General features: G+C 35.4%; 10 protein-coding genes and 1 pseudogene across 10 annotated transcripts in view; 7 read left to right on the top strand and 4 right to left on the bottom strand.

Moving 5' to 3' along the window:
* The first annotated feature begins 11,810 nt into the window (after positions 1–11,810).
* On the top strand, positions 11,811–83,218 carry LOC132563939 (la-related protein 4-like). Its single transcript, XM_060228699.1, has 18 exons — positions 11,811–11,945; positions 27,361–27,411; positions 42,039–42,134; positions 53,904–54,027; positions 56,701–56,853; positions 57,386–57,476; positions 60,787–60,923; positions 61,138–61,250; positions 61,920–62,084; positions 62,953–63,219; positions 64,151–64,234; positions 68,319–68,410; positions 68,815–69,171; positions 70,691–70,748; positions 70,986–71,093; positions 71,720–72,102; positions 73,358–73,448; positions 74,683–83,218. Exons 1-18 carry the CDS (start codon positions 11,811–11,813, stop codon positions 75,070–75,072), a joined length of 2,895 nt encoding a protein of 964 aa, XP_060084682.1. The 3' UTR covers positions 75,073–83,218.
* A 2,771-nt stretch (positions 83,219–85,989) lies between these two features.
* Positions 85,990–91,081, bottom strand: LOC132563682 (eukaryotic translation initiation factor eIF1-like). Its single transcript, XM_060228433.1, has 4 exons — positions 90,929–91,081; positions 88,574–88,743; positions 86,740–86,871; positions 85,990–86,597 (listed from the first exon to the last, which is right to left on the bottom strand). The coding sequence occupies exons 1-4, from the start codon at positions 90,960–90,962 to the stop codon at positions 86,583–86,585; spliced, it is 351 nt and encodes a 116-aa protein (XP_060084416.1). The 5' UTR covers positions 90,963–91,081; the 3' UTR covers positions 85,990–86,582.
* A 16,026-nt stretch (positions 91,082–107,107) lies between these two features.
* LOC132563934 (protein piccolo-like) lies at positions 107,108–123,873 on the top strand. Its single transcript, XM_060228692.1, is given in 7 exon segments — positions 107,108–107,136; positions 114,125–114,258; positions 115,656–120,505; positions 120,578–123,152; positions 123,155–123,195; positions 123,314–123,793; positions 123,862–123,873. Coding segments are annotated over 7 exon segments (8,121 nt in total).
* LOC132563676 (histone-lysine N-methyltransferase SETD2-like) lies at positions 123,831–147,213 on the top strand. The gene is made up of 22 exons (XM_060228420.1): positions 123,831–126,438; positions 126,918–127,046; positions 127,721–127,772; positions 128,320–128,396; positions 130,115–130,316; positions 131,207–131,304; positions 131,759–131,909; positions 132,088–132,216; positions 132,770–132,880; positions 133,337–134,158; positions 134,968–135,034; positions 135,266–135,334; positions 135,614–135,704; positions 136,475–136,830; positions 137,185–137,354; positions 138,283–138,489; positions 139,012–139,032; positions 141,120–141,313; positions 141,688–141,772; positions 143,100–143,192; positions 143,728–143,829; positions 144,788–147,213. Exons 1-22 carry the CDS (start codon positions 123,926–123,928, stop codon positions 144,944–144,946), a joined length of 5,898 nt encoding a protein of 1,965 aa, XP_060084403.1. The 5' UTR covers positions 123,831–123,925; the 3' UTR covers positions 144,947–147,213.
* Positions 147,214–152,021: 4,808 nt separating this feature from the next.
* LOC132563921 (uncharacterized) lies at positions 152,022–155,377 on the top strand (annotated as a pseudogene).
* A 2,058-nt stretch (positions 155,378–157,435) lies between these two features.
* Positions 157,436–163,874, top strand: LOC132563756 (uncharacterized; the record flags this gene model as incomplete). The annotated part of the gene is made up of 5 exons (XM_060228508.1): positions 157,436–157,650; positions 158,713–159,208; positions 159,699–159,860; positions 160,597–160,812; positions 163,191–163,874. Coding segments are annotated over exons 1-5 (1,773 nt in total), but the record flags the coding sequence as incomplete, so codon positions are not given.
* A 5,011-nt stretch (positions 163,875–168,885) lies between these two features.
* On the bottom strand, positions 168,886–198,093 carry LOC132563910 (uncharacterized). Its single transcript, XM_060228672.1, has 28 exons — positions 198,033–198,093; positions 194,181–194,364; positions 189,534–189,637; positions 188,249–188,374; positions 187,644–187,823; positions 186,977–187,089; positions 186,609–186,726; positions 186,143–186,151; positions 185,053–185,163; positions 181,593–181,709; positions 180,631–180,744; positions 180,411–180,527; positions 180,031–180,144; positions 179,751–179,867; positions 178,853–178,966; positions 178,256–178,372; positions 176,773–176,889; positions 176,476–176,589; positions 175,972–176,088; positions 174,924–175,104; positions 174,458–174,561; positions 173,325–173,456; positions 172,646–172,822; positions 171,730–171,842; positions 171,075–171,192; positions 170,860–170,868; positions 169,343–169,543; positions 168,886–169,208 (listed from the first exon to the last, which is right to left on the bottom strand). Exons 1-28 carry the CDS (start codon positions 198,091–198,093, stop codon positions 168,886–168,888), a joined length of 3,522 nt encoding a protein of 1,173 aa, XP_060084655.1.
* A 6,295-nt stretch (positions 198,094–204,388) lies between these two features.
* Positions 204,389–237,562, bottom strand: LOC132563614 (ubiquitin-conjugating enzyme E2 E1-like). Its single transcript, XM_060228357.1, has 5 exons — positions 237,467–237,562; positions 236,847–237,072; positions 236,419–236,469; positions 210,112–210,244; positions 204,389–208,464 (listed from the first exon to the last, which is right to left on the bottom strand). Exons 2-5 carry the CDS (start codon positions 237,065–237,067, stop codon positions 208,213–208,215), a joined length of 657 nt encoding a protein of 218 aa, XP_060084340.1. The 5' UTR covers positions 237,068–237,072; positions 237,467–237,562; the 3' UTR covers positions 204,389–208,212.
* Positions 237,563–262,348: 24,786 nt separating this feature from the next.
* On the bottom strand, positions 262,349–271,650 carry LOC132563899 (uncharacterized). Its single transcript, XM_060228663.1, has 9 exons — positions 271,388–271,650; positions 270,408–270,544; positions 269,891–270,015; positions 265,979–266,098; positions 265,561–265,648; positions 265,167–265,319; positions 263,767–263,904; positions 263,096–263,232; positions 262,349–262,807 (listed from the first exon to the last, which is right to left on the bottom strand). Exons 1-9 carry the CDS (start codon positions 271,648–271,650, stop codon positions 262,349–262,351), a joined length of 1,620 nt encoding a protein of 539 aa, XP_060084646.1.
* A 3,970-nt stretch (positions 271,651–275,620) lies between these two features.
* Positions 275,621–277,261, top strand: LOC132563893 (medium-chain acyl-CoA ligase ACSF2, mitochondrial-like). Its single transcript, XM_060228656.1, has one exon. The coding sequence runs from the start codon at positions 275,621–275,623 to the stop codon at positions 277,259–277,261; it is 1,641 nt and encodes a 546-aa protein (XP_060084639.1).
* A 6,101-nt stretch (positions 277,262–283,362) lies between these two features.
* LOC132563883 (short-chain collagen C4-like) overlaps positions 283,363–288,358 on the top strand; it is a 5,102-nt gene continuing 106 nt past the window's right edge. The window contains 5 exon segments of the mRNA XM_060228647.1: positions 283,363–283,410; positions 284,215–284,272; positions 286,275–286,295; positions 287,256–287,321; positions 288,029–288,358. The exon segment at positions 288,029–288,358 is cut by the window's right edge and continues 48 nt beyond it. Of these exon segments, the coding sequence (XP_060084630.1) occupies positions 283,363–283,410; positions 284,215–284,272; positions 286,275–286,295; positions 287,256–287,321; positions 288,029–288,358 (523 nt within the window).

Raw genomic sequence — 288,358 nt, 5'->3', positions numbered from 1 at the left:
TCACGTCCCGCTGAAAGCGATCCGAGACCGTCTCTCATATTATCATACTGTTTAGTAGTTCGTCACTCACATAAGGGAATGTTGAATACTTTGTTATTTGTTAAACAGGTTTTACGCCCACTATTTCGGACTTTCAGGGAAGAATGAAATGATTTATTTGCATTTTCGGTGTATATAGGAGCGCCCTCTGTGTACGTGTGTGAGAGGTCGGGATGGTGTGAAGAGGTACTTCTTGTGTAGGGACCTTTTAAGGGACCTTTGTATACGTGTGTATCGACCGACTGTGTGTGCCCTAGGGAGTCTTGTGTAAACCAGATGTAGGTTGTGGAGGAGTTCGGACAAATAGGTGACCTATATTATATATCTATGTACGCACATGATGTTGCTGTTAGATTATCATTTGTCTATTTACACAATGACTCGTCGTGTCCCGATATCTTGATTAACTTAGACAGAGTGATCTGATGGTTAACCTGATATAAATAAGTACAGTGACTAGATGTTTGTTCGTTTAGTGATGGCGAAAGGCGTGAACGATACGGAAACATGAACGACCAATTACCGCGATTTCGTGATCACAAAATTCACCCATATTTCACGAAATTCTCTCAGAACTGACACGATAACACTTGCCTATTTGACAGATAACTCGTGGATTTGCTGTGATAAAAAAACGGTCATCGTTACAATAGGTGATTGAGTCCTATTTAACTGCACCCAACAGTCAAACTCAGATTGCAAAACTTTGCTGAGTTGTTATCTCCCCTTTTAATACGACAAATATTCTATGAATACAAAAAGTATCCACGTTAATTTCATAAATTGTTGTCTGTTAAAATTCTAACACGCGCTGTTCGTACTGAGTATAAAACGTGCTTTTTATGAAAAGTTTTTAAGCTTAGCTTCAAAAGCACCGTAAACGATATGAAGTGAAAGTTAGGGCCGAAGAGTTTTAACACTACATGTGGTTAGATTCTGGAAGTTCCGGTTGTTCTGAACACCAGTCAAGGTTTACAGCCTGGTAGTTCTGAATACCACCCAAGGTTTACAGCCTGGTAGTTCTGAACACCACAGAAGGCTTACAGCCTGGTAGTTCTGAACACCACAGAAGCTTTACAGCCTGGTAATTCTTAACACCATTCAAAGTTTACAGTCTGGTAGTTCTGAATACCACAGAAGCTTTACAGTCTGGTTGTTCTGAAAACCACCCAAGGTTTACAGCCTGGTAGATCTGAAAACCACCCAAGGTTTACAGCCTGGTAGTTCTGAACACCACTTAAGGTTTACAGCCTGGTAGTTCTGAACAACACAGAAGCTTTGCAGCGTTGTTGTTCTGAACACCAGTCAAGGTTTACAGCCTGGTAGTTCTGAAAACCACCCAAGGTTTACAGCCTGGTAGTTCTGAACACCACCCAAGGTTTACAGCCTGGTAATTCTGAACACCACCCAATGTTCACAGCCTGTTAGATCTGAACACCACTTAAGGTTTGAAGTCTGGTAGTTCTAAACACCACTCAAGGTTTACAGCCTGGTAGTTCTGAACACCACAGAAGCTTTACAGCCTGGTAATTCTTAATACCATTCAAAGTTCACAGCCTGGTAGATCTGAACACCACCCAATGTTCACAGCCTGGTAGATCTGAACACCACTCAAGGTTTGAAGTCTGGTAGTTCTGAAAACCACTCAAGGTTTACTGTCTGGTAGTTCTGAACACCATTTAAGGTTTGCAGCCTAGTAGTTCTGAACACCACAGAAGCTTTACAGTCTGATAGTCATGAACACCACAGAAGCTTTACAGTTGACTGACACCACTCAATGTTTACAGCCTGGTAGTTCTGAACACCACTCAATGTTTACAGCCTGGTAGTTCTGAAAACCACTCAATGTTTACAGCCTGGTAGATCTGAAAACCACCCAAGGTTTACAGCCTGGTAGTTCTGAACACCACTTAAGGTTTACAGCCTGGTAGTTCTGAACAACACAGAAGCTTTGCAGCGTTGTTGTTCTGAACACCAGTCAAGGTTTACAGCCTGGTAGTTCTGAAAACCACCCAAGGTTTACAGCCTGGTAGTTCTGAACACCACCCAAGGTTTACAGCCTGGTAATTCTGAACACCACCCAATGTTCACAGCCTGGTAGATCTGAACACCACTCAAGGTTTGAAGTCTGGTAGTTCTAAACACCACTCAAGGTTTACTGTCTGGTAGTTCTGAACACCATTTAAGGTTTGCAGCCTAGTAGTTCTGAACACCACAGAAGCTTTACAGTCTGATAGTCATGAACACCACAGAAGCTTTACAGTCTGATAGTTCTGAACACCACTCAATGTTTACAGCCTGGTAGTTCTGAACACCACTCAATGTTTACAGCCTGGTAGTTCTGAAAACCACTCAATGTTTACAGCCTGGTAGTTCTGAACACCACTCAATGTTTACAGCCTGGTAATTCTGAACACCACCCAAGGTTTACGGCCCTGTAGTTTTGAACACCATATAAGCTTTACAGCCTGGTAGTTCTGAGCACCATTTAAGGTTTACAGCCTGGTAGTTTTGAACACCATATAAGCTTTACAGCCTGGTAGTTCTGAGCACCATTTAAGGTTTACAGCCTGGTAGTTCTAAATACCATATAAGCTTTACAGCCTGGTAGTTCTGAGCACCATTCAAGGTTTACAGCCTGGTAGTTCTGAACACCACAGAAGGCCAACACACAACGCGTAGTCCTTAGTTTCATAATTAATATTCTGTATTCAGAATAATGATATCGGTTCTGATGGGATCAGATCCGTTTCTAGTAACCATACCGGACAAGTATGATCCCACCCGATCAAAGACTGAAACCAAGAATACCCTTTTTGGCCACAGGTGTCCGATATACTAATCGCTAATATGAGAACTATTTGGCTGAAGGGACATTAAAATTGTGTAATAATGATGCGCTGTATTGATTCGTGCAATATATTGTTTGCTGTATGACAAATTACTGGGAAGGTTTTTTTCAGCGCTGAAAGTCATAGCAACGAGAAGTCTCGAAGGACTGCATCGAGGCAATCTCACACGCAATGACCAATCTATATACAGATATTGTCGACTGACTAATGTATGTCATCCTACAGACTATAAGCTGATCGATTGCCGGTTACGAGGAGACAAATTGAGTTGTAGTATCAAGCTGTTATAAAAAATCATTTGTAAAAGTGGTCAGGCGACCGGTATTCTCACGTTTTTATGGCACCATATACGTGCCAATGAATTTCTCGGAATATGTCGTCAGGGTTTAGATGGGCAATTTATATACTTTTTGTTGTTATGCTTGTGCGAAGGGCTTAATGGGACAAACTTATACCATGTGTAGAGCTCGTGTAATTTACATCTCCATGAAGGTCATAGGTCAATGGCGTCCGCGTGTGACCCTAACCGCCAAAACTTAACATGCTGTGTGACATTAACACCTACACAGGGGCATGGTATTTCAGAATAGTATTATGTTCCAACCTTTCCTATTGAATATAGGTTAATCGTTACTGGTGTTTGAGATAGAAACATCTTAGTATTCTCAATACACGTTAAAAATGCAATGGACAATATACAATATTGATGACTTCTGAAAAGTTGGGCACATACTTTTATTAACCTACAAAAGCTATTAACCGAGACGATGGGAAAAGAAACACTGAAACGCTCCTTAGAGTGAATATTTGAGAATCATGATGAAATGAATCATAATGAAATATATCATTTTCCGGAAACATGTGGTACTCCGCACTGTCAATTAAAAAATTATCTAGATCCTGTTTTTAATCCGAACGATATTATAATAGATTTAACTGTAAGCAAAATATACTGTTCGCTAGTTAGGCACTGCTTAAAGGATCGTCCATTTTAGGTCTTATTGTGGTTACTTCTAAAATGTTAACAATACTCTCGTTTAGAGCCGATCCACTTCACGAGTTTGAGAGATATACTAAATTTGGAAGTTTTAACGACCATATATATGGGTTAACTGATACTTTTCAGACTGTGTCTATGGTAACAGGTCAGGTGATATTGTGTATTCTGAACGTAAACCTGTTCTATACTTGTCAGTGTCTACATAACTCACTGATATACAATGGAGTTAGTATTGTGAGTAGGAAGTAAAGCCATTCATAGCCACACCACACCGTGTTCACCAGGTAACTTAACATCTATGTCAGCTTTGTGAGAAAATACAAATAAATTTCATACTATCTTAAAAAAAAACACACACACACAACTGTTAAAGGATTTGAGTATGTTGCCTTTGACACCAAGGTTGCTACTGAAATAGCAACATATCTGAATAATGTATTTTTTAAATTTTAAACAAAATAATTGGAAAATGACTAATCGCATAGCAAACTTCCGATTTCCCTGTATGTGGTTGAGGTGTGACTGTGAGATGGCGGGACCAATTATAGTTCTAAATATTATAGGCGTTACCATAGTGATATTTCGTCGTAAATATTAATAGTGTATCGTTCTGCTATTGAAATATCATCGCGCAATTTATCTAATAAAACATTACGAAGTATTTATGGAAGAGTAATTTGTTTGAAAATCTCAAATAACAAATAACGTCAATTATTATAACTGCCCCGACATTGTCAGAGATAAAACAAAAAATATCGCAGTCTGTAATTAAATTACAAGAATTATCTTTTTTGTGTTATTGATACACACCACACAAAAACGAAATGTACTCTTGGCTTAAACTGTTTCGCTGTATTAATTACATTTAGAGAATCGCTATTTTGTGTTCCCTGACTCAATACAATATATGTTAACAAAATATCAGTGAACATGATGAATTCTCACATGAAACAAATTTATAAGACATGAAATTTAAAAAAGGGACAATTCTGTAAATAAGGAGTTTCAGCCCTGCATTTCATAAAATCCGCGTCGTCTAATTATGACTAATGTATATAGCAAATATTCGTTTTCCTAGATTAAATGAAAGCAAAACTATGCTCTGGACTCAAAACTTTTAACAAAGGGTGATAACTCTGTAATTTAGTGGTACTCTGTACATCGTCCTAGTATGACCATGTATGTACCAAATTCCATTATTCTTGCTATACTGTTGGCAAAGTTATGTTCCGGACACAAAAGGGCGGATGGAAAGAAAGATGGACGGACAAAGCAGCAAGTTTAAACTCCCCTGAAAATTTTCGGGGAGCAAAAAAAAGTTTAAGTTAACACATAAACAGTATAGTGCTACGATACTAAAACATCCATGGCTTAAAACACAGTTTCCAGAAGCACAACTAGTTAGAAATGTGTGATGCTGTAATGACTATGTGGGCACCTCTATGTACTACTAACATCAACTGGTGCTGATGTTGATATTTCAATATGTCTTGGCATTCCATCTGATCAGGATGAAATCACACTCTATATTCTCTTAATAGCATGAAGAGAGGGTCTCACAGCCGGGTTATGAACATGTTATACAGAGAGCCATTAGTCTTGCTATTAATTAAGCTACTTTAGTTTTCCCGGGACCTCTTTTGTAAATGCTTTCTTGTTAAGATTGAATTACATCAACCTTTCTTTGTAACTAATGTTGTCTACGTTGTTCCAGTAAAGAAAAACAATGTTAGATAAGAAATATCATAGGAGACAGATATATCTCTCTCTTTCGTGTGTTACTCTTGATCGAAAGACATATGTAATAAATGCGATCACAGCTGACACCCTTGTCCTAGTAGGAAGATTTTGATCTTTCTTCCAAGCAATTGCGAAGAGTTTCCTTGAAGCGATAAAGCGGGGTGGATATGATGCACAGCGTCACATTTGCTGGAATAATTAAAACAATGATAAACTTAATGAGCTCTATTGTTGGTGAATTACCTTTAGGCTAATGATGTAAACCCTGTACTGTATTACTCAACGTTCGGTTTGTATCCTTAGAGCTGTGCTCTCTTCTCCAGCATACAGCTAACAGGAAGCTTCCTCTTCCTGTCAGTTACATCAAATGTCTCCTTTTTGTCACCAATTAAAAGCCAGCAGTCGACAGCATGCTTATGTTTTTTTTAAACTTACAGATTTTTTTTCTGTTTCAAGCCTTGAGTAAAAACCGCGGAAATTTTAACCATCGTAACAAAAAATTACACTCTACACCGGAGGTTCGTAGAGGACTTTGAATTTGACGACTTTTAATCATAGCACAAACGTGAAATATTTCATTCGAGACATTAATTTCCCACTGACAAATTCTTGCCTGTTTCAGCGATTCCGAGTTTAGGTACTTTATGTATGAATAATGTCCCTATGTGTAAGGGTTGGGTGCATGTTTGAATAAGCCTTATGATAGTCCGTAAGGAAGTGAATCCGGGCTTCATAGTGCTACCATGATGAAGGTATCCAGATATCGTCCGCTGACGTCATTACAGAGAAATCCCGTTAAGTAAATAAATAAATAAAGGCAGCCAACAGGATAACCCACCAAATACATTGCATCGTAGACAAAAGGTGCCATTAGATCCTGATTTGACTTGAAACTTAAGATATTTGTATTGCCACGCCTCCTTAATGTAATGCATTATTCGGATGTATTTACAATTTTTTAAAATACAATTGTATTTGAACGTTTAAAATATTTCGTTTTAAATAATGTATAAAATTCAGTGATACCAAGAAAAACAGAGAGATCAAAGTCATGTATATGATTGCATAATCTATACTGCAAATGGCACTCACTTTGTAAGCATAGCCTAATTCAGTCGACTATGGTGTGTCTCGACCACGGAACGTAACCCAAAGCCTTTCTGGAAACGCCCAACGCCCAACTAACGAACAAAAGTGAGACAGTGTCAAGTGAGACATTAGGAAAAAGAAAGATCTGTTTACAATAGAGAAAAGATAAAGATCCGAAATTTAGTCGCCCTCTTACTGAATGGGACAGCGGATGCACTACTGACGCCCTGCCTGCAGGGGCATCTCTGAAAATTTAAACCCGTTCCCCTTGATTGACATGTAAAAATACATAAAAAGATCATTTGCCTGGGAGAACACACTTGTGTATACAAGTATACATAGATATTTTGTAAGGTCTGTGAAGTAGGTAACACTTAGCTATTCCTGCGAAGATGTCAAAGGATGAACTTCAAGCTCACACCACTTCTTACATAAATTAAATATATTAGAATATAAATGTTGCAATATCATTTACTTCAGTAATGAAGCATTTTGAACTTTTGGTGTGACTTAGTGGTACAGCATGGAAGTTAATGAATAGAAGATTTGCCGGAGTCAGTCTACAATAGCTTCTGATTTTAGCGTCTTAATTTATCCATGGTTAAGAAATATGGAGAAAAATGCTTAAAGTGTACAACTGATTGCAATAACGATGTTATGTCTATCAATTATTTAACAAATTTTTATGGAATATCTAATTTCAAACTCCGTCTAAACGATACAATAAGAAATTCTCTATTGGACTTATATAAGACTTCTGTTCTCTGTAATTTTGAGTTGCTTGTTGTCCAGTAAACTAAGTCTTCCAAACTGTTCTCTTAACTTGTGTGTGTTTTCTGGTCACGGCCATTTTGTAACAAAAACACCCATCAACGTCCATCAAATCGAGGTCACTTGTCAAATTAGCATGAACAAATACATGAATTGTCATAATTTATTAAATGTGAAAATATTTATAACGTATCATTAACGTGGTCTTAAAGGCTCAATATGACTCGTGTGCTTAACATTTAACGGTATTTTGATATAAAGCGAGCGTTGTTCACAGACAAGTTGTTTTGTATGCACGGAGGCCACTAATTTGTTAAAACGCATTACGATCCCGTCTGTTTGAGAGCACCTTGCAACATTTATGAGATCTAGACTGGCCGTTAGCCTCATCAGGGGACACAATGTCATTGTTATATTAACAGAAGTCAGTATCCGTCGGATGTTGTTCCGGTAGCCTTGAAAATAAATAGCACGTAAGATAATAATGACGTTAGTTTATTCCGGAGCTTGATGAAATCAGCAAGAATTATTTTAATACCGGAAGTAATTTGACGCTCCCTAACACCAAACAAGTCAATAATGATGTGTTTGTTCTCGTTTTGTCGAACACACATTTAATAATCAAAGGCATGTCAAGTGCTTTAATGTCGCCTGTAATTGTTCCAGCCTCTTCATACATGCACTTTGACTCGTTAAATTCAAACTGTTGACTCCAGGAGGACGCTCTGTCTGGTCATCGTCGAGCAATCTTCTCTAGTTCCATAATAAATTTCAAAATCAATTCTTAAAAAAAACCTCATAGTTTACTAATATTTGCCAAAATGTGTAACGGCGTCGAATACAGGTCCTCGGATATCTTTAACAAACGCTTTGTCTGGTTTCCAGCGATAACGGCCGAGTCTTGCTCACAAAGTATGTGGTTTCGTTCTCCTCTGTTTGATAAACTGTTATATGCCCGTGAAAAATTCACCTTGTGAGATTCTAACACCGACCGATTACCTCTGTCAGCTATAAATATTTAGCTATACATAAATCTGTATATGTTAATGAGCCACTGATTTGACACGAGCCGCCCCAAGGCTGCGGCTCCTCAGTTTTGTTTACACTGTTCTACTTTTTCTGGAAATGCTGGTCCATGCTTGAGGAAATGTATATAAACACATGTGCTATTGTACAACGGACGAAAGGGTTTCCATAGATACGCACATTCCCTAAGTGCAACAGAGACATTACTACTGTGTATACAAGCTAGTCACTTTCCAGCCTCAGCAATATACGTACGCACTGCTCCAGAACAACATGGCATAATTATCAATTTAAAAATCTCCAGTAGTATCAAAGCGTTTGATGATAAACTAGAAGAAATTGTAGGCAAATCTGAAAAAATTGCACGGACACGTTAGAGTTGTTTCCCTTGTTACTGGACAGAATTCTGATGAGTTGTTTCCCTTGTACCACCACAGAATGTTTAGTGTGAGCTCTGCATTCTTAAACACACATTTCAATCACAGGAAAATTAAACAAAATAAAATAGATAAATTTAAAAAATAAAAAAAAAAAAAAAACAAAAAAACAGTAAACAAGAGATTCCAGAGCAACTTGGCGCTCACTATTGTTTGATATTTCCCTCTTTTGTTTTCTTTCTTCTGTTATTACGTTTAATAAGAAATAGATAAAGATTATCTTTAATTATCAAATCTAAGATTATGTTTCCTTGTCAGCTCCAAAATCAAACGTGAACAACTAGGGACCATAGGCATATAAAATTTGTGAAAGAACCAACCAGTATTTTTCACGATATATCAAAATCCAAGATGGCCACCTGTCAGCCATTTGTTTTTTTGACCAGTAGCTCAATCAGAAAAGACACAACAATGGACAAAGGCAAACCTAAACATGAAATTAGAGAAAGATCTATTACGTACTTCACAAAAAGCATTGATAACAAACTTTAATTGTCAATATCCCAGCTTACTGCGTGTCAGTATTTTCTTTTCTTCGGGTTATTCCCAAAATCAAAAGGACACAAGTAGGGACTAAGTGGAATTTAGATACGAAATTTCAGGAAGATCCCTATTGATTAAGAAACAAATTCTACAAAATATAATTGAAATTTTGTTTTCTGATTGAAATCAAAAGGGCACAAAAACGGAGCTATAGAAACCTACATATGAAATTTGAGAAAGGTTCACTCTACACACCTAGAGAAATAGAAATAACGAACCATTGTCAAAATCCAGAATGGCTACTTGCCAGCCATTTTGTTTTTTTTCTAGTCAGTTTTAAATTCAAAAGGACACAACGAAGGAAACCAGAATATCAAATCTGAGAAAGATCCATCAAATACTTGTGTCTCTAGAATATTCAATGAATGTAAAAGTCCGTCTTATACTCTTATTACCTCTTAGTGACCCCTGAGTTTCACATCAAAGGGGGATAAACTAGCAGACAAAGACAAGGAGTACGAATCGTGACTGATGTCCCTACAGTCCTGAGGACTGTACGAATCGTGACTGATGTCCCTACAGCCACGAGGAGTAAGAATTGTTACCGACCGTCCCCCATTCTCTCCCCAAACAGCCCTTTGGAGTGAAAATGACACCAAATTCGAGAGAATAGATAACTTATGTGTATATGTTTCATCAGTGGACATTTAAATTTCTAAAACCTTAAAGGATTAAAAACAATACCAAACTATTAGCCTGAGTATCATATGACCCCAACATCAGAAACAGACTCGTAAGTTTTGGTTACGTCAAAACGTCAGTTTTTCATTAAAAAAATACTTTTCCGTGTCTCGCTCGGCATCATATATTGTAAATCAAAACGTCTAACATCTGGTGTTGGGGCTTGGTGAAACCCGGGTAAATCCTCAATTCGAAACCATGTCTATATATATTTTATCGAACCCAAACCAGAAGAGGCCCATTGCGATGCAGCCCTTTATATGAAATAGTAATAAAACAGTTTTCAGAGCGGTTAGTGTTATACATATGGGGATTACCAGTTCCTTTCACAGACACTAACACGAGGAGAAATTTACCTGATAAAATTGACCAAACAAGGCTAGGTTTGTGTAGCTATATATGAAACACATTGCTGCACTATGCTAAGTTTATCTTAAAGTGTTTGTACGAATGCCTGTTTATCCGACATCTGAGATGGAGGAAAACAATTCTATCGTTTCTCTGCCGTTTAAACCTTAAAGTCGGTAGTGACTGATTAACACCACTGGTTGGGTGCTTGTACAATGATAAGTCGATATTCTCACCGTTTTCACGATTTGAAATGGAATGTTTTATTTTCTGACCTAAAAATAAAACCATGGATATAAAACAGACGAATTTTTAAATATTTTTGTCCAAATAAGGAACATGTTGTTTTTCTTCTGTTTGATAAAATTTACTCAATAAAGCTGACTCCTAGTAGTGGGTGTACCCTAGGGAGTGATCGATATGAGGATCGGTCGCGGATACGAAGGACATACACACATATATATATATGTATTATGAGGTCTGTATATTGTGTATGGCGTTCTGAAATATACTTTTGTAAGTATTTGTTATTTATGTAAAGGAATAATATCTAAATACTTAATTATTGAAATGAAAAATTGATTTTTAAATGATAAAAATTATTATATAGAAAGAATATCACTGTTGTAGGTTTCTTTCTCCCCGAATTTATAATAATATCTAGAATTTCATCCTTTCTTTACAATATATCAATTATTTGTTTACATGTGTTGGCTTTGATGTCGGTATAATAGATGCTCTTTAGTTTCTTGCTTTATTCGTTTTCAAACATGTAAAAAGATTTTGTTTTATTTTTCACAACTCACTGTTTTTTAATGTTTATACCCACATTTCAGACATATCAGCCGGAATATTGATATAGCTTAGTGGTAAAGCGTCTCAATTGCCTCACCCCCGGGATGCCAATCTCAAGTGGTGCCCTGGGGTGGCCTCGGAGTTATTGGTCTCCGCCCCCACGAATAAAAACCTCCAGAAAGAAGGTGTACCCCCATGCCATTGACTGGGCGAGGCAAAGGGCAGATGAGCTGAAACAGAGAAGACAAGACCGAGCTCGTAGGAGGGATAAGGTATGGAAGGCCTAGACAAGGCCGAACTCGCAGGAGGGATCAGGTATGGAAGGCCTAGACAAGGCCGAGCTCGTAGGAGGGATAAGGTATGGAAGGCCTAGACAAGGCCGAGCTCGTAGGAAGGATAAGGTGTGGAAGGCCTGGACAAGGCCGAGCTCGTTGCAGGGATAAGGTATGAAAGGCCTGGACAAGGCCGAGCTCGTAGGAGGGATAAGGTATGGAAGGCCTAGACAAGGCCGAGCTCGTAGGAAGGATAAGGTATGGAAGGCCTGGACAAGGCCGAGCTCGAGCTCGTAGGAAGGATAAGGAAGGCCCTCCCCCGAGTCAAGGCCGAGCTCGTAGGAAGGATAAGGTATGGAAGGCCTACACAAGGCCCCTCCCCGTAGAAATAAGTCCCTAGTTATGGAAGGCCTGGACAAGGCCGAGCTCGTAGGACGGATAAGTTATGGAAGGCCTAGACAAGGCCGAGCCCGTAGTAAGGATAAGTTATGGAAAGACCCGGAAGTAAAATTCCTCCCCTAGAAACATTGTCACATGTCCCTAGTTATACTACACAAGCCCCTCCCCCTAGAAACATTGTCACATGTCCCTAGTTATACTACACATGCCCCTCTCTCCTAGAAACATTGTCACATGTCCCTAGTTATACTACACAAGCCCCCTCCCCTAGAAACATTGTCACATGTCCCTAGTTATACTACACACGCCCCCTCCCCTAGAAACATTGTCACATGTCCCTAGTTATACTACACAAGCCCCTCTCTCCTAGAAACATTGTCACTTGTCCCTAGTTATACTACACAAGCCCCTCCCCCAGAAACATTGTCACATGTCCCTAGTTATACTACACAATCCCCCTCCCCTAGAAACATTGTCACATGTCCCTAGTTATACTACACAATCCCCCTCCCCCAGAAACATTGTCACATGTCCCTAGTTATACTACACAAGCCCCTCCCAGAAACATTGTCACTTGTCCCTAGTTATACTACACAATCCCCCTCCCCCTAGAAACATTGTCACACGTCCCTAGTTATACTACACAATCCCCCTCCCCTAGAAACATTGTCACATGTCCCTAGTTATACTACACAATCCCCCTCCCCCTAGAAACATTGTCACATGTCCCTAGTTATACTACACAAGCCCTTCTTCCCTAGAAACATTGTCACATGTCCCTAGTTATACTACACAATCCCCCTCCCCCTAGAAACATTGTCACATGTCCCTAGTTATACTACACAAGCCCCTCTCTCCTAGAAACATTGTCACATGTCCCTAGTTATACTACACAAGCCCCTCTCTCCTAGAAACATTGTCACATGTCCCTAGTTATACTACACAAGCCCCTCTCCCCTAGAAACATTGTCACATGTCCCTAGTTATACTACACACGCCCCCTCCCCTAGAAACATTGTCACATGTCCCTAGTTATACTACACAAGCCCCTCTCTCCCCATTGTCACATGAAACATTGTCACATGTCCCTAGTTATACTACACAATCCCCCTCCCCTAGAAACATTGTCACATGTCCCTAGTTATACTACACAAGCCCCTCCCCTAGAAACATTGTCACATGTCCCTAGTTATACTACACAATCCCCCTCCCCTAGAAACATTGTCACATGTCCCTAGTTATACTACACAAGCCCTTCTTCCCTAGAAACATTGTCACATGTCCCTAGTTATACTACACAATCCCCCTCCCCCTTGTCACATGTCCCTAGAACACATTGTCACATGTCCCTAGTTATACTACACACGCCCCTCCCCTAGAAACATTGTCACATGTCCCTAGTTATACTACACAATCCCCCTCCCCCTAGAAACATTGTCACATGTCCCTAGTTATACTACACAACCCTCCTCCCCTAGAAACATTGTCACTTGTCCCTAGTTATACTACACAACCCTCCTCCCCTAGAAACATTGTCACATGTCCCTAGTTATACTACACAAGCCCCTCTCTCCTAGAAACATTGTCACATGTCCCTAGTTATACTACACAAGCCCCTCTCTCCTAGAAACATTGTCACATGTCCCTAGTTATACTACACAAGCCCTTCTTCCCTAGAAACATTGTCACATGTCCCTAGTTATACTACACAATCCCCCTCCCCCTAGAAACATTGTCACATGTCCCTAGTTATACTACACAAGCCCCTCCCCTAGAAACATTGTCACATGTCCCTAGTTATACTACACATGCCCCCTCCCCTAGAAACATTGTCACATGTCCCTAGTTATACTACACAATCCCCCTCCCCCTAGAAACATTGTCACATGTCCCTAGTTATACTACACACGCCCCTCTTCCCTAGAAACATTGTCACTTGTCCCTAGTTATACTACACAAGCCCCCTCCCCTAGAAACATTGTCACATGTCCCTAGTTATACTACACAACCCCCCTCCCCTAGAAACATTGTCACATGTCCCTAGTTATACTACACAATCCCTTCTTCCCTAGAAACATTGTCACATGTCCCTAGTTATACTACACAATCCCCCTCCCCCTAGAAACATTGTCACATGTCCCTAGTTATACTACACACAACCCACCTCCCCTAGAAACATTGTCACATGTCCCTAGTTATACTACACAATCCCCCTCCCCTAGAAACATTGTCACATGTCCCTAGTTATACTACACAAGCCCTTCTTCCCTAGAAACATTGTCACATGTCCCTAGTTATACTACACACGCCCCCTCCCCCTAGAAACATTGTCACATGTCCCTAGTTATACTACACAAGCCCCTCTCTCCTAGAAACATTGTCACATGTCCCTAGTTATACTACACAAGCCCCCTCCCCCTAGAAACATTGTCACATGTCCCTAGTAGAAACATTGTCACATGTCCCTAGTTATACTACACAACACCCCCTCCCCCTAGAAACATTGTCACATGTCCCTAGTTATACTACACAACATGTCCCTAGTTATACTCCCCCCTAGAAACATTGTCACATGTCACTAGTTATACTACACAACCCTCCCCTAGAAACATTGTCACATGTCCCTAGTTATACTACACACGCCCCCTCCCCTAGAAACATTGTCACATGTCCCTAGTTATACTACACACGCCCCCTCCCCTAGAAACATTGTCACATGTCCCTAGTTATACTACACAAGCCCCTCCCCCTAGAAACATTGTCACATGTCCCTAGTTATACTACACAAGCCCCCTCCCCCTAGAAACATTGTCACTTGTCCCTAGTTATACTACACACGCCCCCTCCCCTAGAAACATTGTCACATGTCCCTAGTTATACTACACAAGCCCCCCTAGAAACATTGTCACATGTCCCTAGTTATACTACACAATCCCCCTCCCCCTAGAAACATTGTCACATGTCCCTAGTTATACTACACAATCCCCCTCCCCTAGAAACATTGTCACATGACCCTAGTTATACTACACAAGCCCCCTCCCCTAGAAACATTGTCACATGTCCCCTCTCCCCCTAGAAACATTGTCACATGTCATTATACTACACAAGCCCCTCCCCTAGAAACATTGTCACATGTCCCTAGTTATACTACACAAGCCCCTCTCACCTAGAAACATTGTCACATGTCCCTAGTTATACTACACAAGCCCCCTCCCCTAGAAACATTGTCACATGTCCCTAGTTATACTACACAAGCCCCCTCCCCTAGAAACATTGTCACATGTCCCTAGTTATACTACACAAGCCCCTCTCCCCCTAGAAATATTGTCACTTGTCCCTAGTTATACTACACAAGCCCCTCTCTCCTAGAAACATTGTCACATGTCCCTAGTTATACTACACAAGCCCCCTCCCCTAGAAACATTGTCACATGTCACTAGTTATACTACACAATGCCCCTCCCCCAGAAACATTGTCACATGTCCCTAGTTATACTACACAAGCCCCTCTCTCCTAGAAACATTGTCACATGTCCCTAGTTATACTACACATGCCCCTCTCTCCTAGAAACATTGTCACATGTCCCTAGTTATACTACACATGCCCCTCTCTCCTAGAAACATTGTCACATGTCCCTAGTTATACTACACACATTGTCACATGTCCCTCCCTACAAACATTGTCACATGTCCCTATATTTTCACTTATACTACACAATAATATTGCCCCTAAACAAACATTGTCATATATCCCTAGTATATATCAGATACACAATCCCCCTCCCCTTGAAAATAATTTTGTCACATGTCCCTAGAAACATTGTCACATTCCCTAGTTATACACACAACCCCCTGTTTGTCACATGTCCCTAGTTATACTACACAATCCCCCTCCCCCTAGAAACATTGTAAAATGTCCCTAGTTATACTACACACGCCCCTCACATGTCCCTCAGAAACATTGTCACATGTCCCTAGTTATACTACACAATCCCCCTCCCACTTGAAGAATACATTGTCACATGTCCCTAGTTTTGTCGCTTAACAAACTTTACACGTTGAAGAATATTTTGCTTGAGTCTATAACAAACTGTACACGTTGAAGAATATTTTGCTTGTGTATGTAACAAACTTTACACGCAGAAGAATATTGAGCTTGTGTCTATAACAAACTTTACACGTAGAAGAATATTTTTGCTTGTGTATATAACAAACTTTACACGTTGAAGAATATTTTTACTTGTGTATGTAACAAACTTTACACGCAGAAGAATATTGAGCTTGTGTCTATAACAAACTTTACACGTAGAAGAATATTTTGCTTGTGTATATAACAAACTTTACACGCAGAAGAATATTGAGCTTGTGTCTATAACAAACTTTACACGTTGAAGGATATTTTTGCTTGTGTCTATAACAAACTGTACACGTTGAAGGTGTATATTTTTGCTTGTGTGCTATAACAAACTTTACACGTTGAAGAATATTTTTGCTTGTGTATATAACAAACTTTACACGTTGAAGAATACTATAACAAACTGTACACGTTGAAGAATATTTTGCTTGTGTCTATAACAAACTTTACACGTTGAAGAATATTTTGCTTGTGTCTATAACAAACTTTACACGTTGAAGAATATTTTGCTTGTGTCTATAACAAACTTTACACGTTGAAGAATATTTTGCTTGTGTCTATAACAAACTTTACACGTTGAAGAATATTTTGCTTGTGTATATAACAAACTTTACACGTTGAAGAATATTTTGCTTGTGTATATAACAAACTTTACACGTTGAAGAATATTTTGCTTGTGTCTATAACAAACTGTACACGCAGAAGAATATTTAGCTTGTGTATATAACAAACTTAAGAATATATTTTGCTTGTGTCTATAACAAACTGTACACGTTGAAGAATATTTTGCTTGTGTCTATAACAAACTGTACACGTTGAAGAATATTTTGCTTGTGTCTATAACAAACTGTACACGTTGAAGAATATTTTGCTTGTGTATGTAACAAACTTTACACGTTGAAGAATATTTTGCTTGTGTCTATAACAAACTGTACACGTTGAAGAATATTTTGCTTGTGTCTATAACAAACTTTACACGTTGAAGAATATTTTGCTTGTGTCTATAACAAACTGTACACGTTGAAGAATATTTTGCTTGTGTCTATAACAAACTGTACACGTTGAAGAATATTTTGCTTGTGTATGTAACAAACTTTACACGTTGAAGAATATTTTGCTTGTGTCTATAACAAACTGTACACGTTGAAGAATATTTTGCTTGTGTATGTAACAAACTTTACACGTTGAAGAATATTTTGCTTGTGTCTATAACAAACTGTACACGTTGAAGAATATTTTGCTTGTGTCTATAACAAACTTTACACGTTGAAGAATATTTTGCTTGTGTCTATAACAAACTTTACACGTTGAAGAATATTTTGCTTGTGTATTTAACAAACTTTACACGTTGAAGAATATTTTGCTTGTGTCTATAACAAACTGTACACGTTGAAGAATATTTTGCTTGTGTCTATAACAAACTGTACACGTTGAAGAATATTTTGCTTGTGTCTATAACAAACTGTACACGTTGAAGAATATTTTGCTTGTGTCTATAACAAACTGTACACGTTGAAGAATATTTTGCTTGTGTCTATAACAAACTGTACACGTTGAAGAATATTTTGCTTGTGTCTATAACAAACTGTACACGTTGAAGAATATTTTGCTTGTGTCTATAACAAACTGTACACGTTGAAGAATATTTTGCTTGTGTATGTAACAAACTTTACACGTTGAAGAATATTTTGCTTGAGTCTATAACAAACTTTACACGTTGAAGAATATTTTGCTTGTGTCTATAACAAACTGTACACGTTGAAGAATATTTTTGCTTGTGTATGTAACAAACTTTACACGTTGATATTTTGCTTGTGTCTATAACAAACTTTACACGTTGAAGAATATTTTGCTTGTGTCTATAACAAACTTTACACGTTGAAGAATATTTTGCTTGTGTCTATAACAAACTGTACACGTTGAAGAATATTTTGCTTGTGTCTATAACAAACTTTACACGTTGAAGGATATTTTTGCTTGTGTCTATAACAAACTGTACACGCAGAAGAATATTTAGCTTGTGTATATAACAAACTGTACACGTTGAGGAATAATTTTGCTTGTGTATGTAACAAACTTTACACGTTGAAGAATATTTTGCTTGTGTCTATAACAAACTTTACACGTTGAAGAATATTTTGCTATAACAAACTTTACACGTTGAAGAATATTTTGCTTGTGTCTATAACAAACTTTACACTTAGAAGAATATTTTGCTTGTGTCTATAACAAACTTTACACGTTGAAGAATATTTTGCTTGTGTATATAACAAACTGTACACGTTGAAGAATATTGAGCTTGTGTATATAACAAACTTTACACGTTGAAGAATATTTTTGCTTGTGTATGTAACAAACTTTACACGTTGAAGAATATTTTGCTTGTGTCTATAACAAACTTTACACGTTGAAGAATATTTTGCTTGTGTCTATAACAAACTTTACACGTAAAAGAATATTTTGCTTGTGTCTATAACAAACTTTACACGTTGAAGAATATTTTGCTTGTGTCTATAACAAACTGTACACGTTGAGGAATAATTTTGCTTGTGTATGTAACAAACTTTACACGTTGAAGAATATTTTGCTTGTGTCTATAACAAACTTTACACGTTGAAGAATATTTTGCTTGTGTCTATAACAAACTTTACACGTTGAAGAATATTTTGCTTGTGTCTATAACAAACTGTACACGTTGAAGAATATTTTGCTTGTGTATGTAACAAACTTTACACGTTGAAGAATATTTTGCTTGAGTCTATAACAAACTTTACACGTTAAAGAATATTTTGCTTGTGTATGTAACAAACTTTACACGTTGAAGAATATTTTGCTTGTGTCTATAACAAACTGTACACGTTGAAGAATATTTTGCTTGTGTCTATAACAAACTGTACACGTTGAAGAATATTTAGCTTGTGTATATAACAAACTGTACACGTTGAAGAATATTTTTGCTTGTGTATATAACAAACTTTACACGTTGAAGAATATTTTGCTTGTGTCTATAACAAACTGTACACGTTGAAGAATATTTTGCTTGTGTCTATAACAAACTTTACACGTTGAAGAATATTTTGCTTGTGTCTATAACAAACTTTACAGACAGGACACACTTTGCTGAGCCATGATATAAATCGTTATAAATAGATATATTGATACAATAAGTATCCGCTGTATCCCTGCAAGAGATTCTCGTGATATGTTCAACACAAAAGACATATGTATATGTATGTATATACATGTATAGTATGTAATGTAAGCGCCACCGAGGGATTGATGACTTCCCGTCCTCCCTTCTCGTCTTTCTACAAGTTCCTTGGAGACAGCAGATAAAATTTCTCCTTGTTTCACTAAATCATCACGTTTCTTTCTTTTATTTTCCATTTCCTTCTGAGCACATTTGTATACAACTCTTTTGATATATCATGTTATATATTAGCATATCATGGCTCGGTAAATAAATTATATGTATATATTGTATATGTAAATGAGTAGCAGATGTTTCGATTCATTCGTCCACTTGGGCGACGTCAATATTTCGGTGTTGTATGTTTCAATCGAATATAGGAATAAACTTCTTTAAGAAATCTATCTTTTCGTTTTTACTATTTGATACAGCTGATAATGTTTACACCTACATACATGTACGTTGAAATGTATTAATTAAAATTTAAACTAAACACATATCATACCTTATGTCTGGAATTGTCACAATATATTTATTTCTATTGGGGGAAATAGATGTAATTTATCGGTGACAAGTACCCGAAAACTACCAGCCATACAAGCCTGAACTGATTTGCAATGATACATCTTCAGCGATCAGCGATTTATACCGATGATAATAATAGGCAGTTATGTGTTTACCTATTTTCGTTTCTTATTTCCATAAAAAATGGCCGTGATGATAACTTCATTTCCTCACTTTAAAAAGTTCAAGGTAAACTTTTTGAAAAAATCTCTCTAAAGATTTATATAGCTATGCCCCCCACCACACACACACACACACACACTCACACACACACACACCCTCCCCCGGCCTTCCGACTAAGACGAAGGGAGATAACTTTTACGTGACAGATAAAAACAAAGTCATTCAGTAGGTAAAACAGCAAAATGTTTGTAAATGCTGTTCTGCTAAAAATCAACTAAAACTCAAATAAGTTACAGTTCTGATTTATAATGTGTACGTATATCTCACACGATTTAACATTCCCGCTCTCTTTCCTAGTTTACAAACCAGTACACTGGGTACACGTGTAAATATTTATATTGTTCTGTGAAAGTTTTCGTAAGAATCGCTCTTTTAAATTCTTATGTCCAGAGACCAGTCTGGAATATTGTATAAAGTGGATTTCTTCGGTATGTTAAAGATGATAAAATACAAATGTATTAATAAAATATTATTTGAAGAAAATCTATGCCAGCAACAATTATCATAATTTGTAAATCGAAACTCGGTCCTTTTGTAATTAAAAAAAAAAACCCACAAGCCATCAATATACCGTTTACAAATTGATTTATGATGTGCTGATGATGAATAGTAAAAATGAAAATCACTCTAATACAAGTTTTGACAAATGAAACTCTGCATTGTAGCACAAACCTGGACAAAATATATATCGATCTTCTTCTCATTACATAAAACTTTTTGATTCCGCATTCTCTCTGCTATTATTCTTTCTTCGTATTATAAATCGAATTTCAATTGTAATAACGTCGACCATAACTTTGTCACAAATAGTTTTATTGATGTCACGACTTTATATATAAAGATACTAAGTGTTGGTAGAAATTCTTGAGCAATTCGTCCGAGAATGATTCACTGTGGAGCGATTACGATAAGATGAAATAGTGTTATTTTTAATGTGAATTCTAAAATAATTAATAACGCATCTTTTTACTGGATAATTTTTATGATCTAACCCTAGATATACTCATGAAATCTGACACTAGCCCAAATATGGCGGCCATCTTTCACGTAGAGACAGATGACTGACACAAATGCTTAAATATATCCCAAAAATATGAAGTGGAGAGTACGACGAGGGTAGTCTTTGTTACATGTCTATTCGCTTAAGTAGGTGATCTCTTAGTCAATCCAGGGATCAACTTCAGTGAACTCTACTTGTCTCCATGGTTTCACACGTGGTCCTACCTGTCTCCATGCTTTCACACGTGATTTTTTCCCGTCTTCACATATATAAACCATGAGGCTCACGTTTACAAACAAACTATACGTAGTTAACTGCTGGATACATCAAACTGATTGGTTTACAATCCGGAGTGGAGGGTCTTGACAATTACAATTTTGTTAAGATTCAAAATTATGGTCTAAGGGAAGTAACTCTGTCATCCTTGATTCTCGTTGATCGTCTATCTGAGTTTTTCCATTATGGCAACTGTCCATTAACATAGAGGGTAAAATCGATAACATATGTTTCATATTTAAAGTTATTCACTATGAAAAGACGTGTCCACAATATAGAGGTATCCATTGTCAGAGATGTCGACTAAGGAGATATGTCAGTATTTTAATACTGTGCAATTTGTCTCCGGTCTCAGTCAATCAGCTTAACTCGTATGTTTGATTGCTTTAATCACCTCACCCTCATCATGCTTAAGAAGAAAATCTAACCAGTACATCTATGTCATAATATGGCCATATCGACAGCATATTGTGATCAGCCAAAGAGACCTAGACCCTCGGGTTACAATATCTTATTATTAAAGTCCTTTCCATCGTGATGTCAGGAGGAGGATAGATGAGGGTTATGATGCTAACATAGATATTGACATCTACAGGGATTAAAATAAATCTGTTTTAATTTTCATTCTGTTATACATAAGAGTAAATGAAGGAGTCACATAATAATGTTTTATAGTTGCCCTTGACGACAAAACACTACACATATTAATTACTGAAATTATCCAAAATCCCGAGAACTATGGATTCCTTTTAATGAGATAAGACGATATTGTAAACGATAAGTTTTATTTATTCACATTTGAAATATTGATACTTCTTTAAATAAATAAAAGTCACCGCTTTACTTTAGTGTCCTATGAAAAGACTGGATGTCGACACTTGGTATTGAAATCTTTTGTATTATCAAACTTTGTCACACAATTTATCAGTTATCAGGTGTTGTCTTTCTTTGTGAAAAACAGCACGCAACAATACTTAGATCCTACATTAAAATTATGATCATGATACTTCTGGTATCTGTGTGTAACATCATTGCGTTATGTTCATTTCTCGCGAGCGTTTATTTATTGATTGATTGATTGATTGATTGATTGATTTATTTATTTATTTATTTATTTATTTATTTTTTATTTATTTATTTATTTATGAGAATAAATGCTCTACTTATCGCAGGGACGTAGATATTTCCGCATTATTCATCCATTATAATTGGAATATGATTTATTTGCAAATTACAAAAAAAAAAAATAAACACTCATTATAAAGTTGTTATCGCCTTCCTATACACTTACCGGAAACATGAGGAGATTACTGATGACGTCAGATTGAAGAATTGTTATCGATTTAGTCAGGAGACAAAGATCTTACATATTTCATATCAATTTTATAATATAGATTCTAATACTATCACACCATGAAGATGTGACTATGCATCTTTGTATGTAACGATCATAACCTAATATGTATTGACATTATACGCTTCAATTCACAAGTATTACATGTATTTTTAACGTTATATGTAAATGTTTAGATTTAATCAGGTAAGTTGTTTTGTGATAAAAATCGAACTCTGTTAGTTTTATCGCCTCGTTAACAGCCAGGGTAATTTGAGGTGGGATCTGACAGCTGTTGGCTACCTCATTGAACAACATACGGGAGGCCTGCGGCATGCCATCCTGAGCAGTCAAGGTAAGGTGACTTACTCAAGCACAGAATCACGTCAGCACGGGCTGTTCCGTGTCTCAGCTTCCTTAAAAAGCCAAACCACCATGATAGGGAGTGTTAAACCACACGCCTCGTATCTCCACCTTTTCCAAAGTCGATCTCGTCGTGTATATATACTAGATAACAAAGATTATAAACGAATTAATAGGTACCATAAAAGTTTTCTTGTTTTCAAAAGATCAAGAAATTATACGTTTTAAGTCTCCTCATGAATTTCTGAAATACACAAATAGTTCATGTTCTCACTAGATACTTTTGTATATCTAAGTCCTTGACAAAGCAACATTTGGTTTATTTAGATACATACACGAAGTCATATAATTTATAAACGTAACCTTTGTTGGAAGGACAATGATTTTGCATAGAAGCTTATATAACTAATTTCTATTGTTTTAACGTGTGATTGATTAAGTAAATAATGCACGATATGATTTTTATAAATGTGAAACCGATTTTATTACATTTTATTATTATAACACATTATAGTGTTGGAAGTTATTCAGCAGATTGCTCCCGTGTCAGCACGTGAAATCATACAAAGTACGAAAGATCTACAAGTTATTTTTTTCGACATATGGCATATATTTCACTTAAAATAGATAAAATACTTCATATAAATTGAAAGTGTATGACATATTTCTCAGTTTACTTATGTCACTTAGTGAAGAGATTGGACAGTTAGTTACTAGTGAATGTAAGGTAACAGGTAACAGGTGCTCTATCAAATCGTGACGGAATCTCATAGCTCCGTTACCTGGCCCTAAAATTGTCGTGTCTCTACCGATAGGACCTGTATGTGTATAAGATGTACGTGTGTACACTATCGCAAGTGTGTAAAGAAAGTGTGCAGAATGTACCACGTGTTTATCACACATGTTTAAACTACGATAATCTATGTGGACACGTGTGAACAATATATACATATAAAGAACACGAGGTTGTTACACAGATTAGCCCATGTTCATGTGTACATTAAAACACGTGTATACACTGGGGTCTGGTTTATTTCTTGTTGGTCTTCAGTAACTAAAGAATGTCCATATGCTTGTAAAAATATTATCTCAATACTTATTCCGTCAACCTGTCTTTGTTTTGGCAACTATTAAATCCTTTGTTGCTTTGTTTGGACCGAAATTCTTTAATAAATGATTTGTCCACTATGTCAGTTTAGCCCTGTGTGGGTACGTAACTTCATGTAGTATACTATATCGTACAATGTATATCATATACAGCTGTGTACGTACCGTCCGTGTCTGAATTACTGTTAGATTAACTGTCAATATATCATCGGTCACGCCTCAATGAACAGTCTGATCGCTTCCATTTGGCTCGGCAGACTGGATTATTCAGTCCGTCGCAGGTCTTACGTGGAGTCATTGGAAACTTATCACATTGGTTATGTGAACTGATATTGTATAAAAGAACAAATCCATAATTAGCTCTAAAAATGACTGATAAATATCAAACATTATACATTGTACGTAAAGCCATGTTAAATATAAAATAAATAAATAAATAAATAAATAAATAAATAAATAAATAAATACCCCCTCCCCCACCTAAAAAACAAACAAACGAAATAAAAAAAAAGTGAAAGGGACAACTGCATTAAATTGTAGCCTGAACCAGTCACAGAAATCCCCCTTTGAACAAATTAAGGTAACTTGTCACCCTCCACTAATACTTCTAATAAGGTTTTAATCATTTATCGTGGAAATGAAACACATATTATGATCATTATACCTTAATTATCTAACTGTGAGACCCTTTGGCCATAAAAGTAACAATTTTGGTAACCTGCCATCCATGAAAAGTAAATCTCCGATAACGACTTTCCCTGTACATATATAGAGATACATTAAATTTACAAGCTTCATTTCACCAACGATTTAAAGTTATGTTCGTTATTTTATTAATTTCTATTATGTCGTGTGTTTTTTATCACAGGAGACTGAGATGTGGCAGTGTGCATTTGATCACGAGAGACTGAGATGTGGCAGCGTGCATTTGACCACGAGAGACTGAGATGTGGCAGTGTGTATTTGATCACGAGAGACTGAGATGTGGCAGTGTGCATTTGATCACGAGAGACTGAGATGTGGCAGTGTGTATTTGATCACGAGAGACTGAGATGTGGCAATGTGTATTTGATCACGAGAGACTGAGATGTGGCAGTGTGTATTTGATTACTAGAGACTGAGATGTGGTAGTGTGCATTTGATCACGAGAGACTGAGATGTGGCAGTGCGTATTTGATCACAGGAGACTGAGATGTGGCAGTGTGCATTTGATCACGAGAGACTGAGATGTGGCAGTGTGTATTTGATCACGAGAGACTGAGATGTGGCAATGTGCATTTGATCACGAGAGACTGAAATGTGGCAGTGTGCATTTGATCACGAGAGACTGAGATGTGGCAATGTGCATTTGATCACGAGAGACTGAAATGTGGCAGTGTGCATTTGATCACGAGAGACTGAGATGTGGCAGTGTGCATTTGATCACGAGAGACTGAGATGTGGCAGTGTGCATTTGATCACGAGAGACTGAGATGTGGCAGTGTGCATTTGATCACGAGAGACTGAGATGTGGCAGTGTGCATTTGATCACTAGAGACTGAGATGTGGCAGTGTGCATTTGATCACGAGAGACTGAGATGTGGCAGTGTGTATTTGATCACGAGAGACTGAGATGTGGCAGTGTGTTTTGTTCACGGGGACTGAGATGTGGCAGTGTGTTTTGTTCACGGGGACTGAGATGTGGCGGTAGGTGCTTGATAAAGGCATAATGAGATATAGCCGTGTATATTTGATCACGCGTTAATGAAAAATGGTGGTGTGTTTTTGATGACAGGGGTCCGAGATGTTGTTTTAGGTATTTGATCTCAGGGGACTGACATGTGGCGGTAGGTATTTGATAAATGGATGTAGTGTTGTGTATTTGGTCACGGTAGACAGAAATTTGTGGTTAATAACGAAGTATATATTAAGATTTGACAATGCTTTTACATTTTCAAAGTGTAATTAAAGTTTTTAGACAAAAATGTACAATTTTTGTTTTATATCCAAATGTCGAAGCTGCCAGTGTGTAAATTACGCGTTCCGCGCTAGAAATTGTCTCTTAGAATCCTGAATTTTGTTCATTTATAACATTTTAAATGTGTTTCAGTACTTTTATAACAGATTTTACTAATTAGAAAATTGTATCTTTGGTTCAGCTTGCTTATATTAGCGAGAGTTTCCAATGGATTGTTACGAACCAGCCTACGAAGAACAACGCATAGCAAATGGCAAATACCATTCTTCACAAAACCCTCGTTTCAAGGCATTTTGTCCGTTCACTCTTTTAAACTAAGAATGAAATTTATCAAGCTACCGAATAACTAAGACGAGTAAACAATATGCATCCATGAAATATCTATTACAATACAGAGAAGTTAAAAGCGTTGGAAATGATTTCACCAAAAAATTGCAAGCATACCAGCAACAAGAACGATAACTGTACTTGACTTCACACTGAACCTCGTGTGTACTGAGACAAGTTGCCATAAAAGGAAGTCAGTTTTATTATTCGCATTACGCGAAACTTAAAGCATACAATAAGTATATGTCATAAGAGTTTGGGACGGCAGATTTTCAAGTAATTTAACCGTCTCAAATAGCAACATTAGGGGACAGTCTGTCCGCGATCTCGATGTCAAATAACTTTCTTATGCTTAGGTAGCAGGGGGCACCTTTACCGTAATTAATCCTTATGGAATGAAATTTCGTTGAAAAATAAGACGGATAGCCCATCATTTTATTACTTGCTTTTCTTTTGATAACACGTTACGGTGAAATACTTGAATATTGGTCCATAATCTTAACAATAATTTACAGTGAATCGCACAGGAAGCCATATGTTTTGCAAAATATTTTCCCTAAGGAACCTCAACCGCAGTGCGTCACAATGGCCCGCCTCTCTCCCGCCAAATAGCATACGAACAGTTATATTACGCTTATAATTCGGCCAAAGCTCCAAAAATGCATTGATTTCATCGTTATATATTATTATGTCATTGTTACGGCTCATCTATACCAATAAATATCTTCATAATTAAATATTTGTTTATTTTGTTCGTGCCCTGCATGTTTTCTACATCGCGGTTGCCATGTTGGATATGAGCGGCCCATGTGACTAGTGAGGAGATAGGCCAACCTGCTTGATAGCATTGAACTGCATTTTCGTCTCCTTAGGCAGCGTTTTCTTGTAAATTTTCGTCAACGTTCAACTGATACAGTTGTAAAGAAAGGCTTAAAAACGGCTTTTTTCAAGGATTTTGTCACGTAGTCAGTCTACAGCCAGAAAAGTAAGTGAAAATGTGGTTTGTGTATTCGATTCTGATCATGGCACGAGTTAGACGCCATATTCTGCAGTGTAATGTAGTGGCAGCGTCACGTGTAATTCTTCGTTCTCGACACATTTCTGTATTTTGAGCTATAATATACAAATGACAATATCTAGAAATAAACACACTGTAGATATAATGTTCTGAATTAGGTTGTTATAGTGGTCTTTAGGTAAAATCCTGTCTGTCGGACGCGTTGTGACCCGCCTTGATCAAAGTGCTCAAAACCCTCGTGTTCATTTGAAACAAATTGATCAAGGGCCTTGGTGACAGACCCGGGAAGGTGTCCATTCACCAAGACATCACTCCTAAACTTATCTATTCCGGTCCAAAGATAATTTCTATAGAATAAGTCATATGCAAATGATTTATCACGAAACATAAGCTAGCATGCTTTCCTCGTGGAAAGCGGAAATTCGTATGTCCGTCAGCCATTTCAAGATGGCGGCGTCCATGGTATTTCCTAAATTCAGAAGATTTTGAGGATTTGTAGCCTTAAAAGCCGTCAAAATGGTTCTGATGCAGGTAAATCCTGAGATTATTTAAGAGCGGGCGTCTTCCGTTGTATGTTTGCATAAATATTGTAATGTGCGTGAGCTGCACTTCGACAATATGTTAATATATAGAATGATGCACTCTGCCCATATATTCTGACCTTGTCCTTGACTGTTTTATACAGTTGATATCTCATGAGGGTGTAGTTATTGCTCAATAGTCCTCCAGCCCCACAAAAATATTGATAATCATCACATTGTTTAGTTCTATCTATCCAAATATGTTGTTGTTGGTTAATATGTGCTAATTAATTCAGTGTGATGCAAGTTTTAGTTCCAGTTAATGTCTTGAGAACTAAATTTAGAAGTGAACTCATAATGCAAGCTAAATTATTATTGAAAGACTATGATGAATGATAACTGGATTTTTTAAAACTTTTTTATACCATTTTTCAGCTCATTGTATAAACCGTGATCCCTTTTTCAGAATGCAAATATATGTTGTGTAATGACTAATTCCAAAATTTGTCCTGGTTGTCAAAAAAGAGTTTAACACATCATCTCACTAAAATATCACACAATATTATATGAAATATAATATTTGTTTTTATAAGTACCCCCCTTCCAAATGATACCCCCTCCCACTATATTTATTCTAATGAATGCCCCTACCTTATTTTAAGTTTTTCGTTGTACAACTTGCCATGCCATGTTTCCTGTTCATACATGTGCAGTTGAATTCCAAAATATACAAACTTGTAATATCATTGTAAAAATCTTCAAGGCAATCACAAAATGATCACCATTTCTATTTACAAAGGTGTTAATGTGGGCTCAAAAGCTAGACTTGTACAAAAAAATTAAGCTCTTTGTCTTTGAAGGATTATAATTCCAGGAGGTGATTATTAGAATCAATACAGTTTGTCCTGACTGCGATCTCTTGATTCACTGTTGATGACAGTATAAATAATGGAACTCATTAATCTCTTGATACTCCCTTTAATGATCTGAATTTGTTTATTGATTTGAATTTTGTAGTTGTAGCTGTAATAATTGATGGATGATGTTGATTCAGGTCAATTGACTATGCAGTGCTTTTTTAACAACTGTAAATCAACTGCTTCTTCAGATAAAAAATGATGCTATTTTCCTAAAATAAAGTAAAAATTCAGAACATTTTCTCACATATGTGTTGTCCTAAACACTTGGCACTGGTTTAAAAGCATCAAGGATTAGTTTTATCAGTTTGGGATATAGCGTCTTTGGTTTTTTTTACTTGTTTCTGGAGTCCATTTTATGACAGTGGATAGACTTTTATCAATGAATCAGAATATACGTTTGTGAGTACATCACCAAGTGACTGAAATTTAATCAAATGTCAATACAAAGTCAGGCCAAGCTACTCTTTTATCAATTATCTAATCCTTTGATAACTGGTGTGTAATACATGTATATCCTTGATAGCCAGTCCATTCAGAGTCAATGCTGATATTTATAGCATTGATACTGGTAAACAGTACACTGATTACATGCTGAGGATTTTTAAAATTATGGTCTCTATTTTTTCAAGCTCTTGAAAAATGAAATTCATTATAGAGTACTTCTGTGGAAACAGTTTTCATGCAGACATTTAGACACATGGTTCCATCTTTTATTGAAAGGAAATCTTTCCAAATGATATTTGATGAAAGAAAAGGTTTTGAAATTATTTGTTTCCTTTTTACTGTAAGCTTTAGGTCAAATTTTCTCTATACTGTATAGGGGACAGTTAACTGAAACTTAACAAAGTCAGCTGTTTGTTCATTACATCTAGGCCAACATCTGACACAGTCGGGTGACATGTCATTCTTGTATACCGAGATTTATTACACTTCTTAAAATGTCAATAATGCTTAAGACCTCCATACTTACCTTTTGAAGCTGACAGGAGCCTTATAGTTCAACAATTAACACTTTTATATTTTTATTTATTTCTAAATTGATTAATAATTTCTAGAATGCCATGTTGGGTTTTGTCACACAAATTTTGCTCCTTTCATTTTGGAATGATATAATATTGTTGGGATAAAGACTGTACAGATCTCTGCTATATACTGATAAAAGAAATGTTTTTGTAATATAAATTGCAAGTTGTCAGGAAAATGCTTAAAATGCTGTGATAATGTTTATCATCTTTTTCAAATGAAGGATTTTTAAAAATATTTCATAAAACACAAGGGCAAATCAGTTCTCATCAGTTGATATCTCTCCTGTGTTTGTATAGTTTACTGCCTTTTGACAACCTGGGTTATTTGAGGAGGGGTCGGTCTCCATTTTGTAGTTAGTGGGCAGTGGTGACTACTGAACAACCTGAGAGGCATGTCACATGTCATCAAGAACACACATCTTAGACAGCAGAGATTGGGTATCTCAGCTTCCTGAGAAACAACCCATTACAGGTTGGGAGTGCTGAATCACATGCCTTGGATCTCCACCTAAGGTTGCATAGTCCAATTAATTAATACTGTTTTGTACAAGATAGTGCAAAATGATATCATACATTGTAATCTTGATCAAGGTTTTTCCATGGCTCCTTTTTACTACCTTGTTATCAGGAAATAGGGGGGGGGGGAATAAAAAATTGAACAGATTACAGAATTTGAAATACAGAGTCAAATTTCTATAAATGTGAGCAGAATCTTAAAATTAACCATATACTTAAAAATCCCGTTTGATCGAGGGGTTGAACTTTATCTCATACATTTTATCTTCTATCTAGCAATTAAACCTAGTTTGTTTTGTTGAAGAGCGAGAACATTATCCTGTGCACCAACAGCATTGCCAATAAATTACCAAGAGTTGCTGACCATTGTATGACCGAGCACACCTTCTAGTATTGATTTTAGTGATGTCTGTAATAAGCATGTGCTAGTAGTCATTCATAAACCTATGACAGAATATTAGTCATTCAGATTGATCTGCCCAGAGATCTATAGAGCTGTATTCTGTTGGAGGATTTAAACTAACTCAGACTTGTATCCATATGGTCTAGTTCTTTAATTAGACATTCAGGACTTTCAATAATGAATAATGTTAGACATGCACCAAATTCTGTTTAATTCGAATATAACACAAGATTAAAAAGTTAAGGTCTAGGAATCAAGTTTATATTTGGATTTTGTCCATATAAAGCACCGATGCCAGTCTGAGTTCAAACTGTCTATCCAGGATGACTTCTGGACAGGAATAAATATTTGATGAGACAATTTTGATCAAGGTCAGTGGAGTGTGTGGGCACAAAGGTAACCAGAAAATAAAGAATTTTGTTTTCACACTTTAACATTAAGGGAAGATTTAGGTCCAACCTGAAAACCATACATAGAATGGAGCACATTTTAACACTATGTCAGTTGGATTGGGACAATTAGTCTAAAAGAATTTCTCAATAGAAATGCCATGTTTAGGTCACAACCAAGTAAGTTTACATAATGAAAATGGGAAACCGAAAGTAGGCATTACTGAATGTTTTGGTTGTGGTGTGTATTTATGTGCAGGTATCTAATAAAAGCTATTTCATCAGGTAATTATCAGACACAATATTATAGGTAAATAAGAAGTTGATTTGTTAAATGATAGACAAAGGAAACAGAAAATTCTGTTAATTCAAACATTTTAGGAACCTCAGCCATCGGCATGATTTTTAGAACACCTGATCAAAAGGACCAGTGATCTTATGCCATACCATGATCTATATACTTCATAACCTCTTCTTTGAAATCCTAATTTTGCAGTAATTCCTGGATTCTGTCCCAATGACCATTTAAACTGTTTTTTAAATTATTGTTCTGATATTTATTGTCTTCCTTCATTTCTTAGAAGACCTACAGGCACAGATCATTTTTTAAATGGATCAGGTGGGTTTTGGAATAATTTTAGTCTCCAAAGGAAAGGTAGAAATCTGAAAGAGGAGGATTTAGAAATTAAATGGTAGTATGATACCATATTGCATTGACAATAAGAACATGTCTGGTAATAAGCCCACCCACATCATTGTTCAACTTTTGCTTTACCCTGTTAAGCCCACCTCCTGATTTGAGCCAGAATTTGTATGTTGATACTTTGGACTTATATCATTTAAAATCATTATAATAGTTAAAATCATGGTGGTTTGTGTTAATGGGTAGTTAGGAAACAAAATGGTCTCTGCAGTCCTTTGGCATGAAAAATTACCCTTATTGCTTTCATTACATCTGAGGGGCCTCCTGTATGTTGTTCGATGAGGTAGCCACTAGTTACTGCAAGTAGACCGTGCCCCCCACAAAGTTCCCAGGCTGTCCATGGGGCAATAAGCCCAATAAACAAATAGGATAAATACAAATATTTAGATATAGAGACTCGTGTGATGTATCTGTGTACTTATGAGTAGAGGGATAGAATTTCTATATTGGTTTACATGTAGGTAACCAGGAAATTGGTGTGCTATATATTTTATGTTACAAGCATAAGGAAGTAAATGGCATATAGTACGTGAGAAACTGAGTGTGAGAAACTGTGGTGTAAAAGGTAACATGGCTGTATAATACAGTGATAGAAAGGTAACATGGCTGTATAATACTGTGATGGTAATTTGGCTGTATAATACTGTGATGTGATGGTAACTTGGCTGTATAATACTGTGATGTGATGGTAACTTGGCTGTATAATACTGTGATGTGATGGTAACTTGGCTGTATAATACTGTGATGTGATTGTAACTTGGCTGTGTAATACTGTGATGTGATGGTAACTTGGCTGTATAATACTGTGATGTGATGGTAACTTGGCTGTGTAATACTGTGATGTGATGGTAACTTGGCTGTATAATACTGTGATGTGATGGTAACTTGGCTGTGTAATACTGTGATGTGATGGTAACTTGGCTGTATAATACTGTGATGTGATGGTAACTTGGCTGTATAATACTGTGATGTGATGGTAACTTGGCTGTATAATACTGTGATGGGAAGGTAATGTGGCTGTATAATACTGTGATGTGATGGTAACTTGGCTGTATAATACTGTGATGTGATGGTAATTTGGCTGTATAATACTGTGATGTGATGGTAACTTGGCTGTATAATACTGTGATGTGATGGTAACTTGGCTGTGTAATACTGTGATGTGATGGTAACTTGGCTGTATAATACTGTGATGTGATGGTAACTTGGCTGGCTGTGTATAATACTGTGATGTGATGGTAACTTGGCTGTATAATACTGTGATGTGATGGTAACTTGGCTGTGTAATACTGTGATGTGATGGTAACTTGGCTGTAAATGTACTGTGATGTGAATACTGTGATGTGATGGTAACTTGGCTGTATAAGTAAATACTGTGATGTGATGGTAACTTGGCTGTATGTAATACTGTGATGTGATGGTAACTTGGCTGTTTAATACTGTGATGTGATGGTAACTTGGCTGTATAAGGCTGTGATAATACTGTGATGTGATGGTAACTTGGCTGTATAATAATACTGTGATGTGATGGTAACTTGGCTCTATAATACTGTGATGGGATGGTAACTTGGCTGTATAATACTGTGATGTGATGGTAACTTGGCTGTATAAGTGTAACTATGTGATGGTAACTGTGTATAAGTGATGTGATGTGATGGTAACTTGGCTGTATAAGTGTAATACTGTGATGTGATGGTAACTTGGCTGTATAATACTGTGATGTGATGGCAACTTGGCTGTATAATACTGTGATGTGATGGTTGGCTGTAACTGTGATGTGATGGTAACTTGGCTGTATAATGTGATGGTAACTGGTATAATACTGTATAAGTATAATACTGTGATGTGATGGTAACTTGGCTGTATAATACTGTGATGTGATGGCAACTTGGCTGTATAATACTGTGATGTGATGGCAACTTGGCTGTATAATACTGTGATGTGATGGTAACTTGGCTGTATAAGTGTAATACTGTGATGTGATGGTAACTTGGCTGTATAATACTGTGATGTGATGGTAACTTGGCTGTATAAGTATAATACTGTGATGTGATGGTAACTTGGCTGTATAAGTATAATACTGTGATGTGATGGTAACTTGGCTGTATAAGTGTAATACTGTGATGTGATGGTAACTTGGCTGTGTATAATACTGTGATGTGATGGTAACTTGGCTGTATAAGTATAATACTGTGATGTGATGGTAACTTGGCTGTATAAGTGTAATACTGTGATGTGATGGTAACTTGGCTGTATAATACTGTGATGTGATGTGATGGTAACTTGGCTGTATAATACTGTGATGTGATGGTAACTTGGCTGTATAAGTGTAATACTGTGATGTGATGGTAACTTGGCTGTATAATACTGTGATGTGATGGTAACTTGGCTGTATAATACTGTGATGTGATGGTAACTTGGCTGTATAAGTATAATACTGTGATGTGATGGTAACTTGGCTGTGTAATACTGTGATGTGATGGTAACTTGGCTGTATAAGTATAATACTGTGATGTGATGGTAACTTGGCTGTATAATACTGTGATGTGATGGTAACTTGGCTGTATAAGTGTAATACTGTGATGTGATGGTAACTTGGCTGTATAATACTGTGATGTGATGGTAACTTGGCTGTATAATACTGTGATGTGATGGTAACTTGGCTGTATAAGTGTAATACTGTGATGTGATTGTAACTTGGCTGTATAATACTGTGATGTGATGGTAACTTGGCTGTATAAGTGTAATACTGTGATGTGATGGTAACTTGGCTGTATAATACTGTGATGTGATTGTAACTTGGCTGTGTAATACTGTGATGTGATGGTAACTTGGCTGTATAAGTGTAATACTGTGATGTGATGGTAACTTGGCTGTATAATACTGTGATGTGATGGTAACTTGGCTGTATAATACTGTGATGTGATGGTAACTTGGCTGTATAATACTGTGATGTGATGGTAACTTGGCTGTATAATACTGTGATGTGATGGTAACTTGGCTGTATAATACTGTGATGTGATGGTAACTTGGCTGTATAATACTGTGATGTGATGGTAACTTGGCTGTATAATACTGTGATGTAATGGTAACTTGGCTGTATAAGTGTAATACTGTGATGTGATGGTAACTTGGCTGTATAATACTGTGATGTAATGGTAACTTGGCTGTATAAGTGTAATACTGTGATGTGATGGTAACTTGGCTGTGTAATACTGTGATGTGATGGTAACTTGGCTGTATAATACTGTGATGTGATGGTAACTTGGCTGTATAATACTGTGATGTGATGGTAACTTGGCTGTATAATTGTAATACTGTGATGGGAAGGTAATGTGGCTGTATAAGTGTAACACTTTAATGGGAAAGTAACATAGTTTGTGTGCTGTAGTCACACAAGACAATGTACACATACTTCATTTGTATAACGCAGCTGTTTATATAATTTCTGATGATAAACAGTTACTGTTGACCTAACCCTTCATGTGAGAAAAATCCCAGGGCTTCTCCTGGTTATTTAGACTTTCATTCTGTTGACATGATCAAGACCCCTCTCAACTATCTTTACCTCTCGAGATTTGGTATAACCCAATTTGTTGATTTTTGATAATGAATTCTTTGAATTGTGCATTGGCCTTCTGATAATTGTTGTAATTCTTCAGTGCAACTATGCAGTGTAAATGTGACTGCCATCTGGAAACCCTGGTCCCTTTAGGGACCTTGACCTCTCTACTGATGACACACCTAATGACACCTGCAAACCCTGGCCCTTTTAGGGACCTTGACCTCTCTACTGATGACACACCTAATGACATTGATAACCCTGGCTCCTCTAGGGACCTTGACCTCTCTACTGGTGACACATCTAATGACATCTGGTAACCCGGCCTGTCATCTTGTTCTTTGTGTCAGGGGATCGCTCACTATCAAAATATAGAACTTTTATGTGACTTCAGATGATGATAGCAGGGATATGGTTTGGTGTCTACCTTTGTGTGACTATAATTAACATGTTTTCCAGGAAGATGAGATAGACACTCAAATGTTTTATAACGAAGTAGAAGTGTTCCTGTAAGTTTGATTGGTTAGATGAAGTTTTACATTTTGTAAAAAAGTGGTGAAGGAAAAGAAGTTTGTGAGAGAATGTGGGATGATTTGATTGGTTGTAATGGATGTACTGGTCTACAGATGATTGTATATAGCTAGCCATGTGTAGTAGTATAGTATGACACCACAAGACATTCCACAGGGGGCACAGGAGGCCACACCATCAGTGGGTCAGGATCTACCTGTGGACAGCAGGGCTTATCTTAACATTACATGCTCTGGTTGTCTGCACTCTCGGTGTGTATACACACATGTACCAGTTCCATCTGTCTTAACACACGTGGCACGTGGTGCAACAAACACATACTCTCTGATTTATCTATGTTTTAGAATATGGGGGTATTTTCCAGCAAAAATGTAGAGGAAAAAAACATTATAGAACATTCTCATTATATAGCGTGTTAAATTTCCAAATATTAGTGGGACAGTTTAGAAAAGTATTTGTAATTTATTCTGGGACTTGAAGGTAATCACTTAGCTCACCTGAGCTTGTTTATAGTTCTAAAAAGTTACTTGTCCAGTTCCTTTACAGCCTAAAAATGCTGTTTTCTAGTAGAATGTGAGTTATTAGAACAAAATAAAGGGAAAACCAGACATCTTTGGATCATAATGTTGTGTGAAACTTTAGAGGGGGAAAATACTGTGATTTTGAATCCATCACAGGGCTTTCAATCTGCCAGATTTGGGGCCGATATTCGGCCCCATTCCCAATGCAAAATAGTATCTTTTTCCCAATTTAGACCCCCAAGTTCTCCCAATTCTAAGGAAAACACCATTATTTTTCCCAATTCTAAGGGCCCCGGGCCCCAGTCCCAAAATGGGGTGTGAGAGCCCTGCATCATGCTTCTCCATTGCTTAGTGTAGGCGAGATATTTATGTTTATATGTAGTATGAAAAGAGTTGAATAGGGTCATAGCGATCTGTATTACTTTTAACATCAGTGTTTTAGCACTTTACTCCAATGTTGCTCATTGAGACCTCACATCACATAAACCCACTTGTATTCATATTCTTAATAAAAATGCATCCCTATGTAAAATTATGATTGTCGAAGTGCATCAAAATTCTTACTTTCTACTGAAATCAGTTTACAGGGACCTTAATGATATGGTTGAAATGTATGGTGTATGATTGTACATTTCCTACATTGTTGTCTCCAACATGTGTTTCTTTCGGAATGTTTATTTACCTTTCTGAGTTCCCCTCATGTCCCTCTTGTTTATTGCCTCCTGAGTGAACAACAATAGGCTGGTGCTAAAAATATCTGTGCCAGAGGCAGAGATTTATAAATAGATGTGAACAGTAAAATGTGGAGTTGCATCAGCATATAGCTGACCTGTACACACACAGGTAGAGTGCTGTATTACACATGTGTACCTGTATTACACATGTGTAACTGCATCTTACTCCTAGCACTAAGATCACTTACGATCTGTTCACCTGCACTGTCGGTTATGTTGCATTATTGATGTGTGCTTAAATAGATGTAGCATTTTTCCGTTGTCCTTATGTTTCCTAATAAGTGGCACATTTTAATTGTCAGTAAATTTATATTCCTTAATGATGGGGAATTCAAATCACCCTCACATTAATGCTATTTCTTATTTCTTAAGAAGTAGATGAATTGTTCTCAAATTTCAAATAGGGTCCCCATAATCCCTTGTTGTCCTTTTGACTCTAAAACAAAATGGTTTACAGGTAGCCATCTTAGATTTTGTCAATGACAGTTTGTTATCACTATTTCTTAAATTATTGGATTAACTTTCTCAAATTTTTTGGGAAGGCTTCCCTAAATCCCAATCAGCCATCTTGGAATTGACAGTTAAAGATTGTTATTGTTATTTCTAAGAAGAGTTTTCAAATTTGGGCCGGCTTACAATGAGGCAATGGCTATAAAAGCTGGATAAAAACAGTAGTTACCTATTTATTTGTTATTGAAACATTTGAAGTCTACATAAGCCAAGAGCTGCATAGCAGCCTGGGTTTACTCCGAAACTTACTAGGCTAAAGCAAAATAGATTATCTGTATACTAGTTAAAGGTATAGATATGTAGGTTACCTGTATAACAGGTAGTGGTATAGTTATGTAGGTTACCTGTATAGTGGTATAGATATGTAGGTTACCTGTATAACAGGTAGTGGTATAGATAGGTAGGTTACCTGTATAACAGGTAGTGGTATAGATAGGTAGGTTACCTGTATAACAGGTAGTGGTATAGATAGGTAGGTTACCTGTATAACAGGTAGTGGTATAGATAGGTAGGTTACCTGTATAACAGGTAGTGGTATAGATAGGTAGGTTACCTGTATAACAGGTAGTGGTATAGATAGGTAGGTTACCTGTATAACAGGTAGTGGTATAGATAGGTAGGTTACCTGTATAACAGGTAGTGGTATAGATATGTAGGTTACCTGTATAAGAGGTAGTGGTATAGATATGTAGGTTACCTGTATAAGAGGTAGTGGTATAGATATGTAGGTTACCTGTATAAGAGGTAGTGGTATAGATAGGTAGGTTACCTGTATAACAGGTAGTGGTATAGATAGGTAGGTTACCTGTATAACAGGTAGTGGTATAGATAGGTAGGTTACCTGTATAACAGGTAGTGGTATAGATAGGTAGGTTACCTGTATAACAGGTAGTGGTATAGATAGGTAGGTTACCTGTATAACAGGTAGTGGTATAGATAGGTAGGTTACCTGTATAACAGGTAGTGGTATAGATAGGTAGGTTACCTGTATAACAGGTAGTGGTATAGATATGTAGGTTACCTGTATAACAGGTAGTGGTATAGATAGGTAGGTTACCTGTATAACAGGTAGTGGTATAGATATGTAGGTTACCTGTATAACAGGTAGTAGTTTAGATGTTTAGGTTACCTGTAGAATACTGTACCTAATATAATTCAGCATATTCAGCTTGTTAGCCATGATTGATCAGCTCACCAGAAATGAAGTAAACACTCCTTTAAGTTATCCGTTAAGCTAAATTTACCAGGATATAACTATGTAATTAGCCTAGAGCACTTTGTAATGTGTTCCTTCTAGGAAGATCTACAAGTAAGTGGTAGATGTTAGTATGTATTCTATCTCACCTGAAATGAAACCTGATTGGGGCTGAATGTCTTGCTTTATAGACAAATTATAGTTGTCTTGTGTAAAACAGAACCATTGAATACAAAGCACATGTGAACAAAACATGTGGCAGTTTTAATTTAGATGTACGTGTCCTTACCTGACTATGATAAAACTGGGATGTCACTTTTATCAGTTTTAGACAATTACAGTAAAAATATGCTTATAAACAACCATGTGGTAGCTCTATCTAGATTAATGCTCTTTACTCTAAGTAGCAACCAGGATATCATGAAACATAAAAGTTAAAAGCACACTGTAGTCCCCCACCAGGAAGTGGATGGGAGCTTTGCATTGTATATTCATTCTTCCTTCCTTTTGCTCTTATGTATAGGTCCTATTTTCTACACAAGTCACAACTTAACACACTACTTATCATGGGAACTTCATACTTGGGATTATGGTTCACCTATATTTTGACCTTTGACATATGACTTTACTATCAGTTTTAGACATCAGTACAACAAAAGTAAGTTTGTAAAGGACCATGTGGTAGTTCAGGCAACCTGCCTACCTTGCAATGATAATACTTGTATGATCTTTTAAAATAATTGGTGTCAGCAATTTTTTTTTACAATTGATTTTTGTTCAGGATAATCTCTTTCATTTGGAAGAAAAAGGATGAAAAGATTTTAAAATTAAAAAAAAAAAGAAAGATTCTTAGAAATAAAAGGTAAAGCTATGACCTATTGCCAACCCTTAATGAAGCGATGGTTTATATCCTTGTTCTGATGGTATAATACCTGTGTCATTTATCATTCTGCTGTGATTCAAGCATGACAGTAAACCAGCAACAACTTTACACTGTTTACTTCTTCATTTTCTATTTCTTGTACCAGAGAAAAAACGATGGATTTGGTGTTTGATTTGTAAGGAGTTACCTCCCATTACATGTCAGTCGGTTGTTTTGAAGGTCCATGTAATACATGCATGAGGCAAGTGAGGCATTCATTAGTATTGATTTTCACAAGGCAACAAAGCTGGTTAACCCATTCATCTGTATTGGACTGATCCTGATTGTGGATCAGAGTGGATCCATATGTCCTCCAAGGGTTAAAGGCTCCTCAATAACATTACTGTGAGTGGTTTGTGATGATCTATGGGATTAAAGCAGCCAGGAGTACTGACCACACACTACAGAGGTCAAGTTAGGACCAGGGATTGAATTTACTGTTGACGTAATAATAACCTTTATGTACAATGTTATTGATGAATCAATGATTTGTCAGTACTCTGTCTGGGACGCTTAGATTTAATTGTAAGAAATAGCAAGACATTCATTTCTCCGATAACATTTTATAAATCACAAATCTTAAGGGTCAGAAAACATGGGGAACAGACATGTCCCTTCAGACTTTGCTCAACACTCATGGAAATCCAAAGATCTACTAAATTCCCAGTATAGGTTGTGAAGACAAATTTAAATGGATATTAAATAATTATTTTGTCCTATCTTGCAGTCAAAAACAGACTGCTTCCTGAAGCCTAAAATTTTTAATTTTCCCTAAAGGAGGAAAATATATAATTTTTCCAATGTTTAAGAAAATCATATTTCCCCAATTTACAAAGGCATAGACCAAGGTTAGATGATAACCTCAAAAGATACAGCTGTACGTTGAATGATGATAATATTTATTGTACAGCAATGACGAAACTACCTTGCAGCTACTATAAACATTATTGTTGACCTCGAGTACAGGAGAGTTCTTGCTTTGGGAGGAACTGTAGGTTTCCACGTAGTTAGACAGGTGACACCCATACCTTTCTCACATATGCTTGTGTTCAAACCAATATGGGAAATGTGAATGTGTTACAGCTGCTTCCTCCAAGCACCAAGTAACCAGTTAAAAATTGTATACTACTGCATAATCAGAAAATTCTGTGGAGTTCTATTTTGAGGATTTTGGTGGGTACATGTGTAATTCAATAAATCAGATTATAAAGAACATATCATATTTAACAATAACGTTATGTCTGGTAATAAGCCCACTCATCTCGATCACCATTCAGTAGAATCGGTAATACAAAAAATTCTATTTCATTGCACTAGTGTATAATAGTCTTATACTCACTGACTAAATGACCTGAGCTGGAGGTGCTTAATGACGGGATGATAATCAGATATAATCAATTATCTAATTGTTTTAACCTCATCTGATGCAATATCATTTGTAGTTTTTCATAATTTGCCATCGGTACCTTAGTATTTTCTTGTGTTTTAGTAAAATCAAAATTCATATTATTCATGATAAATATACTAATTGCCAATATTCATTCTTTTTTAAATTCTAGAATTGAGGCATTTTAGGTTAGTTTTAAAAAAGAAAATGTTAATGCCACAGAAATTGAATTCACTTTCTTTGAATATATTGAACATAGTCGATTATTCAATTGATTAACTAAATTGAAAAACCTATCCATTTTTTAACTGCTAATAAATTATAGATTTTAAGTGATTCCATCACTGATATGGTGGATATTTTAAGAAGTACACAACTTTTAAATGAAGGAAGCAGAAAAGTAGAGGTGGAGGATGGTGTTATTATAATTGCATTAACTCGGGTATCTACTGGAATGTTCCATGTGTCTTCATGTTTTCAACAGGATTCAATTACGTTGATCACATGAACTAAATCAAAAGATCTTTCAATCGGCAATAATCTTGAAGAATTTCAAGTTTGTTATATATAGTTCATCTGCTAGGATTCAGGAGGAACATGGTATGTACAGGGCCCTTTCAATACTAAATAAAAAAAAGGTGAAAGAGGAGTAACTTCATGGTACCATGAGGACAGATTGCGTCATTGCTCATAATTGTTTTTGTTTAGAATTTATTTTCTATTGTATTTTGAAAATGTTTGTCTCTGTTTAACAGGTGGAGCTGACGGCAAATTTAGAAGAAAACTCGGCTGCCCTCATGACGTCCGACCGGGGTACCAGTGGGGGCGCTGAGTTGACGTTGACAACACCGGTATGTAATTTTGTGATTCGTATTATTATCCATCGATAAATTTTCCACTGTCAACAAAAATAATTCACTCGTATATTCAGTAATAGTCTGGTAGATGTATAGTCAGCTATACAGAGAAGTCTGTACAGTTCAATTTCATCATTGATCATTAAGTTGATGGATCACTCTCAGGTAAAACTGAAAGGTGTCCCTAAATAAATGAAGTCTATATATGTTGTGTTATATTGATATCACTTTTATACCTGTCAAGGATCTAATGATAACCAGTTTGATGGTCACTCCAAAACTAGTCATAACGTATGTACAATATTTTGTGAAGAAATTCCTATTAAAATAACAAAATAAATAAAAGAAGAAAAAAAAAATAACATTCTGTTTTCAGTCTGATAACTTTTATACATTTGCAATGTAACAGTCACAATTTCAGCCTATTGTTACAGCCTTTGTTATCCTTTAATTCTAATTTTATATTAAAAGAGATGGTAAATGAAATAACATAATGTAGTTCATGCATTCAAGTACTTTTGCATACTAGTACAAAGTAGTGTAGTTTGAGTTCAGAGAAATAAATAGATTTAATTATGGCTTTTTAAAACTGTTCTTAACTAAGCATGTACAGAGCTTTCCCAAAAATGTTATTTAGTTCAAACCCATTAACTAATACATGTAGAAAATGATAGGTTTGGTTTACATTCAATATATGAAGTATCATAATAGTTTGATCAAATAAAGACCAAAATGAAAAAAACCAAATGAGAAATTAAAAACAATAATTTGTAATTGAAAACAGCTTAATGAAATTATATTCAATATTACAAATTGAGATGTTTATGCCATTTAAAAGTTGTTTTTTCAAGAAACTTCATCTAATTAATTAATTAAAAAAGGAGTCTTTTATTTTTGTCGAATTTCTCATTCATTTCTTATGAAATTATGTTTTCCTATTTATTGGTTTATTGGTATTAAGACATATTTTAATTTTTTTTTCATTCTTAATGACGTATGCTAAAATCCTGATTTTTCCTTCCACTTTCCGGCTTTCGTATTACTTAACCAAGATGGTGGTCAGATCAAGCTGACAGCTGTGATATTAAATAAATGAATGACAGCTATAACCAGTGTTTTTGAAGTAATGGACTCTGTCAATAGTGATTGACTAATTAGTAATAGACTGTTGGCTACCCACATGTCCTAAGGGGTGAGGCCGATTACATGTGATTCACCCCTCTTTTGTGTTCAGTTTCGGACAGCTTGCCATGATCCTTATTGGCAATACCAGTCACTGAAACTGTAAATTTTTGGTGTATTATAAGAATTTTTCACTTTCTCAGATGTAAACTAAAGATGAAGTGAAAAAACTGGTCCACTTGGGGCATTGTCTTTCTAGAGGTTGATTTTTTTCAAAATTATAAATTTTCCTGTTTGACCGCACAAATTGGGTGACTTAACAGGTATGCTAACAAATGAAGTTATTCAACTTTAACTGTTTTTGACCTGAATTTTGTCTTTCAAGGCCATAAAGGATAATTATTAATCAGTTGACTCCGATGGTTGTATTTTTCAATGTCATTAATACTACTGAAATGATGATAGATCAGGGTGAACCATGTCAGCTAAGTGAAAATTCCAATCATTTATGTCTAGTCTGGTTAATCCAGATGAAACTCATATTGCATTTTACCTGAAATGATGATATTGTTCAATGATAAAAATGATCACCTGGATTTGATGACTAGTTCTTCCAGCAGCTATGGTTTATATCAATATTGCTTTCCATGTGGATTTATATTGTCTCGCCTGTAAAACAATGATAATGAATGTTTAAACATGACCGGTAATCCAGCTGATCTGGTCTGAATATATATCATAGAATAATTGATGAATATTTAAGTTATGTGATGCAGTTTCACAAATATTAGAATTCTAGTAATGTTGAAATAGTTGAATTGGTAAATATGTTTGTGGTTTTTACAATTGGTTTGACTTTTTGGCAGGATTTGATGTTGGATAGTGATGTTTCTTTTTGTTGATTAAAAAAAGGAAAAATATTTAAAAGAACTTGGGGGGGGGGGGGAGGTGCAATGTCAAGTCTTTTATTTGAAAAGGATGAAAAAAAATAAACAAAACCTGTAGATGATCTCTAGGGGCAATGTCAATGAGATTACAAGACTAGAAGAGTATTATTGAATAATGAAATGAGATACAGTAATCAGGCCTGTAAATGGTTTTCCAGCAATTAGTTGTAGTTGTCTCTTGGATTTGTTTGCTCTGCGATATAAAAAAGGGATGTGGAGTGTTATAATTGTAATCATGCCCTCACACAGTCAACATTAGCAGCACCTCCTGAACACTGTTCTGTTTGTTTTATTCTTTTGCTCAATACTTTCACCATCATAATGGCTCACTCTGCATTATAGATGGCGCTGTGTACAAGTACCTGCTCTGAATATTTTTCAATAAGCAGTGAATACAGTTTCTCATTTTCTGTTGTCAGATGAATTTTCACTTTTAACTTTGTCTTCTGTTAGGGAGAAATTTATTAAGTAAATTAGTCTCATTGTATTGTGTAATATTTTTCTCACCTGATCATATACCTTGTAAAAGTCAAAAGATTTTAATTTGAAACATTTTAATAAATCAGTTGTTTATAGTATTGAATTTGAAAGCATTACCATAAATACATGATCAGAAATTTGGATCACATGAATTTTGATACATCAGAAGATTTGACATTAGATTATTGTATTTTTTTCGTAACCATGGAGATAGCTAAAAAAAACTTCTCAGGTTTCAAATCATTCACATTTGTTTTTCTAAAACACCAATTAAAAGTCAAATGCCAATAAGATTTGTGGTTAATTCTTCCCAATCATAACACTAAATAAGCATAATTTGTGAGCAAAATAAAATGGCTTTCAGAAACAAACTATCAGGGTGTAATATTGTCTTCCTGGGTTACAATCAATATAAGATCTCACCACTTACTTGCTGTAAGTAGTGCATTCATGCTGGTTCTGTCACGATTCTGTCTTGTCATTTTCATGCTTGTAGAAGATTGTCATATTCTTTAATTGGTTACCCCCATAACAAAGTTGAGTGAGCTGGGGTGTAAAGTAACTGGTATCAGGTGTGTTTTCTATGTGTAGATCAAAGTTTGTATCAAGTAGAGTGAGCTGGGGTGTAAAGTAACTGGTATCAGGTGTGTTTTCTATGTGTAGATCAAAGTTTGTATCAAGTAGAGTGAGCTGGGGTGTAAAGTAACTGGTATCAGGTGTGTTTTCTATGTGTAGATCAAAGTTTGTATCAAGTAGAGTGAGCTCGGATGTAAAGTAAACTGGTATCAGGTGTTTTTTTGTGTAGATCAAAGTTTGTATCGAGTTGAGTGAGCTGAGGTGTAAAGTATACTGGTATCAGGTGTGCTTTCTTTGTGTAGATCAAAGTTTGTATCGAGTTGAGTGAGCTGAGGTGTAAAGTATACTGGTATCAGGTGTGCTTTCTTTGTGTAGATCAAAGTTTGTATCGAGTTGAGTGAGCTGAGGTGTAAAGTATACTGGTATCAGGTGTGCTTTCTTTGTGTAGATCAAAGTTTGTATCGAGTAGAGTGAGCTGGGGTGTAAAGTATACTGGTATCAGGTGTGCTGTTTGTAAGTTAATTCGGCAATAGCTAAAATCGACCAATCAAAAATATCCCTTTAAGATAAAATTGCTCTGTTCTAATTTGATGCCAATAACAATGACAATTGATTTGAATGAAGTACTACACAAAGTCTGTTTTCCAAGATTTTTGTTTACTGGATACTTGACATGTGGTTTGGAGTTTGTATAGGTGTATATGACACCAAAAAATGTCACCTGAAAATGAATTCAATACATGCCAACGGCATTTTCACTTGATACCGGCCGTTATTGACCTGGATATCAGGCGACGGACAAAACTACACCAGGGTATTCACAGGTCTTGTTTCACATGCACAGAGAGTGAAAGGTGTGTAAATTGAGTCTTTTGTGTTTTAAGTCATGTTTGCAGGTAATTAATTTGTGATCATTTTAGTACCATAGATGTAAAAAAAAAAAATTTGAACAATGGTGACATTTCTGAGGGCGATGAATTTCTCTGGTATTTGGTCACCTTTACTTGTTATACACCGTACAAGCCTTCAAACCCCAGAAGGATATTTACAGGGCCCTGTGGTTAAATGTAGCACCACACATGTAAATGGACACCTAGAACTGGTATATACAGAGTGCTGACAAGACAAATTCACAAAGAAGACATAAAAATGGTTATAAAATTCTTCATGGTAGAATATTTTCGTAGTGTTAAACATCGTTTGTCTGGTGATTATGGTTGTCATGGTAATATTGTTCGATAGATTCACCATAAATAATTTGTATGGTACCTGTCATAAGCTTGTGCCTCGTAATAAGCCCACTAGTATCTTTAGCTGTTCAGCAGAATTACAATACATGCTATCTCATCCAATAATAAGCATACACCCTGAAGTAACATGTGCCTGCCCAACAGTTTGTCACATGATAATTATATTGTTCCTGAAAGACAAAAGCTTGCTCAGTGGTAAATGACCTTCAGGTCATCACCAGTCAAGGTCATGGATCATATTTAGAATATGAATGTAGATGGAGACAGAGATGTCTCCATGCTTGTATTTGATTGAAAGCAAACATGTTTAGATAAAGTTTCATTGAATGCCATCATTTAATGCCATATTATCTCTTCTGTAGAGCCACAGCACGGAAACTCTGTGATTTACTTCATAATAACTAATATTAAGATGAAAACAATAGATTTGTTTACCAGCTGTTATAAAACAACAAAGCTCCAGTTTTCTGAGTACTGGAGGATATGATTTAGGAAATGACAGCCACAGTGTTTACCATTATTCTATAGTATCAGTCTAGTGTTAATGGTAGAGAAAATTATGGTATCATTTCTACAAGATATTTAACTAAAACTGGTGACAATAGAGTAAGATTATTGACAGACTCGCTATCACTTCACTACTGTTGCTGAGAGTGAGATAATTACTCTGCCCAGCAGCCACTTTGTGTGTTGTGGTGTGTCGTTGTATATGTCACAGACTGACGGAGAAACCCGGCATACGTACGGATGTGACACTGTGTGCTGTGATAGAGAAAACTGCATTATGTCGGGCCCGTATAGAGCTAGGTTTGCTAGCTGGCTGCACTGGCTGCCATCACAGAGCTAACGTGGTACACTCTGATATTATACCATATGGTAACTATTGTCATTCCATATTGGACACCTGGTAACCTGTAAAGGTTAACACTTTCAGGAAAGAGGGGACTGCAGTGGTCAGCTGTCTCTCTAGATGGCAGTCAGTAAGAAATAGTGTGGACACTCCAAAAGGTAGATCAATCTGCCATGTGTTTATGTTGTCACCACGTTGGACAAACAGATGATGCTTTGAGTAACGGTGGATAAATACAATAATCTTGCCATTTAGTTTTTACGGGAACATTGTGTCGACTATTGTGAAACTTGATTGGTTTTTGCCTTGCCCATATGTCGCTGTCCAGGATCGGTCACTCTGGTATGCGTGTGGAATAAGCTCTGGAGTAGGTGTCGAGGTCCGCCCACAATGTCTCCGACTGACTAGGTCACTGGAGGTTCCAGCATATGGTGGTCAAATCTACTGGACATGTAACGGTCATACTTATCTACCTGAAGAGAAACCGATCCTGAGAAGTTTCATTGATATAGTGAAGATCTGTTTACTGCTTGTGGTGTTATTTCTTGGTAAAATCTGTGCTATTTTTGACCTTCTGTATCTAGAAAATTTCCAGGTAAAGTATTGCTTGTGTTCTTCTTAATTAAATATTGCTGAGGTAATGATGCGAGGAAGATAGTGTCTTACGTAACACTGATGCTGTGTAACCAGCGGGATGACTGTATATCTAATGAAGTGACCGCTTGACCAGTTTGACCAGATTGGTCAGGTCTACAAGTATTTGTATGATTTAATTGATGTTGGTCAGTTTGACATAGGTCACACTGAAAGCTTTTCTGTTATAGAGAGTAAAATATGTTAAAGGCAGGTGTTTATATCTACTGGAGGTCCACTGTACACTCTCGGACAAATACACCTGGCCAATAGTCCATACCTGTGTTACCTGGATTTCTTACATTTGTACATGGATTCCAGTGTTAAATGAGGAATTTTCAGTGATGTGAAGTGTTTTGAATAAGATTTTAACTTTTTTATGAGAGAGAAATTTCTGTGAAGTTAGTTAAGACAGAGAAACTGTTTTGCGTTGAAGTTGCCAAGTTTAGAAATTCTATTGATGTGTCTAGATCTTGAAACAGACACTTAATATGAAACAGCTGTCGTTATGTCATACACCTAAGAACAACTGAATAAAGAAAACATCAGCATCCAACATTTCCATTAGCTGGATGAATAAATATACATATACCTTTATACATTCGGATAAACAAGTGTATTCTGTAGATACATCTTGGCAAATGAGGATACCTGCTTATTTTACACCTGGACAAACAAAGATACCTGTATTGTTACTTCTACCTGGACTAACGAGGATACCTGTCACACACATTGTGTATAGGCCTAGTTGGTAATGGGAGAGTAAGGCACTAAACCCATGTTACCAGGAGATGTGTATTACTATTCAACTCGGTCTCTTGTGGTGTGTTTCAAACAGAACCGTGACAAAGCTTCGTCCGAGTCTGCTACTTCACAGGTAAATCATTCTCGGAGAATAAAAATGATATTTATTCATATATATTTCTGAGTTTTATTGCAGTTACATTGGAAGAAATTAATCTTGGTATTGAATTTGAACAATTTAACTAGCTCACTTTTATTGACATATACCGACTGCCCCCTCCCCAAATTCCCTCCCTCAATTGCCATCAGCAATATGGCATAGTTTTGTTGTATTTAATTTTATAAGAAAAAGTTTCCAAAAACTTAAAAGTAATTCCCATCTATTGGATGTAATTCAAAGTTTCATCTTTTGCTTAAGCTGGCGAATTTAAAAAGCAGTGCATAAAATCAGGAGATGCCGGCTTGGTCTTCGGTTACTGTACATAGTCATACATATTACTGTCTGTACATTTCAGACATGATATGGCGCAAAGTGTGTAAGGAGAAAATGGCCTTGATCTTTAAATATTTAACATGATTGTAATCTTGAGAACTAAATTGACTCTTGGCCAGTGGGTGGCTGACATTGAATACATGAAGAAATTAAATGATTTTATGATTAATAGTAATCTGAAAGCACTAGTTTGAAAATAACGATATAAGATGTTTGAGAGATTTCATACTCCCAGCCTCTATCTGGTTCTATAGTGGGTCAGTTACTGACTGTGTAACTTATAATGGGAGGGGACAAATGTTGTATCATGACTATAATGCATTATGGTGGAGGACAAACACAATGACTAGACAGTGTGTTGTGGTAGGGGACATGTATCATGACTAGACATTGTGTTGTGGTAGGGGACATGTATCATGACTAGACAGAGTGTTGTGGTAGGGGACATGTATCATGGCTAGACAGTGTGTTGTGGTAGGGGACATGTATCATGACTAGACAATGTGTTGTGGTAAGGGACATGTATCATGACTAGACAGAGTGTTGTGGTAAGGGACGTGTATCATGACTAGACAGAGTGTTGTGGTAAGGGACATGTATCATGACTAGACAGAGTGTTGTGGTAAGGGACATGTATCATGACTAGACAGAGTGTTGTGGTAAGGGACATGTATCATGACTAGACAGAGTGTTGTGGTAAGGGACATGTATCATGACTAGACAGAGTGTTGTGGTAAGGGACATGTATCATGACTAGACAGTGTGTTGTGGTAAGGGACATGTATCATGACTAGACAGAGTGTTGTGGTAAGGGACATGTATCATGACTAGACAGTGTGTTGTGGTAAGGGACATGTATCATGACTAGACAGTGTGTTGTGGTAAGGGACATGTATCATGACTAGACAGTGTGTTGTGGTAAGGGACATGTATCATGACTAGACAGTGTTGTGGTAAGGGACATGTATCATGACTAGACAGAGTGTTGTGGTAAGGGACATGTATCATGACTAGACAGAGTGTTGTGGTAAGGGACATGTATCATGACTAGACAGAGTGTTGTGGTAAGGGACATGTATCATGACTAGACAGAGTGTTGTGGTAAGGGACATGTATCATGACTAGACAGTGTTGTGGTAAGGGACATGTATCATGACTAGACAGAGTGTTGTGGTAAGGGACATGTATCATGACTAGACAGAGTGTTGTGGTAAGGGACATGTATCATGACTAGACAGAGTGTTGTGGTAAGGGACATATATTATGAAAAAAATGGCCAAATGTTATTTGTAAATATTCCATGAAAAAAGTATCCAATCAATGTTTCAAAGAGAAATAGTAAAATTCACTTTGTGGTTTTTCCTGATCAATTGATATGTAAATTTGACCTTATTGATTTGACAGCAGAAATACCACTGTGAAAAAAGATGTCCTGCAAGCTATCTATTTGGATAGTGTATTGCCATTTGATACAGAAAAGTTAATTTCATCTGTTGACGCACGAAGCCATATAATTTGTCATTAATGGCGGCCAATGAGGAAATTAAACAAACCTGGTACTAATAAGGGGAGTATAGAGTGAGAGTTAATAACCATAATTGTCTTGGTATACAAAATTTCTGACAGGTTTTTATTCCATCAATATGTTATACTTGAAATCTGAGATGCATTTTAGTCTTGTTTCAAACCTGAGGGAGTATTTGGTTATTTACTCTCTGGGAAATTGTTTTATTTTTTGTGAATATTTCATAATGATATATCTTGTAAAATGAGATTTGTGAAGTGATAACAGTGTTGAGTAACAGACTTGTTGCTGTGCTGTTGGAGGTTAGCATCTGATGTTTATAGCATGATTGATTCAATATAGAATGTTATTTATCCTCTCGAGAGTATTTTTAGGTCATCTGACCTGAAGGGTTAAAATGACATATTGCTATCGTGCATTGTCCACTGTCACCATGCAGCGTGCATTAACTGTCTCTTGTTACAAACCTATTCCTCTTTCATACCTTGGTGGATTTCAACCTAATTTGGTCTGATGCATCATTGGGTGAGAGTATTCATATTTTGATTCGACCACTAGGGGTCAAGGGACAGGGCCCCAAAGGGGAGATGCTGAAATTAGCTTTAAAACCCTACTTCTACTTTTCTGCCTTGGTGGATTTCAACAAGTTCATCAGTTAGGATAGGCAATTATTTCTTAAATTCTGAAATTTTATTTAACCCCAAGGGATTTAGGGGCAGGGCCCTGAAAAGGGAAATTAGACAATATTTTGCTTCAAAGTGCTACTCTTTCTTAATGCTTAAATGGATTCAACCAAATTTGGTCTAGAATATCATTGAGAGTGGAGAAACATTTCTTATATTCAGAAATTTGATTTTGATGCCTAGGGACTTTGGGGTGGGTCCCTAATGGGAAAGTTAATCAATGATTTTGTATCAACACGCTACTCTTCCTTAATGCTTGAATGAATTTAAACCAAATGAAGTCTGAAATATCATTGGAATTCATTAGATTTGTCAGATCACATCTGCAAATTCTGTGGTTTGTTCATCTATTCGTCGATTGTCAAATGACCATTAAGGGTCATGTCTCTCTTGTCCTTAGGTAATCTGGTGTCCTCTCACACCTTTTGGGCATGTAAGCCAACAACAATGATTGATGTAACTTGAAATTATTTGTTTGTCAATCATTGTAGAATAAGTATTGATATACCTCTACACTGTGAATTTTGTCTATAGAGACACTCAGTGGAGCAGAGAAAAGTGGGCTTTATAGAAAGGTGACCTTTAAGACAAGTTTTACTGTATATAATATTTATAAAATCTCTTAACAAGACATGTTTACACTTCTGAAAAGATTTAAGATAAATTGGTTATATGAGATAGAAAAGTATCCAGAACTGACAATGTATTGAAGTTATACTTAATACATGCTTCAATAAATGCAGTCAAACCTGTCTTGTATTGGTTCTGAATGTCATGCAATTGATAGCCGCTAAATAAAGACTTAAATGTAAAACAATTTTCAGTAATTGAACCTCTGTATAAAGAGCACCTATTTAAAAAAAAACTATTTTTGATTCCCTATATGGCTCGTTATCAAACGGCTCTTTAAAAAGCCTATTTTGTGTTCACTTAAGCGGCCAATATAGACAGGTTGTCTAGTGCAAAAATTACAATGAAGGTAGGATTTGTAACAAAATCACTTTCAAGTCCAGATGTCATTACTAGTCTGAGGTAACTGATTTACAGAGGGAAGGAAAGGATGATGATAAGCTTTTCTTATTTGGATGTATTTTGATACAGAACTTGCTTACATTGCTGATCAACAATCAATGGCCAGCAGCTCCAGTTATAGATATCATTAGGAAGGTAGAGCCTGCTGGCAGTGAAGACATTTGGGAGATGGCTAAGAAACATAGAGGATGTGGGGGCGTGGATCTGGTTAAACACGGACTCCTGTCTATCTATCCATCGGCCTCGAGTTCTATTTCTACACACAGCTTATTGATTATTACGGAATGATTGGATACATATTCTCTATTATTAGCCCACTCTGATCATTTACACGCGCTAACAAATTAACTAGACCACAGACCAACACTTCCTGTCCTGTGATGTGTAGGTCTTTGCGGCAGTTATTTTAGATTTAAAACACGACTCAATTACAAGATTTTCCATTGAATAGCGACATAATGCTGTTGAGAGCAGGCTTCTCCATTGATGAAACATTTACGTAACCCAATCAATAGAAGAAGCTGTTGGTCTGGTGTTAACGGAATGATTCCATTGACAAAAAATTTGAGCGAGAGAAACATAGATTTCAAATAACTAGATTCAAGATTTTCATATCTTGCATTGTTCAGTTAACTACTTGTGCACACAGTGAAATACAGCATAATGATTTTTCTAAGGAAAAAATAAAATCCATGCTATTTGCATAAAAATATAATTGAAACCAATTTGAATTCACAGAAGAAGCTGCGTAACTGTTACAAACTTCGTTTAAAAGTATAAAGACAGTTATCCCTGCCGCACCTTCATATAACAGATTCACGTTCTTTAAAGGCCACTTGCCAGTTTATTTCCTAGGACAGATTCTTGTCTATAAAGGTCATCTGTCTATAACATATTCCTGTCTATAAAGGTCATCTGCCTATAACAGATTCCTGTCTATAAAGGTCATCTGCCTATAACACATTCCTGTCTATAAAGGTCATCTGTCTATAACATATTCCTGTATATAACACATTCCTGTCTATAAAGGTCATCTGCCTATAACAGATTCCTGTCTATAAAGGTCATCTGCCTAAAACACATTCCTGTCTATAAAGGTTGCCTGTCTATAACAGGCTCTATAATGCAATTCTTATGTGATTGTCACCTGTCTATGAAGGTCATGGTCCCGAATACTCCTAGTACTTCAGCCTCTGTATAGAGGCCACCTGCCTACTGAGGCTACTTTTCTCTCTTCTGTGGCCTTCGTAGACAGTTTTGACTGCACTTTGAGTAAGTATATAGGATCCTCTGTAGAAAATGGGGAGGTTTCTTCCTAATCTGTGCCTACATTGACTTAGTCGTAATGTTAGAACAGTCCCAACATTATCTGTTTGTTTCCATATATCTGATTGTAATGATTTTTATCAAATTTGTCCTTTCTTTTAGGTCACACCAAAGACAGCTGCTGGTCTAAATCCAAATGCTACAGTCTTCTCACTCAGCAGTAAAACCAGCACATCCAACCCTTTGCCGGACGCATCAGCTTGGGATGGAATCAATGCAAATGATGGTGGGTACAAGAGGAGAGCTGATCATTTATCTCTCGTACAGATTTTAGGAATTATTAATTGCTAATGCTGGCACATAGAACTGTGATTTTATCCACATGTCCTGTCAATATAACTCACAACATGTTGCTTATCTCATTTGTCCAGCATCATGTGTTGTGTGTGGTAAACTTTTAATATTTTCACTCTTCTGGAAAACTCTTTAATTTATTTCAATGAAATTTTACGAAAAACTTTCCATGGCTTTAAAGGTGCACCAAAATTGTAAATTGTATGGTCCCTAACCCCCAGAGACCTGAGGGTCCTGGCCAAAAAGGGTCAAATTGATTAAAATTTCACAGATATTTTACTGTTCTTGGATGGAAGATTTTATATAGGAAAATTCAAATCTTGAGTGTAATTTCATTTAATTCAAACTTGGTAAAAAGCCTTAGCATGGGACAACAGTTAATGTATACACAACTTACATTTGCATTATGTGTACAATATAATTAAGGTTATAATACTTTTTTAACAAAATCATTTCTATGATATGATACAAGAAGCATTGTGATACAGGTGACGGTTAAGGCCCTTGGGGCCTCTTGTTTGGGTACTAATAGATGAAAGATGCATTTTTTTTTTTCTATATCACAACTGAATAAATAATATCTAAAAAGATTTTCAAAATAGTGTTAAAAGAATTTTATATCTTGACAGTGATTTTATTCACCAATCGCAGTTATTGTGTCCTGCCTTACATCAAGTTCAGAATCTGAGTCCATGTTACATTCCAGATATATTTAGAAAAAAAAAGATTTGATACACCTGTCATACACCAGAAAATCTTAGTGTTAAAAGTAATGTCCTGCTAAGTTGCTCTACATTGAGTATTGTCTCTGCATACTTCATCATCAAAGTAGTAAATCTATTGCAGTATGGAAAGACGTAATAAAGAAACTAAATTGTGTCCTGCAGATCCAATAAACAATTATTGATATATGCCACATGCTTCTTATCCACCATTAAATATAAACTTTATTTGTTTTACAACAATTGCGAAACAAGTTATGTCAACTTGTACTAATCACTCTTGTTGGCCCGGATGTAAGCGCATGAGTGGTCTTTTTGTGGGAGGAAACCGGAGTACCCGGGGAAAACCCACCTGGTCGGGCAGGTGACCCCTTACCTTTTCACGTCCGTTCCGGGAATCGAACGCCGGTCGGCTAGGTGAAAGGCGAGTGCGTTAACACTGAGCCACCCACCATACGTTAAGTGTAAAAAGGTCTTTATTATATATTTTGGGTTTCATGTATTCTATGAGGCTAAGAATCAAACATAGGTTATATCTGAGAACAATTCATTAGGAAGTAACAATGGATAATAAAATGCATCAAACAATATTGATGGTCGATCTTCAACTATTATTTTGCGGCAAAGTATATCAAATATTCATTGATATTGTAATATTGGATTTGTTCCCGATAAATAATGTCATTTCATACAACATATTTAATGGTTGGCTTACATATTACTCCATTGTCCTGGATGTAATATTGGACTTGCATCACTGCCACTCCAGTGTATAGGTAATCTTCTGCATTGGTGTAGTGCAGATGCATATTATACAACCAGAAACCAATCTATGATTCGCACCTCTAACAGAATGTTGTAAAACCAGTCTCGTAATAAGAGATAAATTGCTATAGTTTCAGTGTCAGGGACATAACATTATGACACAATTAATACAAATACTAAATGATTAAATTTCTTTAAAACATGTTCAGAGGTTTTACACTGCATTTGCTATTATCAGGACACCAACCACTTCTGTGAGGATATAAACAACCACAAGGCGGAAATGATACACAAATGAACGTCATTCTAAGAATATCTTTGGACGTAATACTTATTACGCAAAATGTTACGTCAAGGTGCTAATGTTTTCAAAATGTTGCAAATGTAAATTAATGTACATTTCTGAAAAGTAAAAACATTTTATCGATCTTTAGAACCTTAATCTATGCCTGTTGTCTCATAACATTGATCAAAACAGATATTTCAACATTTATTTTTGCTAGTGAAAATACGTCACCTTGACAATGGATATCAAAACATGGTGTGGTGTCCATACCAAATGAGACTTAAAATAGAAACTGCGATCAAATATTTCATAATATTACAAGATGTTTGTGGTAGTTATATCCTTGTTTGAGGAACTTTCATCTGATATATTTGAAGTTTAATTCAGCAAGCAAGATTTGGAAATATGTTCAAAAGGAGCATACGTTACAAATTTTTTATGACGCCAAAATAATTGCTGATAAACGGACTTCATTTAATGCAGTCAAAATTTAGCGCATTATCACTTTTTAGCAAATTAGCAAAATCATGAATTTGCACATTGAGAATAATTGCCTTGCTAACAACATACAGAAACTGTGGATAGTGTAATCATATTCAAAAGTAGTAAACAAGTGTTATACTTTCAGCAGTTAAAGCACTAGAAATATAATCCAGCAGTAAAATACCAATAATAGTAGATCATTGCCAACAAACAGCAAATTTATTTGTTTTATTTACGCAATTATTAGAAATAAATGAGAAAGACATTAATTGTCTGAAGTAACATTTATTGTATCCCCTTTCATAAAAATGGCACCAGTAATAATTAAATGTGTGAAATGTTTTTACAGAGTACCAGCATGCCAATGGTGACTTAGGAAAAGGAGAGCTGGGAGGGGCTGATACTCCAGCAGAGTCCCCCCTCTCCAGTGAGGTCTCCTCCGGTTACATTGACAACCAGGTTCCCATCGTCACAGCTTTCTCTACAGAGAACAGCATCACTGGTAAGTGGAGTACCTTGTCCGTAGGGTAAAGGTGAATTCTTGTGAAGGGAATTGTAACAGGTCACATATCAATACTCTTTCAGTAACATAGAAACATTGAAACCAGACAATTTTTGTGAAACAGATAGGATATTCCATCAATATCGTGTTATATGTGGGTAGTTTTGCATTCAAGCATCAGTACTCTCAGACGAAGCAGAAATATTTCAACTTAAAATGTGCATAGATTTTGCAAATAGTCTTAAGTCATTCCTCGCAGAACGTATAGTGGGACATAATGGTAAATTTTATCTTTGATTTTTTGTTTACTTTGAATAGATTATCTTGTTTCTTGATGAACAATTTTCTTGTCAGTTATAGGGATATTACCAAAGTCATGTGCTTAGCAAGACAATTGTAAACTCAATTCTTTAAAAGCGTTCAATTTTTCAAAATAGAAGAAAGGTGTAACAAAGACTCTCCATTCTTAAAATTCTGTTTTGAACGTAGAATGTATATCTCATCAGTTAATAATTGATTTGCTATGTTATAGATGTGGAAGACAACATTGCCAATGCTAGCAATGTGACAGAGGACCAGCTGCGACAGATGCTGAAAGAACAGCTAGAGAACTGTTTCTCTAGGTAAGTCATTCACCACTTGGCAGAAATTTCTGTTGCTCCAAGGGAGCTTATTATAAACAAGTCTGTCACTGACAGGGAGACTACCATAAACAGGTCTGTTACTTTCAGGGTGACTACCATAAACAGGTCTGTCACTGACAGGGAGACTACCATAAACAGGTCTGTCACTGTCAGGAAGACTACCATAAACAGGTCTGTTACTTTCAGGGTGACTACCATAAACAGGTCTGTCACTGACAGGGAGACTACCATAAACAGGTCTGTCACTGTCAGGAAGACTACCATAAACAGGTCTGTTACTTTCAGGGTGACTACCATAAACAGGTCTGTCACTGACAGGGTGACTACCATAAACAGGTCTGTCACTGACAGGAAGACTACCATAAACAGGTCTGTCACTGACAGGGAGACTACCATAAACAGGTCTGTCACTGTCAGGAAGACTACCATAAACAAGTCTGTCACTGTCAGTAAGACTACCATCAACAGGTCTGTCACTGTCAGTGAGACTACCATAAACAGGCCTGTCGCTGTCAGTGAGACTACCATAAACAGGTCTGTCACTGTCAGGAAGACTACCATAAACAGGTCTGTTACTTTCAGGGTGACTACCATAAACAGGTCTGTCACTGACAGGGAGACTACCATAAACAGGTCTGTTACTTTCAGGGTGACTACCATAAACAGGTCTGTCACTGACAGGGAGACTACCATAAACAGGTCTGTCACTGTCAGGAAGACTACCATAAACAAGTCTGTCACTGTCAGTAAGACTACCATCAACAGGTCTGTTACTGTCAGTGAGACTCATAAACAGGGAGACTACCATAAACAGGTCTGTCACTGTCAGGAAGACTACCATAAACAAGTCTGTCACTGTCAGTAAGACTGCCATAAACAAGTCTGTCACTGTCAGTAAGACTACCATCAACAGGTCTGTCACTGTCAGTGAGACTACCATAAACAGGCCTGTCGCTGTCAGTGAGACTACCATAAACAGGTCTGTCACTGTCAAGAAGACTACCATAAACTGGTCTGACACTTTCAGGGAGACTACCATAAACAGGTCTGTCACTGTGAGTGAGACTACCATAAACAGGTCTGTCACTGTCAGTGAGACTACCATAAACAGTTCTGTCACTGTCAGTGAGACTACCATAAACAGGTCTGTCACTGTCAGTGAGACTACCATAAACAGGTCTGTCACTGTCAGTGAGACTACTATAAACAGTTCTGTCACTGTCAGTGAGACTACCATAAACAGGTCTGTCACTGTCAGGAAGACTACCATAAACAGGTCTGTCACTGTCAGTAAGACTACCATAAACAGGTCTGTCACTGTCAGTGAGACTACCATAAACAGGCCTGTCGCTGTCAGTGAGACTACCATAAACAGGTCTGTCACTGTCAGGAAGACTACCATAAACAGGTCTGTCACTTTCAGGGAGACTACCATAAACAGGTCTGTCACTGTCAGTAAGACTACCATAAACAGGTCTGTCACTGTCAGTGAGACTACCATAGACAGTTCTGTCACTGTCAGTGAGACTACCATTAACAGGTCTGTCACTGTCAGACTACCATAAACAGGTCTGTTACTGTCGGGGAGAATACCATAGACAGGTCTGTCACTGTCAGGGAGACTACCATAAACAGGTCTGTCACTGTCAGGGAGACTACCATAAACAGGTCTGTCACTGTCAGTGAGACTCACTGTCAGGGAGAATACCATAGACAGGTCTGTCGCTGTCGGGGAGAATACCATAAGCAGGTCTGTCACTGTCAGACTACCATAAACAGGTCTGTCACTGTCGGTGAGACTACCATAAACAGGTCTGTCACTGTCAGTGAGACTACCATAAACAGGTCTGTCACTGTCAGTGAGACTACCATAAACAGGCCTGTCGCTGTCAGTGAGACTACCATAAACAGGTCTGTCACTGTCAGACTACCAAAGACAGGTCTGTCACTGTCGGGGAGAATACCATAAACAGGTCTGTCACTGTCAGTTACACTACCATAAACAGGTCTGTCACTGTCAGTGAGACTACCATAAACAGGCCTGCCACTGTCAGTGAGACTACCATAAACAGGTCTGTCACTGTCAGGAAGACTACCATAAACTGGCACTTTCAGCTACCATAAACAGGTCTGTCACTGTCAGTGAGACTACCATAAACAGGTCTGTCACTGTCAGTGAGACTACCATAAACAGTTCTGTCACTGTCAGTGAGACTACCATAAACAGGTCTGTCACTGTCAGTGAGACTACCATAAACAGGTCTGTCACTGTCAGTGAGACTACCATAAACAGTTCTGTCACTGTCAGTGAGACTATCATTAACAGGTCTGTCACTGTCAGACTACCATAAACAGGTTTGTCACTGTCGGGGAGAATACCATAGACAGGTCTGTCGCTGTCAGACTACCATAAACAGGTCTGTCACTGTCAGGGAGACTACCATAAACAGGTCTGTCACTGTCAGTGAGACTCGCTGTCGGGGAGAATACCATAGACGGGTCTGTCGCTGTCAGGGAGAATACCATAAGCAGGTCTGTCACTGTCAGACTACCATAAACAGGTCTGTCACTGTCAGGGAGACTACCATAAACAGGTCTGTCACTGTCAGTGAGACTCGCTGTCGGGGAGAATACCATAGACAGGTCTGTCGCTGTCGGGGAGAATACCATAAGCAGGTCTGTCACTGTCAGACTACCATAAACAGGTCTGTCACTGTCAGTGAGACTACCATAAACAGGCCTGTCGCTGTCAGTTAGACTACCATAAACAGTTCTGTCACTGTCAATGAGACTACCATAAACAGGTCTGTCACTGTCAGACTACCATAAACAGGTCTGTCACTGTCGGGGAGAATACCATAGACAGGTCTGTCACTGTCGGGGAGAATACAATAAACAGTTCTGTCACTGTCAGGGAGACTACCATAAACAGGTCTGTCACTGTCAGTGAGACTGTCACTGTCGGGGAGAATACCATAAACAGGTCTGTAACTGTCACACTACCATAAACAGGTCTGTCACTGTCGGGGAGAATACCATAAACAGGTCTGTCACTGTCAGTTAGACTACCATAAACAGGTTTGTCACTGTCATGGGAGACTACCATAAACCAGTCTGTCACTAATAACAATTACATGCAATTAACTGTTGTAAGTGCTTTGTTGCAATTTCAACTGACTTCCATCATTAATTACCCTCCTAAACATGTTATTTGTCTTTGTTGGTTGTTTTGACCTGTAGGCAGAATTACATTTTGTCCAAATACTAAACTGACTGTTTCTTTCAACAGAGAAAGTCTGGCTAGTGACCGTTACCTTCAGTCTCAGATGGACGCTGACCAGTATGTTCCCATAGCAACTGTTGCCAACCTCCAGCAAATTCAGCAGCTCACAAATGACCTTGATCTTATTACAGAATTACTAAAAGGTGAGTATCAAATTAAAGCAGAAGTTGAGGGAATAAGAGAGGCTAAAAATAGAATGGAAATCCCATTGTGTTGATGAATGAATTCATGAGAGAGAATATTAAAGTTAAAAAGGATTAAAAATTCCAATTTTGTGTAATTTATGTGATATCTTGATATAAGTGGTAATTTTTAACTACTTAATAAGCAGTAATATATTTCTGTGTTATCTTACAGAGCTACCAAATGTTCAAGTACTTGAGGTAGATGGAAAGTGTGAAAAGGTTCGTCCGAACCATAATCGCTGTATAGTGATACTCCGTGAGATTCCTGAGTCTACACCTTTAGAGGTAATACAGAGCTCAGCATGTCAAACCTTTAGTGTGTAGGGGAACAAAGATCAGCACTGTACTGCTGAAAGACAGTTAAAAGGAAATGTTTAAATTACAGTATATTCTTTTTGGGGAGATATGTAAAGGATTAATTTTTGTTATAGTTATGAATTGAATGTTTTTGTCTCGGAGATACTTTTACAAATGAGTACTGGGTACTAAAAACCATCTTTAGTTCACTTGGGATTTACTTTCAAAGTCGAAGTGAAATCGCCAATGACCAGATAGAGGAAGGGGATATTCATTAATTGCTGACAATTTTAGTTAAACTCGAAACTCTTTGACCAATGTGCAAAACACATTAATTTTCCGTAAATGTCTTTCTATCTAAGTGTATTGGGAGACACACTTGGGCCTGTTTTGACACCCCTCACATAAAGTTTTGTGTTGACAATGTGTTGAACCAAGCTGCATTAATTCTGGTTTACTTTCGTCAAATTGTAACAGATTTTTCTCTTTCTTTTCCAATTAGTCCATATTTGATGAAAAGGGAAAAAAAATGTTGATAGGTATTTATTCAGAATTTTGGACTGTCACAGGTGGTGAAAACTTTGTTCAACAGGGAAAACTGTCTGGGAAAAATATTGGTAGGATAAATTGTCTCAAACATATTTGAATATTGTACAGGATGTGAAAAACTTGTTCAACGGGGAGAATTGTCCAAGGTTTGTGAGCTGTGAGTTTGCAGCCAATGATAGCTGGTATGTGACGTTTGACTCCGATGCAAGTGCCCAGCAGGCGTACCAGTACCTACGAGAGGAACAGTGCACCTTCCTCAATAAACCTATACTGGTAAGGTGTACATTCCTGACTAGGACTTCAGAATTGCCCAGAATTTATTGATCATCCTAGGATGTTTCTTGATCAAAGTTTAGGTCTATTACTGATGGTCATTGTCTACATCAAAAGTAGCTACATGTACTTTGATAAGAAATTGTATTTTAGGAATGTGTAGTCAAGGGAAGATAATAGTTTAAGTGATTAACACGACCAATGTGCTCTACAAGAAGATTCATTTTTATGCCTACAAAAGAGGAATTATTTAAGTGAAAATTCAGCCAGCCCCTGAAAAAGCAGGATAGCCTTCATTAAGTACAAAAGTGATGGGTTTTTTTTTTAAGTTAAAAAAAAATCCTTGGAAAAGTATTGGAAGATATTTACTTCAGAGATCTCTATAAAGAGTATTTTTTTTACCGAAGCTGTTTTTGTAGATGTCTATAAAGAGTATTTTTTTTACCGAAGCTGTTTTTGTAGATGTCTATAAAGAGTTTTTTTTTACCGAAGCTGTTTTTGTAGATGTCTATAAAGAGTATTTTTTTTACCAAAGCTGTTTTTGTAGATGTCTATAAAGAGTATTTTTTTACCGAAGCTGTTTTTGTAGATGTCTATAAAGAGTTTTTTTTTACCGAAGCTGTTTTTGTAGATGTCTATAAAGAGTATTTTTTTTACCAAAGCTGTTTTTACTCGAAGCATTATTTCCTTTGCTGCAAAAGTTATGTCTTTCTAATATTTAGTGGCTACCATTATATTTTGTTAAGTTTTGTTGATATTTTCACATCAGTATTAACAGTGATAATTATTCTTTCTTTATGACTTTGTTTCCTAAAATTTCTCTATTCTTGACCGTTAAATTGACCGTGTGATGCGATTGTTATTTCAGGCCAGAATCAAAGCTAAGCCACTGATACGGATGACGTATCCACGTAATGGATACAGACCCCAGTATCACCAGCAACAGCAGGCCGTACAACAACAACAGCAACAACAGCAGCAACAAACAGGGGTAGTGACCTCCCCTCCGGCTGTTCCTGTCTCACAGGCAGATCAGGCTGCTCAGCAACAGTCACAACAACAAACACAACAACAGACCCAGTACCAGGTGCAGCAACAGGTGTCCATAATGACACCATACATCAATGGTCAGCAAGTACGTACAGTTGATATTGACAGCCAAAATCTGGTTGTTTCCTTAGCTAATAATTGTAATTTCCTGAGTGAAGAAATGTCAAAAATATTTTCACATTTTTTCACAAAAATTAGAGTTTATCCATTTATGTAGTCGCATAGTGCTCTAATAATGAGGCAGAAATATTAAGTTAAAGTGTTTTGTTGTTGTAATTGATCACTGAAAGTTTTCTAAATGTAAAAATCGCATAGTGCTCTAATAATGAGGCAGAAATATTAAGTTAAAGTGTTTTGTTGTTGTAATTGATCACTGAAAGTTTTCTAAATGTAAAAATCATATAAATATCAGTCTTACTGAAGTGAAAGTATGAAGTGAGATATCTTTATTTATTGAAGACAGACCTCTCTAATCATAAAGATATCACTTTTATTGCAGTGAAGGAATGAAGTGAGATTTTATTTTCTTTTACAAAATGCATAAGCATCCATTTTCATGTTAAATTGTGGCTAACTCTGATTTGTGGATAATACATAGCCAAGTTTGAAAATGAGTTCAGTTAGCTTTGTTGTTGTATATTGTCTATTAGTAAAACTGATCAGTATAGAATGATAAAAATCCAAAGAGAGAGCCAACGCCGGTGGTTTAGGGTTCAGTGATGTTCAGTCATCCACCACTAGGATACCCCAGGGTATTCAGGGGGTTCCACTCGGGGTAATAATAAGTCTAGGAAGTGGTTGGACACAGCAAATTGGAGATAGTAGATTCCATTGAAGCCTTCACAGGTGAACCCTGAGTCAATGGTAAATAAACCTCAAACCTACCATCCCCGACTTGTGTCCCACCACTTCCTAGATTTGATAAAGAATGATGATAAAAACTTTCAGAGCAGCTTTGTTTGGACTGATTATTAAAATTAATCCACATTAATAATAAAAGCTTGATTGTTTTTCAGACTCTTCCATTTTTCCCCAACGCTGCCCTGCTGCCATCATGGCATACAAATGTAACTAGTCCGACTCTACTGGATCCCAGTATGGTAATTACGCCTCCCTCCTCTTCCTCCTCCTCCACCCCAATAGACTTCATGCGACTGATGCAAGCCAAAGCTGTGAAGAGTCCTACTTGGAAACATAGAGATGAAAGGGTTATTGTTACTCCAAAACCACATTGATTTAATCATGGCTGCAGTAGTTGCATATGTTCACTGATGTTACTGTGAATTGAGAATATTACAAATATTTTAATTCCTCTCAAGACGGTCCCCCACCCCTCCATCCCCTCAATCTTTCAATAGTTACTTTGGGAGATAGATTCAGGCCCACTTCACTTAGTTTTATCATTTTGGTTGAAAGATATCAATCACTATGTTTACTGTAAAACATTGTTTGTGACTTGTTATTTTCGCATTTCTATTCCCCTAGACTATTTCACAGTGATATCTTTATGTGAATGGTAGTTTTTTATATTTTGTGAAATAACATGTCCACAATGATTAAATTTCCACTATTCTGATACCCATTCAAATTGCTGGTGAATATTCCTTGATCAGCAGTAGATAGAGGAATCACAATTAGTGTACTAATTCTTGAAAAGGACTTGAAAAAAGCTAGTTTCTGGTTATAGTTTCATCACTTGAAAAATTTAGTAAAAGTTACAAAAATTCCATGGATGACAAAATGTAGATAAATTCCAGTAAAGACAGAAGATTTTGGTATCATAATTTCTGTGAAAACCTATTTGCTGGGATATGTCTCAATTCATAGTACATCTTGTTTGACTTTTACACCATGCTCTTGATAACGATGTCCTGATGTGAATTAAGGCACCTTTGTTTCTACTACTAATGCTGTTTGGAGTTAATAATATCCAGTTTTAAGTGTGTAAAAATGATTTAACAAAAGTTGAGAGGGGCATAAAGTGGCTAATATAAAGCAAACAAAACGCATTGCAGATTTTAGGAAAATATAGCAAATTCAGGAATCCATTTGATAAATTTTAAAATGGGTACCAGCTATTTACATGTTATAATGATGCAGCAAAATTTTTGTTATTTAACTATTTTTAAGAAATTAAATGTAAAATATTTCCAAATTTGCTATATATTATTGGGACATGTTACTTTTATCAGAATGTATGATTATTTTCCCCTTTCATCCCTGTATTATTATATATATATATTCCCATGAAAGGGGTGAAAGGGACATAACTCATGATTTCTGGGTTTTGTTTCATATTTTGAACTGACTGTAGGAACAGGCTCACGTAGTTACCTTGACTGAGATGGGGCAGGTTTTGATGAAAGAGGTTTGTCATTTTAAACTTGAGGTTGAGATTTTGGCTGTACCATTGTATTATTATATATAGTAAATTGAACAGGAGGGCGGGATGCATAGGTGTAACATAGGCTGTCTTTCCTTTCAACCAGGCTGATGAAGCTTTTAATAGGCTATGTTTAACCAAATATCAACTGAAGGTTTTGTTTACAAATCTGGAAGCATTCGTTAAATATTTTATAATGATATATTCAACTACATTTAACACTTTTCAAAATTTCCCAATTGAAAACATTAATATTATTTGTTTAGAAATTGCTTCACTTAATACTGGGGGGTTTATGTATCATTTATTTATGATGTATACTGGTTGCTACTTAAAAAATACAGCGACATGGATAATCTGGTTAAGTATGTGTGTTCTTTGTCCAAAATAAATCTATTTTAAAATCATTGATAATTTTTATCAAACAAAATGTGATGTTTATATAATGCCAAAGATATTTGCTTTCATTATCAGTTTTAAAGAAAGACAAATTTTAAAAAAAGGCAAATTTTAAAAAAGTTCAGTTTATGTGAAGACTTAACTGGTTGAAATGAAAAGAAATCTTGTAGTGTTGTAGATGTGTTTTGTATCATATTCTGTTGTTAAAAAAAAACATGCAGATAAATGTGTCTTGTATGTACCATAAAGTTTCTCTAAAATTTTAGCATTTTATACATAGGTATAGGTCATTTATACATGTAACCCTGTCTAATCATGTTTCATACAATCGTGTCCATGTTGATTCAGTGGTGTTCATGTACATACTGTTGTGTTCATGTACATGCTGTTGTGTTCATGTTGATTCAGTTATGTTCATGTACCTACACTTGTGTCCATGTACATTCAGTTATGTTCATGTACCTACACTTGTGTCCATGTACATACTGTTGTGTTCATGTACATACTGTTGTGTTCATGTACCTACACTTGTGTCCATGTACATACTGTTGTGTTCATGTACATACTGTTGTGTTCATGTACATACTGTTGTGTTCATGTACATACTGTTGTGTTCATGTTCATGTACATACTGTTGTGTTCATGTACATACAGTTGTGTTCATGTACCTACACTTGTGTCCATGTACATACAGTTGTGTTCATGTACCTACACTTGTGTTCATGTCAATTTAGTTGTGTTCATGTACCTACACTTGTGTCCATGTCAATTTAGTTGTGTTCATGTACCTACACTTGTGTTCATGTCAATTTAGTTGTGTTCATGTACCAACACTTGTGTTCATGTTGATTCAGTTGTTCATGTTCATAGACTTGTGTTCATGTCAATTTAGTTGTGTTCATGTATATACCATAACCTTACATTTGTGTGTCATTGAAAGTTTTATGTCAGTCATACAGTTGAATTTTCTTCATAAAATGATGTACATACTTTATGGGTTGGTTAGCGGTAGTCAGTGAACAGGTAGTGTAGGTTATTTGTGTAAGATATAATAAATGTCCATGCGGTAGGACATCAAGGATACTTTCTTCCTAGAGCTCCTAGATCGTGTGTTCTGTATTGTGATATTGTGTGCATAGGCAAATATTGCAGCCTTATTACAAAACCTTGCACATGATGTCCCTGTATCACTGTTGTCTTCCCTGTACTTGTTGTCCACTTTTCTTTAAAGATCCCACCTTCACCATTATTTCCTGCCCATTCCCTTTAACCGCAACTGTGCACTGTTAAATATTGTTGAAGGCATAACTTATCAAATTTATTTTTTTAAAAAGAACTTTCACGAATCACTGAGGGTGTATTTTATGATATTTACAGATCTGGCATCAGAATCACTAAGGGCATATTTTAGGATATTTACAGGTCTGGCATCAGAATAACTGAGGGCATATTTTAGGATATTTACAGGTCTGGCATCGGAATCATTGAGGGCATATTTTAGGATATTTACTGGTCTGGCATCAGAATAACTGAGGGCATATTTTAGGATATTTACAGGTCTGGCATCAGAATAATTGAGGACAAATTTTTGGATATTTACTCATCTTTCAGAAGAAATGCAAAGGATGAAATTGATGCATTTTGGGATATTTAAAGATCACTGGGGATGAATTTTAAGAATATTTATGAATTTTTATAGAGAATGCTCAGGATGAATGTGAATTTAAATTAAAGATAATGTAAAGTATGATGAGGATGCCCTTTATATAGAGATAAGTCTTGGACAGGTGGTGAAAGATTTGGATGAAATAGGTTCTGTACTCTCATTTTGACAATTGTGTGTTAAGGTCCTGAACGACATTAATTTTAGACATGTATATTCCTTATAATTTTGACTTTCACTGATGCAGGGAAAACATTACAAATTGCCATGGATTCTGATGATTTCTGGTATAACCATAATTTATTTAATAAGTGGAATTTTCTGAAGTCAGTTATTTTAAATTGTAGATTTTCTGAGGTAAAATATTTCTGAAGTAGTATTTACTTCAGTCATTAATTTTGAACAGTGAAATTTTCTGTGGTAAAGTATTTTAAAAGGATTTTCTGAAGTCTTTTATTTCAATCAGTGGAATTTTCTGAAGTGTTGATAAGTGGGACACACAAATGAATAGTTGAAAAGACTACAGATAACGTTGATCCAATTGATTTGAAAAGATCATTTGTAATTGATATAAGTATTGTATTTGCAGGAAGGGACTAGTTTAAGCTTGAATGGTCTACTAGAATCATAACACTGAGAAAGTTTTTCTGCTTTTCTTTTTGTTTCCCTCACACTAACAGCAATACTGACACACCAGGACTAATATTTTATGTTACTAATGGTTCTTATCCTGTTGTAGGTGTTGGCTATCAATGGATACCAGGCCACAAGTGTAGCTAAGCTGAACTCAGGGCCGTCACGACACCAGTACAACAATGTCAACAGAAACAGGTAATATAATGTCTCATTTCAGATAATAACCTAAAAAGTCGACTCATGGTAAATGGTTATTTGAAAAAATATAAGAAGAGCTTACTTCGGGGTGCTGACTTTTGAGCAATTTTTGATGTTATCATTGCTATTATTAAAATGTGTCATGGATGTTTTATGTAATTTGCATAATACAAAATGTTCTCAGTGTGGGAATGGTAAGGAAATCAATGTCAGTACTTTTTAGTTGAAACAGGATTCAGAGACTAGTGGAAACCAAAGAATAATTGAGAAGTTTCAAATATAAACAAGCAAAATTGTCTTGTCATTTTTACCCTCCTACCCAAATCATTTTTACTGAGATGTCAAAATGGAAACAGATGATCAAAAAATTAATTCCTGTTAATTCTTGTATCTTTTTACAGTAGAAACCAGCGACCTGTTCGTCTTAACCAAGAGCACCGTATGCATTCAGATAACCGTCCGAATCAGGACCGCCAACAGGGACCTTCAGGAGGATCAATGGATCGCCGTGGTGACAACACAGGAGGCGGGAGTGGTGGTGGTGGTAGTCACCGCACAAGTCCCCGCAATTCTGACAATTCACAGATATCGGGGCATCATTCCCCATTTCAACGTGAAGGGCGTAGGGGAGATAACTCTAATATGAACCACTCTCATATGGTGCATTCAACAGTTCAGCAACAAACACAACAACCTGTTACGGACAATAATTCCAATATCACAGTCAATAGTAGACAATCGGATAATTTATCACAACGGTAAGAATTAACCTTACTTCTGAGACTGGAATCATTAACCAACTGAATAATGTGATCTATTTCTTCATTCTTGCTATCTTGATGTTGATTTTTTCACATTTTAGATTTTAATTGATTTTACAAAAACTTGTTGGGCTTGATGATAACTGGTACGGAGGCCTGCCTCTTGTGTATTTAATGGTCAGGAAATAAGTTTTCATGCGATACCTGTTAATGTTTTGTTATATGCCAGATTAGAGGATCCAATGTGTATAATTCAACACTTCCAATTTGTCCTTTACATAATTGCTCTGAATGGCATGCGACAGGCCTCCTGTATGTTGTTCAGTGAGACAGCTACCAACTATTTCAAGAAGACCTCACCTCAAACTGACCCTGGCTGTTCATGGTCCAATAAGCTCAGTAAACAAGCACATACAGTCCTGGTTTACTGTCACGGTTATTCAAAGCTTTTGGAGTTGGGAGTTTTGTCTAACTTTATCTCAAATGAAGGTTGAAGTGTGTGGTTCCTCACTCCCTTTTGTTTATTCAAGGGTTTGTCTAATCAATTTTGCCTTGGGAAATTGGTAGCATTCTCTAAGTGTTATGTTTTCCCCTCTGAATAGATGTAAATTGTAATGAAAACTTGGGGAAATTTCCCCAAAATAGGAAAGGGGTGAGGATGGTTGGGGGGGGGGGGGATAAGCAAATTTTCTTAACATATTTTCAAATCATGCCATCATGAAAAAGAAATCTCAATCTCACCTCAGCATTATTGTCATATTTTATTTCATTTAATCTTCATGTATGTCATATACTTTTATGCTATTTTGTTTTCAATCTGACCAATAGGACTCTTCAATTTCTCTTTCTCATAGTAGGCCAAAATTTGCCCCCTTTTCAACATTGTGTAGTATTCCCAAATTTTAGGGTCTATGTCAGTTAGATAGCCAACAAATGCTGCAAGGATACCACACCTTAAAATGACCTGGCTATTGGTAGGGTGATGAAACCAGCAAATAAACAGAATATTGATTGGTTTAGCCAGCAAATAAACAGAATACTGATTGGTTTAGCCAGCAAATAAACAGAATATTGACTGCTTTATTCTGAGATTGTAGTTTGAAGAGAAGTTGGACAATTTCTACTGTCCTCAAGGGGGTTGATAAAGTGACTGCCTTTCCATCACAGCCAAATACAACCATTGTGAAGTAGACAAGTGGTATTGAATCTACCACGAGAGGAACTAATAGATTGTGTGGATAAAGTGAACACTAGCATAAGCCAGAGGGACACAAAGTCTTTCTCCTGATTCAAGCGATTTGAACTTTACAAGACAATATTTTATAGGATTTTTTGGTTTAAATGAAGGATTGGAAAGCAAATGCTGGATACTTACATTATTTTGTCTTCCTGATATAGATGATAACATTTGATGGGCGTATTATCAAGTCATGGGGTGAAAGCTATCACACAGTGCACACTATAATGTTAAGGCAGCAACACCTGGAAATGGATCTAATCTGTTTGTATTTTATAGGATGACCCGGAGCTATAGAAGTCGCAGGCGAAGAGATGACGATGGTGCTAGAAGTATGGTAAGTCTACACAAATATTACTGAAGATTAGCTCATTGAGTTTAGGGGTAACATGATATTGGCTGTTGTGAAAGGTTATTTTATGTTTGAATGTGATCAAGAAATATCACTCTTTGGGGAAAGTTGGTACCTGAGCTAAGTGTAATCAGAATTAAAAATTTAATCAATCGATTCTAAATTATTGAACAATTTGGACATGATAAGATTACAGATGGTATTAAATTATTGTCATTTCAGCGACCTGGTTCTTCCCAGGCCATCACCAAAGATAATAAGTTACCTAGTGAACTGCAGTTTGACTTAGAAATCAACTCGTTCCCACCTTTACCAGGACCGGGAGCTTCGGTGAGTTATCGCCTTTGTTATCTGACAATATTGTGAATTGATTGAGAGCAATTGATTCTGACCATGAATAATTAGCACTTAGTCCTTTCATCAGACACTCAAATGCAGTTTTAATGATTTATACCAATATAGATTTTGCATATATAAAGTATTTTTCAACATTATTGATTATGTACATGTAAATTGTATTGTAAATAATATTAAACTGATGATATCTTTGTTTAAACCAATGAGTCAATAGACTCCAGGTTCATAAAGAACTTTAACCTATTTATCACACTACACTTTCTTATGGAGGTCTGTAATGCTACCTGCACAAGTCATTACAGTGTATTTATAGATATTGTATTACCTCATTGATGTTTCTGAATGTTTTCCAATCAATTAGAGCCATCTCTATTTAGTTGTTTCTTGTTGAAATGTTCCATTGTAACTTAATATCTAATCAACACTTATCAGGGGATAGGTTTGTTTATATTAAACATTCTTATCAAATTAACTTTTAGATTGACTAACTTCTTACAAACCTTTAAAAATTTTCATGTTGACATTAAATCTTAAGTGTAATAAACATGTGTGTATAACTTAAAAGTGATAAAATGAAATGTACTGAATTCACTCCTCAGAATTCTTCTGCTGCTGGTGATGTCTTTGAGAGCAAATTGTCCGATGTTGTCAAGGGAACGGCTAAGCCCCAGGTGCGGGAGTCAAAGGCGTCCCCACCCCCTGTACCTCCCCCTCCACCTCCCCCATCAGCCTCCATATCGTCTCCGCCGGTGGCGACGGTGACACCACAGATACCAGTAGCTGTGACAGCGACGACATCAGTGCCTGCCACCACCCGACCCTCAAGTCCGCCAAAGTCCCGGGAGTCTACCACAACGACAACGGTGACGACAAATGGCTCCAGCGGAAACGCATCAACAGTGCCATCTAGTGGTAATGCCAGCTGTACAGCTGTGGCTACCCCAGTGACGCGAGTGCCATCACCACCAGTAATACCACAAAAGTAGGTGGTCATTCTTCGTGGGTCACACATCGTTGATGAAAAGTGCAGGTTTCTGAGTTGATGTTTGCATAGGAAATTTCTATAATGCTACTAAATACAGCTTACACACATAAATTGTATATATATATAAACTTTATTTCACAACAATTGCGAAAACAAGTTTGTGAGAGGTTTTATTGTGGGTAGAAACCATAGTACCTTGGGAAAACCCACGTGGTCGGGCAGGTGACCCCTTAACTTTTTACGTCCTTTTCGGGAATTATATATACACTGCCAGACAAAGGTATTATGTCACTAACACAGTTGTATGTACACAAATTATAGTGGACCTTTGATAATCCAGACCCCTTCGTTTTCAGCAAAATTGTCTGGATTACTTTCTAGTTTTCTGGACTGCCAAGTTTAGTTAACCAGCCAATTTAACCATAGTTAGCTCCCTTGATTATATGACTATAAAGTCAGTATGATGTTGGGTTTAGAATTTCTATATAGTATTTACTGTTAATACAAGTTTATATAAACTCAATGTTTCATTGAATGTCTGCTCAGTATTGACTGCGATAATAACCTATGATTTCTGAATAATATTGTGGCAGGATCTATAATTTTAATATTTGTATTGAATTGTCTCAGTATTGTATTAGTCTTATTTATTAGTTTCGTTTATACTGTATGCGTCTAAGTGTTTAGTCTAGTTTTCGTCTGCTTATATCGTATCGTTTGGTCATTGGTCTTTTTCCATGCTTAAGTCAGGTCTTGTGTCTTATTTTATTGGCTCTTGTCCATTGCTTTTTGTTTGCAGGTCTGTCAAGACAGTGAGGTGACCAGAGAAATTTTAAAGTCGTGCGAGTGAATATCTGCAAACCTCATGTATAACTACCCGCTCACCTGTACGATGCCGGTCATATTTACAAGACAAGATTTCCCCTATAACTCTGTGCCATACACAGAGTTAATCTCTTGTCGCCTGCAATAAAAAACCAGGTTAATGGTAGGACGATGTTGTCAAAGGTGTTGTTGTGGTGTTTTGCATAATGACCCTGTTACAATATATTGTGTTATTTAAGTCCCTTGATGAGTAAGACAATTTGTTGTCATTTGGAACTATTGTATACCTTATCAGAAGATTTCTGATTTTTTTCTTTTTTTTTTGTATTTTTAAAAGAAATAATGAAAAAATGTTTAATTTTTCATGAAAATATCTTAATTTCCATGCTCAAGCAGGTTTGACTATAATTAACATTGCTGTTTGCAGGTCTGTCAAGACAGTGAGCATGCCAGAGAGTCAGCCAAAATCTGCAGAAAGCCATGTGTCTCAGCGAACAGTAAGCAGTGCTCCCAAGACTGTACGTAGTCCAAAACATCTTCAGTATATACTGGTCTAGGTTTTCAAAATTGTCCAAAATATCCCTAGTATATAGGACGATGTTGTCAAACTTGTCTGGCTACAGTGATGACCTGGTCAAATATATTGTGTTATCTCGATACTGAGGAGGTCTGGTCTAAAATATCTGTATTCAGAGCTATGTAGTCCAACATATTTTGATACGGAGGTAATTGTCTGTATAGAGGGCTACATTGTCTATATTAGTAACATAGTATTATAGCATTCCATTGCAATATCTCATTCTTTGTAATGATCAGTAACAATGGAGTCAACTCCACTAACTGTAGTGCTGTATTTTCGGGATTTTAAGTCAGAACTTTTTTTTGGTTGTTGGTCAGATGTGTGGCTTAAATATCGGAACAACTAATATGTGTATATATACATTTTAAAAAATCATATCGAGAATGAAAAAAAAAATTGGTGTATTTTTGCATCATACACTGTGTAAACATGAATTTAAATTACTCTGAGAAATGTTTTGATCAAAGGAAGGAATATTTGCCCTGGGATTTATAGGTCATCGGGTGATAAGTCAATTGCTAGAACGGCCGCCATTATTTATTTATGATTTGAAAGACTTTGATGAAACTTTGAGAAAGAAATATTTAACAGTACAGACAATGACAGATTGTGTAGTAAAACCACAAACTCGGATAAGTCTGTTGTAGAACTACTGTAACGTCATGCCCTTCTGTGTGTAGACAATATTTGATATTTTATTATTTTATATGACCAGAATAATGAAGAAAAAAAATCAATAAAAAATTAATAATTGTGCATGATACATTTGTAAACTTTATTAAATATCTCATTGATAGTCCTGATAAATTCTCTTTTATATCAACAAACTAAGATCAACAAAGTGATTACCAGTCAAAAGAATAGGGTGTGGCTTACATACAGTCAAAGAATAGGGTGTGGCTTACATACAGTCAAAGAATAGGGTGTGGCTTACATACAGTCAAAGAATAGGGTGTGGCTTACATACAGTCAAAGAATAGGGTGTGGCTTACATACTGGTGCATCTATTAGGTGTATCAAATAAAAAAAAAAAAGACTGTCTCTGCAACCTGTATACCAGTGCAACTTATAAACTGGAAAATATGGTAGATGTATTTTCTAGGAACTTCACTTCTGACAGGTATCAGTTTTAATACAAAAGTATCCATTATATTTTTTTTCCGTCTTTGCAGCAGGAAAAGCCAGTTCCAGTTCAGCAACAGGCCCAAGTCAAACTTACATATGCTCAAATGTTGGCGAAAGGCCGAGAAGCAGAAGCTGCTGCCGCTGCTGCTGCAGCTGCAGCTGCCGAGGGCAACAGTAAACAAAGGAGCAGTGATGAGTCAGGAGAAGAGGATTCTAAGTCCGCTACTAGTGTACGTGCCAGTCAAACATTAAAAGAGCAATCTCAGACAATTAAAACGACTACTGCCAATTCTAGACCCCCGGTCAAAGATCAGGGGCGCAGAGACTTTGAACCTAAAGACCAGAGATATGGAGGTGGCCGCCGTGCTAAAGAGAATAGAGAACGTAGGGACAGGAGACGGAGTGAACGAGATGGATCCCGGTCATCAACAAAATAAACAATGTCCCAGAATGCTTCAGGATGATACATCAGCAATACAATATGGACTTGGACAAATTGTTGGAAAAGTTCAAATGATGTATGTTGGAATATTGGCTTGTATGTATAGGACTCTATATCCCTTGCACAAGCTAAGGTGAATTTTTACATCATGGTTATTGGCTGTATGTGGAGGACTTTGTGTCTTTGAGGCATATTTGTTCAACATTGAAAGTTGAATTGTTGACTGAAATTTCTGTTATTGAGAATAACACAACAGGTTGACAATTTAAAATTTCAAAGTGTTGAAGTATGAAGATATGCAAATATAGCAGTTAATGGCAGTACCACAATATTGCTGGTTTTATGGAAAGATACAAGACTTGATACAGAAATTCTATTCAGTAGAAACGTTCTTTACAATGATATGTGCAAGTCAAATTTTGAAAGAAACACAGCCAATTAGAATTGTGATATAGGATGTTACAGATTGCTTGCAGTACTGATGGCACCAGCTCTCTTCTTCCACCTACAGAACATTGAGGAAGCAGGGATCACTAGATATACTTGTCAGAATGATGAGATGTCTCAAGAGTTTGCCTATCTACATTGTTTGTGTAGTTTCCGAAACACACATCCTGCTGTTTGGTCACACTTTATGGTGGGAATGAATGTAGGACACGGTTCAGATGTTTCCATGTATAAGCATTTTGTTATAGAGTTTGTAGTTTGCTCTAATGTGCAATTGGTAGCCAGATAAATGTGTTGATTGGTTGAAAATAGTATTGAAAACATAATTTTTGGGAGATATTACATATTGTTAGAGGTTTGCCCCTGTAACTTAGTTGGACGCTGTTGATCTCTGTGGCGTACACATTTGTTGATTATGGCAAAGATGTTTCTAGTAATGGCTGCCATCAAGTGGCAGGCTTTGATAGTTTATCAGCGATATTAACCAGCACTGTATTGGTGCATGTCAGTCACTTCACTGTTTTTCTACCTCTGTATCTCCCTATTCTGTTCTTTCTATCCATTATCACTGCTGAGCTGCACTTGTGGGACAGTTTGACTAGTTAACACAGAAATACAGTTTGAGCTTGTCAAATTTTTAAAATGTTTTATTTGAATTGTTGATTTCACTATACTGGTTTGGTTTTGATTAAGAATCACCACTTTCAGCCTGTATTTCTGGCCACCTGGTTCAAGAGTGGCTGTGTCTTTAAGACTAATTGAACAGGTTTTGTTGAAACTCTTTGTGATGTGCAAATTTGTCAAAAGCTTAAATGTGGGATTTTCTATTGTAAAATTTCCTGAACATTATACCTCCTCAACATCGCAAGGCTACATAATGTGTGACAGCCCTGTAACAGCTATATAACGATGTATACACAGAGAAACTCTCTAGTTCTAACAATATCAGCCACTGTATCAACTTGTACTTATTTTGAAGTTAATAATGTATTCTTTGTCATTCAATGTCTGGAGATATAGGCTTTTTCATTATACACACGTCGTTCTATATCAAATGTTTAACACGAGTTCGTATCCAATCGTAATTCTTCTTGATTATCTCAAAACAGACCAGATGACGTCATTTTATCTTCTGACCTGCTTTGGGTATTTCCTTTGAGAAGATACATAAGGTGTCCAAGATCTGTAACATTGGCCCAAATAGTTGTCATCAACCACGACAGGTGTGTTACTAGGTGCTGATATTGCAAGAACAAGACTGCTTTTATCTTGAATTGGTGCCTGCCTGCATTTAATTCATTTAGTTAATTATATTTCCTAACCCTTGTTGTGGGTAAACTGTACAGAGCTATGTGGAGGCGAAAACCTCTTTAAACACATATGATAATCAAGTGTCTGTACATATATAGGACGAGTAGAAAATCTAATCAGTATTCAACACTATTTAACTTAGTGCATCCATTTTTAAAAATGTTACTTGTTTTTTTTATGTCTGTTTTGTTATTGGAAGTTGGAATTAAACCAGAAGTGTTATTTTTAGGGGACAGACTTCTGACAGGAAATTGGGGTCTACTTATTTATGAAAGACTCGTAATATACAGGTATAAAATCTAGATTTCTCCTCTCAGGATGTAAGGCTGCATTAAACAACTTTTTCTAGTTATTTTTCATTTTAATGACAATCTTGAAGCTCAAAAATCATTAATTTTTTATTTTGAGTTGATAGACTAACACATTCTTGTTTCCTGTTGCCTAGATGATGTAACCATAAAAAATCAAACTGGAAGTATGTCCATCGAGACACATAGTCAAAAATCAGTTACTCTTTAGAGCAAGGAATCAGATTTTTTTCTCTCTCTGGTAATGACATACTAGGAAGAATATGGGCATTTCAAAAATAGAGATACTTTTAATACAAGTGAACCTTGAGACAAATCTGCTTTTGAGATAAGCATCAGGCAGTGCTATTAAGGATTTCTGTAAACAGCTTCCTCAAGCATAAGAATAAACAACCAGTGATATTAGCACCATACTATGTGACATTTTATAAACATAATTTGATTATAAAGTTAAGATATCAAAATAGTGTATCAACATTTGTTTTAATCCCTTTTGTGGAGTGATAACTAATAATTTGATTGTAGAATGCTGTAATATGAAAGATATGTATTACACAGAATAGGTTTTATATTTTTAATTTGGATTAAACCATTTAAATAATGCCATAACCAATGAAATGTGTTTTTGTGAAGATAATATTTAAGACACCGTTATTGTGTACAGCAGGTTACTTTCCCCCCCACCCCCTCCCCCTTTACCCCCATTTTTCCATATTTGGCAACCAGACAATTGAATTTTCTGATACTATTGGAGTTGTGAAATAACCATTGAGTAGGTAGTGTGTAAGTAAATTTGTTTACTATGATATATATATATGTTTTGCTGCTATGAGTCTGACCTAGTATATGATCCTATATTGTGCTACAGGAATGAAGTATGTATGTATGCTTGTTGCTTTCAGATGTGCTTTTCAAGAGTGGTGAAAGAATTTTTTGCATTTGGAGAAGATATGTAGGTGTTGATGAAATATATGAAGGATGCGAGTCTGAATTCTGACTTATTTTAAATGAGTTATAGAGAAGTTTAAGGTCTACATGTGGTCATGTACATGTTACATTAGGTCAAATCTTCTAGCATACTTTTGAAGTTGTTACAATTATAAAACAAGAAAATGTTTATACATCAACAAGAGATGTGTAGAAAGGTTGAGAATTTACTCCTATAAATAGATTAAGCCATTGAAGTCCGTCTCCACCCCTAAAATAGACAGACAAAACACACCTGTATTGTCATAGGATTTGTAGAGGTAAAATCATTACTCTCTAAAATAAAAAGAATCCAGAGTATGGATAGAGAACATGTAATTGTCTCCAGAAATAGAGTAAAGTTGATACACTCAAAAGTTTAATGGAGAGAGCAATGTATAAAGGGAGATAATTCATGTCAGATTGATATTTCAAGCCAAGGTATTGACATTGTTGTAGATACGGCCAATTTCAAAAGCAGTGGTGCCACTTGCGTTGAAATTGAGAATATTATTCCTAGCTATCTTTGGTCAAAGTGTCGGAGATCTATGTTGCAGTGTTTGTACATGTTGTTTATCTTGATCCTCTTTACAGCTCATAACAGGTTCAGCTTAATGCTTGTATGGTATGGTGATCCCAGTTAACATTGTTGAATGTAGTTTTTTTTTTTTTTTTTTACTTTTTAATACTATATGATAAATTGTGAATTATTATAAATCATTATTATACTTATGATTGTTTTGGTTCATTACTTAGAAAAGTCATTTTGTTTTAGGTTTGGGCTTTTTTAGTGTTTGAATGATTGTATATGTGTGATATATATATTTATATATATTAGGAATGTAACTGTTGAACTTGCAATGCCCTCAAGTTACTGTCACTCAATGACGGGCTAGGTATTGACAAGGATCAACTGCTGCAGTGAATAAGGACCTTTTGCTGGTGTCCTTTCAATACTGCAAGTTTCAATAGAATCTTCGCGGGATTCTTTAAATGTTTTTGCCAAATATTTTGGCTTTTTAAACAAGAGTTTCAACAGTATAATATAAATACATGGGTTAGTTTTCTCTGAACAGTCTCAATCATGATCGCTGTGGATATTTAGAAGAATCGGGTAAAATCAATTTGAAATTGGTTATAAATTAGTCAGGAATTATGTCTTACCTCAGATTCAAGTCCATCATCTGGTAGAGAAGAATAAGTAAGAGAGAAAAAAAGAAATTATGCTGAAACATCACTTCAGTTTTAAAAGTACCTCTGTAAATGAGAAGAAAACTGTATATTGGACTCCATTTTATAAAGTCTGTAACTTCGTATTTGCTAAAGTTTCTCAGATTTTTAGTCACTTAAATTGGATCTGTCGAATCAGAAAATATACGTAGAAAATGATTATTAAAGTGCTTACAAAATTTCTCTTTTGAGTTTTGGTCAGATAAGTGGAGCCTCAGGCCTGTCTAATTGGGTGTCAGCGACTTGAGGGACGGATCAGAATACAGTCCAAGTGTATGTGAAGAAATAGAGAATTATTATGAACTTCATCTTACTAAATGTGGACTAATATCCAGCCAAATCTTGTTTTCAACATTCACATAATAAATCCCTTTTAAGACAATTTTAAAAAAAGATTGTATTTTTGTGAATGTGAAATATAAAAATGTGTTCATTAAAGAAACATGTCACTATATTCTGTCAACATTTATTCTTAAAATGATATTGTTTTGCATCTTAATTTATTGCTCAGAAGAATATAGTGCTATGCTGTTTGAGAGGAGAATGAAATATCTGAATAATAAGAAGAAATTGGTATAATTCCTTGACTTTAATAGCCACTGACATGTCTGCTTTTGTTATTAACAGATTTTCTTCTTCAATGCATCCAATCATCCGCTAACTATATGGATCATATGAGCTTGATTTCTAATAACTTTGTAACCCAATTTTGTGTGTGGATGAATATGAATGTGGAATTGAAGTTTGCTCGTAAAAGAAATTATGACACCTGATTATTAGAACGGATGATGTAAGATTCAATTTTTTAAACAATTTTACCAGTCGCAGTTACTTGTATATGAATATGTACAAGCAATTGCTGATTGTTAAATTGTCCAAAATTTAACTAAATATGTGCTAAGATTAAACTGCTAATTCACTTTCAGATTATTTGTAGGAAATAAAAATCTATGTAAAAATCATCCACAAATATTACCAGGTATTAGCCCCATCGTAATGTTATAAGTCGGAGCATTAGGATCTTTTCAGACATTTAAAAGTCAACCAAAATTTCACAGGAATGTATGTATTGAAGTGAGACTTTTCACATTGTAGTATACATGTTGTGTGTTATAATTGTTGAGTGTGATTCGTACATGTAAAATTTGGATATGTGAAAATCAGCTGTCTCCGGGAGATCAATGAGGATTTTTTTTCTTTTGTCTATTTAATAAATAGCCTACTTGTATATAGATAAGTCAATGAGATGTGTAAAATAAGGAATTGTATCAGATATTTTTGTGAATCACTTAGCTGGGTATAGAAAACTATCTTGTGGTAATGTTATTGAGCTGCAATTTTCATTAATGTCCTTGGTTTGTAAATAATTTTTCCTTTCTTGTTGATATAGTTTGTTAAAATAAGGATATTGTCATGGCGATGATAACATTGTTTTCCCTGGGTGATTCCTTAGCAACATTCTCATGGTCGCTGCCATTTTCTCTTTTTTTAAAAAACAGTCTTTTGTTTTGAAAATTTAGCATTTTTAGCACCAATACTTTCATTCGAAAGATTACACACAGTTCATAGATGATGCTATTTTGGTAAAAAGAAAAAAGAAAGGCTTACAACTGATAGAAAATCAATCTTGCATATAATATACATTCATTTCAAGTTCTGAATGTAAAATTCAAAAATTAAATTTTGTTAAATAATGAAGCTGCTTCAGTGATTTTTTATCAACAATCATATGTCAGTGTTAAATTGAAAATTTGGAATTCCAATGATCTGTTAGATAAAAATAAAATTTTCTGTTTGTTTCAATATTTGTAAATTGAGCAATCTGTATATTTCAAACTTTAATACATTAAGTTATAGTATTAGCCCTAACTACACTTTGCTTCACCACTGTTCTTTGAAGTATTTTCCAGGGTATAGGTGCTTGCTCTGTATGGTAAAAGTGATCAGTTCATTCATAATAAGGCTGTCTGGAATGATGGAAGTGTTATTTTGTTGTTTTGCAAAAAAATGATCAGCATTTGTCATACTTCACTCCTTCATCACAGTAATAAGTAGGGATGCACCTATTATGTAAAGCTTGATGATATTTAGAAACAACTTGAGCTATATATATGCAGTATTTTCAAACGGCTGAAATCAGTTCAGCGCCATGGGGAAGACGGCCCCTATGATTAGCCTAGTCAGTAGCATTTATAGGATGGTGTTGTTTTAAAAGGAACACCCAAACAAATACTACAAAATTGTGTCGGTAAAATCTATCTCTTATGTATTGTAAGTTCTGGTCTTCTTTCCATGACGAGGATAAAGGATGACAACATCTTCCTTTTCATGTGATAGACATTGAATCCCTGCTACTATGAAGTATGCATAATTTTAGGAACTATACAATTATGGTGTTCAAATCTATCAAAAATTACCAGTTTTATTCAATAAATTTATAAATAAATTATGTTCAGAAAATTATTTTATGTATGTGATCATTTAAAACAGTATTCAATTTGATGGTAGTAGGATTTTTTTTTTAAATTTTACATGCAAAAGCAAAACAATTTGTTGGATGTCTGTGCTGATCCTGGTACCAAAATAAAAAATAATGAGTTACTGGTTAATATTTAGAAATGTAATTGTAGATTTTTGTAGAGGCTGTTTTCATTCTCCATATAGATTTGGAGAATTCATCTGTTTGTGTTATACGACTGTGAATTGAAGGCAGAAATATCCCTGATTCATTATAATGAATGTATGTGTGGTTTGTAAGATTATTTATTTGTTAAATCATTAAAATTCTGTGATTGGTTGGCCCATTTTAAACCTCAATGCCTTTGATATGATGAAGATGATTTTCTGCATCATTTACTGAAATATTGGTTTTCAGTTGTTCAACTAATGAAAAGTTTTGTGAAAAAAGGTTCAAAATTTGGAGATAAACATTATCTGTAGTGAGGTGCACAAGTTTGGTTTGCTTATCCAAGCAGTCACGCCTCACATTCTGTAGTTTGCTGTATAATTCATAATGTGCTTCCATTTTTTTTCTTTTCTTTTAAGTTTCACTGTAAACCATTTTCAAGTAAGGTAATGTTCAGAATAAAAATCGTTGATAAGTTGAATAAGAAAGGGGAATATCCCAGTGATTACAAAATTTGATTAAAATGATTGTTTATAAACCATATGCCCATAATTATAGTTTGAGTACATGAGAGTGTACTTGTCACATTTCATCGGGATGGGTTTTTGTCATTCAAGATCTGTAGTTTTGTCCTGCCCAATCGTCTCTTGATAAGTTTGTCACATGACTAGATACATATTTCAGGAAATGTCCCAGCTATCATTTCTTAACAGTGACCTTTTCGTCCAGGTAGTACAGGTATAAAAACAAATTAACCCTATAAATGTTCTTTTTTGTATGTTATTCTTTTTGAGCAAAAGGTTTTAGTATACTTACATGTAAATATATGAATAACTTCAAAGGAAAAATTCTTAAAATGCCTCTCCATTTTTATCCTTATGATTTCTATGAAATAATAGATATTCTTGGAAGTGTTTGAATGTATGAATATAATTCATTGTTAAACAGTTTTTTTTCTGGTATGTGAAATTGTTCTCTCAGTGTTTACTCCCCTCTTTGTCTGTTTTGAATTTTTATGTCGGATACAGCTCAGAATATATGTACATGTATATATTATACATTAAATAATTTTGACATTGGACAAAACCATGCCTGTATAATCATGATAGCCCCGGCTTTTGAGATGATTCAGGGTAAAACTGCATGTCTTCGTTCATGTATTTTTTTATTGGGCATACATGTGATTTGATTAAATTATTGACAATTTTTCGGGGGTTAAAAACAAGGACATCCAATAAAGAACATCCTCATCAGATTTTGTTGGAAGTTTTTTGTTCTACACTTTGACTTATAAACAGCCAAGGCCATTGAAGGTAGTCTACTTGTAGTCCCTGGTGACAAAGTCACAAACTGCCAATGTCATACAAAGCAGTCTACTTCTAGTCTCTGGTGACAAAGTCACTAACAGCCAAGGTCATACAAAGCAGTCTACTTGTAGTCCCTGGTGACAAAGTCACAAACAGCCAAGGTCATACAAAGCAGTCTACTTGTAATCTCTGGTGACAAAGCCACAAACAGCCAAGGTCATACAAAGCAGTCTACTTGTAGTCCCTGGTGACAAAGTCACAAACAGCCAAGGTCATACAAGGCAATCTACTTGTAGTCCCTGGTGACAAAGTCACAAACAGCCAAGGTCATACAAAGCAGTCTACTTGTAGTCCCTGGTGACAAAGTCACGAACAGTCAAGATCATTCAAGGCAGTCTACTTGTAGTTGCTGTTTACGAACTCTCTGAACAACATGCGGGATGGAAATCACAAGCCATCTATTCCAATTGGATAAAGTGTCTTACCCTAGGACAAAACATTGACAGCAGAGACTGGTCTGTTTTTCATCTTCCCGAGAAAGCAGAACAGCTATGGGTAGGTGTATCACCTCACACCATGGAACTTTACATGGGACAATGTAGGTCCATACTATACTAAGCTATAGTCTCCCCTTTGTTAAACAGCATCAAGTGACTTGTCTATGTTGTCTTATTGGAAGAGTGGATTTGAAATGCAATTGAATAAACTGTTTGAAGTGGTAGACTTGCACAACCGAGAAGACACCCATGCAAAAACTTCGCACTCATCATCGTTGAATTCATAACTCAGGCTTGTTGTATTTACAGGTAATGAAACCTTTGGTAGTACAGGATAGAGAAACCCACATGAAATTTCAATCAAAGCAGACTACTTGTACTACTTTCATAAAAATCCATCTGATTCAGCCAGAGAAATGACTTCAATGTTTGAATCTTGCACCAAAATTCCAGAAGACCACCCAATCAGGATTTCTCATTTTAGCTCATCACCATCTATGTCTGTTGTCCAACCATAAACATTTCATGTTATTGCGATTTCTCGAGAATTACTGAATGGCTTGTGCCCTTTTAATGGGGGACTAATTGGACAAAAAAATAGATGGCAGACAGCCATCTTAGATTTTGACAATAAATCTGTAATTGCTTTTTCCTGTGAAATCCTGCCTTAATCTTTCTCAGGTTTTAAATATAGGTTTCCTCTAGTCCCTAGATATGCCCTTTTATTTTGGGACTGATAAGAAAAACAGACTGATAGGCAGTCATTATGGAGTTTGACAGTGAAAGTTTCGTTTTTGCCAGTTCTTGAAGTACAGGATGGATCTTTCTGAAATCTCATGTATATTCTCGATTGAAATTGAGACCGATTAGAAAAACAAAATGGCTGATGGCCGCCATCTTGGATGTTGACAAAGAAAGCTTATTATCACTATCTTGTGAGAAGTGCTAGATAGATCTTTCTCAAACCTAAGAAATGAGAGATCAACTGGTTTTTTTTTTTTTTTTTGAGAAATAGAGATCAAAACCAAAGATGGCAATGTATCAGTCATTTTTTTATTACTGCTCAATCTTTTAATGGTAACAGCATTCTGGACGAAATTGGCCACACAGATCTTGAGATGTTGTGTAGAAACCAATTCTCTATCATACAGAGACCTAGATCTCTAGACCAGTAATCTCACACAAGTACTTTCTTTATCTTTAGGAAGCAATGGATTTAGCCTTAGAGGAATAGGCAATGTAAATTTCTATTCATAGTAACAGTGAACATGACGTCTGAAGATGAAAAGCAGTCTGAAGCCAGCAGTTTCAACAAGAAAACATTGAACAAGTTACGCTATAATTCAACAAATTCTAAAGAAATTGTGCAGAAACCAAATTCCACTAAGTTTAATAATACTGGTTTAAATACATGCCAAGTTATTCTCCAAACGCAAAATTAATTTTTACATGTGACACTCGTGCGGTAATCGAGGGGTTGAAGCCCTTGATTTTAGTATGATAAAGCTAAAGCTTTATTTCTTTTACAACAATTCCGTAGCAAGTTTTTCCAACTTATATTAATCAGTCTTGTTGGCTCGGATGGAAGCGTGCGAGGGGTCTTACTGTGGGAGGAAACCCACATGGTCGGGCAGGTGACCCCATCCTTTTCACATCTATTCTGGGAATTGAACCCTAGATGGCTAGGTGAAAGGCGAGTGCATTACCACTGCACCACCTGACCACCTAATTGACTTTGGTACACTGTACATTGCTTTAGTATGACTTATGGGTACCAGTTTCATGATCCTTGCTTAACTGTGGGCCAAGTTATGGTTCTGACACAAAAGGATGTCTGGAAAATAAAGCAGTGACTATATATACTCCCCTGAAAATTATCGGGGAGCATAAAAACAACAGCAATGAAAAAATATTGTCTGAAACTGTCAAAAAAGAACTAGAGAAAATGTAAGGAATCAATAGTTGGCTTGGGAACAAGGGATATTACATTATGTCATTCTTGTCTCAGGATTAGTATGTATACCCATCATAGGTTCAGAGGATAACGGTAATTGCTGACTAATTTGGTCTTAATCTATTTATTAGTAAAGTTTTCTCAGAGCAGCAATAGTTCCCTAGGTTTTTTGGAAAAAAAGATGATGAGTTAAGAACAAAGTATGTCAATGCAGAAGCGCTACAACCTTTCTGATAGGTGGGCAAAACCAGAAAGCAAACGCTGAATTTATTACAAAAGCTTTCTTTATTTTATGACAAAATGATAATATTAATCAATGCATAATTATGTACAAAATATCTCTGGACTCCTATCACTACAGGTACACTGTGTCATCTTAATTTCAGAAATTCCAATACAACTCATCTCAGATACGAAATCTAAGACGAACTAATGATGCCAAAATGTCAATGTTTTGCTTTAAATAATATTTTTGATGAAAAAAATCTATCAATTTTACCAAATGTAATTTATCAAACACAGTAATTAAATTAATTGTTCACATCTTTTGGCAATTCAGGAATGATTGCGAAATTCCAAGTTTGCCTCAAGAACACTAAATATTTTACACTGTTCTCAATATCTATATTATTCATGCTAGTTTCTCACTCTTGTCCTTTACACTTAAATTATCCACTCTTGTTTCACATCTTAAGGCTCATTTTCCATTGTCCATTTGTTCCTTTTTACTTCACAATCGAATTGACACGTGTAGACTATGAAAGGGAGACAACTGATTGACTTGTGGAGTACCTCTCAGTGTTAATAATGATGACTCAACCAATGAAGATGACTCGGCATCTATGTCCATTATTACATCTTAGAAACCGTGAACCTGAAAACAGAAGAAATGATTCGCGATTATTAATAGAAAACAACTAGAAAAAAAAAAAAATTACAAAAAGCTGTATACTAAGATTAGAACCTATGGAAAAATTAGGAGAAATGTTAAAATACCAGTCACAAAGCAGACTGACCTTAAGCTGATGTTCCTTTGCTAAGCCAATCTTTCTGAGAAAATCTCTAATGTTGTTTCTTTGGTCACCTTGCACTTGTATGACCTCTCCGTACTCAGGATGTTCAACTACTGTCCCATTACAGGCAAACTCCTACAACATAAAGAGTTATACATTTTGTTATTTGTTACAATTTAAAATATGCCATTATGGCTGGTCTGAACAATTGAAGACCTTGTTTATGAACACAAACATACAACTGTAGTCTAATTGATTGAATCTCATCATCTGGCATGTATTTATCATAGCTCTCTGAAAAGGGGTCCACAGTTTACATTTTTCATCCTGGATATTTTTTTTAAAATCAGTTTTACTTTATTTTGATTCTGTTCAGACACATTTGTGAAATTTACATTTCAAAGCTTTGGTATAAATGAACTAAAAAATTTAGGCTGGTTACATTAATGGGTATTTATATCTCTACCAATAAAAATGGGTTGAAGAGGAAAGGATTAATTTTCAAATCTAAGGGGTATTATTCAAATGACAGTGGAAAGCTGTAGAATTACAAAAAAAATAAAAACAACAGGAAATAATTGTCTACAGGACAAGGAAAATTCTCAAAAATTATTACCCAGTAGTATATCTTAACATATTGCAATGTAATGCCATGCTATATTTAGGGCCAATGATTTTCCGTTTCAAATTTGCACCAATTGCGTTACAGATTTTCATGAATTCCATTTTTTACCAGTTTCATGAGATCAAACACAAAAACATAGCAGATAGTCATCAAAAACTTTAATGACTGGATAATTGAAATTTTCCTGACTGAAACAATTGAACTCATGAACTATCTGGGAATATGATATCTCAGTTCGACTAGTTTTCTGACTAGAATACGCAAAATATATTGCAGCAGTAGTATTAAAACAAATATGGACTGAGATCATTAATTCACTAGTGGCAGACTGGCAGTCTGCAGATAATCAAGACATGTAAGTCAAAATGTAAGCAATTTCAAATGACAATGTTTCCTCAAATCTTGGTACAAAGTAGTACCATAACAGAACAAAATCAACACCATGTTTTTCAGCAGTTACTACTAGCTAGGTAGTATTTCTTTACCAGGAAAGGTTTTATTTTGTCAACTTTGTCAACGGGAATATCAGCCAGAGTACACATTTTCAAGAAATCTAAAACAATTTCATCCCTAGATTCTTCAGATTTGACGACAGATGTGACAGGGGTTAAAGTTTTGTTTGACTAGAGATAGCCAACTGTTTTCCTCTCTGCATGTCTCTTGGATTTTATATGATTCTTGACCGTGTCAGCTCAGGTAAAATCAATGCTGTGCTGGCAAAATTTGCACAATAAAACGTCTCTGTCTTCATAGAGGTCGCCTGGGAACTGTGATGCCCTAGATTTCGCATTGACTTTCTTAATATGATCAAGCCTACGTTTTTCCACACCTGAAAAGCTCAGCGTATCGCCACCATCAGCTATGATGTGTACATGCACTAACCATATGACTTTGGTTACCAACATGAACCGGTGCGGGATGTTGTAAATGTTTCTGAAGCACGGTTCAAGCTGTTCAAACAATCTACTTGTTTATGCCATAAATTAATGAAAATGAGCACAGGAATTGGGTTTAGAATGAAAAGCATACATAATTTCAGTCAAATTCAATACAAATATATGGGATTTTTTCTGACTTAGATTCTTGTTTTACAAAAACCAAAATTCCATTTCAGAATGCTGATTCCACCATTCCGCGATCGCGGAAAATCACTGGCCCTACATATTGTTATACAAATGTAATTTTTAACATTTTAAAATCTGAACACTTTACCTTTTTACATGCCTTTACAATTTTCTTCAGGTCGAAGGTGGGACTAATCCCCTGTACTGTGGTCAGGGTTTTTCTACCATTTCTCTGCTGGATTCGGATGTGAATCAAACTCTCTGATGCTCCAGATGCCCCCTCATTTTCATCTCCAATTAAAAAGGGGTCTCCTGGAGCTGCAAAATGATCAGAATACATTATTTATGTAGACTAGTCATATTCTGGACCTGAAATATTATCTGAATGCATATTTATGTTTGAAGTTGTAACCTGGAACAGAAATATTAAGAAAAAGAAAGACTGATATTCATATACATGATGATAACTTTACAAACTTCCTCTAAGCTTGGGATATTCACAGTTTTAAGATAACATACTGTGAAAAGTCTCTCTGAACTAACACACAAAGATGACTTACAACTTTGTTTACATATGCTTGTCATGATCAAGTGAGTCTATTTAAGACTTTCTTTGTAGTCTATTTTGTATTGTTTGTAGAATGCTTGGAACTGTATTGATTTCTTTAAATTAGAACAGAAGAAATAAAACATTAGTATAGTATGTATAGTGATAATGAGCTGTAAGCTATTGTTCTCCTTTAAATAGATGTTCGCCACCAATTGAATATTCGTGAAATGGAGGTGTATACAGTATTTCATAATTTACAGTGATTTTTTTCATTTATTTTCTTGTAAAAACATCTCTACAGGTAATTCTAAATTGGGCTCTTGACAAAATTCATCACTTAAGAACTTTGTACAACTATATATATGTACTGGTGCTTCATTTTGTTCTCTGTTTAATTCTCTGTTACCATGGAAAAAATCATTAGAAATGCAAAATTTACTGTGTGCAAGATTTATAGGACTACACAGTGACAACTATCAAATTGGGGTTTGGCTGATTATCAGTTTTTAATACAATGATTGATTACTTTCTGCCTTGTAGAAGATTATTGATCATGCCTGGTCTGAACAGTCAAAGACTTTGTTTATGAACACTTGAATATACAACTGTAGTCTAATTGATTGAATCTAATCATCTGGCATGTATTGATCATAACTGTCTGAAATGGGTACCACAGTTCACATTATTCAGCTTGGCTATTTTTTTTAATCAGTTTTACTTTTATTTTGATTCTGTTCAGAAACATTTGTGAAATTCATATTTCAAAGCTTTGGCACAAATGAACTAAAAAGGATTCAATATAGTTTTCTCTATCAAATAGGGTTTGGCTGATTATCAGTCTTTAAAACAATGTTTGATTACTTTCTGCCTTGCTGGAGACTATTGATTATGAAAACCAATTACAAGGTAAGCATGTACTCATCATTAATTTGAAGATTTGGATGATATATATATATACAGCAAACAAAATTACATTGGAAAGATGGAAACGAAACTGATCATCTACGTCGAGGAAAGCATTAGTACATGTATGTAACATGGGTCATTATTAATGTTAATGCCTCTGCTAGGATTCAAATCCGAGACCTCCGGTCTACTAGTCCAACACTCAAGCAATCAAACTATAAAAAGAAGTTCTGTCTCTGCAAGCTGTATATTGTGGCTTGTATTTTCCAGGGTTACATACACAAATATAGTCATTTGTTTTCTTGTTTTTAATTCAAGATCAACCGTCGTGTGATTAAAATCACATACAATTTACAATGTGGCTATGCTATAGAACATGACAGCTATTCGCACAAAATGTAAGCAGTTCAACAATAACTTAACAGTTAAGAATTAAAAAAGACACTAACTTGAAAACCTCTTAACCGATTATTACGATTTCCCGACTAATTTTGAAAACTATATTTTCCAAATGATCTAGATCACAAAGCTTCCAGGCTAGTGGCCAAGTCGAACCTTTCCATCTTTGTAACCATGTTTTAGACTTCAAAGTCTTCATGCTCCAGAAAAGCTATTTGTTTCATTTTCACAAATGTCGATATATATCGGGTATCGGTTATCAAAGAGGATCAGAAAATTTATTACATGCGACGGAATGGACATATTTGATTTACTCATTAATACAACAAAGCCGTTATCAACCCAAATGACCAATGTGTTCGCGTTCTTTATTTTTGTAACATCAGTCACAACACCGGTGTTAGTTCACAACTACGTTGTCAGGAAAATTAGGACAGAATTGATGAATGGATGTAGTGATATCGAGAGTTATCCATATCACTGAGATCATCTACGCGCAGAGTATGAGCTCTTATATATAATTTTGAGGAAATGATCGACGTCAAACAGTAAGGATGAAAACATACACAAACTCATTTTTGATGACGCAAAAACTATTTACATGTACTTCCGGTAAAAATTTGGCAAAATAAATCGTATATTACTAACCAAAGTGGCCTGGAAGTTGAGCGTTTACGTTCATATAGTCCTTTTGAAGTGTTCTGCCCAATGAAAGGTACGACAAAAAGTTAGTTTGGTGTTGATGACTCTGGATTCTTGAAAGTGGTTTTCTTGGCGTACGGAATCAATATGGCCTTCGCCGTAAACAAATAAAACTGTTATTTCATTGCGAATGTAACATATTAGAGTTGATTCATAAAAATATTATTTTTTAAAAATATAACTCTTATCTTGCTGTTTAGAGATAAAATAAACGTATTAAAAAAATAACTGAGGAAAATAAGCGTTACCCGGATGTTCCAAAAGGTACCCCAAAAGGGCAATAATATGTATATATTGATGTAAACACTGTGCAATGATTTAAATGGTGTATAATGCATAATTAGATGTAAAATTTGTACTTGCAAAATGTCCTCTTTTCATTGTTTGCTTACACAAACTCTCTTAATTTACTTGATGTAATTATCGTTTGTATACTACGGTCATAATACATGTCCCTGTGGGCGCCCCGAAGGAAACCCCCAATGTGCTTGTTTTATGCTTGTGAGAGCTGGAGAAGAGAACTCGATAAGGATATATACTGCAAGTATAAACAAAAGCCATCGAAATCAACAACTTCTTTTGTGCATTTTATGAATTATATGTATCTATTTATGTTATTTTGATATAAGCAGGTGTCGACAAGGCTAACACGAGTAAGAGAACAAGGAAACATCGAGAGAGAGTTGATGCAAGACGCAATCGAGATTTACACTGAATGGCTGTCCTGACCGAGTGGTTCCAAGCGAGAGCGGCAAGTCTTCGCTGTTAGACAAACTGCACTTGTCACTACCAGATCTCCTATCGACAGAGCACGTTCGCCGTGTAACGGTGACTCGACAATGTCAGAATCAAACGCCTGTGACCCGTGCTTTCCCACCGAGTAAGTATGTTTTAGCCGACATGATATGGTGATTATCATAAAGCTAGAATGTATGTCCTAGCTCTTGACTTCGCTGATCATGAGCGACTTAAGTCTAGAGCAAAGCAGATTCTAGCTTGACTTGCATGCAACCTAGTAGTGACCAAATATAAACACATTTTATATACAGCTATGCTGGCAGAGACAATATCGAAAAACGTTCACACTTGTAGCACTGGCCAATATCAAGGACAGGATCTCAGCTAGAGCTGGATGTTGGGCACTATCAGAATTTGTGTTCTTGGTAATGTAGATATCAATACACGTCTCAGGTCACAGTATGGGTCTGGATGAGGACTGAAATCAAACGGTTTGCACACTGGATTTTGATGTTGATTAATGTTGATTATTGAGGTTTTCCTAGACACAATGGGATAAGTTTGGAAACATGTTATCAGGATTTGTGAACACAGATTTATGTCCAACAAAGTTCAAAGTATTCAGAATTAAATTCACGGAAAGAAAAAGGGCTAAGGCTTTTCATGCAAATATTTTTTACAATACAGCTATATATTTTAACGCAGGAACCTTTTCATTTTGTAAATATGTGTTAAACATTTGTTTTGACACAAATGGTACTTCTGTGAGCATATTTATCAGACACATTGCTACAAATTGATATTTTTGCATCTGTTTCAGTAAGTGTTTTCAGTGTTTTAAGTAAAAACAAAGAGGTCGATTGTTAATTTATCCTAAATGATTAAACATCTTGAGCTATACATTAAAGCTAACTCCATACTTTGGGTTCATGAATAAGTTTTAACAGTTTTAATTGAGATTACACATGTTTTGTCATCAAGGAAAAAGGTTTTTGATATTTTTATACTCTTTCTTTTCAAATACTTTGGTCTATATGGTTTTACTGTTGTTTAAGCTTTTTTTGTTGTCGGGAATAGTTTACTTAATTCAATTTCCTTGTTTATTTCTCCTGGTGTACCTCTAAGTTGCCCAAACCAAGAAAATAATGCATTACTATATATAGCTACATGTCCTTTGGTTTAGTATAGTGTATTTACATTATATAAACCTACCTTCCTACAAATCTGACACAGCTGTCAGTAAAGTTGAATGAGAACAAAATTAATATGTCGTACTTATTTTGTAAAATGGAAGTAGGAAATCAAGCGTGGAAAAATTTGTCAGGGGTTAATGTTGTACGTATTACTTTGATTGCATTACACTATTGGACAAATTTCAAGGCCCCTTTACCATGATATCCATTGAAACTTTATCTTGACTTATGAAAAGTATCGACTTTAATCTGGATTTCAAACTTTCCAAATATGACTGAAATCCATTTTTATATTAATTATATTTATTAGAAATAGGAAATAGTTTAATTTATGGTTAAAAAATCCAAGGGAGGCCACTGTGCACCCAGTCGGAATATGTTTTATAAGTTTTTTTTATTATTTTCATCTGATTTTTATATTTTACAGTAAGCATAATTTTGGGAATCTGATAATATGCTTATATCTAAATTGGGATTAAAAACTTACTAGTTTTCTTTTCAGCTGTAGAACAAATAAACCACCTGTTACCTGGTATTTATAGACAAATTATAGACAGAATCATTTAAAATGGTAAATACATTTTGTATTCAGCAGAAATTGACACAAATATGGATAAATTACACACATTTTGGTTTTTGTTCTAGTAACGTCCCTTTTTAAAGTGTTGTGGTTGGATATGGGTTGATGTAACAGTGGATAATTTAGTTGCCTTTTTAAAGGACAGGGTTTCAATCATTAAATTTTGACTTTTAATAGCTTTTTCTCATTCTGTGTTGATTTAGATACCTTAATCTGGATAATCTAGACAGATTTTGCTACCACAAAATTGTAGTATTACCCAAGTGAATTGTTTTTCCCTTTGAATATAAACCAACTCCCATTCCAGAAAATTTACGAAGAACATCTGGAATTTTCCCCAAAAATAGGGAATTTTCCCACCAAACAGTACTATTTAAATTAAATTAAATTTTTTTTTCATTATGCCATCATGAAAAAGATTGTCTTATTTTATTCAACATTGTCTTATTTTATTCATATAGTTTTTATGTTTGTTTTATATTTTAACCCTATCCCTCTTCAGAATTCTGACAAAAAGGGCTCTCCCAAAATTTCTGTGTATCTCAAAATAAGCCAAAAATTCCTGTTTTTCCAAAATTTGTAGTATTTTCTAAATTCTAGATTAACCCATTTTAATAGTTAAGTATGTTTCAGTAAATAATTTAATTAATTACTGGATTAATATGTCTCATTTGCATAAACTACATAAACACCGAATGTAAAATTTGCATTAGATATTTTATAAATGGGGTCCTTTCATATGAAATGGGTTCATATATATAGTCAAACATCAATGTTTCAAAAGTGCAAAGGACTAAATAAAAACTTTGATACATCTAGACTTTGAATCATACATTGTGGATTATATCCACATATTTATTTCCATAGTTATATGAAGTTAACGACACAATATTTCTACCTGGACAAACACAACAAACACTAAAACGCAAGTATTAATGAAAAGATGCATTGTTATCTTAAAACAAAACATTTTCATTCATGGAAAAAACACAACTTTCAAAAAAACAACGAAAAAAATATATCTGTCAGGTCACAGAGTATATGCATTTTAATGGTCAATTTTAAATGAAACGTGAGCAACATTAAAGTGGTCTCCAAATGTTAGAGTAATTACTTTAATCTGTGTCCATTCATTTACTAGCCTCGTGACACGGAGCTTATGAATGCGGACGATATCGTAATCCCATTGTCAGGTAGCACTCTTCCTTGAGATGTGTGAAATTTTTGGCCGGGGTGAAAATACCTGTACAGTGCAAATAAATGATTGGTTCAAATCATAAGGTGTCAATGACTATGTTATCATAGCTTACGGTCCATAAAACATCATCGAAAAGTGCAATTTATAAAACTTGAATTCATAAGGGGGTAAGTTAGTAGTAATACACAGGAATAAAATTTGGGACCGGGCAAAAACTTTGAATCATCGAAGTTCGATTCATACAAGTTTGATTGTATTTTGAATTGAACATTTCAGAAATTTTTGATTCTTTGAAAGTGAACATTACAGTAATATTCCTTTGTTATTTATATGCTTCGAAATAGCTATGAAGATGGCTTTAGTACAAACTTTATACAAACTCATAACTAAATTTCTTTTATCTTCTATATCCAGTACAAATGAAAAGATAAAAAATAAATAAAAGATAGATGAAAGATAATGAGTATCACAGAGTGCTATTTTTTTCTCTGAAATGTTTTAATTCGACTTAAGGAACTGGTCTACATTAAATGTATTTATTATGTAAAGTCTGTATCAGAATCAGTAATTCTTAAATAATTCATTTCACAATACATTGATTATCCAGCTACAGGATAAATATGTATTTAATCTCATTTCAGTATTAGTCAGTAAATTTTTGCATCTTTACTGCCAAGAAAGGTAAAGTTTGAAATCACGAAATTAATCATTTATCTCAGATGTTTTTCAATCAAGTCCAATATTCAATTTTACAAGATTTTTATGACTCACAGGTACACTACTATGTTTATCTATTTGCATAGAATAAACTCAGTTCTTTCTTCTGATATCGCCTGAGGAATGAACTTCAAGATTGCACTATTAAATATTTTAATATATACTAGCCTGCAGGCAGAGAAATCCAACTGCTTTAAATTACCTTAATTTTCATAGCAGATATTTTTAAAATGTTGCTCACCTCCAAATAAATTCTGGCCCAGTCGTTGGACTAGTGCATTTTTGTACATTGACGTTCAAGTTTTATTCGTTGGTGGAGAAATTTTTTGTTCTAGTGTTTTGTGTACTTCAAGCGAGCCCGGACCACCATTTTCAAATGATGAGCCCCATCAATAACAGTCGGCTCACAAAATTTTTGTGAGACAGACTGGTAGGAAAGCATGTGACCAGCATTGAACTATATCCAAGTCCCAAAAATCACAGAATACTCCATGTTACTATTGTGGTAATTTCTAAACTTAATATTCTTCTATCTTTCACTAATTTCTTTAAAAGTTATTTATATGGCATCTTGATATGAATTTTTTTTTAAATTGGCATACATAGAATGGAACACACTATGCACATACAAAGGAGTATTGATTGTTTGTCTAAGGCCTGCAGTACATGTGTTTCGTTCTCTTGTCATTATTTTATAGTGTGTAAATAGTCTGTTTGGAGTTTTGTGTATGTGAGGTCTTTGGGTTTTTTTTAAATTTTGACTGTAGATGACAGGTGATTTATACAACAATCAGTGAGTAATAAATCCTGAATGATAAATTTTGAAAACTTGTTTCAGTTTCAATGCGGTCCACAAGTAATGTACGTGTCATTGATTTTTTTACACTGTTTACATCTGATAAACATGTTTACATCTGATAAACACAATTTTTCCAAGTAAAAAAGTGTGGCATTTTTCCAAAAAGCAGATGACTAATCTACGAAAGTTAGATAGAAAAAACACAGTTACAGATATAACATTTTATCGGATATTCAGCGCAAGTTAGGATTTCATATGCTTGTTTTATATAAAAAAAAATTATAATATGGAAAGATCTACCTATGCTTCTATGGAAATTATATTCCTCAATTCATGTAAACAGACTTATGATATTGAATATCTGGAAATTCTGTATATGTATGTCTAGAAGAATCAATTTACATTAGCGTGGCCTTGATTGAACCACAATAAGTTTGTTTTTTATTAGTCATACAGTGTGAAATATTTATGAATATATTTCAAGGTCAACAAGAAATAAGTCAAACAAACAGAATAAAATACCAGCGGAAATTTTATGTGAACAGCATACAGACCTGTTTATTTATCTGCATAAAATCCATGATCTGGTCAGTGACTTGAGTTCCAGATTCCACAAAGTGTGATATATAGACAGCCTAATTTTATATTAGCAGAAAGTTTTCCCACAAATTTTACCCACCCTAAATGACCTTAGGAGCGATATATAGACAGCCTAATTTTATATTGGCAGAAAGTATTTCCACTTATTATACCCGCCCAAACTGACCTTAGGAGCGATATATAGACAGCCTGATTTTATATTGGCAGAAAGTATTTCCACTTATTATACCCGCCCAAACTGACCTTAGGAGCGATATATAGACAGTCTAATTTTATATTGGCAGAAAATATTTCCACTTATTATACCCGCCCAAACTGACCTTAGGAGCGATATATAGACAGTCTCATTTTATATTGGCAGAAAATATTTCCACTTATTATACCCGCCCAAACTGACCTTAGGAGCGATATATAGACAGTCTAATTTTATATTGGCAGAAAATATTTCCACTTATTATACCCGCCCAAACTGACCTTAGGAGCGATATATAGACAGTCTCATTTTATATTGGCAGAAAGTATTTCCACTTATTATACTCGCCCAAGGTAAGTTTAGGAAACATGTTTTGATGCTTACAATAAAAAAATAGAAATCGTTCTAAAAAGGTACAAAACAGTAAAAAATTTGCCAACTTGTGTAGAATATCCCTTGAAAGTTGGCCCTAGGTAAAGTTTACAGAACTGGAATTTCATTGATATGATTATAAGAATACAGATATTTGTATTTTGTATATATGTGGAATGAGAACTTTGAGAAGAATAGAGTTGGTACAACTGTATTAGTAATTGCTTGCCTTTTTCAGTGCTTCCATTAACATTTCAAAACTGGGAATTCAATGTACCTCAGTGTGTAGAGAGTTGGGAGTGTCTATAGGTTGACTGGAGTTTGTGGAAAGCTGGGGTGTCTATATAGGTTGGCTGGAGTGTTAAGACAGTTGGAATGTCTATAGGTTGGTTGGAGTGTGTAGACAGTTGGAGTGTCTATAGGTTGGCTGGAGTGTGTAGACAGTTGGAATGTCTATAGATTGGCTGGAGTGTGTAGACAGTTGGAATGTCTATAGATTGGCTGGAGTGTGTAGACAGTTGGGGTGTCTATAGGTTGGCTGGAGTGTTAAGACAGTTTGAATGTCTATAGGTTGGTTGGAGTTTGTATGCAGTTGGAATGTCTATAGTTTGGCTGGAATTTGTAGACAGATGGAATGTCTATAGTTTGGCTGGAATTTGTAGACAAATGGAATGTCTGTAGGTTGGCTGGATTGTGTAGACAGTTGAAATGTCTATAGGTTGGCTGGAGTGTGTAGACAGTTGGAATGTCTATATAGGTTGAGTGGAGTGTGTACACAGTTTGAATGTCTGTAGGTTGGCTGGATTGTGTAGACAATTGAAATGTCTATAGGTTGGCTGGAGTATGTAGACAGTTGGAATGTCTATAGGTTGGCTGGAGTATTAAAACAGTTAGAAAGTCTATAGGTTGGCTGGAGTGTGTAGACAGTTGGAATGTCTATATAGGTTGGCTCGAGTGTGTAGACAGTTGGAATGTCTATAGGTCGCTGGAGTGTGTAGACAGTTGGAATGTTTATAGGTTGGCTGGAGTGTGTAGACAGTTGGAATGTCTTTAGATTGGCTTGAGTGTGTAGACAGTTGGAATGTCTATAGGTTGGCTGGAGTGTTAAGACAGTTTGAATGTCTATAGGTTGGCTGGAGTGTGTAGACAGTTGGAATGTCTTTAGATTGGCTGGAGTGTGTAGACAGTTGGAATGTCTATAGGTTGGCTGGAGTGTTAAGACAGTTTGAATGTCTATAGGTTGGCTGGAGTGTTAAGACAGTTGGAATGTCTATAGGTTGGTTGGAGTATTAAGACAGTTTGAATGTCTATAGGTTGGTTGGAGTTAGTATGCAGTTGGATAGTATTGATGGGATTTTTAAATCTAGACAATTAAATTGAATGTCTGAAATGTTGTGCACATGAAATAGAAGGTAACATACATAACAGTATATTATTGACACATCATCTATTAAAAACATTGATATCTTATATCAGCAATTTACAATCTAACTATGCAGTAACTGGAAATAGTCACAAATCAAATTCTAAGAGGTGTGTTTTAGGTTTTTTTTTAGGATAAAGGGACCCATTCCCAATTGAAATGTTGTCATATTTAAGCTAAATTCTCAAAAGTTGTAATTTACTCCTGAAAACTTCCTTCCTAATTCATTGGCTTGCTTCCCAAAAGGAGGCAAAAAAATGCCTGACAAAAATGAAATGCTGAAGCTACAAGTTGGATGTTTCTGAGTGGTTACTACCAGTTCTGTGGGTTGAGTGGATTTTATTGATTCTAGTGGTGTTTGTATTGACTTAAAATGTACAACCAATGCTGCCATCTTTTAATTGGCGACATCTGTGATATTGATTATCAGATCTAGCACAATGGGGTCACCCTGGATGCCATGTCCCATACAAGGCCTATCAGTAATGAATTAGAACAGCTAAATAACCTTCAAATATAAATAGCCAAAATGAATAAATAACCCAATTTATAATTGATAATAAGGATATTTTCCCAAAATTTAGGTAGAAAATAGAGATGATATTTATAATTGATACATATGGATAACAAATGTATTCTGTTACTAAAGTACACACCTTCCGTTGCATAAACTTTCAAAAATGAAAGTTAATGATATTATTGACAGGTAGAATTTCATATTTTAGTTTCTAAGAACATATTTTTTTTCTCGCAAGGTTAATTTCTAGACTTTGCTGCCTAAATATTCAGTTGGTGTAGAATATGTAATTTTGATACCTTTTATCTTGGTAACATAAACCTAATGTAGGATGGAAAAAAGATTATTTTTAGTGATTTTGTAATCAGTTACTGGGTTTACATTTGGGTATTTATGAATAAGATCCTTTTCAAATTAAATGGGAGTCTTTCTGTTTATTTCAAATTGCATTCCTGATTGATCATGATTAAGGTTCTTTGTAAATTCTTTGAATTTCTAAGTTTCAAACAGCTGTAGGAATGACTTCAATGCAATTTCTGGTTTAAGATATATAATTTGAAAGTAAATAACCATTATACCTTATCTGCATAGCGCATGTTTGAGTGTAAAGTAATTTAATAATTTGAGTTGACAAAATGGTGTATAATTCTGAGATTTACCAACAGCATCCCACAAGTTAATTCATCCACTAAATTTTAATGTTTTTGTTCAGTGAGTTTTGAAACTCAAATATTTGAGTTCAGGACTCAAGCATTTCCTAATGGACTCACTCAAATTTAGACAATCCACTGTATGCCTTTGTCACTGTACTCATCAGAAATTTCGGTAAGGTGCTCTGGAAATTCAAAATGTCAGAAAAAATCCTACAATAATTACTTGTTTCCCCTAGTTGTCAAAAACTGTGCTGTTTTCCTGAAATGACATTCAAAGAAAACATTTCTGTATTTTCCCAATTTAAGTATAGAGGCAAAGTCTGTTATAAAGTTCAGATAGAAAAATTGGACCAAAAATAATTATAAAAAAAAAAACAACTAAAATGTTATTGCTTCAAATTGTCTACAAAATTAACATATTTAAATTTTATACATGTTGTGGCATTTATTATGGAATGAATATACATGTATAAATATATATTCAGGTATATTAAGGAGATCTGTCAAACCCAATTATTATTAAATCCAGTTACTCCGGATTTCAATTTAGGTAGGTAGGTAAGCTGGGAAATAATGAAAATGTTTCCATTTTATTGATTTTGACAAATCTTTTAAACTTTTTATTTGCCCATCGAAAGACGGATGTATTATGGTATGGCGCTGTCCGTCCGTCAGAGGTTCGGCGTTAACTTTTATTTGTCTGGAGATCACCTCCTACATGAAACTTGGTAGACTTAATCACTTGGATATGAAGTTGTGTTTCCCTGAACGGGGTTTTGATTTGGTTATTTGAACAAGAGTTATGGCCCTTTGTTTATTTCACTATAGAAATCTTGTCCGGAGATCTCCTCCAACATTTTTCAGCTGATCTTTATGAAACTTGGTAGGCTTAATCACCATGATATGAAATTGTGTTTTCCTGAACAGGGTTTTGATTAGATGATTTGAATAAGAGTTATGCCCCTTTGCTGTTTTGGATATTCACGGGCGTATTTTGTTCCGCTTTGCAATACTCTTGTTTCAATTTATTGCACATTTATAGTTTTTCTTTCGTAACCATAATTCATATTTTAGTTAAGGCAGAAATTCATATTAGATGGTTGACTATGAGAAATAAAAACAATGAAATAGTATTCAGAATCCAAGATAGGACTTGGGAAATAAAGAAAACACTGTCATCAATTTTCTTTCTGGGTCTATATTGCTTTAGGCAAGTGAATGCTATATAGGAGATTAAATGAGTTTTCATTTCATACAAGATTAAGTTTTAATTTAAAATTTCCAGGCAAGTTTGATAAAATCTCATACATAACGAAAAGAAATCAAAGATATATTGATTTATCACATTGTTAAGATTACCAAGCAAAGGAAATCAATCATAACAGCATTGGAGTAGGTTCTTTTCGTTTACATATTAGTGGCCAATCTGTATCGCCCTCTCAGGGCTTCATCAGAACCCATTATCCATCCAACTTAGCACGAACGGCATTTGCTCTACAGAAATCCTTCTATAGCTCAGATATGTTACATGTTGACAAGTTTTAGAGTCAAAATGTGGGCGACAAATCAAACGACAGCCATTTTGTTGCATCATTTTCAGGTCATGATGTAACGTCATTGCCCATATTGTGACACAAACTATTTCTAATTGGCACAGCCTGTGAAAAAAGGCTCCAGGGTTACACAATGGACAAATACAACAATGTTTTATGGGTGAATACTCTGAAGAATGGGAATTATGTGATAAATTTTATAAAAGATTTTGTGAAACAATCCTTAGAATATTTTTATTTTGCAAGTTTTGCCATATTGTAGCATCAGAATCAATTTCTGACTGATACAGCCAATGAAAAATGCTCTTGGGTATGTTACACTAGTGGTATACAAAAATATTACTTAGGCAAATTCACTGGATAAAAGGCGGATTATGTGGTAAAAGGGTATATACTAAAGTGCATATTCCTTTTAGTTGAAACTGATTTCTAGTCAAAGGTGCTGTTTTTTGGTCTATGTTTGAAGTACATGTGGCCCCAATTTTTCCTTTACTTGGCAATCTGAATTTTTCTGTATAGACCAGTTAAGAGTGGATAGATGGTAAACAGACTTAGAGAAATGACTTTATGTATGTGAGTATGTTCTTGGATTTTTTTGTTGTTGGCAGTTTGCAGACATTTACACTGCTTCAGCCAGAGAGAAATCACCAGGTAACTAACAGATTTATGTGTCTGATAATTTCCTCTCTCATGCTGAAAGGTATCTAGATCCCAGCCATGATTATAGGATTTTCTCCCATTCAAACTATTTTGTGATACTGAATCATGTCTGATTCTTCTTCTTCTTTCTTCTCCTTTCAGAATATTTTAATGTCACAAATATTTATACAATAGCAATCGGACAGCAGGCATAGCCTATGCAATCCCTCTCCTTATAACATTAACAGCACTCACAGGTAATTTAAACCATACATATGATATTGTTAACATGTTAACTGAAATCCATAGAATTATAGTATGAACATATCACTTTAATGTGTTTTAGTGACAAAATATTTTAAGGTATCTCAGTAGTCCAGTTTGAGATATCTTAACTTTAACTGTTTTATTTTCCTTCTAATCTTACATTTAATTGAAAAAAGCACTGACCATAATGGTGTAGATTGTATATAGGATTGTAAATAGTCTGAATTTGTAGAGAATGCTATTCCTATCCATAGTAGTGTTAATTATAACAACTAGTATTCTATCAAGGACATTGTAAGAATTATGTTATCAGGTAATGAGAACTACTGCATCTTTGCATATATTGGAAGTTTTTGCAAGTCGTGATCTAAAATTAGAATGTTAATGGTTGACTGCTTCACTGGTTTGTTATGGCTGGCTGGACCTTGGTCTCAAGTGTGACGGTGATATCATTGTGTGGTCAGGTGTAAATGTAGATAGAACATTAATTTGCTGGTTTATCAATGGCTGGCTGGACCTTTTTCTCTGTGTGACGGTGATATCATTGTGTGGTCAGGTATAAATGTAGATAGAACATTAATTTGCTGGTTTATCAATGGCTGGCTGGACCTTGGTCTCAAATGTGACGGTGATATCATTGTGTGGTCAGGTATAAATGTAGATAGAACATTAATTTGCTGGTTTATCAAGGGCTGGCTGGACCTTGGTCTCTGTGTGACGGTGATATCATTGTGTGGTCAGGTATAAATGTAGATAGAACATTAAATTACTGGTTTGTTATTGGCTGGCTGGACCTTGGTCTCAAGTGTGATGGTGATATCATTGTGTGGTCAGGTATAAATGTAGATAGAACATTAATTTGCTGGTTTGTTATTGGCTGGCTGGACCTTGGTCTCAAGTGTGACGGTGATATCATTGTGTGGTCAGGTATGATTGTAGATAGAACATTAATTTGCTGGTTTATTATGGCTGGCTGGACCTTTTTCTCTGTGTGACGGTGATATCATTGTGTGGTCAGGTATAAATGTAGATAGAACATTAATTTGCTGGTTTATTATGGCTGGCTGGACCTTTTTCTCTGTGTGACGGTGATATCATTGTGTGGTCAGGTATAAATGTAGATAGAACATTAATTTGCTGGTTTATTATGGCTGGCTGGACCTTTTTCTCTGTGTGACGGTGATATCATTGTGTGGTCAGGTATAAATGTAGATAGAACATTAATTTGCTGGTTTGTTATGGCTGGCTGGACCTTTTTCTCTGTGTGACGGTGATATCATTGTGTGGTCAGGTATAAATGTAGATAGAACATTAATTTGCTGGTTTATTAATGGCTGGCTGGACCTTTTTCTCTGTGTGACGGTGATATCATTGTGTGGTCAGATATAAATGTAGATAGAACATTAATTTGCTGGTTTGTTATGGCTGGCTGGACCTTTTTCTCTGTGTGACGGTGATATTGTGTGGTCAGGTATAAATGTAGATGGAACATTAATTTGCTGGTTTATTAATGGCTGGCTGGACCTTGGTCTCAGTGTGACTGTGATATCATTGTGTGGTCAGGTATAATTGTAGATAGAACCTTGTTTGCTGATTTGAAAATGTTCTTTGCTGATTATAAGGAAGAATTTTCACTTGTGTTTTTGTTCATAAAGATTATTAAATACTGATACTTTTCAAGTTTGTACCTATAAACAAAAAAAACATCTAAGGCATCGCCAAAAGTTTCAAGACTGAAAGGCCGCAGTGTATTTTTACTTCTTTAAAAAATTTTGTCCAAATCTCCATCATTTCGGGTATGAAAGAATTATTTTCTTGTTATAACCATCAGACATTTAGTAATTTTTGAGTGAAATATTGTTAATGTTGTGAATCATCTAGAAAATAGATATAGAGAATGGAGTCTTGATTAAAAATCTTTCTCAAACATTTTGAACAGAGATGTTCAGATTCAGAATGGCAGCTAGTTATCCATTGCTAATTGCCTCTGCAGAAGCTGCTGGAATCTGCCTCAACCAGTTGCGCATGAATTTTACATATACAGCCTATTGATTTGTTAGTGTGACAGAAAGCTTGACTCATATGCCAGCATATTAGCTTAGTTGCTCTGTGCTGAGTCAAATGTGATCTTTTAGTTTTCAGTGATTCATAAGCCAGGATCATAGGGGAGGGTTTTCCTGTTTTGTATCTAGTATGTACTGTACCATCTGTATTGTATTAACATGAGAATAAGTCTACATGTTTTGTTATAAGTGTATTCATATATATGTAATACTATTCAGTAAAATAATTGGTCAGTGTTACTTGTCCTGTGATAAGCCCACCCTCTAAGCTTACTGGATGACCCCTGGGCTTATTCCATTATGATTATATTTCCTACCTAGACTTCTTCAGGTTAGTTATTTAGGAAATACCTCTTGGATTCTGTAACATTTGTGTGGGAGGTGTGGCATGTCATGACTTATAAATGCTTCAATATCAAAACTCATGGCAGTTTATTTCCTTTTCATAACTTCTGGAGAAATAAGTCAAGGTCACTGTTACTATTTTTAGGAAATATGTGTCCGCCCTTAATAGGCCTCATTCCTCGAGAGATTTTGATCAACCTTCACATTCAGTTAAAAGACCAAAATACCACATACTGATTTGATATTCGTGGTTGTAGGGTAAAGGTCATTGTTACTATTTTTAGAAAATTCTTGACAGCTCTTTAGATCTTCTCCTTTTAAAGGATTTTTTTGAAACTGTATACAATTTGCCATTTCCTTGGATGATTATAAGTCAAGGTGGAACTACAAAAGGGACATGTATCATTTGTGATTTCTTGTTTGTTTTACGACAAATCCAAAAGAAACAATCAGTTTTAGATATATTGCTAATAACACTGTTGTTGACCCGGATTGGATTGAACTGAAGTACCTTGGGATAACCCATGTGGTTGTGGAGGTGATCCTCATCACTTATCACATCCTAGGTGAAAGTCTGAAATTGACTGGGCATGCATTACCACAACTGGAAGGGAAATGTCATTTGAAGGAGATCAATTTTACAATGAAAAAAATATGTGAAAACTACAAAGCAATTTACAATATTGATCCGTTAATGGTTTATTTTTTAGATAAATCCAATTTGATACACACATTCCTGACAGCAGAATCGTTACTGATAAACCAGAGCTATTTAATGAGGTGTGGTGAGAGCTAAATCAAGTTCTTTGTCACATGTTGTATTGCATTTGAATTTTGATGATCTGACTCAAACATTTTCTGTAAAGCCTAAAAATACCGCCCTGATTCTTAAGATCAATATTATCCTGGTATTTTTGTAGTTATTGGAAACATCTGAAAATGAAATATAGTTGATTGTTCGGTAGGGTTACCCACCAGTCTCTTGTTTGATGTTGAGAGGAAATTGAATATTCACTTGTTTTTTCTCATGAGAAATCTGGCTACTTATGATAAAATCTGCAGCAACATCAACAGTTTAAAAATTGTACCTATTTTTACCATCATTGTTAAAAATGAAAATAACACTTCTCAACCTTGACAGTTTGGGTCAGCTGAGAAACTGACTGGTCCTTGCTGTCATGTTTTCGTCCTAGAGCAAGACTTTGATGGGCCTTAATTTTTAACTTGTAAACAAAATGACAACATTTGAGCCAAAAGTTCTGTAAAAATTGTTCATATAGCATTTGAAACAAATGTGCCAATTCATCATTGCACTTAATTGTTAAAAAATATGTGCTCCCATATGATAGTGCCAAAATAGATTTACACGTTCATAATATTCCATTGTAAAAAATTTAAATGACCATTACAACAGTGTATGGATTAAACAATTATTATAAAGTGTAGATTGTCTACAAGGAAGATGATAGACATTTAAACCAACTGAGGGAAAATCGTTCATGTAGGGCTGCCAAATGTCAGTCAGTAGATTGTTTGTTTATCTAACCTCAGCTGAAGGTCCGAGGTACGTTGTTCGATGCTCTTTACCAGTGACAGTTTGTATTTCTCAGGAAGCTGAGAAGTAGACTAGTCTGTATTGATATGGTTTTATCCTTAAAACTGACAATGCAAGTTAAAACAAATTCATTATGAGACAAGAAAAAAAAAGGAATTTCCCAAATGCTTCGGAGCAAGACTTGGACTAAAATGTCTGCCAATTCCTTAGATACAATGAGGGGAGGTCTCCCAAGTATTCTAAGAAATGTAATTTTTTTATCTCAGAATTGAATTTTTTTAACTTGTGTTATCAGCTTTAAGTAAAACATGTTACCATGATAGCACTAGGTGGCATGCGAGTGGCTTTTCTTATTTTGTTTAGTGAGTTAGTCCCCAGCTACTACATAAGCGGAGACTCCACTAACCCTAACCCTTATTGTTGAGGGAACGCTGAACCGAGCCAACAAATTATCCCAAATCATGTATTATCAGCATGTGACAGTTGTAAATGTGGAAAAATGATATGTATAGATCAGTATTCTTAAAGAAGAAAGATGATGATGATGTGGTATTTAATTCATTGGCATGTGGTTTGTGTAGTCGTAATGATGATGTTCAGTGTATTTTCTTACTAGAACTTGGATGTTGTTCTTGTTTGTTTTAGGTAGCTGGATTCAATATTTACCTGCTGGAGTGCCCTGCTGCAGTGCCCTGCTGTATATCACTGCTGTATTAGGACATGTCGGAGACTGGGGAATCCGAGACCAGGTTTGAATGATGTTCTTTCTTTCTGCGTGACAAATTAGTATCATCTCACAAAAATTTAGGTCAAGGTCATCCAAAACAAGATATTAAATATTTTTATTATATGAGATATTTGTAACAATTACATGTTCAGTCTTTTTTCAAAAGAATATATAGAGAATATATGATCAGTGTCTTCAAAAAAAAGCCTGTATTTCTGCGAGGGTGAAGAAAGACAAAAATGGTGAGTCTGGCATGGAGACATAGTTCCAAACTTCATCAGATATAACCGCAATTTTATGAATTTTCATAAATCAACTTGTTCATTACTACATGTAAAACCACTTATTTCAACATCTATTTATATTTCTAGATGTAGTATTTAAGTAAATTCAGAGAGAATTCTGTCAGTTGTTTTCCGTCACTGCCAAATACAGTAAAAATGTCTGTGGCAGGTGTATTTCGACAATGGCTGTGCCAGTTGATAATTATTATCTCTAGGTGTTGGGCCAGAATCGTTTCTGAAAACGAGATATTCCTACGTTTGTATGGCAACAAGACCATCACATTCCTGCTTAATGTTTATCAGAATTACAAACCAATGCTATTTCATTGTCCTGCAATAAGACTGTCATTCAGGGTAAATACAATAATTTCTGTTTATATTCAAACCTTAATTTTAAACTACAAATGCTCATGTGGTCAACTTGTGAGAATTGCAACCAAACCTTTATCATTTCGTAAAAGGCCCTTTTCCACTTCATACTCATTACATTTATTCATTTAAAATTTCAAAAATAAATTTACTACATCATCAGCTTCATTTTTGCAAGACTTTTCAAGGCTATTTAAAAAATTTTAATACCATTCAAGAGTAATTATTCTTTGGTATGAAATCAGTGTTATAAGATACATTAACTGTATTATTGAAATAATTACTTCATGATAATATCATATATACAAAAATACCATATGCAAAATATATGGAAATAATTAATTTGAAAATTAGAGTTCAGCTTTCAACAATCCTTTGTTTAGATTTGATATTTCAGCATGGTTTTCATTTGAATACTATACAAATACATTTTCACAAATACAAATGTATGTATAACATTAATTGTAATCTTTGTAAAATAGAATAAATCTACTTTTTTCCAATATTCATTTGAAATATAGAACAATTCTTTGGTTTTAATTGTTATTTGAAAATTAAAATAATTACACTATTTGATTTCATGATTTATTTGAAATCAAGGACCCTATAAAAAAATTTCAGAAAGCTAAATCAGAAATATTTCCACTTGTATAGATTGATATTAAGATGTGATATAAAGATGTGATAAGTTTCACATAGAAACATTAACCAAGGTGAAATTATTCCTAGTATCAGGCAAGTGCTTGCAATTATTTTCACAATTGTTTTTAAATAATTAATCTATGAGAGAGTTTATGAAATAAACAAAAAGAATAATCAATAGGGAGTATGGTAGCTTGTTAGGTTATAGCATTGACCTAAGTGTACCTCAGTTGAAATTTCAGCTGTGTGATTTGATGCTCTATAACCATGGTATTTTGTGATCCTCAGCTAAGAAACTGACCAATTTGTGTTGTCATGGCTTTCGTCTTCGGCCAGGCACTTTATTCACTGATTGTTGTGGATGTCCGGCAGTGGACCTCCCCTATCTTGTTCAATGAGGTAGCCATCAGCTGCTAATACTAGGTGAAACTGCCTAAAATGACTTTGGCTCATTTTGAGGTAAGGGTCTCTATGTAGTAGACTGTGACTCCCTCACTGAATATAGATAGAGTAAATAAGGAAAAGTGTCTTTCCTAAGGACACATGTATGACGTCCCAGGACTCTAGTGTATTCAGAGTATATTGATATTGGACTGTGTAGAGTAATTGTAACATTGAACATTTACTGTTAAGATTAACAGGTACATTGACCTTTAGACCTTCAGCATTGAGGTACTGTATGAAGTTTAAATGGAATTAACCAATAGATATAGTGTTTGGGGGCAAGACACAGTGATAGAATCAATAAGGCTTACATGCTTCAGATAGGGTATGGAGAGTAAAGCTTAGGATGTTAATACATAACATTTAATGGGGAACATGATGACTTTTGATTAATAGTTCATGTTTTTAACAGACAAAAACCAGACAAAATTTTCCAAATCTTCTAGAATCATGAGACGGTAGCCTTAATATCATATACCAGTACTTAGTTTTGAAGGAAAATTATTAAAATTAGAAATCTGGTGATAGTAGATCTCTACTTTATACGTTGGAAATTATCATCAATTCTTCTCAATCATGTCTATTTCATGGAGATCATCATTGATTCCTATTTGTTGCTCACGACCAGCTGCTGTTACCATAGCTACCAGAACATGTGATCTGACTGTTGCTATGGAGATATAATGAATTACTGACACACATTTGCTCTGTATAAACTGTCACATTTTGAATTTTTCAGTGTAACAATATATGATAAAAGAGTTATATTTAAGATATGACAGATTGTTACAATGTATTATTAAAAAAGTTTTACATTTAAATTGTGACAATTTGTTGTGATATGTTATATAAAATGACATTTCAAATGCTCTCTGTAAAGATGTAATGTAACAAAGTATTTGTTTAATGTAACAATGTGTTATGGTGTGTTAAAAGAATATGGCATTTTAAATGTAGCTCTGTTACAAGGTTGTGTAACACTGAATTATGAAAAAAAAATGTATCATATTTTGAATGTGACTGTTATATTTTATTACGAAAACTTACATTTATATATGTTACAATGTGTTGTGTAACATTTATATATGTTACAATGTGTTGTGTAACATTTATATGTGTTACAATGTGTCGTGTAACATTTATATATGTTACAGTGTGTTACATAACATTTATATATGTTACAATGTGTTGTGTAACATTTATATGTGTTACAATGTGTTGTGTAACATTTATATGTGTTACAATGTGTTGTGTAACATTTATATGTGTTACAGTGTGTTACATAACATTTATATATGTTACAATGTGTTGTGTAACATTTATATGTGTTACAGTGTGTTACATAACATTTATATGTGTTACAATGTGTTGTGTAACATTTATATATGTTTTGTAACATTTATATGTGTTACAATGTGTTGTGTAACATTTATATATGTTACAATGCGTTGTGTAACATTTATAACATTTATATATATATTACAATGTGTTACATAACATTTATATGTGTTACAATGTGTTGTGTAACATTTATAATGTGTTACATACAGTGTTACAGTAATATATTTTCAGTGTATAATGTATTAATATATTCCTGCATCCTGTTATTGTTATTGCTCTGATCTCGAGATACAGATTACATCAGGATGGCACCATGAAAGCTGTTTATACAGCATGAAGATGACTTTGATCAAAAAAATAACAGTTCATTTTAATGTAATATATGCAAAAGATCCAGGGATAAAGATAATTTTGTTTGGGTTTACATATCATTTGTTATTTATGAAATGAGTTGCAAATTTTGAAATTTTTCATTTTGGCTTGCCAGAGGTAGGAAACATAAGATTTGTCTCAACTCAATTCATAATTTTCATAAGAAATTGAAACTATTGTTTGATGTTGGCTGTATGATTGGTTACAGTAGTAAAATACACATATCATACTCCTGAAATTAGGCCAATTATTCAATATGTACAACAGATTCTTACAACACTTGAATTATGGAAGATCAGGACAGATGCGTAAATCTGAGGTTTTTCAGACAAGCCTTGTAATGGCTGCTGTGTCAGCTGGTGGCTGTTGTGTTTACTCAGTCAGTGAGAGAGTTCTGTTTGTTATCAAGGCTGGCTGGCTACCAATGAATTAGGTCACTGGTGTATAGTGAGTGTGTCTGCAGAGCTACTATACTGCCTTATGAATACCTGGCCCATAGCCTCTCTACAGTTTCCCTGGTTAAGTACTGCAACACACATAAGCCTTTAGGCAACGATGTCTTTGGCTTAGTAGGACTTTTTTTGAAATACTACAGCTAATACATATACACAGGTTTTGATGGGAGTTTTCTTATTTATGATGACCCAAGTGCACTCAATTTTATTATATTCTGATATCAACATAAAGAAAATAATGCAGAATTTGTAAGAGAAGTTCAGAAACCTTATGCCTTGATACTGTTATAATTTGGCATGATCAACTTTTAGCCAATTATTAGCTTTTGGCCAACTAGTGAATGATTAATTTGTACATTAACTGCTATAGTAAAAAGGAAACAGAAACGGCTTTTAATGCTATTATGGGTTATTTTCAGAGTGAAATGTACTAAAATAAGATTACTGTTTAATCATGCACCTAAACAACATATATAATTTTATCCTGCAACTGGCACTGCCATTATTGGAAGTGCCACATGTAGTTTTGCACTGTATTTTAGTACTTGAGTCATTTCGACTGAATTACTTTCTGAAATTACTTAAAAATTATGTTTAACAAATAAAATAACTGTTGAAATAAGTGATTTTATATGAAGGAATGAGCAATGTTATTTATGAAAATTCATGAAATCACTCTCATATTCGTGGAAGTTTGGAACTATATCTCTGTGCGGAGAAATAATTTTGGTGTATGTCATTGAGCAAAAATTCAGCGCAAAGTCACTGTCAGGTAAACATAGATTGAACAACAAAATTGCCCAAGTTTTGATTGTCTGATTTTCAATCAATGTAGCAGGATAAATGAAATATATAGTCAGTGTCTTACAATATAAGTTGTATTTTGGCTCAGGACAAAAAGACAAAATTGGCTTGCCAGAGGCTGGCCACTGAAATTTTTCTTCACTCTCATCAAAATACAGCTTATGTTTTAAGACACTTTTTTTTTTTACTTTCAGAATATTTTATTGTCATGGTGGTATTGACAGTAGGAATTGGGCAACAGGCAGAGCCTATGAAAGCCCTCTCCTTATTTTAAGACACAGACCAAGTAATCTCTATATATTTTTATTTCACCATCAGTCTCCTGTTTAGTTCAGTGTAAACCAGATGAGATTATATCAGACTAAACACTCTGGTCAAGCATATGAATATACACTTGATGATGGTGGTGAGACATCTACCAAAAGTTCTGGTAGATACAAATGTAATATTTCCATTTCCATTAATAATTTCCGTTCTTAATCTTTTCTGAAAATCACATCAATCCACTCCACGACACAAAAACACAATTAATCTCGTAAGAAATTTAACACATGGTTATCAGAAATCTGACGAAATATCAATGTGCAATTAAACTGCTTTTATTTCAAACGAACCAAAAGTTAGAATAATGTAAATGATTATTAAAAAAATTGTGAGAGTTTACATTTTTATGTCAGTTATAAAGTTGGATTTATAACTTTTTCATGCCGTTATTTATGATGACCTGACGATTTTATTACTGCTGTTCTTAGATTTGAACCTGCTGGTGCCATTATTTGGTTAGATGGGGAATTTAGACAATATATTCCTGGTTTTTGGTTTGATTATTTTTATAGAAATTTGAGAATGGAAAGATAAATAATAAACTGTTAACAGATGGGGTATACAGTTTATTGTTTTAGAATCAAGGATCATCATATGATTCAAGTATTATCACCACTAAAATAATTACCTAAACAACATATATAGTTAAATCAAGGATCATCATATGAATTATGATTCAAGTATTATCACCACTAAAATAATTACCTAAACAACATATATAGTTAAATCAAGGATCATCATATGATTTAAGTATTTTCACCACTAGAATATGTACCTAAACAACATATATAGTTAAATCAAGGATCAACATATATAGTATTTTCACCACTAAAATAAATCATATATAGTTAAATCAAGGATCATATGATTTAAGTATTTTCACCACTAAAATATGTACCTAAATATATAGTTAAATCACATATATATCATCATATGATTTAAGTATTTTCACCACTAAAATATGTACCTAAACAACATATATAGTTAAATCAAGGATCATCATATGATTTAAGTATTTTCACCACTAAAATATGTACCTAAACAACATATATAGTTAAATCAAGGATCACAGTATGGTTTAAGTATTTTCACCACTAAAATATGTACCTAAATGACATACACAGTTGAATCAAGGATCACAGTATGGTTTAAGTATTATCACCACTAAAATAATTACCTAAACAACATATATAGTTAAATCAAGGATCATCATATGATTCAAGTATTATCACCACTAAAATATGTACCTAAACAACATATATAGTTAAATCAAGGATCATCATATGATTTAAGTATTTTCACCACTAAAATATGTACCTAAACAACATATATAGTTAAATCAAGGATCATCATATGATTTAAGTATTTTCACCACTAAAATATGTACCTAAATAACATATAGTTAAATCAAGGATCATGATATGATTTAAGTATTTTCACCACTAAAATATGTACCTAAACAACATATATAGTTAAATTAAATGACATAAATAGTTGAATCAAGGATTATCATATGATTTGAGTATTTTCACCACTAAAGTTTGTACTTAAATGACATAAATAGTTAAATCAAGGATTATCATATGAATTAAGTACAATGTAATATATATATACATTGTCTTAGTTTACTGTTCAGGTTTACTTGTTATATAGTGAACATCCTTTTTTTCACATCAAATACTTGGATATTTGTTACCATCATTTCAACATGGTGGTGAATTTTTTCCTGTTATCCTTTTTAACAATATACTATATTTAAACCATTGTTTGAGACCAATATAATCTTAATCAAACTAATCTAATTGCAAGTATGAGGATTGAAAACCATGTCAAACAATTTGCTGTAATTTTGCTAAATTCATTTCTCTGTAAAATGTTTCCACCTAAATATTGAAATTAACAAATTAGCTTATTTTAGCAGTTTTACTATTTGACTTTTTATCAAGTTTGCCTGAAAATCTTATTTTTTTTGCAGGGATGAAGGGACAGGAAGCTGTACACAGTCAGACTCCAGTACTCTGGACATGTCAGAAATCATTAAGAACAGGGTGATAGGAGGCATGGAGCTCTTCAGTCCAGATGACATTAAATCTACCCCTGGTTAGTAAGGTTACAAGCAATATCCTACTTAGTAAGGTTAAAAACAGTACCCCTGGTTTGTAAGGTTACACATAGTACCCCTGGTTAGTAAGGTTACACATAGTACCCCTGGTTACTAAGGTTACCCATTATACCCCTGGTTACAAAGGTTACACATAGTACCCATGGTTAGTAAGATTACACATAGTACCCCTGGTTACTAAGGTTATACATTGTACCCCTGGTTACTAAGGTTACACATAGTACCCCTGGTTAGTAAGGTTACACATTGTACCCCTGGTTACTAAGGTTACACATAGTACCCCTGGTTTGTAAGGTTACACATAGTACCCCTGGTTAGTAAGGTTACCCATAGTACCCCTGGTTACTAAGGTTACACATAGTACCCCTGGTTTGTAAGGTTACCCATAGTACCCCTGGTTAGTAAGGTTACACATAGTACCCCTGGTTAGTAAGGTTACACATTGTACCCCTGGTTACTAAGGTTACACATAGTACCCCTGGTTAGTAAGGTTACACATTGTACCCCTGGTTACTAAGGTTACACATTGTACCCCTGGTTAGTAAGGTTACACATAGTACCCCTGGTTAGTAAGGTTACACATTGTACCCCTGGTTAGTAAGGTTACACATTGTACCCCTGGTTACTAAGGTTACACATTGTACCCCTGGTTAGTAAGGTTACACATAGTACCCCTGGTTTGTAAGGTTACACATAGTACCCCTGGTTAGTAAGGTTACACATAGTACCCCTGGTTACTAAGGTTACCCATAGTACCCCTGGTTACTAAGGTTACACATAGTACCCCTGGTTAGTAAGGTTACACATAGTACCCATGGTTAGTAAGGTTACACAGTACCCATGGTTAGTAAGGTTACACATTGTACCCCTGGTTAGTAAGGTTACACATAGTACCCCTGGTTAGTAAGGCTACACATTGTACCCGTGGTTAGTAAAGTTACACATAGTACCCCTGGTTAGTAAGGTTACACATAGTACCCATGGTTAGTAAAGTTACACAAAGTACCCTGGTTGATAAGATATACACATTTCCTCATGATAGTAAGTTCATACTCTGTACCCCTGGTTGGTAAAGTTACATACAGTACCCATGACCATTAAAATTGCTTGCCAAGAAAATCTCATGAACCTTGCCACAAGTTTAGTTGAAAATAAAAAGATCACTTTGTTATTATTTCCTGCGGTAAGGTCCTTTAGTTTAAGAAATTTTCAGATTCATATTAGATTTAATTGAAAATGGGATCTTTTTATTATTATTTCCTGAATTAAGGCCCATCAATCTGGTTCAATTGTTACAGTAACAGGCATTTATCTGACGTTTTTTCGCTGATTCAATAAACAACCATTAGCTTGTTTAATTCTGCTATATTTCCTTTCTTTTCAGGTCGCAAGAAGAAAAAGAAAAAGAAAAAAGGTGGACAGGCCACTCCAATTGAAGTTGATTCAGAACCACCTCATCTCTTTCCTGATGATCAAGTACAGAATGCCCCCAATGAAGAACAGGTTATGGACTATGATGGCCAGTGGCAACCGTGGCAAGGAGGTCACTTCGGAAACAAAGATTTTACTCCAAGACAACAGCCGTTTGTCCATCGGGGTGGTTGGGGTCGTGGTGGGCGGGGTAGAAATGATAGTGAATATATGAACATGCAACAGTCATTCAGAGGACCAAATTTTTCAGGGCGTGGGGCAGGATTTCAACACCCACAAAACTTCAATCCACAAGATCATGGTCCTGATCTAATGGGATCCATGTACCAAGATCAAAACAGTCAAAACATGGGAGGCCCACGACCCCTAGCTCACAACATGGGTGGTGTAAGACCCCCAGCTCAGAACAATATGGGAAGTCCACGACCTCCAATGCACACCATTGGAGGTCCGCAACCCCCACCTCACAATATGGGAGGTCCACAGTCTCAAAGAAAGCAACCCCTATTAGGGGATGGGCCGATGCAATTTAGAATGGGGAAGAAGTCATTTGGAGGGGAGTGCCAGTTTGGTGAAAGTTCGGGACAATTTGGACCACATCACAGGGAACAATTTCACGGATTTCATAGTGATATTCATCACCATAAAGGAATGATGGGATACGAGAATAACCCACCGCTACCACCTCAGCAAGACAGAACACAACACCAGCAGTCAGAACATCAACCAGAGTTCAGTCAAGGAATGCCACCTCTGCCCTTAGATTTTGAATTGCCAGACTTTGCTAAACAACAGGAACAGCTCCTTCAGGAGCTCTCTAAGAACTCATCAACAGAGCCTTCAAAATCTTCTGAAAATTCTATTGAAGGTGCTGTTCCTGATGCTCTGGACCACATTCCTATGCCGCCTACCCCAACACAATTATCTGCTCCATTAAAACCACCGCAGCCAGAGACATCCTCTAATCCACTACCACCACCACCAGAAGCGACATTACCAAAACCATCGTTGCCAGAGGAACCACAATCATTGCTACAGCAACCGTCTACGCTGCCACCTCAGTCTTCTTCACTTTCTCCATGGCAGCTAAACAAGCATAATATGCCACCATTGCCACCAACAGATGAAGTGGTGCCACCAATGCCACCAACAAATGAAGAAGCGTCACCGATGCCACATTCCCCACAAGTGGTGCCAGTTCCTCCTTTTACCTCTGTTACTGAGGAATTGACATGTGTGCCAGCCAAACAGCAGGTAGCCTCAGTACCTGAGGACACTTGTATATCAAACATTGAACCTAGTGCTATTAGATCTGAGCCATCTACAGAAGAAGGGAATGTTAGTGAAGTCAATCAACACCAAAATACAGAAAATAGTCCAAAAGACTCTCCACTGACAAAACCTATTGATCCAATCAAGACAACTGCCATGAAGCTGTTGGAAAAATTTCAACTGAAAAAGAAAAGTGAGTCAAATAACCCAGAAAAAGACGGTGTTATTACACAGGAGAAGAAAGATCTTGTCACTTTAAGGAGTGGATTGAGACCTGGTCAAAAGTCGAAAGTTTCTCTTTCATCAGGCAGTCGTATTCAATTTGCCTTAAGGAATAGTGCTAAGGTAACCGGCCAGTCGAACCCGTTAAAAATAAAGGCGTTAGTTGGAGACGACGAGGATGATGAGAAACCTGATGATTCAAGTAAAGATCCATTAGATGATCTAAATAAATCATCATCGAAAGAGAAATCCGCAAAATCAGAACAAAAAGTTCCAGACAAAGTAACAAGTTCACGAGACAAAGATTCTGAATTAGGCTACAGGACAATAGAGACAGGTGGTCATGACAGGGACAAATATGAAGTCAAGTCAAGGACAAGTCAAAGGTCTCGTGACAGTCGTGAAAGGTCAGCATCTCCTAAATCCAAAGACTCAGGAAGTAGTAGATCAAGGTCAAAAGATCACAGGAAAAGGTCAAGGTCTCCAGAAGTTGAAAGAAAGACGAGAAATTTTGATTCACGTCGCCGAACTAGAGAATTTCATGGGAGGTCAAATTCACCAGAGTTGACTGATAGGAAAAGTAGATCCAGTAGGCGAAGGCAATCAACTGATGATGAAGGGTCTCCTGATTCAGCAGATAAAAGAAGAAAAAATAGATCCAGATGTCATTCTGAAAAATCAAGGTCAAAGACTCCTGATGCTCGACCAGAGAATTCTGGAAGCCGAAAGGTTAAGACTGCAACAGAACCTGAAAGGTCATTATCTCCTGTTCTTAGGTCAAGAAAGGATTCATTTGGTGAAAAACCAAAAAGTAAACATCCTGGAGATTCTGTGCATCCTAGTTTTACAGAAAAGGAGGAGAAGAGGAGTATACGGTTGTCAAGGTTAAGGGAAAGGTCAAGAAGGTCATCAAGTGCTTCAGATGCTGAGCAGGACTCTGAGCAAAAATCTGAAGTGGAAATGGAACCATTAAGAGAAAGCAAAGAACGGACAAGAAGAGAAAATTCTGAGGACAAAAGATTTCATCAGATAGAAAAAGCTGATGAGGGTAGTAACTATACAGATGTTAACTTGGAACAGAAAACTGACAGAAACGTTGATATAAGGAGGAAATTGGAGAACAAGGATGAGGAGGAAGAAAGGTGTTTTGAATCGAACAGTAGACAGAACAAGGAAAAGAGTAAATGGGAAGAATTAGAGGAGGAGAAATTGATCAGTAAGAAAGGTAATAATGAAGGTGATGAAAGACTGTCATGTCAAGAATATTCGTCAGACAAAGACAGTGAACAGAATAAAAATTCTGAGGGAAGAAGAGCCTCTCGGAAGTCGGATGATTTGAAATTTTCTTATCGGAAACAATCGCCCGACTTCAGACAGGAAAGAAGAGGAAAATCAGAGGAAGCAACAGATTATAGGTATAATGAGAAAGACTATGATGGTGAACGAACCCACAAGTATTCGTTTGGTCGTGAAAGGGACATTAGGAAATCCACAGGTAGATCAGAAGATTTTGATTCGAGTAAAATTAGAAAAGGAGATGAATGTCATCTTAGGCACAATGAAAAAGATAAATCAAATGTAGATGACAGAGATAAAAGACGAACTAAATCTCCTGACGGGGATGAACCACGACGAAGAAGGTCAAGGAGATATCACACATCTCCGGAGCGGAGAGAATCTACTAGAAAATCACGGTGGAGTCGAGAACAGGAAAGCAAACACTATGAAGATGAAGATTCTGTGGCCAATCCTCTAGTATCGTACAATTCTCCTGGGAAAGAAGTTAAGCAATCAGTATCGCATGATTCACTGATGAAGGAAGTTATACCATTGGTGTCCTATGATTCTCCAATGAAAGGAACAATGCCGTTAGTATCGTATGATTCTCCAAAGAACAGATCACCTGTCCCTAGTAATATTGTGACAGTACGTCCACTGGTTCAATATGACTCTGAAGATGATTCGGATTTGGACAGTGATAACAAAATAGCAAAGTCTTCAGGTGAAACGGAGACTACAAAAATACTAAAATCGTCACTTGGGAAAGAAAGCAGTGAGCAGACTGCAGGCCCAGCTATTGATAATATATGTGTTGAGGACAGTAACAGTGTTAGTGCCGTCACAGAAACAGTGACCCAAATACCATATTCAGGGGAAGTAATTAGTAAGGACATAGGCACAACAAAACCTGTATCTGATTTGACTTTGGGTATAGCTGCAGAGACTAGTATTGTTAAGGAATCCGATAATGATCAGGCCATTTTTCCTAGTGTTAGTAGCAAAATTATTCAGGAGTATGAAGACTTTGAAAAGTTTTTGATTGAAACTTCCTTCGATTCCAAAGCAGTTGTATCCGATACTTCAGATGTCAATTTAGAATCTGCTGGAACATTACAAGGAAATGCCACAGTTCTTGTCAAGGATAGTTCTTGCCAATCGATGAAGGAATCAGAAAACACCTCAAGAAATGATTCTAATGTTGGAGACATGATAACATCAGAGAAAAGTATTCCAGACAGCAGGGATGACAGTGTTTCTTCAACTGTTATCATAAACTCAGTGACTTCTCAAATGCCAGCAAAAATTACTCAGGAAGTTATTCCTGACCCTCCTGAGGAGGAATCAGGTCGAAGGTCACTGAGGTCAAGAAGGTCATACACATCAGATCTTCAAGAAAATAGTCCAAGAGAAAGTAGGCGATCAAAGAGAATGTCAAAAGAAGAGAAAGTCTCAAGCGAGTCATCGACGTCTGAAGCAGGCAGAATGACGAGATCAAGGAGACTGCGAAGTCAGGATGATAATGAGGCTCTGGAGGATCAGACCAGCAGCAAAAAAAGCAAGGAAAATTTAGAGGAGGGACGTGCAGGGAGAAGGAAAACACGATCACAACACTCTGTCGATGATTCAAGGGATAGCAGTAGGGAAACTAGATCATCAAAACGAAGCCGTCGACATAGAAACCGCTCTGGATCTTTATCAGATTACGAAAAAGAAGATAAGAATTTGAAATCTCCTAAGGAAATAGACAAAAAGCTCACTAGTCCACTTTCCGTTGATCTTTCAAGTATAGCGCTTCCAGGAGAAGGGATAAAGATACGCATATTCAGTGACTCTCATAGTCCAGAAAAGAAGGACAGTAAACTGATTGAAAAAAAGACAGAATTAGAAAATTGTGACCAAAAAATGACACCACCGGCAGTTATTGACCTAGCTTCCATTGTTCTTCCTCCTGAACCACCTAAGAATTCTGTCCTTCCTCCCGAGCCATCTAAACTTCCTGTTCTTCCTCCTGAGCCACCTAAACTTCCTGTTCTTCCTCCTGAGCCACCTAAACTTCCTGTCCCTCCAATTGAGCCACCAAAGCTTCCAGATGTGGTAAAGCCAATCTCTGCCGAACCATCACCAACAGTTGCTATGGAAACAGAGAGTGTATCACAGCCAGAATTGGCTGACAATAAACCGGCCTTGCCTGAAACTGCAAAGGATGATGAAATAAACAAGAAATTTATTGGGGTCAAAAATGAAAAGCTGAGAGCAGCAATGGAAAAACTTCAAGCTGAGAAAAATGCAGATAATGCAGAAAGCAAAAATGTTAAAGTTAAGGAAGAAAGTAAGGAACAGTCGGGAAAGATCAGTTTGAGCTTTGGACGCAGATTGACAAGAGGCAGGGTTTTAAAGGCACCTTCAGCCTTGGCAGATGTTGATACGGAAACAAGACAACCAATCAAATTTGGTCTTCCAAAAGTGATAGTACCATTGAAAACAGGACCAAAATGGGAAGTGGACGATATTAATGAAAGTTCAAAAGAACCAAAAACTGACTCACTGGGGAAAGCTGATCCTATTGTACCAAGAAGTGACTTATTTGTTAAGTGTGACGCGGGGGTCTCCAAAACTGACTCTAAAGTGCCGGTAGGATGTAATAAGGCTTTAAGTGACACTTTCACAAATTGTGAGGAGGAAAGCACCAAAGCCGCTGATGAAAATGAAATGAAAAAGACAGGTATCAAAATCGAGGTAAAAGGCATCAGAACAAGGTCAAAGGTTAAGGATTTATTGGAGTTAAGTTCAAACAGTAAACCTGACTCAGTTGCTCACCAGACCTCATGGAGAAAATCCACAAGGAATGAGGTGTCAGATATTGACGACGCATCAGATTATTGTATTAAAGGAAGTGAGCTGAGTACGTCTGGAGAAAGTGATGTAGGTATGTCTGGTAACAAAGGAAGTGATGTCATTACTTCTAGTAACAGTGGAAGTGACACGGGTACATGTAAGAGTGGAAGTGTGGTTGGTACATCGAGTAACAGCGGAAGTGATGTGGGTACCTCTAGTAACAGCGGAAGTGGTGCGGGTACGTCTAGTAACAGCGGAAGTGATGTGGGTACCTCTAGTAACAGCGGAAGTGGTGTGGGTACATCTAGTATGAAAGAAAGTAATGTGGGTACTTTTGGTATCAAAGGAAGTGATTTGGGAACATTCAACATCAAAGGAATTGATACAAGTTCATCAAGTATCAAAGGAAGTGATACTGGTATGTCTAGTCCCAAAGGAAGTGATGTGGGTACGTCTAGTCTTGAAGAAAGTAACATGGAAACATCTACTATCAAAGAAAGAGATGTGGGTTCATCTTCAGCTGTTAAGCCCTCTTTATATGGAGATTCTACAACATCGCAAAATGAAGAAGTTGGAAATGTCAAGGAAATCCTTGAACCAGAACCATCTGTTTCTGATCCTGTGGATTGTGATCTCAGCTCAACATCAAAACAAAATTCCTCAATTGAACTCAGTGGAAAGCAGGGTACCACCAAGTACCATACACAAGTTGATGAGGAAATCTTTTTCAAAAATATTGCCTTGCCAGATGTATCGAAAGCTCCACCAACAAAAGTTTTAGACAACCAAGGGACAAATTATGAAAATCAAGACATGGATTTAGATGACGAAAGTGATATGGAATTGGAACCACATTTGGAAGTTTCATCTAAAACAGAAATTGTTGAGTCTGATGAAAAATCATATAGATCTAGTCATAATGAAAACTCCGGATTCACAAAAGATCATAGTTTATGTACAGAAAGGGAAAGTAGGGTGCCTAGTATTGGTGATGTGAAAGACATTGCTTTACCTGGTGAAGACAGAGGACATATTGAAAGTAAAAGTGGGATGTCACACATAGACAAAACAAGGGAAGCTGTGAGTGTAGAAAAAGATCTAGGAAACATTTCAGTCACTGATAATTGTAAAACTCATGTACCACTGTCATTTAACTTCAATGTATCGTCAAGCTCTAGTGCCAAGTCGAAACCACCATTACTCCATGTTGATGAACATTCAAATTCTGGTGCCAAGTCAAAACCTACAAATGAAGTCAAGATGGAGTCTATTTCCATAAAACCTTTCACAATTGGACGTAAGACTGATAAAATCATAGTGAACATTAAAACAATTGTAGACAGTCCATTAAAAGATACATCAGAAATATTTAAGGATAATAAAACTTCACTTTCAAAGATTGGACAAAGTGCAAATGTAACTCCAGGTGATTCTTTCCTCGGTGAACTTAAATCCAAAACATCAAATGTAGAGGAGGTTGTTAAGGGTTCTACTGATGGTGACAGGAAGTCAGGGGAAGTTACTCTTGATTCAACAGGCATTCAGGAGGAAGCTTGTCCACAGTCAATTATCAGTAGTCCTGGTTGTATTCCAATGGAGATAATTTCAGAGGATGCCATTAAGATGAGAAAGTTATCTTTCATAGGACGGGAATTAACAACGAAAATAGAAACAGCTACCTCTAGGAAAATAAATGTAGATTCTTTTGCTGGCATAAAAACTGGTGTTCTAGAGCTCGCTGAAGATGCAGAAGCTGGAAAAGAAGATTCAGCCAAAACAAATTGTGTCCTCCTTACTGATAAAGTGTTGTGTCATATTCCATTACCTGATGTTGGGTTGCCAGAGAAAGACAAGAAAGATATTATGGAGGAAGGCGAGATCCTGTCAGAGTCTGAAGGAGACAAGAGCCTGGAAGAGAAGGTGAGCGGGGAGGGAAATGAAGAACAGGGCATTGGTACGGTTATAACAAGGTTCAGTGAGGAGCCTGCAAATAAAATTCAGGTTATATGTGCTGACAAACCAACCAAGACACGATCACGCTGGTCAGCCATTGAGACGGTCATTAGCAGTGTTCCTGATCAAGGTACTGTACCAGCTGTTGAGGAATTAAAACGAGCAGAAGAAAATCCAACACTGAAATCAGCACCAAAACCTGTAGTCATGGCAACTGGCAACAGTGGTAAGATGGTTGCAGAAGAAGTGACCTGGAATCAGGAACCGATTCATGCACTGCAAAACAACCTTGATCCAGGTATAGCTCGTTACATAGACAGAGAGTACGACCAATTCCAATCTAGTAATGAACGATTTGAAGATCGTTTTTCTGATCGTTACAGCGGAAGAGCGAAACATTTTAAACAGGAACAGAATCAATTTGACGAGACCGAGATAAGCCAGGATGGAGGAGATGACAAGAACCGTAGATGGTTTGAGGATAGAGAATGGGACAATGAACATTACGATGATCGAGATCAACCAAGGGTTGAGAAAAAGTACAAACATTCCAGGGACTATGATGATTATGATTATGATCATGAAAGATTTGACAGACGCGGTCGTAATCGAAGTGCAGAACGCGATCGAACTCCTGAAAGAAAAAGGGAGCGAAACAGAATGAGAGGTCGAAGTGACCGAACACCAGAAAGGAACAGAGATTCTGAACGTACACCAAACAATAGCCGACGTGACAGAACACCTGATCGAAACAGAGACAGAGATCGCAGCTCAGATCACAGGAGAGCACGCAGCAGAGATCGTAGCCGGGACAGAGAAAGAGATCGAAGTAGAAGACACAGAGAAAGAGATGATCGTCATTACAGGAGAAGGAGCAAACATAGTCGGGACCGTAGTCGTGATCGAAGTAGAGATCGTACACGTGACAGAAGTCGAGATCACACACGTGACAGAAGTCGAGATCGCACACGTGACAGAAGTCATGATCGCATGCGTGACAGAAGTCGAGACCGCACACGTGACCATAGTAGAGAACATAGTCGTGATCGTGATCGTGATCGTGATAAGCGAAACTATAGAGACTATGATGAAGAGGATAGATCCAGCAAACGAGATAGAGAGAAGGAGAAAGATGATAAATACTCCAAGGGAAAGAAGTCTGAAAAACCAGCCAACTCCTGGTTAGAGTTCGAATCTAAATTCACAGGAAAGGATGGTGCCAAAAAATTGTCAAATGTACCTTCATCTAATCAATCATCAGATTATGTACAAAGCATGTACAACGTTTTCTTTCAAAAAACATCTGCAAGCACTTCAACAGGAACAACAATCTCACAGGCAAATGCAGCAGAATATTATCAAAATTACTCTGACTATCCACAGCATGGATCAATTACAGGAACTCCTGTGGATGGGATGTATCCAAATACTGCAAACCAAACTCCCACAATGCACCAGTTAACACCGCAACCTACAGAGATATTTAGGGGTCAGTATCAGCAAACTCCCCCACAGGCACCCGTACCAAACCAACCTGGTTTTCAGCAGTTTCCTGGTCAGGTCCCAATCTCAGGGCCTACTCCACAGGGACATATAGGGAAGGGACTTCAACCACAGGGGATTCCTGTTCAAGGTCCTCCACCTCAGGGGATACCGGGACAAGGACCTCCACCACAGGTGATACCAGGACAAGGACCTCCACCCCAGGGGATACCAGGACAAGGACCTCCACCCCAGGGGATACCGGGACCTCCATCACAAGGAATAGCTGGCCAGGGTCCTCCACCACAGCATCTAGGACCAGCATCAACACTTCAAGGACAGAGTATTCCAACTCATGGTTTACCAAGCCAAGCACCCCAGTCCTTACAGTCACAGTCTGTTGACAGGAGTCTGACCATGAACCCACATATCCAAGGACAGCTACCTCCTTCTGCCTTGTTGCAACAAACTCCAGGTCACTCTGCCCTGCCCCCACAGCCCGGCATTGGAAACGCTCCATACATGGAATCACAGCAGCACATGTACAGCCAGCAAGCTGCATACCCATCTGAGGGTCTGACTTCTACAATTCCACCATCGCCAGGCCAACAGGGGGTTCCACCTATACAGAGACTTTACCCTGAGGAGGTTGTTCCCCCTTCTGCTGTTCCCAACATTCCTGATGGAAGGTACAGTAGCACACCTCATTCTACCTCATCGTTTAATCAAACCCCACCAAGCACGGCTCAAGGAGAAGAGGCGCCATTACAGGGATTATTTGGAAAGAAGTTTCAGGTGTCCTCTTCATTTGACAATTCAGATTCAAAGCCTATCGTGTCCTCAACTGCGAAGATGCTACCAGCACCGTTTCCCAAGGCTCCTCGGAACCAGTCTCTCATGAAAGACACTCAGGAACCAACAACATCGTCCACCACTTCACCTGTACCTCGTAAAAAGGCCGGTAAATCATCACCAAGATCTCAACTGTTTGCAAAAATGTCAATGCCAGAAGAGCTCAAGCAGGTCCCAACATCTTCAGAGGAAAAAGTTTCTGAGGTGGCTATGTCACCAGGAGAGAACACACCTCCTCAACCGTCATCATCGCCAGCACTACCAACGTCAAGTGACACTGATTTCCCATCATCCATTACTGTACCTCATGGAGTACCAATTAAGCTAGGCATCAAGCAGGAGCTTCAAGCTCGTAAAGAAATGGAACAAACTATAACATCTCCTCCGCCATCAAGTCGTCCATTCAAGGTCAAGTCAAGGTGGCTCCGGTTTAGCGAGCTGGAGACCCCATTGCCACCATCTTCACCAGGAGATTCCAATCTTCCTACATCTACGTCTTCAGAAGGTCAGAAAACAGAACACTCTGGTGACAGTCAGCAAGGAGACGAGACAACAGCAACTAAACAAAACCTTGATATAAAGAAAGAGTCATATGATGCCTGGGATCCTTCGTCAGATCTGATCATTTCACCTACCGTTAATTTAAAGACCGAGAAATCCAGCAAGAAAGAAAATAGAAAGAAAGAAAAGGAGAAAGAGAAAAGCAAGCCCGTTCCTGTTCCGACACCAACAGAGGTCAAAGTGAAGGAAGAGAAGAAAGAAGAAGTGGTTGAGGAAGTAGATGAGAACAAGCCCCCTCACTTTGACCGTATTGAAGACAATATATACATGGGTGAAAGGTAATGTGGCTAAGATTTTTGAAAATCTTACATTTACTTGTTTTACTTTAGATAACATAGTGAATGGTTCTATTTAAGCTTTTCCTCAATTCATTACAGTGTTCTTAAAATTCAGTTTTCGGAATATAAAATAGATTCATTTGATTAACATACAAATAGAGATTTAAGTTTGGTAGATTCAGAAAAATGTATTATTTCTAGGCAAATTATGTATCATGTACATTTGGCAGCATTTTACTACTGTATAGCTGATTATTTTCACGAAGATGATGTTTTTGCAAGTTCACAATCTAACAGTGAAGTCATTTACTTCAAGTTTGGGGAAGATTTGAACTGCTTTTTAATGAAAGCATTAGCACAGAAATATTATAGGTGGCATTAATTGTAGGTGAAAACATTGTTCTATCTGATACTGTGTCAACATCTGACCATATGCCTATTTGTTATTTTACTAAGTCTAATATTCTTTGTGATATCAGAAAGAAATCTAAGAAGATGAAGGAAGTGAGACGTATGCTGTGTGATTGTACCGCCTCCCCAGAGGACCGCGAGATGGGTCTGGTCGCTTGTGGAGAGGACTGTCTTAACCGTATGCTGTATATAGAATGGTAAGTCATGACCAGGGTTTGGGGAGAGAGAATCGGAAACAGTCTCAACATCTGTTGATTGTGTACACTCTATGAAGTGGCCATTTACGGAGGAATGTTATAGGTAGATGTACCGCAAGACACTTTACTCCTATTGCTCTAGATAGCATGGAATGGACCTCCCATATACTGTTCACTGACTTAGTCACCAGTGACGTAGCCAACAGCAACTACAAGAAGACAATGACACAAAATGACTATGGGGCTATATTCCAGCAAACAAACAAAAAAAAAACCAAACCAACAAAAACACATTACAAAAGATCTGGCACCGAATACAGTTCTAAGCTGTTCTAACAATAGGTTTACTAAATAACGAACAGGGCATGCCATTTTGATGTCTGAACGTGGTGAATCATTGTGCTTGTACATTTCGAAAAAAATTCTTTACTTTTAATTTATTGAAAATTATACTTACATATTGTGTAAATGATAATGAACAAGTACCAGGACAAATGATGAAGTGTAGTATGAGGGAATATTGTATTGTTAAGTTAAGCCGATTGCTACTTTTTTCCAGTCTGACCACATATGGTGCATGTATATCTGAGCAGATAAATGTATATATTCTTAAACAAAAATCATGAAAAATTCACTATGAAGCACTGGTTTAAAAGGATGTTAATTTGTTGTAGTGGGTCACGCTGTCAGTGTGGGGACTACTGTACCAATAAAAGAATCCAGAAGGTAAGTTTTTAAAGTACGCCCTGATAGTTTTCTAATACGTTCATCAGTCTATAAAGTCATATAAAGGCGATGTGCTGTATAACAAAATCATAGTCCACAACTTTTACAAAGTTATTGCCCTTTGTCAAAATTTTGTGTCCATAGCATACCTTTGTTTGCATTAAAACTATTATACATTTGTCATACTAAGATAATGAACAGTGTACCAAATTCAGTGCCTGAAAACTCTTAATTATAGAATTATTTCCCTTTGTTAATATTTCGCTATCTGGTGTTCAAAGAAGGACATTGAATCTTAAGCCATGTCATATTTTTATCATCGAAGAGCAGGAACTTCAAATTAGCGATTTTTCAATACAATGTTTTGGCAAAAATAGCTGAATTTAGACCCGTATGAAAAAGAGAGATTTTGAAAAGTCTCATTAACAAATTTCATTTTTTTTTTTTATTTCATATTTCAGGACTGTTAGATTTTGAAAAAGTCACATGATGTTGTTCTGTTTTCCATGTTTTCGAATTATTCATAAAATTTGTTTGATGATTTCAGAAACAATATGCTAATGTGGAACCCTTCAGAACCCCATGGAAGGGATTCGGTCTGAAAACAAACGAGGATCTCGTACCGTATGTATCAATTGATGTATACAAAGATGTTTTATTTCAAACTTCAAGGAATTTTATTAAGATGTGAATGAAGATTTTCTTTAATAAGCTTCATACTTGCAGTGTTTTCAGCAGAAAAATAGATTTCTAAAATCAGAATGCATTTGCCAGACCATTGGGACTTCCAGTTTTAACTTTTCATGTTCATACAAGAAACTAAACATGCGTAATTATTAGCATTGGATGGTTATTTGATGATAAAAGAATTTTGAATCACCCTCGAAGGGGGACATTGACAAACAATTTTGAAACCAGATTATTATAATTAAATGCTCTTGATGGATTGAAAGTCTCCAGATGTTTTATAAAAATTGTGAATTTCTTAAAAAGATACATGTTTTGGCCAAAAATAATTTTGGGGTTTGTCTTCTAAAAAATAATTCAAACTGGATTGGAGACAAAAGGTAAATAGATAGCTACTGATCTGGACAATGGATGGACTCAAGGATTACATTATTGCATAATTTGGCTTAAATTCCTATATTAGATATTGTTATTCTATTGTTGTTAATAAACAATTATTATAAAGAATATTTTTGGATCATGACCGCTTGGTTAGAAGAGTATTAGCCTTTGTAACCTCAGGTGACAATTTGAGGTGCTTGGTTCAATGCTGGCGATTTTTGGCGGTTTGTGTTTCTCAGGAAACTGATATTGTCTGCTGCCCTGGTTTTGTCCTTAGGCACTTAGGCAAGACCTTGTACTCTATAGTTACTCTGGATTACATGTAACTGGCCTCCCATTTGTTGTTCGGTGTGATAGCTGCCAGCTGCTCTAAGGAAGCCCTTCCTCTAAATGACCCAGGCTGTCCGTTGGGCAATACACTTGGCAAATAATCAAAAGAGAATATTAGCGTTTGTTTGTACATTGTGTTTTGTATCTTTACATAAATTTTGATTGTATTTTTTTTTTTTTTTTTTATTTTTTATTTTTGAAAGTTTTCAAATATAATACATATATAAACATATTATCATAAACTTTCGCACAAACTTACATACACTTACATAGTGTTGTGTAGGTGATTACCTAATTATAATCAATGTCTAAACAGGAAACAACCTATTATAACTAATCAATTCTGAAATTTCAACCTTGTTGATTGGTTTCAAAATAATAACCAGTGATGTTAGGTTTACTGTTAATATCCGATCATCGATGATGGAATCTCAAAACTGATTCCCTATACTACACTTACATGGACATACACACACAGATGCTCACATACCATTCGCTCATCAGAAAAATAGACAAACAAGACAGACAGAATAGAAAAGGGTAGAAAAAAGGAAAGAGGAAGGAGGGTAGAGAGGAGGAGGTACTGTTTTCTTCATACACACACACATATATATTGTATAATGTATTCTACATGTAAATAAAGAATATTTAAATTATAACAGCAAATCAAGAGTCGTCGGCGGAGTTAGCGTTATGATTAATAATTACAACAAAATAAATATACATGTACAGAGATAATTAGAGCCAGTGAAATAATATTAAGGTTAAGAACTTATAAGTCTAATATATTTTAAAAAAAAAAAAAATTTGATTGTATGTAAAATTTCAATTTCTTTTAATCAATTTAAAAAAAAAAAAAATTGACCAGTCAATTTTCTTACTCATACTTAATAATTGAATATTAAGTCTGGTCAGTTTTATCATTGCTGTGCTACCTTTTCCAGTGGTCAGTTTGTGATGGAGTATGTTGGAGAGGTGCTAGACTATCGTCAGTTCAAGAGTCGTACCAAACAGTACGCTAAGACTGGACAAGAACATTACTACTTCATGGCCTTAAATGCTGATGAGGTCATTGATGCCACGACACGCGGGAACATCTCCCGATTCATCAACCACAGCTGTGACCCCAATTGTGAAACACAAAAGGTATATTGTTATTAGTTTTCAAAGATAAGAAAACAATCTTTTGTCTGATTTCAGTCATTTCTAGAATTGAAATGCCATGCAAAATTTCAGTTTTTGAAGACTAGTGTATGAGATATCGATTCTCTTGCCCATCTGTCAATTTTATCCTTGGCATTCTGGATATTGATCTTGAACCTAATCAAATATGATGGTCAGTGGCTTGTTGTGTTGTTGCAATAATTACATAAAAAATAAAGTTAGGATAGTTGGCAGTACTATTCCAATCAAACAGAAAATAAAGTTGCATTGCAATATGGATATCTTAAGCAACCAAATAGGTTACCTGAATCTTTTTGGGGACAAAAACTTTCAATTTTGATAAAGGACTGCTAGATCTTCATGGCTTTGTTGTTATTTTTTCAATTTAGATTTTGTTCATGGTGATATTGCTAGAAGTACAGTAAAACTTTCCACAAGATTTCTTCACTCTCCTTGGGAAAAGCAAAATTTTTTGGTCAAAATATTGAAGTGAATTTTGATAATTGAATTTTCAATGCATCAGTCTTAAAAATGACAACAACATAGCTATTATATGTTATTAGTCAAAACTAACTTGGGAATTCGTTACTGTTTATAGGGATTGAGGGAGACATCAATTTTAGTGTTTTGCATTTTGCTTAAAAATAACCATACTAAAAAAGGGGTAGATATGACATGTAATGGTGTGTCATTCTTTGGTATAATGAAATATTCTTTACTCACATTCAAGGATAAGGTTTAAATGGTTTGAGAAACAACAAATTCAAAAATAAATAAGCTTATAAGCCTCATGTTTCATTGTTCAAAATGTTGTTTGGTCCATGATGCCTCCATGGATAGTGTTTGACCTTTGACCCTCTTGTAATTTTCAGTGGACAGTGAATGGTGCTCTTAGAGTTGGGTTTTACTCACGCAAACATGTTGAGGCTGGCGAGGAGCTGACGTTTGACTACCAGTTTGAGCTTTATGGGTAGGTTTTTTGCATTATAGTAAATAATTCAGGTTGAAATTTTGGGTTCCCGTGGACCAATCAAGATCAAACTCCATACAGTACTTCGTTGCAAGGAATTTATTTACATCTTCAAAGGTCAATGGTCACTGTTACTATAAATAGAAAATCAATTTCTATGTGAAAACTAGAGTTTGCTGTGAAGAATCTAACCCAAAGTTCCATATTGAAAGTGTTTGCTTGGGATTGAGAGTGTTATATGAGGATTATTGAGGATGGTTTCAGGTGTACATAGGGTGATAGTAAGTGTAACCCCTAGGATTATCGAGGATGGTTCCAGGGGGGCAGAAAGTGGTAATGAGTGTAACCCCTGGGGTATCGAGAATGATAGACGTTGTTGCCAAATCCAATTGTATGTCATACTGTAGAGGTTAACTAAAGAAAGTTTCTTATTTATTATATTTGTCTAATTTAGGAAAGAAGCACAGAAATGTTTCTGTGGTACAGATAAATGTCGCGGATTCATCGGATCGACCAAAAATGCTCCAGTGACAAAGGGTCGCAAACGGGAAGAGGAAGTAGAAGAAGAGGAGAAGAAAACCAAGCAAGAACTCTTCGAGGATGAAGTAAGAAAACGATACAATGATTTAATATTTTAGTCCATGGTGTAAGGGAGAGAATGACAGGATAATAATGTAGTTCAAAATACATAAATTTGTTTGTTGGTTGGCTTTAAGTTTTTTTATTATAAAGACAAGTGTCAGTGTTCTGGTGACATTAAAAATACAATGAGTCAATTTTCAGTTGGAACAAGAACTGGAGGAAATGACATCTCAGGGATTGATGAGCACAGAAAATGTACTAACACTGTGTCGTCTGATGGTACGGGCAGAGGACGCAGAGCATCGCCTTACACTACTCAACGTCCTGCAGGTAAAAAACAAACATGTATAGTTAACACAAAGTAATATTCTTTGTTTCAAGCATTTGCTCTTACTAAGACTATATCTTGATGTTAAAAAAACTTCTTTATCTTGTGTCAGTTGTGTTTCTAATTTAGCATGTTTAAAGCACATACAATGTTCATCACATGATCAATTTATTATGAAATTCAGGAATTGTTCATTGATTCAATTACTGCTCATAAAAATGCCCTGCCATAAAATGGCTGAAGCTTATAGTGTTGCCCAATCATTCCATCATAATTTGGTTTCCCCTTATTTACTTTGTAAAAGATGTAGATATTGATCAGAAATTTGCTTTGTATGGAGGTTATCTTTTTATTTGGTTTTGGTCTATTTAATTTTGCAGGAGTTTTTCCAGAGTTATGGCCCTTGAACTTCGAAAATTTATTAATTTATTTTTATTTCATTCCACTCATTTCTGCTGATACAAAAACCGAATTTTCACTGGACAAATGTTGAAATATTAAATCATGGTTTACATTTTGGCAACTGATACCTAAACTTGTTACAATCTGTATCAGGTGACGACAGAGAGGAACTGCCTGCGTCTGTTTCTGGATTATCATGGGCTGGAACTGCTGTGGACCTGGATTGTTGACCTTCGAGACGATGCAACTGATGTTAAAATGCAGGTGAGACCTGTTCAAACTCCTTGTGATACAGGAGTATATGAAAGGTCAGATTATTTGCAGGAGGGGATTCAGAGTGACAATGTTATTGCATGGTATAACAAAAAGTAGTGTTGAATTCATCTGAAATTTGGTTGTGTTTTACAATATAAGATATAAGTAGTGTTAAATTACAAGATATTCCCAGGAGTTTGAAATCATTTACTGTAAATTTCTGTGAATATTTTTCATAATCTTTAACTTAATTGAGATAACCTTATTGAGTTAATAATAAATAGATCCTTTTCTTCAGAGAATGAAAAGTATATTTTTGCTCAATTGACCTTCACTTCATATGCTTTTACCAAAAATATGATATGTTCACAAACAATATTTGTTATGATGTATGATTGATGAAAAAGTATCACCAAAATTTTGTTGTTTTATTAAAATGTAATTTTTTTTTTCTTTCATTTGTAGATTCTTTCTACTTTGAAAATCTTACCCATCACCAACAAAACAATTTTAAAAGACAGTAAAATTTTAGCCATAATTCAGAAACTGGCTGAGAGAGAACATTCTGACGAGAGCTCTAGTCATTTGATATCATCTACTCCTCCTGTTGGTCAAGTTACCCCTTCTACTCCGCCCACGTCCGCAAAGGAAAAACCTACCTCAATTTTATCCATGACCACAGCCAAGGAGGCTAAATCAAGTAAAAAGAAAGTGAAATTTGCATTAGAAGACGCATCAAGCTCAGATAACGAGTCGAGAACTAGTACCTCTGATAGCTTCAGTGATATCGTGGGAAATGAATTATATACAGACTTTGATAGTCCACCCAGCAATGAAAGTTCAAAGAAACGCTTCTTACGATCTAGTAAGAAAGATGGAGTGTCGCTTTTGTGTAGACAAGTAATTGACAAACAAGATCCCCTTTCACAAACAACAGACAGTGAAGTGTCTGAGAGTTGTGATGCGTCTAACAGTCAAGAGAAGATAACTCAGGAACCAGAGATTGACTCAACAGAAAATGACGACAAATTGTCGTCAGAAAAAAATAGTGCAATAAAGTGTTTAGACAGTGAAACAACTGTGACAGCTGCAGATTCTAGTGACAGTAAATCAGAAACGGTAACTGATCAAGTCGCTGCAGATAGTTCATCATCATCTAACTTGGAATTAAACACCAGTAAGGATGAGATGGAGAAAGAAGTGGTGACAGAGTGTGATTCTTCAGAGCCAAAACATGATGTGATGTCCTTGGCTGAGGAACTGTTACAACACTGGAGTGATCTCAAGGTATCTAAATCAGAGCGGTATAATTCTCTTAGTTTGATTAGTCGTAGCTAAATTAAAAATACTTCAATATATTTAACACATGCATCAAGCATGCTGTATTTATCAAAGTCTATCGTTGAGTTTGTACTCTTTTTGTGTTACCTGAAAGTTTCAGAGAATTATAAAGTATAATAGTTGGTATGCTATTTCATACTCACAGAGGGTTGTGTTCTTATTAAGTGCAAGATTTAGATTTTAGCAGGAATAGGAGCCATACTTAGATATTTGCATTTGGATTTTCCGTGGTGCAGATAAAATATTTTATTACAAAATCAAATTACCTACAAGATGGCTTTGACATAGTGTCAAACCTCAGTTTTCATTTTAGGGGGTGGGGGTGGGGGATGTTACCATGGAAAGTGTTAACATTGGAATTATAAACGGTCATTACAAGTACATTCCTTTTACAGATGAAGTATCGGGGATTTCCATGAATTTGTTTCAGCAAAAATTCTGACTCTTAGTAATACAGATTTAAGTACCCTAGTGAGCAGATATTTGATTGTCATGTTATTAATTTACAAGAGAAAATAAGGTTGTTTTCTCGCAAATTTATGACAAACAAATGCCTTAACAACCACACCTGTTTGCAAGGTTAGATAACTCTGCATCATGAAAAAACAGAATATCAACTACTAACATGAAATGAAGGCATAATGGTTACTGCTGTAAGTCATTATTTCACTTTTAATTTATTCTGACAGTAAAAACATGAAACATGAATAAAGAATTATAGTTAAATGTCATATTGAATGATTTTTGTGCTGCAGGAAATCTTCAGGATCCCAAAAAAAGAGCAGGTGGAAGAAAGGAAACGAATTGAGCGACAGCTGCTGGGTTTGTTTCTTTACATTATTTTCCTGTCAGTAGGGTTAGAATTGTGATCTAGGGGTAGATCCAACCTGTTCTCACTCATTAACTGGTGTACCTTGAGTCTAGCTTCATCATTTATATATGCTTAATGGAAACATGAAAGGAATAGTTCTGACAAATCAAAAAATTAACATAGTGTTAATATGATTATGAAAATCAAAATTATAAATTGATGTATAGATTGTTTATCAACAGATGTAAGACCCACCAAACAGCGACAGCGAGAGAAGTTTGAACGTTTACAGGATCAGACCAGAATAAGGGGTTTGTATAAAATCTTAAATCTGAGCTCAGAAATTGTTATCTAGCTTTAAAATGATGACAGATAAGTAAGGATACGAAAGAGGTAAAGTTAGTGTCAGATTAAACTGCTGATTTCAATTTCTCTCTTGATGTACATCATTAATTGTTGATGGGTACTCTTTTAAACATTAGACATCTTTTCAATGGTATGGCTGTGGATATCACCTACTCTACATACAATTCTTTCCTCGGAAATAGTTAAAATTCATTATCAGAAACAAGATTACTTATCTTTCACAGCTGCTGGCTGGGATTCTGGAATCAGAAAGAGGAAGCGCCCACCTCCACCTCCTCCTCCCTCAGAGGAAGACGATGACCCTTCTAAGCCCAGGTACTGGAATCAACATTGTAGATCTCAAAATAATTGTATTGGCAGAATGTTTTGGGGACACTCCACCACTTAATATTGGTCATTTTCACTCTCATGCTGTTTTGTTTTGGTGAAATGCAGATGAGTTTGCTTTTAGAATATTTTATGTGAAGTTAAAGAGATACTGGTGATGATATATTTCAATGTCCAGAACTTATACTGTGACAGATATCACTGTTTAGGTAGAAATTAATAATAACCTGGATGATGTTATAAGTGTTGCTCCAGGAGTAAGTCGAGGCCTGGTAATAAGCCCACCCATATTTATTGCTGTTTAGTAGAATTACAAACTTATTTATCATTCTGCAATAAATCAACCTCCTAAATTTGAATTAGAATTTGTCTTGTTACCCCTGAAGTCATTGTAGAATAAGAGTAACTCGTAAATAAAGGCATTTTTTGTGTGGATAGTAGAATAGATGTTGATATCATGCTGTTAATAATATCCACCATATAAAAAATGTGTAGAGAAGGAAGATCTCACAAGGAAAAAAATAAATGTTATGAGGAATGAGTGGTCATACTATGGAAGGTAAAACACCATACATTATATTCATATTGAATTGAATTGAATAAGTGTGCTGGGATTGAGGTTTTCTTTCTTCAAATAATGAAAAAAAGTGAAACACATTTTTTGGCAAAAGATGGCACATACTGAACTAGCCGTTGAATATAGAAGACAAATAAACAAGAAATTCAATAAGAAGAATGTTTTTATATTTGTTTTTCAGAAAAACACTTTTACCTTCACCACGTAAGATGACAAAGGAGCAAAGACGACAGCGGTTTGAAGCTGATGTGAAAGCACATGATGAGATGGTAGCTGAACATCAGCGACAGCAAGAAGAACTCTTTATGCAGCAAAGGCAGCAGATTCTCGGTGATCCTACTTACCTGTTCTTCCAGCAGACCCTTGTCCAGCATGGGTACGGTCCTGAAGTAGCCCAGCTTCACATTCAGGCCCTACTCCAGGAGGGCCACTTGCCCGAGGCCATCATTACCCAGCTAGCTGCCCAGCTGCAGCAGGGTTTACAACAGCAAGGCCTACAGCTACAGGACCTACAGCAACAAAGCTTACAGCAACAAGGCAAGTAAACATATATAAACAACAAATGAAACCCACTTTTTTTCTTCTTTTTGAGGGGATTGTTTCCCATGAAAAGCTGGTCCTCTTGGTGATGTTTGTTGCTATGGTGATATTTTTTTTAATGCGGTGGTGTTTTTTTCTGCAGTATGCTTGGATGTATTGGGTCATTGGCTTTTACAGTGGCTGTCAAGGATTCTTCTATCAATAAGAAGTTTCTGTATAACATACCATAGTACAAGTGAGACAAATTATTTTAGTGACGACAAGAAAAACTACTGTGTAAACCTCAGTTTTGACCATTTATTTGCTGATTTTTCATGGGAAGGGAAATAAATTACCCCATATTTATTACAGAAGGAAACACAGAGCCAGCCTTTCAAGATCCTTCCCTGCAACAGCTTCTTAACCCAGAATATCAGCAGCAAGCCCAACAACAGGCCTTACTTCAGTCTGGAATGACCTTCATGGAGGGCGGGCAGACACAGCAACAACAGCTTATGTACCAGCAGCAGCAACAGCAGCAGGTAGGTGAAGGTCATTAAGGTCAAGGCCAGTGTTATTATAATACCACACAAAAGATGATATGAATGTTCACAAAGGTGATAGAATCAGAGTGTAGAAGGTTCTGTAAACAGTGGAACTCTCCTTGGTGAATTTTGCTCCAGCATGGCTGGTTGTATTAGATATTGACTGATACTGATTGCTCATATAAGAAGTTAACTACCATTTCACAGTTATCATTGTAGTAGTAACTAGTATGCTTTGATTTTCAGATAGTTGAAAATACTGTTGTACTTCTCTGGTCGTGAAAAATCTCTATGGAAATTTGTTAATCATAATCAATTATTATTGGTATAGATGTAAATTAATTACTGTAGGAAGATAAATATGTGTTACATGATTTATATAAATATCTTGTACATTTTAGTGTATAGCATGTGATAACATTTAGATTATAAGCATATTTTATAATACACATGGACTTCTAAGTCTTATGTAAAATTTCACAGTTTCTTTCCGGTAGGAGGTAAAGTCGTCCTTATTTAGCCATGTTTTAATTGTTGTATTTAGATTTCTATAACCTGGAAACAGATTCAGTTTATAATTATACTATAGCATCACCCTCCTAATGTCTATACCTGAAAAGATTTTTGGTAGAACAGTCAAAGATCAAAGGTCATTGTTGACCACTTTTGAAATAGAAAGTTTGTGTACAAGTTATCTCTTGAACCACTAGACAGATTTAATTCATGTTTAAAAGATAAATTCACCCCACCAAGGTCTATATATATATATACCTGATGTGATATTAATAGAAGCTTGTTTACAAGATATCTCAAGAATCCCCTTAACAGATTTACATCAGCAGACAAAAGTTTATTGGTTGGGGTATATTTCTGTGAGCCCTTGCTCACTTTTGTTTTATTCTCAAACAAAACCTGCATTTTCTAGGGGCAATTCCAAAACCAGACAGACTTGGTTGCTCAGCAACAAGGCCAGGGTATTTCTCAGGCACAGATGTTGGCAACTGGGGCCCAGGCCATGGGCTTCCAGCAGCAGCAGCAGCAACAGCAACAACAACAACAGGCAACACTACCCTTGGAACAGCAGGCAACCCAGATATCTTCAGATCCACAGAGCATTGCCTTTATACAACAGGTTGGTTACAGATTCTCTGCTTACTGTTCAATCTCTATTAGCCTTCAGTACTGTTATATCCACTTTCATCTGGACTTTTTTCATGCCTTTTCCATTTCATGATTGGGGCATATAGGGTTACATTGTCAGTCATTCTGTCATAATTTTGTTTCCATTTGTTTTCTCTGTAACACACACAGAAATGGAACTGTAATTTGGTATATGGTTGTATGATAATATTCTGCAGACCAAGTTCTGATATTGTTATGGTCATTTTATCTTTACCAGGGTTATTGCCCTTAAGATTTAATTTCTTTTTATTATAAATTAATTTTCATAAATTAATAACAAAAAAAAAACAATAAGACAAAATTAAGATAACTGAATAACTTAATTGAGAATGTGATCTTGAAATTGGATGATCATGAACTAGATTACTTATATGCAGTTTTAAGATGAAATTTTGTATGGAATTCTTTCTTATGAAATTAAGATAATTGAGACACAAAAATAAAATAATTTTTGTTCTTTCATTTTTCAAAGATGGCTGATCCAAGCACCACAGTAAGATATTATTTGATTTCTTGTATAGAAATTTTATCACCTGTGCTTTATTTTCATTATACCTGCATCAATCTCCTTCATCAATTAGATATCATATATTTTCGTGATTTTTTTTCTCATTTTGTTTTGTTTATTTTTTTGTGGTTTATTTTAGTGGTCATTTATCAAATCATATTTTGTTATTTTCATCTGTTTGAGTGTTGGAGGTTGTTTGTTTATTTCTCCTTTTTGCATATCCATTGTAATACATGTCTATTTGTATGTAATGTTTGTACTCGTAACCAGCCTTGTGTCAGATAACATTTGTTGTCATTTCCACCGCAATTTCTCCCAAAATCATGCTGCCAGAAGATATAATATTCTCAGAGCTATGAATACAATCAGATCTTTGTCATTTTGATGTTTGTTCTCCTGCCGATGTAAAATCAGACGAATTACGAGGATTTAAGGGTTTTGCAGTCAGCTAAAATGAAAGCCAGTTAATCCCTTACACTACTGTCATAAATGAGTTTTTCTGAAGGCTTCAGCTCCAATGTTTACGTTGTCGGTTCGGTTTTTTTTCCATTTTACTTTTCAGACCTTTGTATTCTATTAAATTTCTGAAATTGAAACGAACATGTTATATATTCAAGGATATATGTAGTGGTAGCCTTTTCTGACCTGACTAAATTCATGTAATTGTGGACTGTGCTTGCATGCCTGGGGTTGTGAGAGTAGGGAGAACACCCTTCCCTACCACCTCAGCTGAAGATCTGTGTTATGTGTGTCAGGGTGTTTTATAGTTCTCAGGAAGCTGGGGTCACTGATCATCCTCTTCAGCCCTGGTTGTGCTTGAGCTTGCATATCACATATAGAAATAGTAATGACATCTGTGTGATGGGTTACAAAACAGCACATGAATAACACATCCCACTTAGGAGTGATAACAATATCTATGTAATAAATCTGTTATACTGTATACTACCCCTCTACTCCTACCTTTCTTTGAGGATTAAAATAGTTTGTGTTTCAGAGCAGTTTAGTTATTTCTAATACATTTCAATACAAAGTCTTGCAGCTGTTTTTCATCCAAGCATACTAATAATATTTTTATACTCCCTGAAAAATTTTCGAGGTAGCGTATAGTCACTGCCATGTCCTTTTTCCATCTTTTCACGTCCGGAGCAGAACTTTGCCCACTTTGCCCACAGTTAAGCAAGGATGATGAAACTTAGTGTATACATTGATCATACTAAGACAATGTGCAGTGTTTCAAATTCAGGGCCCTAGATCCCTCAGTTTCCGAGTTATTGCCCTTTGTAAAAATAATATCTTGTCCCTTGCCCCTTAATTAGAGAGTTTTTGCTCTTTGTTAAAATATACTTTGCCTGCATTTAAATAAACTAGGACATTCATGAAATGTGATATTTAAATCAGTCAAACAAAAGCAAGGTGCTGGGTAGCAATGGCAAGGTCCATGACCCCTCAATTACAGAGTTATGGTCCTGTGTATGTTTTGTGTTGTTAGCATAGCTTTGCTAGCATTGAAGCTAGGATTATGAAACTTGGTGTATACATTGTTTGTTCTAAGAAAATATGCAGTATACCAAATTTAGGACTTGCAACCCCACAATTACAGAATTTCACACTTGTTAAAATTTTGTGGTCAATAAAGTTGTGTTTGGGGAGTATACATCAGTTTCACTGATAGTCTTGTTTTTCTAAATATCACTGTTATAGTTCTTGATGAAATAGCAGTAATTACTTAAGATTAGATTATAAGACAAAAATATACTTAAGACATTGTTATTAGACATGTGAGATTGATTTTCTGTAGAGTAATTGCTACAGGGAAAACCAAATAATGTTTCTTAAGGTCTTTGCAAACCAAAAAAAAGTTTTTTTGTTTGTTTCGAATTTGACATTTAGATTTTATTTTTCACCACAGTGAAATATTGAACTCTTCTTTTTATGAATTTAATCATTAATTTAGATTGTTTGATCAGAGAGAGATGTTGATCCTGATGATTTGTCTTGGTTGTGTTGGTAGAGCCTTGACAGGTGCTACTGTAGCCCCAGATCAATAATTCAGAAAATGTTTTTTTCAGATACAGCACCTTCAGCAACAGCTTCAGATTCAGAGTCAGCTGGCTGCCATGGCCCAGGGGGTCGCCCCCACTGAGGAGGAAGATGTTCCTCCTCCACCGTCTCCTCCTAAAACCAAGCAAACCAAACTACCTCCCAACTGGAAAAGTGCTAAAGACTCTGATGGGAAGACATATTACTACCACACTATCACCAGGTAACCTTTGACCTGAGTAGTTCATGCATGTGTTTCTTCTGTTTCTTGTAGTGATTTAGTGAATTTCATGGTGGTGAAACTTGCATTCTATCAATACCATTAAATTAATATGTTTAAAAATGAGAAATGTATATTTCTTTTAAAAATGATACTTTTATTGACCAATCAGATAGGCACTTTCCATTCAATGCATAGGAAATACATTTGATGACAAAAGTGGGTTAAAGATATTTATAAGTTGGTAACTCTGGCTAGCTAATTTTTTCTTTCTCTTAAATGTATTTTGTATTAATCGAGAGGTCTTGTACATATAAATGTTAAAAATCTGAACTGCTGACTAAATAGTTACCATGATTTGTATAATGTATTTGTAGACAAACTCAGTGGGACACACCAACCTGGGACTGCACACAGGATGACAGCATGGACATGTGTACCCCACCAATGGAGGAGGTCAAGGTCAGTTGTAGCTTTTATACAGATCTCTTCAAATGTATGAAAGAGTATGCCTTAAAAAAGTCTATGTATCTTCACTACATATCAATTTGTCGTGTTTGCATATTGTTGTTTACTCATACCTCTATGTCACTCATTGCATTCTTATTTTGCCATAGTGAAATTCTAATGATCTGTCCATTTATATTGATTCTCGATTTTGTCAAGCTTTAAGTATAATCTGATGAGAAATTGATCTGCTAAATAAAACAACTTTTACATAATTGGATTGATTTGCCCTTTTAAGTCTAGAAGAGGGAGGCAGTATATATGGGACTATAGCTTGGTCAGTAGAACGTTGGTCTACGTAACCAATGGTGAAGGTCCTGGATGTATAGTTCAATGCTCCTTATCTGTGGCATTTTGTATATCTAAGGAAACTGAGAAACAGGCCAGTTGGTGTTGTCATAGTTGTGTCCTTGGGGAAACACCTTACCCCAATTTCTCTGGATGGGCCTCCCTTATGTTGTTCAGTGAGTTAGCTGTTAACTACTTCAAGGAACCATGTCTCAAAAATCCTAGGAAACAATCACAGAAGATTTGATTATGATCTGGATAGAAAGTGGTTTTCCATAAGCAAAATTTTTCCTTCATTTAAGCGAGGATATAATGAAACTTGGTGTACACATTGATCTTACTAAGCGGATGTACAGTCTACCAAATGCAGAGCCTGAAATTACAGATTAATTGCCCTTTGTTAAAGTTCTGTGTCCAGTGAAGTTTTTCTGTTCTCTGAATATTCCCATCATGTCCGTCTTGTCTGTCCATGTGCCCTTTCGATTTAAGAACATTTAAGCTAGGATAATGAAACTTGGTGGAAAATATAGATTGATCATACCCAGAGAGTGTGCAGTGTACCAGTGTAGGGCCCACAATCCCTTAATTAGAGAGTTATTGCCCTTGCTTAAAATTTTGTGTCCGAGGCATTACTTTGCCTGTATTTGAATAAAAAAAGGATATTGAAACATGATGTATACATCAGCCATACCAAAGCGAGGTACTGTAGCAAAGTCAAGGCCCATGACCCCTCAGTACAGAGTTATTGCCCTTTGTTCAAATTTTGTGTCATGAGCATCACTTGTATGCATTATAACTAGGAACATGAAACTTGGTGTATATATTGGTCATACTCAGAAAAAGTGCAGTATACCAAATTCAGGGCCAGCAACCCCATAATTACAGAACCTTGCCCTTTGTTAAAATTTAATGAAAATTGGAAATTGTTCTAGGGGAGCTTTCATCAGTTTCACTAATACTGTTGTATTACATACTTTGTGAACTATATTTACAGTCTGTTAAGAAGAGTTCTAAGCAGACAACAACAGCTGCTGCAGATACATCCAGTGAATTAGCCAAGAAGATTAAAGACCAGTTCAGAAACAAGGTTTGTTCACACTCTTAATATAACTCATATTTATCAATCACTCTGTATACTTTCCGACTTTTATTATCTTATAGTTTTTAGCAAATATTTCTTTCAATTATGAATGACTTCATACTAATTCTCTGCAGTCAGAAATGGAAGTGTCTACAGTTAGGAGCTGTGAATATGGTCAATCACATCTATAGTTAGTAGCTGTGAATATGTCTGTCACATCTATAGTTAGTAGCTGTGAATATGTCTGTCACATCTATAGTTAGGGGCTGTGAATATGTCTGTCACATCTATAGTTAGGGGCTGTGAATATGTCTGTCAAATCTATAGTTAGGGGCTGTGAATATGTCCATATCTATAGTAAGGGGCTGTGAATATGTCTGTCACATCTATAGTTAGGGGCTGTGAATATGTCTGTCACATCTATAGTTAGGGGCTGTGAATGTAGTCTATAACATAAATCAACCCTGTCTTAAGTGGGTACCAGCAGGAATTCATTGTTTTGACTCGTCAAATTGACATCATTTATGTTTCTTTGTTATAGATGTCTTCCTATATCGTCGTGTGCCTAAACCCATACAGGAAACCCGACTGTAAGATGGGCCACATCTCTTCCACGGAAGACTTCAAACATCTTGCTAGGAAGGTAAGAACTCAAGGCAGTAGTGGTGGTAGACTTCTACAAAAGAACTTAATTTCCAGGGTTTCTGTTTTTAGCTGTTTTCATAGATAGAATAAAATTGCAGAAAGTAGATTCTTGAAAAATAAATGAAAGAAAAATCTTTTATTTGAAACAAGTAGTAGAACTGCAAAAATCCTAACCGTACAAAAACATTGGAAGTCTTTCTGCTACTGGATATCGTCCTCCAATGAGACATTTTTTTATCTCGCTGCATTATGTGTCTGGTAGTAAAGCTAAAATGTTATTTCAACATCCTCATTAACATTAAAATGTTTTGTTTTTCTCAGTTTCTCATAAAGTTTAATTACCATAGTCAACCAAATTGGTATGTGATTATAGGCCTTTTGTCTGTCATATGTCCTTCATCTGTCCTCTGTTGGCTGATTGGAAGCTCAACAAAATGAATTTAAAGAATTGCTCTTGACCTATACTCTAGGTCATATTTGTAAAAATCTTCAATTGACTTATTCTGAAGTTTGTGAAGATAACTGACCTTGACCCATATTTAAGGTAATAGGGGTCAAATTTTTCAAAAACTTCAAACTACTTCTTCTGACTAACCAAAAGGTCTAGAAGCTTGGTATTTGACTGATGGGTTCGTATTATGATGAAAGACTGGTGGAAAAAAGACCTTGACCAGCATTCAAGGTGACATGAGGTCAAAACAAAAGAGGAAGCTTGTTTGACGTAAGCTAAAAACAATGATGTGAAATGCCCTTGTATTTGACATGAGCATTGAATACGGGATGAGCTATGCAGGCCCATAGGGCCTCGTTAATGTTGGTAGATTTTGGTGGATATGGTGGTAATACCTTCATGAACAGAAACAAGTTCAATAATCAATGAACAATTATTTAAGTCATTATTACATGAAAAGCAGAATGTGGTACTTGATCTATAACTGGAATTTTTTCTTACACAGCTGACACACCATGTTATGGCCAAGGAAATGAAGCACTGCCATCATGTAGAGGACCTTGAAGTCAACGAGAATGTCAAGGCTAAAGCCAAAGACTACGTCAAAAAATACATGGGCAAGTTTGGTTCCATGTACCGCAAGACTGGGTCTCCAGACGATTAGACAAGGATTAGGGGGCCAAGTTTGGTTCCATGTACCGCAAGACAGGGTCTCCAGACGATTAGACATGGATTACGTGGGCAAATTTTTTTCAATGTACCGCAAGACTGCGTAGCCACTACAATAGGGATTAGGGGGCCAAGTTTGGTCCCATGTACAACAGGAATTGGTCTCCTGACGACTAGACAAGGATTAGGGGGCCAAGTTTGGTCCCATGTACCAGAAGACTGCGTCTCCTGACAACAGGGATTAGGGAGTTAGAATTGGTCCCATGAACAACAGAAATTGGTCCCCTGATGACTAGACAAGGATTAGATGGGCAAGTTTGGTCCCATGTATCACAGGAAATTGTCTCCTGACAATTAGACAAGGATTAGATGGCCAAGTTTAGTCCCATGTACCAGAAGACTGGGTCTCCAGACAACAAGACTAGGATTAGGACGGGGCAAGTTCAGTCCCATGTACCACAGGCAATGGTCTCCTGACAATAAGACGAGGATTATTTGTGGAAGTTTGGTACCTTGCAACGATACACTAACTCCCTTGATAATGAAGTCAGGGCAATAACTATTATGTAACCTGGATTTAATGTTTCTAGTCAGGTTGTATGTGACAAAAGACTTTCTCTCCAGAGAGGAAAGTCAGCGTAGCTCAAACAAAAAAAGTGCTCTCCAAGTGATGATGGATTGGCTGAATTTCAAGATTGATGTCCTCTGTTGGTTTGTCATGGCTGTTTATATATTAAACGAAAGACAAGGTAATAAATGGGAGCATAATTGATGGACTTTTGTCAAGTTTGATAACAGGTACAAAAAAGTATCATGAAATGTATATATATATATGTATATGTATGAAGACTGGTTTTTATACAGTAAGGTAGCTACATCCAACGGGTAACTTGGTACCCAAGACTTGAGTCAGCAATCTGTTGATCTATTGACAAGGCCAGTAGTCAAATGTTTCCTTCTCATTCTATATCAGGAAATCTGTATGATTCAACGAAGATACATGTACATTGACCAATATTTTTCTATACAGAATTTCAGAAAATACTGGAAATATAATTGCACAAAATTGTACATATATTGTGTGTATATGACTGATTCATTTATAAGGGATCAATTGATGAAATGGGGTCAGTTTTCTTGCACGATGAAAGGCAAAATGAATTTTTTTTCTTAGAAAATGGTCTCTTATGTTTAGACTGAAGGTCAGTTACAGTTGACCTCACAGATATTTTATACCTGATTGTCTACTTATTGTTTTTATCCACATAAGTTACATTTATAATACTGAACTAAGTCTTATTTAAAAATGAAATAAAACCCATTGTTTTGTTATATAGTCCTTGACAAATCGATTAATTATGTGACCTCAGCAGATCCCAACAAATTGATTTTTAGTCATATTTAAGTAACCATTTGTTGATATTTCATAGTATTTTCCTTCATTTCATTGTAAAAAATTCATAGGATTTAAAGTGTCTTACTAAGGGAGATAATCAGAAAGGAAGATGGAGAGAATGTGTTTGGATGAGTGAAAATGTTTTAATGCTGTATATATTTGTTGATATTTTATAAATGTAACCTCTTTAAACCTTGTTTGGCTCACTGGGTCAAGGGACTGTTTTACCATTTTTCTAGTACCTCCAGGCAGATTTGCCATACTTATCAGTACTAACTAGGGGCCATGTGACTCTCGTTCTTGGCTGATCTGATTGTCTGTACTAGTAGTTATCATGTTATCGTTGGAAGGGCCAACTGAAGTAAATTTCCAGGCAGCATCATTTCAATACATGTTTGTCAAGATTTCACCATTAGCGAATTAGAATTGGAACTTCTATAGCTTTGGTTTTTTATTCAAAATGATCATGAATTAAATGGGCAGTAATAATAGATTCTGAACATATGTGAAAAATTTCTTATTGAGAGAATCAAATATCATTAAAAATATTCAAGTATTGTAATAAATTTTCTAACCGTTTTAAGAATTCTGTAATTTTAATCAAAGATGTTCAATTACAAATAATAATTGAATTTAAACGAAAAATAAAATGCTTCTAATTACCTGGTAATTTATGAATTTTAATTAAATTTTATGTTAATATGATACACAAGAGACAGTGCCCTTAGTCTTCCAGGGTAAACGGCCAACAGAGGTATTTGATATTAATGGAACTTTTGTTACGTACTGGAAATAGAATTTACAAAAAAATGTGTTTTATACGGTTTCTGACCAATAATGAAATAATAAAAAAAACTAAGATTTAATTATAGTTGTTTGTCGTTTGTGGATGTCAATTGTGCTTACTTTATGAAACTGTTGACTGTCAATACCGGTTCTGACTTGTTACTGTTTAGGGTATTTAATGAAACAAAATTTTGTGAACATCGTAAGATATGGATAAAAGAATACCAAACTATTTGTATATGTTATTATTGGTCTGAGTTAGAATGATGGTGGACTGCTCCAGTTGCCCATTGTATTGATCATAAACTGTTCTTGTGACAAGTTTCCTTTGGGCCCTGATAAGTGATAAAATAAAGTGACTAGCAGGCAACCACTTACATTTTGACCATAACAATTTATCGTTTATCCTTAAGAAGCGCTGGAGGGATCTTTCATATATATACACATACATACATGTCCTCCAATTTAGTACTGATAAAAAACAATATGGCCGGCAGGCAACCATTTTGGATTTGACAGTTACAGTGTGTTATAGCTATTACTTGGAAAAGATCTTTATAGGTCACATCTCATATGCCCCGTGGGTATAGAATAAATTTAGGTACAGAAAGAACGGCGGACAGTCTGTCCTGGTGGTATGTGACAACTATAGGTACTGCAAGTATTGGGAACAGTCTGTCCTGGTGGGTATGTGACAACTATAGGTACTGTAAGAATTTATATACTGATAGAACAGTTTGTTCACGTGTGTTTTCCACAACTTATGTACTGATAAAACAGAGAACAGTTCATTCCTAAGGCATGTCCTAAATATAGTAAAGAGAGAATGGGACATGTCCGGTATACGTTAGAGTACGATTTTACAAGGTCAACTTCTTTTGACGCGAGATAACTGATACAAGATGTATACAATAGGTTTAAACGGGGGTCATCTGACTGACCTTATAGATTCCCTAGAGTACTTCGGATTCCTCACATAGTAAAACCTTTCGCGACCTTCAATCTGGACCAACAAGAGTGATTAACATGATCTTCTTTTGAAATTGTTTCACAATAAATACAGTTAATATTGATCTGTATCAATTTATGTATGAATTACCTCCCCTGTTTTCTGGTGCCTCTTTGTAAGATTCTTTAGTCTAATTATCAAAAATCACTGTGCGCGCGTATGACGTTTCCAAACGATGCTCTAGTGGTGCTGTATCTGAAGGCTATTTTTAGGAAGTTTAACCGAGTCGGCTGCCAGGACATCTACACTGTAAACTTCATCTTAGCGTAGATATTCGTTGCTAGTAGAATGATCCTGAATCTGTTATTAACATTTTACATTGAATCATTGTGACAATTTCATTAAGAACGTAACTGATAGTTTGTTTTTTTATTGATACTCATATGGTCCTTTGTACATTAATACTTTATGGGGATTGTTCTGTAACCAATTTTGAAGCCGAACCAAGATGTTGATACCGTAACGGTTTACTGTCAGTGGTCCACCGTTGTCCTTCCGGGTTCTGGCGTAGAAATTCTGACAAATACACAGTTTATTCGCAAAACAGTTAAAAGACCAGTGGCAACAGGATGAGGGCAGTGTGTCCTATTATGTGGGCACCCAAAGATATCTATGTAGTTAGTCACTCGGTGCCGTGAGGATAGCAACGCAGAGGCTCCGGCATTCCCAAACGCCGCTACGGCGTACCCGGCGACAACTCGTGCGCCCGCCGACGTCAGCCCTCTGCCGTTCCGGTCCACTGGTCCCCTCACGTCACCGAGTGCTTACCTGTCATTGCTCTCACCTGAATATTCTTCGCTGGACCGCTCTCCCAGAGATGAAACCAGGGACGGTCAGCGGTATTCACCTGAGTGAACCCACATAATATGACGTAATCAGTACACGTAACAATACAGGTAACGCACGCTTGATACAATTCACAAATGTTTACGTATACCTTCAGGTGTTCCATCTCTGTAATCACAAGGAAACCAATAGGTTTGCTATAAATATTACTGGTCCGCACAGTTTACAGCGTCGACCATGGGGACGACACGTGTAGCGGTACAAAGTGTCCAGGTAAATTTGTTTATACCTTTACAACTTCTACAATAACTTAAGATTTATTCAATATCTAATTTACCTCTATTTTTTCAATTATCAAAATTACATATATCTCTGATTCAGTGGGATGTCATATTATTTCTGTGATTAACTAAAATGTCTTGAAATTCAAAGTTGATCAAAAGTAGACCGTGATTTTTTTTTAGAATATTTCAATCAGTGAGGGATTTCAATTCAAATCCATACGACATGTCATGATTGAATTATTTGTGTTGAAGAGTTTGCGGACAGCCTTACGACTAAGAATCGGTGCACTCACATACAAAATTAAATATAGACAATATAAATCATATGATATACAAAAACACAGATAATGATATATTGGGAAAAAATTACCCCAAATAGATAAAAGTTGCAGACTATTACTATCATATCACAGGTAAATATTCGAATTTCGAACTGGAAATAATTTTTAACATATTAAGAAGCATTTTCCCTGGGAAATACCTTACATTTGCGTGACTCTGGTTGATATAATCGATTTGTCATGTTTTACTCCTGTTTGACTGTCCAGCACTTACCAGCATATTTAATCTTCATTAAACAGATACTTGTTCTTATCGCTCTGTTGTCTGTTTACGCCACAGTATAGTCAGTAGGTAAGTTGAATGCACTTATTTCGGTGAATGTAGCTTAAAAACAAAACAAAACAAAAACAAACAAAGAAACAAAAAAGCATGTTTAGATAAAATTATTGAAAATGATAACGATCATCGCTTTTACTGTGAGGGTACGACGGAACAACAATTCGCCTTTATGTAACTATGACAACACAATGTTCCTTTGAGGGTACGACGGAACGACAATTCGCCTTCATGTAACTATGACAACATAATGTTCCTATGAGGGTACGACGAACCGACAACTCACCCTTATGTAACTATGATAACACAACGTTGCTATGAGGGTATAAGGTAATTATGAAAGCTTTTCAAAAGTACGTATATATGAGAGAGTTAAAATGTTATCAACACAAATGTTAAAACACATAATTACTATAACATAATACAAAAGATATATCAGAAATAGATATTAAGATACAATAGTTACAACCAGTGCGACCAAACAAAATATCAATTGCTGACGTTTTCGCGTGTGAAGGTATTTTTGAACATATACATGTAAGCAACATTCTGAGATCTGTATAGACGAAACACTTCGGAATGCCAACGATTATTTCATAACTAATTACCGTTTGCGCCTCAGAAGTTCGTGCATTTTTCCCTCTACACTATGTTAGACAAAGGAATCTGACAAAGCGTAGCATATTCGGGATTTCCAAATTGCCTTCGTAACTTTAGAAATATACTAATTCTCTTCTACTGTCTTATAATTGACCGAAAATATAACATCTTGTACGCAACGCCGAGCACTCTAAATCAAGGTTTATTGTAATGTTAATTTGATTAATAATGTATACTGTCTGTATGGCAGTCCTTTCAAAACTGCATATCATTTCTTTCTTGTATGTAACAATTACGCTGATCAATGCTTAAAACTACATTATTTAATATTAAAAAAACCACACAGTAATACATTAGAGATACTAACAAATTTTGATTCTACTCTTCTAACCATTCAACCCAGTCTCTCCTGATTTCAACATATTTTTCTGTCTTCTGTCATAAAACTGGTCAATCGAAATAGTTATGAGTAATAATGTATACATTGACAAGAAATGAAATTTGATTTGTGGTTTTACCTGACTCGGGCGGTAAATGGGTGTTATATAAATTATAGGACCAATAGGAAGGAGACGGTGAAAGACAATACTGACACGGCATTCTGGGAAGTTGTAACCAAGGATCGACAGGAAGGAGGCGGTGAAAGACAATACTGACACGGCATTCTGGGAAGTTGTAATGAATATTGTTTCAAGTTTCAACAATGACGATTGTCGCATGAGTCGGGTTAGATTTCATTTTTTTATTTATTGTTTACTTACCATCTTTGATATACATATGAGTATATGCAAAAGCCCCTTCTCCCTTTCTCTCTCCCCCCCCCCTCTCTCTCTCTCTCTCTCTCTCTCTCTCTCTCTCTCTCTCTCTCTCTCTCTCTCTCTCTCTCTCTCTCTCTCTCTCTCTCTCTCTCTCTCTCTCTCTCTCTCTCTCTCTCTCTCTCTCTCTCTCTCTCTCTCTCTCTCTCTCTCTCTCTCTCTCTCTCCATATACAATGTCATATATGCCATAATATATAGAAAGAGTCTATTTTGTTTATTTATATAGTGCAATATCATTAAGACATCGTGACACTGTGATATTAAGCGGATTTCCATTATTTTGACAATGTAATCACGCAAAAATCCTGTTATGAAACATTATCTATGCAATGAACTGTTGTATCACCAAACTTATACTTAAAGGTTGAGTTGTAGTGTTTGTACTCAATACAATTTTATCAAAGAATGAAAATTCAAAATGTATATTTGATGAAGTAATTAGCAGAACAAATTAATAAGATAAATTTTCGTCATTATAATTGTTGTTTAATTATCCCGGTTCATAAACTCACCAATACCAATATGTGGTCTTGTTTCCTGCAACATTTAGAAGTGTTTCCATGTAAATATTTCCGGAGTTCATTTTCATCCTTTTTCATTTTTCTGTGTAATTTTTACTTATTTTTCAAATTCAAAAGATAAATGTTATATATGCTTCGGTAATCATGTCATATCTTTATAATTAGGGTAAAATATTTTGTGTTGTGAGAAGAAATTTTGTCTTAAATGTCTTTCTTTCTTTGTTTCCTTTGTTTGTTTCTTTCTTTCAAACGGATGTTTTGGTTACTCGGCAATCCACGTCCGCTAATCAGTTTCATTATTTGTTTATTCTCTTACACAAAACCTTCCAACACACAAACAGACGGATGCTCGCCAACACCATTCCCGAGGATCAAAGGCCCTAAATCTAAACAAGACAAAATAGCAGTCATTGGTGCTGGCCCCTCCGGTATCCATATGGCGTAAAGGCTTAAGGTTTGCACGTGCTTATACATATATACAATTTTATATCATTAATGCATGTCATTAAGATAAAGGGTGAAATGTTTTATCTGTAAAATTTGATTGGTCGCAAAGTCAAATGAAAACGTTAATTGAATATGTTGAATGCAGAAAGACTTTCAATAACTTAAAATAGACGTCTGTATGTAAGATAACACTTCAGAAATAAATTGTGACAGGCCCCTGTGCTATCAGATACCTAAAAGGCAGCCAGCAAGCACGAAACAAATTGTTACCGGTACCTGTGTTATTTTTATTACAGTCATTATTATCTCGCAGAGTTACTTCCCTTCACTTCGCTCGAATGGTATAGGGTCTGGCGAAACCTTGATAGGGTCCGAGATACACTTTTACAATTTTTATGATCATTTATCAAAACTGCTAAATATACAGTAAATTATTGCAACAAAAGTTTTGATGTCCAACTCAAAGGATTTAATTTTCCATCCCACAAAGAAACTGGCGGTTTCATTTGCTTTTAAATCAGGCTTGAATATCTGTTTTTTTTTTAATTTTGCAGGTTTACAAAAGGTTAAAGGCAAAAGGATATATTTTCCCAGGAATTCATTGGTTGAATTATCAAAGTAATTATTGATTTATATAATACTACACGCATTTAAAGGAGGAGGGTTACAGGAAGGTGACAGTATTTGAGAAAAAACGACTACATCGGCGGGAAATCTAGGTCAATCCAGTATCGTCAGGTGCCACACGAAATGGGGACAGTATACACACAGCCCGACTACACGGAGATCTATAATCTGGTCACAAAGTTTAATGCTGGGCGCATCCTGACGATGCCACCACCGGACATATGGGTCAACGAGACCTCCCCAGGTAGGCTTTAACAGTTCAAGTATTAATGAATTGCTCTATATCAAATAACGGAATATGTCCCATCATAATATAATTTTCGATAATAGATATCGAAGTTCGGGAGTTTCAATGATGTACAAAAAATTGTCTCTCTTAGAAAAAAAATTATAGATTGAAAAAGATAGGACATACACAGAAAGAAACGGATTGTGTTTTCTACAACATGAAGACTTCTAGGAGATAATTGTTTTCAAACACCTTGACATACGGCGGTAAGCGAGTTCGGCGGTACAGCGGATGCATTTAAGAATAGAGACATGTGTTCTGGTACATGTATATCTATTTATGACGGTATGCGAGTCTATCATTACAACGATTGTTAGTGACGGTGTCCGAGTTTGGCGTTACAACGATTGTTAGTGACGGTATGCGAGTTTGGCGTTACAACGAATGTTAGTGACGGTGTGCGAGTTTGGCGTTACAACGATTGTTAGTGACGGTGTACGAGTTTGGCGTTACAACGAATTCTAATGGCGGTGTGCGAGTTTGGCGTTACAATGATTGTTAATGACAGTGTACGAGTTTGGCGTTACAACGAATTCTAATGGCGGTGTGCGAGTTCGGCGTTAGTGTGAATATCAACGACAGTGTGCGAGTTTTGTGTAACAACGAATGTTAATAATTACAGTGGACGAGTTTGGCGTCAAAACTGGTGACAATACAAGCATATTATTCTGTAGTATTCAATGGAATATTATAATATTCTTTTTACAGTACTACGTCTGAAGATTGTTATTAGTAGTGCTAATGTTGATTCCCTGCCTCGTCCTATCCAGACAACACACTATAAAAAATCGTAATATTATCAGAACTAAAACATTGGAATCTGGTTAATTTACTATCACTTAGTTACTATCAAGTTTGTTATTTTCTATATGTTCTATGATAACAGATACCTGGGAGGTACATTGAATAGAGGAAACACTAGCCCTGGTCATTGCCTCGTCAAAAATACATACTGCTTCAAGACTTTGGTCAAACCTCGAAAATTTGAACCATGCAAATAAAATGATAAATGTTAACCATAACAATAGGAAATGTATTATAAAGACACAAGTTAAAAATCATCCAAGATCATATATATCTTCAAAGTATTTTAAGATTTTTTTAACTCTTTTTTTCAGTATATATTACAAGTCTTGAAAACAGTATACGGATACTACAGGAACTTCGTCCAAATATTACCACAGACTTGGCTACGGCAGCCTTAATACAACAAGTAATGAAATATGTAGGATTACACAATTCATTGTTTGGTACATACGAAGGAAATCTAATGCCACGCCCATGTACATCAGTCTTATCACAAGTAAACACGACAATGGGGGACTTTTTAAGGATTCACGACCAAGAAGGGCCAAGAGGCTTGCTATTAAGCATGCTGACAATTCAAGGATATGGACAGATCGATGAAATATCCGCTCTTTATGGTATGATGTGGATAACCCCATACTTCCTTACCGAACTACTGAAGCCATTACCGACACAAGAAAGGAAAGTAAAAATATTAAGTAAAGGGTTCCAATTTCGTTGGGAAGAAATAGCCAGACAAAGCAAGCTCAATGTAAAATTATCGAGTCCTGTCAAGAGCGTATCGGTAGAGGATTTTACGTGACGTATAGAAACTGTGGTAAATTGTACGCAGCGAGGTTTGATTTTTTGATAACCACTCCCACAATGAAACTCATGACGGACGTGATTAAATTTAAACCTAAGGTACAGGACCTATTCGAGAGAACATTTAATCACTTTTATACGACGACTTTGGCCGACACCGACTTTGGCGTAAATAGGGGCCAAAACCCTCAGGATTATCACGATTACAATGTCCCTAAAGATGACGGTTCTGTTTGGGCTCACAGAGACTCGTACAGTTCACTGAATTTCATTATAGAAGATAATTATTCTGTACCAAATCCAGGAGGAAAACAAGTCCGAACGTCCGTCTACTATCAACTGACCAAACAAAAACCAAAACGGATAACACTTACCCGGAAATTAAAATCTCATGTTTTAAACACAGAAAAATCGGGCAATTTGAAAATAATGGAAAGAATTATTTGGAATTGTTTCCCGAGATATTCTCTGATATGGCAACAAGAATATTATGGGATATATTTGATATGCAAGGGAAAGGAAGTATGTGGTATATCGGATCGTCTGTGAGTTTCGAGTCTGTTATGAGTGTAGTTGAATACAATAACTTAATATTGAGCCAATTCTGTGGTACTAGAAAGAGATCACGTGACTGATATTTTTGAACTGGCAATCTCGTTAAGGAAACTAAATTATTCAAATCAAAAAAAGTTTAGATATCGGAAAAATGAAAGTCGGTTCTTCAATCCCTCCCATAGTGAAACACGACAGCATCCTGTTAGTAAGTATAAAGAGGGATAACAGAGACGGAGATGTTAGTGTCTTATTTTTACAAAAAAAGATATTGTTCAAGTAAACAACATCTTTTTGTGAACGAAAGATGACGACATTGTCGTAGCGGCCATTTTATCTTTTATCCTATCGGCGTTAGAAATTCTACTATATGACGTCATATGATATCTACTTACTGTTTAAATCTATTCTTTCAAACAGGGTTGTGGTAAATAAAATCATACTGAAAAAATATTTTTTCGGTGTCATATTTCATATAATGTAAATACTGGGTGTTTGATGTTAGAATGGACCGAGTGAAGACATTTAGTGAACCTACCAAAAATAAACATAAAAAACCGCAAAAATAAAGTATATTATTGTCCCATCTCAGGAGGAAACCTGCGCATCCAAACGGATTGTTGGCGTTACGTAATGACCATTTACACCTCGAAATGAAATCGACGCATTTCATTGGAAATTTATCGTCACGTTATATACCTACAATGTATTTCAAAACTGGATTCTCTGCCGTAGTTTTTTTCTGTTTTCCACTGGACTAGTCTTCGAAAGTACAATTTCAGCGAGCGCAGTTTTGCAGAGATATATCTAGGTCTCTTGTTAGATTATATTAGGGATCGAGGGAAGGCATACTTGACAGAGAGCTTTGAACAAAGGAAAGTAGTTTCCAACGATGAATCATTTCATAAGAAAATATCTTCCAGAGAAATGATTATTTTTAACTGAAAAACGGACATACAACTTCCTTGTAAGATGACTTTGTCTATCATAATTAAAAAAAAACAGAAGTGATTTCTAAATTATTGACTGAAAAACTATAGAGACCAGTTGCCGCTTTAAGTGTGTGTTGCTTGAGCCAACATCCTTTGAAAAAGTATGAATATATATATATGTAGCACTGTCGCAACATCCAAAAAGACAACTCCTGACACCTATTGTAACTTGTTGTCTGTGAAATCGGCAAAGAAACCTAGACAACTTTCGTAGGTGAAAATCATATGGCAATGGGATTTCTATTAAATCAACGTGTTTAATACTCGGCTCTATAGCCTCCATAGATGGACATTCAATATCACTAACATGTCCGCAACAACGATACCGTCAACTTTTTCCATATGTCTGATTCAGAACTGTTTAAACCTGCAGACCGATCCGAGGTAAGAGCTATCGTTCCGAGGCTACAAGCAGGGTGAGGCGACATGTTTAATTAAATTGACAAAAACTGGAGAAAAAAATCACTACACACCAACAAATGTTCACGTGTTACAATTAATTAAACTGATATGGAAATCGCGTTTTGAGAATCTTGGTGTTACATTTGATAAAGTTCAGCCAGAACACGCGTGCATGAACAAAGACAACATATCTGGACTAATTTCCCCAACATCACCAAGCTGTATTTATGAAAGATATTTCTGACCTATACAAACGTTTGGTTGATGAGACCACATATATGCCATTCCGGTGTCTCCAGTCACGAAGAACCTCATTGGTCGTCCATAGCAGGGACGTCCCTGTCCATAGTAACACCAACAAAAAGAATAATATTCACATAAATAGTAAAGGTCTATATGAGTGCTAGATCTTAATTATATGTTTATATGTCAAAATATCTCGAAAACCCGTTCAAAATCGTACTTCATTGTTTTCTAGATATTTGTGTCCAACTTCAGCATACGGGCGAAATGCAAAAAATTCTGAAGAACTTGAGACAGGTCAAACGTGAAGACTCTGTGTCGCCATATTAGCATCAGTTAGACTAAAAGTAGCTTACTTGATTCATCACATTTCCTATTTCCCGCGAAAATCGATATAGAACTCTTTTTCGTTGAAAATAGAAAAATTAACGAAAGCGCGGTAAGTCTAGTTTCGCTTTGTACGTTAAGTATCTTTTCTTCAAATGATGATTTCGTGGTTGAAAAATGACTTTCTATCTGAATCCGCCATCTGGAAATATTTCTTTACACAACTTAGAAAAATTTGCACGCACAAGACTGGATTTTCTTCTCAAAATTTATAGTTGTGGTGGAGATAAGTTAAAACTACAGGATACGGTAACCGATTTCCTTATTGTAAAGGAATCGGATTGTCTAATTGACGGTAGCACCAAGGACGTAGTGTCTCACTTCATCCTCAGGTAACATTCTCCAACATTTGACCTTCATTATTACCCGTGTTGAGGGAACTGTATCTAAAACAAATAAGATAATTCGTAGCTCGTTACACTATGTGTTGCATACTTGCCAAGTTATCTATCTTTTTCATTTTCACGGGGAGATTTTTTACGCTCTTAAAACTGAAAAAAATAACACAAAAATCAATGAAATGTTTGGATATATCATTTAGTAAAGTAATATAATTTGTAAATGACATTTTGTTGGTTGCTCATTCAATTGCACTCAGTAGATCTCGGAATATGATAATATTCAAGCAAATTCGCTTGTTGGAATTAGCAAAATATAGAGTTCAAAAACAGAAGTCTTCCGCATGAATAGAATGGGTTGGAAAGTATGCTTTTACATTTCTTGTTTGTAAAATTTTATTCGCAATGTTGTACAGATCACCATACTAGCCTTGGCTACTGGGGAATTTCCCTTAAGTTAAGTGGTAGAGTGTCTAGCTAGAGACTGGAGGGTGGCATTGTTGAACCTCAACAGTTGTTGTCTTAAAGGTTGAAGACTTAGTGAATGAATGAGAGTGTAGAAGTTGAGAATGTAGATCACCTTACTAGCCTTGGCTACTGAGTAATTTCCCTTTAGTTTAGTGGTAGAGTGTCTGGCTAGAGACCAAAGAGTCGTTAGTTTGAACTCAAATGGTGGCAGGGTGTTTTTCATTACTCCTTCTTATCACGATAGATTTAGAAAATCCAAGTTCCAGACCAGTCAATGAATGTCTGCTTATCAAAAATCAAAATTATTGCATTATTGATTCTTTTATTATACTTAGCCTTTACCTGGTTTAAAATAAAAGAGTTTGGTTGGTATTGATACATATGTTCTAAGGAGTGCTGGGTAAAAGTTATGTTGTTACCACTGTGCACCCAACCATCCAAGACTAATACATTCAGTTTATTGTATTCCATAAATTGCCTGAGTGGAAAAAGAGTCATTGAATTAGAATGACTAAATGACTTTAACAGAATATTTAAAATGATATAAAACATTGTAATTAATCCATTTTAATTTCTTTTATTTTCAAGGTTGATTCTGTGCCAGGACAAAGATACTAAAGAATTTTTAATGAAAGCTGAAAGTCAACTCTTCACATTTAGGTTTCAGTGCATGTCTGAAGATGAATTGACTAAATCACTAAAAAGAACGGACTCTCATCTCAAAAAAGCACAATACAATGAATTCATTCCATCCATTCATGAATTTGAAAAACTTCAGCACATCAGAGAAATTTTTAAGATGATAACTAGTACAGAACAAAGATGGAGATCGATTGTAAAAAAATATTTGTCTGGAGATAATAAAGAAGGATTTCAGATCCCGTTTTTCATTGTTCCTGGACTGGTAGCGAAGCGACGAGTAGAACTAGAAAATGGACTGGCCTTTGTACCATTCTGTAAACTGATGGATGTGATCTCCCATCTATGGTATCAACTGCTGGTTTGGGGAGTAGACAGAGCCTGTCGTGTCCAAACCAACTTTTTACAGGACAAAAGGATACGAATGTTAACAAGAAATGTACAGGTAGAATAACTTCAATAAATCACCAGATCTATCATGTAATAAGCTGAGAGAAATTCTTTTTAACTCGCAGTCAGGGGATGGGCTTATTACAAAACCATGAAATATCTTAAATATGGATGGGCTTATTACCAAGCATGGGTTAAATATTGTAGGTAATTTTAATGACATAATCCTTGACCCTAATTGAAAACAATATAGAAAATATCTACATGTTAATGGTATCTTAAGTCAAACACAAATTCATTAAAACAAAGAAGAAAAATGTTGATGTCATCAGAAGATAATTAATTTGAACCGATGTGTAATTTGTGTAGATATATATACATTGTAACAAAGGTAATTCATTGAACTTTAATATCTACACTACAATCATCCTCAAAATTTTATTAGAGCAGTTTGAGAACCACTCCTCGGCCCTCATCGTCATTTATACGTTCTGAAATTTAGTTAAGTTTTGTCAATAATGTAATAAATGTTTTTTTATCCACAGGCCATGTTCAGGAAACGTCATGGTACATTTGAAGGTGGTCCTCTAAAGGAAGCATACCTGTCACATGATCATGTATCAGAGGTCATGACCTTCTACCCTCCATGTATGTTACATGTCCATCACCTCCTAACAACAAGACACAGACTTCAACACCATGCCCGAGTAGGTATTGTCCAGTCCATATCATAATGCATATCTGTCAAAACCAGTCATTTTTATACTAGAGCCTCCACTTTATTTTGGTATGACAATTTCTGATGTAAAATTTTGGTCCGAAACTGGAGGTCATTGAAAGTAAAATCTAATCTTTTCGCTGAATTACTATATTTTGTTCTTAAACCACACTGATTACAATGCATAACATAGGGATGTATTTTGTTCTTAAACCACACTGAATACAGTACATATCGTAGTACTGAAATTTTTTAACAAACATGATGAGTTGAAGTAACATAACCAATCTCTCAAGTTTGTGACATTCAAACTTGAGATCTCCAGTTATTAGTTTTGACACCTCCACAAGCATGATGTGAAATAATTGTGCACCTTTGAAGAAAGGATATGAAAAAAAGGGTATGGTTTCTGAAATGGATGACTATATCTGGAATATTTTAAAGTTAAATTATTTTTTATAAAGGTCATGTATGAGAATACATCAGCTATGTGTTTCTGGATGGCAATGTAAAGTTTTGTAAATTTTTGCTAGTGAACCAACTACTTCATTTTTCTGAGATATTATTAAACAGACAGTAGTTTTCTCAGTCACTTTGAATTTTTCTGATTTTTGTATAATTTATTTCATTCTCAGAAAAGTAAAAAGTAAAACCTCACTAAGTATCAAGTTTACATCATCTTTTGTTTTTATATGATTTCTTAAACACATCTTCTTTTATCACAGATACAATACACTCTCTTCCTGAAAGAAATCGGAATGCCAGTTCATGAAGCCTTGATGTTTTGGAGGAAAGAATACTCCAATCCTGTAGAATCTGTCAATGGCTGTTTGCATGGTTGGCAGCAAGATAGTAGACGGTACACATACAACATCCGTCATCTGTATGGATTGGAAGGGGCCTGTATCAACTACAGAGGCCACTGTTGTAAAACATTACAGGTATGTCAGTGTTACAGAACTACGAAATATATTGGTGATACAAATATCAATATATTGCTTCATAGATGGTTATTTTTGTGGTCAAAGTTCCCAAATTTTCATTTGTGTATACCTGCATTTCTGTGTCCATACAGCAGGTTAGAAAGTGTCCTGGGTAAGATTCAACATAATAATTCATAGGCAGTTATTTTTCATGGTTAACTTATTCATTAAATTTTAACAAATTAAACACCAGTACAATCTGCAATATTGATAATTATTTATGCTTTTGAATGCATGTAATCTTTATCGGGACAAATAATGTGTATCACATACCATTTAATTTATTATAAAAAAAATATAGTTACTGTTTTTATCACTGATTCTGTTAACCCTTGTCTTCCTTTTTCATGGATCAAATTTCATGACCACGTCACTGTCCCACAAAATAGCAAAGATATCATCCCTTCATAAATAACTGGTCACTGGGTGTATCAATTTTTGTTCAGCAAAAGGTGGGAGACACAGAAACATGGTATATTTGTCCAACTACATCTGAGTGTTCATGAATGTGTCTTTTCATACAGCTAGTTAGAAAGAATTCTAGATAATTAGTGATATGGATACTTACTTAGTACATCAATCTAAGTTTGCCTACTGATTGCATTTATACTTTACTGAACCTTTGCATTGCATAAAACAAATTGATAGTGCAAAAGGATTAACAGAAACAGTCCAATTATATCATAAGTAGATTGAGAGAATTCTCATTTTCAACCTTCAGTGTGTGTTTCCGCTCATGATAAGATCAGGTTTACCGTTACCACAGGAGATTAAAACAAGTTTCTGGATATATCTATCATAGATTGTTACTTACATTATGATTTACTTGAAGGTGAACCTAAGCAATACACAAACATTATACCATTTACTACAAGGGTCAAGATAACCTTTAGCTATCTTGCTTCGTCCATTGTCGTGCGACATTCGCCATGCATTGTGCGTAAACTTTTTCTTTAAAGTCCTACTCCTCTTTCATACCTGGATGGATTGCAACCAAATTTGGTCTGATGCATCATTTGGGGAGGTTAATAATTTCCTATATTCAGAATTTTTATTTGACCCCTAGGGGTAGAGAGACAGGGCTCCAAAGGAGGAGGTGCTATAATTAGACTTAAATTCCTACTCCTCCTTTCTGCCTGGGTGGATTTCAACAAGCTTTGGCCTGATTGAACAGTTAGGGTTGGCAATTATTTTTCTAAATTCAGACATTTGATTCGACCCCTAAGTACATTAGGACAGGGCACCAAAAAGAAAAATGGACAACATTTTTCTTCTAAATGTTTCTCCTTTGTAATGCTTGAATGGATTTCAACCAAATTTGGTCTGGAACATCACTGAGAGTAGAGAATCATTTGTGAAATTCAGAAAGATGTTTCGACCACTAGATAATAGGAATTACCTCGATCCGCTTGAAAGGTAACATAGAGCAAATATGTTAAAATCTTTAAATTACTTCATCTCAATATCCAAAAGGTCAAGGATGATAATATTAGGCCTGTAGCATGCTAGTATGAAGGGCTGCCAACTTTGATAATATGAATGACATTTACCCACTTTCAAAGTCACTGGTGTCGAATGTGTTAAAATATTTAAATGACTTCTCAAAGCATAGCCAATTCGCTACAGTACATTGTTACTATCTGGTGTATTTTTTTGTCTATAATCTGTTTACCATCTTGTCAAACTATTGTCGACCTTATACATAGGATTATAGAGCAGCCAAAAAAGTTTGTCCTTTCTGTACCATCTCGTACATCATGTACGTCAGTGTTAGTACGCTCCACACTTGTCATTTGTCTGAAGAAGATGACCATGTAGTATCAAAACGTCACACTCTAATCTTCTACTGGTTGTGTTATAAGATGAAGGTGCCTGTGTAGTCATCAAAACGTCACACTCTAATCTTCTATTGGTTGTGTTGTAAGAACTTCTATTTTATTGACATTACCAACCTGAAGAAAATGTTCCAAAACACAAGTTCTCTGTAGCTGAGCAATATATTGCAGCTTGTATATACCAGGGCTACATACTCCCTCTCCAGGAAAGAACTCGTCCTAGAGTTTCCAGAGGTTCCTGTGATGTCGGTGAGACAATGCTAAGTATTATTCCTGAGCCTCACGTTGGGCACCAATGTAACAGAGGTCATTATTTATTTCAATGCCTCCATTAGGATTCGAACCCAGAACCCCTGGATTTCTAGTCTGACATGCATCTGATCTAGCTAAAGGGAAGTTCCCATTAACTGAGCGGTATATTGTGGCTAGTATTTATCAGGGTTACAAAAGTTTTTTAACCAAATGATGCACTGTTTTTTATAAAATTGTAATGTTTTACAGAATTCTACCTCCGGTGTTGGGGATCAAGGTGGATGCCCTTTCAAGTGTTTTGACACAGATCACTTACATAATCTGCTCCAAAGGGAAGAAATTCATCATTCAAGGGAGACAATTCTAAAACTTTCGTCAGAAGGAAAATACTCTGAAGCCTGCAGGTGTCTGTTTGTTGAAAAAACTAAGAGGCTTGCTCAGAAATGTGAAGTCCAGGACAGGGAACAACCAACTGCAACTCTATCAGGCTTTAGGGAAGATGATGTGATAATGGACAAAGGTCATAAGGTCACAGACAATACTACTTCATCACAGACTTTTGACCATGGAGCTTCAGACATTCATATTATCAAAGATGATCCAGAAGAGTCTATTGTATATTCCTACACAAATGTTAAGGAAATGACTCATAGACACTTTCACTCTGATACAAACTGTAACTCATGTTCTGACACAGTATATACAGGTACCGACTCGTACAAGACAAAAACAGTGTCAGATGCTGGTGTGGTAAAAGTTGACAGCTTACCTGTCTGTACAAAGTCAGGAAAGAGCTGCTCCACTTTACAAAAAAATGGGGACGGGATTGAGGATAGGCCAAATCAGGACAATGATATACAGAAACCTTCTCAGTATTACTTTAGCCTAAGAAGATTAGTGGAAGGTTTAAAAGAATTTGAAAACAAAAGTATACCCAAGAAATAATTCAAATTAAATTATGGATTGTCTGATATTTTCCTCACACAATTAAAGATAATTTGGGAGAAATTGCATTTCAACATTTTGATCAAACATTCTTCACTGAAGTTTAAATTAATATTTCCACTCCACAGAGATATTTTGAATAATTTATTTGTTACCAGAGTAAAAATCTAAAAGAAAAAAAATCATATTTGTTGAAATGTTCTTTCCTCTATTTGATGTACAGCTCCATGTCATGAGACAGTGATTTGTTACGCATGTTATGATAATGAAATAACAATGGATGTTTTAGCAATTATAGCAACATATCAATAAGCAACTGGTTTACAACATTTCAGATAGAGACAAGGTCTCAATCATGTATCCATGCATTTTAATTTCTATATAATTTTTACAAGATTAATATATTTAAGCAATGAAATTAAGACGGAAAAAAACTTTGTTAAATAAATTCTTTGTAGAATGCAATCCTATTAACAGGAAATAAACTAGCTTTGTCCGATGTTTGTCTTTCCTTCTAATTTCTATTTGTTACATGTCTGAAGCTTTTATTTTATGCTAGTACCACAGAGACTGTAATGATTATATTACATATATGTGGTCAGTGGGTCGGAAATTCATGTTCCTGTGGCCAGTACTAGTATAATATATTACTTCTGTGAAATGTAGGTAGGAGGATGTATCATGACCCAGAGGTACATACCCTCTAATGGTAAATGAAATTAAAGCAAAAACAATCAGTTTAATAGATATTTATATCAAGTACAGTTAAATGTAGACTTGAATGTACACTTTGTACAATAGTTGTAAACAAGATTAAGGTTTAAACTACAGGTAAACTACTTCTGCACTAAACCTGTTAAAAATAACGAAACTGTCTCCCCTAATCTAGGTAATAGGCAATTGTGACTTTTATATGCTGACTGTCTGTACCTGTACAGTTTTCTTCAGTTATGTGAATGACCTTGTTTTTGTTTGTATATAAATTCTTATGAATTAAAAATCAGTTAAATAGCTACAAACTCGCAAAGATTATTGATATCTGGAAAACAAAGGAATGAAAGATTAGTGATGACAGAAAGGCCTCCTGTTTTGAGGAGTGAATATGTACTTATATTTTACGAAGTTTACATTGCTAAGGAAATGAATTATTTGAACAATTGATTTCTTCTGGTAATCGTCAGACATGTAAACAAAAATAGCTGTTAAATAATGATAAGAAAGCATTTTATATATTGAAATAATTTAATTTAAGACGTAAAATTACATATTTATGGTCAACAGTTTAATATTTAGAAGTAGGTATGTAATTATAATTATAAATTTAGATAAACTAGATAGAAGTGCTATACATTAGGGATATAATGTATAGACAGTGTTAAAGCTACTGCTGTAGATCTCTATATCAAATTATTTTATAAGCTTGGGGCTCTGTTACAGCATAATTGGTAATGACCTTTTACAGTCACTAAAAGTAGATTCACTACACATGCTTACTATAGTCAGAAACTTAAATAACGGTAACATAGACATCTGCGATCATAGATTTAAAATATTCATCTAGTTCATCCTTCATATTAGCAGTTGCTAATATGACCGAAAATATGTCTATCCCTAGTATTTGTTGGCAAACAATTTGAAATGGTACATCTCAATAGGTTTAAACGATGTGCTATAACTAACTCTAAAATACATTCGGTAGAACAGACTATAACTCTAAATTACATTTGGTAGAACAGACTATAACTCTAAAATACATTTGGTAGAACAGACTATAACTCTAAATTACATTAGGTAGAACAGACTATAACTCTAAATTACATTAGGTAGAACAGACTATAACTCTAAATTACATTAGGTAAAACAGACTATAACTCTAAATTACATTAGGTAGAACAGACTATAACTCTAAATTACATTCGGTAGAACAGACTATAACTCTAAATTACATTTGGTAGAACAGACTATAACTCTAAAATACATTTGGTAGAACAGACTTAAACTCTGAAATACATTAGGTAGAACAGACTTAAACTCTGAAATACATTAGGTAGGACAGACTATAACTCTAAATTACATTAGGTAGAACAGACTATAACTCTAAATTACATTAGGTAGAACAGACTATAATCAGTAAAACAAAATATATCTCTCCATACTTATAAGATGAATCAATTTCCTTTATTATGCAATAATGTGGATTTTACTTTCCACACAAGCTTGACAAGGATACACATAACAAAACAAGATATACAATGTAAAATGATTTGAAACTTCAGAATGAGGCCTTCAACAGATCTTCCCTTTTTAATGGCTAGATTGAACATTTCTCAAAGGTGTTATAACGGGAGATATAACCGGTGTTATATCAGGTTTTATAACAGGAATTATCGCATGAGTTATAACAGGTGTTATAACAGGAATTATCGCAGGTGTTGTAACAGCAGATATCACAGGTGTTATAACAGGTGTTACCACAGGTGTTATAACAGGGGTTATCACAGTTGCAGGCTAAATCACAGAATACTTAAACAACAAATGATAAAACACTTCTAACAATGTGTTAGAGATAGTGATATGTACACCCAATACTTCTTATTAATCACAGAATTAAACTTATTAACATCAATTATAAATCACATAATTTAATTTTGTATGTTCGTAAGTTTCATAATGAAATAAAAAAAGCTAATAAAATATCAAACATCAATTACAAGGATAAAATATTTTTATACAAATGGATTTGGTTGTATATGAATAGGTTTCTTTAGGTGTTAAACCACAGGCTTATTTTTGAGGTCCACTGATTACTGTGTTTTAGGGTATAAAAATATATGAAATATATATACAACTGTACATGTCATATCACAGTGAATAATACAAAATATTGAAATAAATATCAGTGCAATATTAAAAGGAGATGTAGACAGCACTTGCCATTAAATTTAGTACATAAATTGCACTGAATTTTTACTACATGGATATCACATGTCACAAATATCATACACATTACGTTCATTTCAAGAAAATGTAACAAATGTCATGCATTGCATGAAAATTTACAAGCTAATCGTATCCAAATGGATACACCAAATATTCATTGTAAGTCCTAAATTAAAGCCAAGTACACAGGGCTCCATAAGGAGTTGATGGCCAATGATTCTGTGACAAGGTAAAAAAAGGTAGGAATACAAGAACTATCAAACACATGTAATTGCATATAAACATGTATGTGTGCACACAATGAAATACTCTATTAAAATAAGTACATACACTTCATTATTTAGAAATATTCCTCCCTATTGCTGTAGCAACACATCAATTGAATACTGTTTACATAACAATACTTACTAACAGGATAGTGACCAGTACATGTGTTTGTCGTGCAAGGAGTAGTCGCCTTATTATGGTGGCCGATTCCTGCCATTTTGTTGACCCAACAAAATGATTATCTTCATCTATACACCTAGCTAATTGTCATTATTTCGCATTGATATAATGATAGTCACTGTCTTTGAGCCATGACATAATGACAGTTATCGCTGCCAAATGACAAGAGTTTGTCATTCTGTTGAGCGACAAAATGATACCAACCACCATAGCCTCTCAGTAAATGGGTTACGATACTGCTATGTCAGAATTTACAATCTACTCAGCCTCTTCAGAAATGTTACACAATACTGCTGTATTAGAATTTACATTGTACACAGCCTCTTAGGAAACGTGTTACCACCCTACCAAGTTCGAATTTACATGGCCTCTTGGTAAGTGTACATGATATTAATCAGTTGGGAAGTGTGTTATAATACTGCTAAGTTAGAATTAACATTTTAAGGCATTGTTGAAGATGAATTCCATGATTTCCTCCGCTCATTTGACACCCACAAAATATAATCACATTAAACAGCTTCTCACAACGTGCTTGCTCAATCTGTTCAATTAACAAGACGATAAAATATTCAGAATGAATGCCAAGTCATAATATACCAGTTACCAATGTCATTTTTGGGGTTAGACTGTACATATTACTAATATACATTTATGCTTGCATAATTAGAAGGTATTTTCTAAAATCTGATTCTGTCCGTCATCTAAAGCCCTCTGTAAAGATGACTTTTTCTCAAGGTAAATGAAAAGACATATCTTAGACAGATGTTTTACTGTTGTTGTCAAGACAACTGTATTGTTGTTGCCGGAAGTAGTTTAATGCTGGTTTCGACCTCAAGTCCTGAGCGTCTGGTAAACGCAGCATCAGTAACTCAGCATCTATAAATAGATATAAGCAAAACTTGTTTAGACCATGTTTGGCATTACTGTAACCAGCATACCACATTCTTATTCATTAAATGTACTTGGCGTTCTTTTGCCACAAATATTGAAAAACATGAAATTTATTGAATTATGGGTTTAATGCACCTCTTTTTTTTTTCTTATCTGCTTGGACAAAATTGAATTTTCCTCTGACACCTGCAAAGCTTCCAAATTTAGGCCCTTGTCATCAGTGACAAATCCTATAAGGACGAAACAGTGGTATGATGCAGTTTATTGTTTGGCTTTACTATTTCTAGTTATAAAATTGTATTGAAAGGTGCTAGTCACTTGCATGTTTTTTGTGCAGTCCTTACATATTGTAAAATTTTAGCTCTTTGATTTTATCAGCAGATGATTTTATCAACCTGGGAATATATCTACCGAGGACGAAAGAAAAGTTTTTTCTTGGTAGAATCGTCTAATTCAGAATCTTTATAACTCTTCCTTATTATGTGGCATAGAATTAACATTTGTTAAAAAATTATCTATATATCAACTTTTCAAATGATATAGCTGATATGATGTAAAGAAATCGATAAAATTTACCCGGAAGATTTTTCATGAAAAATAAAAAAAGACATTTATTCATTGTACATTAAATCTCTGTGCCAGTAAATCCATTATTCAGACTGCAAAACCTTTGAGCAGAAAATACTCACTGTAACATTTTTTCATTACATTGTCTTTGATATCAGTTAGTATCAGAAAATGCTATGTCAGTGCATGTGAGATCAGTTATCATTTGGGGACGAGTGACATCAGGTGACGTTGGAGTGGATTGTGTCGTTGGTGACGTCAAAGGAGAAAGGGTCTGTGTTGACGGCTTTTGTGACGTAGACATTGACGTCATGTGTGTTGAAGTCTCTGGCGTTAATGCTGAGGATGGGAGTGCTGGAGTGATTGATGGAAGATTTCCTGGCAGGGCAGGCAGGGACGAGACGTTACCTGACAGTGGAGGTAATGATGTCTTCTTTGGTAACTTGCCAAAAAATACATTGTGTGTCGCTGTAGGGGCTGAAATTAAATATATCTAATCACAATAAACTTTAAATTAAAATGAGCCGAGCTCTAAAATATTTGTTTTTGATTTAACAGCAATTTAGGGTACATTCAAAAAGACAAATACAGACCCGACTTCAGTATGTTACCTTTTGGTGTTGGTAATTTCTGCGCCAAGTTATCTGTAGTGTCAACTTGTTTATTTCGTTTCCGGTCCTGGATCTTCTTACACAGAATGGCAACTGTGGCTAACAAGGCGAATAGGAACAGAGCGCCAATTGCGGCCCCGACAATGGAGCCAAGAGCGACACTTGTGTCACTTCCAGAAGTTGAGCTTCCCGCTGATTGAACTAAAGGCAAACAAAATCATAAAATTACCAATTATACCGTCTATTAACTTATTTTGTAAATCAATTGGATACCAATATTGATAATGTTACACACGTATTTGTTTATCGTTACTTATTATTCAAAAAGAATTACTTATTGTCCATTAAGAATTACTTATTATCAATAAAGAATTACTTATTATCCATAAAGAATTACTTATTGTCCATTAAGAACTACTTATTATCCATAAAGAATTACTTATAATCAATAAAGAATTACTTATTATCCATAAAGAATTACTTATTGTCCATTAAGAATTACTTATTATTCAAAAAGAATTACTTATTATCCATAAAGAATTACTTATTATCCATAAAGAATTACTTATTGTCCATTAAGAACTACTTATTATCCATAAAGAATTACTTATAATCAATAAAGAATTACTTATTATCCATAAAGAATTACTTATTGTCCATTAAGAATTACTTATTATTCAAAAAGAATTACTTATAATCAATAAAGAATTACTTATTATCCATAAAGAATTACTTATTATCCATAAAGAATTACTTATTATCCATAAAGAATTACTTATTATCCATAAAGAACTGATAATATGTGCAGGAATAATAGGGAGGCTAAGAACAAATGTACAAGACATTTTATAATTAGTAGCCGTATATTAGACCGTGAACGACATAGCTGACATGTTTTCATATCTAACTATGTCTTGGCAAATCTTCTTTTATTTGACAAGGGAACAAGATGTCAGAATCTCGCTTTACAAGAAAACAGGACAACAGAATCTTCCCCTTCACAGGAGAACAGGATGTCAGAATCCTTCTTTACAAGAGAACAAATTTAATGGGATTTATCAACATGAAGTATATTAAATTTAGATTCCTGTCTTAACAAGATCCGCCAAGGTAGATGAGATTAAGTCAGATAATGAAAACATGTTTGATTGAGCTCACTCCAGCATGTTAAATAAAGTTAGTACATTTTTAACTGGTAGAAATCCATTAGGAGGATGACACTGGGTGTAGAATGGACTATTTCCATCTTAATTTTCTGTTACTGGATTTCAAACCTAGCATGCAAGAGCTTTTGTCGACGGACGGAATGCATCATGTATTCTTTGTGTATGCATGGTAAGCAAAATGAAATACCATCATAAATTTTAATTTCTTTTATAGAATTGCACTGAGCTTGCGAACAAAATTGAAATTTTACTATGAATAAAAGAGCAATAGTTTTCAAGACGATAGTCAAAGCTGAGAAATCTTGACAATATCTTATTTCTTCTATTCTGTCTAACGTTACACATACTTACGGCATGTAACTGTTGGTGTGCACATGAAAGGAAAACACAAGAATATATGTAACAATTTCAAATGACATTCATCATATTCATCAAGATAATTTGGATTCCAAAGAGTATTTCTCTTGCAACTAAACAATTAAGTGTGAAATATTGTCTATGGAGTTTGTGTAGACTTGTACAAGATTTCTTAACATATGGTTTAAAACTTTGCACAATAAACTGACCTTCAGCTGTAAGCGTAGCTGTAGCTCCACCTGAAGGAACCGACGTCGCAATTTGATTTCGATCACAGCTGCCATGCTGAACACTAGTCTGGACGTCAGATCCCTGCGACGTCACAGCCTGTTATGATAATGATTAATAAATAAAAAAAAAAAGAACCAAAAATATATATGTTTGATGGTAGTAATGAAAAATGAAACAAACTTTCAAACTGTGTCATAATGTAGCGAAATATAGGCATAACACCATATTACTATTTTTTTCAAATACCATGTCAGAACATTTACACATATTGAATCAAGGTTCAATTAGTTATGAAGTTATACATGATATCACAACTATTGATATACACGTACACAGTCACAACAAACATACGGGGATATATGTTTTTGTAGCATATCTGAATGCTTGTAAACAAATTGTACTGAGATATTATACAGAAGATACATGACAGAATAACACCTTTAAATACAAATTTAGAATTTTATGAGTGGAGACAAACCATGAATTAAACTGCATAATAAGGCTGTTTCGTCCTTCTAGGACTCTTCCATGATGCTGAGGTGCTATATTTTGAAACCAATGAGGCAACTGTGGAAATCAAAAGTTTGCAAGATGACACTGCCCCATAATGGTTTTGTTATAAATTGTACTTACGAAACATGAGAATCGAAAGAAGTTAGTGTTGTCTATAGTGCCAAGGTTGATAGTAGATTGGTAGTATACATCATTGAATGTTAATGTATTAACACAGTACACCTGTCCTTCCTCTGTCAACAAAAAGCAGAGTAAAAACAATCATATTTTGGCAACCTGCTGTTACTATTGTGCATGAAAACATGTTGACCCTATAACTTTCGGTCAATCACGCCAAACTGTTTCTTTATTGGTTTATCACACGGCATATCTATAGCATATTTAATCAGCGCCTCCTACAAATGGTGGTTTGTTTCTCAGAAAGATGAAAAACAGAGTGGCCTGTGCTGACGTTACTGTGTGTTCGGCTAAGACACTTTACCCTAATTGTTCTCCGTGGAAGGCGGTGGGCCTCCTGTATGTTGTCTAGTGAGGAAACAAGCGGCTACTACAATATTAGACCCCAACTCAAAACGATCCTGGCTATACAAATTTCAACCAATCTCCCAAACAAGCAAATAGATTGAGTGGTTGGGTGGCGCAGTGGTAACACACTCGCCTTTCACCTAGCCGTACAGGGTTCTATTCCTGGAACTGACGTCAGAGGTAAGGGTTAACTGCCCGACCACATGGGTTTTCCCTGGAGACTCCGGTTTCCTCCCACGATAAGACCCCTTGCGCGCTTACATTCGGGCCAACAAGAGTGATTAGTATAAGTTGAAATAACTTGTTTCGCAATTGTTGTCAAATAAATAAAGCAAATATCTCCTACTTGATGTTGTGGCTAAGATCCAGTAGTTTATACCGACATGAAAAATATTTATTATGGTAAGAGTTTAAAACAAAGATATAATTTAAGTGAACTGAAATACTACAAATATTTACAATTAAAATCAACTATTTGATGCATTAATTTACAGATCCGTTCTGTACCTACGTGTAAAGGCCACTTTGGTGGAACATTTGCTGTAGTTAAATGTCATGATAGATGTGTCCGAGCAGACATCCCATTCACTTCCGGTTCCACAGGAGGTGCTACTCCCATCACTATACTGATAGGTAAAAGTACCGAGAAATGGTGAAGCACATGTTTGCTTTGAACTGGTTTCATATCCTGTTTGACAGAAAATATTCCAATGTAAGGAAACAATATAAAAATGATGTGTAGAATTCCATCTTAGCCAACAAGATCAATCGAAGAAGTATTTATTGGATTATGGTACATATTGCAGCTGAAATTTGTCAAAGGTGGTGTCTTAATGTAAATAGAGAAAACCATTAAAATATTCAATATTGTAAAATCTTTTATATTCACAGGAGTTCATTTTCATTGAGTTTGTGGGTACTGTAAATCCTTGAATTTATATGTCCACTAAATGATAAACAGATAAAAGTCAATATGGATTATGTTACTGGTGGATTTTGTTAGAAAGGTCCATCCACTAAATCAAGTCCTACTGAAATTTTTTTTTTCAAATTATGAAATTCAAGTTCCTTGAAAATTTGTGATTTTTTTATTATGCCGAGAGTGATACTCCAAAATGAGTTGATATAAAGGGAGACAAAGGCAATTAAAACTGAAAATATATTGATATCAATGCATTTAGCGAAACTACCTTGTTTCACAAGCATGTGGAACTCTTCGGTGTTGGGAGGAGAGGATGCCACACAGTAGGTTGTGACATCACCTTGTGCGGTAGCTGAATCCTCCAAAAATACTCGGAAAGCGTTTGCGTTTGAGTTTGTATCTGCAAAATGTATAAGGAGTTACATGAGAAAATGAATGAAATAACAAATTTGGTGGTTGTTGTTTGTATACATTCTGAGAAGCTGATTGAGTATTTTTGACATTGGTTGTAGATGCTAACACTGACTGTAAAGAAACTACAATACCCCACCTCCAATCCTTCCCTACCATAATTCAATAAAATTAAGTACAATATATATGTATTTACAAAAATAGGACTTCATTTACATTATTGAATACACATGTCAATGGATTGTATGTAGTTCTATTTGTATTTAATAGGCTATTCATTTATGTGTTTTTTGTACAATACTAGTGATAATCGGAGTAGACGCTAATCAATTGTAGTACTGCAGGGACTGGAAACTTTATCTATTATTATTACATGTACAATATAGAGAAGTGTGTTTGTCAATCTCGACTGATTGTCCTACAGATGTTTATGATGTATTTATACCACTCTTAATGATATTTAAAAAGCAGATCAGAATAAAATTTATATGGTTGACCCATTTAACAGATCTGTTCCAATAAAAATGATTTTGATATGAACACAAAACAATGTGGATATAGTTATGATATTAATTTACACTTTTTAGCATTAGAAAACCATATTCATACAATTCATATGTTTGTGAGGCTAATGTGAGCACCAACCTAAATAACACAAAATAGTTGAACCAAAAATCACTGGTACAGATTTTGATGTTTCTGTTGATAACTGTCGACTTCTACTGTTGACTCTAAGGGTTTCAAAATATAGACCCTTAGCATCACTTATGAGCCCTTGAAGGACGAATCAGCTGTATATTGCAGCTAACCTCATTATTTGACTCTGATGTATCTATTCTGAATTTGTATAGAAGATTTGCTATCCAATTGTATGGTACAAGTTTCCATGGCATCATATTATTAAACTTTGCTGGTAAACTTACCATGAACATTTGTTTCGATACAACTTATTGTTTACATTAAGGTATAAATATAACAAGACTGAATTACCTGTATGTAGATAGTAGTAGTAGGAATAGTCTGTCAGTTTAGTCCACTTCATACACAGGTAGGCACTGTAGGTGTTACCAGAAACTGTCACATTGACGTCACTTCTGAAAAGTCGTAACAATAATATCATAAGTAACAACTACGGAATCTATCTTCTTATGCAGTATCACATCAAAACCTGACCATTGAAAACAAAAGTTTTTTTTCATTTTGCAATAGTTTGATTACATTTAAATATATCTATAAATATTGCACCCCGAGAGGACTCAAGACGACATTCTTGATGTAGAAAATACTGATGCCAACAGAATCTTAATTCAACTCAAATTGATGAAACTTGGACAATTATGAAGAAAAGAAATATTTATATGGAGATTTTGAATAAGACCAAGAGCTACGTTTTTCATTTCAGTATGAATTTCACAATTACAAATATGAAAATGATTAAAACAGAAAATATACAAACTTGAAAATGAAGATATTCTGTGTGGTGTCTTCGATGACACATGACCATGATGTGATAGTTGCCGACGTCAAAGCAACTGACCAACCAGATATTTGAGAACTTGTGAACGTGAATGTGACGTCATTGTCATGTTGACTGTCCCACCATTTATTATCCCAGGCTAACGGGAATATACATGACCCTGTTGATACAAGAATCCTTCAAATGCCAAATCTGATCGACAACAAACAGCTTGTCATAATGAAGCCAATTTTACGTAAAATATTGGAAACTTGAGAGAAACAAAGAATTTCATATTTATCTGTTGGAAGTTGAGTTATTTCACAGAAATCAATCTTGAGAACAAAATTCTGGTCAGGAAAGAAATCTGTATAATTTGAAATTTATCCTCTGTGTTGAGCACGAAAGTGAACACTATCACTCTAAATACAATATACACTAAACACAGGTAATGGGAAAACATTATGAAACTGAATTTTGATAAAAAATCATCTGACTACAAAAAAAAAGTTTCAGCAGGGAGAAGGGTTGTTTTTGTTACTCTGAATGAAATCTTACTAAGAAGATGTTTTCCGTGATGCAGATGGTAGTTTTGGTGAGAAGTAGGTAACTGTAACAAGTGTTACCTATTTCTTGACAGTAAAGTTGGAGCTCAAACCAACTGGTGAAGCTTGAGAAGTTTGAAATAAATGTTGCACAGGAAAACTATGATTGCACAGTCATGTTACAAAATGGCTTCCCTGGCTGCTGTGTCAAAGTTTTGACAACACTTTATTGGCTACCTTTTGTTAACATTCCCACCAATTTTTAGCTCAATGGCACCAGTGGAACTGGAGAAGAAGTTTAAAATATGTTTTTCAAGATGGATGCCATGGCTCATTTCCTGCAAGTTTGAGCCCAATCCCACTGGTGGAACTTGAGAAGAAGTTTAAGATGTCAAAAGTTTATGCATGGTGGACGGGTCAGATGACCGAAGAACAGATAATGATTTGTCTACTGAGGGGAGACAACTAGGCTTATCTTCTCCAATTTACTGTAGCTTACTTACGTTTATTCTCACAGTTAGTGCCAAAATAACCGATTACACAAGTACAACTGTAAGACCCAGATGATGGATTACTGCAAGATGCGCCATTTTGACATGGAGCACTGATCTGACATGGGTCTGTAGAGCAAGACAAATAAAGCTGAATAGTTTTAAATAGATTTTATTTCATATTGGTCTGTATATCTCTTGTGATAAAACATAATTAAATGAATATTTCCCATGTTCTAAATTTTCAAAATGGTAATTTGTTGACAATCATGAAACTTAATTTTTTAAAAGGATTTCAAGTAAAATTTCAAGAAATGATGAATGAACATAACATAGAATTAGCAATCTACAATTAAACAAATAAAAATCAGGTACCGTGAACTTGTTTCCAAAGGAAATACAATGTTATAACCACAAAAGTCATCTATGATTTTGTGCCCGATAGTGATTAACAAGTACCTGAGCAAATTTGAATTATAACTTTTAGGTAAGAACATATCAATTAGCTATACATACTGGCGTAGGTGCAGTTATCACTGCTATAGCCAGTAGCACACGTGCATTGGTACGAAGAGCCAACTGCCTGACAACTGCCACCATTCTCACAAGGATTTGTGAGAACACAGGGTACTTTAAGAAAAAAAGGCAGATTTAATGAGATTTATTTGTTTATCATATGAAAGGTCACACTTTTTCTCTGTATTCGAATCATCACAAACTAATTCACGTGTCTCCATCGTTGTTCATATTATTTTGTATTTATGGATATTTACATGCATTTAAATAAACACAATACAAAAGGTGGAGTATTACCTTCTGTTTCGCATGAAGTTCCACTGTATCCGGTAGAGCATGAGCATGAATAATTTCCGGACGATGGGTTAGAACATGTGGCACTGTTCAGACAGGGACTTGACAGTAAACAAGGATCTGGACAAATAAAAGCGTCATTCATTTGGTAACTTCTAATTGTCAACAAACTCCGATTGGAAGAATAATTAAATAAATTGAAACTCGTTTTCTCGAAATCGCTTGCGTCGAAATTATGTTAATTCTGTTTGCGTCGAAATAAAATCGTAATCAAAAAACATTTTCCATTTCCCGATTGTTTTCCTTCTATATCCTTGTAATTTTAGTTCAGATGAATCGAATTTCACTCTGAATCGGATTTTTGGTTGAGTTGAAGTGATTTTTCAGTCATTTCAATTGTAAAGCAATGGGAAGGTCACTCGTTGTCTAGGAATTCATTTTTGTGGAAACATCAGCACGTCTTCTGACGAAATCGGTCAATACATACACAATGAAGGAAGTCACCTGTGCGCCACACACGTCGTACACACTTGGTCTCTGGTGATTGATTACCAATTTAATTTTCCAATTAAAGTTTGGCTTCTTCGTGTGTCACATTTCTGTACCAGTGACTTACATGTACTAATTTTAAGCTTGTTTACTAAATGACTGTGATTGGGAACTTTATTAGATTTAGTATTTGGACAATGAAGTGCTGAAAGTATTTTTCATTGACAGAGTATATATCGGTGCGTGATTTGTTAAGACTAGCACTTGCACAATGTTTCCTTTAACAGGTAAAAACTCTCCAGCGCCGCGTTTTCCATATGTTTATTGATTTGTAATAAAGTCATATTGATATTATCAATAGCTTTATACATCGTTTCTTGTAACGTATCGAAAGAAAATTTTAATTTCGTTTTATGTTCATTCCGTGAAATATATGATGTATATGTGCTTAGTAAGGTTACTGTACACGTGTGCGGGACGGAACGACGCGATCGCAATGCAATTGATTGGAATTATTATTACATGTTTTGTTGTTTGTTTGAATAAACAATGAAAGGAGAAAGTAGACTTAAATTCATTTGTTTATATGCTGCCATTTCAAAACACAGATTAAACTACGCTGCTTGCGTGCTATCGCAGCCCTACTTCGTACAACCATTATCAAAGTCAGGAAACTGACATCGTCAACCTTATTTATACACTTCGTTTGAGTCGAAATTCGGATAAGTCGAAATATTTTCCACTGTCCCTTGAATTTCGAGATAACGAGTTTCGACCTTATAAGATTAGAGACATTACGAGGAATTAATACACGTGTGTCAAATCGGTAGATTTCAACATGAAGACATGAAAGCGCTATAGAAAGACATTTATATATTTCCATATTTTCAAATCCATATGGACTACAGACGTTTCACTTTCTTATATCTTCAGTTATGATATGGTCAAATGTGCATATCGAATAGAAGGGTTAGGAGAAACAACATAATTTTCTTACTTGTGTTTTGACAGTCGTTTCCATAGTATCCCGCCACACAACTGCAAGAATATACACCGCTAGCCGTGTTACTGCACGTGCCGCCATTCGTGCAAGGTTGGGCCAGAGTGCACGGATCTGAAAAAGGGATAATTGTCCATCAACACTTCTATCAACATGGTTTATTCTATTAAGTATTCTTCATGCACTTTGTGCACTAATATAACGAACATAATATATTTTTGTTGCTTGGATAAACTCATTTCTAATTCCGCCGTGGCAGAATTTGATAAGGTGAACTTCGTAGAAAATGAAACAGAAATAAAGATAAGTGAATAGTATAAATTCAGAATTTGTAAAACCAAAAAAATGAGTAAAGCTGCATTACACCGCGCTGCTTCGTGTTTGTATAATGACGCAGTGATGCGGGCCTTAATTTTGAAACCTAGAAGTTGGAGTCGATGACAAATAAAAATCAATGGAAAAAGAGTTTAGATGGTATATACACTAGCCACATAATGCAATAATTGATTAATTTCAGAAGAACTTCAAGTATATTTCTATATGTCATTTTTCGAAGGAATTAAAACGTGGATGACACGACTGAATGTGCATTACCTGACCAAGTGCAATTTGTGTCACTGTATCCGCTGACGCATGCGCAGGTATATGTAAGACCGGAAGGTTGGCATGTTCCTCCATTTTGACAAGGATTTGACAATTCACAAGGTACTATGGGAAACAAGTTGATACCATTAATGAGATAAAACATCCAAACCCAACATAAAGATAGAGGAACACAAGGTATCAATACCTAATTATTTCATAACACGGTGTCACATCTTTTTCTCTCTCTCGTTTTCCACAATTTAGTAAACTGACAAACTTTCATGTTGATAAAAACCTTTTTTTGGGTACATGATACTTATCCTGTTTATGAATAGAGACAACAAAGGGAATGGTGATATGTCAATATGGTCTTAATTCGAGCTCAGAATTTTACGACGGTGTGGCAAAACATGCGTAAAAATACAGAGACTCATGAAGCAGTTAAAAGAGAAAAAGACCAGGTGTTCCAGAAAAGTAAGCGTCTTCTGTTTTTTTCGACGATATCAGTCATGTGAATCTTTGTTAGTCAAGTAATGTCACATACGTAAATGAGGACCAGACCAACAACAAAGAAACCACCAGGCATGCTAAAGAGCATCAATTATTTCCAATTTCATACCAGGAAATGGAATATAGAATAGAATATAACTAGGGATATATATACATCGTTACTGCAGTTCAGATGTCCGCTTTGAAATTAAAATTTAATTCTTTTCCTGGTATTTATCTAGTTCACTCTTGGAGCAGTCAAAGGTTTTGGGCAATCTCATCATTTCTTTTACCGAATTTCATCTTTTATCTATTTTTTGTATCACTATTTATGGTTTGTTCTTACATTTGCATCGCTGGTTTTCATCGCTGTAATCAATTTACATATAAAAAAAAATGATAGGTACTTTATACTTACATTCACTTTCGCAGTTTCCGCCACTGTAACCGGAAGCACATGAACACGTATATGTACCGGATGATGGGTTGGAACATGTTGCTCCATTCTGGCAAGGAGCGTCAACGACACAGGAGTCTTTTGAATCAAAATGAAATATCAAGAAGTAAAATTGGGAAAATGAAATCGTTTTTTGATTTTGAACAGAAGTGAACATTCAGTTTTGAATTCATATGAAATTTACGGGTGTTAAATTAACAAGTGTAAATATGTTTAAGTAAATTTTCTGACGAATTCTCACCTTTGTAAGTACAATTAGTGTCACTGTATCCTGATGCGCATGCGCACGTGTAAGTAAATCCAGACGGCTGACAAGTGCCGCCGTTTTGACATGGGAGATCGATGATACACGGTACTGTATGACGAAAAATATTGAAAAAATAAACATTTACTATCATTTCACTTCAAAAAGTTTCTGATCAAATCTAACATTGAATTGCCGTTATTTGCGAATACCTTGTGTGATATAATAAAACTTTCTCTATGTAAAATCTTTGTTTTTCAGCTAGGGAATTTAAAATAACTGTTTTAATTCATACATGTATTATTCTCTATTTTCCAGGAGAGCAGTTCATTTAAGTAAAAGGAAAGGTTTCTGTACGTGTACGTTGACAACCTTACGTTTATTTTCACAATCTGTTCCACTATAGCCATTGACACATGTACACGTATAAGTTCCGGACGAAGGGTTGGTGCACGTGGCGCCATTCTGACAAGGTGACGTCAGAACACAAGGATCTGTTATAAAAGACAGCAAATTAAATATATTTTTTAATTGGCTGAATACTTTCCATATTTAAAGCAACATTCTCAGACATTTCTTTATTTCCATTTATCTCACCTGATGATTGACAATTCGTCCCGCTGTATCCGGTTGCACATGCGCAGGTGTAATTAAATCCTACTGGTTGACATGTTCCACCGTTCTGACAGGGCGTTCCGAGATCACACGGTACTTAGAAATAGAACACAAGATATCCAAAGATGTTTGCTAATGCAACTTCACAGCATTCTTACAGATGTTTCATGTTTGAAAATTGTTCTTTTACTTATCAACTTGCCCCTTTACAACTATAAAACATCAGATAATGCTGAGAAGAGTGTGAGGAATTCTTTATAAGGTGTTTCCATTTAATGACTCTTCAACATGCAGAATAATTGATATAACAATATATCAATATAATATATTCCGCACCTTGAAAAAATAAATAACGAATTGGAACGTCTAATATCATTCTTTTTTTGCCAAATATACCTATCTCTTTAACATAACTGAACACTTGGTTTTAATCCACCAAAGGGAATGAGTTTCCATATCTGGGAGATTTTTGTTGATTTCATTGAAAAAGATAACATGGAATCATATGAATAACAAACAGGATGATTTTCACATGTAAAAGAAATAAATTGGTAAATTATGTATATCTGTCGGAGCCCGGAAAGGACAACTTCCCCTCTATCGCGAGCCCGTTTAGGAAGACATGTTAATATAGATTATATTTTGCCAGAATATTAAATAGTTTATCTGGTTCTCGAGACGATCGTTGCTGCACAATCAAAGTGGTTTTACTTGTATCGCGTGACAAACGATTATAAGGAGCTGCGTTTCAATAAGGAAAAGTGAAATTCAGGTGGAACTAGCTGATCTTAACTCCCAGATTGACATATCCATGAGAATGAGACGATACCAATGATTAGTCTCTTTAAAACTCGTTGGAATGTGGCGTCTTCTTCTTGACCAAAATCATTAAATAATATCAGTAAATTTTTATACCCAACTTTTTGTGAATTTGATTTACTTACGTGTGTTTTCGCAATCTGTTCCACTGTAACCCGTGGGGCACGTGCAAGTATAGACGTTTGATGACGGATTGTTGCACGTGGCGCCGTTTTGGCACGGAGAGGTCAAAGTGCAAGGATCTAAAAATAAACGCCTCGAAAAAAATGACATTATATAGTTGAACAAAAAAGTGAAATGTTTCTTATTTAGATACACGTTTGAAAGAGAGGCTCATTTGATATACTATGAAAGGTATATGAATATTGTGTACATACAGATTAAGGATCAATTATTGTGTTGTGAATACGCAAATTAAATCCTCGTCAATTACAGCGAGATGAATAGTCCCGACAGATTTTAAATTACAATATTAATATTACAGCTGGTGTACAAAAGGTATTAATCTGTATCATTCATCAAGTACCAGCCGTAACACAATCACGTTGCTAAACCGAATTCTTGTGTAGTCAGGTAAAGTTGTATACAATTTTTATCTGCCATTTATATTTCACACTTGTATGCCGATGTATTGTGGTCGCCACCCAATCTATATTCCTTTGTGTCCCCTGCAATAATACTGTTTAAGTCGATATAAAACGACATTTTTTTAAAATACAAGAGTTGTATTCCAATATTGAACCAATATCAAATGCAGGCTGAAAAATTGTAATTCTGCTACGTGTGATTCTCGAGTCCAGAAAGTTTGCTCTGTAGCACGCTTGGCATACAAGAAGAGTCCAATGCTTTCACTCTTCACGGTGACGTGGAAATATCCACGGAGGCGATGTTATAGCCTCGACTTGACGCTATATTTGAATGTGGCTGTGAGAGAAGGACAACTCATCTCAGTATTAAGTTAAACGGACGTCCTTCATATTATTTAAAGATGAAATTTTGGTTAAGAATATATTGAAGAAATAGGATTCAAGATAACAAAATGGAAATAATATTATCTAACTATACTTTAAACAAACCAGAGTTACTCCCTCAATCTGTTACCTGTTACCTGTCCTGGTAATTGGATTCCAATATGCAAATTTTACCTTCGCAGTATTAAATGATATCACATTGAGAGAAAAGAATATATAGATGGCTTATATCAGGGGAGAAACAGGAGTTTAATTTTGTCATGTCTCACTCTGTTTGATGTCATTATCAAGAGTCAAACCAAAGCACACTTTAATAAGACTCCTCAAATACTTCACCGATGTTGTTATGACGATCATGACCTATTCACGTGGAAGTATTTTTATAGTGCCATGCAAGATTTAATTGCTATTAAGATAGCAGGTAGTGGACACTGCTGGTGGAATTTATATGGTGTCAAAATAGCGTTCACCTGCTAACTGGTAGACACTGCTGATGGACTTTTAGTCCTCGAGGTTTGCTGTAACCTGCATGCCATGTTTCAGTTCATTCGAATTGTGGCACGGTTCAGAATGTACACGTTTACTTGACGTTGTTCTAAAGTTGTCTGATGTATAAAAATCACGAAATTTATTCAATTAGGGGAGTGCAGCACTTCCTCGTCAAGACTTTTACTTTTTTTTTGATCACTTTAGATTTTCCTTAGTCTCCTCCTAGTGCACAAACTTCACACCCTTAACATCACTGACGGGTCCTAGAAGGCCGAAACACCTGTATGATGAGGTTTAATTCATTGTTTGGCACTATTGTATCAACCTCTGTATTAAAGGGTTCTATTGATTTCCTCGGCTTTTGTACAATCTTTGTATAAATGTCATGCTATTTGTCACATATGTAATTAGAAAGAGTAACCCCAATATTTTTAGAATTACAGAATACCTTTCATTCAAAATGTATTTGAAATATTGTTATAGCATATATATTCGTGGGGCTAAACTTTTATGCCCCCCCCCCAAAAAAAAAAAAAAATCAGTTTTTTTTTTATATAGCTTAATAAATCTGTTTTAATCCACAAAATCAATGAAACTGAATTCTCCATGAAAATGAATTATTTCAGAACCCCGCCCCCTTCCCCTCCCATATCTCAGTGTTTACCAGTGTTTATGATAACATTAGCGAATTTATCCGAACTGAGGTTTGTATGTATACATTTTAGAAGACCTAGTCCTGATAACACAGACTACCACAGAAGCTCGTGATAATTGCATGGCTGATGCATACTTTACCAGAAAACGATTTTCTTCATATTTTCGATATTGAAAACAGAATGATTGAACTCCTACTCGTATTGAATATGATGCCTTTATCCTCGTCCAGCATTGAAAACAAGGCGGATGTAAAACTGATCGCAACATGGTCAGACATCAATAGAATAGCCAGACCAGTTTATGGCTGGAATACATTACGCTATTGTATGTATCACGACAAGCTGACAGCTCATATAAAACAATAGTGAAATAAAAAAATATATGCATGCTCAACACTACATCGATTTTCGCTACAAAAATTGAATGTGCATGGATGAACAGTTGTTTCATAAAGAGGTCTGTTTGAAAAACGACTGCAATATTCTATCTCGGAAATGTTACGTTGTTACCTATGTTTGATCTGGTTTTGTTTACTACATTGTGAAGTTACAATCTGATATCAATTTGGTCACTATATTGTAAATTGACAAAATCTTATATATTTTTGTTTACTATATTTTGAAATGACACTTTAATATGGATTGCATACTATGTAGGATTCATTGTATGTGAATAAAAACATTTTTTTCTGATATTTAAAATTGTTTTCGGTTTTCATTTAACTTCGTGATTGATAAACGAAATAACATTACAAACATTTGCTGATATTGGTAAATTCTATGCATCATCCACATTTTACATAACCAATTTCAGTATAAAGAAAATACACCAAGCTTAAGTACTTCAGAAAGCGAGACACTGTGTAAAACATTAATACATTGTATAATTCCTTTAAATGATATAAATGATTAAGCGAAATTTACTCCGTAGTGCTTCAATAGTTTTAAATTTCTGTGAAATACCTGTGTTTTGAACTCACATAGATATTCTTTCACCTCTGTGGAACAATAGTGGGACGACAAGGACGAAATTCTTCTGTCAAGTGTAATTGTAACATTTACAGAAGGAAAATGTATTATTTTAACGAACTAGTATACAGTTTTGATAGGAAGTCATACCATACAAATACTTACCAGATTAAGGAGAATCCCTGGCAGTCCCCGGGAAAATCACGTACGCGTTTATTCATTTTTTTTTTGTTCCTTAGTCAATGATTTTTCGGTAGCAATAGTGTGAGAGTAAAACTATGAAAGTTCATATACATCATTAGTATCAATAGCTATGAGTCGCACAATAATACAATGTTATTGGGAGTAATAACACGGAGGAACAGGTTTAATTACCACATATAATTATATAACACACGTGCAAATTGTATTAATGTCAATAACTCATTAGATTATCACAGCAACAAATTCAACATTTATTGTTTGTAAGTATGATCAGCTGTGTCACGCAACAGACTTACCTATCTGGTCACAATTAGTTCCTCCATAACCAGCCGGGCAGGAACACGTGTGAACTACGCCCACGTAAGTGCACGTGCCTCCATTCTGACAGGGGTCAGGGTCACATGGACCTACGTAAAGGATATTTTAAAGGTAAAGTAGTTTTCTGTGCCAGTTTTAATTCAGGGATTCCTATAAATCAATTCTAACTTTGGTAAAGCAGACTTCAGATTGTCTAGAACTGTGTTAATTGTAGAATTTAGAATTAACTGTTGTTCAAGTAAACTTTACCAGTGTTTGTGTACATACTAGATATTATCTCAGCCTGAGTATCATGAGCAGTTTGCTATCTCAGAACTTTTAGACCATAAAAGTTTTCTTAGGCAGGGGGATGTTAATAGTGAAATTTTTCGCTCAAGTGTAGAACATAATTTGTGTTAAATCTTAATGTGACCGTCTGGCTTATCAGACAGATAGTTTAATTGCGGTCACCTTAGTGTCAGAATCATGTCGTGAAACATTTGCTGGACATGCTCTCCACCAGTGAGACATTAACTGGTCACAGTTTAATTGTAGATCAGTAGAAGACACTTTCCCTATCAGAATTAGATTATAATTACTTTAGGATAAACTGTAAGATCACAGCAAATAGAGTCAGTCCTGGTGTGGCCGTGAAAGGAGTAACTTGTTAAGCTCGATACTCAGGCCATACATGTTATCATTGTTGCAACTTGTGTTAATACTCAACATTTGTACTTGAGAACGGTTGTTGCTGGTCTTTTGTATAACATAAGGATAGTACAACATAGAGGGGTAACAATCCTAAACTAAAAACAACTGACACTCCTCTAAATAACATTTACAATATGTATATAGAATATAAATCGAATGGCGAAGGATTTTTAACATTACACAACCATGGCCTTGGATTTTTTTCCAAAAACAGTTTAAAGTAGAAGTTTCAAATAAAAATATATTTATACATAACAGTATAAAGCTAACTATTTCCCATCATAAACTTTAAACTAAGGAGATACAAACAACAACAGACATACTGGACACCTGACAGTGGCTAATAATTAGAGATAATAATAATAAAATTGTACTTACGACACAGGACTGTCAACACCACATGGAATGAGATAAAAACGAAACTTCTGTTTTGATCATACACAGAAATTGTAACCTCGTAAGACAGATAATATGATAAACAATAAGATATGTTTAATGTTATCAAATGTGAAATACCAGGTTTAAAAAAAAACAAAAAGAAAGAAAGGAAGAATGGAAGAGAGAAAGGTAAGTAGGAAGGAGCTATTAATTATTATTGTATCAACACGAATACTTCATCAAGATGTATGATACGTGAAATTCGTCAACCGACTATGGTATTCATGTATTTATATATGGTTATATGGTTTTGTATATTATATCTGTATGTAAAACAAATCTGATAAGGGCGTTTTTCCTTCCATATAAATACACAAGTAACAGTTAAAACGGTAATACGATGCCTTATCGTGGAGTATCACTGATTAAAAAAATAAATTATGATTTGCAATGAAATGGTTCGTACCATCTGGAGTTAGAGTTGCTTTCCCGCCAGCAGTGGGAGCTACAGTTGGAGATTGTCCTTTAGCGCAACTTCCACTATTAATGCTCAGTTCTGTGTTTGTACCCGATATCTGAACGGCCTTTTTATAAAAATAATGAAAAGATACTATCAGATGAATTGCAGTTTGACGGTTTATTATTGAACTGAAACATAATGATACACATTATGGCGTTAGTTCCTCGTCTACGAACGTGAGCAAGTGGAAAGTAAAAATTACTCCAAATGCGTCATTTGTAAAATAATCAGCTGGAATGGTCACGTGAAAGACCATAACAACATAGAATATCTGGTTAGTACCCGCAAGTAAACGGAAGTTGATTTATACTCACAAAGCAGGTAAACCGGAAGTAACTGACGTTGTCAACAGTGCCATTGTTGAGAGCCGAAACGTAAGAGATCACACCGTTGGTTAAGTAGTTTACGCAGTTCAGTGCCCCTTCCTCTGGAAACCAACACCATTCATTAGAAATCGATTTACGATGTGCGTTATGAATATTTTAATCGCTGTTTGACTGCAAACTCTTGTCGTTGAGACATTCGTGTATCGACATTGGAAATCTTATAAAAAAATGTTGATCGATAATACTTTTGGTGAGGGAAACACAAGGTATAAACAAAGTATCAGTTACGAAAACAAAGCATTACGCGGTCCCTTTAATAATTCATTTTTATATCCTTTATAGCAAGAGATACCTTGAAAGTTACGAAGATATATGAGAACCTGCCGTAATATTGCACAGAAGTTATGGATGAAATATATACATGTATACAATTGCAAATGACACAAAAATGACTTTTTTACCATGCATCTACTAGCGTGTTTTATCGGACGGGTCAAAACTAGAGACATATTCGTCAGTGAGTAAGAAATATATACAAAACAATTTTTTTTAATATAATAAATGTAAAATTGTTGTTCTTTTAATAACAAAAGGGTGCGTAAAATTAAACAATATTAAACAATCTCCTGAGAGATATTTAATTATGTGTACCCACGTGTAAAGGCTACAATCGTGGAACATTTTGTATAGTCGAATGACATCATTGTTCGATTGACACACATATCCCATTGGCTGTTTGAGGAACACGAGGTGGCGCCACTGCTGCTGGTATATGCGTAGGTGAATGTTCCCATTAGATCCACAGGAACGAACTGCCGAGCAGTCTCCTCGTGACCTGTAATGACGTCATTGTTGGCGTTAAGAAAAATCAACATAACTCTTTCGCAGTTTCTCTAATATCGAAATTGATACATGTATTTTGTATCCCTTCATTGCCAAATCCATAAGAATTTAAATTCAACTAAGTGTTAACTCATTGTTAAGAACAAACTCCCTCGCTCCAATAGGATTTTTTCCACTCCGATAGAAAAATCCCTGGTTCCAAAAGCTTAATCGGTGCATGCTTATCATATGAAAACCAAGGTGAAACATATACATCGAAAGGATATCAAAAATCATTGAAATCATCCAGTCACATGAGTGGAATGAACAAAGACAACTGTTAAAATGCACAGGTAGAGGATAAGATCATTACGCTTAGTTGTAACTTCTATAAAAGCAAATCTATGAAAACGCTAAGCCATGTTGATAAACACCGACCTGATTTAACCATCATATGGTACTCCTCAGTTCCCGGACCGGAAATACAATATTTCGCGGTGGTAGATAAAGCAATCGTTGCGTCTTCAATGTAAACCCTCATGCCTGCAGCATTTACTTCCTCATCTGGTAAAAAATGGAAGAAACAAATCATACAGCTTTGCTTCTCTTGGTGTAGACGATTTGGGTTTATCATGTGTGATCAATGACCACTGCTGTCCTGATGTAGTGTGATGCCAAAGACACACAAGTGAATAACACAATCCGATACAAATTTAGAATTAGATAGTTTAGAGCCACACAATGGATCAAGAATTATAGGTTATCAAAAACACACAGCATCTTTCTCTACAGAATTACATACATGAGGACCAACAATGCTAGCAACATATATACCCTGCCGGACCATAATAAGCATTTTTGAAGCAACTTTTCAAATACATTGATCGGAACATGCCATGAGAATTCTAACTGTTGTGTAACCCAATATCATGTACATGACAAATTCTTTCAGAAGTTTGTTGGTATCAAATGGTCTTGATCAGAAATAAACTACTGATGGAAGTACATTCTTCCCACACTAGGTTTCTTTTCTAAACTAACATTGTATCAAGTTTCAACCTAATTGGTTATCCCTTAATCAAGTGATCATCTGGAAACCAAAAATCTATTTTTAGCACCATTGACCTTTGTAGTTAACATGTTGATCACAGTGATCTTTATGGTTGACCTTTTGACCCCTAACACAATCCCACAGCAGGTACCATAATAAACTAATATTGTATTAAGTTTCATCCGTAACTCAAGTTATCATCTGGAAACCAGACAGACAGACACAGACAGACAGACACTATAGTCCCTTCCGGTTTTATCAGCAGGGGACTGATTAAGCGACGGCAGCATACCACTGTTTCGTCCTTCTATGACTTGTTAATGATGCCTGTGATATAAAATGTCTATAAATCTATGAGACGATAGAAGTAATTCGACATATCAAAATCTAGATGTGAAGTAGATAGGTGTTATGCTTATGAAATTTCAACATATTTGTATTTGTTTCGAATTACTAAAATATAACATAATAATGTATGTATACAAACTGGGAACACAGAGGTATATTCTTTACACACAAAATATCATGAATTAAACTTACCATCGGTCTTCATGTTTATTCATACACCAGGGATGATGGTAAGAGATCTTAATTCATTTCATACCTACATTCAAACAACTCCAATCTCTAAGACATATAGTCATTACTGTTATTGATGTAAAAACCTCTTACCGTACATAAAATAGTAGTAGTATGAGTAATCTGTAACTTTATGCCATCTTACACACAAGTACGAGTTCTGGGGTGCTCCGAACAGGTCTACGTTTTGATCTCCTCTAGAACAAAAAATCTGTCCAATGCATCTGACACCCAACAAATCAACAAACATGTTTGAAATCGAATTTTAATATCAAATCAAGAACAATTAGAAAATTTAAAAAAAGTAAAAACGACAAATCATGATGTCATCTTACTTTATATTTTGTAAAATTTTGTTATTCACAAGACCTCAGATATATGATTACAATACAGATATGCAATTACAGATAGACAGTAGATCGGGTACAGTTTCACAAATGAACTTACTAAAACGCAAAATATCATGAATTTATAAGGCCCCAGTTATACGTTCTTTTTTTAATGAAATCAATTATTGATATAATTAGACCTCAACGTTACTCTGTGTTAAAAGTGATGAAAAAAATATTGATTAATGTTTAATTCTAGTTTTCATTACCATTGCATTATCCAGAGATGTTTAATGCACACCGTTCGAGGAATGTTTTATTTATTAAGTGATGGGAAATGTATATAAACGTATTGCATTTTGCTGGGAAGAAAATCTTAATTATATTTCATAGACATCAGGATAATATTTGACTGCCGTTGTACGACCGTATCAAAGATCGATATAGATATATCGGCTTTTTAGAACAAAATTCATTTGGAATCACAACGAAACATGGACCCTTCAAACACACAAGTGGAGAATGCAACATTGAGATGTCAAATGTAGCACGTCACTGTAAATATAGGCTAACACATTGATCTCATCAACTAGATCTGATTTAAATGTTTGTCTCTCAACTCCAAACAAATCATAAACAATTAGCTATTGATAAAGCAAATAAGGTCAGCCAGTTCAACGGAAGTTCCATTTAACCAAAAAATCGAACCGGGTAAATCATTTCTCCCTCTAAATGGACAATATATGTTTGTAAGTTATTGATCTATCAACTTAGGTCTCAGACTCATCTCATTGCGATGATACTTCTTCGGGTTACATGGTGAAATCTAGCTTGCGAGAAAATCGGGAAATTATGATTCTTAAAATCAAGAAAGAAAATATATATTAAAAACAAGAAAATGCCAACATGTCAACATAATCATAATCCAAACTCAAATTCCATAAAACTAGGACAAAAAATTAACAAAGAAAAGATTTACACAGAAAAAAATACAAGGAGAATAAGACCAGGTGTTCCGGAAGAGTTATCGTCTTCTGCTTCATCGACGACACCTTTCATGTTAACCTTGATCAATCCAAGTATGTGATGTCATGTTTCCAAATGAGAATAAGGTATAAAACCACAGAACCAGCAGGTAACCTAACGAGCACTTAACAAGTTCAACTTCATATCTCACAAAGAAACAGAAATTGTTTATATAACTTTATCTATTTTACAACAATTACGAAACACCTTCTAACAGTCCCCCTTGTTGGCAAGGATAGAAGTCCGCAAGGGGTCTTTCTGTTGGGAGAAATGGGCATCTCGGTGTATGGCCGACCACTTAATTTTTTTTTTTTTTTTTTATTAAAATACATATTGCTGAATAAGACGGTATCACACAGATGTTTTCTTATTCTAAAAAATATGGTATCGTATAGAGATTTTAACCTACTAGTGTACAAATGTTGCAGTAAAGAAGGTATGATTGATCAATCTAATTATTTAATGAAATTAAATTTTAAGGAAACATCACTTCTGATGTTTATGGAGACCAAATTGTGTAGGTCGACGGGATTTCACCGGCAACTTTCATTCCTGTACGTGAATCCGATATCTCATTAAATACCCTTCATAAGATATCACATACTCCTTATAAGTTTCCATATTCGTTTTATAAATAGATGTGATTTAATTTCCTTTATAAGATACCGGGTATTCTTTATAATGTATCATATTTGTTTACGAGTAGAAGATATCTCATTAAGTATATAAGACATATTATATAGGTAAATGATACATTGTCTTTTATGACTTTGTTAAGCATCGAATCAACATTGTTCCCTGATTAAGTGCCGTAAAGGATATTCATATCTTAACAAGGCTCGTCCATATGAAATGAAAGTTTGTTCCGCAGTACAAAATGTACACGGAATTGTTGTCCATTTTTGTGAAAAAACACAGATGTGTAATATTTTTTTTTTTTGAAAACAAACAAATAAACGTAGTCATCAGCAGAATTTAACGGTGCACAAGCTGTAAAAGACCAATGGAATATCAGCACGGCAGATATACACGTACACCCCATAATACTTCTAGAAGATCAATGCATTACTTCCGGATTCCAACGGACCGATTTCGTTTGTTGAAATTGATTACATTTTAATACCCCGTTTCGCACATCAAACAATCTGCCCCCAGAGTTTATCCTTTTCAATCACTTTAAACTCTGAATACAGTGTTTTATTGATCAATGTCACGCAGTTCCTGACAATATACGAGGACTAATGCACTGTCAATCCAATATTGTTTTATATCAGTACACCAGCTCTTACAGCACCAGGCATAAAACACAGGACAATTCAAAACTCAATAACGTTCTTTATATTATCATTTTAGCATTTTTCGAATTTTACGGGCTTGAATACAAGAGACAATTAATGGTTAAACGCAATAAGTATATGCATAATGTAGTAGATGTATGTGACTTTAAACAATAGATGAATCTAATACCAGACGAGCGACACTCATCTAACGAATTTTGCAGTCTTGATATAAGTAGGTAAGTAAAATAAATACATAAAGTTCTATGATCAGATTTATTGTGTGTCATAAAAATTTAACGATATGTTTGATTTTTATCGATATGTTTCCTTTGTCTATGTTCTTCTTATTTTCGTTTAACTTCTAATATTAATGCAAAATATAGTTAGTTGTTTGATATTAGGAGGAAAATGATAAGCAATCAAGATACACGATCGTATTCAAATATCCAGAAGTTCCAAGGATTTACCGTAAATTGGTTACATTTTATGGAGTTAATGAGGAAAAGCCGAAAACTGTCTATTTTGTGAGAGAAAGAACTGATCGCGGCCCTTTACTGCTACATTTGCTGTAAACTAGCATTGAACTAGCCAATTGACTATTGCTCGGATACGCAATATCATAAGTGATTAAAAAATCACGCTTACAACCGACACAAAATGTTCAAGTTATTAGGGTTTCATAAGTGTTGATTTAGTCGATAGTGCATGCAGCTTTTTCCGAAACCAAAAGCTTCGCTTAAGAATCGATTGTGATAAACTGCGCATACCTTCAAACTGTATTTCCATCCGTGAGTTACCCTGCGTTACGTTTGTATGCGCTTAAATTACAGTCTTTTATCATGTTTTCCCGATAATTTATTTCCCTAATCGGAAATTTCCTTTATTGAAAAAATAAAGAAAATTAATTACACAATGCCGAACTTCTGTCTAACATCTGTTAGATATATAACACACGAGTATTACACATATACACTTTACACCTGGTCTTACTCTCCTGGTTATTTGTCAGGAGTTTCCGTGTAAATCTTTCCTTTATTCATATTTTGTTTTATTGAATTCGAGTTTGGATTATGATTCTGTTCACATGGTAGTATTTCTTTCTCACTTTTGACATGTCTGATCATGAACACTATAAAGGACTGAGTGTTTGAAGCTGTACAGGAATCGTATACCCATCATATCTTAATAAATTTCTTTATATCATTAAAACATTATGTTGATAATGTGAGAAGTTAATTATCTGATATTTGCATGTTGTTGAAGTAAATGTACACGAAATTATTTCTCTTCAACAGTTTGATAAAAGTAATTGTAATTCGTATTAAAACATATACTTTTTCTTACACTCTTTTTTTAGCATGAATATAAATCTGTATGACGTCATTTTAATCAAAACAACTACAAATTGAATCAAATCTGATTGATGTTTGTCCTGTTTATCAACTGCCACTGTGATGGTAACGTCCGTGATTTATGAGACGGTGATATTTATATTTTGGAAAATTTCAAAATGTCTAGTGATATATAATTAATTATTAATTTGGTAAATTAAAAAAAAGATACACTGTACATATATTACATATAATTTTTCTCTAACACGATAGGTTGGTGTTATTCGACTTCAACGGCATCAATTAATCATTACAGGTTTTAGGTAAATATACTTTCATACAATGCGTGGTATCAACATTTAAAGTGTTTTCATTTGCTGGCACGGTGAACTTTGACCGGAAAGGCGTTTCACGCATATATGACAATTATTCCGCGCAGTAAGTAGTTCAAGAGAACATAAACCTATCCATTGTTTGTCATGGTTGGCTTCCGTTCACATGTAATTACATAGTTTTTGTTCACGAAATTCATTATTACAAAAATACATGTAATTTTTTATTTTTGTGTTTGCGGTGGACAAATAAATCCACGAATGAAGAATAACAAAAAATTCAAAAATACCCCAACCAAAATGTTCCATTCTATAATATTTAAAAGATTATACAAAAGATAAACAAGTGAATAGCACCTTTCCATATTAAATTAGAAAACAGCTGGCATTTTCAAGATATCTCGTTTATTCTTTTATCAACATAATTTTTTATCGTTCTTACCTGAAAACAAGGTAATTGTTTGAAGTATCCTGCAGTACGCATGTCCATGACGACACTGGTGAACTGTATGCTTGCACGGGCCAGCCAACCACATTCTGTGATGAGTATGTTATTGTTATGCTACTAGAGAAACTGTCATACCATGTTCCGTCCCATTGACTGGAGGGTAGAGTACAAGTTCCATCTGGAGTAGGAAAAGGAAAGCAAAGACACAGTTTATAAAAATTTCTTTCCCAAAAATTAAGGATGTTGAGCACATGACTAATGATCCGAATTATTTAATTAATAACTCTTTGCGCCGCTCCAAGTATCATAACACACTTTTAAAACTTTGAAAAAAAAATACAGAATTTTGAATTTTATAATTTTATGATGTAGGAAACTTTGAATGCGTTCAGGCATTAAGACATAACAAAACAACAATTTACAAAATTTGCATACTTTCTAGACAAATGTAATAGATCTGTATATACAATACAGAATTTGACTTTAATGTCTAGACTGTCTCATTATCCCAGTGTCAATGTCCTTCATTTAAATTGCCCTACATCAAATTTATAAAAATATAGGATAATCAGTTTTGATTTTTTATAATTTTTGAATATTCAGATAGATAAGGCAAGATTAAAAAAAATACTGAGAGTAAATATTGAAGGTGAAATTTAAGAAAGAATTGTCACTTCTATACGAACCAGTTTGAAAAAAAAATAACACACTATAGATATATATAATAGAACAAACTAACAGACAAACTATACAACAAGGCTACATAAAAATCCCCCTCATGATGTACGATATTTCATTACCAAAGGAACATGGAAATGCCCATTGGTTTTCGAGCATTCCCAAACTAGTTCTTTCATCGATCTTTTTCACGTCCACGCAAAACCTATGTATACATAAAAACGGTGTTCACAGACGATGGGTCCACTTATGGGCACGTTTATAGTGTTATCACACCGAAATGTTATAATCCTGGACATTCAATGTGTTATATCATACAGACAAATAGCTAACCAGTCGTTGTGTCTCATTTAATGTTGAGCGATCAGCAGGGAGCTCGAAAAACACTCTCGTGACTTGTATGTCACGGAATAGGGCCAGCATCTATAGCATCCCTTGCGCTGACCACAAATACCAAAGGAGAGTTGGTGTAAAATGGGAAATCAGAGAACAAAGAGGTATGAAGAAAAGAGGGGGAAATGATGCATAGTCCCGTCTGACGAGTATTTAATGGAGGCAACAAGTAAAAATCTTACGTCTGACCTACAGAGCAGTCATTAATTGAAAATGTCCGGTGCTGTTTAGCAAAGAGTACAATCTGGGTTTTTTGTGTGTTATAGATCATTAACATAAAATACCCTTCATTAGCCAATCATACATGTCATTACAAAACCGTCGCCACATTAGCCAATCAAACGTGACGTTACAAAACGACGTTGATATCGTATGCCATGTGGTGATAACATGATAAGTGGCCAATAAAAATGCTCGTTTCATAAAGGATAAAATTATTACTATTTACGTTTTAGTAATATATTTACGGGGTGGTAATGTGTGGTAGATACACAAATTAAGCAATGTCGTTTCGTGAAAGGATTGGTAAATTCGCATGAAATGGACTTTTTGTGTTCAACCCGGCATGATGTCATTTTTTAAAATCCCTTCAATACGTATATTAATCTCCCTTTATTTTAGTCAGGACAAGAGGTATCGGCTGACGCACATCCATTTACTTTCATATACCTATGAACGTGTACAAACATTCTCGTACAGTTCAGTGAATATCTTTAAATCGGTGAATATGTAAACATGTAGGTATTGAACTGTTTCCAAACACTACTATACAGTTGATATGAATACAACCAGTGTGACAAATCCTTGAGACTAATAATTCGGATGGATCAGTGTGTTGATAGAGAGAGTGACCAGCCGTTGGAACCAAAACACGATAAAGTGTAGCATGCAATCTCATAGAGTATACGATCGTAACAATGTCACGGTTCACAACATTCACGTGTACTGGACGGTCTAAAATTATCTGAGGGCATTTCCACAACTAGATTTTGACATTTCTTTCGATCAATATGGATTTCCTCAGTCGCCTCCTAGGTTTACTATTTAGGCCCTTATCATCATTGACGAGTCCTAAAAGGACGAAACTAGTGTGACATGTGGCATCACTGACGAGTCCTAGAAGGACGAAACTGATGTAAGATGTAACATCACTGACGAGTACTAGATGGACGAAACAGCTGTATGATGTAGCATCACTGACGAGTCCTAGAAAGACGAAACATCTGTATGATGTAGCATTACTGAGGAGCCAAGAAGGACGAAACATCTGTATGATGTAGCATCACTGACGAGTCCTAGAAGGACGAAACTGCTGTGTGATGAAGCATCACCAAGGAGTCAAGAAGGACGAAACATCTGTATGATGCAGTTTAATTAATTGTTTGGTTCTACTGTATTTAATTTTGAGTTTGTATCAAAAGGGGTATTCACTTGTATGTCTTTGTACAATCTGTGGTATGCTAATGACACACTGTCAAAATAAGCCAAATAAGGCGCGTTCTTATTTTCTTTAATAGTAAGCAAAAGGATGTTTAGTTTTGTAAGTATCTACATGCGTATATTCAGAATAGGCTTATTTTCGAGTTTTCAGGGAACTAACAAATACAATACAGAATGTAAATATTGAATAATACATTCAATGTTGACGATACTGGTGTGAGGCGTTATGTATAGGGAAATATTAGTCATATGTAAATATTATAATGAAAACATCTGATTAACACTGTGTTAACTATTGAGGAGGGATTAAAGATTAACATATATATATACATATATATATCCCATTAACCTTCCTTAATAATGTAGATATATTGCGACAGGCTCTCTGTATGTTTATGTTAGACATATCGCCGTAAACAAGCTGCTGCAGTGCCGTAATTTTTCTATTTTTTTTTTCTACATTTCTCTTCATTAATTTTTTTTTTCGTAAAAGTTAAAAGTCGATCAAAACTTAATCATAAATTGGAGTGATCAAAGAACTGTGTGTTGTATCATTCACAGGCACGGATGATCGCTACCTGCCGACTTATGACAAGTCTGATTACTCGAACATCCCGTATTCCTCGAGCTATTGACATGGTCCCAGTGAGTTCGACTTAGCGGGGTTTTACTGTACATATCTATATCGATGTCCGTGATTGAATATATGTATTGAAATATTTCATCTCTGAGCTTCTTTTTCCCATTCTAGATGTAATTTGCAGCTGTATATGGCATTTTGTTGAATATATTGAATAAAATACTGTTTAAACTAAGTCAGACTAAAACGGTTTGATTTAAGATAAATATCGTTGTAGCCCTGTATAGTGACCATACATAAACATCTAGATGTATTTATCTTATCGTACATAATGTAAACTCTCATAAACTCTTGTATAAATATTTATCAATATTTTTTGTCATTGAGCCTTGATTTTATTCTAATCTGATATATATACGTCAAAATGTACTGGAATAAATTTGCTTAACAAATAAATGTATCATTTAAAAGATAAAGTAACTTTATATTTATCAATTTTTATATTATATTGCGAACAATAGGTCTTATTGTATTTTGAAACTCGTTCATACAAAATACCAGATATACATGTATAGTTCACAAATCTCTTACCCTACAGAATGAGCACAATGGAAACCAGTATTTCACCAGGGTGACAATACATAGAACTTTCTTCACGGATAATACGTAACCGGGTGTTAAGTAAGATTTAAACATCTATTAAAATAACAATACAAACTGCAGACACGCAAAAATAATCCATAAAATATACTCACCAGTTCCTGACGGAAAGAGATTCAAAACGAAAAAAATAAAGTACATCCAGTTTTCTTTCATTCTGAGATTAAATTTCCTTTGGTCAGTGGAATCAGACTACGACATCGTCACTCGAAACCCACATGTTAAATACCCGATAGCTGAGAGGAGGAAGCAGTGAAATACTGTAACTATAAAAATCAATGTTGTCACCAAGGCGGCAAGTTTGCCTCTGAATCCCGTATAGATTCTCACATCGCCACGTGAGTGGTCCGTCGTCGCAGGTAAAACATACAGGTTGGTGCGAGGCATGCTTATTACAAAGTGTCCGTATATACTGGAGGGAAAATGCATTAGGCTGATGCTAATCACTAAAGCCGCCAGACGTACGACACCAGACCAGATAATCTCAGGTAACGTCAGGCGCTTACTCAAGGAAAAAATGGAATGGAAGTCCTTGCTAATGAATAATCTAACGAATAAGACAAGGATCCGTGCTGAGCCTTAAGTTTACAAACAATTAGTAGAATTAAAACAAAGAGGCAAAGTGAGATATATACATATATATATATATAAACAAGTCTGTTTGTTTGCTGGGTGTACTTCCCTGTGAACAGCGTGTGTTATTTTGAGGCGGAGATTCCCTGGTAGTAGCTGGTGCTTACCTCAGTAAACAACATACGGGAGGCCCGTCACGTGTCATTCTGTTCGCCATGTAAGGTAAAGTTTTTTTGAAAAAGAATACAACCTTGTCAGCACAGACCGGTCCGCCACGGGTAGAGAGAGTCGAACCACGCCCCTCGGATCTACACCTGAAGATACGGAGGTCAGTGTTCTCACTGGCTGAGATATCGTGGTCAGTGCAATGTTTCAGATATAAGTCATAAATTAGAGAGGCATATCAAAATCAACATAATTCCAGTAATGTATAAATATAGGTATTTATGATTCTAGAGATATTAATTTAGCTTATGCGATATACCATAACCGCAGCTAAATCTCGTCAGATAGTGTTCTCAACTATACCTCGAATTCTAGTGGGCCCTTGTGGTCCAACAATAACAAACAAGGCCAAAATACCACACGCCCTTAGCATCACTGACGAGACTTAGAAAGACGAAACAGCTGTATGATGTAGCACCACTGACGAGACTCAGAAAGATGAAACGGCTGTATGATGCAGTTTCAACCAGAATACTTACACAATATAAGGCTAAGACCCATCTCTTCACATCCAGAGATAAAACCTTTACTTAATCCCAATGTACACCAAGGCGTTACTGAAAACTTGTTTGACCCCTGTGACTTCAAAGAGGGTCATGGTCATTCATTTGAACAAACTAGTCATTCATCTTTACATGGTTTCTAGTTTGGATCGGAAAGAGATGATAGAAAACTGCAGGCGAATCAAAAGTATACAATCAGAAGACCCAAAGAAGTAGTCATAGCCAGACATTACACCAACGATCAAAGGGAAAAAAAACTGGAAAGAAGTGAAAGATCGGAGAGAAGGAAAAAAATCAGCAAAGAAATAAATTATAGTTCATACTGACGCAAGAACAGAAAATCGAAAAACCGCGAAAATATACATTTCACTGGGGAATCCTCATAACAGCAACCAATAGACAGACAGACAGACAGACAGACAGACAGAGAAGGAACAGACACAAGTATCAGATGGACAAGAAGATGGTATCGACCATATCCTCACGAGACATCCGTTTACAGAAGGGTACCTGGGATGGTTTAGATGATGTACGAGGTCTGAATCAGACCATTTTTTTCACATCCGGGCGTTTCAAGTACACGATAATTAAATCATTGGCAGCAATTTTACCTCCATGAAAGAAAAAACCGTTAATCTTATGAAGAATAGATCATATTTGTTTGATTCATTTTATTTTATCTTATTTATTTATTAAAGAGCGTTTTGCCTCCGCTATTATGACCTTTGACCTTTCAATGAACGACAAAAAGCATGGATCCGTCCAAGGTAGCGTTAAATCTACCAGCGAGAACGGACACCTGGTAGTAAATACTAACCCGATGACTGATCACTAATGACGATTAACCATTAATACAGCAACATACAATGGGTCCCGCTGACTTTTTGAGCTGTCGAGATTACATGCAAGACGCATTAGGTGTCCAGTGTGGGGCTAATGACGAACGTAAGGTCGGGTTAGAGGGTAACACATACAGTGTTACATCTCTACAGATATCAACTTATAGGCTAACGTTAGGTCGGGTTAGAGGGTAACACATACAGTGTTACATCTCTACAGATATCAACTTATAGGCTAACGTTAGGTCGGGTTAGAGGGTAACACATACAGTGTTACATCTCTACAGATATCAACTTATAGGCTAACGTTAGGTCGGGTTAGAGGGTAACACATACAGTGTTACATCTCTACAGATATCAACTTATCGGCTAACGTCAGGTCGGGTTAGAAGGTAACACTTTGAGTGTTACATCTCTACAGACATCCACTTATAGGCTAACGTTAGGTCGGGTTAGAAGGTGACACTTTGAGTGTTACATCTCTACAGATATCCACTTATAGGCTAACGTTAGGTCGGGTTAGAAGGTGACACTTTGAGTGTTACATCTCTACAGATATCAACTTATCGGCTAACGTCAGGTCGGGTTAGAAGGTAACACTTTGAGTGTTACATCTCTACAGACATCCACTTATAGGCTAACGTTAGGTCGGGTTAGAAGGTGACACTTTGAGTGTTACATCTCTACAGATATCAACTTATAGGCTAACGTTAGGTCGGGTTAGAAGGTAACACTTTGAGTGTTACATCTCTACAGATATCAACTTATAGGCTAACGTTTGGTCGGGTTAGAGGGCAACACTTTGAGTGTTACATCTCTACAGACATCCACTCATAGGCTAACGTTAGGTCGGGTTAGAAGGTGACACTGAGTGTTACATCTCTACAGATATCAACTTATAGGCTAACGTTAGGTCGGGTTAGAAGGTGACACTGAGTGTTACATCTCTACAGATATCAACTTATAGGCTAACGTTAGGTCGGGTTAGAGGGCAACACTTTGAGTGTTACATCTCTACAGATATCAACTTATAGGCTAACGTTAGGTCGGGTTAGAGGGCAACACTTTGAGTGTTACATCTCTACAGATATCAACTTATAGGCTAACGTTTGGTCGGGTTAGAGGGCAACACTTTGAGTGTTACATCTCTACAGATATCGACTTATAGTCTAACGTTAGGTCGGGTTAGAAGGTGACACTGAGTGTTACATCTCTACAGATATCAACTTATAGGCTAACGTTAGGTCGGGTTAGAGGGTAACACATTGAGTGTTACATCTCTACAGATATCAACTTATAGGCTAACGTTAGGTCGGGTTAGAAGGTAACACTTTCAGTGTAACACCTCTACAGATATCAACTTATAGGCTAACGTTTGGTCGGGTTAGAGGGCAACACTTTGAGTGTTACATCTCTACAGATATCAACTTATAGGCTAACGTCAGGTTGGGTTAGAAGGTAACACATTGAGTGTTACATCTCTACAGATATCAACTTATAGGCTAACGTTAGGTCGGGTTAGAGGGCAACACTTTGATGAGTGTTACATCTCTACAGATATCGACTTATAGTCTAACGTTAGGTCGGGTTAGAAGGTGACACTGAGTGTTACATCTCTACAGATATCAACTTATAGGCTAACGTCAGGTCGGGTTAAAAGGTAACACTTTCAGTGTAACACCTCTACAGATATCAACTTATAGGCTAACGTTTGGTCGGGTTAGAGGGCAACACTTTGAGTGTTACATCTCTACAGATATCAACTTATAGGCTAACGTTTGGTCGGGTTAGAGGGTAACACATACAGTGTTACATCTCTACAGACATCCACTTATAGGCTAACGTTAGGTCGGGTTAGAGGGTAACACATATAGTGTTACATCTCTACAGACATCAACTTATCGGCTAACGTCAGGTCGGGTTAGAAGGTAACACTTTGAGTGTTACATCTCTACAGACATCCACTCATAGGCTAACGTTAGGTCGGGTTAGAAGGTGACACTGAGTGTTACATCTCTACAGATATCAACTTATAGGCTAACGTTAGGTCGGGTTAGAAGGTGACACTGAGTGTTACATCTCTACAGATATCAACTTATAGGCTAACGCTAGGTCGGGTTAGAAGGTAACACTTTCAGTGTAACACCTCTACAGATATCAACTTATAGGCTAACGTTAGGTCGGGTTAGAGGGCAACACTTTGAGTGTTACATCTCTAGATATCAACTTATAGGCTAACATTTGGTCGGGTTAAAGGGTAACACATACAGTGTTACATCTCTACAGACATCCACTTATAGGCTAACGTTAGGTCGGGTTAGAAGGTGACACTGAGTGTTACATCTCTACAGATATCAACTTATAGGCTAACGTTAGGTCGGGTTAGAAGGTGACACTGAGTGTTACATCTCTACAGATATCGACTTATAGGCTAACGTTAGGTCGGGTTAGAGGGTAACGCTTTGAGTGTTACATCTCTACAGATATCGACTTATAGGCTAACGTTAGGTCGGGTTAGAGGGTAACGCTTTGAGTGTTGCATCTCTACAGACATCCACTTATAGGCTAACGTTAGGTCGGGTTAGAAGGTGACACTGAGTGTTACATCTCTACAGATATCGACTTATAGTCTAACGTTAGGTCGGGTTAGAGGGCAACACTTTGAGTGTTACATCTCAACAGATATCCACTAAGACCACTTGTCTAAAATCGAGGATATTTTTTTTCAAATTAGAAATGATTATTCAGCGTCCTTTCAACTTAACTATCAAACGGACAGCTTTGGGATGTACCACTTTATCTTACTACCTAATGTGTTTTATGTGTCTTTATCGTAAAGAATTAAAATTCCACTACGTTGTTCTCTAGTTAACATCGCACTGAAGCTGATCTTAACATGATAATGACAACGAGAGAGCCCAGAGGGATCTTGGTGCCCACTATTTATTGATCTTTATATGGTCTGTGAAAGTCGGATATTTTCTCTCCTCTGTTTTTGCTCTTATTGATAAGACATTTGAACAACCCTTTGCAGAAATAGCGATGATAATCTTTACCTGTCAAATCAAAAATGGCCGCCTGGAAGCCATTTTCTTTCTTCTGATCAGTCCTAAAATCAAACGAGCACAAGGAGAGACCAAAGGGAAAATACGTATGAAATTTGAGGGATCAGTCCCAAACTCACACAGGCACAATTAAGGACCTACGGGAACATATACATAGAATTTGAGAAAGATCTTTTGAGTACTTCTCAAGAAATAGTGATGACAAACTTTCGGCCATTTTGTTTTTCTCATCAGACCCAAAATCGAATGGGGCACAACTAGGGACAAAGGAGAATCTACACGTTATTTAAGAAAGATCCATGGAGTAAAAAAAAAATCAAAATCCAAGATGGCCACCGTTTTGTTTTTCTGGTCAGCCCCAAAATTACATGGCCACAACAAGAGTCCAGGGGAAACCTATATATGAAATTGAAGAGAGATCCATCTCATACTTCTGAAGTAATAGCAATGACCAAACTTCACTGGAAAAAAAAACCAAGATGGCTGTCTGTCAGCCATTTTGTTTTTTTTTTATCAGTCCCAAGATCAAACAGGCCCAACTAGGAATCAACATATGCAATTCGAGTACTTCTCAAGTAATAGCGATAGCAAATTGTTTACGGACGGACAGACAGATGATGGACCCGGAAGCAGAGCGATTTGAATCGTTCACCATCTGATGATGGTGGGCTAAAAATAGGGATAACACAAACTTGCAAAGTCAAAATCCAAGATGCCATCTGTTGGTCAATATTGTTTCTCAGACCCAAAATCAAATGTGCACAACTAGGGACTAAGGGGAACCTACACATGGAATTGAAGAAAGATCCATGGAGTACTTCTTAAGAAATAGCGATAACAATTTGTTTACGGACTGACAGACGGATGACAGACCACGGAAGCTGAGCCATTTGCATCTGTCAGCCAGTATGGTTTCCAAGACCCAAAATCTAATGTGCACAACTAGGGACCAAGGGGAACCTACACATGGAATTGAAGAAAGTTCCATGGAGTACTTCTCAAGAAATAGCTACAACAATTTTCTGTAAGGACAGACAGAACACAGATGTAGGGTTATTTGAAAATTAAAACAGCAATGACAAATCTTGCACTGTTAAAAACAAATTCAGCTGCATAACAGACCAGGATGAAGGGCAATTTGAAAAACATGGCTAGGACTGATGGAAAACAATTGAATTGTGAGAAACAATTCTAACCATGACTGCTAGGGACAAAGATAAAACTTAAAACGGATTTATTTGACATTTTTAACATTTTATTTATATATAGCATTGATCAATAAGTTTCATAATAAACAATACTTGCAACAAGAGTTATCTCCCTTGAATAATAACATTAAATTAAGATAATGTAATCAACAAGGGATCTCAGAATTGTACAACAATGACTAATTCAAAAGAATTCTTTAGAAATTGTTTAATTAGAGAATTAAATAAATCTTATTCAAGGGAAGTAACTCTAGTCATGGTATAATTTTAAAAATATTTACCATGACAGAATGGCATAATATGTAACATTGGAGATGATGACAACTATTCTCACAAGAAACTCGCTCTCTGTTTCTCTCTCTCTCTCCCACACATCAAAATATCATTCAAATTCCTCATGTACACAATACTGTAAATACATATCCGATACTAACTTTCCTTCACGGTCCAAAACATATACTCACTTACATACACATCAGCCCTTACATAAATGCATATACAACATACATTAACAAAACAGGCAAGTTCTCATTCAATTCATACACAACCTCGCCAGTTTGTATCTTAAAACATGAAGAAAATGTGTTATATTTCTGATAACATCAGAATTACAAATCAATCCCAAGACGGTTAATAATGAGTTTTTTAATTAAGATATCAATGACTTCAGGATTGTTTATGTCTGAATATTTGTGCTTTATAAAGGTGATTTTCCTGTGTGTAAACACAATGAACTAAAATAGTTCTGAAATGTAACTGAAAAATTGAAATATATAACGGAAAATAGGAAATTGGTAGATTATAAGTATTGAAATAATCATACAGCAGGTTATCTGTAACATATATCTACATCTGCATTATCATTTACCTGGTATATCGTAAATATCTCCTTATTTCAGAATCTGCATTTCAAATGTAAGGGGGAAAACTTTTATAAGCATCCAAAACAAGACCAAATTCTGACAAAATTCCTTCATCTATACACAAACCTTTTGAACCACTATTATTCTGAGGCCAGCACTTCAGCCCAAGGAGGTTCCACACCTTATATTATAAATGTCCTCAGTCAAACACATATTTCATATTATGGAATGACTTTGACATTGCTGACAAGGCGAGCTGAAAATATTCCTATTTTTTTGTGCATACAGATGTCTAGTTTTGTTTTTGTTTTGTACAAAAAACGATTGTCATGTTTAATTTCACTGACAATATTCCAAAAGCACAACAAAAAACGTTTGGCAAAAAGGATTTAAAGTGTGAATGTTGATCAAGACTGTGTCAACAGTTATTAATCGAGAATTGGTCTTCGACACGTATCAAAAACTCGACTTGTAAAACGTACATGTATGGTGAGAAATGAAGAAGCTGAGTGATCATTTATGTTTCCATTCAAATTGAAAAACTCAAAACATGATGAAAATGTGTAACAGATCTGATTTTACAAAACTACATCATACTGTTGTACTGGAATGAACTTCTATACAGACAATTTTTTTCTGGAGTTAGAGGTGACAATGTAAACAGTAATGAACAAGAAACAATAAATAAAAAAACAACCACAAACACCTGACTACAATAAAGTCCCTCCTGCTTATGTGCGATAATAAATAGATCTAGAAAATACCCTGATATGGAAAACCTGAACAAAAAATGTAAAAAGGAACCATGAAAGATAGGCATGTCTTTTCTATACATTGTTGAAATTTCAATGGAGGTAGATTTTCCCATATTCTGTCTGGGTTAGAGAAATATCGAATCTAGAACTTGTTAGTTTTACTATGACTAATAAAGAAAAAACATCATAGCAAATAATATAACCCCCTCCCCATGACTCCTTTTCGTGGGTTAATTAAAAAAGTGTGCACCAATTATACTTAGTATGATTCTTATAATCATAATTCAGTTAATTCTTTTAGAAAAAATTGTGTATGATTACAAACGGAAAGAAAAAAAACAGGGAAAAATCAGTCACCACAATATCCGGACTAGCAAGGTTTCACAGATCCAGCAGACATAACACTCATTTGCTCATCAACATAACTTAATAAATTTGAGAATGTACAATATGAATTTCATGAGTCTACCTTTCAACATGACAATAGAAGCACTCCCATATACACAACTTTAAAGTAACCTATCCATACCATTTGTAAACACTTCAAAAGATGTGTCTTGTATAAAGACAAATACACAGGGACATGAATGGATGTATCTAGCTTCTCACAGATATGTCTGTATGGAGATGATATACAAAACCTGGTGTATGTCTCTAGCAGAAGCTCTGAACAGATACGTCTTATATTGAGAAAAATACACAAGAACATATCATACTCTAGCTCATCACATACCGGATACACCTAAGTCTCTTCATCACATTATCTAATTCATAAAATGTACAAATTTATTCAAATATAAAATATTTTTCCCTGGTACCATACATTTGCTGAAATTCGGCTGGGTGGGTGGGTGTAGGTGGGAAGGTAAGTGGCTGGTAGGAGGGGAGTTAAGATATATTATCCATAGTTAGTAGTTCACAATGATATCTCTCAAACTTGGTATTCCCAGAGTTATCTCCCTTTTCCTCAATATCATGGGTCTCTAATGTCACAATTCTGACAAGAATCATTTTCATCTTTCCTTAATTTCATAAAGATTTCTCATCTAAAAATGAAATATATATATATTTGAATCTTGAATAAATTTTGTACAAAATATAATTATCAAATGTATGAAAAAGAAATTCAAGAAGATGTCGCCAGCAACCATGCACACACGAGTACATACAAACCTGTATCTCAATGTTGTACAATTTTATCATACAAACATGCAAAAATCTACTACCAATGTGTACTTACTTTATAAAACATGACTGAAGTGCAGTTACATTCAACATGTACACTATTTCAGTATCATAGCACACATTTAGTCCATTGCTTAAAAGAATGGACCAGACCACTCCCTAAGCACCACCAGTCATTGTACTGCCCTCTACAGTCAAATGGACAGCTCTTCAAACACTTTTCTCTCAACAGAAAAACTTCCACCATATTGCATTTAAATTATTTTGTTTGAATTCTTTTGACATTTTCTGAAGTTAGGTAACCTGAAAATATTTATTTTATCAGGTTGAAAATCTCACAACTTTGGGAGTTCTACTTGTAGAATTCCCAATACTTAGACGTAAATCTTTCATCTCTCATTTGATGTGCTACTGATAGAGCTGTGGCAGAAAAATCCCAGAATTTCCATGTCTTTGAGAAAGTCTCTAGAAATGGGATGGTGATCACAGTCCAACAAACACAGGTCTTCCAATGAAATCATTTTCACGTCAACTAAGGGAGACCACTACAGCAATATGTGGATTGTTTTTAACAGCCATCCACAAATAATACAATACCATATTTAAAAACTTAAAATCACTTAAAAATACATACATATATATATATATATTATACATATATATATATATATATATATATATATATATATCATACTCCTTTTCAGTTGGAGAGCTGTTTGATGTACAAAATCCTCCATATTTTGAGAAATAGTTTCCCCTCCTTAATCTAAAGGTTCTGCATTTATGGAAGCACAGCAAGTGTCTACCAGCCTGAATCACTATGTTGAACTGTTGTCCACAAGATACTTTCCAAACATTTTTTTTTTTCATTTTTCGTTTAAAAAAAAAACCTATCATGAGACATCAGATGAAGAGTTATCTCTCCTGATCAGACCTTTGGATGAGTTTTGATATCTAAGAGCTTACGACTCCCACATTGTTTGAAATCGCAACGACTTTGGGAATGAAATCTCCAGTCACCACAGGTCAGATATATTTGAACCCTATCAACAGCTGACCTTATAATCCTGTAGCGAATCTCTTCGTCCAAAGTCGAGCAACACGATCATGTTCTGGCCGATTCTGGACATACTGTGTGGCAATGCTACCGACCAGCGGGTCGGAAGGGTTACAGTCGGTCAATAAAGAGCAGATGGAGAGAAGAACTTTACTGATGGTCAGTGCTGGACTCCAGTTGTCCTTTAGGATGTCCAAGCAGATAACACCCTGACTGTTGATGTTACAATGATAGATTCTTGTGCGAAACATCACCTGTTAACAGAATCAAGGTCACAGAGTGAAGGTCACAGCATGTGATAATAATCTATACAAAAATGTTTTCAGAGAAATCCAAAACAAAATGAAAAAAATATTTAGCTTTAGTCATAACTTGTCATAACATGGTAGCTCCAGGGCAGCACAGGATTTATTTTTCATTTTAGTATTATTTCGCCTGAAGTATTGATAGTCAATCTTTAAAATTTCATCTGATAATAGTTCCTTCCCCAGGGCCATAACTAAATTCCATATCTGTGTAAGTCTAGTCCTCCAAAAGATATGCGAAAAGTAGCATTCAGAGGGACAGAACCCATTTGAATATCCCACACCATCTTTGTTTTTGAGGAATTATAATGTTAAATGCCAGTTTAATCTCATAGAAATTTATAAGCAAGACCAAGAAAAATACATATTGGATTCATCACAAAACTAGTTCTGTCAGAGGTATATTTTTGAGTCAGTAGGTCCATGCCAGATCAACAAATTTAGACTTTTTGGAGGTGAAGAAAACTCTTCGTTCCTGGAGAAATAGAACCAATGTGTGGCTGATACCTGGTGGATGCCTGAAATAAGCCTCAAACCTACAATCCACAGGTGGAGGGAACTAAAGGTGGTCAGGTGCCTCAACCACTAGGCCCCATCAGCCCCTCCTTTCACTAACTAAACACCAGTCCCCCACAGCCCTCTATTTCACTAACTAAACACCAGTCCCCCACAGCCCTCTATTTCACTAACTAAACACCAGTCCCCCACAGCCCTCTATTTCACTAACTAAACACCAGTCCCCCACAGCCCTCTATTTCACTAACTAAACACCAGTCCCCCACAGCCCTCTATTTCACTAACTAAACACCAGTCCCCCACAGCCCTCTATTTCACTAACTAAACACCAGTCCCCCACAGCCCTCTATTTCACTAACTAACCGCTTGTCCACTGCAGCCCCCTTTTCCACTAACTAAATTCTTGGCCCAAATGTACTCCTAGTTTACCAACAGAACATTCAGAAACCACAGCCCTCTTTTTTCACTGAATAAAAACATGTCCAGAAATGCCCTCTTTTTTCATTAACTAAACACAGCCTCCTTTTTTTCAATTAACTAAACACTTGGCCAACACAGCCCCCCTTTTTTCAATTAACTAAACCCTTGGCCACCACAGCCCCATTATTCACTAACTAAACACTTGGCCAACACAGCCCCCCTTTTTTCACTGAATAAAAACATGTCCAGAAATGCCCTCTTTTTTCATTAACTAAACACAGCCTCCTTTTTTTCAATTAACTAAACACTTGGCCAACACAGCCCCCCTTTTTTCAATTAACTAAACCCTTGGCCACCACAGCCCCATTATTCACTAACTAAACCCTTGGCCACCACAGCCCCATTATTCACTAACTAAACACTTGACCAACACAGCCCCCCTTTTTTCAATTAACTAAACACTTAGCCAACACAGCCCCATTATTCACTAACTAAACACTTGACCAACACAGCCCCCCTTTTTTCAATTAACTAAACAATTGGTCAACACAGCCCCCCTTTTTAATTAACTAAACACTTGGCTAACACAACCCCCCTTTTTATTAACTAATTTGCCCCTTAAATCTATTATCAAAAAAATTACCCAATATCTACTCTTACCTTTGGAGGTTTAAATGGATAGTCTGGTGCAAAATGGATATCCAGGAAGAAAACGCCGCCCTCATACACAGAGCCCGGGGGTCCGAGTATCGTGGATACCCACTCGTACATGTTGTCTCCCTTTGGACCAGCACTGAAAATAAAGCATATTGCTGTTGATTACAGAGGTTAAAGTTGCTACACAAAAATCTGTTGTGTTCTGTCATACTGCTTCAGGTATCCTAAAAGACATAAAAAGATCCTGTTTCAAACAAGGATGTCTTACCAGTGCAGCTGACCTGGAAATACAATAACATGAACAAATGTTTTGTACCAATATTTCTCTGGTTACCTGTACGTTTATCCTTTTTTCTCACATTAACAGCACTATGCTTAGAGAGAATAGGTTAGCACAATGAAATCATGTCACAATATATTGATCTTTGCTTGTTGACTCCTTTATATCAATTAAAATCACAATTTTGTAACGAGACATCATGTATAACAAGTCCTGTGCTTTTTTCTGACATAATTGAAAACAACCATGTCAGCTGACTATCATGTATTTTATGTAACAGTGTTGATATTTCTATTAGAAAAACAAGGAGCCGCAAAGCATGGCATTATCCCCAGCACCCAGCTGTTCGTGTCAAACCCAAATATGATATATAAATATGCTGGTATAACAAGTTGTGACGTCACTCAATTATGTACCGCTACTATCACCCAAAGATCTAATACAGTGGAAACACTAGTGCAAAATGTAACATCTTCTTTTGTCAATTACCAATTAAATATTCTTGCATCTCCTCAACTTCAACATTATATATATATCTTATATATCACCCTTATAGTAAGAGTATATCTTTATGTAGATCCTGTGTGTTTAACTGCTGATGTTTGAATAGAGCTCCGTATTTGCTATGAACAAATTTATGCAACACTCTTTATGCTCTGTAGTAATACAATAAGTCACAAGAAATTGAAAAATTTGATGTTAACAGAAAAAAGATAAATAATAAGATGTCCTCAATAAAACTAGGTACCACTAGGGCACTAACCTAATATATACAGAATGTTTTGTGGATTTTTTTTGCTATGTTTCTATGGTAATAGAATAAATATAAAAGAAATATTGTCAATAGCAAAAGACACAACTAGGGCATTAACTTAATTGTATATAAAGCAAGTTTTGTAGTCGAGTTTTAGCTTGAAAAAAACCAGCGGACGGACAGACAGTACAAATTAATATCCCCCGCAAACGTGTTTCGCAAGGATAATAAAACCTGTATTTCATAGTTGAATATGACATACATGGTTTGATATAACTTTTTTTTATCTATTAAAGCTAAAATTATCTTTTCCTCCTCCTAGAATTGACACCTATTCCTCTAAAACAACAATTTCTAAATCAACACACGAAACACTTTTCATTAACAAATTCGGAATATTTTATAAATCACAGAGACCTAAAAACTTATTTTCAGGATTTTTTTTTTATCTCTTTGGATTTTCCTTCGTCACCTCCTAGGTTTTAAATTTTAGGCCCTTAGCATCACTGACGATTCCTAGAAGGACGAAATGGCTGTATGATGCAGTTCAATTCATTGTTTGGCACTATTGTATCTAACTCTAAATGATAAAATGGCGCTATTCACTTGTGTGTCTTTTGTAAAAACTTTAGGGATGTTGGGAAAATGTAGGAAGAAAAAGGATACTTTGTTTCTCCTTAAGAAAGATGCTGTGCGGTTTGTAAACTAACCATCCTCACCTATCACCACGATAACAGGATCCATCACCACGGTAACAATGCGTCTCTAGTTAACACTTGTACACATATTACCACAGCGATTCCCAAGGCTGTATGAATTTTATTGATTATTCTCAAGATTCTAAAAACTTCTTCAGTGATGAAACATCAATTTACTTAGATTACAATCACAGAGAAAGAATATGTTCTTGTCAGATTGAAACAAACTACTTTAAGGGAGCTTGCGACTAAGCCCAAGGTCATAGTGTTTTCTCTCAAGGTCATGATTTCCACTCCATAATGTAATTTTGTGGTTGACACTTCAGTTATGTTATAGCAGTATTTAAATAAACAAATGCTACTTCAGTCTATACGCTGCTAATACTCCTAAGAGTTGATGTATGTGAAGTCTGTTTGCTTAATTATCAGTTCTACAACAGCATTGTTGGGTTCCATTTTTTGCATGACAATACAACATATCTGGTTTAAGAATAGGAACTTGCAATATGTATTTGGAGTTGTCTCCCTTCCATTATTGAAGAATCACCATTAAAGTGAATTTTCAGTAATTTCCAACAAAACCCCGACTTCTACAGAGAATATTTCTGTTGCCTGATAAAACTGATGACATTTGATTTCACAACAATATGACAGTATAATCATGTTATTAATTAAACATTTAATAAGAAAGAAAACAGTATTCCCTTCTTTTGACCCATGACCCGCCCCTCTTCCCCAGTAGGGGATAGAAACGACTGATTATGGAGAATATGAAAGGCAGGTCACAAAACCGATTCTTGTATAAACCAGCCCCTCTGGCCCCAGGAGGGTATAAAAGCAACTGATTATGGAGAATATACAAAGCAGGTCCCCAAACCGATTCTTGTACAAACCTATCTCCTTTTGAAACCGAACAAAATGGTGATGTACAGAATGATATCCTCTTTATTGTAGTTATAAAAAACCTCCTTATACCAATTCCTCTCAACTCCAAATTACGGACCAATTTTGTATCCAAAATGATTGAAAATAACTTCTGAAAACCAGCCTTACCTGAGTGATCAAGACCAGAGTTCCAATTAGTGGAACATATAATTAACACCTGTAATTACAGTTATAACCTTTGTACCTCCAGAGTGTACCTGTCATGGTTAGACTTTGTACACAAGACCTACCCTGAACTGGAGGATTATGATCTACATTACATACAGTGTAACAAATGAATCCATTGTTTAAACGAAGCTAGAAGTTTGTTGAGCTTTGACCACAAACATCTTTCCACCAGATATCAAGTTTCTCAAACTTCTAGTTTTACCATTAATATTTTACAAGCTTTAACAAATTTGACCAATGTGACTGTGAATATGGGTCAAGGTCATTTCTTCTCCCAAACATTGTTTGGTCTTCCCCAAGCAAGGAACCTGTCAGCCGAACAGCCTTGCTTTTTGTTCCAATGGAAAGTTGATGCCAAATGGACAGATGGATGACTGACCCAGAACAATGGCATGCACTCAATGAGCCCTTTTAATCAGGTGAGCTAAAAACACCGACTCATCAAATATATTGTTTGGAGACACTTTCAGACAAGCCAACCATCTGACTGGGGCTAGGTCAGGCCACATATAGCAAAACTTCTGAGACAGCTGAAAAATGCACATTATTCTTTTCGAGTAAAGTCACATGTAAATAATTATCACTGTCTTTTTCTCCTTATGGAAATATTTTTACTCTAGATATTTTTTTCTGTAAACATTTAGACATGTGCAGTATAAATGCAGACAACAAATTGAATGGTTAATGTAATATATCAAACAGAATTAGTTTAGCTACATCAGAGTCCTGGCCCCACTTTCCTCAAGTCAAGATTTTCCTCAGCTGACATCTCCTCAAAAACGGCTTGTATAAAATTTTCTCAAGGAACAGGAGGAAGGCATCAGCTAGGATGTCCTGAAATTCCTGGATGAATTTTCATACAAGATATTTTCAAGGAGATATTAGCTGAGGAAAATCTGGGCTTGAGGAAATCTGAAATTGAGATATTTTATACAAGTGGGGCCTGATCAGTCAACTTAATCCAAACCTAACCGTCCCTAAACCAATCAAATACTAATGTCCCACGCATGGTCGGTTTGGAGAAGTTCTACTGTATATAGACTTGTATGACAGAAACAGTATAGGCTCTATCCTAATTACACAATGCCTTGAGGTAGTTAAACATTCTGATAATCAACTAGTATTTTTCATTAATGAATCCAAATTGCTTCACTTGTAATTGATATGGAAAAGTCCTAGATTAAAATTTTAAAGTATTACTGATGCATCTATAACTACAGCTATAAATATAAACAGGAATTGATAACAATCAATTTCATTAACAGAAAATGATAGCTATTAAAAAACAGACATTTGATATACATTTAAATTGAAATGACATTGTAATGAAATAAGACTGCAAACATAGAGCAGTGTACATTTAGGAGTACTAGTGTGTCGTATCAGATAACTTGTCATCGTTCTGTAGGTAATCTTACCCACTGTATTAGCAATGTAATGGGCCTGTGTCAATCCAGTGTCTCTGGAGCATGTAGCACAAACCATCACACTGTAGAATCAATGCAACAGACCTGAGAGTTCAGGATGGTAAATGTGAGGGTAATTGACTGTTATGTAGGACAACAATCTAGCTTTATCTGATAATGATGGACAGACCAGGAACCTGTCTGATGTTTGTGATCATCATTATATACCATCTCAACAACTCATCAATATCTCACTGATGTTCTGTACATATAATCAACCTGTGTATACTGACCCATCAATATCTCACTGATGGTCTGTATATATAATCAACCTGTGTATACTGACCCATCAATATCTCACTGATTGTCTGTATATATAATCAACCTGTGTATACTGACCTCCCCAACAACCCATCAATATTTCACTGATGGTCTGTATATATAATCAACCTGTGTATACTGACCCATCAATACCTCACTGATGGTCTGTATATATAATCAACCTGTGTATACTGACCTCCCCAACAACCCATCAATATCTCACTGATGGTCTGTATATATAATCAACCTGTGTATACTGACCCATCAATATCTCACTGAAGGTCTGTATATAAAATCAACCTGTGTATACTGACCCATCAATATCTCACTGATGGTCTGTATATATAATCAACCTGTGTATACTGACCTCCCCAACAACCCATCAATATCTCACTGATGGTCTGTATATATAATCAACCTGTATACTGACCCATCAATATCTCACTGATGGTCTGTATATATAATCAACCTGTGTATACTGACCTCCCCAACAACCCATCAATATCTCACTGATGGTCTGTATATATAATCAACCTGTGTATACTGACCTCCCCAACAACCCATCAATATCTCACTGATGGTCTGTATATATAATCAACCTGTGTATACTGACCTCCCCAACAACCCATCAATATCTCACTGATGGTCTGTATATATAATCAACCTGTGTATACTGACCCATCAACATCTCACTGATGGTCTGTATATATAATCAACCTGTGTATACTGACCCATCAATATCTCACTGATGGTCTGTATATATAATCAACCTGTGTATACTGACCTACCCAACAACCCATCAATATCTCACTGATGGTCTGTATACACAATCAACCTGTGTATACTGACCTCCCCAACTACCCATCACTATCTCACTGATGGTCTGGTTTACATAAACCCCTATAAACAGACAAACATAACTACCAATATACAGCTATATATTAATACAATGATATACTCAACCCTGAAAATCACCATAATGCCAGCGTTAACCCTTGATCATTACAGCATCCAAACTATCTGTCAATACCTGATGCGTTATTTACTATAAAGGAGCCTATCTATTACAAATTGTACTATGAAATTTCCCAAATTAGAATCATATTCATCCTACATTAAGCCTATTCCTGATAATTAAACACAATAAGCCCACTCCTATAGGTGTGTACTGTGATAACTCTGTCATTTGGTGGTACCCTACGTGAACTCGGGTAAATATCCAAGGTGTGTGGTTCAACATTCCCTTCCCGCAGCATTTTTGGTTTCTTCACGAAGCTGAGGAATGGATCAATCTGTTTACTCCAGTACTCCAGGCTTGTGATGGGCCTCCTGTGTGTACTTCAGCAAGGTTGACACAAGCTAATACAAGGAGATCTCGTTTCAAAATGACCTTGGCTGTTCATTGGTTGATAAACTCAACAAACAAACCCATATATAGAGATTACTGTTAAGTAAAATGACACACAAATGTATCATCCTGTTAGAGGCAATGTGTTGTACCCTCTAGCTGACTGCAAGGTATATACAGTAATTACCATATTCCACCCTGTAAGTGCACCTGTTCTTATAAGGGCATCCCCACTTTTATCCAGGGAAGAGGATAGATGAGCTAATTTTAACCTTAAAAATTCTTCATAGCACTGATCTGCCCATACATTCTTCTATCTTTCATGGCTACAGAAAGGCATGTTAAAAAATAAAAAAATTTCACTTTGATTTTTCCCGCACATGGTTTCATTAATCACACACCTTTTTGTCAAATAGAGTAGTGATCACCATGAACATGTAGAACAGCTATGTATTATGTATACACCGAGGTAATGGTTTCAGATAGCACTAGTGAATTATATATATTGAGGTTTTTACGGTAAAATGAACCATGAACCTATTACTTATTCATCCCCAGGTCAGCTGTGGATACAGGTATGAAGTCTAGCTATAAAACGGGTCTCCACTCACATCCATTCACATACAATAATATCATTTGTCCTTCTAATATTGATCCAGGAAAGTATACTTTTTAAAAACAAATGTTGCAAGAAAATAAACGCATCAAGTTTATAAATGTTTTAATATGTAACCAGAGAACAGCAGCAGCTTCACAGTAACTACCCTTACTCTCAATATCTTTCTGTTGGAATCAATAATTTTTTTTTACAATTATTAGACAATTAAAACAAATCACCCTTCCAACATATAAACTTATGTCATAACAATTGGAAACAAGTTATAATATCGTATCTGTCCTAATAAGCACACTGCACATTTGCAAAATCACAAAGGGGTTCTATTCATGAAACCATGTACAGGATGTTTCCATGTGAAATCTTGAAATAATGAAAAATGTTCTTTTATTTACACAAAAACGGCTAAAAGGGGAATTCTACCTCAGTTTCAAAATTTCTGACTGTTTGGTGCCTTTTAAGAACTTATTTTGATGACTTTTAAAACTATTGTTAGCATCCAAATATCTCTCCTGTGGTCAGTTTGGACAGGTGAAATTGGTGGGAAAACTCCCACCCAAACTGTCTAAATATAGTAAAACAGGAAATGCAGAGACTCCACGGTCAGTGGGTTGTACATCTTATGTTGAGTATTGGATAAATATGTGTACCCTGTTCACTAAAATTTCTGCTGGGGTTCAAAGTTCATAACTGCATTAGGCTTATTTTCTGCTGATTTATATAATTCCCACAAATATTTCATTCTGTTCAGTTTATAACAACGCAAACTTGTTATGACGCAATCAAGGTCATGCAAATGTTTATAAATTGATCTAGCTAGACCTGTAAAGAACTTCCACAAATTAAGTATATGTTTGTTTAAATGGTAAATTGAAGTGTATGATTTCCATAAGGACAGAAGTAGATAATTCTGTACAGTTTTCTTCAAAAGCATCCCAAGGAATCCTAAATTGTGTGGAACATCCCTTTAATCCAATAGAATTTGTTGTCTTAGAATTGTATAAAATAATAAATTAGAATTTGTTGTTTTAGAACTGTATAAGTTAATCCAATAGAATTTGTTGTTTTAGGACTGTATAAGTTAATCCAATAGAATTTGTTGTTTTAGAACTGTATAAGTTAATCCAATAGAATTTGTTGTTTTAGAACAGTGTAAGTTAATCCAATAGAATTTGTTGTTTTAGAACTGTGTAAGTTAATCCAATAGAATTTGTTGTTTTAGAACTGTATAAGTTAATCCAATAGAATTTGTTGTTTTAGAACTGTATAAGTTAATCCAATAGAATTTGTTGTTTTAGAACTGTATAAGTTAATCCAATAGAATTTGTTGTTTTAGAACTGTATAAGTTAATCCAATAGAATTTGTTGTTTTAGAACAGTGTAAGTTAATCCAATAGAATTTGTTGTTTTAGAACTGTATAAGTTAATCCAATAGAATTTGTTGTTTTAGAACTGTATAAGTTAATCCAATAGAATTTGTTGTTTTAGAACTGTATAAGTTAATCCAATAGAATTTGTTGTTTTAGAACAGTGTAAGTTAATCCAATAGAATTTGTTGTTTTAGAACTGTATAAGTTAATCCAATAGAATTTGTTGTTTTAGAACTGTATAAGTTAATCCAATAGAATTTGTTGTTTTAGAACAGTGTAAGTTAATCCAATAGAATTTGTTGTTTTAGAACAGTGTAAGTTAATCCAATAGAATTTGTTGTTTTAGAACAGTGTAAGTTAATCCAATAGAATTTGTCGTTTATTAAGCATTTAGGTTATCTTATTGGAGCAAGTTAGTCTTGTATAAATACAAAGTGTTTTTACAATAATTCTGCAACCTTGCTTCTGGGTTTTGTCAAATTATGGCGACCTAGAGCTCCTCTTTTATCAGCATAGTTAAGTGTTTGATTAATAATGACTCTAACAGAATCAAAGCTAGTTAAGGTTTGGACCCTTTTTATTTTAATTGGGGAAAATATACTTGGTTATTTGACAGACTTAATCACAGGACAGAACAAGAAATGATAATTTTATGGTGAGTGATCTAATTATCGACCCTGAAATAACTACTGAAGATATTGAGCAGCAAATCTTACCAATGAATGCTGGGTATGTGATAAGACTAGAAATTCGAGAAAGATGCATAAAACATTTTACTGTTTAGTAGGTAAAATTTTCAGGGGATTTAATTTCGCTGTATTCAGAATCAATAATGACAGTGCAAGATGAAACATATGCAAATATTTCTAGTGTAAATGAAATCTTCAGAAAATATCTGTTATACCTATATATACACCAGTTGATATAATCTGAAAAAACCTTCATAACTGTAAGCAGGCACAAACCATTACGACTGCTAAACATCAGCCCCGCTAAATTAAACAATAGTGATCCCAGTACAGGACTTGTCTGGTAGATTAAATATACAGTAATTCATAGCTTTGAATACTTTGGATCGGTGCAAATGAAAATTAAACGTGCAAAACTGACAATGTTTTGAGAATTCTTTATCACTCAGACACAGTGTCGCGTGCAACAAGATGTCAACATACAACATAATGTACCATGAAATCCTCCCCATCAGTTATTCAAAAACGTATTTTGATATTTCAAATCGCAAACAGCCTACCAGTAATATCGACCCTCTAAACGCGATATTCTGCAAGTTTGACAGAAATGTTACACGTGCCTTACAGTAGTTGTATTTTTTTTTATATGGGTTACTGCTAATTAAAAGATAATTCTGACATTCCTTTGTATAATGTACACAGATTGATAATACAAAGCATACAAACTACAAAGGATGGTACTACCGTGGAATAATAATGCACGAATTAACACATATAATCAATAGATAAGCCATGTAAATCTTGTTATATATAGTTTATATACACCAGAATAGATTGGGAAATATTTGTCGGAAATCTGATCGCTGTTTCTTTTTTAACTAGGGCCAGTATTTAAATGTCCTTTGTAAGCGTGTTACCCGTTTATATTGTCAGCTCGTAGAGTAACATTCTGAGCAAGGCTATACACACAAGTCACCTGTATTTGTGAAGGTGGAAGTAAAGGTACCCATTGAGGCTCCTATTCTCTGTTGTGACATGCCTGAGCAACATTTAATCAACCTTGACACCAGTTTTATGATAGGGTTGTATTGTACGTTTTCCAATCTCTCACTTATTCAATAGTTAAATGAAATATAAAAATAATGTATTTTCTTTCTTCTGAATTCTCTTGCTATTTATTAAGCATCATTAAACAGTCAACTTTTATGTGGAAAAGATATCGACACTAAATCTGTAAAAAGAATTAATGCAACATAACAAATAAAAACCCTTCTGTGCTATTGTTTATACAAAATAAAACTTGCATTAATGATACTTCATATCAAATTTAGACAATATCCTGTTCATACACTTAGAAGATGGATTTTAAAGAATATACTACATGTCTCCTGATTGGACCCCGCCCCTCTGGCCAAAAAGGGGTGAGGGGGTGGGGTGGAGGTCAGTCCCACCATTTATACAAATTTGTTCAAGGAGACTTTTGACCAAATGCAGATAAAATATTTTCACTCCCTGTTGATTCAAATATAAGTGATATCCAGTGCCATGCCCCTAAGCCCTGTGGTAGGTCAGCCCCATCATTTGTACAATTTTGAATCCATATCATCTAACAAGTGAATAGTTCTAAAGAATTTTGTTTTTAGGAATAATGACATATTTTCTCCTTTTTGCTTTGTCTCTACCCCTCAGCCCTGTACATGTGGGAGTCAATCCCATCATTTATACAATAGTGAAACCTCTACCAGCATAAGATACTACTACCAGTACGAAATGAGTGATAACCAGTGTATGGTTCTAAAGAAGATTTTATAGCAATATTGGCCCATTTCCAATTTTTGGCTCTGCCCCTCAGCCCCCCTGAGGTGGTAAGACTCATTATTTGTACAATTCTGAATCCCTACCACTGAAGGACAGGGTACTGCATTTTTGCTCACCTTAGTTCTCAGGTCCTGTGGTAGGAAATACAAAGTTTCCCTCAGAAATATTTCCACAGACAAGAATGTTAACTAGATGGGTGAAAAATTTCAACTCAAAGGGAAGGTACTTAAGAATCTTGCCCAAAGATCTGAGATTCAAGGTCTTCATTTACACTTCCTATTCTTACAGAAGACATATCAATGTCTTCCTTCCTGTGACATTCAAATAATTTCACATAGTATAATCATATTGTATATTCTTTCTATAACTTTATCATACCGAACTATCTGTAATCATAGGAAACCATACATGAATTACCGTTCTATTTAAATATGATTCTCCATTTACATGTGTCATTGACATGAAACCAATGTAAATAAGATGGTTGGATAAGGCATGTTTACAAGCCATAAAACAGTGTAAGAATATCTGTGTACACTTTATGTATATCATGTACACATGAAATACTGAAGGAAGGGGCAACATTCTGCCGAGATTGACTGAGGTAATGAGTGGGTCAAGTTCTATCAATCGTGAATTTACAGTAAATGGATTTTCGTATTCAGGCATAACAGATATTTTCTTAGATTTTCATCTTCTGCAAAATTGTTGGCTGGGTATTAAATTAAAGAACAATGAAATAAAACTGATTATACCAGGCAAGGCTTTAATGACTTAGCTTTATTAATCTATAGAGACAGAGCTCTAAAACTACAGATCATCAGACAGGTACTGTATACACAGATGTAACAAACAACAGATCATCAGACAAGCACTGTATATACAGATGTAACAAACAACAGATCATCAGACAGGTACTGTATACACGGATGTAACAAACAACAGATCATCAGACAAGCACTGTATATACAGATGTAACAAACAACAGATCATCAGACAGGTACTGTATACACAGATGTAACAAACAACAGATCATCAGACAGGCACTGTATATACAGATGTAACAAACGACAGATCATCAGACAAGCACTGTATACACAGATGTAACAAACAACAGATCATCAGACAGGCACTGTATACACAGATGTAACAAACGACAGATCATCAGACAGGCACTGTATATACAGATGTAACAAACAACAGATCATCAGACAGGCACTGTATACACAGATGTAACAAACAACAGATCATCAGACAGGCACTGTATACACAGATGTAACAAACAACAGATCATCAGACAGGCACTGTATATACAGATGTAACAAACGACAGATCATCAGACAGGCACTGTATATACAGATGTAACAAACAACAGATCATCAGACAGGTACTGTATACACAGATGTAACAAACAACAGATCATCAGACAGGCACTGTATATACAGATCATCAGACAAGCACTGTATATACAGATGTAACAAACGACAGATCATCAGACAGGTACTGTATACACAGATGTAGCAAACAACAGATCACCAGACAGGAACTATAGATACAATTTCATCAAAGAAATTAAGGATGATTAAAACTGATATTCAGCAATCGGCGATAATTTTTCACGTAAATTGCACTGAAATCTTCAAAATCTATTCTATTACATATGAAAATTAAACCCATTTCTTCAAAACAATTGTTCCCTTTAAATAACATCTATCACCCTGACTTACCCCTGAATTAAATCTAGTATAAAGTAGGGTTGTTGTGGCTAAGCAAAGCCGCATGTATATATACTGCTATACATAGTGTGAATGACTGACAAAAAAACTGATGGCGACAAGCTACATTTATTTATATTGGTTAGTCTGCCAAGATCTCTGTCCAAACTACAGAGGGCTGGTTTACCTTTCAGTTCAGCTATTTCAGGAATAGACCTCAGATCAGAATTTATCTGAGAAAAAACTGAAATGATTTTGCGTGGGATATTGAGCCAAGTATCTTCAGTGGTGGATATTTAGTTCTCAGACCCCACATCTAATGTGAACGGGGCAATAGAAGTCCCATGAGTTTGTAGGGATCAATCCCAACATGTGGCCGTGGCAGGGCTCACGAGCTTGTAGGCAAGTTGACCAGTTGCTACTCTCTTACAGGGCTTCTTCGGGACATATATCTGTGTGAAACCATTATAATATTTCTTTCATATCATAACAGGGGATCTGGCAAAATGATTTCTGACTTAACATCATGAACTGTACACCAGTGTATGAAAATCTACAGTTGGCATTGCCAAGACTATCATGATCCATCAGGTCCTTATAAGGAGAGGTTTATACAACATGATCACCGACATTTCAGGTGTCTTCAATGAAGTAGAAGATGCTTACACTTCCCAGACTCCTGGTCTTATTCTCCTTGTACTTTGTAAATGTTAATTTTTTGTTGTTGATATTTTGCCATAGTTTTATTGAATTTGAGTTGGGATTATGTTTATGTTGACATGTTGGGATTTTATTGTTGTTTATTGACAGTACAAGACTTCAGTTTTTATATCTAGAACTACGTTTATATCAATATAAGCTCCTGCCATATCAATGTGGAAATGCTTTGTTCAGTATTTGTTCAAATGATTTAAACAATACCTTTTCTACAAGGGAATACAAAAATATAGGAATTTTTAATCTTTGATAGAAATTACATTCTTCTACTTCTTAATCATGTAGTGTTCTGTCAATCTGATAGCAAATGAGGAAATGATTGAGTTATTTTCCCATAGAAATATTTTGTTGGTGATATACGGCAACCAACCTCTATCAGCGTACTTAGAAATGTAGAGCTTTTTGGCCTGAATGGATGATAAATTAATCAGTTAACTGACTCACCAATCCTACACCCCTATGTCAACACAATAAACTTCCCTAAAATAGTTTCATCTTAGAGATTCGAACAGTCTATCTTTGATAGAGAAGGGGAATAAGAGTTTATCAAGGTAAAATTAATCACAGTTGACTTTACTCCCCTCAGGTGCTCATGTGATCAGGTCCAGTACCATTAAAGCGGATCAGTCCATTTTCATAATAAGGTGAATAACTGCCATGAAAAAGATACCTTGATAAAATCTTTTTGCATTTCCATGACAACTACACAATGGCACTTTTTGTCATTTGAACAGGTGACACAGCTGCGGAAGATTCATTTACCAACACCGGAAATTATTCAAGTGAATTATACAATAGGTTTATCTCCAGTGCTACAGCATACCTCCAGTCTTAATTCCCTATAAGGTTATTCTCCCCTTTAAGGTATCAGGGAGGGAATTACGATAATGTATACTTGTGGTTACCAACACACAATGACTTCTCCCTTACCATGTAATCTACAGGCCCTCACAGACCCTCACACAGATATGTCCACTGCCATGTGCTGGTCAACAGGCCCTCACAGACCCTCACACAGATATGTCCACTGCCATGTGCTGGTCAACAGGCCCTCACAAAAAGACATGATCCTTACCATGTACTTGTTGTTAACAGGCCTTCAAACAAAGACATGTCCCTTACCATGTACTGGTAGTCTATAGACCCTCACACAGTGACATAACCCTTACCATGTACTGGTGGTCAACAGGCCCTCACACGATGACACGTCCCTTACCATGTACTGGTGGTCAACAGGCCCTCACACGATGACACGTCCCTTACCATGTACTGGTGGTCAATAGGCCCTCACACAAAGCTATGTCCCATACCATGTGCTAATCAACAGGCCTTCACACTTTCACGTCTTTTACCATGCAATGGTGGTCGACAGGCCCTCACACAGTGACACGTCCCTTACCATGTACTGGTGGTCAACAGTCCCTCAAACAATGACATGTATTTTACTGTGTACTGGTGGTCAACAGGCCCTCACATGGTGACATGTCCCTTACCATGTACTGGTGGTCAATAGGCCCTCACACAAAGCTATGTCCCATACCATGTACTTATGGTCAAAAGGCCCTCAAACAATGCATTTGTGTCCCTTACCATGTGTTCAACAGGCCTTCACACTTTCACGTCTTTTACCATGCAATGGTGGTCGACAGGCCCTCACACAGTGACACGTCCCTTACCATGTACTGGTGGTCAACAGTCCCTCAAACAATGACATGTATTTTACTGTGTACTGGTGGTCAACAGGCCCTCACATGGTGATACGTCCCTTACAATGTACTTGCGGTCAAAAGGCCATCACATAAATTTATATTCCTTACCATGTACTTATGGTCAAAAGGCCCTCAAACAATGCATTTGTGTCCCTTACCATGTAATGGTGATCAACAGGCCCTCACATAAAAACACATCCCAACTCTGCAATGGTACACAATATTCCTGGTTTACTGCCACAACCCAAGTATCTTGTAGTGTTGTAGAAACAAAACGGACATATGACCCCCACATCCAAAATCAATTCCTATCTCTGCCAGTCTTCCCTCCACAGCTTTGTTCTAATTCCTATAGTGAGGTCTAAATATTGATCACAAATGGAAGATCTTTCAAGAAGTAGCTGTAGAAATAACACACAGGACTAGTTAACTACCTCATGTCCCCTATCAAGCGAAAAAGAATGAGTGTTGGCAGAGCATCACCACCCAATATCAACCAAAGGCACACAATTTAAAGTGTTAGAAAGGAATAACTCCAGGCCGACATTCAATCAACTTATACAATTTGGAATGATTGATAATTAATCATATGAATTTTCTCTTCATCTTTGCATGAAAACTGATATTTGATACACTATGTCCTTTCGAGGCTTGTGACAGCTCAGTTAGTAAAGCGTTGGCCTAGAGACTTCGAGAGACAATCAGACTTTCGTGATTCAGTGTTCCCTACCCGCGGCAATTTGTGTTTCTAAGGCAGCTGAGACTAGATTGCTAACACGATTGTGTCCTCAGGCATGACACTTTACCCTATTTGATCTGAATGGCATGAGACGGGCCTCCAGTATGTTGTTCAGTGAGGTAGCCACTAGCGACACATTAGAAGGCTCAGCCTCGAAACAACCCTGGCTGTTGGCATGGTAATAAACCCGAACAAGCCAACCACACTTTAATATTACATTAAATAAACTTCTCTCATACATAAAACCAACAATAAACATAGCATATTAAATGAGTTTTCATTTGAAAACCTTGACTCATGTGAAATAAAAAACAAATTGAAGACATGTTCTTCTCCAAAAAATCAGAAAATAAAATTATGATAAGTTTTTAAATCAAAATGTGGAAGACAAATACAGACTGAGGCAACCATTTTGTATTATTGCAACTGTTTCAATTCAATATGTAATACTAATATCACTATCCATATTATGACATCACAATCAATATCTCACTGGTGCAGTCTGTGAAAAATGCTCCCTAGTATATCTATAGATAGTGGCATATGCATATTACATATCCTCGGTGAATTCACTGGCTATCAAGCTGATTATGTGATGAACATATCTATCTGGCTAGATTTCAATTTTCATGTAAAGATTACCGAGTGACAGTTATATCACTTTGTCAAAGTACTGATCATTTCAGTTATGCATAGCTCAGTCAAAATATAATAGTTATTGTTACATTGTTTCCAAAATAATGTAAAGCATTTCTGGTTGTACACAGATATGAAGAAAATATGAAGTTTAGTTTAAAAAGAAATAAATGTAAGCACAGTTGTACAAAAATATAAAGAAAAATATTAAGCTTAGTTTAAACAAGAGTGCCATGGACACAATATACGCCGCCACAAAATAAATAAATCTTATAAAAAGCAATGAACCGTAAAATCGCCCCTTCATGCACATCGAACCATTGTATAAGTGACATTGAGCAAGTTTTATGAAAATCTGATAATTAGTTTAGGAGGAGTTGCGTTCACAAGAAATGGACGCACGGATGGACAGACTGAGAAGATGACGCCAATAAACGACCACCTCCAGCGTCGTATAAAAAATAAAGTTAAGCACAAAACCGATACTGTACAACCATTAATTTTCATGGTTGATTTATTTTCGTTGGTTTCGTGGGTAATCGATCATGCACCACAAATTCATGTCATCAAATTATCAAAATTAGTACAAGTAGATTTATTCAGTTATATTTCCTCACCAAATCAAGTGTCCACAAAAAAGAAAATTTTTGGAAAAACCACGAAAATGGAGACCCACAAAAAATATATGAATTAGCAGGAAATAGAATTCTGTATTTTAAGCCAGAATAATTCCCAGTCAACAAACAAAATACAAAATAAGATAATCACATGCATACATATTTCATCTTGCCTGAGGGTTGTAATATATAGATAATTAGTTACATACATATGGCACCATATAACCAGTATAGGGTCACTGTATACACACAACACTGTACATAAACACCTTTGTATGTAAACACATCAGCTCTCGTAGCTTCAACCATATAACTATAGATTATACAGATTTCAAAGTCCTGATACTACACAATACAAGTCTCAAGCAGCGAGTTTTAGGACTCAGGTATTCAAGTAGTGAACTCGTCTTTTTATCTGGCATTTGCTCAAATTTTGAGGACTTGTTGGTACTCATAAAAATTTTGGATTTTGATGTTCGGGACTTGTTAAAAAAAAATCATGATTCTTTGCAGTTACATGTTTATGTCAGGATAAACTTCAAATATAATTTTTTTTAGGAAATTGTAAACTGAATGAAAAGTGGGAATCCATTTAAAATGTACATTGAATATGGTAATCATATAAATCTCCATACCTAAATTTACCCCCACCCCAAACTGGGATTGGTTACATACCACACTTCCACCTGGACGACCAGGGTTTGATTCCCCGTTTGGACATGAAAAGGTATATGGGGTCAAATGGCCTACTGTGTAGGTTCTCCATGGATACTAAAGTTTCCTGCCAAAGCAACCCCTTGTAGACTTCTATCTTGGGCACCAGAATATTAAAACACAAGCTATTAGCTTGTTTCACAATATCAAAGACAAATTTATAAGAACAAAGAATTTTTATGACTTTCTTTCAGTAACATGTAACAGAGGTCATTTTTCTTTCAATGCTTCTGGAAGGATTTGAACCCTGGACCTCTGGCTTATTAGTCTGATGTTCAACCAATTGAGCTAAAGAGAAGTTCTCTAACTAGAGAGTGGTATATTGCTGCTACAGTATTTGATCAGGGTTGCAAAAAAAAATATCAATTCCAGCATGTTTTCAACCATCTGTTGAAAAAAATAAAAAAAAATAAAGTGTTTCTCCCTCACATGCCAGAAAAAAGGGTAGGTCAGTAAGTAAACTTTTAATCAATCGTGTTTAAACTAAAACCTTTTCCTTGGCTTGTGATAATATTTGAAACATTTTGTTTACAGTCTTGGTAGATTTAAAAAAAAAAAAAAAAAGAAAGAGAGAAAAAAAAACTTCCATCAGGTTGAACGAAATGATCTACTCCATGTTGTTCTTAAATCCAAGAAAACCTTGTTTAAAAATTGTTTCATTTGAAATACTAGCAAAGTCAGGTCATTCCCCAAAGGAAGAATCTATCAGAGAGGGGATCAGATTTGATAACTATTTACACAGTAAACTGATAGTATCAGCTTCAACTTCTATGGAAACTGTTAAGTGTTCTCTATGTCACACTTTAAATGTACAACACATATGTGAAGGATAAGTGTGTTCGGAGTACAGAAAAAAAATCCTTACAGGGTTAATGTTACACATGGTAGTATGCTCACTCTCAAATTGTTGACTCACATATACGTAACAGATATACCACTAGAAAGAGCAAGTCATGTGTTACTTTTAACTCGCTAGAAAGGGTTTCCTTTTAATATGATGTGGTAGCAGCACTGGCTATTAGAAACTGGTTAATAGTCCCTAATTTTCCAATAACAAAGAACTGATTATGTTTGCCCAGTCAGTCTCTCCAGGACAGGATCCACACAAAGTTCAAGTTAAAATATTTCTGATACCATTATCTGTCTTGTAAAACTTGCCTGACCTGTCTGTAGTTACGTTTGTTCTTTATAGACAGGTTATGTCAAGTTTGCCCTGTGTAGACAGGTTCTGCTATGTTTGCCCTGTGTAGACAGGTTCTGTTATATTTGCCCTGTGTAGACAGGTTCTGCTATGTTTGCCCTGTGTAGACAGGTTCTGCTATGTTTGTCCTGTGTAGACAGGTTCTGCTATGTTTAACCTTTAGTATTACAGATGCTAGCCTGTTAACTATTATATCATCTTCCTGAAAAACACTCGGCTGCTTTATATGGGAAGGGAGGATGAAAACACAAACCTCATGTCATAACCAGTGGTCACGTAGGCCACATACTGAGCTATCACAGCCCCTCATCTGTTTTAAATGGTTAGTAGATATGTCACCCAAACTGTTAAGTGTTAAAGACAAGGATATTTCCATCTAAACTGTAGAGAGTTAGAAACGGAGAAGTTCCATCCTAACTGTCAAGTGTTAAAGACAAAGGTGTTCCATCCTAACTGTCGAGTGTTAAAGACAAAGGTGTTCCATCCTAACTGTCGATGGTTAAAGACAAAGGTGTTCCATCCTAACTGTCAAGTGTTAAAGACAAAGGTGTTCCATCCTAACTGTCGCGTGTTAAAGACAAAGGTGTTCCATCCTAACTGTCGAGTGTTAAAGACAAAGGTGTTCCATCCTAACTGTCGAGTGTTAAAGACAAAGGTGTTCCATCCTAACTGTCGCGTGTTAAAGACAAAGGTGTTCCATCCTAACTGTCGAGTGTTAAAGACAAAGGTGTGTGTCGCGTGTTAAAGACAAAGGTGTTCCATCCTAACTGTCGAGTGTTAAAGACAAAGGTGTTCCATCCTAACTGTCGCGTGTTAAAGACAAAGGTGTTCCATCCTAACTGTCGCGTGTTAAAGACAAAGGTGTTCCATCCTAACTGTCGAGTGTTAAAGACAAAGGTGTTCCATCCTAACTGTCGCGTGTTAAAGACAAAGGTGTTCCATCCTAACTGTCGAGTGTTAAAGACAAAGGTGTTCCATCCTAACTGTCGAGTGTTAAAGACAAAGGTGTTCCATCCTAACTGTCGAGTGTTAAAGACAAAGGTGTTCCATCCTAACTGTCGAGTGTTAAAGACAAAGGTGTTCCATCCTAACTGTCGAGTGTTAAAGACATAGGTGTTCCATCCTAACTGTCGCGTGTTAAAGACAAAGGTGTTCCATCCTAACTGTCGAGTGTTAAAGACAAAGGTGTTCCATCCTAACTGTCGAGTGTTAAAGACAAAGGTGTTCCATCCTAACTGTCGAGTGTTAAAGACAAAGGTGTTCCATCCTAACTGTCGAGTGTTAAAGACAAAGGTGTTTCATCCTAACTGTCGAGTGTTAAAGACAAAGGTGTTCCATCCTAACTGTCGAGTGTTAAAGACAAAGGTGTTCCATCCTAACTGTCGCGTGTTAAAGACAAAGGTGTTCCATCCTAACTGTCGAGTGTTAAAGACAAAGAAGTTCCATCCTAACTGTGAGATCAGTCACATCGAAATTTTGTCACGGTACGAACAGGGCACAGGATACACAACTGATTAATAATATACATCTGGGTATCATGTATGTGACATGGGGTAAAGATATTACGTAAGTTCAAACATTTACTGACAACACGACACTCCAGCTCCTTTAGACACTACACAGGTAAATTGTTATCAATTCACCGTACAAATCAACAGTAAGTGATATTGTGTCAGACACACAGTAATATACACCAATTGATGTTTAATACTTCCAGGTCTAGCCGATTGTGTTGAATGTAGATACACAGACATGTGCATGTATACATAATAACAAAATACACCACCCTTGTAGTATAATGTACCCACATCAGCCAGCCACAAGGATGCACCGTACAACTGCACAAACACAATCATCCAATGCACTAATTACCAGTAGATAGGGGCAGGTGCCCAATTTAAAAAAGCTTCTCGTACCAAATTCTTCACAATTCACTCTATCCTAATTAAGTTTTGAATATGCCAGTAGTGTCTCCTTTTATATTTTAACGTATATGCTTACTTAAGATCATAATTGTAAACTTTTTTTCAGATTAAAACTTCAAAGCAAAATACATATATACAGGACATATGTTAATGTTAACAATAGGTTCAGTTTTCTTTCGTCTACTGACAGCAATGTTAAAGCATTTTAAACATAAAAATGTAGATTTATTGTAATACATGTCATTTTTAACAAAATTCAATAACTATTCACTGAATATCACAGATCCTTTACATAACCATTAAAGTTAATAAACTCAATATTAAATCGCTGAAGACTGACAATCTCCCGCTTTTTGCTACCTGCAGCGAAAGAGTAAATGTTTGATATCCTGCAGATATGAAATATGTACAAGCCATTAAGATTATCTGAAAATAAACCTAAGTATTATCATCATACATGTAAGATTTAGATTAGTTTATAACTTCTAAATAAGGAAATATCACCAAGTACCACAATCACTAGCAAAGAAATCTGTTTTAAAGTTTAATTGGCTGAAATTTGGATTTCTGAATCCTTTCATCAGGATTTTGGCAAAATTCTCAAAAAGGTTGAAAATTTGTCATTCAGACTGTACAATAAATTCTGTCAAACTATTTTTTTTTTTTTTTTGACAAATTGTTAATTTATCTTAAAACAAACGACACATTGAAGATAATGTAAATCCTTCTAATCTGAGTGTATTTTATGTTTAGCTAATACAATTGTATATTTATAAATGTTTATAGCATTTGTATGTTATATGTGTTGTAAGATGTATTTGATATATTTATGGATGCGAGTCCGTAAGTTTTAAGCACTTTCTGTGATCAATTTGTCTGAATTTAAAAGTACAAGAAAGATTTTGGAAATATATAATTTTATCTACAGAAATATAGTTTCCTTAATTCTAGACCAATGATACAAATCCTAAAAACAAAAAGTAATGTTGGAAATCAACCGTTAAATGAAGTTTCCTGATGTTGGAATATTAAGTAATAAAAGTCAATGCAGTAAAGATATGCATGCTGTAAACTCCGACAACAACTGTTAGTTGTCTGGTTTTAACCTAACAAATTTGATACACTCACTGGTACCTGAGAGGATGATTACAATCAGGAAGAAAATTTGGTTTACCATAATAAGATAAGAAACTTGATAATTTTATAATATTTATAGTAACAGTGACCTTGTTTCTGACCCCAGGGAGTTGTGATGTGAATTCATACAAGTGGTGATGCTGTGTGCCAGTTTTCATGACAGATGGACAAAATCATTAATATAGAGAGAAAACGTCAAAGATGTTGTTAATCTACGTGGACAAATACCAATGTGTTCCCCAAGTGTCTTTTTAGATAAAGAGAACATACCGTTTGGAATTTGAACCTGAAGGGATATAACCTTGACCTTTTGACTAAACCTTTCCTCATGCATCTGCTGTTTGACATTCATTACCATCTTGTAAATGTTGCAGTGCAGTCTCTGTGGACTGATGCTATATAGATTGTGTGCACATACCATAGTTGTAATTAATCACACACATCATCTGTGATAGAATGGTAATTAAATACCTCTCCCCATCAACAAATATCTACAGTCAGTAATTTTTATTGCATTTTTCAGACAAGACCAGAACAACCATTTAAAAAAAATTGTTGTTTCCCATTACTAAGAGATATAGTGGGTCCTTTAGATTTCAACGAGTCCAACAGGAAAGTCAGGAGTCAAATATACGACTCCCAAAAGTCGAAAGTCGCTGTACTCTGTTGTCTGTAGGTGAATATACTAGGACTGTTGTGTGTGGGTGGAAACTTGGACTCAAATATACGACTCCCAAAGTCGCTGTACTCTGTTGTGTGTAGGTGAATATACTAGGACTGTTGTGTGTGGGTGGAAACTTGGGACTCAAATATACAACTCCCAAAGTCGCTGTAATATACGAGGACTGTTGTGTGTGGGTGGAAACTTGGACTCCAATATATGACTCCCAAAAATATTGTACTCTGTTGTGTGTGGGTGGATACTGTACTAGTAAGAAGGCAGTGATTTGTTGTTCAATTTTACAGCTGATAACAGCTTATTTCTCCTATAGCTCAGAAAACATCAGAATATTTTCTCAGTTTTTAAGAATTCAGTTTTATCTGTCAATGAGTCAAGAGAGTCATCATGTTACATGCTATTGGCAATATCAGAGGTGAGCTGATTAAAACACGATGAAAATTTTCTTAACAAAATAACATGCAATAGATGTGATAAACACCGAGCATGGACATTACCATGAAATTAACCAGCTGATATGTTTTACCAGGTAGGCTGAAATTGACATACAAGATCTCACATGAGTTTCTGTGAACTTACAAGTCTTAAGAACTTTTCATTTAACTAGCCTTAAGTGAGCTAAGGTGAAAAATTTGTGACAAGCTTCATTCATCACATATTCAATGGAATCAAGTTCAACTTCCTTTTTATTCAGTGATGGATTTTTCAGGCAAATATGACAGAAAACAGACATTTCTATGCGTGACTTGAAGTCATATGTCTGGTCTATATCTATGTTATCCAATGTTACGTCACAAAGTCATCTGTGTGACTTCATTTCATTTTCTGAAGTGACGGTTGCAATAAACTATATTACGTATGTATTATGTAAAGATATGATGTGTGTATTCGCTGAACAACAAGGAAATTGTGTGATAAAGACTAATATGCTTTGTATAAAACCTTGTTTTATTTATGTGGTAAAATGGGAAGACGTAGATAAATTAAATAAAGATGACTACATACAACACAGATCTGTATCATTCTAATCCATATTCATGAGTTTAACTGATATGTTGAAACCTATCCAGGTATATTCCGAGGGATTTCTGGAGCCGATAATGGGCCACGTTCCAAATTGAAATTATTTTATATTTAAGCAAAATTCTAAAATTTGCCAATTACTCCTGAAAATCTCCTCAATTCACTGATTTACTCTCCAAAATGAGGCAAAATGCACCACTCTAATCCAGTGAAAAATGGAAATTCCCTGCTACTAGTAGTAACATGTAGACAAATATTGAACATAAAAGTACCTTGACTATCCAGTGCACTAGAGTCCACTAGGACTGTAATAATACATTTAAGCTCGGATATATCATGATACATACCTTTAAATTGAATTACTTTTAATATGATACACCTGATGTTAGTGATATTTAATACTGACGTAAAAAGTCAACTACGATACACTAATGTAACAGAACAATAAGATCACAATGTGAAGTATATCGTAAATATTTACTTACTAATTACCGACAATATTATTACTATTATAACAATTTAAACATAAAGCGAAGGATTCTCAATATCCAGTAACACTTGTTGTAGTTTTAATGTAGACTAATTCGTCGACATCTTTCAACCACTATGTGGCCTTCATCAGGACAAATTTACAGAATATAAAGTTGCATAAAGTATACCTTTACGGTTATAAAGATAATTACGTCGTAATAATGGACAGCCATAATAATTCTTACACTGACGTACCATTATTGTGAAAAAGTTTACAGAAAAAAGTTCATGAGGTAGACTGAAATTTTCCATAGATACTATGGATACTAATGGGTTATTACAGTTTTAACGACCTGTCAACACCTAAAACGTCATTAGGCCAAACCAACAAGATGAGAGTAAAAAAGAATATATTCTACAATGTAAGTCTTTCTTGTTGTAAAAAATACAAAAGATATATATGGTAATTTTTTTGGAAGAATTTAAGACTTTAGAGTAAAAGTTCTTGTAACATAACCCGTGGGAGATTTCAGTATCACAAGTTGATGACTACACAGTCATCTTCATCAGAAAAATTACCAGAGTGGAGCATACAAGCACCGACACACGCAGAGCTGATAAGAAATTGACCAACTTTTCCCGCTGTACTATATAATTCTATGTACACTAAGATTGAAAATAGTGTGACGAGATGTTATAAAGATTATAGACCAAACAAGACAGTAACAATGTACTGTAGTCAATTCAGCTATGCTTCAGAAGCTCAAGATGTTCCAAAACGTTTAAGACTAGTTTATTATATGTATTAACATCTATTTCGAGTTACTTTACTAAATGGCATATTGTATCATATTGAAAAAGAGATATCGGAAATTCAATGGGAGAGCGAATATCCTGATACATGTCCAAATGCAATGAATCGTTTCAACCCTTGGGGCTACAATAGCTCAGCCAGTTTTGCGTCAGACTACAATCACATGACCAGGTGAAGATGTGTGTGGCTTGATTCCTATTAGCGGTAGTTTGCTTTTCTCAGGAAGCTGAGACAGACCAGTCTATTGTTGTCTATAGCAAAATATGTTCACCTAACTGCTCTGGATGGCAAGCAATGATACTGGGCCTCCAGTATTGTGTTCAGTGAGGTCACCCCAACCATCTATAATGCAACTTCCCCTCAAAATTGCCAAAGATATTTACAGGTTGATAAACTTGATAAGAAAACACACAAGCTTTCCTTCAATTTATAGAACTACAATGTAGAGGTACTGTTAACTGATACCAGTACAGAACGTACGTGTGTACCAGTACATGCCATATGAAACTCCAACTCTAGCTACTGAACAAAGTTAAGTAAAAATGTACTTGCTCGAAGTACAGGATAATGAAACAACATTAAATCTGTTTGTAATGCCGAGATACTGGTGTGATTGTTAAACTCTGGGCATGGATTTGCTATCAGATATATACCGTAAGCTGACCTCAATATTTTACTAAATAACCATCCAATGATTTGATCCAATTACCTATGAAATACAGTATTTTTGTAGTCAAGTCCTGAGCATAAATTCCAAAAATCAGACAAGTACCAATAATAACAGATATATCTGAGCGAGTCCCACATGGATAGTGTGAGTACAGGACTAAGATAGCTGAGCCTTTAAAATCACTGAAATACATACACCAGTTCAGGTCAGGTTATGATACACTAAGGTAATTTATCTAAAGTGTGCAAAAAACTAAATTAAATAAAATGGGAAAAGACCTTAGAATTCCTTACAAGACGTCGTTGCATTCCAAGCATCGTTTAATTTAATTAAGAACTATGGCATACAGCTATAGATTAAACAACAATAAGATCCCCAAGGAAACCAGATTAAAATTTAAAATTACAAATTAATTCATCTTTATTCAATGAAAGTTAAACCATATGCAAAAACAAGCTAAAATAGCATAGCATCCTTGGATTATTAAAGTAATGATTCCTCAGTGTAACTGTATATATGATATTTTGATTGTTGACGAGATAATCAACGCTTTTTATTCAATAGAATTGTCAAGATCACCAGGACTACAGATGATGACGATGCCGAGGTAATCAATTTAACAAACTTTAGGTTAAAATCAAGTTGAACCAACAAATTGAATTTTTAACAAAACTCAAGTGGATACTTTCATGGTATATGGATTTATAACATAACGTTAGCTAGTAACTTTAAAACTGAAGGTGTCACTTGAATTTCACGAAGTTACAAGTCTCATTTATTTTAATATCAAGAAATCAAATTTTGAAAATGTGTTTCTCAGCTTTGATAGGTACAAACACAAAACCGATTTTTCTGTTTTTAAATTTTTACTGAAAGAGTTGAATACAGATTTGATAGGTACAAACACAAAACTGATTTCTTTTCAATTTAAAACTTTTTACTTAAGAGTTGAATACCGCTTTGATAGGTACAAACACAAAACTAATTCTTTTTATTGAAAACTTTTTACTGACGAGTTGAATACTGCTTAATGACTATTGAATGTGAAATATGTTGACTTAGCTTACAAAAAATATATGAAATGGTATAATCAGCAGTCATTGTTTACACAAACACATAAATGAACTCACCTGCAGTTCGGAGGAGGGTCCAAAGTGATTTCAGCCAATTCTTTCTGGATCCTAAGTAAAGAATTAGAAAACACTAAGTAGGTGCTCGACGGTTCCCCTCCATGTCAGATCAATGCAACACAACATGGCGTACTAGTGTGCAAGCTATGCTAAAATCACAAAACTTCATTTCTTTGCAATCACTGAACCGATTTTTGTAAATTTTGTACCAAACTAAAGATTATGACGAGAGAAATCGAATGATGTGCGACTCAAACAGAAACAACTAGTAGATTACAGAAAAATTAATGTTAAAGCTTATATGCAAATGAGCTGACTTTGTGTGTGTATATACAGTTCAGTGCACAACGCTCGTGGAATACTGAGCGAACCGGGATTAACATTTCTTCGCGTATACATATTATACCAAAACAGACGGGAAATGTTACCTTTTTAAGCTGGTGCCCATTGTTTTTGAAGATTTAGGGGTTGGTTTGGGAACGACGACAGCCGGTTGGGAGTCGGAAGGGCTGGACCCAGAGGAACTAGTGCCGGGTTGGGCCCCGTCATCACTGACGACTGGTGTGTTGTTGGTGGTACCCCCACGAGATCTTCTGCCCCTCCCCCGGCCCCCTGTCCCGTTCACCGTGCCCCTCTCGGTCGACATCATGTGATCTGTCAGAAACGGACACAGTGGTTAGTTCAGTAATATACACATCAATTTACTCTCAATCGACATGTCAAACCACTGTACACACAAGGATTCTAAAAGATAAAAAGAACTTCCGATTTCTAACACATAAAAATGATCTAATCTCTTAGCGTGTCAATCAAATCGTTAATGACTGGCCATGTAGGTAAAAAAGCTACTGTTTAACGACTAACATACGACAATTGTCAATATTCTAAACTAATCAACGGAGAAAACGGAAGGCAAATAGCAGTGTCACACACGAGCTCGAGAATCCCCGATTTCAACAAAGACATTCCACAGATCTGGGCCGATTTCGGACAAATAAGAAAAGTCACAACAAAGCAGACAACACATCAACATAGAACAGGTATTTACCTCGGTTCCTGGAGGAAACTTGAACAGGAAAATGAGCAGAATTAAGCAAAATCCAATAAAATTATTACACCACTATCATCCGTCTCAAAACGTGCGAAGCGATGAAAATGGCTGTTACTTTTACCTCCCTCGCATGCAATTTATAGAAAATGATGCAAAATACATGTTGTCATGATTTAATGATAGCATACAGCCCACAAGTAATATATTCTTTGAGTTCTCATTGAATTTAAGAGATAATTTGACAAGTCATATGTGTGATTGATGAGCATTCGTTTAACGAAATTACCTAGATAAAAATCTTACGCGAGGGAGGACAAAAGAACAGCGGTAATCTCCCCAAATGATTAGGTTTTCCGTGTATTCACAGGAAAAAATATGACTCGAAACATGGTTATACATTAGAGATTGACTATTCATCAGAGATTAGATCACGGCTCGTTACTAATTTTATGCACCAATTAAGATAAAGTTTAACATGTATTCACGGCCAAATAGATTTAAAGTTTAAAAACCGGGAGTTCGTTAACCAGTATTATTTTCAATTAATATTTACGAAATATGCCATAAATTAATAGTGATAAATAAATCAATAACTTATTCTATTAAATAGGCTTATGTAGATAAAAAAACAGTAACCTTTTACAGATTTTTTTTATTAAGATAACCAGTTTAAATCAAATCGCATACTGTATAGTGTAACGATCTGTTAGCGAAGCCACTCCGAATAAGAAAACGTTGTCTTCAACCTATTTCGTTGTTTATGTTAAAAATCCTTATCAAACGCTGAAATATTAAATTTTCACCTACATTCCATTGAACATATTTTTAAGTTGCTAAGAATTGATGAACGGAAGTGTTTTCTGAGTTTATAACACATTAAAGCTCACATGTGTTCAATAACACTCCGCCGCGAATTTTCCCCAGCTACAAGTGCCTGTGGTGTATTTTACTAACTGATTGACATGAGAAATGAGGAGTGTTGGTCTGCACTTGATTAAGCTGGTTTATATCAGGAACCGGTATAACTTGTGTATTCATTTGTTTATTTTCCATCTGGATTCTCTGTTAACGAATTGAATTGTTGATTGGGGTTATAATTCATTATAAATTAAGCGTTGGGATGTGGACCAGGAAATTGTTTCCCTGTGTCATTATTGTAGTATGAACTACAATTCAGTATGTTGTTATTTATTAAGCTCTTTGGTATACTAAATTTTAATAAAAGAATAGAATATAGAATGTTTTATAATTTCCAGTGTTTCATAAGTCATTTATGACTGGAAGTTAATATATGTTTGTTTGTATGTCTCATATACCTGTCGGTTGTAAATATGTATTTACACGTGACACTAAAATAAATAATTGATTAGATAAACAAAGCTATCATCATTTATAGTGTAATTGAATGTTTGTACACAGAGATGTTACGTGACCAGCCCTGGTATATATTCAGTACAGTAAAAGATGAAGATTTTATAGCCTACTTTGATACACTTCTAAATACCACTTAATACACAGCTGTACTATCGATTATGATTGATCCTCGTTTGAATTCGAAGATTTTAGAATAAATTCAATTGTTTTCATTGTAAGAATCATACAACACTGTCACATTGTTTAACTTAGCATTGTGTCATTTTGCAGAGTAATTTTGTTTCGGTAGAGTTCAATGCCGATTACGTAATATTATGTTAATTACATATATATGATTAATGTTTTGTGTTTATTCTAAATCATCAAATCGTACAATTATTCTATGATCTAATGCTTACGTGCACGATTGAACGTGTACTTTTCATGTGTACTTTGTATCAAAATGATTTGCTATATGTGTCAGTATGTGTTTCAACATTGTTTGATTGTGACATTGTCCAAGGTTCGATTTTCAGAATGGATGTGAAAAGGTATGGGGTCAACTACCCGACCACGTGGGTTTTCCCCGGGTACTCCGGTTTCCTCCCACAGCAAGACCCCTCGCACGCTTCCATCCAGGCCAACAAGACTGATTAATATAAGTTGGAAAGACGTGTTTCACAAATGTTGTAAAATAAATAAAGTTAATTATCATTATTGTTTGAAAGGTAATAATGTTCATTGCCAATGCTATTCTACAACTCTTTATAATTGAAAGAAATTAAAGAAACAATGATTTTAATAATTATAATACCGGTTCATCTTATCCTATTCCAGACTTTTAATCAGTATGTCTTTGATTCATAGCAATCAAGAACACGTAGGTTTTCAAGTCCCTGGGGACACCGTGTCGTTGAATGGGTTTAATCTTGCTATGAGAGGTTTTGAATATATATTGATCTATGCAGGCAAGGTATGTCACGTGTTTGCTGGTAATTTAAGTTGGAAGTAGTATACACGTGACCCTTGTCACGCGGACACTGGACTGTAGTGTCATCAGGTGTGGTCACAGCAGGGAGGGACCCTGCTGGTTGCGGGGTAAGGATGTGTTAAATTTTATCATCACTATCTATTTCGGTTTTGGTTTTGTTTTTATTTGTGTTATGCTTTTCTTTTCAGCAGGTTCATGTTAGAAAATCACTAATGCATCTGGTTATATCTGTATCGTATGTCCATGTTGTATAACGTGAATAACTGACTAAGTAGTTCTGCCCACCATTTCAGTGACGTACGTGTATTGAAGTACTTCCGCTCGTAGCTTTGTTTATTCTAAAGTGAACACATCTCTAAATAAAGAGTATTAATTCTATGCCAAAATAACTTTATTTGTTGTGAGGTGGGGTCTCTCCTAGCAGCTGGTGGCCAACTAATTAGGCATTATGTGGGAGACCATCACGTGCTCTCCAGAGAAGCTACCACAAGCACATTGCGATCTGTGAGCTGCTGCACTACCACTTTTGAATAAAGAAAGCTATTTGTTTACATTAAGAAGAGTATTGAGAAAGATTCAGTTTTATGAGAAAGATAATCGATATTGAACTGAGAACAGAGTATAACTATCAAGTCCTTCTATGGATTTTAATGAACGAGCAGAACATGAGATTTATAACGCGGGAAATATCGAAACAGAGGAACCCGACACAAGTGAAAGTGACAATGGCCATATCATAATAAACACACATATATTTTATAGAGCATTAGAAAAGGAGAAAAAAAGAGAAACAAAAAAAAAAAAAAAAACGGAAAAAAACCCAGCTAGGTAGATAATGTATACTGACCTGTACTTATACAAATCGTTTATTATCAGCAGTAAATTAAATATACATACAAAACATTTGGCTTGATATGTATTTATGTATAATTATCACCATGCAATAGACATTCGTATGCAATATTGCTATACTAAATTAGATACATAAACATTGTTTTTCTTTGAACATTATACATTGAGTAACAAAAAAAAATTTTTTTTTTGCGTCCCATATTATGGCTTCATCGACAAGACGAGATTTCAAAATCAATATAAATAACGATGTTATGTGTACGACAATTCATATGTTTGGCACCTTCCGCCTTGCTTAAAAACTTTCCCATACGGGAGAATTTTATTTGGTTAAATTTAACTTTTAAACTGTTGGAAATCAGTACCATTTTATTTTTTTCTTAAGTCTGGTTATTCTATCTATTACAGGATTTGGGGTTTAAAATATTTAGATTTAAACTCATTATTATTGCATTTTATTTGCAACTGGGTTGAACGCGAGTTATACAAATTATATAAAGCAGGCCTTTTCCAACAGTTTAACACATACACACCACCACACGCACCCTCACACACATGTATAAAGAAAACAGCATATATATATGTAAACCCAGGAAAACTAAGAAGACGGTGTGGGATTTTATTTTTTTCTTCTCCATTTTCATGATTGTAAGCAGACAAGTAGACTTTTCACGTAAATATTGCGACGAATTATCAATTTAGATGTCTTTTTAGTCCTTTAGTATGAAACGTATCTGTTTTTTTTTTTTTTTTTAATTTGTGGTATATAACTGTTGAAATAGCGACTCGTCCGTTATTAATTGCACAAATAATCAGTTTGTAACCGGTTTGACATTCTTAACTTTATTAAGGATAGTGTGCAAGAAAAAAGATGTATGTGAAAGTCTGACACTATGACAAACAGTAGACTTCTTAACTTTCAATATTCTTTATTTCCATGACTATGGTTGGACCCGCGATAGCGAAAACCATCCCCTGTTGCCCTAGTCTTCGGTGTCACGTGTCGTCTTCGTCACAGGCGACTGATTAAAGGGAAATAAGACTGTACCCTCTACGTTCGTCAGTGAGACGATATCCGGACACGGGAGGAGTCATGGAGACGGAAAACCTGTCAACCAACCAACCAACTAGTACCGTCTGTTCCGCAGATACACTATACTTGATAAACGTCCCTGCATTTATAGCTAGAATGTTGGTAAATGTAGGGATTGGCAATATTCTATGGAGTAGGGAAAGGTGTATGTGGGTGTCACACTTCAGCATATGGGGACAAGGACGAATTACCGGCTAATAGTTTTTTGTTCGTGTTTTTATGCCTGCGGATCAAAAGATCGGAAGCATATTATTGTAGTGCTGTTTGTCATTAGTCTACTTTAACCTTTCTCATAACTATTGCACCATAAGAGGTAGGGCCTTCATATTTGCTTTTATTTGTTTCCCTTTTGAGTCCTTCACCAACACTTGTTTATTTAAATAACAGTGCAATAGTTAATTTTGTTAAATACACAGTCATTTGTTTTATATAATCCTTATTGTCTTTCAAATTTTAGGGTCTGCCAGACTAGCTTGTGTTGTTTTTTTAATACACACTATATTAGTGTATATTATGTCCATTTGTATGTTTTGCTATGGTAGCATATATGTAAATTATACTTTGATAGTGTCTTAACCTCAGCATTTAGTGGTTCCTGTGTGAGATACAAGAATCCGTTTTTAAAGTGTTTCTTTAAATATTGTATCTAGGTCGAAACTAACTGTGATATGTTGATATTGATCTTGTTATGTACATAGTATTTTTATAACTGCACTGTGATATTGTTAATCTTATACCTATGTTTGTCGCAAGAATAGCACTACAGTGCTAATGTGTATCCTGTTTGTCATATGCGACTTTAAATAAAACTTCTTGACTCTTGGCTCTTTGTGTGTTCCTTCTGACAAGACCTTCCGGTGTTACCAAAATTTTTCACCATGTGACCTTTACCGCGACCTTTGACCTACGGGGACCAGAGAAGATTATAATATACTCCGTATGACAACGAGTAATATACAAACATGAAAAAAATCTAGAAATCGATTTTACCCAGACAGACGACAGATAATCTTAGTGAGTACAGACCTGAACAAAGTGCTTGGTCCGAGAACTTAGAACCAGGGTACGTCCCGTCCATGTTAAAGCTAATGGATTTCCTGATTTAACTGTCCAAATACTTACCCTAACGGAAATTGTACGTATCTGCACTGTTCTTTAGTATCCGAAGTTCTTTGTCATCACAAAGCCTCCTGAGTTTAGCAGGGGCAACTTCCATTTCCCTTCCCCCATACCCATTTGCGTTTATTTCATATGTTTTTCATGTCCCCGCGTACTACCTTTACAAATAAATTACGATATTTATATTTCTTTAAATGAAATTCAGTAAACATGCCATACTGTCTAAATGAATGAGATAGGGTATTTGAAAACGGATTTCTTTAAGTTACCCTATCTTGTTTCCGGAACCAGTTCCTTTTATACTTCGTCTTTTCTTATGTAATTCAATATGAAACGAAACAAGATCTTGATCTATTGTTCTAGACAAAACATATACAAAGTATATCATTATTTAAATTACTAAATAGATATTTACATTGTATATCATATACGATGTAAATTTGTCATATGATTTATTAGACTTTGCATTAGCTACAGTGTAACCTCACTGATAATACCACCATGGTATCTTGACGATAATCGTCTCCATGGTCTTAATTTTTAAGTAGTCTTAAAGAGAGGTGTCATTGTAATGCCATATTTGGACAATGAGGCAATTGATTAGAGAAACTTACTGATGTAATTTGCTATCATTTCTCTACTGAATTATTTAGTTTCCCATACATATACTGCACAGGGACATTATAATGTATTCGTATAGAGACAGATTGTGAAGCCTATTTAGTAAAAGAATTTAAATTTGAATGTCAGACTGACCATGAGTCAGCGCGCACCTGCTCATTTAGGTGATTTGTCACCCACGAACGAATTTTTGGCCCGTTCGGAAGTACTGTAAAATCATAAGCATACGACATCGCTTGTGATAAAGCTGTGACAGAAATCTGTTGTATATTATGCACTTCATAAATTAATTAAAGTTAATTAATTCAATCACTTTCATTATTTGAAATTTGACTTTCCCTACATTTGTTGGTCTGGGTTTTCTATTTGTAGTGCTATCATAAACAATAGTGTTAGTTCACTTAATGTGTGTATTGCATCATATCATTTACATTATATATCCTTGTAAACGTCCATGATTTGTACATTCTGTTATCAATCATCATTATCATATCATTTACAGCAGTTTACGTACGAGGGTTTATAGTTAGTCATGTACGAGTTTTCTCCCCTGAGTAAGATGACGTGGTAACGTTTTTTAAGCTATTTTCTTTAAATTTCATTAGTGTACATATAAATATTTAACAAGTTTAAACAAATTAAAGCAAATTATTATTGAGATTACGAAATACATATCGTTTTTATCTTGACGTTAACTCATTATCTTCCAGGAGAGTGGATTAACGGGTCAATATCGATACAGACGAATGTACAATCAATAACAAGAGACCATTAGGGCCTGTGTCACTCACTTGGTTTAGTTCGCTGAAATTGGTTAATTTAAACTCAAGGAAAAGTATTTTCGACACTTGTATCTATTTTCCCCATTAGTCCTCGCCCCTCATCACTAAGGAGGTTAGATGCACAGTTTGTATAAATTAAGTTTTCCTTATAAGGGATGATTTCAACCAAAATAACACAAAATTAAATCATTCCAACAGAAGAAGGATAATAAAGAATTTGCTCTATGTCCACTATTTGGACCCCTCCCTCCCGCCCCAGGAGGCCGAAACCCACTGTTCTTACAAAATGGATCCTCTTTATCCAAGCATTTATCAGACAAAGTTGGGATAGTATCCAGGCATTCTTACATAAGAAGACTGATTAAAAAATAAATAGTTCCCATATTGGGCCTCTTTCGCACGAAGGGACTGAGATACAACGTTTATATAAAATTGATTTCCCTTAACCAATTAGGACTCCAGACAAAATATGGGCAAAATCCAATCCTTCCTACAGGAGGAGTAGAATTTTGAAATTTTCCCCATTGGGTTACGCCCTTTTATACAAAATTTGTCTATTCATACAAAATTTGCTCGGCGTTCCCCAAGGATGCTTCTGACCAATTTTTTGCCTGTTTGCACATCAACTCAATGAATCAGGCCACCATTTAAAACAAAAGTATTTACGTAGTATATCGGCTGTTAGGTTAATACTACCTGTGTAAATATACTAACCATACTTTTTTTTCATGATTTCTCTTTGTTCTTGTTATTTGGTGAAATATCCAATATTTGGTTTCAAACCTCGACAAGAAAAACAAGTTCACTGCTTTTCATACGACGTCTTCCTATGTTTTAATTTATATTGTCAGTATAGCCACAGTGTTGTAATTTTTGTTTATGTTCTGTGCGTGTGATCGAGAATCTATATATTTCTATTGTACAAATGAATCGAAATATCGGTCATAGGAATTTGATTGACTTACGTAAAATGGAGACAAAATTATTTCGTGTTATATATGTGTGACTGATTTTCAGCCTTCTTTAATAGAATATGCAGAGCAAAAAATACATAATATGGCTTATTTTGTTTTATTTATTCGTTTAAAATAAAAATGTTTAGTTCTGTTTAAACTATACAGTGTGAGGTTAGTATACGTTCTTTTTCTGGTTTAAGGTTTGGTATGATTTTATACAGAAATACTGATGGTTTTTTTTATTTGTAATTTACCGAGCAGTACTAACAGTAATTATTAACACAATGAGGAAACTGATGGTGTGATGTCGGAGACCTGACAAACATAAAATATTGAATGATAAAAAGGTAATTGATATGTAAAACAGTTCAGGTAACTTACTTACAACAGTATATACATCTTCATCACTTTTCATTATATCCAGATTAAGATTCGAAAGGAAGCCCAGTGCACTGGATTCGGAACTGTAATACCGAGTTCAAATACGTACATGCAATTAATAACATAAAATATCCCCGGTAGGTTGAAGATTGGGTGAAGCCAATGTTGGAAGTAGAGGGAATTATGATAACTGATGTTTGGGTGGGTGGGGGGGGGGTAAATATGTCCAAATTGTTATCAGATATATTTGAAAAAAAGTGTCTAAAGTCCTTGTCAGAGTTCATGGTAGGGACTCAAATGCATACAAGTCTAAGAAGTGTCTCAATCCGTGAGTTTTTCAAAAAAAAAAAAAAAAAAAAAAATAGAAATTCTGAGCAACACCAGTCAGGAAATCAAAAACATCATAGCGTTTATCGTAAGACTTGATAGTAAAAGGATGTGTTTTGTTCGTGGTGTCAGTAAAGACAAGCGATGTATAACAGGTATGTAGTATGTAGATGTTTGTATTAGAAATTAAGAATACATATATATGTGTGATAAATGAAGTAATAGCGACAGTATGGACAAGCGAATTGTCACATTTTCCTGGCAACCTGCCCCTTTATCAAGGTAAAAATATTACATAAATTACATCACATACATAGAATATGAAATAAATACAAAGGTATAAATCTAAATCGAGAGCGATGATGTAAATTCAGGTGTCTCGATAAATTTATACAAAATATTTGCTGATATTATGGGTCAATGTGATATATGGGACATATGACTGATGCGCCTCCTGTAGGCTAAATGAGGAAAGCATTAAAAATATTCAAATTAATTATATTTAATGAAAATGCGATGTGGGACCCAAATCCTTACCTAGCTGCAACAGGTCCATAATATGAACACATCATTGTAAATACCAGGGCCGTTTACGTTCCTGTAAATTACATGGCCGATACCACTCCAAAAATAGCTGGCTTCACGCGTTTTCTCGTTAAAAAACAGTTAAAATTGTGATTGACAAATTAAGCAGTGGTGCGAAGTATATAGACGATATGAAGTCATAAGGGACATAACTCTTACGAGTGGTAAGAATTTGGTCGTTCGGGCATTCCTCGGGTCGTTTTCAGACTAATTTACCCATTTTAGCGGGTATTTTATCAAGAGATAAATGTAACATTTATTAAAGCCCATGCAAGATCACTGTAAAAAGGTACATAATTCATCGTTTTGAAAAGCGTGACTATGGTCACCCTTCCACTTTATCTGTTTGTCGAGATATAAAAATTATGGTTTGTACTCATTGGTACGAATTGTTCTTGATAAAAAACACGAATTGTTCTTGATAAATAGCACGAATTGTTCTTGATAAATGGTACTAATTGCTCTTGATAAATAGCACGAATGGTTCTTGATAAATAGCACGAATTGTTCTTGATAAATAGCACGAATTGTTCTTGATAAATGGTTCTAATTGTTCTTGATAAATATCACGAATTGTTCTTGATAAATAGCACGAATTGTTCTTGATAAATAGCACGAATGGTTCTTGATAAATAGCACGAATTGTTGATAAATAGCACGAATTGTTCTTGATAAATGGTTCTAATTGTTCTTGATAAATATCACGAATTGTTCTTGATAAATAGCACGAATTGTTCTTGATAAATAGCACGAATTGTTCTTGATGAATGGTTCTAATTGTTCTTGATAAATATCACGAATTGTTCTTGATAAATAACATGAATTGTTCTTGATAAATAGCACGAATTGTTCTTGATGAATGGTTCTAATTGTTCTTGATAAATATCACGAATTGTTCTTGATAAATAGCACGAATTGTTCTTGATAAATAGCACGAATTGTTCTTGATAAATAGCACGAATTGTTCTTGATAAATGGTTCTAATTGTTCTTGATAAATATCACGAATTGTTCTTGATAAATAGCACGAATTGTTCTTGATAAATAGCACGAATTGTTCTTGATAAATGGTTCTAATTGTTCTTGATAAATATCACGAATTGTTCTTGATAAATATCACGAATTGTTCTTGATAAATAGCACGAATTGTTCTTGATAAATGGTTCTAATTGTTCTTGATAAATATCACGAATTGTTCTTGATAAATAGCACGAATTGTTCTTGATAAATAGCACGAATTGTTCTTGATAAATGGTTCTAATTGTTCTTGATAAATATCACGAATTGTTCTTGATAAATAGCACGAATTGTTCTTGATAAATAGCACGAATTGTTCTTGATAAATAGCACGAATTGTTCTTGATAAATAGCACGAATTGTTCTTGATAAATAGCACGAATTGTTCTTGATGAATGGTTCTAATTGTTCTTGATAAATATCACGAATTGTTCTTGATAAATATCACGAATTGTTCTTGATAAATAGCACGAATTGTTCTTGATAAATGGTTCTAATTGTTCTTGATAAATATCACGAATTGTTCTTGATAAATAGCACGAAATGTTCTTGATAAATGGTTCTAATTGTTCTTGATAAATATCACGAATTGTTCTTGATAAATAGCACGAATTGTTCTTGATAAATAGCACGAATTGTTCTTGATAAATAGCACGAATTGTTGATAAATAGCACGAATTGTTCTTGATAAATGGTTCTAATTGTTCTTGATAAATATCACGAATTGTTCTTGATAAATAGCACGAATTGTTCTTGATAAATAGCACGAATTGTTCTTGATGAATGGTTCTAATTGTTCTTGATAAATATCACGAATTGTTCTTGATAAATAACATGAATTGTTCTTGATAAATAGCACGAATTGTTCTTGATAAATGGTTCTAATTGTTCTTGATAAATATCACGAATTGTTCTTGATAAATAGCACGAATTGTTCTTGATAAATAGCACGAATTGTTCTTGATGAATGGTTCTAATTGTTCTTGATAAATATCACGAATTGTTCTTGATAAATAGCACGAATTGTTCTTGATAAATAGCACGAATTGTTCTTGATGAATGGTTCTAATTGTTCTTGATAAATATCACGAATTGTTCTTGATAAATAACATGAATTGTTCTTGATAAATAGCACGAATTGTTCTTGATGAATGGTTCTAATTGTTCTTGATAAATATCACGAATTGTTCTTGATAAATAGCACGAATTGTTCTTGATAAATAGCACGAATTGTTCTTGATAAATAGCACGAATTGTTCTTGATAAATGGTTCTAATTGTTCTTGATAAATATCACGAATTGTTCTTGATAAATAGCACGAATTGTTCTTGATAAATAGCACGAATTGTTCTTGATAAATGGTTCTAATTGTTCTTGATAAATATCACGAATTGTTCTTGATAAATAGCACGAATTGTTCTTGATAAATGGTTCTAATTGTTCTTGATAAATATCACGAATTGTTCTTGATAAATAGCACGAATTGTTCTTGATAAATAGCACGAATTGTTCTTGATAAATGGTTCTAATTGTTCTTGATAAATGGTTCTAATTGTTCTTGATAAATATCACGAATTGTTCTTGATAAATAGCACGAATTGTTCTTGATAAATAGCACGAATTGTTCTTGATAAATAGCACGAATTGTTCTTGATAAATATCACGAATTGTTCTTGATGAATGGTTCTAATTGTTCTTGATAAATATCACGAATTGTTCTTGATAAATATCACGAATTGTTCTTGATAAATAGCACGAATTGTTCTTGATAAATGGTTCTAATTGTTCTTGATAAATATCACGAATTGTTCTTGATAAATAGCACGAATTGTTCTTGATAAATAGCACGAATTGTTCTTGATAAATGGTTCTAATTGTTCTTGATAAATATCACGAATTGTTCTTGATAAATAGCACGAATTGTTCTTGATAAATAGCACGAATTGTTCTTGATAAATATCACGAATTGTTCTTGATAAATAGCACGAATTGTTCTTGATAAATATCACGAATTGTTCTTGATAAATAACATGAATTGTTCTTGATAAATAGCACGAATTGTTCTTGATAAATAGCACGAATTGTTCTTGATAAATGGTTCTAATTGTTCTTGATAAATGGTACGAATTGTTCTTGATAAATAGTACGAATTGTTGATAAATAGCACGAATTGTTCTTGATAAACAGCACGAATTGTTCTTGATAAATATCACGAATGGTTCTTGATAAATAGCACGAATTGTTCTTGATAAATGGTACTAATTGCTCTTGATAAATAGCACGAATGGTTCTTGATAAATGGTACTAATTGCTCTTGATAAATAGCACGAATGGTTCTTGATAAATAGCACGAATTGTTCTTGATAAATAGCACGAATTGTTCTTGATAAATGGCACGAATTGTTCTTGATAAATATCACGAATTGTTCTTGATAAATGGTACTAATTGCTCTTGATAAATAGCACGAATGGTTCTTGATAAATAGCACGAATTGTTCTTGATACAGTGTTTAATTAAATTTACATTTAATATCAGTTTAATTCTCAGATATTACACTTAATTGTGAGTTATTTATCAATAACTAGCGAGATATATGTTTGACAGAGGCCTGCATAGATACATATTTATATCTCTATATTTCTATAATGTGTAAGTAAGCTTACCGATACATGTTGGAATGTGAGCGGTACCAGTATTATATTCAAAACGAAAAAATATATATATCATATCAGCACTTCTTTGTATGTCTGAAATGCGTATTTAGACACATAGAAAAAGTGTTTGCTGGTTTTGACAATTTTTCAAAACTTAGTTTCTGAGCATAACTGACGAATCCTAGCAGAACGAAACAACTGTATTACGCACTTTATTTCATTTTTGACTTTCCTGTATCAATCTTTAAATTGTGTTAAAAAGTGTTTTTCTTTTCGCCTGTGTGTCTTGTACACGTTCGCACTCCTATTGAGTCTATGACAGACAGAGTTGTTTCCCTTGCTCAATGCCTTGCTATGCTCGTCAACGCAGTCTTAACCAACTCTTTCACCGGAGGCGTAACAACTATTGACATACTTCACTAAAATATAGCTGGAAATAATTATTTGTGTCATACTTTCATTATCTACCTATATTTTTTTTATATCTAGTGTGGAATTAGAACAGGTGAGTCTGCCTTACATACGGAATAAGGATTTCTAATAGCAAAACAATTCACATACTTCACCAATCCTAACCTTACTGTCACTACACCAGGTCACCTCTCCCCTCTGTGTACTGTCACTACATCAGGTCACCTCTCTCTTCTGTATAATGTCACTACCTCAGGTCACCTCTCCATTCTGTGTACTGTCACTACATCAGGTCACCTCTCTCTTCTGTATAATGTCACTACCTCAGGTCACCTCTCCATTCTGTGTACTGTCACTACCTCAGGTCACCTCTCTCTTCTGTATAATGTTACTACCTCAGGTCACCTCTCCCCTCTGTGTACTGTCACTACATCAGGTCACCTCTCTCTTCTGTATAATGTCACTACCTCAGGTCACCTCTCCATTCTGTGTACTGTCACTACATCAGGTCACCTCTCTCTTCTGTATAATGTCACTACCTCAGGTCACCTCTCCATTCTGTGTACTGTCACTACCTCAGGTCACCTCTCTCTTCTGTATAATGTTACTACCTCAGGTCACCTCTCCCCTCTGTGTACTGTCACTACCTCAGGTCACTTCTCTCTTCTGTATAATGTTACTACCTCAGGTCACCTCGCCCCTCTGTGTACTGTCACTACATCAGGTCACCTCTCTCTTCTGTATAATGTTACTACCTCAGGTCACCTCGCCCCTCTGTGTACTGTCACTACCTCAGGTCACCTCTCTCTTCTGTATAATGTTACTACCTCAGGTCACCTCGCCCCTCTGTGTACTGTCACTACCTCAGGTCACCTCATTACTTTGTATAATGTGACTAACTCAGGTCACCTCTCCTCTCTGTGTACCGTCACTACATCAGGTCACTTCTCCTCTCTGTATAGTGTCACTACCTCAGGTCACCTCTCTACTCTGTATAGTGTCACTACCTCAGGTCACCTCTCCACTCTGTGTACCGTCACTACATCAGGTCACTTCTCCTCTCTGTATAGTGTCACTACCTCAGGTCACCTCTCTACTCTGTATAGTGTCACTACCTCAGGTCACCTCTCTCTTCTGTATAATGTCACTACCCCAGGTCACCTCTCCACTCTGTGAACTTTCCCTACCTCAGGTAACCTCATCCCTCTGTGTACTGTAACTGCCCCAGGTCACCTCTCCCTTCTATGCATTGTAACTGCCCCAGGTCACCTCTCCCCTCTATGCATTGTAACTGCCCCAGGTCACCTCTCCCCTCTATGCATTGTAACTGCCTCAGGTAACCTCATCCCTCTGTGTACTGTAACTGCCCCAGGTCACCTCTCCCCTCTATGCATTGTAACTGCCCCAGGTCACCTCTCCCCTCTATGCATTGTAACTGCTCCAGGTCACCTCTCCCCTCTATGCATTGTAACTACCCCAGGTCACCTCATCCCTCTGTGTACTGTAACTGCCCCAGGTCACCTCTCCCCTCTATAAATTGTAACTGCCCCAGGTCACCTCTCCCCTCTATGCATTGTAACTGTCCCAGGTCACCTCTCCCCTCTATGCATTGTAACTACCCCAGGTCACCTCTCCCCTCTATGCATTGTAACTGCCCCAGGTCACCTCTCCCCTCTATGCATTGTAACTGCCCCAGGTCACCTCTTCCCTCTATGCATTGTAACTACCCCAGGTCACCTCTACCCTCAGTGTATTGTGACTAGCCCAGCAAATACAAGAGGCATAGGGTAGGAACCAACTTGCACACAACAGGATTTTCACATGGTAGGGATCAACCCACACATCACTGATCTTTACAAGAACCTCTTGGTAGGGATCAACCCACACCTCACAGACCTTCACAAAAGGCTCTGGGTAGGGATCAACACACACACCACAGATCTTCACAAAAGGCTCTGGTTAGGGATCAACACACACCCCACAGATCTTCACAAAAGGCTCTGGGTAGGGATCAACCCACACATCACAGATCTTCACAAGAAGCTCTGGGTAGGGATCAACCCACACATCACAGATCTTCACAAGAACCTCTGGGTAGGGATCAACACACACACCACAGATCTTCACAAGAAGCTCTGGGTAGGGATCAACCCACACATCACAGATCTTCACAAGAACCTCTGGGTAGGGATCAACACACACATCACAGATCTTCACGAGAACCTCTGGGTAGGGATCAACCCACACCCCACAGACCTTCACAAAAGGCTATGGGTAGGGATCAACACACACATCACAGATCTTCACAAGAACCTCTGGGTAGGGATCAACACACACACACCACAGATCTTCACAAGAAGCTCTGGGTAGGGATCAACACACACCCCACAGACCTTCACAAAAGGCTCTGGGTAGGGATCAACACACACATCACAGATCTTCACAAGAACCTCTGGGTAGGGATCAACACACATCACAGACCTTCACAAGAAGCTCTGGGTAGGGATCAACACACACACCACAGATCTTCACAAAAGGCTCTGGGTAGGGATCAACCCACACATCACAGATCTTCACAAGAAGCTCTGCGTAGGGATCAACCCACACATCACAGACCTTCACAAAAGGCTCTGGGTAGGGATCAACCCACACATCACAGATCTTCACAAGAACCTCTGGGTAGGGATCAACACACACACAACAGACCTTCACAAGAAGCTCTGCGTAGGGATCAACCCACACATCACAGACCTTCACAAAAGGCTATGGGTAGGGATCAACACACACATCACAGATCTTCACAAGAACCTCTGGGTAGGGATCAACACACACACACCACAGATCTTCACAAGAAGCTCTGGGTAGGGATCAACACACACCCCACAGACCTTCACAAAAGGCTCTGGGTAGGGATCAACACACACATCACAGATCTTCACAAGAACCTCTGGGTAGGGATCAACACACATCACAGACCTTCACAAGAAGCTCTGGGTAGGGATCAACACACACACCACAGATCTTCACAAAAGGCTCTGGGTAGGGATCAACCCACACATCACAGATCTTCACAAGAAGCTCTGCGTAGGGATCAACCCACACATCACAGACCTTCACAAAAGGCTCTGGGTAGGGATCAACCCACACATCACAGATCTTCACAAGAACCTCTGGGTAGGGATCAACACACACACAACAGACCTTCACAAGAAGCTCTGCGTAGGGATCAACCCACACATCACAGACCTTCACAAAAGGCTCTGGGTAGGGATCAACACACACCCCACAGATCTTCACAAGAACCTCTGGGTAGGGATCAACACACACACCACAGATCTTCACAAAAGGCTCTGGGTAGGGATCAACCCACACACCACCGATTTTTCACTAGAGGTTGTGGATGGAGATCAACCCACACATCTTACACCTTTACAAAGAGTGACAATGTCTAATGGTCTACCAACAGAGCTATCACAACACTCCAAAAATGAGAACTCATATGAAACTGATATTGTGAGATTTTTATTAACTAAATTACAGAACAATTAAATCAATATCAGAGACATCGTAGTCAAAGCTAAATTTTGTCATGGTTACGTTATATAAATACAAAAGTAAACAAATGATATATTACAGGTCTGTTATTTTTCAATACAATGACAGAATACATTATGAAAGTTCATGGACTCCCTTAAAATGATGTTGTGATTTCCAGTTTTGGATAAAACATCAGGAAGGTTTGTTCTTTCTATGGTTCACATTTGGACTGTTTAACCAAAAACTTTTAACAAACAAAATATATTTTTCACAAAAATTATAAAATGGGCTATTGTTTTCTTTACTAATTTTAATAAGATCTTAAATCTAGAAAAATTAAAAAAACAACAAAAAAAAAAAAACCTGAACAAATCAGACTCTTCGAAAGAAACAACCCTTATAGTATTGTAACCATTGGATGGAGAAAGAAATCTCTAGGACTTTCTTGTTGTTATTGTATATGTATCTACTACAGGATGATACTAACAAGGACCAGACATGTGAACATGGACATTATATACAAATCAATGTACCCAATCAATCCTTCAATATAACCATAGCACCAACACATTACTATTTACTGCAGGTCGGCTTATTACAGGACAATGAAACAGCATTGATTTAAAATTCTAATTAACAAAATATACCTGGATGGGAAGTATATATAGATGGGGTTAATTAATATCAGATAGGTATGGTAATACAGGTAATACAAGTAATACAGGTAATACAAGTAATACAGGTAATACAAGTAATACAGGTAATACAGGTAATACAAGTAATACAAGTAATACAGTTATACAGGTAATAAAGGTAATACAGGTAGTACAGGTAATACAGGTAATACAAGTAATACAGGTAATACAGGTAATACAGGTAATACAAGTAATACAAGTAATACAGGTAATACAGGTAATACAGGTAATACGGGTAATATAAGTAATACAAGTAATACAGGTAATACAGGTAATACAGGTAATACGGGTAATATAAGTAATACAGGTAATACAAGTAATACAGGTAATACAGGTAATACAGGTAATACAGGTAATACAGGTAATACAGGTAATACAGGTAATACAGGTAATACAAGTAATACAGGTAATACAGGTAATACAGGTAATACAGGTAATACAAGTAATACAGGTAATACGGGTAATACAGGTAATACAGGTAATACAAGTAATACAGGTAATACAAGTAATACAGGTAATACAAGTAATACAATATAAGGTAATACAAGTAATACAGGTAATACAGGTAATACAGTAATACAAATATAGGTAATACAAGTAATACATACGGGTAATACAAGTAATACAGGTAATACAAGTAATACAGGTAATACAAGTAATACAAGTAATACAGGTAATACAGGTAATACAGGTAATACAGGTACATACAGGTAGGTAATACAAGGGTAATATAAGTAATACAGGTAATACAAGTAATACAGGTAATACAAGTAATACAGGTAATACAAGTAATACGGGTAATACAGGTAATACGGGTAATATAAGTAATACAGGTAATACAAGTAATACAGGTAATACAGGTAATACAAGTAATACAGGTAATACAGGTAATACAGGTAATACAGGTAATACAGGTAATACAAGTAATACAGGTAATACAAGTAATACAGGTAATACAAGTAATACAGGTAATAAAGGTAATACGGGTAATACAGGTAATACAAGTAATACAGGTAATACAGGTAATACAGGTAATACAGGTAATACAGGTAATACAGGTAATACAGGTAATACAGGTAATACGGGTAATACAAGTAATACAAGTAATACAGGTAATACAAGTAATACAGGTAATACAGATAATACAGGTAATACAGGTAATACGGGTAATACAGGTAATACGGGTAATATAAGTAATACAAGTAATACAAGTAATACAGGTAATACAAGTAATACAGATAATACAAGTAATACAGGTAATACAAGTAATACAGGTAATACAAGTAATACAGGTAATACGGGTAATACAAGTAATACAAGTAATACAGGTAATACAGGTAATACAGGTAATACAAGTAATAGAAGTAATACAGGTAATACAAGTAATACGGGTAATACAGGTAATACAAGTAATAGAAGTAATACAGTTAATACAAGTAATACAGGTAATACAAGTAATACAGGTAATACAAGTAATACAGGTAATACAGGTAATACAGGTAATACAAGGTAATACAAGTAATACAGGTAATACAAGTAATACAGGTAATACAGGTAATACAGGTAATACAGGTAATACAGGTAATACAGGTAATACAGGTAATACAAGTAATACAAGTAATACAGGTAATACAGGTAATACAGGTAATACAGGTAATACAGGTAATACAAGTAATACAGGTAATACAGGTAATACAGGTAATACAAGTAATACAAGTAATACAGTAATACAGGTAATACAGGTAATACAAGTAATACAGGTAATACAGGTAATACAGGTAATACAAGTAATACAGTATATCATCTTATTAGTCAATTATTTGTGTCAAGTGAATTTCATATCAATTATTTGTATGAGAAATTCACATTGTACATGTATATTGTTATTATAAACTTCATTCAGGCTGTATCAAAATAAGTTTCCTTTCCCTACAAATTTATGAATGACCAATTGTAAACAAATTACTGCTGTTATAGAGGAAAACATTCGGAACAGAGAAAGGTTGCTGTTATGGACTGGTGATCTTTATATAGAGATGACCTTAACAGACAGGTGCTCTTATGAACATGACCTTTATAGACAGGTGCTCTTCTTATAAACATGACCTTTATAGACAGGTGCTCTCCTCATTAACATGACCCTTATAGACAGGTGCTCTTCTTATAAACATGTCCTTTTTAGACAGGTACTCTTCTTATAAACATGTCCTTTATAGACAGGTGCTCTTCTTATAAACATGTCCTTTATAGACAGGTGATCTTCATAAAGACCTGACCTTTATAGACCGATTGTTTTCATATAGACATTAACTTTATAGAAAGGTGATCTTCATATATACATGGCCTTTATAGACAAGTAGTCTTAATATGGACATGACCTTTATATACATGTGTTATTCATGTTAACATAACTTTTGTAGACAAATGATCTTCATAAAGTGGTGACCTTTATGGACAGGTAATATTTATATAGAGAAATTCAGGCAGTACTGGTATTCTGAACGCCAAAGTGTGAAATGCAATGAATTGTGTTGACAGTAAAAATCAACCCAGTAATCCACTTTATACAGTGAAACTTACTCTAACACACATACATTTTATTGTATTGTGAATGCATAATTTTTGTGAACATTGTTTCTAGAAATAAATTCAAATTCGCAAAATATGTGTTATTAAAGGCATGGACCCTGTATGACAGTAACTGAATCAAAATGTATGCCAACCAAAGTTATTGTTGTACAAATGATCACGAGGAATTTGAATTGATTGACTCTCCTGGGTGTTAATGCCAAATTAAATTCCATTGGAAACATTAGTGATTTATTGTATAAAGTTTTACGATGGAAAGAGATTCCCATTTCAAATTGTTTCCCTTGAATGATTTAAGGGATGGTTGAGGCAGTGATTATCATATCAAGGTATAGTCTTTTTCAAGATAGTTAATCTTTACAAATTTGTTGTGATGCAGAAATTGAAAAAAAAAGTACCTACAAAAGGAAAATTGTATGAATGAAACACAAGTAAACAGTATCATTTAAATACAAAAATACAATAAGATAGAGTTGAGCCAAATAATAAACTAATGCAACTGCTGTTTCGTACTTCTCAGTGATGCTAAGAGATAGTTTACAGTGTGACCATCAAATGTGTTTATCATGTCATGTCCAATCAAAGTGGCTCTGGAAAGTTTATCATACCACTAATGATGTTATGAGTAAAACTACTAAGCTTTAAAGAAATTTGCTGTAAACTGACTATCTAGATCTCCAGACATTTCGCTATTGTCTTCAGTTGCTTATCATTGTTTATTAATTGCAACTACAACAACACATAATTATTTAATTTCAACACAAAAATTAATGACAACTAGATATCTATTTCTACCAAAAGGAAGACAATTAATTCTTTTATGGTCACTTCCAAACTAAAGGGAGATAACTCAATATCTACATAAATTTTCTACCACACTAAAAGTGTAAAAACAACTATGTATTGGTTACTGCCACAGCAAAGGGAGACAACTCATTATTTACTGTTAACTACAACACATATGTTAACAAGAAATCATTGTCTTTTGTTCACTACCGAATCAAATGAAAGATAAAAAATCTGACATTCAACTGAAAAAGAAATTAAAAAGTAATGCCTGAATATGTTAGTATACGATTAAAAAAACTCCAAAAAAAATTTAATTAAAAAACATGGAGTTTAAAATATAATGAATGATATTAAACATTTAATTAACAATATATATGTATATTTTGATTGGAATGTCAACATACAAATGGCACTCTAATGGTTAAGCAAGTGGTGATAAAGTCATTATCTGAGCTGGATTTTTAAAAGTTTTGTTAAATAAAAAAAAAATATGTTAAATTGTTATGCAGGATTTACATGTAATAGAAATAATTATTGTACATCATCGGTAAAGATTAAAAATTTGTCCAGAAATTATAAAGACAATACAAATTGGATTTCACAATTATAAAAATTTGTGTAAATTAACAAAAATTATGTTGAACACGGTTCCTTAAGTTGTTTGATTATCCAAATTTTATAAAAATACATAATAAGTAAAAACCCTCCGTACAAAAACGGTAAGCCTATATCATATGATGTTTAATAATCCAAATTTAGTAAAAATACATATCAAGTAAAAACCCTTCATACGAAAATGGTAAGCCTATATCATATGATGTTTAATAATCCAAATTTAGTAAAAATACATATTAAGTAAAAACCCTTCATACGAAAATGGTAAGCCTATATCATATGATGTTTAATAATCCAAATTTAGTAAAAATACATATTAAGTAAAAACCCTTCATACGAAAATGGTAAGCCTATATCATATGATGTTTAATAATCCAAATTTAGTAAAAATACATATTAAGTAAAAACCCTTCATACGAAAATGGTAAGCCTATATCATATGATGTTTAATAATCCAAATTTAGTAAAAATACATATCAAGTAAAAACCCTTCATACGAAAATGGTAAGCCTATATCATATGATGTTTAATAATCCAAATTTAGTAAAATTACATATCAAGTAAAAACCCTTCATACGAAAATGGTAAGCCTATATCATATGATGTTTAATAATCCAAATTTAGTAAAAATACATATCAAGTAAAAACCCTTCATACGAAAATGGTAAGCCTATATCATATGATGTTTAATAATCCAAATTTAGTAAAAATACATATTAAGTAAAAACCCTTCATACGAAAATGGTAAGCCTATATCATATGATGTTTAATAATCCAAATTTAGTAAAAATACATATCAAGTAAAAACCCTTCATACGAAAATGGTAAGCCTATATCATATGATGTTTAATAATCCAAATTTAGTAAAAATACATATCAAGTAAAAACCCTTCATACGAAAATGGTAAGCCTATATCATATGATGTTTAATAATCCAAATTTAGTAAAAATACATATCAAGTAAAAACCCTTCATACGAAAATGGTAAGCCTATATCATATGAAATTCAAAATAAATACATGTTTTTAGATGTTTACAAGATTTGAGTATTTGAATTAAACTAGAGCCATACTCCAGCCCCCCACCCCATCCCCCGAAAAAAGAGAATCACAAAAACATAAGATTCCACAAGACTCACTCAGAACTCATTCCTTGAGTGTTTTATTTCTTATGTCACTATCTAGGTAATATAAATGCTGCTTTATAATAAGTTATTCCAGTCAGATCAAAAAAACTTTTGATTCATTTCCAAAAATATAACTTATAAGGTATCTTTTTAGGGTTTAGCTCTAGCCCTATTTTGGTACTGTCATCTTCAGTGTCGCAATACTGCAGTGATGGATTATCTTACTAAAGGCCCTAATCAGGAAAACAGCTTATGATTGATTTAACTGTATTGCTATCAAATCTGTAAGAATATATTCCAATAAATGTTGAATTATCAATTTGATTATTTAAACTTTCAAAAATTTGATTAGAGCTATTCATTTAAAACATCTTTTCTGCCCCTGTATTCCAAAATCAATTACTTTTATCAAAACTCGGAATCCTCGTGTGGGATAGATGTTATACTGAAATAGCTTGCAAAAAAACTTTGAATCTTTGGAGGGATCATAGATGTTTCAATATTGAATATCAAAAGTTTTCAACTCTACTTAATATTGAAAAACATATTTTGGACAAGGAAACCATCATACATGTTATTACAAACAAACCTGCAGGCACACTAATGGTGTCAGACTTTGGTGTTGTCACGATCAACAAGTTTACATTTCGTATTGCAAGCAACACACATCTATTGTAGCATAATAAAGATTTTTAAGCAAGTTACCCATACAAGGACTCCTACTAAACTGACACTTTATCAAGTTCCCACCTAATCCACCATCCCTCACTCAAGTTATCATGTGGAAACCAAAAATCTATTTTTAGCAATAGTGACTTTCATGGTTGACCTTTGACCCAAAAGACAATCCCAAACTAGGTCTCCTACTAAAGTAACATTGTATCAACTTTAAACCTAATTGGTCATCCCTAACTCAAGTTATCATCTGGAAACCAAAAATCTATTTTTAGCAATAGTGACTTTCATGGTTGACCTTTTGACCCAAAACACAATCCCACATAGATACCATGGCAACCAGCCTTTATGTAACATGAAAAAAGAATGGACAGAGGGACAGACAGACAAAGGGACAGACAATAGACAATGAATCATTACATGATTCTATTTTTTCCAGAATGATAATTAGAATTACCTCCTCAAACAAAAACTATATCAGATTTATGGTAAAATTAATGTAAATGTTTATAAATGCATCAAGCTTCATTTGAGGTACAAATTTATGGTCTTTAGTCGTAACAGATAAATTCAACCTGTATATCTATCTTCACACATGAATTTGAAAAATGAAGAGTGTAAAAAGAGTAAAACCACTGTAAAATGTTGATTTTATTTCCTCATATTGGAAATGTTCGTTTTTTATAAGTAAATTAATTTGCATCACATTCAACAGATAGCCGACATCACCATTTATGACAGAAACAAGTCTAATATTGTCCATAACACAGCATGTTTTAAGTTTAGTAAAATAACAAAAAGGATACGACAAATTTAACACAACAACACAATGATACAAAATTTGTATGTATAAATGCAAAAATAACGTTAAAAAATATAAACTGTACTGACACTGAAATCTGTTAATGTCACAAAACAACAATCAAACTGATTCAAATTCAACCTCATAAGTTTACTAAGTTCAACCTCATAAGTTTACTAAGTTCAACCTCATAAGTTTACTAAATACAACCTCATAAGTTTACTAAGTTCAACCTCATAAGTTTACTAAGTTCAACCTCATAAGTTTACTAAATTCAACCTCATAAGTTTACTAAATTCAACCTCATAAGTTTACTAAGTTCAACCTCATAAGTTTACTAAGTTCAACCTCATAAGTTTACTAAATTCAACCTCATAAGTTTACTAAGTTCAACCTCATAAGTTTACTAAATTCAACCTCATAAGTTTACTAAATTCAACCTCATAAGTTTACTAAGTTCAACCTCATAAGTTTACTAAGTTCAACCTCATAAGTTTACTAAGTTCAACCTCATAAGTTTACTAAGTTCAACCTCATAAGTTTACTAAATTCAACCTCATAAGTTTACTAAGTTCAACCTCATAAGTTTACTAAATACAATATTACCAGCGAAAATTGTATGCTGTAGCAAAAAAAAATCTTCACATGGTTTTTATTAACAAAAATAACTGTTACTGTAGTAAAAATATAGGGTATCGTAAACCTAAATTGTAAAATTTTCATTGGGGATTTGTTTTCATATATCTTACAGGTTCTCGTAACCCACAAATTCATACCTCCACAAACTGTTAAAACAAGTATTAGTAAATTTATTACTTATCCATAAAATCAAGTAAAATTCTTTTTTTTGTTGGAAAACCATGGAAATAGAGCTCCATATAAATACATAATTTTACATTATTCTTGGTTTTAAGCAATGAGCTGCATCTTTTCCTCTTGACTGATCCTTAACCCTTCCATGTCATCTGCAATCATCTGACCGTGATCTTCCATCTTCTGTTTTTTCTTTGTCTTTTTTGGTCTCATGTGGACCTTATCCTCTTTCTTCCTTAAATTTTTCTGATTTTCATTGTCCATATTTACCTCATCAGTATTTTTCTTATCCTGATTTCTCACAGGAAGTTGTTCTCCAACAACAGGAAGTTGGTCAACAGCAACAGGAAGTTGGTCTGCAGCCACAGGAGGTTGGTCAGCAGCAGGACGTTGGTTAATTTCTGCATAGTTGACAGGGTCTCCGATGGCATCCTGCAGTCGCTGCCAAAAGTGAGGTCTTATATCCACATCAGTCCAGTCCAAAAATGTTTTACCCATCAGCTTGGCTGGAACTTTGCACTTATCAAATTTGATCAGAATCAGCACATCTTTTCTCTGAAATAGTGAAGAGACAAAATTATCTTAACTTTAATCTTGATATTAATATGTTAAACTCTCCCTTTTTCATTAAGAATAAATTGAATCCCTCAACCACCTGTCATAATCCTAATGCCTATAAGCTTTGTATCATGGACCCTGAAGTAGTTAAAAGCATTAATGTTTTTATCCCAATATGAAAAGGAACTGAAACAAGGAAATGATGGAAAGGGTTGTCTAATTCCTGACCTTGACATGAGAACTATAAATATGACATTGTGATACTACACGTCTTTAAAATCTGACCTGTGCAATAGCTTTGTTGTGTGCTTGCTGCAATTCAAACTGTCCCCACATTGACTTAAGGAAATTTCGTGACATCAGGACGATGGTCTTTCGGCTTTTATATATGGAATCCAGGACATTTTCTGCAACAGCCATCCCTGTGTGAACAAAAATTAAAGATCTTGTTTGGAGAAGTTTATTATACAACATCAGCTCTACAACTCCTTTTTGTTATATTTAATGATGAGAGATCTTAATTTGTTCTCTGAAAGTTGGATCTTTTCCCCTTTTTCCAACTTAATTACTTGAAATATGAAAATTCTTTCAAGAAATAATTATAATGATATTTGACTGTTAAATCCAAGACAGTCACCAGTCAGCCCTTTTGTTTTTCTGATCAGTTCCAACATAAAAAAATCTGTTCAGCCGTTTTCCAGAAGAAGATGACAATGTTTAAAGTTTACAACGCACGATGTACGACGTCGGACAAAAGAGGATCACAATAGGTCACTCTGAAACTTTTCTCAGGCGACCTAAATTCACAGCAAGGAATTGAGAGCAACTTACATATAAAATGAATAAAGTTTATATTATATAAATGCTAAAGAATTTTCATAACATTAGACAGACCTCTAGAAGAGCCAGTAACAACTGTCCTGATTAATCAAAACTACCACAAGATGAAAATTTACCTGGTATAAAATCTTTAAAGTCTATGTTAACATTGTAGCCCATGCTAAGCAGCTGTTTGAAGAGCTCATTTTTCACCCATTCCTCATCTTCACTGCTGTAGGATATGAAAACATCATACTCCAATGCATAGCCAGGTACTGTGAATAAAAGAACAATTAACATAATGACATTTAGTCTAAAACATGTCTACCATAACATGTCAAATTTTTGTTATTTTTTCACAAGATTATGTGGCAAATGTTTCGCTAGAGAATAGGTAATTTTATTTTTCTAAACTTTGTCGGGCTTCATCCTAAGAACATACCACCCAAATATCATGCCTCTAGGCTTTTCTGTTCACAAGAACTATTTCTCCCTCAAACTACAGATATATATATATGATTACTGGAGGGAAACATATCATATCTCCCTCACACTACAGATATAAATATATGATTACTGGAGGGAAACATATTATATCTCCCTCACACTACAGATATATATATATATGATTACTGGAGGGAAACATATCATATCTCCCTCACACTACAGATATAAATGAATGATTACTGGAGAGAAACATATCATATCTCCCTCACACTACAGATATAAATGAATGATTACTGGAGGGAAACATATCATATCTCCTTCACACTACAGATATAAATGTATGATTACTGGAGGGAAACATTATATAATATCTCCCTCACACTACAGATATAAATGAATGATTACTGGAGGGAAACATATCATATCTCCTTCACACTACAGATATAAATGTATGATTACTGGAGGGAAACATATCATATCTCCTTCACACTACAGATATATATATATGATTACTGGAGGGAAACATTATATAATATCTCCCTCACACTACAGATATAAATGTATGATTACTGGAGGGAAACATTATATAATATCTCCCTCACACTACAGATATAAATATATGATTACTGGAGGGAAACATTATATAATATCTCCCTCACACTACAGATATAAATGTATGATTACTGGAGGGAAGCATTATATAATATCTCCCTCACACTACAGATATAAATGTATGATTACTGGAGGGAAACATTATATAATATCTCCCTCACACTACAGATATAAATGTATGATTACTGGAGGGAAACATTATATAATATCTCCCTCACACTACAGATATAAATGTATGATTACTGGAGGGAAACATTATATAATATCTCCCTCACACTACAGCTATTAATATATGATTACTGGAGGGAAACATTATATAATATCTCCCTCACACTACAGATATAAATGTATGATTACTGGAGGGAAACATTATATAATATCTCCCTCACACTACAGATATAAATGTATGATTTACAGATGGAGGAAACATTATATAATATCTCCCTCAAGCTAGAAGTATAAATATTTGATAACTCACCATCATAATTTTCTGGATCCAAGGGTGGCCAGTCTATCTGATTATGTCTATGTTTTACTCTGATTACTATTGCGGCCACAAGCACAGTGATTGCTAAAAATCCTCCACCTCCTATTACAGCAATCTGCCATGTTGGCAACACTTTCCCAGGTGCTGAAAGAAAACATCACACATGCAAGTAATAAAATGTTTCAAAAATGAAATAATAATATTTTTTCCCTTTTTTTGTAAAAAAATACTTGCAATGTAATGGGATGACTCTTTATGGTCTCAAAAAACACTTTGATGGGTTCAAATTTTTGAAACAGAAAGTAGCATCATTGAAAGTACAAAAGATATCACTTTACCTGCATTTAACAGTAATCAGTATAATTGACAGAACTCCGTGACCCACCTGGTTGATATTCCTGAAGTGTGATTGTTTGGTTATCTGTACCGTAACTGTTATTGGCCACACACGTATATTCGCCCAAGTCCTCACTCTGTTTTCAGAAAAAAAAAACACAGTTAAATGATAATTCATTGATATTTTCTGATTGTATGTATCATGGATATCTATGTTTCTTTATAAGTTGTTTGGGAGGATCAAATGTGTGTAAAGTCTTATTTAACATTAGAAGTGAACAACAATAACGATACATAGTGTGTATAAATGGCCGTGCTTCTACATCGTTGCATTTTTGAAGGAAATAATTCATGGTTGGCATAATCTTTCCAAACCAATAACCTTTTGTATTAATATCAACATAAATATATTTACCCCAAAAATTCTCTTAACTTTTCAGCTCTCCATGATTTACCTAAATACTTACTGTCACATTGGTGATGTTCAGGAACAATGCCTCTCGATCCTTTCCAATAGGCAAAGTGTGAAATGTGAGATGAGGGCTATCATTCAGTTTGGTTCCGTTATGATTCCACCATCGGTGCAGCTAAATTGAGCAAAATAAATGAACCAGTTATGAAAATTAGTACAAAAAATCACATAATGGTTACATCTTCATCGTAAAAAAAAATCATTCTTTTTCAAAGAATGACAGCAACTTTGTCAGCTTACCAACTTTAATACAGTGTACTGCATAATCTAATATACCCACACAATTTACCACTCTAATCTATTCACGAGTTATAGACTGTCAAAATTTTAAAATGTCTATTTTTTAGGTACAAATTGCAAGGATGGACAAATGTCCATGTCTGAAAAGGTTTTCAGCTTCATTTTAGGTAACTTAAAAATTCAATTGAAAACTGTAAGAGGAGTCGTGTCCAGCCAATTAACATATTGATTTGTTAAAGGGGCACAACTCTTGGAAACAAGCAGGAGCAAAAGTGTGGTCTTAATCAAATTTTCAAAAGTTGTCAAAACATGTTTTTTTTCCCACTGATTTGAAATGGGACATCCGTATTCATTTTTGAAAGAAAATTGAAAGATTTTCAAGAGTAAACTGCAATTTTTTGGGAATTTGGCCTAAATTTGGAATAATTTCAAGTGGGCATGGGTCTCTTGATATTATCAGCCCAAATAAGCTCTCGGAAACCCTGTACAAATTTGTCAATGGAGTAAAACATACAGACTGACAGAAAGAAAACCAGACCCAAACATAGCCCTTATTTATTGGGAGAGTACAAAGACATTAGATTGACAGAACAAATAAAACAGTGTAATCATAGAATACATTGATAAGAGTTAAGCCATTGTAACAATGATAATCTCTTCTTTATTGTACCTACTGGTTAGCTGATAAATGTTTCCTATGACCTGACAGATCACTGCAAGTCAACACAAGTATGTTGTTTTGATTCAACGACAAGAAGAATGTATACCACGCAGTGGACGTGTTATATTTGATCGAAAAACTTTTTACCGTGGAAAACGTCAGCAGTAACTTCGTTGTAATTTGTTGAATCTGTGTAATCTATGATTAGGATGTATGTGGTATGTGTTGGATCTATTAAGTTGTCCTGTTATAAGCCCACCCCCTGAATTTTGGCACTAATGATGGTTACTGCCATTTAAGAAATAACATACCATGCTTTTTCATTGTCCTTTAATAAGCCCATCCATGACTTGAAATAAGCCTCTACTGAAGATATAATTACCCTGCAGTAAATCATACACAATAAGACCAGGTCCATGTTTCAGTGTGAGATTGTGTTGGTCTATCAGGCTTGTTACATGATAAATAAGGCAGTGTTTGTGAAATCAGTAACCATGCAAAATTAATTTTTTTTTCATTTATGTTATTGATCACTTAATAATTTCTTTATCTTATTTAAAAGACTATAAAAAGTAAACAGTAAATAGGACATGTTACTTCATAGATATGCTCTTCTATATCCTTTGTGTAGCAAGAAGTGGTGTTATCGTAGCCCTACAGTGGTATTATCATAGCCTTATAGTGGTGTTATTGTAGCCCTATAGTGGTGTTATGGTAGCCCTATAGTAGTGTTATCGTAGCCCTATAGTGGTGTTAACGTAGCCCTATAGTGGTGTTATGGTAGCCCTATAGTGGTGTTATGGTAGCCCTATAGTGATGTTATCGTAGCCCGAGAGTGGTGTTATCGTAGCCCTATAGTGGTGTTATTGTAGCCCTATAGTGGTGTTATTTTAGCCCTATAGTGGTGTTATCGTAGCCCTATAGTGGTGTTATCGTAGCCCTACAGTTGTGTTATCGTAGCCCTACAATGGTGTTATCGTTACCTGATAGTGGTGTTATGGTAGCCCTATAGTGGTGTTATTTTAGCCCTATAGTGGTGGTATCGTAGCCCTATAGTGGTGTTATTGTAGCCCTATAGTGGTAGTTTTTGTAGCCCTATAGTGGTGTTATTTTAGCCCTATAGTGGTGTTATTGCAGCCCTATAGTGGTGTTATCGTAGCCCTACAGTGGTGTTATCGTAGCACTATAGTGGTGTTATTTTAGCCCTATAGTGGTGTTATCGTAGCCCTACAGTGGTGTTATCGTAGTCCTACAGTGGTGTTATCGTTACCTTATAGTGGTGTTATTGTAGCCCTATAGTGGTGTTATCGTAGCCCTATAGTGGTGTTATAGTAGCCCTATAGTGGTGGTATCGTAGCCCTATAGTGGTGTTATCGTAGCCCTACAGTTGTGTTATCGTAGCCCTACAATGGTGTTATCGTTACCTGATAGTGGTGTTATTGTAGCCCTATAGTGGTGTTATTTTAGCCCTATAGTGGTGGTATCGTAGCCCTATAGTGGTGTTATTTTAGCCCTATAGTGGTAGTTTTTGTAGCCCTATAGTGGTGTTATCGTAGCCCTACAGTGGTGTTATCATAGCCCTATAGTGGTGTTATTTTAGCCCTATAGTGGTAGTTTTTTGTAGCCCTATAGTATTGTTATCGTAGCCCTATAGTGGTGTTATGGTAGCCCTATAGTGATGTTATGGTAGCCCTATAGTGATGTTATCGTAGCCCGAGAGTGGTGTTATCGTAGCCCTATAGTGGTGTTATTGTAGCCCTATAGTGGTGTTATTTTAGCCCTATAGTGGTGTTATCGTAGCACTATAGTTGTGTTATCGTAGCACTATAGTTGTGTTATCGTAGCCCTATAGTGCTGTTATGGTAGCCCTATAGTGGTGGTATCGTAACCCTATAGTGGTGTTATTTTAGCCCTACAATGGTGTTATCGTTACCTGATAGTGGTGTTATTGTAGCCCTATAGTGGTGGTATCGTAACCCTATAGTGGTGTTATTTTAGCCCTATAGTGGTGTTATCGCAGCCCTATAGTGGTGTTATCGCAGCCCTACAGTGGTGTTATCGTAGCACTATAGTGGTGTTATTTTAGCCCTATAGTGGTGTTATCGTAGCCCTACAGTGGTGTTATCGTAGTCCTACAGTGGTGTTATCGTTACCTTATAGTGGTGTTATTGTAGCCCTATAGTGGTGTTATCGTAGCCCTATAGTGGTGTTATAGTAGCCCTATAGTGGTGGTATCGTAGCCCTATAGTGGTGTTATCGTAGCCCTACAGTTGTGTTATCGTAGCCCTACAATGGTGTTATCGTTACCTGATAGTGGTGTTATGGTAGCCCTATAGTGGTGTTATTTTAGCCCTATAGTGGTGGTATCGTAGCCCTATAGTGGTGTTATTGTAGCCCTATAGTGGTAGTTTTTGTAGCCCTATAGTGGTGTTATCGTAGCCCTATAGTGGTGGTATCGTAGCCCTATAGTGGTGTTATTTTAGCCCTATAGTGGTAGTTTTTGTAGCCCTATAGTGGTGGTATCGTAGCCCTATAGTGGTGTTATTGTAGCCCTATAGTGGTAGTTTTTGTAGCCCTATAGTGGTGTTATCGTAGCCCTACAGTGGTGTTATCGTAGCCCTATAGTGGTGTTATTTTAGCCCTATAGTGGTAGTTTTTGTAGCCCTATAGTGGTGTTATCGTAGTATCAACAAAGTGTTAAGGTAATATTTTTCATAAGACTAACTAATTCACAAAACATATATGGGACTTTAGCTTTTGTTTTTCATGAAATTATCATTAAAATATGTTGTTAGAGTTGTAGATTTACAGGTTATCTATAAACATCCTTCAGGATCTGTAACAGACACTAGCCAGTGTCCATTACATTTAAGTTGTGCTGGTCAGTATCAGTAAACAGCGAGAATACTTAATCACTACTATGTTAAATCAGGGCTTATAAGAAACACCTAGAAGTTACGTGTCAACCTGTACTTGGGGGTTTCAGTGACACACAATCTAACTTACAAATAGACTTGTTGAACCAACAGTCATAGTACAGCTAATTTGAATGCTATCTCCTAGAGAAACAACCTGGACCTTATTGATTGGAGATGTCGCCACAATATTTGGAGCACCTGTAGGATTCGACGCTAAAACAAAAAAAAAAGAAAACAATGTTTCATAATCACAGATTTTTGGTACGGTACAGTGACAATTATTCTATTAAAAACCAAAGACTATGTATTTTTTCGAAAATTTCCACTTTAAGACCATAATTTTACAAAGAAGAGTGATACGTTTACTGAAATAAATTGGAAGACCCCGTTCCAAACTTGAGATTTGACAAATATGGATGTTGAGCCCTTACTGCCCTTTTCTCTTAAATGATTTTTCTCTCTCTTGGATTTGATGGCAACAATTGAACAATTCCAGAGGATTATCTGAATATCCTCATTAAAGATTATCTGTTAAATTAATGTTTCATGTAATTCTAGTTCCGTGAGAGAAAAACAACAGATAGATGTGATGTTAGAATACTTACGGATAACTATCGCATATCCTTTGTAGGTACAGCTGTTACCATTACTGTCAATTACCGTGCAGGCATACATTCCCCCATCGGACGTCACCAAGGGTGGCCAGATCTCCAAAATCTGATTGCTGTTTTCGAAGTAGACAGTTTTGTTGTCAAGGATGATAACAGATGAAAGTAAGAGTGATACTCTCTCTTGCGGCCACATAAAGCTATCATCTATATTGATATCAAAATGAGCTAAAACCATAAATTTTACTCCAAAACAAGTATTAATTGTAAACATGTGCTGTTAGGTATGTCCACTGACAGTTGTAAATGATGCCACAGGAAACTGTAGCTGTGCTCCAAGTGTCATTATGACAAAATTTTGTGTAGTCACAATCTCTCAAAAAACCCTTTATTAAACGTTTGTGTACATCTGTTGATATTTTAAAAGCTCATCAATTTTGACCAAAAAGTTTGTTTTCTACTGTTTTACTGTCATATTAATAGCCTATAAAAAGCCAGGGTCATTTGAAGACATGCCAGGTTTGGGTGGCAGAAGAAAGACAGTGTTCTTGGAGAATATTGTATGCCTACGGGCAGAATCTGGTGACAGCCCCATGTAGTCCTCGAAACCACGACCCAGTGGTGGAGGGCTAGTGATAAAGTCACTTAGTGCCGTAACCATTCCGTTACAGCAGCAATGCTTTCATATACTCTGTGCTAGTAACTGACTGACATCAGCAACATTAGCAATAAAGGCATGGAAGAACATTGGTCAAATATTTCAGACTTTACAAGCCAAAAACTTTGAGACCAATCCAAGACTACACTTTCAGTAAAAATGCCTGCAAACAACTGAAAAAGTAATATTCATAGCTAGATAATTATAATTACCACAGCACTTTAGAATGCACTGACAATGAAAATTTTGACCAATCACAAGTGAGTACCTGTACCTTTGGCAACAATTTGTTTCAACTAGCATTCAAATATAAGGATATTGGTCTGAAGGGTTGAGAATTTCTTCATCTTTAGTCCAGGTCATGTTGAAGCTTGAGGTAGCTGAATTTTCAACTGTACAACTAAATTTCAACATGCTGACCCCACCTGTAAGGTGTGGACCCTGAGGCCATTGTGGACCTGGGCTAAACTTTGGTCCCTCAGAGTCAACACAGTCTCCAGACAGTGGATTGTCAGTATATCCCAGAACAACATTCAGATGAGGCAGGAATGCAACAAAGATGATAGATTTCAGGCCTGCCATGCTCTTTTCAGTCGATGAAAGCAATCTATTAAAACAGAAGAAAAACATTTATCAGGGTGAAATTTTTTTGTAAACCAGCTGGTACTAGCCCATAAAATATCTTGTTTTGAGTTATGAGAAAGGTCATGGTTGACAGTAATGAAAAGTGATGAGCTGTTGCAGAATTTTTATTCATTTCTAAGTGAAACTTGACTAAACTCAAACTTAATTATTTCAACAGCAACTCCACAAAAACAATTTATTCACATACAACCTTCTTATATACGATTCTTAACCTCCCACCCTACTACCTCCACCCCTGCCTCTACCTCCAGCTACTCCATTTACACACAGCATTGTACCTTTCAATTCTACATCCTCCCTTCTCTCCCTCCATCAATACCAATTCATGGACACAGGTATTAAATATCATTCTTAACACACACACCCCATCTTTTTTTTCTCCACAAACCTCCATTCACAGACAGGTGTAACATCTACAGTAAGTCTTACCCTACATCCTTTCCCGCCATCAACCCCTATTCACCGGCACTGGTGTCATATCCAGTTCTTAACCCCCTTTCCCCAATCCATCCACACTTACATTGACACTCTTGCTAAAACTCTCCGCCATCATAACAGACACTGGTATAACATCTAATCCTCCCCCCCCCCCCCCCCCCACCCACCCAACCCCATTTACAGACACTGGTGTCTTATCCCCGTCTCCCTCCATCCAGCCCCATTAACAGACACTGGTATAACATCTAATCCTCCCCCACCCCCCGACCCCATTTACAGACACTGGTGTCCTATCCCCCTCTCCCTCCATCCAGCCCCATTAACAGACACTGGTATAACATCTAATCCTCCCCTGCATATGCTTATAGCAATTCTAACACAAAATCATGAAAGAAAGTTCTATTCACAATATTAAAATAATAATCAAAGACAATTATGACAATAATAAAATACACGTCGATCGTATCTTTAATATTTAAATTCAAGGCACCATAAGCATCCCGTAAACACGACTTAGTCGAAAATGTTGCGCACAGAGGTCAACAATGTGGCGTTATCAAAACAGAAAAATGAAAACGAAACCGAAGGACAAAACTAGCCAGTAGCCAGAAAAAATTATCACCTTACCTTTTGACCTCACCTTTAAACCGTGCGATATCGCCGCAGGTCCTAATACAGGTCTACACACAGGTTGTAACAGTCGGCATGCTAATGTTTTCTAAAATCAGAGCAAAAGCCGCTTTCTGAAAACCAGGCCAGTTCGCGGAACTACCATTCACGCTCTAGTTGGTAAGGAAGAACGACAACTCTTAAAAACATAGATTCACCATATACAGATTGCGGGCCTCGTACTGTGAAATATACGTTTTGAGTGTATGTTACCAGGGACAATACAATACTATTTATTTTATTCAAGTAACAGATATGACAGTACAAAGTAATAATCATTGGTTATATTTACAAACACAAAAGTAATATTCAGTCGATAGTGGTCTATAGGACACACTTATTGAAGTATTAGACTTACACAGGTCAATTTTTACCTCAGGAAGTACGTAAAAATTAACGCCGGTATCTAAACATCAAAAACACAGTCTTAACTAATAAAAAGTGAATATCCGGCATTTGCATCAATAAAAACAGACGAATTTAAAAGAGGAAAATTCGGAAAGATCGAAGGATCTCCAGGAAAAAGATTGTCACTAATTGTACGATCACAGACAAAATTAATATCATCTTCAGTTTGTGTTACATAGACGGTCTTCCACTGGAGTGTTCGTGTATCGACCTGTTGAAAAATGGCAGATAACCTGTAACATCTTGTATCAACTGAAGTGGACGTAACATAATTTGAACGGGAATCAAATCTTTCTTAATCGCCGATACGTTCCTAATTTGTTGCCGTGAGTTCCTTGATGTAACCTTATGTGAAATAACACAACCAGTTTATGAGTTCATGATCAGGAACCAGCTTTTATTGACACGATCGAAACATTGTAACAAATTTAAATAAAAACAATTACACACTCCTGCAGCAACGCACGTACACAAGTACGAACAAGGGACATAACTCGTACTGATTTTACATTACCAATATTATGTTGTTATAAAAGATAAACTACCTATAAATTACCTTTAACACTACTAATAAATACCGCTATATTACTATTTTATATTTCTATTAAACACACTTTTAACACATTTCAACAATGGTTTACGTGTGGCATTGAGCCGATCGTAAGAACTAATCGTTAAAACGACTCATACAAACAAATACACTATTGCACTCATGCCTAACATCAGATGTATGGACAATTAACCAAACTTTACTTTGAAATCATAAATATAATTCACGAATAATGGCAATCACAATGATTTTTCTTATATATAAAAAGTTGTGATCTGGTGTACATTTAATGATAACTAAATGTAAAAAAACCAACAATTATGAAAAATATTAATATTAAAAAAAATAGTGACTTTAGTACATAGGCTGTTAAAGGTACTAACATTCACGTCCAGTCTTTGCGCGCGAGTGCAACAACAAAACAAACGCGTGAAAGAATATAACAATAATCAAGTACATTACATACAAAATAAAATCCACCCTTTCTACATTTAGCTAACCACAGTTTTGTAAACCACAAAGATTCATCATGTATTCGTAGACTGCTGCCTAGTTTTACCAAGAGTTCCCTCCCCTAGACGACAATTTTTTTTTTACAGAAGTCGTCCAGTGTCAACGTCCGGATATAATGAAAAAAACTTTCATCTGTTGCTAAGTTACCAATAATTTCCCATACACGCATGCTTACCAACGTCGATAAAAAGCTTCATGGCATGTGTTCGAATATTATTCATTTTCCGGCGTTGTTCAGTTTGTCCCCAGACTGCAGATTCGTACAAAGAATAGCCTGAACCAGCGGTTTAAATCAGAATGTAGAATGCGAAAAGGAATCAATTTTGCGCGTTGAGCGATACAGGCCGTATATTCTGCCTGTTTTGAGGACGTTAAGCTACAAACAAACAAAAACCAGAACAGCTACCTCACTTCCAGTTATAAAAAAAGTCTCATAAATAATTATAACCTTGCAGTAGATGGTGACTAGTATTCAGAAGCAACTATCATTATGCTGTGTCAGGTTTTCCTTTTTCCCTCCTAGGGGTGCCGTCAAATTACGTCCACACACTTCCCATCCCTCGGTCAGACACATAGTTTACACAAGTCACTAGATTTGATGACAAGACACACACACCGGGACGAAGTACATGTAGGTCAACCTTTATTTATCTATTCATTTATAATTTTCTCTTATTAATGTTACGTATACTGACACCAATTCATTATTGGGTAACTTTTGTGCTTTCATTCTTAAAAGATGTAGATTACGTGGCCTATCATCTTCCAAGAAAAAAAATATACATTCGTCACGTTTTTAATCAGTTTCATTATAATGAGGATGACTGTCACACCAACATCAGTGTGTAAGATCCACATTCTGAGAATTATCATTTACCGAGAACTGTGTGGACTTCATGTGCACGTGCATGTTAGCGTTATTAAATCAGGACGGAATGTTTATTTTGCATCTTTCAAAAACAAACGCAAACAAACAAACACAAACAGAACCGTCGTTTGTTACAACGGTATGATAACTTGATAACTTTGCATCGAATACATCAAACTTCAAGGCCTACAAATAGATAGGATATCTCCACCACCCCCATCGTACAGGAAACATTTGATTATTTTATGTATAAATAAAGAAATGGTGAATATCCTCATTTATCTTTATCTCTACTTTTCTAAATATTGTTTAATCATTGTTTTGCTCTTTGTTATTTGAACGATTTTATCTGTGGACAAAATTATCTCTCAGCCCTCAAATGAAGTCATAATCATTCTGGATACACATTGTTTATAATATATATTGACGTAGTGCTATCGAATATTTGTTCCAGTCAGACGATGAACGACCTGAGCTACCTGTCTCGTCCAAACACAGTCAGTTTCCGGTACAAAGCCATAACTGACGTACTGTGGGAAAAGACCGACAAGGCACCCGAAAAGGAAAACTTTATCGAGCGATTTGTGGGATGTGGAAGAAGAACGCTGACAAACAGAGAGCTTCAAAATAGGTCCATAGTGGTAGCAAAGTACCTGACCCTCATAGGAATCATACCAGGGGATAAAGTAGCCATTATTGGGCCCAACTCTATCGAATGGATCATAGCCCAATTTGCAATCTTCTTAACAGGAGCTGTCGCTGTTCAGGTGAACAAAACATCGGAGTCTTTCGCCGAGACTATTAAGTTACTTAAAACTTTAACATGTAAAGTTGTTCTGCTCGACCCTGATTCAGACGAACAGTTCTTATCAGACACGAAGAAGTATATCAACAACAATGAACATAAACAGGATCGACTTACAATTGTTTTACTACAAAAATCAACACTCTCTTCCCTCCCCTCACTGACCGACATCACACTAACAGATTCAGAAGCGTCGATCTCGTTGCCAAGGATACAGCCAGAAAGTAGTGCCTTGATTTATACAACTTCCGGTTCAACTGGAGTTCCAAAATTGGTCGAAATGACTCATATGGCAGTTGTAAATGCTCCCTATAATGCCTTTTTGGGAACGGGAGGAGACTTAACAATCGGCACCTGCTATAACGACTGTTTATTTTCTTGGATAGGGGGCTCGCCAATATTCAATGTCTTAAATGGAAATGCACGAGTGTTTGTAAAGTCTGCAATAAGTCTGAAAAAAGAAAACATCATGGCTGTTTGGGATATCATCATGACGGAACAGTGTTCAAACGCCATATTTTTTCCGCACACTGTCTTAGATTTGATTGAAAAACAGGACGCCATTTTGAAGCTAGGGCATCAGTTATACGCCATTGCAACCGGCGGTCAGACGATCAGCAGCCATCTCTCTGAAATATGCGGGAAACTTACACAGAAGCTTTTTGTAGATTATGGCTCCACGGAAGTCGGAATTGTATCACTAACGGAACTCACACCGGGAATGGAGACTGGATATGTCGGACCTTTGTTTCCAGGATATGAGGTAAAAGTCATAGGGGAGAGCGGCGAAACTCTGAACCGCGGAATTTCGGGTGAAATTCTTATCAGGTCGCCATGGATGTTGAAATCCTACCGTAATTCCGCAAAACTAAACCATGCTTGTTTTGCTAGCGGGGGCTGGTTTCCAACAGGGGATATCGGAGTCATTACAACGAAAAGCAAGTTATTTGTTAAGGGCAAGTCCACTGAAGTGATTAAGCGAGGAGGTGTGAAAGTGTTGGCGAGTGTAGTGGAAACTGTCATTATGAAACTACCGGAAGTAAAAGAAGCTGTTGTACTCTCTGTGCCGGACGTCCGACTGTTTGAGGAAATTTGCGCATGCGTTGTCATGGTAAATAATTCAAATACAACGGAAAATGAACTACATCGAATGTGTAGGATGACCTTAGGAGACAACATGTTGGGTAGTGCTCCGTCCTTCTTCCTACGTTTTAATGAATTCCCAAGACTTCACAACGGCAAGACGGACAAACTGTTTCTAAAACGGCTAGCGATAGACAGATTGAAGCTGACCTGACTGTCTCATAAATAACTATATACAGTGCATGCGTCAGCTAAATGACCTTTTTATGATTTGTTTTAAAATTTCATTCGGAGGAAAATTCACATTATGTTTCAACTGTAAAATTTTGTCATGTTCTATACATTGTTAAAAAACCCTTCATTACTTTTGCACAATCTACGAGAACTGATCTGCACTTTGTTATATCAATAGATAGAATACAACATTGATTATCTGTAATTTTTCATAGCCTAACGAAAATGATTTTTTTTCTGGTTTATCGTCGGTGGAAGGAAATTTATGTTGGATCAAGAATTCATAGATTGAAACACTACTCACAGCCAAGCTAACCGAGCGGTTACCGACTGACACTTTCAGAGATATGAAAACACTAATGAAATCGTTCTGGAACATGCCGTTGAATATCGAATAAACTGTGACGCGTCAACACCATAGGTTGGTGAAATGTAGGAAGGCTGCTATCCAGAAGTGGAAAATTCAGAACGGGGATATTGAAGTCATCACGCCTATCATACAGCTTGATGGAAAGCTGTCCATGTTGAAAAGATCTAGATAACTGGCTGGTGTAGTAGAAGAGTCTGTCGTGTTCTTGATTTTCAATTCTGGTGGTACATTATATACAATAGACATGGTCAATACATCTCTATTATTTGAAAACGTCACTAATATAACTTAAAGTGAAATTTAATGACATTGTGACCTGTTCTGATAAGTTCTTCAATGAATCCGGCCTCGTATGGAAACAAAAGCAAGTTACACTATAGAGGAGACCAGTTATGAAGTTGAACAATGATAAAAGAATTGAGCTAATTCATGATATATATTATCATCATCATCATCATCCCATCACCAAAAGGTTTGGAATTATATAACGCCATATTGTCCCGTAGGTTTCATGTTAACAAACATTCAACAAAAATACAAAAAAAAAAAAAAAAAAAAACCCTCGAAAACAACAGTAACCAAATGCAGATTTAAACATGTGAGAAACTACAAACTTTTAGAAAATTTTAAGGTATTAGAATATTTAATTAATGCACGGTCTTGCTATGATATTGGATATTAGAATATTGATATCAAAATATAAAGATTGCACAAAAGACGCTCAACATCTTTTTTTTTTTTTGCATTCAACAATGAATACAGCTGCACCATACAGTTATTTCGTCCTTCCAGAACTCGTCAGTGACACTGAGGGCCTACGTTTTGATCTAATTTTTTAACACAGTATGCAGTATCATGATTTAACACAATGCAACCGATTGAGTCGGCCAGATTTTTCACCTATAATGTCACGCAGAGATAGAGGGTATATCAACGTGACAATAGAATGTAAAAATGAAGTTGCTTTATTTGTCTCGCTGTTTGAACAATCCTAGTTTATGGGAATTATTTCAAAACAAATGAATCTAAATTATGATATTTATAGAAAGTTCGTATAATTAAAAAAATGCATTGGTGGGATTGGAATTTGAAAAAAAAAACACCGTATTTCCAGCTCTTCATCAAATGTTAGTCATTGCTACTGGTTGTTTCAAACAACAGGCTCTGATAGCTGTGGGAAATTTTATTCATGTTATAATGTTATAACGAGTGTGGAATAAAACATTGCCGTATTTCTTCCACATACTTTACCAATCTCTACCAGAGTTGTCGTTCCTTAGCAATCACAAAACATGTTATTGGGGTACCGCAATGCACTCTGGGATAGATTGATACTTTTCTAGATCTTTTTGAAAAAACCAAGACGTCATTAGAAAACACGGCTACAAGTTGAACGCCATTACAACAGTAGAACAGGCGATCGGCACCATATAATACCACTTTAACAGACATTTTCTGAAAGCTTTTGATAATATATTTCCTTTATGTCAACTCGTTGTGTTACTTTCGCCGTTTTGGAGATTCTCCATACATATGACATGGAGAAGTGACATTATGTATTGACAAAATCGAAATTGGAAGTCTGGAATTATTTTAATCAGCAGGAATATATGTGTATCACATTTATCACATGAAATAGAATGTTTCAGTAAATATATATTACGAGGACTGGTCAGATAATATTTTGTAAAATATTTCAAAATTTTAAGATAAAGGATGAACTTGAATAATGTTTTATGTTACCGAACCATAAAAACGGAAAATCCATACAAATTAATAGTTATCACAAAGTCTTTTTCTATTACATTTTCTCACACCACCACATTAGCCAATCAAATTTGACGTTGCAAAATGACGTCGGTTTTTCTATGTTTTGGGGTGATGGAATAAGGAGATCGGCCAATGAAAATGCTTGTTTCAATTCAACTTGATTGTTATTTTTTCGATGGAAAACACTTTAAAAATATAGTCAGCATAAAGACCACATATTACATAATGGTTGTAAATAATAATAAGAAATAAATATGCCAACAACACGACTGTTATTATGTAGTCTGTTATCGAAGAAACATTTTCTTGTCGCTAAATAGATTATAGGCAATCACAAGACAAACGAAAAAAAAATCTTAATGGTATTTGAACGAACGGATAGATCTTAAAAACCCTAAAAACGATCTTTCCAGGGAAATATATTAATAAAAATAGATTTTACACAGAAACTGTCGAAAAGAACAATGAGAAAACTGTACAATAAAATTATCTAACAGAAAAGATACAGGAAAAACCAGTGGTGTTTTATTATTTTACCTGAATGTGATTTGCCTTTCTAATTTACAAGTCTGATCAGCGTTGCTTGGGGAAAGCCAAATCTGGTTAATATCACTTAAAATTACACAGAAATCTATTTACCTCTTATGTTGTTACAGTTGACAAGTACTTGACCCGGGGACTTGGTTATGGTTATCAGTATTCGCTGAGGACAATTGCATGCAATATGTATTTTGCCCAAATGTAGATATATTCACAGTTATAAAAGGGACATTACCTTTTTGGAGGTTCATATTTGCTCCGCTATATCGATAATATGTTGTCAAAAATAGGGGCGTGGCTTAATTTATATATTTGTATATCTGGTAATTGGTACATAATTAATCATTTACATTGACAAAACAAACAACAAAACAGAGTAAACCATATTGTAAATTGTTGATAGTCAACATACCCTGAAGTGATCGAAAGAAATGTCACAATATTGATGGGTACGTACACTAGACTCATAATTGAATAAATTTCGTAATTTTCATATATCTGAGAGAAGAACGTCAAGTACATGTATATATCATGAACCTTGCAGGTTACGACAAACCTCGGGATTAAAACCCTATCGGTAATCTCAAAGAGAAATATTCTATTTCTGTGTGTGATATGAAGTTGGACGTTTTAAAGCTCGCTAGTTTGCCTGTTGGTTCGTCGTTATTTACCTTGTTCTCATTTGAGAACGTGACATTTCTTACTTGGATTGACCAAAATTTACCTGGTGGGTTTCGTCGAAGAAGCTGAAGACGTTTACTCTTCCTGAACATCTGGTCTCCTTGTACTTTTCTAGCAGTCTCCTAGTAAATCTTTCTTTTGTTCATATTTTGTTTGGATTGTGATTGTGTTGACATGCTGGTATCATTTTAAATACAAGACACGAAAGCACCTTTGGATATAATTTCTGAAAAACAATAGAACCAAATGGATAAATCTGCTTCATACAACTGTTTCATTCTTCCTGGATCAAGCAATCACGCTGAGGGCCTACATTGTCGACGACGCGGAGGCGACTGAAGATAATCGGACCTAATGTCAGGCCCCCTGATTGAGAGTTGTTCTAAGATTTAAAAGAATAAGTCAGCTTTAATATTAACTAATTTCAGAAGAACGTGTGTATTCTGCACCGTGCCACTATTCGATTGAATTGAAATGTGACATGGTGGTTAAAGCATACAGAGGTGACCAAGTGACATAATGTTTTTGACATAATATGTCCCTATTGGTGCAATGTTCCGTTTAAATGACACTTTTATGTGAAACGTCAAGGAACACCATAGTTGATAGCTAATATTGGAGACCTGACCAATTTTTTGAGACCAGGCCATATTTGAGTGCATGCCTTTATCACAGTATTATATACCGTTCACAATGTTTTACCTTAATAAATATCTCGATCCCTGTTGTGAAGGATGTCGTATGATTTCAAAACAAAGAGTTACCTTCCTTGGAGGGAGATGGATCGGAGAGACATCGCTTTGGCAGTTTTAGCTGTAGTGGTGTGTATTCTAGGAGTCGGTGTTATCTACTTACTAGGTAATATCATATTTCATATTTAAATCATTCACGCGCATTTCCTTAACAAACTTCTTAAGTATGGTATCTTTTATAGTATACTGAATATCAAATTTTATACTGCTTTTCCATTTGTGGACTTCCCACAAAATTTTTATATCGATTTTTGCAGGGATTCATTAAAATTATTTGTCCTCTTTAATATTTAAAAATTGTCGTGGAGTTGCGAGTTGATAATTACAATAGTTTATATCATAATTTGGTTTTTGCTTTCTGTTAATTCATAATAAATTATCACAGGGATTTGAATGGTCCATATATTTATTTGACAAGATAGTTTTAAGATTCAGTATGACATAATGAAAGCATAGAACCAACATTTTAAAATATATATTGCATAGAACTTAGTGAAATGAGCATTCATTGAAAATCGTCGACCCTGGGGATATTGCGTGATAACTTTTTAAAATCTCGGTTCATTTTAATGTATATGCGAGCTATAATTTGATTGCCTTCAGCCATCTATAGAAAAATCCTGTTTTTAAAATGAAAATATCAATATGGACTCAAATACCCTACACACCTAAATTTACCTGCACTTGCAGGAAACATTCTAAGGAACAGTGACATCTGGAGTACCCCAAGGATCTTGTCCGGACTAGGATCTTTTCCTTTATATACTTGTTTTTCCTAAATAATTGTTAAATATTACAAACTATTAGAATTATACTTAAAAAATTAACACAAGCCACCAGAGGACTTTTAGGACGTGCCAAGGAAGTCGAAACTAAATCGATACTTTTCATCACAAACATTCGCTGATTAAAAACTGCGATGAAATTGACAATTTTGTGCCTGCAGATACGACATAAGACTGTTCCTGCTGCACACACGACTTGTAAGGGGCAACTAAATTGAGGATATTGCATTTTCTCATTTTTCTGTACTATTTTTCTAACGTCTCCCTTGAACCGCTTCACTTTTGAGCTTTAGCTGAGAGTTCACTTGTGAGGGAGGCTTTAAGTTCTGTCACCAAGTCTCATTGGAGTCTTTAAACAGGGAGTTGCTATTCATATTGTTCACGAATTGTGATAGATCAACCCACGGTACACTAGTCATCAGTTTTATGTGTTCTGATAGAATGTTCTTTTGGGGTTCTTAGTGGGTATACTTCAGTGTGATAGCACTATAAAGACGGAATCACTTACGTAAAATTATAAGGAGACTTTTTAGGAATAAATTATAGCCTCCAGAAAACACACGCATTCAACTTATGTACTAAACTTGTGTAAATTGGATGGATTCCTAAATGACCATAGTTGTTGATCAGATGCTAAGTGTTATATAAAATACATAGCTGTAGGTATCATCACAATGGATAGTCGAGAGCAACGTTGTTTTCTTTACCACTACACCAGATGTATTGTATGAATCGTCCATATTTTACATTACATTTTAGAGAGTGCTGAAGGCTAAGCCACTTCTGTACAATGTCACTGATTGGTGAGATAAACAAAAGATGTTTATCTCAAGATATCCACATCGCCAGGTCCTCCTACGTATCTTTTATACGTGCATTTAGTGCAAAATATGACTGTTTTATTCGCGGATAGAATATCTAATCTGTTTCTTTTTGATATTTCTAAATGAAGAACTCAGACGTTAAATGCATATCATTAAGTTGCGTTTAACAATGATACCGATCTGAAAGATTGCATTTAAAAAACATATTTAAAATCATTGAGACATATGGTATTGGCTTCATATAACCGATAGTCAGTTGATAAATGCTATGTAATAGTACAGAAAGATAAATACTCAGATATATTTGTCATTTATTTATTTACTCTTTAGCAAGAAACAATGTGCCTGACTTTGAAACGATGGAGAACAAACTGAAGAAACAAGAACAAGAACTTCATCAACAACAGGTCTCAATTGTTTTATTTATATGGTGAATCTGTCACATATATGACTATCTATGAATTTACAATATATCAATTGTATCTACAATGTGGTATTTATAATCTATCAATTGTATTTACAATGTGGTATTTATAATTTATCAATTGTACTTACAATGTGGTATTTATAATTTATCAATTGTACTTACAATGTGGTATTTATAATGTATTAATTGTAACTATAATTTTGTAATTACCATGTATCAATTGTATCTACAATGTTTTTATTTAATAATGTATCAATTTATCTACAATAATATACTATACACACAGAGCTCGGAATATGTTTTTATAAGGTATCAATTTTCACTACATGTACAATATGTTTATATATCTTATATGTGCTCAATCTTTTGGTGTCTCTTTCATTTTTTTCACGTAAAACATGTTTTATCGACAGATATGACATCAATATGATAAAAACAGCACGATTATACCGTTGTCAACTTAATATTAATCTAAACTTACATTCAATAAAACTAGGACAAAATTTGAACAAAAGGAAGATTTACACGGAGGCTTCTGAGAAAGTACAAGGACAATAATACCAGGTGTTCCGGAAGTGTGAACGTCTTCTGCTTCATCGACGACACCCGTCATGTAAACCTTGGTCATAATATAAATTTGTTAAACGTACATCGTTACTAGCATTTATTTTATTGTTTTGAATTAACAAAATGAATAAAATAATGATGATACAATAAATAAAATAAAAATTCTAACAACAATTTAGATTGAAATAACATTAACAGGGCTCTTTTTACCTTACAGATGACAATAACAAATTTATATCAGCAGCTGAAACAAACAAAGAAGACGGAAACAAACGGTAGGTTTTACAAATGCTACAAACCAGTACAAAACAAAAATTTCCCATCAACTTCGTGTTAATATTATCTTCATCTTCTAGCAGGTAATACTGATAGATAATACTAAAAAAGGTGCAGTTGATGGTGGCCAAACATTTTAAAATGATACCGATCTACTAGATTCCCTTAAAAAGAGTTCAAAATCAATCCGAATGTATACTCCTCCTCGTACATCAACAAACGTCAAGAATTATAAAGCTATTCAATATAACATGTCAAAAAATACTTGAAATATATATTAATTGTTATTTCACTTTTTTTTCTCGTCAATTAATCTTTAACCGCTATACTCATTTATCGCGATTAGCAATGCATCGGTGTCCTTTAGAACATAGTCGTATACATCAGCGAGTGCAATTTACAGGTCCCGTCAAAATCGATTATTTCAAATGAAATTTTTAACTCATGTGATTAATTACATTCATTGGTTTTAAACTGCCCCGCGAGATCAAGAGATGAGATCAGTAAGTATTTGTGTTATATCAGGTTGTATTTTCACATCTAGAAAAGACGAGATCGACTTCAAAATACTTATGCATTAGCATAAATAGCATATTTCAGTAGTTCACACCGACATGCCGAAAAGTGTGCGTTGTCAAGGATACAAAACTAAAGAGGTATTTTATTCGATAGATTATCTGAGGAAATAATATATATATGTATATATATATATATAGAAAATAACATTAACAAAATCATTGTCAAATTCATTATTTCCTTGCACAAAATAAGATTGTTTTTGATTTGGGTTTGTGTGCAAAACAAAAACAACGATGAACGATTGAAAAGTTTGTGCAAAAGACACTCAAGTGAGTAACTCCTTTTAATAAAAATTTCGAACAAGATGCAGTAGAGTCAAATAAGGAAGTAAACTGCGCCATATACCTGTTTTGTCCTTCTAGGTTTCGGCTGTGGTGTTTAGGTCGAAATTTTGAGGAATTCTTAGAAATGACTTTGGGAACTCGATTCAAAGAAATGTCAACATCAAAATGGGGAGGTACACTAGCGATATGATGCACCTCCCCAATTAGATATTTCTTTGGATCCAGTTTCCATAGTCACATCTAAGAACAAAGGTCGTAATCTGATAATTTTACATATTCTGTTACAGTCGTTTAGTGATTAATACTTTTATGACAAAGACTGTACAGATCAATGACTGATTTAATACTGACACAAAATCAGCTGAAAAAATGACAAAGACTGCACAGATCAATGACTGATTTAATACTGACACAAAATCAGCTGAAAAAATGACAAAGACTGCACAGATCAATGACTGATTTAATACTGACACAAAATCAGCTGAAAAATGACAAAGACTGCACAGATCAATGACTGATTTAATACTGACACAAAATCAGCTGAAAAATGACAAAGACTGCACAGATCAATGACTGATTTAATACTGACACAAAATCAGCTGAAAAAATGACAAAGACTGCACAGATCAATGACTGATTTAATACTGACACAAAATCAGCTGAAAAAATGACAAAGACTGCACAGATCAATGACTGATTTAATACTGACACAAAATCAGCTGAAAAATGACAAAGACTGCACAGATCAATGACTGATTTAATACTGACACAAAATCAGCTGAAAAAATGACAAAGAATATGATTTTACTTCTGTCTGGTATGGAAATGTAAATCCACATAAAGACATTTATGATTTTGTAAGCAGGACGATATTCCTTAATAATAGTTTGTAAATAGTGCGTAAATTGTGAATTCCAATGTCCACAATATATTAATATATATCATATATAAGTCATTTTGCATTTATACAACAATTTAAAAAAAAATTAAAAAATTAAAAAAGAAATTTAATTATTGTTTATTTGACATGAATGTAATGTACTATGGGATATCTTTAATCCATTATTTTTTATACCGTCCAGAGACAAGTGTTCCGCCAGATCTCGATAAGATGGAAAATACACTGAGAAACCAACAGAAATTACTGGATCAACAACAGGTACGCTTCTCTTTTCAACCCTGACAGTCCTAGTTGTCTATATCACGATACAATCAATGTGCACTGAAAACGACCGAAAAACAATGAAAAAAGACATGTTAACAGATAGAAACAAAAAACTCACATGTTAACAGATAGAAACAAAGAAAAAACTCACATGTTAACAGAAAGACACAAAAAAAACCCACATGTTAACAGAAAGAAACAAAGAAAAACACATGTAAACAGATAGCAACAAAGGAAAAAAACTCATGTTAACAGAATCCAAAGTCAATCTCAAAGTCGATTAAACAAAAGGTAAACAGTTTACAAAAAGACCTATGAAAACGCACATGGTGAATAAGATAATGTGCTCTGGAAAGGTAAAGACATTACCCCCAGAAATGTATTATTAAAACAATTTTTGCATGGTATTATAAAGATATGTTCTAATCTTTTCTTGTTTTATGTTTTATATTTCTTTTGGAAAAAAAGTAAATAAAAATAAACCTGCTAGTTTGTAGGATAAATGTTTGGTAATGCTTTTCCTTTTCAGGAGAGGATATTGGTCCTACAACAGCAAGCCAAGACCAGAAATGGTAATAAGTTTTCATGGTCAACTGAAACTTGTTAGTACTGTAAAATATTTAATTTCCGTCAGCCTTTTATTTTCGCTAAATTCACGGGTACTCTTAATTCATGAGTTTGTATGTCCTTGAAGTGTTACAATTTGTAAAACCATATTCAGCGGGATATGTCTTTTCACGAAAGCGAGTGTCTACGAAATATAATTGTTTTGAAAAACCACGGAAATGAAGTCCCACGAAAATATATGACTTCATAGTATGATTTATAAAAGTTACATCAGATATCTATTTATTTTTTGGTACAATGTATCACAATATATTTACAAAAATAGATGTTACCCATCACGAAATTATTCATTTAGATATGTTTTAATACATGCATAATTTCTTTTAGGTGTGGTGTACATCCGATGGGGAAGGAAAACTTGCCCTGGAAACGAAACTGAATTGGTTTACTCAGGTACAAATCAAAACAAATTGTATAGATGAAAATGAAATCCTTCAAAATATTCCAATATTATTACATTGAAACTGATTCATAATACGTAATCCTCTTTAGCATTTCTCGTAAAGCGTTTTAAACAGTGAAATTTAAATCAAATGTTGTTATATATACTCTTTAAAATAAAAAAAAGTTAATTATCTGATATAACATAGCTTTGAACTTATACTTAAAAATCTTCTGAGGTGAACACTTGAATCATGCATGCCTATATTGTTTATAGTTAATAATCTTATATTAAATAGGTTCGAACTTGTAAATCTTCTGAAAACTTGGATCATGCATGCCTAGAGATTATAATGGAAGTGTCTAATTTGAGAAATATACAATCAGTACAAAGAAAATACGATTGTAGCCATATTTACAGTCATTATTTGATTAAACAAGAGATGTTTTAATTTACTTAATTTTCTTACCTTCAGTTAACTAGGATTGCTATGGTGGGTGTCGTATATGAAGCAGAATACGTTTATTCTTTCGAAACACCTTATGCCTTTGTTGCTTTTTCAAGGTCCTCTGTATATCTCTCTTATTGATATGTTAACCTCGTTTATTGAATTTAGGTTTGAGTTAAGGTTCTGTTGAAATTTCGGTATTTTCTGTCTTGTTTTTTAAATAAGTATACCTACTGTGCTGTCATAATTGTCTGTATATCGTTTGTGCAGGCTATGCTGGCGGATCGCATTATTCCAATAAAGGCGCTGCTGCCGAGTATGTATGTCTTCCTCCTGACCCGTCCTGGGGCCCAAAACAAGATATTAGAGCTCAACAACCAGGCTTTATGTATGGCGCTGAATACGAAGATGATATCCTATTCGACGTAAAAGACAGAAACAGAGATGTTCCCTGTGCTGTTTGTCGAAGTGGCAGTCAGTCAACTTCAATCATGATTCCAGCGCGCACCACCTGCTACCCCGGATGGGAGGAAGCATATCATGGATACCTAGCTTCCGGTTACTATAACCAGCCAGCCGCGTCACAGTACGTTTGTGTAG

Source organism: Ylistrum balloti, unplaced genomic scaffold, assembly GCF_031769215.1.
Source record: "Ylistrum balloti isolate Yb309-2 unplaced genomic scaffold, AGI_CSIRO_Ybal_v1 Utg369676, whole genome shotgun sequence".
NCBI lineage: Eukaryota > Metazoa > Mollusca > Bivalvia > Pectinida > Pectinidae > Ylistrum > Ylistrum balloti.
The sequence above is the reverse complement of the archived record's forward strand: the minus strand, read 5'-3'. Positions and strand labels throughout refer to the sequence as shown.

Bases quoted from the DNA above. Each gene is read 5' to 3' on its own strand.
- LOC132563939 (XM_060228699.1), top strand. From the start codon at position 11,811: ATGGAAGGCCTAGACAAGGCCGAGCTCGTAGGAAGGATAAGGTATGGA. The intron at 64,235-68,318 runs GTAATTACGCCT...ATCCTGTTGTAG, and splicing joins CTCTACTGGATCCCAGTATG to GTGTTGGCTATCAATGGATA. The intron at 71,094-71,719 runs GTGAGTTATCGC...TTCACTCCTCAG, and splicing joins TACCAGGACCGGGAGCTTCG to AATTCTTCTGCTGCTGGTGA.
- LOC132563682 (XM_060228433.1), bottom strand. From the start codon at position 90,962: ATGAACGTAAACGCTCAACTTCCAGGCCACTTTG. The intron at 88,744-90,928 runs GTTAGTAATATA...ATCATTTTGCAG, and splicing joins TCAACTTCCAGGCCACTTTG to CTCCAGGAGACCCCTTTTTA. The intron at 86,872-88,573 runs GTAAAGTGTTCA...TTTATGTTGTAG, and splicing joins TTGTAAAGGCATGTAAAAAG to GAGTTTGCCTGTAATGGGAC.
- LOC132563676 (XM_060228420.1), top strand. From the start codon at position 123,926: ATGAGAGGTCGAAGTGACCGAACACCAGAAAGGAACAGAGATTCTGAA. The intron at 135,335-135,613 runs GTTTGTATAAAA...TATCTTTCACAG, and splicing joins GGATCAGACCAGAATAAGGG to CTGCTGGCTGGGATTCTGGA. The intron at 143,193-143,727 runs GTTTGTTCACAC...TCTTTGTTATAG, and splicing joins AAGACCAGTTCAGAAACAAG to ATGTCTTCCTATATCGTCGT.
- LOC132563910 (XM_060228672.1), bottom strand. From the start codon at position 198,093: ATGAAAGAAAACTGGATGTACTTTATTTTTTTCGTTTTGAATCTCTTT. The intron at 187,824-188,248 runs GTCGGTGTTTAT...ACGTCATTACAG, and splicing joins CCATATGATGGTTAAATCAG to GTCACGAGGAGACTGCTCGG. The intron at 176,590-176,772 runs GTAATACTCCAC...TTTTTCTTAAAG, and splicing joins AACTTCATGCGAAACAGAAG to TACCCTGTGTTCTCACAAAT.
- LOC132563614 (XM_060228357.1), bottom strand. From the start codon at position 237,067: ATGATGTCGACCGAGAGGGGCACGGTGAACGGGACAGGGGGCCGGGGG. The intron at 236,470-236,846 runs GTAACATTTCCC...TTCTTTACTTAG, and splicing joins ATGGGCACCAGCTTAAAAAG to GATCCAGAAAGAATTGGCTG. The intron at 210,245-236,418 runs GTGAGTTCATTT...CTTTATTTTCAG, and splicing joins GACCCTCCTCCGAACTGCAG to TGCTGGTCCAAAGGGAGACA.
- LOC132563899 (XM_060228663.1), bottom strand. From the start codon at position 271,650: ATGGCAGGCCTGAAATCTATCATCTTTGTTGCATTCCTGCCTCATCTG. The intron at 265,320-265,560 runs GTGGGTCACGGA...GTTTTCTTTCAG, and splicing joins ACTTCAGGAATATCAACCAG to CACCTGGGAAAGTGTTGCCA. The intron at 263,233-263,766 runs GTAAATTTTCAT...TTGTTCACACAG, and splicing joins CTTTAAAGATTTTATACCAG to GGATGGCTGTTGCAGAAAAT.
- LOC132563893 (XM_060228656.1), top strand. From the start codon at position 275,621: ATGAACGACCTGAGCTACCTGTCTCGTCCAAACACAGTCAGTTTCCGG.